This window comes from Falco rusticolus, chromosome 15, assembly GCF_015220075.1.
Source record: "Falco rusticolus isolate bFalRus1 chromosome 15, bFalRus1.pri, whole genome shotgun sequence".
Taxonomy (NCBI): domain Eukaryota; kingdom Metazoa; phylum Chordata; class Aves; order Falconiformes; family Falconidae; genus Falco; species Falco rusticolus.
Window position 1 is genome coordinate 5,405,774 of NC_051201.1, and position 262,477 is coordinate 5,668,250.

Here is a 262,477-nt window from a genome sequence, read left to right on the forward strand (position 1 = left end):
GCCCTGAAATCTGAGGTACAGGCCTTGTCCCAGACCTATTCGATAAAGCTGGGGAAAATTCCTGCATCCTACCTCGACTGGATAACAAGTCACACCAGTTCACGGGACTATAAAGCCAATGCCTGGAAACCAAAGCTAGGGATGGTACAGTGTCTGCAAGGAGCAGATTGCCCCATGCAGGGGAAGACTTTGGCTATTTTTGCAAGGGCTGCTCCACATCACAACAGCACAACCCACGTTCCAAACACCAAAGTTAAGTCCGGTGGAGATGGCTCTGCCTCTCCCCTCCTTCCAACACTGGTAGTTGGCACAAAGGAGCGAAAGGGACGTGCCTTTTAGCAGACTAGAATCTAATCTACTCTACTGTGAGGGGGAAAGTTTTCCGTAATTTCAGTGAGCTTTACAAATGGTTGAACAGTAGTCAAACATTTTTCATTAATACTTTCACCCCATACACACAGAAAACTACTGAAACAAAATGATACCTAGAGTGGGGGAGGGACAAGCTCTGCAGCAAATGCCAACAGCAATACTACCTAGCTGCCTAGAAAGAGAAGAAAATGTCAACTGTATCCAGCAAAAGCTGTAGGAGCAACTGGGGAGACTTCCCAAAAGCAAACTGACAAGCCTATATCATAGGTTAAAGCACCAAAGGGTTTCAAATGTGTGTCACTTACCAGGAACAGAACTGAAGAGTGCCTTCAAAACACACCAACACAAAAGGAAAAAAAGCCTGAAACCCAATACCTGTGAAAGCTGTGGGTCATTTTAAATGCGAAATAAAAAGATGACCATTACAATCTTGTTATTGCTCACTATGTCATGAACCGTCTTGCTAAAGACTCTTCACATTTTTCCAGACGCCAAACCTGGGAAAAGTTTCCCTCTTCATAATACATGATGCAGTTACAAATTCACAGAACAACATCTTACAGGAGACGTGACAGAAGACGAATGAGAGTAGCAGAATACATATCAGTCACACCAAGGTATCTCTCCCATACTTTATTTTTAGCTCTTCCCCTTTAAAGCCTACAATGTTTCACATTAAAGCTGCCTTTGAAATTATATGAACGGTGACAGAATGCTAGCGCCAAGTGGCCAGCTTCCTCAGCTGCAAAAGCCAATACCAAAACATTCATAGGGTCGAAGCCAAGAGGTACACGCCATGCACCACAGTGAGCTGAAAGGTGCAGGTGATCCCGGGCATTTTACAAGCAGGAGATAACAGTATTCTCAGAATCCCAGGTGTCAGATCCAGGATTCATCTGGGTGCATTGACAGTGAATCTAAGTTCCAGTTACTATCAGCCTCAGCAGCCCCTCCTGGTTCTGCTTCACTTGGCCAGGTACCAACAGTCTCCTCACCAGTCATGTGGCATATCTTCAGCACAGGAACCACCCTTGAACAACCCACAAGCCTCACAGGCACGGAGTTGCCCATCTTTATGATACTCAGAGACATTGCTGCAGAAGTTAAGCACTGCTGCGAAGTATACCAGACTTTGGCCTAGGCATACTTTGGAGCAGTTGTGCCTCAGTGGTGTCCTGGAAGGAAGACTAAAGCCCACCAACTTCCAACATTTCTTGCACAACCTTCGACTTACCTGATAAAGCTCTCTCTTAAAGCTGAAGAGTCACTATCTAGTTAAAGAAAATATGTATGTGGAAGAAAATCATAGCTGCAGTGGGGATCATAACACTCCGTAAACTGCTCAATGTAACAAAATCCCAGCCATATAAATGCTGTAAGCAATCCTTAAAAAAAAAACAAAAAACAACCGAATAAAACAGTAACTGTTAAGAGACATCAGCACATCCACTGCACCAGAAGTAAGAGTACTCAGACACCCTCACAATCACAACAGAAGGTTCAAGTTATGGTCAGAATCAGCAACTCCACCATCCAATTTTTAACCCTCAAAAGCGTTCCAGGCAGACAAAATAATTTCCTGTAAAGAGTATGGATCTCACAGCTACAGAGAAGTATCAGGTGACATGTTTAGTCCTCCTTTTTTTGTAGCAAAAAAGCCCATATACGTGTGCTGAGGAGAGGTGTGGGAAAATTTGTTCTCTGAGCTGAAGAATCTGGCCCCAGCAAAGCCTATGTGTTTAAGAAGATGGTTAGCCACTAGAATAAAATCTTCCTTCCTTTTTTCTTTTCCCCCTTTTTTTTTTTTTCATTTTTCAGTTTAACAGTCTTATAATTTTAAAAGGCTCTTTGAATTGTTAAGAAGTATAATCACAATTCATTCTATGAGATCTGAAGAGTTTTTCAGCTGGGAGTACATTTTTACATCTCAGTCATAAATCCCTCAAAAAATGAATTTGTAGTGTTGACACCGACACTTTCTTAATTACAGCAGTGGAAACTTCAACCCTGCCTTACTGTCATATTTGGTAATGAAGTGTTGATTACTTCCCTGAAGAATAAAGCAAGGCATGAAAGAGAATCACGACTGGCTAGGCAGCCGGATGGATATCATAAATAATAGTCGCAAAACTGGTGCCACTTCCTCACAGGAGCTACAAAGACAGTATAGCTTTTGTGTGGAGGTAGAAGTTGAATAGCTTTATCCCATCAGTTGTAAGAAACATTAAAGAGTCATTAGGCAGGAGGAACAATTATTTTAGACACTGTCACTGACAGATTATCTAGGCTAAGTATTTAAGCACCATCATAGTATTTACACTCTTTAGCGGGATGTACATTAGCTCAGCTATATTTTCTGGTTCGAGCTGCAAAACCTATACACAGCAGTTTCATAGAGAAAACTTCATCTTCAGGCTTTTCTTTTATGCACTTTTCATCTGCAGGACCCTTAAGCAGATTTTACACTCGTCATCAAGAGAACTTATACACCACCATCTCAGGATTAGGTGATGATTCAGTTTCCTATCAGAAAGCAAGTGCCAGTTTGTGAGGGAGAAGTCTGATCAATCAGGACTAGCTGAAGACGGTTCCTGTAAGCAGGGTGGTATCAATACTGCAGAACTGTTTACTGCTGCTTGCATGGATTTACAAGCGGGCACTCGCATACACATCTACATCAACTGTTCCGATGCTGAGATCCTAGGGGCCAGTTGAATGCAAAGGACATGTTGCTTTTTTATAGCTTTTATTCAAAAAATCATTTGTTTTGTCATTTTTTTTTCCCTTGCCAAAGAAAATGGAATTGCTTATGTACAGGACGTAGTAATCAAGGCTAGTCCTAGGCCGGAGGTTGCCCAGCAGCCATTGCCTAGCTGGCCTGCTCCTGAGGTAAGACGGCAGCAGCTGCTGCAGTCGGGAGGGAGGAAGGGAAGGACATCCCTTCCAGGGACTGTTGTCACTGGCAGAGCAGTCCTGTACCGTCCCAGCTCCTCCTGGTAATAGCTTCAGCTATGCTGGGAAGCCTTGTCAGTTTATGACCACTTTTAGTGTCCCAAAGGGCCTTTGTAGCATGAAGCTGACCCTTGAGAATATTGTCCAGCTGTAGCAGCACGACTCAAGCAACAAACTTTACAGGGGACCCACCTTCAAACACGATCATATTGTGTGACAGGTCCAACACCCTCAGCGTATCTTCTCAGCGTAACAGAGTTCAGGCTCCTTGCAAATCGTATTGTAAAAAGCATTCTAGTGGATACTTGGCTCCATTCTTATCAGAGTTTCATTTTAATCTTGGTAGATTATTGTCACTTAATCATAATATTTAAAGTAAATACTGATTTAAAGTAAACTACTTAAGTCGCCAGCAGAAAAGCTGACATGAGGGAAAGGAGGCTGTACTTTCAAGTGGCTGGCCTGTTGCCTGCTGTGCTGTTTGACTGAGTCCTAAAACGTTCAGTGACTCCTCAGTTCAGTCACCCTGTCCCTTGTTACTTGTAAGCACTGTGTTTAAAAAAACTTCTGAGGAGTTACTGCCCTCTGGCCTCATACACAAAATACAGTACTATCCCTCACAATTTCTGTAACAATTTTCATTTGTAGATGTCATAACAATTAAAAAGAGAACGGAAATCATTATTTCACATTTTCAAAGGCATCGGACCCAGAGAGCAAGGAGGTTTGCCAGAGATCTCACAGCAGTAGCATGCCTGGAGCAGAACACAGCTTCCAGATTTTATACTAGTGTCCTGACGTAGGGGTGCTATTTCCTCATAGCAAAGCTAGCTGTGCCAGAAGAAAACTTTTCATCTGTCAGACTTATTTTTCTTAAAGTTTCGGCTGAGCAGCAACCCTGCTTCGTGAATTGGGATGATCAATAAAAATCCCAAAATACATGCGAGAGTAATTGAACTAAGTGTCAGAGCGTGTTCTTTTTATATGCATACTAACTAGCTATTTAACATACTAACAGTGCCTTAAGCCAGTTTTGCTGGTTGCACAAAACACCAGTATATTGAAAGGGCTTGCAATCACACCTTCAGATGAAATGTAATACTACAGCCGCTGCATCCACAGTGATAAAATGCCAGCAGCTCGTTACCAGTACTATCAACAGTGAGAAATTCAATGTTACCAAGGCCTCAGCAGAACAGGAAAACTGCAGGAGGCTCTGCAGGGAACCAAGGAAACTTTTCTTCTGTGCTTTTTAAGCCAATAAAATGAAAATCTTGCATAAAAACAATGTGCTTGCAAGCAGGAAGTGCTGAAACCCCCCCAGCATTTGAAAATAGTTTTGAATGGAGTTGCAATTCAGCAAGCAAAAGTCCAGATCTTTCCCCTAGTTACCTTCCAGCCTTTCATTTCTTTCTCACTACAAAGCAGCACCACAGGTGAGTTTAGGAGAGAAAAGCATTCTGTTATAGTCTGCTTGAGCCTCCCACTCTCACTCATTATCCCGGTAAGCTCTGAGAGGCATAAAAAAGGGTAACTTAGGGCACGGCAGGCAGGGCACAGTGATGAACAAGGCTGAACTAGAGTGTTTAGCCACTGCTCTGAACTCATCACGGGGAGCCATGGCAGGCTCTTACGGTGTGCTGCACTGGCAGGAAGAACACACACCGAGCACTGCTGGCAATGTGCGCTCTCGCTGCTTATTTCCCATTTTCCTCCCCATCTGCTGAAGACTTCTTAACGTTGACTGTGCTACTGCTGGTAGAAGTGCTTCTGGGACCATTAAACAGGCATAGCCCAGGTCTTTCTCTAATTTATACATGGCAGATTGCAGGGATTTATTATTGTCTAAGGCCTTCCCTCAGGGCACACAGGAAGGGAGGAGAAGTTCCTTGCATCTGTGCTCACTCATGCAAAGATCAGCTTTAATCTGGCACATGCTACATCAGAAAAGTTTAGAAAAGCCCTCTAGCTAACCAAAGCACTAGAATTATCTGAGGGTGGAGAGAGCATGCTGGTCCTGATACAGATAAGCATGTAATCATGTAAAAACACATGTCAAAATCTCACTAAAATCAAAATATGATTGAAAAATTGATGATGCACTTGAGTGATGGTTTCTGAATAGGGATAGAATGAGAGATACTCTTCTGGGATACACATTGCAGACGCCTGTGTCTTGGAAGAGCGTCCATCTGGTGTATCTTTAGGATCAGCATATTTGTATAGAATGCAAATTGTTATTGCAACTGCTGTTATCTTTACACACTGTAGTCATAACTGAATGAGTCACATTAAAGGGTCAAAACCTTCTGTTCTACTTTTTACGATAAGCATCTTTTTAACATACAGCGTTAGGGATCTTGTGCGTCAACACATCAAGGTAGGAGTTGCTATTGGGTGAGGTTCAACAGACCCTGGCATAGGGACCCAATCTTTTTAACATATTTGTTAACAGTTTGAAAGAGGGAATAAATGAAGGGGGGGGGAAGAAATTAGATATCTAATATATCTACTATTGACTACTATTCTGAATAAACTAGATATTCGGGATAGGCTGCTTAATTTTTCTAGTCTCTCAAACTGCCTTCTAGCTTGCAGAACAAATCAAAACAGCTGTGTTAGTCTGCTGGTTACTGTGGTCCGGGCTGGCAGCTGGAGAAGACATGATACTGCAACCTGTCTGTGCAAATTCGCTAGGGCCCACAGCCTGTGATAACGGTCTGCGCAGAGTACTGTGTGGGGCAAATTTAACTTTTCGTTAATTTTGTTAAAGCAGCTTCAGAAGAGCTTCTGTTGGCAAAGAACCATATTTCAGAAATTCAGACAGAGATCAGCCACCACATGACATGTTCTATTGCTCAAATACATGTGTTCAAATATAGTTAGATTCATATTATTTCGCTTACCATATCAAAAACCATCTATAAGAAGCATTTTGCACCTTCCATTAGATTCTGTTTGTGCTACAAAATTCAGAAACTTTGCAATGTTTGCAAGTTCCAGCTACCAAGACCTTCTCAATCAGTAACATTTGACTGAAAATCTGAACTTTATACACTGTATGAGCTGTTTTAAAAACAAACACTAAATCTGAACTTTACCAACAGAGAGAAAATCATGAAAAAACAACCAAACTTCTTTTAATGGAAAATTTCTAATGTGTTTCTCATTGAACAGGACACAATGTCTAGTATAAAAAACCTAGCAATGTGAATTCACAAATGCTTATTTAGCCTGATCTCCAAATTGGAATGAATTAAAGATAACTCAGTTGTCTTCAGCTGAGCATGCAGGACTTACTTGTGTGTGTCTGTAATGGCAGTAAAAATTTCACACACACACACAAATTGTTTCCTCTGCTTTTTCTTCTTAGACTGGACTAGTAATTTTAAGATATCATCCCCTTTTTCAAAGAAAATGCTTTTAAAGTTTCCTTTATGATTAAGAAAGTCCTTTTGTTCTGGAGTTAAGCTACGGAATATTTTACAGAAAAGAAGACAAAAGCTAGAACACAGAAGGCTCTGCCAGGTAATTTAAACCCAACTGTCTTCTCTCCAGAACCTTTCTGCCACACATCAGGAGTTAAACCCCGTTTCTGCAAAGGATAGCTGCCCTGCTGAGTCTCAAAGGCAGCAATACAGAGTTTACCGTTAATCCTGTGCAGAATAATGAATGATATACTACTGAGATTAGCGAGGCAGTGTCAGACTGAGGTTTCTTCCTCTTTGTACGCTGATTCCACCTGGGTGAAAGCACACTGTTAAGACCCCTTAAGCATACAAAATCTCTAATCAAGTTTTCAGCAGTCTGGGCCTTTAGTTAATATACAATATTTAAAAAAAAAAAAAAAGCTGTCACTTTTGATGGCACTTTCTTCTCCTTCACAAGGACACATTTTGTTATGGCTGTTGTTAACACGGGGGGCGAAAAAAAAGGAAGTCGTAAGAAAGAAACTGGAACACTAATTCTGAAATATGTCACTTCCAAACAGCAAGACTCTCTCCTACCATCTTCATGGGCTGAGCTCTTTTCATGCCATGTCACTTGCATCATGCATTAATAATGCAGTAATGCATAAATAATGTCCCCACCTGAGATCAACACAAGAATTGTTGGTTTCTGGATTGTCTTGGGCAAATTTTGAATTCTAAACCTTTGGGATGCCCACTCTTCCTGTTTTTAAGTTTTCCCTGTAACCAAGGATGTTCATAATTTACTTTTTTAACAGACACTAATGGTCTCATGAGCTCTGATGATTACAGCAGCTGAACTTTAAGGAAGACATCTAATATCTTTAATCCTTAGGAAAAAAAAAAAAACCAAACCAAAACCAAAAACATGAGAACTGAAAGCACTCATTTCTGGTTTGAGATATGCATTTATAATACATATCTGTGCAGCCTGTGTTCAGCCACATGCTGTCAGGACAAAAACGGCTTACACGTGGAACTGAGGATTTAAAAGTTAAACCAGAAGACAGCGCCTGGTTTATTACCCCAGGGGGAAATAGATTAAAAGAAGGTTCCCTTTGTCAACAACTGATAATTTGCACCAATTTTATTTTTTATTTTAAAAATAATGGAAAAGTTGAAGCTGAATAATACCAGTTTTCTATTGAATCATACTAAAATAATAATTTATAAACAGATCTATAGATAAATCTGTTTATAAATAAATTTTAGCAGATTTAAACAAAATCCAAATATTGTATCAAAACAATGTTCAAATATGGCAAAACAGAGTTCATTTTTCAAGGTATTCCATGAAAACAAAACAAACTATGATACTGTTTGACCAAAAAAACTCCCCACACAACTAAATAAAAATTCAAAAAACCAACCAACAAACAAACAACATGCAGAAATGCAACTGGAGAAGTGGTTCCTTATAGGACCTCTACAGGGAAGTAAGAGGAACCTGCTCCCTGTACATGACCGGCACCAGCTTCCACTGGTCTGGCAGCACAGATGGAGCTAACACGCAGAGCTGCTGACTTGGCAGAAGTCTTCAGCAGCATGAGGGGACCTCAGCTACTCCTGGGGAAGAAAAGCCTCAGTCACAAAGCAAAGACAAGAGCTCAAGTTGCTTTTTGATGGTGTGCGTAGTCTAACAATAGCCAGACTTTAGCATCTGGCATTGCAATAGCAGTGCTTTTGCAGAAATTATTCATTTTGCTAAGAAAATAGCTAAACTAAAAAAGCAACAAAAGAAAATCCTTCCCAATGCAGAAAGAGAAAAGCAAAAGGTTTTCAGCCTCCTCCTGCAGTGGACATCAGTGAGGCACTTTGATGTCAGGGAGGGGACCAGTCAACAGAATCAGAAAAGACCAGGGCTGTAGAAGCAGATGTCTCAAACCCTTCTCATCATGCATTACATATATGCTTTGCTCTGTTTTGAGCTTACCTTCTCGTGAAGAGCAGCTTGCTACCCCCAGAATATGAGAGTTAAGGTCAATGCCAAGTAAGGTATTGCCAGACTGTGGGTAATGTAATTTTTTTTTTTTTTCAAAGAGAGGAAATAATGTGTGCAGAGCAGCAATGGTTTATACCGGGTCAGTCAGGAAGTGTGGGGCTGGGTACTTAAAAAACAGATATTTTTGTTTTATGTTTCTCTCAGAAAACAAAAGCATACAAGAAAAAATTTCTTAGCTAAAAAATGCAGAGTTCAAGTTCATCTATAGCTAATTTTCAACGGATATTGTGTTTCATACTGAAGAATGCCACTTTGCATCTGCATCTGCAATTATTATAGAATTGCTAAATAGCTAAACCCAGCGCCCCTTTGGATCGTAGCACAGGTAATAGCAGAAGACAGGACAGGAAAACAGTGAGAGTTTATTAACTCTATTCTCACAGGTGAAGAGCTGAGGCATGATTGGTTTAAGGCTGAAGTTTCACATACATCTTCATCCAGCGCTGCCAATGAAAAAAGACAGTCCCTGCTTCTGCTGTCCTTGTCCGCCTCTTGCTGTCTCTGCCCTGACTTGGCCCCTGTGGATAAGAAAGAAGAGGGCTAAAGATCTGAAAACACAAAACACAAATCCAAAACTGACATTGTGAATATTGCAAGTAATGGAAAAGAGAGAATCAGCTGGAGGTTTGTCTCTTTAAATTACAAAACAGCTTTTAATTTGGCCTTTCATGATCATTACTTATTAGCAGTAAACCAGCTGGTAATCTTTACTGCTGTAAATGTTCATGAAAAATTAATGTAACAAACCCACTCAGAAGCTCAGAACAATAGTCCTTGAACAGCACAGTTAGCTGAAATACCTGGAATTTGATCTGCATGTTGCACAATTACCTCTATCTTCTGATAAGGAAGCTGAAAAAAGTGACTCTATAATTAAGCAAAGCATTATGTTTTTTGAGATTTGTTAACGAAAAATCCACCCAGCCAGCAAACAACTGATTCTTGCGATGGCAAAGAGAAAAGGAAGTATCTGTTGTGCCAAAACATCTGTGAATATCCGAATATACATTAAGACAGATCACAGTTGATTTGGGGAGGAAAAAAAATAAAAAGACAGTAAGCAATTTGTCAAAGATACGCTAAAAAGAAAAAGAGCATTTCACAGATGGAAGAAGGATCACCAAGTTTTTCAAAAACCTCCACGATGATTAAAAAAAAATCCGCACTAATAATTTCTGTTGAAATATTCAAGCAGAAAAGTTGACAGTGGAGTTGCCTTGGAAATGCTATTTCTTGCTGATAGACCTTTTACAAACTTTTTTAGACCTTCAGACGTCATGGCTTTATTTATGTGTGTGCTGAGAACAAATTTGCTGCCTTCCCAGGCCTGTTCAAAAATGGTGTTTAATCATTCTATCAAAAACCAGGCTCTGCAGAAAATATTGGATCAGCTGAAGGTAAAACAAGATGCAGTTTCTCCTCGGTGTGTGTGGAGCTCCTGCATCACGCTGGTTTAACCCTACCTTCTTTTCCAGTTGTTACTGTGCAGAGGGAAGATAAATGTTTTGGGGATAGGCTGGTGCTACCAGCCTAATGACAATGTCTTCTAATTAGTCTTCCCTTGAAGTGGAGAAGACCAGCAGTCTTTCTGAATACATTTTCGTTGAGAAAAGACAGGGAAAAAATGGCCATACATCTTCTACAGACGTGCTGGGTTACTGCAGAAGGACAAGAAAGCCCAGGCAGGTGACAATCCTAGCTGATTTTACAGGAAATGTGGTTTTCTAAAGCCATTACAGACATATTTTTAGCAGCTGATTTGCAACAACTTGTTCAAAAAAATACCCTAAAATCCCAAACACTGGCACTGTATTTCTGTAGGGTTTGCTACAGACCTTGAGAACAAAGAGCATAATAATAAAACAAAGGACATAACTGAGGCTATGCTGTGGTTTTGTAGCATCAGGTCACATTTCAAGCACCACTGTCTGATGTGCTGCTGTTGTGTGACCACTGTCGGGCCGTTTATATTCACATGAGGATGATGCTGGCTCATTTGCTTGTTCATACTGCTACAGACGGAAGTCAACGCAGGGCTAAACAAAACTCTTGCAAAACATTCAGGAGAAACCAGTGAACTCTATGGAAAGCAGCTGGCAGTTCATGCTCTTTCCTTATTTGTCCTCAAATTGTCTGGACAGCAAATACAATGGAGGTTGATATGGTTGATAAGGAGCGAAGATGATGGGGACGGCTTTCTACCGAAAGTGCTGCGTAGACATCCTGAGACAACAGCAGCACTCAGAAAGACTGTGGTCCTTTTTCACGGGACTCAAAACATTGCATTGCACTGCGGTCTTCCCAGTCCCCTCGCCAGAGCTCCTGCGTGGGTGCAGGTGGTCTGCACGGCACGGGTTTTGCATGTCAGGGCAGACCCCCCCGGGACTGCAGCCCCAGCTGCTCTCTTCCAGCTCTACAGCTGCTCCTGGGTGACTTTGGGCAAGCCGCTGCCTCAGTTTCGCCAACTGTAAAATGGAGAAGAGGATACTTCTCTTTGCTAACATTTCGTTTCAGGTGTAAAGCAAGCAGTATTTGTGAATACAGTATTTATCAGCAAGACAACAATGCTAATGCTAGCATTATTATTACAATTGACATCACTATCATTTTACTACTGGAATGGAATCTATGCTAACAAGTTATGTTGCTGTATTTGGAAACTAAATCTCTATGAGTGTAGCACTGAAAAACAATTTGTAATTCTGAGGCCAATATACCAATTACACTTACCTATATTTCTGTTTTTTCAGCCACCACATGAGAGAATGATGTTGGCAAAAAAAAGAAATACATTTTAAATCAGTAATTTATGGCAACTTTAACATCTTCTATACCGGTTTCCTGAAGGCAAAGGATTATGCAATAAAAAGGAAGTCAATATTGCAGCACTGAGGTTTGAAATTAGTGTGATAAATTGAATTTTAAACCAATACTGGCCCTATCACATACTTACAGATAATAAAACGTAACAGAGCAGATGATTTATAGGTGCTGCCACTGAGAATATAACACAGGAGGAGACTGCCAAAGTAATATTCGTATTCATATATGTCATATTACATTTATATGTCCCTTCTGTTGAGCTTCCTCAAGCTGGAAGGCTATGGTGTGTGGACTGTAAGCCTCAGTCAGCAAACTTGCTCCAGCTCCACTTCCACTCTTCCTGCCTTGAGCTCTCAGTCACGATAAATCAGCAAGCCTTCCGTGAGCTCCTGGCTGCTGTGGTTTCAAGCCAGTGACCCAGAAACACCAGTGAACATCTTTGTGTTATTCAGATCCCTAAAGTTCTCCTCCCCCAGAAGCTAAAAACGTCATCTATGCTATCTGTGAGCACTCTGACACTCGTTTTGTTACACATACTAGGATTCATGCCCTTTCTTCCAGTACCATCTATGCCATCCTCCCTTTTAATGGTAAACTAGTAATGGCTCGATGAGTCCAAACATACCAGATATTTCCATCATCCAGATCTGTTACTTACGCTGTGTATTTCTGTGAGCCATGAAGAAGCCACATCAATTCACAGGAGGAGAGGAGAGACATGACTGCTTTTCCAAACACTGAGGGCTACAGGGCAGAGAGGAAGGAGCAACACAAGGCCTGCTGGCAAATGCCTTTATTTCCATAAGCTGCAGTGTATACAGCTTGTAACGCTCGGGCATACAAACAGGACACTGGAATACAGGTAGAATGCCCATCCTGAGAATAACTCCTCAGCCTCTCATCTGTCTCTCTGCTGTGTCTAATCGTCTGCCTTTTTTTGCTCTGCTGCTCCTTCCGTGATACCACAATGCCACTCACTGCCGACATGCAGTATTAGCACTTTCTGCTTGGGATTCATTTAGTAGAAATGTTGCTGCCTCAGCAGAAGCATACAGGTTTCTGGCTTGGCTCCTAAGCACCTTTCTTGATGCTGTGCACCCACTGGATTCTTTTGACTGGTCTCTTTCAAAGGGGAAACATAACTGAGCAGCTAATTCTAACTGCATCAGCCAAGTCACCTCTAGACACTCCAACAGCCACCAGCACAAGGTATACCCCAGCTTTCTGGCAGTTGTAAAACCTTCTAACAACAGAAAAGACGCTCTCCTTCACCCAGCCATAGAAATGAAATTGCTTTCATGCCCTTCACCCATTACACCTGCTCTTCCCAAGGGTGCTGCATTTACACGGAGCGTGGCAAACCAGATCAGGGAACCAACCCAGAGTAACACCAGCCGTGTTTTGGTTGCCTGGCACCAAGAAAAGAGGGCTGCCTTTCTTGTGCCTTGCACCTTATACAAGTGCGCCATTACAGTATTTTTTAGGCTCCCGCATCCTGACTTTCCCAGTTTCTCAGTGATTTTTCTCTGGTTTTATTGTTTAACTCATCCATGCAGGCTGCTTAGTGCCTAGTGATCTCTTTCTAGATAGTTTACAACAAAGATGGATTAAAGATCAACGTAGCTGTTAGCTCAGCTGTTTTAGGCTGCCAGCTTGACTTTCTCCCAGAGATAGGCCAGTTTAGCAGCTTATCTTCTCAAATCTGCTCTTGCACGTGACCTATATTCGAATATGGCACATATCCCATGATACGGAGGTTTTAGTCCTTGGCGTGCTGTACGTTACTAGCCACTGTACAATGAGCTCTCTTTGGTTTTCATAATTGCTACAACAGCACCCACACAGTTGTGCATCATATTGCAAATATTATCTTGGGATTTAACAACAGGGAGGTGACCAGTAAGAACAACCTTGTGCTAAAATTAAGCTTAAATAAAATGAAAGCAAAGGTCTACTAAATTATAGCTAGAAATAGGTGCGGGATACTGTACTGGCCACATTCAGAGTACCAGAGTTTCTCCTAGCTGAGAAGCAGACTGAATTCAGACTTTCTTGATAGTTAGATCTGTAATTTGGTACTTTCATAAAATACAATGTTTACTAGTAGCAGCAGGAAGAAAACCCTAATGCAAACGAAGTTCTTACTATTACCATCAGTTTGGAACAACCTTCTTTTATATCTATTTAAAGCAGGACTCAAGGCTTTGTTTGGTCTTTAGGATGAGTAATATTTTCCTAGGTAATGATTTGCTCTTGGGCGATCTAGCTGATTAGCTTCCTGATAGCCTTGGATGGGGAGCACCAGTGAAGAGCAAAATGGCATTATAAAGAAAAAAAAAATGCTTACCAAAGAGGACAAGGACTTGTCCCTGCCTGGACAAGCACAGATGGATGAGCTGGTTTGTTAGGTGTATATTTCAAGACCTTTCAGAAGCTCCAATGTATTGCTGAACACGGCTCTGAATGTGCTGAAGCCCAGTGACGGTCAGTTCTCAGCGTTGTCATTGCGGAAAGGCTTACAGCCGCACTTGCAAAACCGCCTGTATTAGCATTCCTAGATGAAAGATACCGTATTCAAACCATGCCTTTGAATTTGCCTGAAACAGGCTCATTTTCTTCCCCTAGATGTGCCATGGGAGGGCAGCAGAGATGGTGAAGTGCTGGTGGCAGGGGCTCCGCTGCTGGTCCGTGGCAGCTGCGGGGAGCCAGGGCTGGCACCGGGCACTGGGCACAGGGCACTGGGCACTACAGGCGTCTCTGCTGAGGCCATCACATTGTACGTCTAATGGTTTTGGTTTAGTTCGGACGGGAACAGCAAGAAGTACGCACAAAGCACGGCTCTGCCCCGAGCCCCCAAATGTCCCGTTGCCGAGCTGAGCCATTAGCACAGAGGGGGTTGAAAAGGACAATAATGAAGTGCGAGCACCTGTTTCAGAGCAGCCACGCGTCCCTCTCAGCCGGCATCCTACTAGTAAACTACTAGTTTACTTCAGCAACAGCTTTCTCCAAAGCAGACACTGGGCCTGCAAATTTTCAGCCTCCCAAAAATTTATCAACTAATATTTGTAAATACATGAAAAAAGAGTAGGACATTGGGAGTACTGGGTGGCCTTTCCAGCGGGCAGCACTACTCACCCCACCTGTAACGCAAAGGGGAAACGAGACCAAGCAGCCAAAGCCTGCGTGCGACTTTCACACCTTGAGCAGAAAAAGCTCAACACCGAGACTTCGCTGCACCTCACCCTGATTTCCAGAGCCTGTGATAAGTCTGTTTGATTTGGTGACAAGCAGCGATCACTTTGCGAAGAAGTAAACGGTGTCATTCATCCCCCCCCCACAAAGCAGATCGCAGCTCAAACTCTTTCCTTGCGTACTTGTGCAGCTGCCGTGAGGTGGAGCCATGCACCAAATCCCAGCTGCAACCGAGCAGCAACCAGGAAAGAGCTTCTAGCTTTTTTGTTTTTTCTGCTTCAGCCAGGTTGATCCTAAGCCTCCATCCAAAGTCAGCTGATTGCTTACAAGCACCGATAAATCAAGCAAAAAGCGCTGATGGTAGCGCTGCTTGTTACTGACCGGGTGCTGTAGGTGATGTCCCAGAGAGGGTTAGCTGTTCCGCTGGTCACCAGGTAACGGGGGTGCCTCGGGATGCAGTCAGCCACCAAGGACGAGAAGTGAGCTGGTGAGATATTGTTTTGGGAAGCTGCTTCAGTAGCTGTGTTGTGCTGTTCCAATTACCCTTGGAAAGGCCACTTTACTCTGAGGCTTAAGAAGGGCCGTACAAGTTTGAGGGGATAAACCCCAACGTGGAAAGGCAGCTACAGGTGCCCTTCATCTAAGCTGCCTCTCAACCTTGTACTCTTCCCCTATAAACTTAAATACTCAGCTTTTCCTACAAGGCTACAGTGTGCTTCTGTTCACTTCTGTGCCCAAGGGACACTGTGTTTGCTGGCTGCCAGGGTGGATTGCGTTGCTCTACCCAGCTGATGACTGCAGGTGCCTTGGGAAGCCAAGCCGGTTCACAGAAACTGGTGGGACAAAGTGTCTGAACATAAATCCCATACATCTGACAGCGGCACAGGCAAGGATGGATGGATGTTTGAAACTGCTCCAAGCCAGGCACAGTGATTTGGTTTCATTTGGACCGCTCCACCTTGAAATATCTATTCTATTCCTAGTAAAATTTACATGAAGGCAAACTGAAAACCTGCAAGATTTTAATTTTGCAAGAACACTATTTTCAACTTTAAAAAAAAGTCTTGGAAAAATTCCCAAGAAGGGCTGAATAATAAGGTTGTAATACTTACAGGCGTAAACCCTGTGACTGTACGTATTTCAATGCTTGGGGTCTATTTAAGCTATAAATCCCATATGTGATGCACAAGGATGGCTACTGATCATCCTGATAAGAGAGGTCCAATTTGTCTGGAAATATATCATACAATTATGTTCTCTAATATTTGGCGTAATAAAGGCAATACTGTTGTCGGTTACCTCACTGATATGTAACTTTCTGTTGGCAAATCTTTCACAGTAAGGTTATAATAACATCACTCTTCGGCATCCCTGCCAGACACTCAACTCTTTATTTTCTGTTCTGTCATATAAGCTGAGTAATTTATACGCCTGTTCAATACAAAAGGTGGTTATTATATGTTTGAAGAAAGAGATTTGACAATACCTGCCTTGTAAGAAATACCGAGTTGCGGAGGAGATGAGAGGCAAAGGAGGTGACAAGGCAGTTTTCAGATGGAAGATTAGAACATTGTTCTGGGTTCCACAAACAAATATGTTGAATTATAGACAAAAAGCCACTTTCTAGCATTTGTCCCCTGTTGCTGCCGTCCTTTTAGGGACATAATCCCACTGAAGTCAAATCATGTCTATAAACTAAATTCCAAAATTAATCCATAAGTAGAGTATGTCATGGAAATGCTTATTATTAGTTTGATTTGTACAAGATGTATAGATATGATTTCAAATAAAAGCAGCATTATGGAAAAAATTACGTCAATTGCAGTTTTATCTGAATAAGGACTGCACAGCATGAATGCTCTCCCAAAATAACACATCTGCAGTGATCTAAGTGAAGCTTAGCTAACATTCCCTGCACTGTATTTTTACACAGGTAATTTTGTGTGACTGCTTAACCACAGCTCTAAAATGACATTGATCCCCAAGCTCTGACAAACGCATAGCGGGAGAGCCCCTTGCTTTACCCGGTGAGAAGGAGCAGTGATGGATGCTGGCCTGGTGCCAGCGCTGCTCTTCAATCCATATAAAGATGCGAGTAGATGTGTTTGAGCTGAGGGAGCGAAGCCCTTTGCCGTTTGCATCGCGCTGAAACGTGCCACCACAGGGCTGCCTCCTGCCATACCGGCCAGCAGCCGGGCACGCAGCTTGGGGAGCTTAAATAAGGCAAGAGCGGGAGGCGACAGAAAGCCCGCTTGGGGGTAGGGCTGTGTGGCACCATAGCTGCGAGGGAGCTGTGGAAAACTCCTGCCTGGGTCTGCTTTCCTGCAGATGACCAGGCTAATTAACCCCAGCCCAGCAGGCAGGATTCAGAGCACAAAATATTAGGTAGGTTGGGTGCCAAGAACTGATCAGGCAAGCTGCCTTAATCCCCTGAGCAAGGCAAAGGAGAGTGCCTGAGCACCGTGGGAAAGAGCAGCTCGTGGTGGACAAACATCCAACGCTGTCAATCTAACACTGAACTCCTCTTAAGAGGCTCCCAGGAGAAGCCCACCCTGCTTGTGCTGGTCCGTACCATCCCGCTTTCCAGGGCAGTGCTGCTCTCCTCTACCAGCAGCCAGCTCCTGGGCCATCCTCATGGGGACTACCCTGTTGTCCCTGGGCCCTGGACACCACCGTGCAGCCCGGTGGCCCTTGGCAGCCGCAGGGAGCAGGGCTTATCCTGCTCTAGAGCAGCACCTGGCTTTTGCAGCATCGCAGAGTAACAGCAGACCAAGGCACAAGGGGAGAAATGCATCCTCTGTTCAGCTTCCTCTTGCAGCAGAGACATCGTTTCCCATGAGACCGAGGCGAGCTTATCGTTAGTGCCCAATTAAAACAGGAAGATCGTTGGAACTCAAGAGGGAAGGGGACATTCCCTGTCTTGGAGCAGTCCACTTGTCAAAGGAAAAGCACCCTCACACTGCACTGGGGAGAAAGAGGAATGCAGGTCGCTGCTCTTCTGAAGAGGCAGCTGGGGTAGGAGCCTGGTAGCGATGGATGTAACCCTTCCTCCAGAGGAGCTGCTGAACTGTGAACGTGCCAAAGTGGATTTCCAAGCTGAGCAATACCTGCTGTCTTGAGTGACCTACTTTTTTTGCACGCTATGTGAATAGGATTAGGCAACAGTTAATTCAGTGCTGAACACTAAAACTGTTGGGCAGCAACAATTATCACATGCCTGGTGAACCCCATGGAAAGCCTTACTGCCCCGTGACAGCGGTTACAGGACAATACCTCATTTCAGACCTGTGTTTTGGGCACACATCTAGCAGGAACACAGCCATTTTCTAAACTGAGCATCATCATTCAAATTCATTTATCGGGTCCAACAGGAGCTTTTCTTATTACTATGCACAGTAATTTACCAAACGCAGAGTTTTTAAGGTTATCTCATAAATCACATAAAAAATGAAAGGCACTTTCATGCCGAGCATCCAAGCAGTCCTGTGCCTCTGGATGAGCCATGCCGAGGGAGTAAGGCTGTCAGAAGGACGAGCACACAGGCAAATCCAGCTTTTCCAATGGCCTTGCCACATATCACATATCACACCAGCTATAAAATCCCACCCTATGGCACGTATCGCTCTCTGCCTGGCCCTGTGCTAGAAGGTCTCTCATGACTCTTGCCTGTCATTATTTTGTCTCACCTGGGCCAGCAAATGCTCAGCTAAATCTATACTGAACCATGGCTAGCTGAGTTTTCACTGAGATATGAAATGTTTGTCAATCATACAGGGAGGAGAAATACACTAACCAGTGAACCACTCTTTTGGACTTTGAATTCATTTCTGAAGTCTTTGCTAAATGATTAACAACTGTTTGGGAAGTTGGGATTTAGTACAGTATTTGCTGATGCTTTGACTCTATACAGATTTTTATTTTTATTTTTGAACAGAATCTGATTTCTTGATACCTTGGCCAATTAAATTAAACAGCTCTCCTCAAAACAATCCCCAGTTACCAGCAAGAAACCTAACCCTGACGGTTGCAGCACGAAAGCCTGGTATGTTTTATCTCCCTTTTTTTCCCAGAATGAGATCCTGGCACCCTAATTCACAGGCACCGGAGCTGATCTCCACAGAGAGTCGCAATCAAATCGACTCTTTCTTTGCAGCACAAAGGAAATCACATTTCTTTGAAACGCTGAGGAAATCTGAATGTGTGTTCCTGTTTAGCATGATTAAGGTGTCACATAGCACTCCCACGCACCCCGACACAGAGAACTTCTTGCCGGCTGCTGATGTCAAAGCAAATCAGCTGAAAACACGGAGGGGTTCTGAGAAACACAACTAGGACGTGCCAGGCGGGCTGCCAAGGAGCCACCCAGTGTCGTACAGACGGGGCAACCTCAAAGGCCACCTTCTCACAGGGGATGGGGACAACACAGTGATGTCCCCTGCCCCCCTGGCCCCCCAGCAGGTTTTTAATACAGGCATGGGGCACACGTCTTTTGCCATGTAGGACTTTCTGCATGTGAGCTGCTTGTTGCTGGTTATAAAGCCCTGACAGGACACAGCAAATGTACCCACAGCATTTAGGAACGTCACCAAGAGGTGCACTTCTGTGCTTTTGGATTAGCACAAAACCTTCTTTGCTTGTGCTCCGTCTTGGCCCCAGCCACCTGGGACATCTCTCTCTATCCCAGTTCTCTCTCATCACCCTGATGGTTCCAGCTGCCACCCTCTCACTTCTTCAGCTCTTTCATCTGTATATTTTTGCTTGTGTCCTGTGGTTTGTCCATTATCGACATTAATAATTTAGGGGATTGTCTGCTCCTGCTGAAATCAATTCCTGTGCTACTGCTGCTAAGTGCTGGGCTGGGCCCAAGAACCGCTGTGACGGGGCTGGAATGAAGCAAGTGAACTGAAATGAAAGCAGAAGAAAACAGGCACTGCGCCCTTCAGCAGCCGGTGAATTTAGGTGGGGATGTGCCTAAGAAACACAAGCACCAAACTCCAGTTGAAATCCTTCCTTTTTCAAATCTCTCCCACGTATGCGTTATGATCCCAGGGCTGGAAGCAGTCAGCCTCAGTGCAGGAGCCCCACAAGGTCCATGTTACCTCCAAGGCAAAGCTGCTTAGATACAGGCAAACGGGAAAACACATCACCCTGGGCCTCTGCAGATGTCCACCTAACGAAAACTGCGAAGGACTGAAGTGCTTGTGCAGAGCTCTTGATCCAAACATCTCTTTCTAAGCCCCCTGTCACACCTCCATCCCACTGCCAGGGACCATTCCAAGAGCATATACCAACAATCTGCAGATCTTACTTTTCAGCTGTTTGCCACCTTGGTGGCAAGCCATTTCCTTGCAAGTGGCTGAGGAAGAACAGTACCTTGTGTCTCAAGGCTTAAGCCAGTGGGGACCAAGTTTTCCTCCTTATTTCCTTCTCTGGCATACACAGCTATGCTGCTGAGGGATGCACGTGGGGAAACGGTCAACAGGAGAGGGCACTGACTCTGTCTTGGAGAGGCATTTTTTGTTCTTAAGCCCAGGACTTTAACAGCTCTGTGAGGCAGACAGAAATAATAACAAGATAATGCAGACAATGATTTAGGGACCAGGTATGCAGACAGTTTGACCAAGGCTGAGAGGATAAATTCATCTGATATAACATCACTGAAGCTCAACTCTCATCCCTCGTTGAGCCATACCGCTGGGCTTCTCTGTCCTTCCCTGAACAGCACTTCAGCAGGAGAAGGAATTTTTGGTTCTTTTTTTGAAGCAGTGGGATTAAGACGCTGTCCCCACAGCCAGGCAGGCTGCAGCTGTGCCTGACGGCAGCAGACAGCGGCTGGCCAGCGGAGCACTCGTGCAAGGTCTGGAGCTCGGCTCCCACCAGGAGCTGCCGGCATCCCACGGAGGGCCCCAGCGCCCGCGTAGCCTGGCTCATCCCGCAGCCCGGGGCTGGAGGGTTACTGGGAGCGCTGCGAGGGTGCCAGCGCACAAATCCCAGCTTGCGCGGGGCAGCAGGCATGCCGAGGAGGGTGTGGGCACCCAACGCTTCCACCCGCCTCCGCCTCAGGGGCTTGGCTGAAGTCCCCCTGGGGCCACAGGCCTGGGTGCGGGGGACCCAGCACTTTGCTCGCCAGGCTCTCGGCTGGGTCCTGGACACGTCCTGGCTCCGGTACTTGCTGGCCACTCGTGGCACCCGGTAGGCACGGCGGGGAGGACACGCTTCCCTACCTGCCCGTGTTTGAAGTGCTCGGAGGCTGGGCAGAAACACGGTGCCGGTTGTGACGGGTTATGGACAGAAGCCAGAGCAGCGTACCATAGTCACATAATCCAATAACAAGAACAGATTAGGCAATCTCTGTGCTTCATGTTGACAGGCCTGAAGGAAAGAACAGAACATGTAATCAAATGAGGGGGGGTGTCTTTCTTTATTTTGAAAGAAAGACAACATTACAGCAACAGAAGAGATGGCATAGCACGCGCTAATTACGCTGCCATGGATATTTCTCTTTTGCAGGTTTGAGGATAATACTGAGATTTTTATCAAAGCCCAAGGGAGCAAAGAACCAGAGGAGCTGGTATTCACTGGGAGTTAAGCACCCAATTCATTGAATGATTATTCAATAGCTTTTGCCCCCCTGTTCAGCCAAATCGTGTAAGAGCACATTCAACTCTCTCATCAGCAACCCGCAATAAGAAAAATCACCCATAATCCAGCTTCCTCTGGGAACAGACCAATGCCTACACGGTCTTCTTAATGACAGATCAAGCTGTAACAAGAAGCACAAATTCACAATCTGCTATCAGGAAATGTCTAAGGCTTCCTTCTTTTGATTTCTGCAGAGATATTCCTGCTGAGTCACTGGGGTTTTAGTGTCATGTGCTAACGGGAGCTGCGAGAGCGAACCGTGGGCAGGGCTGCCCACTGCTCCTGCCTGCAATCGGAGGCTGGACACCAGCTGTAAGGAGCGCCTGGGTGCTTTCCTTGGGCTTTCTTGGCCAAGGCTGCAAGCCAGAATTGGAGTGAAATTGTATTGAAGAAATCATCTAACCCGTACACCAGGCTTTTTAGGTGAATTGTTTCACTGGCTTAACAGGCAACTAGACATCTAGTTATCCAGCCACTCTTTTCCCCGACCCAAGGATGTAATTTGATGACTCACCATCATTCAGGTGACAGCAATGACAGCTGGAGATTTTCCCCAAACAACTGATTTCTGATATGTAATTTGTTTAGATCCTGGTAAAAAAAAAAAAAATCTGCTCCTGATTTTTGTCTCTGTGGTGCTAAACACATCAGTATCAAGTAACACCTTCTGCAGCAGTGACCTGGCTTACGCTGCTTTTGGGAATCATCCAGATTAACGAGGCTCTTTGCTTTTTTGAATCACCCTTCTGAAGCAATCTGTGGAGGCATGGTCTGCCTGAAAAGTGACAACCCCAGATTGCTAATGAATGTCCCCAGGCTTCAGCAAACCTGCTACAAAGCTCACTGAAATTAGCCCAGTGCCTTCGGTTTAGTAAAGATGCCCTGCAACGTGCAGGATGGCAGGTACCCTGCGCTGCGACGAGACTCAGGGCATACGTGCAAGGAGACATTTTGCCCTATTTAGGAAATTGCTGGCTAAGTTATAGGTGACACTATTCACCGGCAGTGTCACTTGCCCCGACACCTTTTCAGTGTGAAGGCAACTCGTCACAGCTGAGATGTGTGTGGAGTTGCCTTATTTACTCTCCTGGGGTGGCATGAATCAGAGTTGAAAAGTGCAGTATGTTGAAGCCAGCCCGTATTCCCATGATGTGCGAGCGTGAGTCACTCAGTGGGGAGATTCTGCCAGGGTCCCTCCTGGACAACCCAGCTCTGCTAAACACGCTGGAAAATCCACAGATAAAAACAGCCCCAGTGACGCACGGGAGCTGAGCAGGCTCCGTGCCTTTTTGGGGAAGCTTCTGAAATGCCGACGTTTCCCCTTGATCAATAATCTGGCTGGCAGGGAAGGGCTTTGAAGCGGTTCAGAAAACACAGCCTTCTGCTCACACAGTCGCTGCTGTTTCTCTCCGGGAAGGTGACAGGCTGGGTAACTCCAGGAGCAGGCAGCAGAAGGATTTCTCTTCCGTGTATATTTAAAGCCAGGCTCTCCTGTAAGAGCCCTTGCTTACAGAAAAGATAATGCAGGATGTGAGAGGGCTTTCTGTGGCATGTGCAAACAAAAGAATTAAGTACAAAAAGTAAGTCCCATCCCAAGGTGCCACAGCTGAATGCTGGTTTTCCTCATCACGTCCTTTCTCCCTCCTCTCGCCAGTGAATACTGCTTGTGGGGTTATCGTGGGAATTAGGGAGCAAACTGGGCTGTGTTCTGCAGCAAGTTGGCCTGAACATTCAGAATGGGCTTTTTTGGTTTTAAAATCCATCCCTCACCTGATCCTACGATTAGCAGAGCTGATCCCTCAAGTCCCTGCAACCACCGCAGCGAGGGCACCGCGGACAGCGATGGTTTCCATGCTATTGTCCCAACTCAGAGTACAAAGCAAAGCCGCTGACAGGAATGTTTCCAGATAAATATCTCATTAATTTCAACCACAGGCAGCCATGAGTCACTTCCCCTTGACTACACTCCTCTCTTGTCACCAGAAATCAGGTAGTGGAGATCTGGTACTGTGTAAAATTTGTAATTATTTTGAATGAATATAAATAGTTTCGTGATGAGTCTCAAAAATTCAGGCCTAAAACATTCCTTTGTTTTCTCCAGAGATTTGCTATTAGTTAATCACCTTTGCTCCTACCACAGCTGTATAATAAAATGGTAATTTTAGGGCAAAACTGTTGGATTTTTATGTAAAGGTAGCAGGTTGGGCTTTCCTTGAACTGTGGTTCTGCCTCCTGGTAAATTGTGCCTTTCCCCCGCAAAAAAAAAAAAATAATACTGGCACGAGGCGATGCTCACCCTCAGGCACCGGCCCTGCAGCGTGCCCGGGGTGGGGGCTCCCCGCCGGTGGCAGGCTGGCTCCCACGTGCCACGCGGGTCTTGGCAGCTCTGCCGTGCCATGCTGCTGCTGAGATTCTCCTTCCCTTCCCTTCCCTTCCCTTTCCAGCAACTGGATCAGCTCGGCTACGCTCTCGGGCAGTGGCGCGACTCGGAGCCTGGTTAATCGCAGACCCTGAAGCCTGAAAGCCAGCAGTGTCTCACATGCCAGCAGCTGTTTCTCTTTTAGACAGATTGGGTTTTCTTTTCACATTTTTTTTTATTCTGGAACAACAACAGCTTGACCAAGATCCAAATCCTCAAGTTCTAAAATAAAAGCAAGAGCGGTACCTCAGCGCACACATGGGCAACCGGAGGGTCTGCGCTGGGGCCACACAGGGCTGGGGCTGCCGCATTTGAAGTGATGTGGTGGCATCATTTGCCACGATAAATCACTGGAGCCTTTAAGCCTGTACGCAATATCCAGTTAAAAAAACCAAAACCAAACAAAAATCCCCAGACTGCTCAATAACCACTCAGGCCTGACTTAAAATACGTTAAAAAAAGAACCTTTCCCACCAGCTATCGTGGGATTTGAATTATATTTTTGCACTGGAGGTGAATTCATGGCAGGACAGACCCCGCAGCCAGCAGCTACCAGATGACCTTCCGTGATGCTGGGGAGGCCTTTGGGATCCTTTTGGGCTGTCAAAGCTACTGCGGGAGCACTGGTCAGGACACTCACACTTGGCCAGGCTATGGCTTGGCTTCAGCTGAGCGTAGCACCGAAATCAGGGCTTTGTTCAGACCAAAACCTCTCGCCAAGCATTCTTCCTTCACTTCAATCGTTGCTCGTTAGCCCATGGATCCACTCTGGTGGCTAATGACTGCTCTTGTCTGAAATCGGTGGATTTCAAGGCAATAACCAAACTTTACGAGGAGTTTCTCATCGATACTGATGAAGACGGGAGAGGAAACACGGCAGGGGGGTGATAAACACTGTCGCTTCGTCTCATGAATTCCCCTAATGCTCCCTGGGGGGTGGTCCCTGGTGCCGAGGGCACTCACAGGCTTTTAACCTGAATCACAGGGAAAAAAATCCGCAGAAGCAGCCTGTGCTGCGGTGGCACAGCCCCCCAGCTAGGAAATGGCTGCAGGCAGGTTGCTTTGTGCTCCATTTCAAGCCCTGGAGGGACCTGAATGTCCCACCTGTGTGCTCTTCCACGGGTCGCCCCCCCAGCCGCTCGCTGCCCCGGGGCCACTCCTGGCCAGGCTCCCCGCAGCCCATGAACCCCGTGCTGACCCACACCAGGCCCCCAAAACCACAGTAACTTTACTCATGAGCAGGTGGAGGCCAACAGCTTGGTTTGGGGCTCCATGAAGACACCGGAGTCCAGCAGTAGATGGGAGGTGACTCGTGGTGCCAGCAATGGCCGGTGGCAGAGCAGCCACGTCCCCACGTCCCTGCGGATGGCAGCTCGCCCTCGTCATCCCTGGGACACGCTGGAGCTGCTGAGAATGCAGCGGGGACAAAAATTGGAAGAATTCACTAACTAACTTCCATAAGGGATGGGGAGCAGGGCGCAGCCCAGAGCCCCTGGGCAGGGGGACAGAGTGAGGAGGAAAAGAAGGAGGAGGAGGAGGAGGAGGAAGGCCCCAGGGCTGCAGTGGTGGCTGTGTGCCGGAGCTCGGGCGGGTTTCCTTGGCAGCCGCAAGCTCAGGGCGCTCACCATACCTAAGTGAAGATTTTGTCGCCATGGCAACATTGATGTCATCAGCTCTGCAGCAGCGTTAACCTCAAGTGCAACTTTTTTTCTTTCTCTTTTTTTTTTTTTTTTTCTTCTTTTTTTTTTCCTTTTTCCCCCTTGGTTTAGGTATTTTTAAATTTATTTCTTCATTTCTCTCAGGAGGTGACCCTGCTGCCAGGGCCTGCATCAGCACCCACGGATGTCCACCAGCCCCAGCCCCCTCCCGGCATCATGTGGGGGTGGTGGGGAGCCCCACCACCGGCAGCAGTGGGATGGGGCTGTATTTCTGCCCTGTGCCCCCTGACCTGTTTCCCCTGTCCTCGTAAACTGATGGTATTTCCAGGGAAGTTGGTGCGGAAGCTCCCGAAACATGAAGGAAGTGACCTGGGGAGAGGCTTCATACCCGAGGAGATGCCTCATGCTGGCAGACCTGCCTGGATGGCATCTGGGGCTCTTGCCACGCAAGAGCACAACATGCTACAGCGGAGCTGCTGCCGCTCACCTCCCCATCAGCAGGAGTCAGATGGATCCACCAAGGTGGGAATCCGATGTCTCCGCAAGGGATGCAATGCCTGGTGTGAGCATCTGATGGCTGCTCGCGGCTCCGGCTGGGCGGTGGAGGCTGAGCTCTGCCCTTGGCACTCGGCCGAGTTCCATGCCTGCACCAGCACAGTGTCCCCCCTGCACTAAACCAAAAATCCCTCTTCAAATGACAGCCAGCATGGGTTTTTTGAAGAAAAAGTTTGCAAGGGAGTGGGACCTGGCTTCCTCACCAGACTCAAGCGAGAAGGCTCAGCCCTCTGCCAGCCCCAGTCCCAGGGATAGGTATGATCCCGTCAGACAGATCCTCGATTCCCCTGGAGCCTCCTTTAACTTCCACGTATCAGGACTACTGCTGTTAATAGCGGGCCATTGCAGAAGTCTGGGTCAGGCTGTTCCAGCCAAAAATATTCTACATGTTACCCAGTTCACTGCGATGTTAAAACAAGCATTTCACCTAATGGACAGGGCAGGAGTAAGGTTACAGCTGAGCCTGGCTTTTCCTCACACACAGCCCTTCTCCCTGAGTCATGGGGAACTGTTGTTTTAGCTGTAGCTGGGATTTTTATAAAGGTCTGCTTTTTTTTCTGCTTTTTTTTTTTTTTTTTGGTACACTGGACAAATCCTGCTCCCACACCAGCCCATTGTGCAGGGTGGGACCTGCTCTTTTCCTTACTGGGAAGGAGATCTACATGGGCCTCACCTGCCCAGCACTGGGCATGCAGGCGTGGGGATGCTCACCCAGCCCTGCCACTCCTCATCCCATCCATCACGGCTGGAGAAAACGCCACGTGGAAGGGAGATGGCTGGTAAAATAGGATCAGAGAACAGAAAATCCTAGTCGACGGTACTTTTTCTCCTTTATAAGCAACAATCAACCAAAACTTGCATCTTTTTAACGTCCTGATACTTAAAATGAAATTCAAAGCATTCCTGATAAATGTGTTTCTGGAGCCTTCAAGGTTCACAACCCTGCCTCTCAGCGCAGCAGTAAATTACGAAACCTAACTGCAAGATCTCAAAGCACCTGGCAAATGAGTCAGTAACATTAGTTATCCTTAATGTCATCATAATTGGTAAAATATGGAAAGAAAAGTATCCCTAAGCCAAGGTTTCTATATTTTAAATATAACTAGGTATACCGCATACCAAAGACACTAGCAACACTTTAATAAAAGCGAGACAGTCAGCAGGTCTCTGACCCTGTATTCAAAGCAAACGTTTCTTTTTAAAAGAACCGCATGTAGTTTAATACAAAGGCACTGACTCTGTAGTAAAGGCACAGGCAAACCCAGGAGATTCTGGGTGGGAGAGACTGAGGTTTAACAGTGTCTCTGTTACCTGCTGCAAACGATTCAACTTCAAATGTATGCTGCAGCAAAATTTAAGGATTAATGTTTGATATTATATCCCAGCTGGAACAAACATTAACAAGAAACTGGTTACTATATCAACTGCCAGATCTGTGAAGCAAACTGGTTAATTTAGGTGTTGAGACCAATTCGATGCTAGTAATGAACCGAACACGAGCTGGGAGCTACGTTCTGATACACAGGCCTTTGTAGAGATCGGCAGGAAAAGGACACGTATTGGCATCGGCAGGGCTGTGCCAACAAGGTTCATTCACGACCAGCGGACTTCTGTGAGGTTAGTGTATGCATATATTTAAAAGCTGATAGGGCCCAATTTAAAATTACAAATAAATTACAGTACTTGTTGAGCTGGTTGGTGAAAAACGTAAAAGTGAGATTGCCTAAAAAAAAACAATAAAAAAAGCAGGTACCAGGCTAGCAGGACAAATACCTATGTGTTTAATATCACTGGCAAAAAGGATATTCCAAGTTCTGTTATTAATAAAAAATGGCTCAACTCAAATATTTACTTAAGATTTGCCCCAGTCAATAGAAAAGAGAATGGAAAAAACCCTGCATGGTAACATCTGCTTAAAGCAAGCATTTTGAGATACGTGTACTCTATTTAGTTGGAAAATATAATTAAAAATTCAAAACACAGCAATATAGTTGAGTGATGTGTTCTAATGGGTACAGCTGGTTGGCTTTACAGAGGCTGGGAGAGGTCAGCGTTGCCTTCAGCGTGGGAATGATGGTAGCACTCTGCTCTGATTGCTTATAGACACGTAGAAAGTCTCAAGGAGCTCTGTTCCAGATTAGAAATCCTCATACACATGAGACGGGAGGTTACTCCTGCTCCCAGACATCAGGGGAGTGGAAATCCTGAAGATGGAGAGAGCCCCAGCTCCTGCTGTTGTCCAGAGGACAGCAGTCTTGGGTGGCGCTGGCATCCACCCTTCGCTTTTGAGCCCATCCTCACTCTTGCCTACCTCTACTGCATTTGGGGATGGCTACCCGGCGTCCAGGCCTTAAACCAATCTGCCAGCAAGGTCTTTGGACCTTCCCGCTGTATTTCCAAGAGGACTTTACCTGAATAGAGGCTCGATGCTCCCTGGGAAGCATAAGGAGTGAAGAATATCTTTTTGTTCTCAGTGCTGAGGCTCAGACATGGAGCCTCTCCCTGCTTGGCAGTGGTGGCCCTGACACAGGGACAAGGCCTGCTCAAAGCCCGTTGACAAGGCTTGCCCACGCTGGGGACACGCAGCCATCTCTCAGGTCATGATACCCACAGACCTCGAGAGGGCACTGAGCAACCTGCAGACCTGTCCTGAGGGCAGCCCAGGTGCCCCACGTCTGCCCTGGTGCCACCACCCACCACACCTCCCCCGTGAGGTCCCAGGACCAGCGTTAGGCACGGAGCCTCAGGTCCTCACGGACAGGGCTTGCAGATAACCCGGGCTCCACCTGGTGTGAAAGGACCCCATGAAGATAATGTACCAAGCTCTTACCTGGTAAGAATACAACCAGACAACGCTTCAGGTCAGCAGCTGTTTCAGCACTCCCCTCCGAGAAAATCCACGCCTAATTGTCAGGATTTTAGGCATGTATTTTACTCTCTGAGTAACATACAAGCTGCACCTACCCAGCCAGGAAAGCTGCACCTACCCAGCCAGGAAAGCGGAGGCAACTGGCACTTTGTGAGATTCACTCTGTGTTTGGTCTTCTGAAACTCACAACGTAGCCGCGAGCAGTGGAAGCAGCGATAGGAAGGCAGGACAACCGCAGGGTTTTAACAAGGACGTGAGAAAATTGCTCCTGAACCAAGGCACCGCTGCGGCTTTGTGCTCTTTGGGCTTGTATCAAAGCTCTCGCGCTGGTTTGGGTTGAAAGCCGAAAGCTGCAGGTTGGACAGCCCCGGTATTCACAGTCCCCGGGAAGACGGGGCTGCAGTAACCTCCCCGACGCAGTCCGGCAGCTCCCGCACGGCTCGGATCAGCAGCAGGCAGCAGCTGAAAGGCAGGCAGAAAGGCACCGTCACCCAGGTGAAACCACCACGGACCCCCACGAGCCCCAGTGCTGCAGTAGAAAAAACCTCAGAAAACCCTTCCTGGGCACAAGCTCGGCAGCTCTTCCCACGCCCCGTCTAATCCTCCCCTCCTGCGACCGACGGGAGAGCCCCCGGTGCGACCCGAGCCCCGGGGGCGCCTAACCACGCCGGCTCGTAGCTGCCGCAGGCTGGAGGCCAAGGCCACCCGCCCTGGCACCGAGGTGGCCCCCACGAGGTGACACAGCCCACAAGTCCCCGTTTATTTAACAGCACGGCCCTCACCTTCGAGCTCGCTCCCGTTTTGTGGCTGCCACCACAGGGACGAGCGTTTGCTGGGCCAGGAGAGGGCACGAAGCCCAACGGGGCGACCCGCAGGCTGAAGGGGGGTGCCCCCACGCCCCTTCCCCGCTCGCTCCCGGCCACCCACGTGGCGCGAGGATGAGACCAACACGCTGTGGATGTCTGAGCTTCTTCCACCGCTGCCGAGCCCACCCGCCACGGCAGGCTGCCGGGGGTCATCCCCCGCGGGAGGCAGAGATGTTCTACCTGATCCCAGCCAGGCCCAAAGCTCTCCTTCCCTGGGCAATTTCTCACTCCCTCATGCAGCATCACGGGAATATTTCTGGCTCTTCAGGGGCCAGAGAGGCTTTGTGAAGTCCCTGCCGCGGCCAGGGGAGGACAGCCCAAGCACAGCAGTAACTGGCTCAAGGGGAAAAGACTTGAAAAGCCTGACAGCCGCAGCTACAGCTGCTGCGTTGCACTGGGGGGAAAAATAACGGCACGGTTTATTCTCGTTATCAAGGGCCGTCCTGTGAGCACGTCTTACCGCGGCTGGAAACACCGTACGAACGCTTTTGTCTTCCCATCTCCTAAAGTCTCGCGGAATAGGACAGAAACACAGATAAAAAAGAGAGCACAGGAGCCAGGTAACATACATGACGAAGGTGGCTCTCAGAACAGCTGCAGGAATTGGTTTCAAGCGGGGCCCATTTGTTTAAAAGCTAAAGAAGTTTAGTAATTGCCTAGACGATCGACGCAGAGTTGCGAAGTTCCAGCTGGATTTTATCCGCTGGCATGCAGCCCACCCAGCGGCAGGCTTCATCAAGGACAGCGAGCAGGACGCAAACGCAGCAGATCCTTCCCTTTGGACGCTGCCCTGAAACGCACCTGAAGATCCAGGAGCCCCCCCTCTCCAGTCTGGAAATGCCCCAGTGTTCCCAGCACTGCCTACTTCAGGCAACCAGCACAAAAAAAGACCCACCAATGCAACTCTTTTGATGGCCAGTGCAAAGAACTCCTTGAGCCCGTGCCGGATTAGGAACGGTGCAGATAAATGGTCTCGGGGAGGGATGCAAGAACCAGACGCGCAGAGATGCAGCTGTCCTCCTCCTCCTCGTCCCCTTGAGGTGACGGTGCCTCAAAACCTGGTGACTGGTGGAAGACACCCAGGCGGCTGCCTGCTGGTCCCCCCGGTTTGCAAACGGGGAACAGAGCAGCGCTGAGGCACGTGTGGGGAGCAGAGCAGCAGCACCGAGCGAGCGGCAAGAGGGCGGCTCTTGGGGACACCGTGGCTCTTGGGGACACCGTCCTCAGAAAGCCATCGTCCTCCAGCTCCAGCCTCTGCGCCTCCCACACCATCCTCACGCCATCGGGCCTGCAAAAGGTTCCTTCAAAGGAAACACAAAGCACGCAGCTAAAAGATATTCACTTACAGTTTATTTTTGCCTGAAATTATTTCACATCTCTTTGTACACAGCTACAGAACAGTAGTAGTAAACCATTGGTAAAAGCAACAGTGCTAAGGAAAATGTTGGCATAATTTTTCTTCTTTTATTTTTTTTTTCCTCATTTTCTTTCTTCCCATACTGCATCCTCATACAGTTTGGGATTTGAAGGGGGGGGGGGGTGAAACCTGGCACACCATGTGAGTTAAGACTCAATTTCTGTTTCATTTATTTAAAAAAAAAAAAAAAGAAAAAAAAAGAAAAAAAGAAAAACAGAAAAAAAACCACCCCATGATTTGGGTAGGGGTTGTCTACACAGCAACAAAGTTTAAAAAAAACAGAAACAAACAAACAAAAAACACAACCAAAAGCTTGGCTTCCATTGAATAAGATTAAATATATATATTTATATATAAAAAATTACATTGGCTGTATGTGAAACCTTGAGGTGCTGAAGAATAAAATAAAGGTGTTAAACAGAAGAAAAACTTATTTTTGTTTTTTTTGTTGTTGTTTTTTTTTAAATAAGCAGCTCTGTACAATGAAGGCTCATTCTGAAAAAAAAAAGTAAAAGTCAACAGCGTAGTTATAAAAGAAACCACAATTTTAAAAAAATCATCTTCTAAGCAATTGTGGAATTTGAAAAATGTAGCAGTCACATTTACAGACAGGTCAGAGCTATCGGATCAGCAACACCGCGATTTTTTTCAGTCTCCCCAGAGGAACATGCAGAACAATGCGTGCACAGAACAGGTAGGGGGAGGGGGGGAGGGCGGGGGGGCAATAGAAAAAGCTGATGCACAAAATGGAGGGAGAGCTTTTTTTTTTTTTTTTTCCCCTCTTTTTGAAATATCGGACGTAAACAGAAAACAACCGAGGCAAGTTGTAAAATCTACAGTGTTTTGCGAATACCCCATTGCCAAAATAAAGGATGCCTTTCCCCCAGCTCCCGTGTTGAAACCTGACGTGGTTGAAAAGACTAAAGAAAGTTTTCAGACTTCGGAAGGAAATGTGACTTTTATTAAGCCCTGCACCCCCTCCCCCAACAACCATACCCCCCTTGATAGGTATTTTCCTTCCTATTTGATAACATCTGAGGCATTTTGAAATCAAAAAGACAACGCGATGAATGTTGTGACAGAGAGGGAGTATAATACAGTATGCATTACTAAAAGGCAATTCTTCAAAGAGGACAATTCCTTTAAAAAAAAATAATAATAACAACAAGACAGCAAACTAGTTTATACAGTACTATACGCAAAAAAAGGGTAAAAGAATTAACAATTCATAAATAAAACACAGGTCCCAGACCTGTTATTTGTGAACCATTTTCTTAAATAGGTGCATTATGTAAATCTTATGTACAACAAAATTACTTTGCATAACAACTGCAAGGACATGGAAGGAGGTGAAAATCATATTGGTTTTGGTTTTCTTCTCTTGAGATTTTCGTAAGTTTGATTTTCTGAAGCAAAACTGGTGAAAGAGGAGTTCTGACTGGATGGGTGCCAGCCAAGAAAACCCAGGTAAATAATGACAAATGATTTTTTTTTTTTTCCTCCACACGGCATAAAACACAAAGGCAAATAAAATCCACAAAGGTGGTTTTTTTCCTCTTTATAATCCTCTTGCTGCTACAAAGTCCTTTCTTTTTCTTTCTTTTTTTTTTTTTTTTTTTTTTCCTCCTCCTTTTCGATTTAAATTATGTTGATTCCGAAATCACAAAGCTGAAAGAATCCAGCCGGGTCCAGGCTTGCCCCATCCCTCCCCCTTGATACACACAACGCCACTCCTCTACCCCACAACCGTGACTCCTGCCATCAAGTCTCAGGACTGGCTGCTCTACAGGTATTAGCCAAAAGTTATTTTCCGGTTTGTTTTTCTCTGTTTGCTTTAAAAATCTTTTCCTTCTCGTAAGAAGCAAAAGAGAAGCGTCGGAGGCAGTTCACCACGCTTCGGTGTAGCGGACATCCACTTCCTTCAGGTTGGGGAGTTTAGCCTGCGCGGGAGGGTGAGAAAAGGTCAGAATTAGTGTCACGTGTTCAGGACTCGGGGAGAAAGTTCCCATCAGATCTGTACCGTCAGCAAACCGGGAAGATCGATCTAGCGGCCACAAACTGCAGCAAGATGCGCTACGACCTCAGCCCTGCGGAGGACCAGTGCCGGGTCCAGCAGCCAGCCGAAGTGTTCACGTGGCAAGGAAGGAACAAGATGCTGAGCTTCTACCGACACACAAAACTACGTCACACCTGCAGCAAAAATTAGTGGCTCTAGTACAACCCATGCAGCAGCGTTCAGGTCCAGATCGGACCCCAGTCTTTATTTTTTATACAAACGCTTAGCAAAATTTGTTTGCCAAGACTCCAGCAGTGAAGGCGGCGGATTCAAACCGCAGCAGCCAGCCATACGCTCCTTCCCCAGCCTGCGCATGAAGCCATCGCTCGATTTTCCCCTCCATGCGTTACAAAAATCCAGAGCGCCTCAGCAACTTTTGGTGTCTCTGCGGTCTCCTTTCCATAACTCCACCGCGGTTGGACATATTGTTCCTGAATTACCCTGCGCGAGGCAGATGGGAATCGGCTGTTTGCACTGTGCCTACTTGCTGGTCCCGTTTCCATGCTCTCTGACCATAATTGTACGGCTAATTCTCTCAAAACAAATAAACACGTTTAATTAGGCTAGGGCATAATTGAGGAGTTGGAAGTTTCTAAGAGTCATTATTACCTCACTGCTTGATTTATGTGCACGCATATTTTGATAAGAGCTAGTCATAATCCTACAGACACTGCCAGCAAATAATTTTTCAGTTAGGCAATAATGACTTCAGTAGTGGGTGTTTATTTATTGTCTGGTTCAGCCTGCCTGGTACATATGTGGGTGTCTGTGTGTGCAAGCGTGTTTAGTGGGGTGGGGGATGGAGCAGAGAGGAAATGTCATCACTGGCTTGTGCCCCAAACACTCTCGCAGACCAAGGGGAGAAGAAGGAAAGATTTGTATCAAAAATACGTTCTTTGATGTCTGAGCTGTTCTCAACAGACCTACAACCATGCGCCCCAGGGAAAGAAACTATTACCCTCCCTTCGAACACACACAGAGCTCTCAAAAAATGGCCACGAAGATAAATTTCAATGAAAGAGGTGAGAGGGGAAAAAGTGACGCACGCCTGTTTTCTCAGCTTTTTTAATTTTCTGCAATCATCGGGACTTTGCTCACAGCCAGTTTTGCTGTTTGCCCTGGCAAGTCGCTTTCTGGCGTTGCTGGGAAGGACTGTTAACGCAATACCAGAGCACAGGGAACCGGTTAGGAAAATCCCAGTTTGGGTAGAGAGTTAGTGGCAAAGGGGCTCAGAAGCAGGGGTAGGACTGGGGGAGCCTTTCAATAGACTTAATTTCAGAGCCCTGGCCCAAATACAGCATTGAACTTGATTGCCTGTAAACGCTTGGGGCCTGATACAAGCTCCATTGTGTGAACCCATCTGCAAGCCAGCTGTTAATTCCAAGGACGACTTCTTTGCATATACAATTGTGACACAAGTTTTGAAATCTTGATCTTGAAAAATCCATGCTAGCAGCACTGCAACAGAGTCCCTGGGGGAGCCCTGGCTCCACAGCCAGAACCGAAGATCCACGTTCGCAGTGAATTTTGAAAGCAGAGCAGTTTCAGGACTTGCCTCAAGTTCGAAACTCAACCCAAGGCTGTGACCTTTTTGACTAAACCTGGCACAACCTCAGGCATCAGCACACAAGAGAACATGATGTTGAGTTTCATCTTGTTTCTGCGCCTGGGTTTATAAGGTAAGGCTGCGGGACATGCGACTCATGCAACACCAGAGTGAAGACAAAAGGCCACACGAGGTCATGAAAGCCAGCGCATCTCAGGCTGCCTTTGTCTGAAACCACCTGGGGCCGTTCCCCTCCCACAGTTACATTCTCCTTCTTTACACCATTTTGCTGAAGTGGTTGTAAATTCACAGCACACACGGTAACCCCAGATGTCTTGAATGTCAAACTCGGGAACTGGGCATTTGTGCAGGTGCTTCTGTATCAAGCCCAGTTGCTGTCCCAGAGGTGTCAAGATAAACTTGCACCTCCCTCAACGCTTTTAATTCTCCCTGTGCCCTCTGAATCAAAGCTCCGTAATGCTCTTCACCCACATTACCTGCGGTCCTGGTCGCAGCACAGGACGTGGCTCTGGAGACGTGCACTCGATTTTGCCTGTCTGTCTATCCTCATTGGAAACGATCTGTTTATGAAACCTTGACTGTTAACAGCACTGGTGAAAAGAATCAGTTTCTGATTCCATCTCATACTTATCCACTCCACATAATAAATGTTTCCTGCGTCCGTCAAAGCCAGCAACCTCAGAATGCTGTTTTCGGTCATTATCTCCCCAAAGTGACCCATTTCACCCTCTTAGATGACTTTCACGCTACACAGTCCATTCTCCCTGTACTAGGCACTAGCACCATGCACTGGCTAAATCTGCAAGTCCTCCTCCGCCAGTTACTACTCATCTTTAGGGGATGCAATTCAGAAATACCTTGAGATCTTCGTAGGTATCTGCTGAAAGTTTGGTGCTGTTCATATTTAAACTACACAGGCTCTTCATGGCTAAAAGAGAAAACATACAGATTATTTATGATCGTGCTGCTTTTTCTTAAAATACCAGGCTTACAGTAGGCCAAAGCATAAACAAGACATGACTATGTGCAGCGCTCTCAGGAAAAAGCTGAATAGTGTAAAATATAGAAGTAGGAATGGATAAACAGCTGTTTGGGCCCTCATCCAGGAAAAAGTCCCTATTTAGGAAGGGCCATTAAGCGTATGCTTAAGTCCGCTGACTTCAAAGGAGTTGAGGCAACTTCTCATAATCAGTTTCCTGCACATTATTCTGAACAGTGCCCGTTCTCAGTGCTCTGCGTGGTGCACGCAGGGGCCACGCTGATCCAGCAGTGCTCCCTCTCCCCTCCCTGCCCCCGCTTCCATTTTAGGCTCCAGTAGTTAGCAGAATAGTTTCCTAAGATGAGCCATAACTACTGGCCTGTCTGGCACGTCTGTGTAGGATCAAGCCTGTTAAAGGAGGCTCTTAAACCCAACAGGCGAGGTTTATAATACACTGTTGGACGTAGGAAAGGGTCTCGTTCTGGCATGTCAAGCAGCTCTCGGTGCACAGGGGAATCCTGAACGCTGCTCAGATGGCCCCGCTCTGCCTTGCCCTATTTAAATAAAGAATAGCGAGAGTTTCACCTCCCCAAAAAGAAGGAACAAAAGATGCCAGAGAGGGTATGAAACCTGCTGCGCACAGTTGCTCAACGCACTAGTAAGTTGCTACATGGCTTTGCAATCGTCCCCTCCTGCGCCAAAAGGTCAGACCCCCACCCAGAGAGGACACCCACAGGAGGGTGTGCGAAAAAAGCTGGGAAGTCCCAGGGCCACAGGACACCACGTGAGAAGGAGACAAGTGCTGTCAGTGAAGTCAGAGGCAAGAGCTAGAGCACAGGCTGGAACAACAAAGCCCACAGGAGGCGGCTCAGCACCGTCGGGCTCAGATCACCGTCCTGCTTCCCCTGCCTGCACCTGAGCGGGCGGGGAGGGGGGAAGGCTAAACCCACAGACAACCACGGCCTGTCCTGAATCCCTGCAGAAGCAGCGCTGTGGCAGCCAAGAAATCAATCTTCTGTCCGAGCCCACGTGAATTCCGCCGAACCCACAACAATTTTCCTCTGTAGCTTCTTTGGGACACTTACAGCTCAGTGCCAGCAGCCCAGCGTCCGTGACCGGAGTCTCGCACAGGTTGAGCACTTGCAGCATGGTGAGGTGTTCAGACAGAAGCCGCAACCCTGCGTCTCCGAACTGTGGGGCACAAGCAGAGTTGTTTGCAAACAAGGCACAAACATCGTGTGCGAGTACCTCAGGACAAACGGGGCACATTAAATGAGGTTTGCCGACGAGCCCTCAAAGCCACACTCGGATTGTTTACCGCAATCTCAAATGATAGGAGAGAAAGCAAATAGTTTTATCCCCGTTTTGCAGACGGGGAACAGAAAAATTAAGTGACTTGTGCGCACTTAACCACAGGCCATCATTTAATTAGAATGGTGCCTTTGAAGTCTGGACTTTGTATGAGAGAGCTCCCACCCAGGCTATACAAAATGGTTATGGCAGTCTCAGCCAGTTCCCAACCACATCACAAAATTAAAAAAAAGCATAATGCAAGTGGTATTAATTAGCTATTTTGGTCTCAAGAACAATGTACTATTGATTGGTAATTGTTCTATTGACCCACTTCATTTCTGCTGTTTCTAAACTCTAGATTAATGGAAACCAGGATATCACAAAATAAAATGGAATCTAAACCCTTTTTTTTAACTTACTAATAAAAAAAAAAAAAAATCAGACAAAAAGCAGGCTCTTTATCCAATGAAATCAAACTCATTTTGAGCAAGAAGTTTCCAAACCCAAGAGTTACATTGTTAGGACAAATCTGGAGGAGATACATGACAGTCTTAAAACAAGCAAGCAATCAGATTCTACTTCACATTCCCCACACAAAAAGAGGAAACTTCTGGGATACAAAAGCAGTTAGGAAAACAAAACAAGATATTTGCATGACATTTGAGTGGAAAAAAAAACACTGCTTTTTGTGGCTGCACTGGAGATAATCATATTTTCAGCGGGCACTGCAAATAGGTGCTAACAGAAAATGGGGAAAACCTATTCAGTGGAGAACCTCAGAGACCAAAACCAGCAGGGAAATGCAAAAGAAAAAATTAACTTTAAAAGCTCTTTCAATCAACAGCTGAGTAATTTGTCCAGTTAACTTTTTGCTTACAAAATAAACATGTTCTCATTATAGTTTCCCCTCTATTCATTATTTGAGTTTATTTTTGTTGCTGTTGTTTTTAAAGAAATTCTAGTTGATCAGCATTCAGGGCAATTCACTGCCTACGCTGCACAGACTCTCTCTTTTGCTCCAGATGAGCTGCACAGCATCATTTTTTTCATCCTAGATGGGTGATGTTGTAAGCACTTCTCAGATGAACTGCAGCACGTGTACTGCAAAATACACAGTATCAACAACACCTAACTGGAACATTCCACCCAAGGTAGCAGCAACCCTTTTATAATTAAAACAAAAACAAACAAACAAAAAAAAAGAAAAACCAGCCTCCAAGATGAGCTATACCATAGAAAGGCCCTGTAAAACCAGCATGAGGGCAAACTCGCTCTAAGCCAGCCTCTTCACACACTCTTCTTGCGCTGAAGTAATGTGAAATTTCAGAATTAGTCAGCACTGATTCGTGCTCTGAGTTTCAGTCTGCAAAGCCCTTACCTGAGTTGACCACAGGTTCAGCTGCTTGAGTGAAGGCAGTTTAATGAGGTGCTCAGCACAAGCACTTGTCACATTGGTAAAGGCCAGGCTGAGGTTTTCCAAATTTCCAAAGGATCCCGAGCTTAGCAAGCGGGCCAGGTCTGCATCCTGAAAGCAAACAACAGATGGATAAGCAAGATTATTGACGACTCAGCCTGCAATCCGCTGCAGTGGTGTCACCGATACTGTTAACCAGCAAGAGTTGCACAATGAAGCTGCTTGTTTACAGTAACAGAGAACCACACAGAGAAGTTTCTGTTTGTTTGGCAAGCTGCTGGGCTCTTGTGGCAGTGTTGCTTCACACACTCTGGGAAAAATTTATCCAGACATTAGGACAGAAATTTTCTTTGCATGTGTATCCTTATGAGACACAAAGGCTTCAGTCAGAGCAAATGTTGAAGCTTGGTCTTTTAACTTAACAAAGATTTCACTGCAACTTCTAGATCCAAACTGCATCCAGGACTGTTACCTGGCCTCAGTGAAGTTAAGTCTGGGCTTACACCAGGCTGAACTGTAACGACGATGGGTGTCTTTCAGACTTTCATGTCTAAGATCCAGGACCGGCCATTGTGAAGTCTGCTTTTTAATGCAGTACTCTGTCCCCAAATCCACCGTTAGTTCCCATTGTAAATTCCAAATCCGCACACCAGTATAAATCTGACAGTCTGATGCTTGTACTGGTGTTGGAAACTGCTGCGCAAACCCAAGAGCAGAAATACGCCCTTGCTTGTGTAAACTCCGGTCGTGTTGACAGAGCAAGCGGAATGGCTCCCCTCTTGACTGACCAAAACCACTGTGCCACATGGCAAACATAAATCAAGTGTTTAAATATGGAAAGACCAAGCTTGTTTTTCTATCGACATGATTAACTTACTGTGGACTTGGATGGCAGTGTTAACCTTGTGGGACCACCTTTTCTTTGCTGCAAGAGAAAAGATATTTTAGTCAAAGAAGCTGCCATTCTACATTTCAGACCAACTGAAGCATAGCAAGCTCTTTGCTAAAGCAAATCCTGCTCCGGTTACAAAGCTCCCTGCCAGCCCTTCCACCTCTTCTCTGTTTTTTTCTGCACGGACAGATTTTTTTCTGAGTGCCAGATGCAGGCCTGTTGCCACCCAGGGGACATCCACTAACCGCAGCTGGTGGTCTCTGTGCCACGGGGCAGCATCGTGTCTGATGCAGCCTGCCACTACTTGGTTACTTTCACTTTAAAAGCCAACAGGCTTAAAATGCTGGGCTAAGATAGCAAAGGGGTTGAGACTGCACCGCTGACAAAATAATTTGTCTTCAAAAAAAAAAAAAGCATATACTTTTCAGGCTGGCAGCAGGGGTTAAAGAAGACAAACATAAATGTGAAAGAGGGAAGAGGAAGACTCTGGGTGTATTTGCATAGGTGAAAAAGTGCTAATGAGAGCAGATCTATCTTCAATCTGAAGATCCTGACTTTAAAATCAGGAAAAGATCTTTTTCTCATAGGCTCTAGCCTCCGAGAACTAGACCTAAAGACCATCTCAGTAAAATGCTGTGAATGTCAAAGCATTAAGAAATGCTGGCGAGCACTAAAACCATTTGCTACTCATATGTCAAAAGGTGGCAGAATTTGACAAGCTGACTTGTAAGATCTTAAGACAGCGGGATTTCACCTCTATTCTTTCACATAGATTCTAAGCAGGTTATTGAGTATCATTCATAAACACAGTATGGGATAAGACACGTCAGTAAACAACCCACAGTATATATATTCACAGTAAAATCTTCCAAATACTGCTCCCATCCTGTTGTTAACCAGGAATTTCACACCCTGCTTGTCTTTCTTTTGTACCTCCATTTCTGGAGAGTACAGACCACAATGTGCTATGGCAATACTGCATGCAGGGCGACATACCAGCTCTTTTAACTCCCTCTGCCTGTCACACAGCTGTTCATACATTCTCTTTCCCACGTCTGTGCTTTCCAGGGTAGAGATGATCTGGAGTTGTGTGTCATTATTATCGATGATGTTGTATTCCAGCATCAAACACAAAATCTAGCAGCAGAATGAAAGAAGAGCGGTCACTGCAGTGCTTACCTTCACTTTCTTCCAAATATCCCAATTACAGTGGGCAGCACGGTAGTTTAAATTACAGGGTAAATTTTTAGAGCATGCATTATGCAGGCTAGATTAGAAGATCATAGCAATATCTACTGACCTTCCAACACAAGAAACCAATTTTTTATTTGTAAAGAACGAACTCTAGTATCTGAAAGTCAGCCTATCTATCCTGTTTTCCATTAGTGCTCATTCCTTCTGACTGAGAAGTGCAATTACTTTACATCAGACCTGGAAGATGGCTTCATGCCACAGCCCGCTTCAGAACAGGTACAATCGATCCAGTATTTCCCAGGTACACCGGCTAGACTGCAGATTGGCAGGCTGGGAACATTACAGATGAGCAGTAGAGCCAAGCAGCTAAGTGCTGGATTTTCTGTCCCTAAGTACTGGGGTTTCTGTGCAAGCAGAATGCATGTGAAGTATACCCATTCTATTAGGCAGGATGGGCAAAGGCCAGAGAAGCTCCACGAGAAGATCCAGGGAGCTTCCTGCTGTGCCCAGGACACCTTCCATCTCAGTGGGAACACGCCTGACTCACCCCTGGGCAAGGGGCTGCCAGGAGAAAGTCACAACACCAGGGGATGGTTCCATTGGGTCACAGAGGCTTCAAACAAGCTGCCCCCTCCACACTGCCTTTCCTTTTCTGCTACAGGTCATGCCATTGCAATTAAAATGCAAAATTTTTATTCCCTCCATTATTTTTAATGAAAAAAATCAAGCAACATTATATTCAAATTCATGCAGCACACTTTTATTTACTGGATGAAATTAGCATGCACAGATCTAAGTCAATGAAAACTGTAACTCCTTCCACCGATTCAACCACCCTCTAGTTCTGTTTAAAATATATGAAGACATTTATCATGAAACTTCTCTAAAGAAACCCAGAAAAATATTTATAAACTATTAGTGCAACAAAAATAACCAATCATAAGCACACAAAATGTGTAATAATGCAAGTGAATACGGATTTGTAAATGCATTTCCTGTGCACTACTCATTCTGCAGGTGGCAAGACAAGCATCAGGCATTTAGTCATGGAAAAGCCTTGGGGTTCTGAATTCTGACCTCTCGCCACAGCCTAAACCATCATGGCCATTTATTTTCCATCTTAGCTTCTCCAACTGAGTTATAGCAAACAATCTTTCTCTCCAAAAATTCTTGCACCCACCTTTCATCTAATTCACTCTCATATCTGCAGAACAATATTCCGTTCCACTTAATCCAGAAAAACACAGCTGCCCACTGTTGGTGTTTGGTACGACACAAACCTGAACTTGGCTTCTCTAGTTCCACTAGATCTAATTCTGGGAAAGTCAATGTGAAACTGAATCTGAGTATTGCTCAGAAACCTATATGACTACGTATGTTTAGGGCTTACCTCTACCATCGTCTGGTTACCCCTCAAAGCCAGTAGCATGCAAGGTCCTAACTTATTTTCAGCCAGTGAAAGCAGGAACTTCTTTGTTTTATAGCAGGATCCCATTAAAATATGAACCTGTTCGAGAAACAGAGCTAAAATTAGAGCTGTAAGCCTAAGAAACACATCTACATTGGGAAGGGACATGGTTACACAGTGAAAAAAATGTCAGTATTTGCAGCAAACCTAAAGAAAGTGCCCCCCTCGTTGCAATTACGGTTGCAGTCTCTCAACAGCTTTATTGCTGATTGGAAGTGACTTTTTGAAAAAGGTGATGCCTAGTGAGATCTGAGGGAGCGGGTAGTTTTCCTCCATAAAGGAGCTCAGCTGACAGCCCAGAGGCCTGATACAGGCTCCCCAGGAAACATCAGAGCAGCTGTGCAATTGCCCCTCTCCCTAGTAACACGATGAACCCAGCCCCAGGGGGACCACAGGGGATTTTGCTTTCGCATCTGTTTGCAGTTCAGTTTCTCTGGAAATGCCAGCTGGTGAGCAAGGGCTGCGTGGGCTGGATGTCTAGGTAAAAGGCAGTGGTGCTGGTGATCTCCTGTCTGCACTAGCCGTGGTTAAGGGGTGGTGATGGACAAAATCACCTGTTCAGAATGGACGGGAGCTGACTGGGAAAGGAAGGAGTGCCTTAAAAAAAACCAGTAGTCCTAAGCCCTAAGTCAGAGATGACTTCAGTGCTTTCATGCTCTTGGGTCATTATCTTGCTTTCCCTTTTGCTCCTTTTCCCCTGAAAGGAAGGAAGGGCTGAGAACGCGGACTAAGACTCCTTCGAGTCCCCCAGCTGACAAAGTGTCCTGCAGCCTCTCTTCCAGCTCCAGAAAGCATTGGATGATATCACATAGTAACACCTACAGCAGAAATGCAAAGCCACTTGCACAGATCAAAGAGCCTCTTCTCACAGAATAAGTTGGCAGTATTCTTCCCCATTTAAAACCCCTAGAGATTAGCTGCAAAGAATTTCAAGTTCCTAGCCAAAAGTCTTATTTTATGGCCCAGTGGCTGATTCACCAGCTTGCTGGCAGAGCACCGTGTGAGAATCTGTAGTTTCCAATGACCTGGGCAGTAAGAGCTCCATTACGTAGACTCAACATCAGCACTACACCACAATAAGCTTGCAAATACATCCCGTGGTCCCCCTGTTCACGGTATTGCCCGGACTATGTTCAATACTGCTGAAAACATTGCAACCACACCATGATGGGGTCAGTTCTATGCGGATCAGTTGCTATCATGCAGTTCTTCTTCCTCATGGCTCCATTACCAGCAAGGTCTTTCGAAAAACACAAAATCTTTTTTCTTAAGTATCCATCAGTTCAGGGGTGGCCCTTAGAAACAGTAAGCTTCAAGCAAAAAAAGGATTTCATTTTATGCAGTTATCATTAAGCCTTCCTCAAGGTTTTCTTGAGTGACAGAAAATACTGATGCTAACACTAATGTAAGGTCCATCTCAGAACAGGATGTTTTTCGAACTTTATGGTTAGTCGTTAGCAGCTCTTTAAGTATTTATCAACATCCTTGCAAAGGGCACAGAGTACTGCATATTAATGTGTGTTAGCATTGTGCTTTCTCAGGCACACCCTCTCCTGATGCTCATAAATAACTTAGACCATAAAAGCCCTCAGGAGAAACGATACAGTTCTGAAGAAATTTTCGTTTCAAACATAAAAGACATAGGATCAATGAAGAGGGATGAAACCTTTTGTAAACAGTCTTTGCCCATTATCTGTTTCAAAGGTCCAGAGCCATCTGAATTTGGAAGTATAGACAGATATGCATGTTCTTTATGTGCCAAAATGTTCAGCATGTGGGAGATGCACAAAGTGTGGATCCCCCTGAAAGTCACTTCACTGGACAGCCAACTTCAACAAATGTTTTTTCCCTTACCAGGGAAAGGAAGCAGTATCATTTCCATCTCAATTGCTATATGGAGAATTAATACACAGTGAGACCTACATGACTTGACCCCGGTTGCACAGGAAGACAGTGCCAGCATCAGTGATTAAAACCTGTTATTTCGTGCCTAGTCCTTCTAAGAGTTACAAAAGAAATAACTGCGGGAAATGGAATGCTGGTTTCTAATTATAACTCCCCATAACAATATAACTAGGCAGAGAAACTGCTAAAACATTTTTATTTCTACCAATATAATTGGGAAAAGAAACTGCTAGAACATTGTTTGTTCATTCTTTCTTTCTATCTATCTATCCATCCTTTGATTAATTCAATGTTACCGTGGCTTTTACATTCCAGGGTAGCCTGTAAATGAAAAGTATAGGTGAGGACGTACAGAACAGTCTGTCTCCCCTGTCTCCCAGTATTCCATATTCTCCGAGAGGTTTTTTTATACAGACACACATGCACGCTTATTTATAAGTACAAAAATACGTACATACATATGGACACGCGTATATACATGCATTTTTTTTGTGCATACGCTACCAGTGAAAAAACACATCAGAGTTCAAAAAGAGAAAGCTAACATGTTAATTGCATTGTGACTGCAAGGACGTTCAATGGATTCGGTGGGATAAAGATATAGACTTCCTGCTGAACGCTTGTGGATTACAGAACCGTGATCTTGGTAATTTTTTGACAAAAGAAAGTAAATCCTGTTACTGCCAACTATGCAGTAACTAAGTAGTTACTGCACAGTTACTAAACTCACATTATTGCAGACACGTACCATACTGGCAAACAGCTCTCCATCATCATCACATGCCACTCCTCCAGGGCTGTAGAGCTGGAACCAGCCGTCTTTGCCAGCCCGCACACTCAGCAAACATGAGTGGACCTGCCAAAACGTGAAGACATTGAGAAGGTTAAAGTTCCTGCCAGTAATCACCAGCATCTCCCACACTGGGCCAGAAAAAGTAACTGTAAAACCGGGGACTGCTGGGAATTTCACCGTTAAAATAACAATCCATAGAGCTGCAGGCAAGTCTCCACTCCCAGAATCCATTTTTCTTCAGTATGAACAAGGAGGGAAGCTGTATCATCGCTAATTGCATGGCCTTTTTCGTTCCCTTTACACAAATCACACACAAAATGGCTCTAATCTAGAACAGCTCCTTTCACTTGGACAAAAACCAACCAAAAAACAAACAAACAAAAAAAGACTCAAATTTCTGAGCTTCTGTCATTTTCACCCCATCCTCCCAGCATGTGTCTCTACACTACTGGTGTGATCTGCATACCAAATGCAGTGCCTGATGGCTTGCTCATTCCAAATATTAAAAATTCTTATTACTCCTGTTATAATGAAATTTGACCAGAGTCAGGGTGAAGGAAATCCACAAGGGAAGCTCAACAGGGATCCACAAGACAGAAGCTGCACAGAAGAACTGGCACCAGTGAGCAACCATTAGTCTCAATTTGGCCCACTGCAGAGGTTACTACATCTAGTCCCAGTTTAACAAAGACATCATAATTAAGCTTTTTGTTTTGTTTTGTTTTTTCCCCCTTGAAGAGACAGAAATTCTATTTCAGTTTTTGAGGTGTGTGTGGGAGGAAGTCCATGCTCTTTCCTTCGGGCCTGTCGCAGTAGTGAACAGATGAAATCCTGGTGCTGTTCTAAGACAAGAAGGTTTCTCTTATCTGACAAGGATGACTACCGCTCACAAAGGCTAAAACCATGAAAATCAGGAGTTCTGGACAATGATGACGATGACACAGCCTCCTCACCCACAGTCTGGACGAGCTTTCTTCCCTTTATGCCAGCACCAAAAATGAATGTGGAAGAGAGGCTTGCTCTGACTCAGCCAAAGCTGATGATGTTGAACAAGCTACACGTGCAGCTATGAAGCAGTCAGCCACCATGAGGCTATAGCTATGCACTCATTCCAGTAACACACCTCCCACCCCCTTTCTCCTCCTAATTCATGAGAATTACGGTCATTTGCACACAATGTAACTGAAATGCAGCTAAATAAAACCTGTTATTTTGTAAGCTGTATGGATCGCTGTATTTTGCTGCCCTTTTTTTTTGTACAGAAAAGCTCTGAGAGATTCAACAGAGTGGGAAAATCTTGCTGGTTGCAGTTTAATAAGGAGCAAGGACATCAACTGATGCCAGACGAGGAGGTCACAACACATGTTTATACATAAGGCAAGAAACCATTCATACTAAGACTGTGTGTGCTGAGTGGCTATTACTTCCTGAGAGACTTCAGCACAGCAAAATTACACCATGTTTTGAAACAAACTACTTAAGGAGAGATTTTCTGAACAAGTATACTTGCAATTCCTCCAATTAATACTCTGTGTAAACTGCCAATAAAACTCACTTCTTGCCTCGGGTCTTCTGCAAATCTCTGAATCACATATTTCAGCTCCCTGGAAAAAAAAAAAAAAAAAAAGGTTAAAGGACAAGAATAAGCAGTTGCTGGTTGCAGCATTCACACAAGTGTCACATTTCTCTTGGATTACACTTTAAACAATATATATTAATGCACTTTAGAAAGAAACAAGTTGAACTGCTTCCACAGGAAGGAAACATGAAGTCTCAAAGTGATTACCAAGGACAGTGTCTATTCACAACAGCCTAGAAAAGCTTTCAGAGATGTGCAGTGACAAACTCGTTTGTAAATTCTATCAGCATTCAGTGTCTCTAGTCCTTGGGCTTCTGCCGTCACAGTAAATTACAAAGAAAACTACATCTTTTTATTGCTAACAGAACACGCTTACAGCCCCTCACAGATAAAAAGCATTAGAGACACAACATTGAATAATGCATCATTGCTATTATTGACTAGTACAAGTATTTTCAGTAATTACCCCCTTCGATAAAACAAACAAGCCCCACAAACTTACTTTGTGAATTTCTCATGTGCAAGAGCCCTGAAATTGAAAACAGGAGAGTGTAAGGACTTGGAAAAGGGGAGGGAGGGGGGGAAAAAAAACCCAAACAAAAACCAAACAACCACTTTCCAGTTCTTTCCAGATAATAAAAGGATTTGCAAAACAACTGCAGCACACAAGACAAAAAGAATAATCTCTCCAAAAAAGATGAGGTAAAGTCTCCTTAACTAATCTAGGGGGGAAAAGTCAAGGGGTGTGGGAGGGAAATCACCTGGAACAAATCTTGTCGCTTTTCCTGAGCCCTGTCTTAGACAAGGCTCTGACTAATGTCACTGGGAGCTTTGGGTCAGAAGAAAGTAAGTAAAAGACTTACAGAACAGCTCTATAATTACACACAGAATTTTGGCTACCTCCAAGAGCCCGGTGAATTCTTTAATTGCAATGCAATTAAGGTATGGTCACAACCAATTAACATCATACATCAGTAAAGCGATTAGTGGTCATTCTGTGAAGTGCCTTCCATCATGGTATGGTTTACACCTCCCCCAGGATTCAGTTTGACTTAGGTAAATGATGTCTCTGTTGCCTATCTCCAAGCTCTCGCTGTAGCCCAGGTAACCCGGCACAGAGGATTAGACCTCTCCGATTCAAGACACCAGGTCATTAGGGGATGTGATAAACCAGCAAATTGTACAATTATAGGTTGTAAAGTTTGTCTGTGGAGGTCTGCATTTTACAAACACTACTGTTCATTAATAGGTTTCCAAGGGAGATTGGCTGATCCATAGGGTAACCTTCTTCTTTTAATGTAAAATACAAATGAAACGAGTCTCTGTGACGCCAGTAAAGCATCCTCCTCCACTAAATCTCTCACTTTGCTCTCCTCCTCACCAGCTTGCCTTCCTTTCCTGTCTGCCTGTCTCTACTTAACCATTTTCCTCTTCAGGATCATCTAAGAGAAATGGGGAAGGAGGATGAGCATGGGAAAGTCTTCGTGTCTCTCTGCATCAGCCAAAACCAACTCTAGACTCTCAATCAATAGTAGAGGCACAATGCTCCTATTACTACCAGTTTTTACTTGACATTACATTTCACCACAAAGCAGCAGTTACAAGAATAACCTGGTAAACACTAAGACAGTGCAGACTTACTCCTTGGGAAACGGGATAGGTTGAAGCAAGCTGGCCAGGGCTGGTCTCCAGTCATCATAGTCTGACCTGAGAAACGAACGTTTTATTAATAAATTACCAAGTATTAAATATGGTTTGTCAACAGGTTCTTTCAAGGAGTTAAAAGCTTTTTACTGCAGGCAGCAACAACCCTTCTGTTTTACTGAGACACTCTAAAGATCTATGGTGACATTTCCCTTTCCATTTTCAGCACATTCTCCACTGAGGCACAATAAATCTGGTATTTACAATGACCTCCAGAGAGGCCTTCTTTATGTCAACTTAAAGACATTTGCTGTTTATGAAACCTGTTGACATTTAATCACTAACTAATACTTTCATCTAAGTTGGTACAGCAATTACCAGGACACTGCTATTTACAGCTCTGCTCTGCATTTACTCGGTTGGCGTTTTTTTGGGGTTTTTTTTCTGTAAGACATAAACCCATTTGCAAAAACAAAGACACCCCCCAATGAACTTTTGACCGTGGCACAAAGGAACAGGTCAATTTAAACAGTACAAAGTCTTCAGCTTAAGAGGGAAGAGACCAGAGAAGGAAGCACTGCCAAAATTATTAAGAATGAAAGAGGACAAGTGAGGATAACCACAGCAGAGAGCTCAGGCCAGTGGACCCAGTAAGAAACATCTCCTCTCTGTTGGGTTAGCACCGTGGCTCCCAGCTGATGCATTTCGTTTTCATCTCTGCTGTCAACATACAGAACTGTCCTTCCACGAGGAGCCATCCATAAAGGGGGGTGCTCACATGAACTAGGATGAAGAGAACATTTTGCTTTACAGCATGCACTGGCCAGTGCAAACTAATCTGGCTGCATGTCGTCTCCATCTACCTGCAGAACGGCAGCTGCCTGGGCACCCGCGGTGAAGCAGGTACGGCTTCTCACGCAGGGATGGCGTTGTGCACGCTGCCACCCCTCTCCTTCAAGTGATCTCAAAAACTTAGCGGTTAGTCAGTGCTCATTAACTGCCATACCGGTGAGCAGCACAAAGGGTACAATCATTGTAAGATGGGTGAAGCGAAAAACACAGAAGATAACAGAATTTGGCAACTCAGCACCAAAATGGGGCCCAGAACGCAGCAGCCGAAGCCCAGATCCCAGCACTGCCTGCTAGGCCACTCTCACTCCAATAAAACCAACGAGTACACACAGAAGTAAACGCAGTAAATCTCAAACGGGGTGAAACACCTTGGGATGTTTGTAGAAGACCACGCAGAAGAGCCTACCGTCTCCTCTCACTGCTGTTACCCTTTGGATTTCAGTTTTAAAAGCCAGACTATTGGCTGCAGCTTACTGCAAACTTGGCACAAAAGTATGGTGTTTCTTCAGGAAGGAACGAAGTGTAATGTTCTCAGATGGACAGTATCTACCGATGGCATTAGAAACAGGCAACATATGCGCAGGCAGCATTCCAAAGTAACGTATTTCTTGCAAAGAGAAGGTTCTAGCCCAGAGAAATTGAAGATGGATGCATTTCCAAAAGTCTCATCCGTTTTCTGAACCCCCAAAAAACAGAGGTTTCCAAAAACTAGTAATACACATGACATGGGACAGTCCACAAAGGCATGTCCATGGACACGAAGAAAACTCAGGTGCATAGGTAGAGTATTCTTAAGAAGCAACATGCAGAGAAATGTTAATTGAAGGGATAATCATGATGTGAAGATCAACCAAGAAGGCAGTTATCACCTGCCCAAGAGTAGTGTGAGTTCAGGTTACAAAAGTACATAGTATTTCATGCAAGTAACCAATCCACAAGAACAACTGTGATCTGATAGTAGCTTAACATATGAAAAACCAGATGAATGCCATGCAAAAGCACTGGAGGTGAGTTTGTAGCTCTTCTTCCACACTGCTGCGCAAAAGTCCCAAGTTCGATACAGACACTTTTCCCTCCCACGCCAGGTGCAACCCAACACAAAACCAAAAGCCTATAATTTCAGTTGGCAACTTGAGTGAGTAGTCCTGCCCCTTCCATCGGTGCATTACCAGAGAACCCTAGCATGACTTTCCAGTAATTTCCTGAAATCCCCCTACCAAGAGGCCAGGACCCACCACGCTGTGTTGAGTTCAGGGAGGTGTCTCCTTCGCCACCTGCAGTTGTCAAACAACATAAAAGCACTTAGAGACAAGGCTGGGGCTTAAAGGCAGGCAGGTCAGCAACCGAGGTGGCAAAAAACTCAGCGCTGGTTCTCTTCCAAGTACTGAACAAAACCCATTTGAGCGTCTTGGTGATGTCCCCTAATAAATACAACTTGATTATTCACCTCTTGTTATCTTTAGCATTAGAGGCACAAAGCATAGCACACGTGAAGCTACACTAATCCAAAAAGAGCACCTCATGCCCATGCCAGTTGCACTAGAAGCCATTGAGCCTAATTTTCTCCTCCGTTAGAAATCCTGTTCTCTGGTTGTAATTAGGAGCCACTCTGAGATAAGGGGTGTTACACTAACCTAAAGCGAGCACGAGTGCATCGCAGGTAGAGCACGTTGGGATCACGCATCCACAAGGTTCTTCCCAGAGACAAAATCCCCTTACCTGCTTAGCCACCAAACAAATACGTAAGATGACCAATTTTGTTTAGTGCCTCTGAACAGCAAGACATGAAGCAAGACTTCATTACAAAGGGCAACTTCCACTTTGTCTGTATAAAGTGAGCATCATGAAACACCCGAGGATGGAGCTTGTCATGTAAATTGAAGTCAAGGAAACCTCTGACACAGCACCTCCAAGATGAGCTCTCTGGGTTCTTTTAAGAAAGCTTTGATTAATTAAGGTTCTCTACAAGACTAGTTGTTGGTTTTGACCTACAGACAAACTGACGGGGTCAGCAACACAGAACGCTGCCCTGTGTTCAGATTCATCTGAAAGGCGCTTGTTTACCTACCAGGTCTCTGTAGGAGGCAAACAATGCAACGCATCTACAGCTGCAGCCATGAGAAGTGTCAGAGGTCTCTGACCCACACAGCCCGGGTTTCACTACGTTTGTGAGGTCTAAGAACATAGTCCGACTTTGAGCTGGCATCACACTTCCACTAAGGCATCCACCTCTCTGCTCGAGATGTTGCGTGCTCCTCCTGCTAGCGTTTACAGCCCCGGCAGCAGGCAGTCCTGCAGTGCCGTCCTCTTGGGATCACTGCTGGGACCATCTCTACATCACAGCCCCACTTCTCGCAAGCAGCCTCTGGGTGCAGCCTGAATGCTAAATTTTTCATGGCTGATCTTCAAAGGAAATTGCACGAGGAAGAAAAAAAAACTAAGACCAAGTGAAACTGCAGACAGAATTGGACAGTATCACTCCCTGACTCTTCTTGAAGCCGGGAGTTACATACGGCATCCATTTGCAGAGCAGGTCTGTGAGAGGGCACCGAGAATAAACCATCGCCTGTTTCCTAAGAGGGTAAGAAAGAAAGAAAACTGTCTCCTATGAAGTCTATAGAGTTTGGTCACATGAGTGGGACCTGAACAGAAAATCTACACAGCCTGTAATCCCTTCAATCTGAGCTAGGAAACATGAAACAAACACAGCACAAGAATAAAACTAAACTACTTATTAAAAGCCTACGGTGTTTCTCCTCCTCCCACCTATTCCCTTTTCAAAAACATTTTCCTTCTGTCTGTGCTCATCTCATCTGCACTCTCATTTCAGACAGTTGCTTTTGTCTTTTTTTTTTCCGGTCCATTCAAAGCACTAACACAAGACAGAAGTGTCTGAAGCAGAGAAAGAAAGGGAGATAGATGATTTCTGGCTGCAGTTAGCAGCCACCGCAGTGAGCCAGACAAAGAGGCCGTGCCAGGAGCAGGAGGGAGCACAGAGCTACAGGCAGAGCTCGGGAGAGCACCTGTGACAAAATCCCTTCCGAGCTCTTCAAAGGGTGCTGGGCTGAGCGCTTGCCACACTGCTTAAATCCCAGGGCTGGCCTTATAAAAGCAGAGGGGGAGAAAGACTCCCCGACGTACTCACTGGCTCTGATTTTCGCAGGATTTGCAGCTTTAGGTGAGGAGCACGGCAGTCAACCTGCAGCCTGGTTTGTGGGTTCCTGGGATGGGTGCTCGGCTGGAGGTCAGGGTGCCGAGCAGGTGAAAACTGTCGGAGCAGTAACCTGCCGCTGCACACAGCTTTCCTTACCCTGAAACCCTTCTAGGGGACGGGCCAGAACACTGACCAGCCATAATAATGAAATAATCCCTGGCTGCAGTGACTTTGCCGTTGGGCCATCGTCGCTACTGGCCTGCCAACATAATACATTTTCCTTCCCCGGGATCACCTTTCACCAAAATGAAAACCTGCCCATATGTCATGTGCGGCACAAACAATCCAAAACATACTAGCAGCCCAGGGCAACCCTGATAAACATGACATAAGAGAATCCACTTGGGATATTCAGAGCATGCCACTGACCTATTGGGGAATGCAGAGAAGGCAGGGGAAGCTCCAGTGGGCGCTTGCATTTGGAAAGCTGTCGGTCTTATCACCGAGAGACTGCAAACACCGAGTCCTCTGGTTTTAGAGGATAGTAAGAAACAAGGAGCAACTACTTGGAAGCAGACTGAATCTCCGGATTGAGCAGCCAGACGGGATCAAAAATGTTTCAGGTCACTCCTCTGTTATCAGAAAATACTAAGATGAGCAAGCCCCCCAAAGGCGGACCTTACCCCTTCTCTCCCTGGCTCTGGGTCCAGCCCCACTCAACTGCATGACACGAGGTTTAGCTCAGGGCTCCAGGGCAGACTGAGAAAAGCCCCACCAGACCCCCTGTCATACAAAGCACAAACCTGCTGTCTGCCATACCGTGAGGTGTCTGCTCATGTTCAGCCTTCTTCTGAGCTGGGCTTGTTTGGTTTTTTCAAAAGAAGAAAAATTAGCACCATTGAACAGCCCTGGAAAGGTCCTGCCCTGGCTGCTCACCGCTGGCGTGGCAGCATCAGGAGACGGCGATGCCAGGTTGCCCGAAGGGGCTGAGTCCACCTGGCCACACAGGCCCAGAGGGGATACAAGTGTCTGGGCATCTGGAAGGACCCTCGCCACTACAGGCAGCCACAGAAACACAAAATAACACGGATGAAGGGTGACAGCTTATGACACATCATCATCACGGCCACAGCCTCCCCTAAGAGGTGTCCATTCTCGCAGCCAGTTTAGTTTACTATTTGTTGATCCAGATTTCACTAAAGGCGCAGTTAAGGTGTTCTCCCCATAGGCTGGGTGTTGCCAGGGGAATCAGCAGGGTCCTTCAGGTGACAGGCAGACTTTGAAGTGACCCAGTGCAAGGAAGAGGCCACGCAGCCCCTTTTACTGCAAACAAGCCCCTTTTACTACAAGTTTGGCTGTGCAAGAAATTCCCTAACGCATGGAAACATTAACATGCAAGTAGGAGCTGGACAATGCTAAGCAGCTCTCAGAGGCGCTAATTTAATATGATGAACAGAGAGATTTCAATTAATTTAGTGCATTTTCCAGTTTAAGACTTGTAGCATTCAGAAAGCACTGACTGGCATCAATAACACGATCAGAGTGCAGAATGCATTAGAGAATATTGACACAGAAGTCTGATCCGCTTCTGAGTGCAAGACATAAATACCATGTTCCACTAGAGACCGTGTCTCCTTTAAAATCCACCCAGACTTTGGGTCATCTGCCAACACCTTTAACACACGATTTTCTGTTTTCCTTTAGTACACAATAGTTGGGTTCTGTTACTCAACTACCTTAGAAAAAAGGGTTAAAGAGGTTCTTGGTGCTGTGATAACAGCCACACAGATGAACCTTCAAATCTGCACGTTTAGCCTTCTGTGCAAAAAGTGAGGTATTACTGTGATTATTCTGTAATTGTTGTTACATTTTTATCAATATTAGAAGGGCCTTTTTTCCCTAAAATGTAAGTATTGTGTAGGAGTTAAGCGAACAATAAAATGTCCTCTGCTGAAGATACTGTTGAGAATTCTTATTTGCCAGACTTTCAATAATTAAAATCTGCCTAAATAAATTACTCCCTGCTGCTCTAAATTAATCATGTAAAAAAGATATCATTGTTGGTGACTCTCTTGTCTTGATGATGATATTGAGTCAGACACCTAAAAGAACAACTAAATTCAATGCTAAGCAACTTGTTTATGTTTGGCTTACCACTCTTATTAATAAGAACATTGTTTTAGTGACTGCCCGCTGAGATCTCAGCTCCTGGATAGCAGTTGTTTTATAATTATTATTTTCTTCCTACTGGCATGTTCTGTAACTCTCTTTCTTCATATTCTCCATTTTTCAAAGTACAGTATCAGTGTGCAGTGCATCAGAAACCCTCTGTTCAAGAACACTTTGAGGATGCAAGGAATCGGCATCACAAGAGCATTATTTTGCATTTTTGTTAATTACTAGCTCTTCTACAATGCTTTTCCATCACTGGTTTCAGAGTTTAAAAAACAACATTCAAAATCTTTACCTATATTTTATGGATCAGGAAACCGAGGCATAAAAAGAAGTGACTTAGCTAAAACCTCCTAGTAAGCCAGTGGCAGAATCAGAACTCATTTCTCCATTAATGCTTTCAGGTCCAAAAAAAACCCCACAAGAGATGAATAGGAATGGAAGGGAACCCAAAGCAGTGGAGCTACAATATATACCAGCCATGGCTCTGCCTTAGAAACTGTCCTATATTCTCACAGGTTGTGATTTCTCAAGCAGGGTGTGGACCCTGGCAAAGCAACCTGAGGAGAGCTGCACCAATTTCGTAGCATTCCGGGTCCTTCACAACACACATTCTGTGGGTTTCACCCTTCAGAATCACTTTGTACAAGCTGAAAAAGGGCACAAAGCTGCTCCACACATACAACCTGCACAATAACAACAGATTCCCATTTTCACTGTTGCTATTGAAGAGCTTGATTATTAAAAAGACAGCAAACACATCACAAAAATCTGTTATTTTAAGGTATGGAGGTCTTTGTGTAGGCAATTATACGGGAATTGAGACCTGGCACATCAAATGTTTAAAATGTAGAGAGACTGTGACGAAGAACATGCCCATTTGTGAATTTGTTTATAAAAGTGTGTGTCAACTGCATGATGAAACCAAAACCATCAATGCTTCATGAGTCAGCATCCAAGTGAGCATCAGGACTGAGACAGTTCACAGTGCTTAGGGAAAACCTCTAGAGTCAAGGGGATGGGAATGAATACACAATATGTTCAACATAGCACCTGGGTGCGTGAGGACTTAGAAGCCACCAGATGAAGCTAAAAGTCAGATGCTGTGCTTTTTTAATTGAAAACATTTTTAAAGGCAGAAGAGGCTAGGGTGGGACAGGGTGGGGGCAAAGAAAAAATTAGCTTTCAGCATTTCTGCTCAAGAATCTAATAGGACAAGTTTCTTTGAATCACCTGTCCGATCCCCAGTTCTGAGTGTGTGCTTATGTATGTATCTGCAAGCCAGCTCTGCAGCAAATGAAGTAATTATGTTGAGAATTGGCACTATGTATTTTGAAAAAAAAAAGGAAACGCGGGACAAAACTTTCACAAAATCCTCTATCACAGCAGTTGGACTTCATTTAATTCCTCGAGAGTGTACACCCAGGTTTGCATTTGACTTCAGTGTAGTCACATGCTCATGGTCTACAGCAGAGTCCAAATTTCACCCACTGTGTCTTATATTCTAAAACCCTCAACTATTACTTCATTAAGCCTTAATTTTTTTAACAATAATTAATGTAGAAATATAACAGTTTCCCCAAAGACACACTGCAACTCAGCAACAGAGCTGGCTGTCAAGACAACAAAGTTGTTTTGGGTTGTTCTACTACACTTCTATTACTAGCTTCCATTCTGCAATCCACCTTCTGTGTTACTCCTTTTCATGTATTTATCCAGGAGAAAACCAAGCTTTTCCTGGAGAACTTTATATTTTACATTCCTCTTGAAGATATTCAGAGGATTCGCCTCCCAGGAAACCACAGAGCCATTGTTTTGTAAAGGCTACTTGAGCATTTGTTCACTAATACAGGTCCGCTGTACCAAAGCAACTGCTTGACAAATAGAGGCTCCACTCTAACAGAAGTAAATCTGAACAAGCCATAAAACTTCTACAAACATGTGAAGGGAGAACCCTAAGTGAAAGACACGGACCTCATCCAACTCCTGCGGAAGCCAGGGGAGCAGCGCTGCCTATCACAGCACAGGCACTGAGCACAGTCTTTTCTAGCCCTGGCTGGGGCAATCCCGAGAGCCCTGGAGGGGGCAAATGGGATATTTTTTATTTTTTTTTTGGTGGGCAAGAACAAAACAGAAACCACTGGCAACAACACCCCATCTTCTGTAATACGCCTGAGGCTCACTGTTCAAATAAGCTTTCTGTTTTCATCTTCCTAATGCTATTTTTAGAACATATTGGCAGTGCCAGATGTCTCTTTCAAAGGCTGGACTCTCCAGAGCTGAAGTTAGATTTATAACCATGTGCTTGCTGGCCACAGATGTTGAAGATGACAGGCCTGTGGGAAGAGCCCCCCATTGTTAAGATCATATCGTTCAAAAAGCTGCTTAAAATAGTTACTCACAGCATTTTGAGTATTTCAACATAACAGCCAAGGATCCTGTCTGCCTGGGCACTCAGCTCAATGCTCATGGTGCTGCAGGTAGGACTGACCATCAAGCAGTCAATCAGGTTGGGCTCGCTGTCGTTGTCAACATTGGCTGTCATCTTCTGATTAGTGGTGTTGTTGCGCTCCACTTCCACATGGATCTCATTCGAAGTGACAATAACCGGTTTGAGACGGGATTCAGTCAAGGTGGCCTCTTGAGAGACCAGGTCAGGACTTGTATGAAGGAGGCGGAGAGGGAGATTAGGCTTTCGGTCACACTGCTGCTGGCAGCCATTCCGAATTTCCTTCAGGCTTGGAGAATTATCTCGACTGAATTTTAAAAATAAACAAATAATTTCAATAGACAGACATAACAGCAGACAGCAGGAGAGAGAGTGCAACACTGAGAAGCCAAGATCTTTTGTAATTTCTCACTTCATTTCACCCCAGCCCACCGGATTGCTTTCTTTTGTGTAATTGGATTACTGAAATCAATTAAAAACATTAAAAGGCTCCAATAGGACTGTTCCGCAGCCTCTATTCTACAAATATTCAAGCTTTTCATTACTCTAATTGACATGCCAGTTTAGTATAAAGGTGAACTTTCCCATCCAAGTTGTGCAAAGCTGTAACAGAATCCATGCCCAAGTATGTATCTGGCTACAGTACATGCCCAGACATTTGTCTGCAGTCCTCGCGTCTGGAATTTTTGTTGGACACTAAGCAGCCCCTGTCCGTGCTCTACCATGAGGAAAGTCAGATAGGCATAAACAAACAGGAAACACAGCAGAGGGGAACCCTCAGTGTCTACTGGAAACTGGCTCGTGTGTCAAGAACTGTGGCATCTATTTTGCGGAAAGTCGGGGATCAAATTTTCCACAATAATGGAGACAGCATTGTGAAACCAGCTCGGGTTCAAAGCTGGAGCTACATAGGGATTTACACACAACTTCTTCAAGATCTGACCCTTCCCTTTGCTTTAGGTGTAACACACACTTCATGGAGCAGAAAGGGAGCAAAACAGACACTGCCCTGGGCAGCGCTTAATTCCCGGAGACTCTTGTGGGGCACTCATCTTCTGCTGGCCTTAAAAGGCTGGTTACAGCTGCAGTCTGCCTTAGAGGAATAGCTCAAGAGGGGCCAAGATCATTCTCGAAGTTACTGCAGCTTGCAGTACTTCTGTACCGGGAACTGTCACGCTCCTTGCATCACCAGCACCGCCCCCATTTTCAAGCATGGGAGCCAAAGATGTGCAACGAGCGATCGCCATGCCCAGTGCCTGAAAACATGCCGCCGTGAGCACAAGTGAATGAAAGTTCAGCATCTTTCAGGTTTTCCAGCACACAGAGCGTAACAAATATAATCACATACCTACAAAAACACGTATGTTATTGACCAGAATTCCCATCACATAACGCTAACAACGAGCGGAGTGAGAACCAAGACACGCTCTCACATACCCACACCTATGCTCACACCAATCCCGTTTACAGATGCCATGGGTTTGGAAGTGAGTAACGTGGTCAGCTGGGAATTCATACTGACCTGTTGATAAATTCCTCGTAACACGAATAAATGGCTGCTAAGCAGACAGCTACAAGATTTGGCAGGACCCTGGGATGGGGGCATTGTCCAGTTGGACCATGCATGCTGAAAAACAAAAAACAAGATGGTATCATTATGAGGAAGATTTCTGTGGGCTAAAACAATCAAGACAAAATGGGGTGACAGCCTTAGGCAACCTTCAGAAGGGCCATAACAGAGTTATTTTGACCCTGTAAATCCCTCCCCAATGACCCCATTTATGAACAAGGCTAAGCTGAATTTATTTATTTATTTTTATATGGTATATCTACAGTCACCTCAAAATCTGACACATGACTGAGCATTATGTGGGCTAAAGTTAATGGGAATCTCTGTAGAGGCTCTAAGTCTAAAGGTATAAAAAGAATGTCCACACAGCGAAGTCCATTTGTTTCCAGCACATAACTAGGCAGAAAACCCAAGCCATATTTGAGAATTAATTTTTTTTTTTTAAAAAAAAGATACTTCAGCAAGATTGCCTCATGGACTCTTCTAATTTATTAGCTGTTTGTCAGTACCAAAAAGCACCAGCTACTCATAACAGCCACTAAAGAGATGAGCAGGGCTGGGAGAAGTAACACAGCGAAGCATGTACACAGGACTGGAAATACACCATAAATTAAATATAACTAACCTATGAATAAACTTCTTCACCACCTCCATTCCAGCATTCAGCTCATTCAAAGCCAGAATATACTCCTGAGTAAACAGCCGCAACCGAGGGCACTTCCCAAAATCCTGTCGGAAAGGAAGAGACTCAGTGAGAATGGTGAAACATGCCTGCAACGTACGTTGGAACTGTGGGTTTTCAAAAGAAATCAACTCACACACAACTGAATTCACTTGGTTATTATGCTGACAGCATATCACTGTGTGCTGAAATAATGTTCTTCCCACTAATGCTTTCCATTTCTCCCATTTCCCTCATACCCACCTTGAAACAAAAGATGTGTTTAATGAAACAAAAACATTCCTACCTACACTTACATTTCTTTTTTACACTTCACTTCGCACCTTTATTTTTAAATGCAATTCTTCTTGTTTTGCATTTTTGCTTCCACTCATGTGGAGGCTTTTTTACCACTTTTTGAGAAGTATTGGTAAAGAGTTTGCTTTTTTTTTTATATATATATATATATAAAAATATATAAAAATCCCCAGTTTTTTAGAAATACAACTCAAATCTTTTTACTTCTGTGTTTGACATCATATCTATTCTGGTTTTAGAGACAATCTTTTTGACATGCAATCAATAAGTGGTCAAGTATAAAACTAGAGATCAGTTCTTTCTCCAGGGATTTTACTCCAGTAACAGGTGAGCTCAACAGTCACGCTTTTCAAATCCTGCAGTCAGAAAGGCATCTGCTAACTGAAATCCTGCATCTCATCACATCACCTGCTATTTTTAGATGTGAAAGGACTAAAATCTGCTGTCTGGTGAGTGTTGTTCCTCAGCACATTTCTTCACATTGACACAGGTGTAACCTTATTCTGCAGGTGTTACAGAACTACAGAGCTAAATTTCCAAGCAGTGACCATGGCCCACTGAGGACAAACAAGCCCTCCCAGTGGTCCCTCGAGCAGCCAGCGGTGAAAGAAGAGTCATCCTGAGAAAATACACGGCAGCTGAAATTTTTACGAAATGCCACATGTGGTAACAGAGTAGTGATCTGTAAAAGAGGAGATGCACTCCCAAAGCATTGAAACCTTATCTTTCTTAATCTGGTTTCAGGCACTTGTATAGCACAACCTATATTAACATCTCATAGGTTTTACAGCTAAAGAAAACTATCAAAAATGTGAATACAAGCCTAAGCAGAACAACATCTCCTTCAAGTCTAAGCATTACCCTTTGCTAGTATGGAATGGCTACCTGGTAACTTCACCCAGAAAGGGGACTGTGGGTGCCTCCACGGTTGGCGTTGCAGTTAAAATCATTAAACTTCTAACAACTCCTCCTGGCAGGTGCAAATACACTTGGTTCAAGGCATAAAGACCGTGTGCGCTTCATATATCATTTGGTGCCATTTACTTTCACAAACACTCCTTGCAAGATAGCTTTTGCAGTTGCAATTTGTTTATGAAAGTTTTCAACCCCTGTAGATGCCCTAGCTGAAGTTAGAACAAAAGTCCAATAGATCATAAAGAGGATGTCAGTGCTGACCACTCTAAAACAAAGTCTCTCTAAATATAATATGATGCCTTGTCACCATACTAGCTACAGAACAATATATACCGTATTGTTTGCTCAAAAAAAACCCCAAACATATAACCCTAATAGTGCTTATATCCAAACATTTGGGCTGAGCCTACAAACAGCTGAAATCCAAAGGTACTGAGAGGTGTCCGAGCACTCCCCAAACAACTCGGAATACAACAGCCTCCAGTCCTGCTCGTAACTGGTAAGTATCAGCAAGACAAAAAGCTATCCTTGTGCTTTTCAGATTTCAAAATGATACATAAATGAAGCACTCTTTCCCCATTTTATGGGTGGGAAACTGTGGAACAACATCCGTCATGAACTTACGAAAGACCACAGAGCAAATTAGCAGCAAAGGTGGTAACAGAAAGCCAGGTCTCCCGCTCCAAGTACACGGAATTGCATAGGGCCTCCTGAGGTTATGGAATTTACTGCCAACAATACCGTTCCCCTAAAGGACAACTTTATTTACATGGGCGCGCGCACACACACACACACACATATTCTCTAAAAAACTATTCAGTACGGAAGTCCCTGGAGAGCAGTAAAGTGCCCAAATCCACTCCAATTAATATATGACACCGTAAATTCTCTGACTACACACTGCGGTACAGACATGTTGATTTTCAATGTGCAAATGTTAAGTATGGTAAATATACCCAATTCTCTGAAGCTAACCAAATACAAGCATTACACTATGCATTTAGATTTTATTTGAGACCCCTCAAGAGCTCTGAATGCTTAAAAAAAAATAAAAGAAAAATCAGTCCGGAATCCAAGAATAACATTTACAGAATATTTAATTGAACGCTACAGAATATTCAAAAATGTTTACATGTCTGTGGAGTGCAGGCACAGAGCCAGGAATATGACCTTTTTGCTATCTTGAGCTTTCTACCTAGTTCTGTAAACTCAAGGAGTTAAATCATAATACTGTTGTAAAAATAAGAAATATTAACTGTTTTCTACTGGGTTCATGCTATACACAGCACGACACTGGATGGTCTCTAAAATTCTATCAGTTAGTGAAAAGAAGTTGACTGTGTATTTGCAGAGGTATGAGATTAATCCTTGAGATCACAGCTAAATCAACTGCCTTACAATATTTTATTTATTTGTTACTCCTTGCCACAGTATTGTGAAGTAAAATTTCTTCGTGTAACTTTAAAACCACGGCAGGAAACTTTGCATGCCACAAAGGATGGGGGGCTGGTAAACACCCAGACCTCTCTTAGGAAAGGAATATAGATCATGTAGGAATATCTTCAGAATTAGGAGAGGAAAATCGGGTATACAGGGTGGAGAGAGCAAAGCTAGCGGGGCAGTTACCTAGCATTTATTTCAAACACTACCAAGGAATTTACTGGCAATGAGAAGAGAGAAAGCCTGGAAGAGAACAATCATAAAAATGACAGAGTACACAATTCTTGGAACAAGAAGGAAGAAGAACAGCAGAAAAGCGTAAGGAAACTCAGGAAACCTAAGAACACATTGGACATGAGTCTAAAGAAAAATGAAAATCCAGAGAACTGGGGTGTGTTAAAAAGAAAAAATGTGGAGGGCCTTGGCTCAAAATCAACAAAGTCCCTACGCTGATTTTGTTATTTAATTGATTTTAAACTACTATTACTACAAGGATGGCATGCAGGGAGTAAATAAAGAGCCAAGAGCCAGGTGGGAGAGAGCTGGAGCCAAGAGCCAGGTGGGAGAGAGCTGGAGCTGCGTATACTGTCAATGACACCAAAAGAAACGCTCCTCAAATCACGGCTTTGCTTAGATGCTTTTGAAAGTTCCACTGAATGCTTATTAGTTCTGCATTTATAAAGCAACACAAAATCACGTGCAGCATTCACAGTTTGGGGGGTTAGATTTAGATGTCACAGTGCTTTGTTCATCACAGGCAATAGAGCAGCTGCTCATTACGAAAGGTATCACAGTAAAACTCCTCCGAACTGCCCAAGCTCCCGTAAACACGTGCACTCACCATGTTGTGTTTGAGAATCCTCTGTACCACCGGTGTGAACACTTCGATCACAACCATGGACCGCGGGCGCTCTCGGCAGTGCTGTAAGGAGCAACAAGTCATTTTGGGAGCTGCAGAAATTGTGAAGATGGGTCTCCTCTGGCTTCACATCCCATGCATGGATTACCCCAAGATTAACAAGATCCAAGGGCTACATTAATCTTTCCTGGGGTCAAGGTACTCATTAACACTGCTCTCTCTCCTATGGCATCTCTTAGAAGATGACCAAGGGATCTCGTGAACTATAGGAGCTCCTTTCCCTACTGCCTATTCACAAAACTCATTGGAATGTACTATCTTGGGGACTTCTACCCCTTTTGTCAAATTTGGTTGAAACTTGCCAACATTCTTAAACGTGAAGGGGTGGGGAACAAAAAGATGTGTAGACACAGGCAGTGTAATGGCACAAACCTCCTTTCCCTGGGATCCAGGCTAAAAACCTGTGGTGGATCTCAGAGGGTACCAACAAGACTCTCTCCAATCACAGGCCAAAACATACAATCATAATGTATCAGTCAGGGTAATTTAGGTTGGGAAGGACCTCTGGAAGTCACCTGGTCCAACCCTCCACTCAAGGCAGGGACAATTTTTAAGATACGTCAGCCATTAGTCTTGTCCACTTCAGTTCTTAAGAGGAAAAGTCCATAACCTGCTTCCCTTCCTGCAACTACACACTTAAACATAATTGGGTGCCCACCTCTGATGCAGACCAAAGGCGAAAAAACCCAGGAATAAAAGTGCCTTGAGTCCAAGGCTGGATATGACCCTAAGGCTGGCTTATACAAATGCAACAGTCAAAGGAGTTTCTGAAACGTGAATTGTGTAGGAAGAAGCTGCGGATGAGTAACGCTGGATGGGAATTATAAGCTGCATCGAGAATGTTTGACAAACGTATACCCAGTCATCAATAAGCACATTTAAGCAGACTTGAAACTGAAACACAAACAGGCCTAGAGGAAAAGTAGTATTTTGATATCCAGAAGCTCTGCAATCCAAAGTACTCAAGAAGTTTATGGAAAGGATGCAAAATGCAGCACAAGCATGTATTTACCAGAAAAGGGGATGAGTCCTCATGATCTTTCCACTGCCATTACCCAATGACACAATACCATCAGGGCTACGCTATGCATCACATTACCAATTCCCTGAATCAGTGATTTTTGTATTAGCTAAACAGAAAATGCAGTAGGACATCTCTTGCACTCAGGCTGAGGTGTGAGATTCTGAAGAATTTAATTCTCACAGAGTATCAAGACTATGCAGTCTGATGTACTAAGGATATGGATCTATTTATCATAATGGTGTTGTTAACTAGTCGGGTTAAAGAAAAAACCAACAACCCCCTCAAAGAACTAAGCTCATATACAACGATGAGATTTCAGAAAGCAAAGCTGTTGTGATACCTTGCAGAAGAATTCACAGAGGTCAGGAGGAGGATGGTTGTTTTCCAGCAAAGGTGCAATTGCCTTTAAAAAGAAAGAAAGAAAGAAAATTTAATTAGAGAACTACAACTAAACTAAGCATTTTGCAGGGAAATATTTTTCTTGGGGAAAAAAGCCTACTGTTAAAAAGAAAGGGCAAAAGCATCAATAGAGATGGGCTGTGTGTTTTATTTTACACGTAAGCTCAAGCATACCTCTCCTATGAATCCTCTGGAAAATTCTCCTTTTAACTACATCAGTGTAAATACACTGTGTAAAACACAGCAAAGGAGTACAATTTTTATAATGGTTTAAACGGAAACAGGAGCAGACCGATTGTTTTAGGATGTAATAAAGCAAGGATTAATCTGGCTCACTGTTAGAGTTATAACACCTCCCCTAAAAGAAAAAAAATGAAAAACACCACACACACACACACTCCACACCCACCTTTATAGAAGAGTTTGAGCTCTTTTTGTGAGAAATAACTCCTTAAAAATAACATAGCATCGTTCTACCTTGGAGGTAGACAGGAGATCTGTATTCATCAAAATCCAGCATCTAACTTTGTGGACGCTGAGATCAACCATTCCTTCTTTGTTTCTGCACAAACTGATGTGTTTATGCTCAGTAAATACATTAGAGGTCACACCTGCCACCGAGGATGTAATGAATTTATGCTGTTGTTACTTCCTTTGTAAATTAGAAAAAGGTACTAGGATAATGTATTCTCTCCATGTGATGGTGCCTTTGGGCTTTTCCAGTCTTGAGCTAAAGGGATTCCCAGTGCCCATTTAAAAGTAAGACTCTAAACCCAGCAACTCAGACATTTTGTATTAAGCAACTGAACACCAGATATTTTATCTGAATGGCATCTGGAGTTTTACTAAGACACCCTGCTTTGTGTTTTGCTCTCCCTCTTGTCTCTTTAAAAAAAGTTTTCAGCCCCAGCGAGTCTGCTTGCAATGCAAATGTGGGTTTTACAATAGCCACCTTTCCACACAAACAGGTCAAGATTAATATGAATTTTAACAACGAAACCCAAACACATCTGCAAAGATGTGGTTTTGTTACACACAACATTTGTCAAGTTTCTGTTCATTATCATGTGCCATCCTTCTGCAACCATTCACTCTTCCTCTGGTGGTGGTCCAGCAACAGTGGACTGATGGAGAACGCAACGCTATGCAGTGAGACTAGAATATCCTTGCTCCCCATCCAACACCTGAGCTAAACATCTTCCCTGAATCCGTCTTCTGGAGTGTTTGCTGTATAGGACCTGCCAAACCACAGGGGACACGTACTGCAAAATCACCAAGTGTTCATACCTGTCCCGTAACTGCTAGAGGATCGCTGCATCAGAGATGTGGTGTCAGCCTAACAAAAATCAGCTTTGTTGTTTCAGCCTAGCCTCTACTGAACGCAGGGAATAAGCACAGCAGACACTGCCAAGCGGGTCATGGCTCTACCTGCACAGTCAGTGTGAAGGAGTGACAGCATGACAGCACCCTGTATTTTCCTTACGTGTGCTGTGGTTGTACGCAGACACTTGCTATCTCATGCTGCCCAGTGACAGCAACGTGTGCTTCCCCATCCTTACCAGGAAGGGACCGGTTGTATTATTGATCTGTTCCAGCACCATCTACAGAAGGAAAGCTGGTTCCATCTGCACGGCAAATCACTGGGTACTTTTAAGATACTACGTAAATACATAGTATTAGCAATGCTTCCTAAGAACAGCACAGGTCAGCTGTGTCATGGCAGTGAACTCTGAATGCCCACAAACTGCCAGCTCCTGAACGGTTCAGGCACCACCTACAGAAGGGCAGGACCTGAATTGCAGAAGCTATCATGGAGAATTGATGAATAACGTAGGCTGAAAGGACCTTTGGAGGCCACCTGGTCCAACTTCCCTGCTCACAGCAGGGCCATCTTACATCTTAAATTAAAAAAAAAAAAAAATAAAAATCTTTCCCCCAAAACAATCAGTTTTAACTGGGGGCCTGAATTACTCTTGGCACTAGAGTAAAATGAAAGCTACAGCAGATATCTAAGGAAAGTAAATGCCACTTCAGAAACTTATCTCGGTGACTGATTCCAGCTAAAACAGTATCTTAAGCAGCAGTTAAATACAATTCACACCTACTGGCAGCTATGCGCCACATTGTCATTTTGCAGAAAGAGTCAAGGAGCTGAGATCAGGTGGTGGTTAGGTTCTAGATTAGAGTACTGGGAAAGTCTCCTGGAGATTGCCAGTGACTGAAATTAAATTACAGTGATGGAGAACCAAGTTCCACCTCTCTGAGAAATTGTTGAGATTCCGTACTTTGTTGCACAAGGAAGAGAGTTGTCATTTGATTCACTTATTTCTATGTTTAAATAAATGCAACCTACAGAAAAGAAAAAGTTGAAGAGGATATTTTTATAAATCAAGTAAACAGAGGGTTAAACTGCAGTGACACATAGACATATCCACACTTTCAAAAACTTGCTCACATACCATCAGCAATGGAGACATTCTGTATATGGTAGCATTAGCCCCTCAGGAAACTACTAAGCCCAAGGGTTTTACAGGGCACATCTGGAAATGATGTTTTTTTGACTATTTAAAGTGCATATACAGATATGAACATTGCACTGCGTAGCCTAGTAAGGAGGCCCTTTTGGGAGATGATTAACCTTCAGCATGCTGTGCTGTTTCAAGTAAGCTGGCAAGGAAACTTTATTGTTACTTGTCTATGAAACAAGAATAGAGGAATGACAAAACCACACAAAAACCAGGAGAACAAAGGGGTTTGATTCTGCCTAAGTTCATTAGCTTGGTGGAAATGCTTTCACATTTGCCCTACTTACTGGGGCAGAGGCAAGCATTAGCAGAAGGTTACCAAACAATACAGATTTGTCCTCAGAATTTGACAGAAACATACTCACCACAATAATGCTCTCGTGGTCTTGAGTGGTTAAATTGCTGTTCTGAAAGAGATGAAGAGAAGAAATGAATGAGCAAAGAGTACTCCAAGTTGGCACATCAGCACACACAGCCCTCCTAGCTGCCACCAGACACAAGCAGAAAGGGTCAAGACTGCAATTGCTTATTTTCAGAACAAAATTCATCCAAGTCAAATCATCCTTTTAAAGAAGGTGGTATACTGTCTGCTATGAGGGGTTGTACAAGCTTCTGTTTCTCCCTCAGCACATTCAGATTCAAGCCATGAATGCTCAGCCATGAAAGCTGAGCATACAAACACCAGGATGCCAAAAGTCTCAATCAGTTGGAAAATGTAAGTTAGCAATACATTTCTTAAAAATGTTTTCTTAAGACAGGCTGTATGCTTCTAAGAAAATTAATTAAAGGACTGTTGTGGTGCCGTATACCACTTATTGGTATTAAACTAACTGCTGCAGTTTTCCTGAGATTCCTTCTTACAGACACAGAACCAGTAAAAGCCAACAAATTTACTGGAAATCACCAATGCTACCACCCATGCAAAAGGGTTTGCTTTTGGCTTTGTCAGCAGCATGAGCCGTTCAGAGGTTACAAAGTTGAGCTGCTAAGATCTTTGCCTACTGTAATAAAAATAACTGGCAACTTTTTTGCTTATCACAAATCTTTGCACATCGGTACTAAGACATGAAAAACCTGCTTGGCATTGTATTTCCTGGTGATGAAATATTAACTATTTGAAATAGATGCTATAAAAGGAGGATAGAAACCTCTGAAGAAGGAAAATATTTTTCTTTGACGGAACTGGTAAGAATAAAATAGCTGCACAATGAATTTATTGATATATACATATGGCTACAAGAATTACCAGTCACGGAAACAAAGCCAACAGAACAGAAGTCAAGGAGAGATTTACCACTGAATTGAAATACGACATGAATCTGACCCATAATAAATGTACCATAAACAATCATCAACAACAAAAAAAAGCCTCAAGAGAGATGTGTTTTGGTTTTGTTTCCAGAAACCTACCTAACATGGGTCAAACTGTCCTTCTCCTCAGCAAGTACAAATTCCACTCAAGTTAGCAGAAGCCATGAGCAGACTCAAAGGCAGAATTTTGACAGCCCAAGTTAAAACAAAAGCCACCCACAAACTTTTAACTGTTTGTCTCTTGCCTAAACATGACAGCGTCTTGGAGGAGCAGTGCTGAGGTCATACCTCTGAGAGCAGTTTTGAGACAATCTCCAGTGGTGCTTGGTGAATAGAATCATCCTGAAGTGGAGATGTCAGCGCCATGTCCACCAGCGTCCTGATCTCCTTCAGCACCACCTCCCAGCGGCTGGGGTTACTGAGCACCTTCTTGTACTTGTAAATCTTTTTCTGCAAGAAAAACGGAAGGGTCACAATGACACCCCCATAAACCCCTTGAAAAAACTGACAAGGTATGTGCTTCCTGCATGCCACTGCCAGGTGGGCTGCTTTGTATTTTGAGTTTTGCCTTTTCTTTTTGCTAAAAAGCTGTACCTAAAGCATTTAAATGGAAAAAAAAAAAACACCACACTCTTATGTCTAAACCAATTTCTTCTGGGGAAGCAATGAAAGGCTGTGACTCCCTTTTTTAATTTTAAAATAAGTTTTTAAACTCCAGAGCATCTTTCTTTCCATCGCCTCCTCTTGCAAACATTGTATTCCTCAGGCTAATAGCAGACACCTGTTATTGCATTGTTTCCAAAGCTGTAGGTCCTTTTAAAGGGAGTTAGTCATTAAGAAAGGGGGAAAGGGCGGGGAGAGGCCATCAAAACTTCGTTATACAGATACTTTATTCTACATCGCTAATTGGTGAATTTACATTCGGAATGAATTAAAATAAATTTGAAAGTGAAAAAGTCCAGTAGACCCACGGGCTTTTTTTCCCTGTCTCGAAGGATCCTGAAGTCCTGCTGTCACCCTGCAGTTGTAACAGAAACTAACTGGCAAAGTCTCCAAGTCTTCCACGCAACAGCGTTTCCACTCTCAAGAAAAGCATTCCTGACTGTCTATTCCCATCTGCCGCAGTCCTCTGCACACCCCTGCTTTACTTCTGGCTCTACTCAACCTATTTCACCGATTGCTCCGTCCACAGACCAGCTGGATAAGCAAAAGACAATTAATTCTTACCTCCTCAGCAGCCATGTTGCCACAAATGACTGGAACAGAGGCTGCTTTGTATTATAAATAGTACTCTTTAGAGTAAACCCACCCCCCTAAACTCCCAGAGGTGGTCTGATGAAACTCTAGGAAGTCCAAGGAAACGATGACGAGTCTTGGAACGCCACTCCCGAGAACAAGACGAAGCGCACGCTAGAACCAGGAGAGGCTGGCCAAAGCAGGCAGCGCTGCAGGCAGCGCGCGGCCACGGAGCTGGCAGGGAAGGAGCTCTGCTGGCTGACGGACAGCAGCTGCCAGACTGCAGAGTTCTCCTCAGTTTACATGCCCTTCCACTCCTCGCGGAGTCAAAAGGGATGTCCAGAAGTCTGGATACATCCCCAGGTTTATTCACCAGCACAGGTGGGGTACGTCTCCGTTTACATGAGAACATCAGTGTTTTGCACCAAAAATGGACGCTACATTCCTCAGCAGCATTTCCAGGGAAATCACAGAAACCGCCCGTGTCACGCAGCTTGCAGATTCAGCTGCTCATTTTGGGCTACACATCGTCAGTGTAATAAAGGGACAGGACTTTGCCAGAGAGTTGGTGTGCTTTGTTTTGTCCTGGAGCTTTGCCGGTACACGGCATTTCCCCCTCCACTCGTGCAGGGCAGAGACCCTGCAGGAACCGTCTGAACAGGCTGGCTCTCTGCTTATCAGCCGCTTCCTTCCCACCGTGGCAGCAAACCTAATGCTCAACAAAAATCACAGTCACCTCTGTACCTTATCTGAAACATGAGAGAAGAGAACAATATAGAAAAATACAGATTTCAGATGCCTTAGGTTTGTTAACATTGTTAGAGGAGGAAGAAGAGAGTGGCACTGGGCTGACATGTAAAGGCTGATAAAGCAATCCAATTATCTTTTTAATTAAATTCATGCAAGTACAAAAGCACGCTGGCAGTAGTTCACACTTTCAGTGCATTTTAAGCCATTGAAAAGCTAAAGGACATAAAACCACACACTGCAGACACTATCAAATGCGTCTGGGTTTCAGAACTGAGCAAAAATCTTTGTACTTCTGAGCTCCTTGAAGCAGAGAGGGTCCACCAGCGCTTTTAAGTTACCTGCAGTACTTCTACCAACATCACAGGTTTCTTGGACTCTTCAGGAAACTTGAATCACAGAGTTTAATTTCTCTTATTTGTTCAGTGCCTTTTTTTAGGGTCTCTTTGTTAGACCCACTCCAGCACTAAATAAAATTGAAACTTCAAAGCCAACCAGCCAGCTTTGTAACTCGAAGCAACTCCTTTCTGACTAATTGAGCACACTGAACAAAGCTAGCTTGGCAGATACATTTTCCACACTGGAACGTACTCCTTGGTCCTGTACTATGAAGAGATCAAACTCAAAGCAGAAATCAAAGGTAGGGAAAAAGTAGGGGTAAGGGGGAGGGCAAGAGCTAGACCACTGGGTCATTGCAGCCCTGTCTGCTCTGGGCTGCCCCTTACTTGGGTGATTTAAAACGTGATGTCGGAGAGCAGCTCCTTCAGCCGCTGAAGGAAACCCTCTTGCTCAACAGGACGCTGCTCAGACAACCCTACCACAAATATCTTCCTTCCGCTGTCAAATCCACTCTTGCCTGGGGGGAGGGAGGAACAAGGGACGTTTCCTTTCCCTTTTAGAGATGTCCATTAAAAATTAAAAATTCTGATGATGCTGACGTACATAAGAGAAAAGACAGCAGGAGCTGTACTCCCTGCCGTGCAAGGGAGACCTACAAAGGCTGCTGCTCAGACCAGGCAGGCAGTGACTCAAAGCGAGTATCAGGGGACAGCTACCTTTGCAGGCATGCCGAGCCCACTGCAAGCAGAAAATCCAGACTTTATCAGTCACTGCTTCACGTTTCCAGCGCAAAGAATTGAGACGCACTGATATACCGAGCTGTAATCTACAAGTGACATTACAGAAGTCTTGAATGTTGTTAGGAAAGCAGCAGAAAATAAATAAATAAATAGAGAAGCCATTCCCAAGAGGGTTGAACTCTGCTGTCCTGAACCTTTGCCCATGGTTACACTGCTGTTTTTCTCAGCAGAATGCTTTTCACTGTTGAGCGCCTTGCTGAAAGCCTCAATTAAAGCTTGAAACCTATCAGTCGGTTACAGAAGCAATTTGCTGTGTATCAGCAAGCACTCAGCCAACACCGAGCCATCTGCTCTATTCTACCTGTGCTGACTCGGGAGCAAGGAGAAACAATCACTCACGAGCTTAGAGGCAAAGCTGCCTGGTAAAGACCCATATCAGAGAACAGGCATGTCAACACGTGCGAGGAGTTCGTTCCCCCTGGATGTAGGTGTAAAAGATGCCTTCAGTTGCTGAAAATACTCACATAGTATTCATCGTTAACAGCACGCACAAGAAAAATACTGGGGTGGGAATCCAGTTTCACTGGGATTTCACTAAAAGCAGCAGCTCCTGCGACAATTTATGTGAGTGGATATAACACATGCCAGCTTGGAATTTGACCCTCCGAGTTACTGACCAGCCAGAATCGCACGGCTAGAGTCAGTGCAAAATCTTGCTACGCTGACTTTAAAAGCAAACCCACTGAACTTCATAAGTACCCAGAAGCAGCAGCATGGGAAGTAAGTGTCACTGACAGGGCAACCTTCATTCCAAATCACTCAATTAAGTTTTGCAGAAACCCAAAGATTCAAGTCTCAACCCTCTTTTAGAGGAAGAGGAATTGAAGTCCACATATGAAAAATTACTTTTTCAGTGTTATTAAGCAAGAAAATGTGACAAAAATCTGTAAGCAGTGGGTTTTGCCATCAGTGCTCAAAAACTCCTGAACACTGCTGTGAACAGAAAGTTCAGGAGACACTACAAAACTTTCAGTTTTTTAAAGTAATGTCTTCATATGTTTTTCTGTCCCATGATGGCCTTATCCTGTAGCCCTTGCTCACATACCACTTCCTGGGACGAGAATGATAATACTGATGTAGCTGACATCTAAGAAAAATGGACTGTGATGCACAAAACTGAACAGCATGGAACAACTGCCTTTTTCAGCCCTAGGAAGACCTTTCATGTTAGGAACACCTTAAAGCAGCTCGTGCACCTGATCCAAAAAAGGCAAGATGAAGTTAGCCTTCTTGATGAATGAATTTCATCTCTGCTTTGCTACTGGTGGCCAGGAAACATTCTGTACTCTTGGGAACCTCTCTTTCCATCAGCAAATACTATCTTCATTACAATAAAAACATTAATTGCCCACGCTAATTCAGCATAGCCTGTTAAAATTCTAGCACTCTGCTCTTCAGCCCTTTACCGTGCAACAGCATGCAACTAATCACTTCTTTAGTGGAGAAGCTAGAGCTACTGCAGGAACGTACACTGACTTGGAGGGTTGCATGTGCCAGCAATTGTTTATTTCTTGCTGAGCAACAAGGGCAGTTCCAGCAAAAGGGAAAAGGTCAACCTCCCGCACAGAGGTCCTCCCCAGCTCATTGCAGGGATGGCCGAGCCAAGCTAGTGTTATAGTTTAATGTTGACGGCACTAATGTGAAACGGAGGTGCCTCTTGCTAGATGCAAACGTACAGAGGAAAAAAACCCACAAAGAGCAGACCGTGGAACGGTTTTCTCTGCTGCAACAGAACATTTTGTGAAAACGCTGCGTAACAAGAAGAGTCGCTCGCAATGTTCAACGCACACGCCTGGCTTGTCCTACAAAGCCCAGGAGCTGTACCAGGTATTCTTGAGCACCACCTGCTGGCATTTTGGCTGTTAACTTGTCACCTTCAAAAAAACGAAGATGGCATGGCATTCCCAGAACTCAGCTAGATCCACATTCTGCTTTAAACACTAGCAGGCATCACTTACTTAACAGTATCCTGAAAAATAAGTAATAACTTGTTGCTGACAGAAGTTTCCCTGATAGTCAGAGACGGGTTTAAATCACCAGCTGGACCAACTGAAAGCCTTCTGAACTACGTTCCTACCTGCAATGCTTACTGATACGAAGAAAAACCAGCAACTTACTTGAAAAGATGAAGTCTATAAAAAGTCCCATTCCAGACAAAGGGCCGGGGCCAGGATGAGATTATAGAAACTTTTCGAAACCGGCGACTTCACACTGCTCATGCTGCAGTAACCAAACTCTTGAGGACCTTCTGAAGGTTTTGCACAGGAAGACTAATGTGTTGCTCTCTAGAACAGCTGCAAAACAGCAGCAGCAAACCTTTGTACTCTGAAAACACCATGTTTCAGGTCAAGGCATTTTCTGCATTTCTCATTTTCCCAGTGCTAAATACTGAAGTGCATCAACTTCTCTGCTTTGGTTGCTTCTCTGAATGCAATTGCCTCGCTCGAGGCTCACTTGCCCACAAGCTCCTTGCCACAGGCCAGCGAGCTGGAGAGAAACATTATAAGCTAGACGTTTCCAGATTCTCACTCAGTTAAGGTCTAAATAACGCTTCATTTTTTTGCCAATTCTTATTTAAAAGATCCTGACAAAATCGCCATTATTTATTGCACTGAGATTGGCACCCATGAATCTATGCCTTGAGTAAATATATTTACTCAAGTGACAATCTCTGCCCTAGGCAGCTCAGTCTTGATGATTAAAGGCAAGAAGGACAAACAGTAAGAAAATCGAGGTGACTTCCTTGAAGTCAGAACCAGAGCAGAAGGGAGGTTCTCCTGATTCACAGGCCTCCATGCTAACTGCTGTATCAAGGCACCCCTAAGCAAAAGCACTGCTGATGCGCCGGGGTCGTAGCAAGATGAATGCCAATACCCTGGCTGCTGTGCTTCCCCATCACAATACCTTCCCCCCCCTCTTCTGCAGTCTACTTTTGTTCACCTATTTTTTCCCCACCAGTGCCTAACCACCTTGCTCCAGACCTCAGCTAACCCAGGCAAGAACCCCGTAACGCTCAGATCGGTGCTGTTTCAAAGCCGAGAGAGTTCAATGAGTTCAGCAAGTGGTGACGTGGGTTCAGCTGTTACTAATGCACAAGCTGGAACAACCGCACAGATACTTCCCACGGGCACAGAGTTTGTCCTTTGCTCAGATACCGCTGGGGCAGTACCACTGCAAAGTGAAAGAATGCTGAAATAAACACAATTTTAACAGGATGAAACATGGAGAAACGCATTTCTGCTTGGACCAAGAGAAGTGCAAAGTGGAAGTGGGACCAGGGGGCTCACAGAACAGCCTCTTCTGTCAGCTCCCAGCACGACACTGGGCAGCTGTGACATTAATGTGCTGAAGAACTTCCTCCCGAAGCGTATTATATATCTACATATATATATATATCTATATATCTATATATATATCTATATCTATATCTATATCTATATATATATATATCTCCACCTCCTTTGCACACAGCTGTCACCTGACTGACCATCCTTCTCGGCTTCTACTTTCCCGATGTGCTCAAGACTACTGCAAAGAAATCTTTCAGCAACAAGGGGGGATGAAAGGATGGGAAGGGAAGGATATTCTATCCAGGGGAAAAAAGAAAACTAAAAACACTAGGCAAGCAGATCTTAAAACGTATGGGCCCCACTGAAGACAAACCTGCATGCAAATACAGTGTGTGTGCACCTGCAAAAACTGAAAGCAACTCAAAAATTGTGGCTTCCTTCTAGCCCCCTAGGTGGAGGGAAGAGGTCTTTGGTAGATCTTCCCACTACCAAGCAGAGAAACTGGGCTTTGTTTTCGCTTGTGTCTTGTCTTTCTCTCAAACCCCTGCCTACAGCCCTGTGGTCACTACGATGCAGGAGCACAGCGGGCTGATCCAACCCCAGCTCCACCTTAGCTGCGCATTCGAGACGCCGTTTCCCCAGCTGGAAAACCCAAAAGACCAACTGTGGCTCCAGCTGCACTTTGCATGGGCTAATGCGGTTACTATCATAATCAGACCTGTCCACAGGGGAGACATTTTTTGGCATGGCTGACACTGATGCATTCCCCGAAACCCTCCATCCCTGCTTCCATTTCCTTTTGGCAAACACTCCCATTCTTCAGGCCCCAGTTCCAGCACCAGCTTTACACTTCAGGTTGGCAAAACGTCAGCTTTCATCCTGCACACAGCAACTGCTGTTCCGTATTTTTCGTACCGGAGCCAAGCTGGGGTTTGTTTTTAATGTTGCTTTGACTATGCGGAATTTCACTATGACTGCTGATACGTTTCTAGCAGAAGCGCAAGCCACTCCCTACTAGCAAAAAGCACTGGTGGTTAAAATTACACTGTCCATGGGCATTTGGGTGTTTTGTTTTGGGTTTTGTTAAGCAAAAGCCACATAACAACTTGTCCTCCTGATCTTAGGCAGATGGAAAAACTTCAACAACTTCTATACGGTTGAACACCACAGTTGTCCCCCATGCACCAGAAAGGTCTGCCCTGACTGCAGGCGGGGGGGTTTACAAACCCTCCTGAGCTGCCTTCAACTCTCATGCAGAATGAGTGAGGTTGCTGGACACACACAATTAGGGCAGGAGCCGAACACGCTGCTTGATCTGCAGCACTGTAACAGCCTCTGGCTCATCATCAGAGGAAACGTTTCAAACATGTTTAGGCACAGCTACCTCCTCCTCTTGCAGGACTTCACCGCTGCCTGCTGCAGCATTTTTGGCCCTTTTCTCTAGAGCAGCAAATGCTCAACACGGGCACCGTCTGGACGTCAGGATCTCGGTGTTCTGGCACAACCCACGGTTTCCAGAGGGGTGCGAGTCTGACATGCTCCTGTATTTGAGATTATGCAGTATGAGCTGGAGTCAGCAAAATCATGTTCCCTTTAATAAAATAAAAAAAAAAAAAAAAAAAAAAGCAGACTACTAGATGAAAAACAGGAATATGTGTACCATATATACTCCACTTTCCAAAACACTCAGCGAACTAACTGCATTGCAGTGCCAGGGGGTGGGGTGGGGGGTGGGAGTATTAAATAAATAAACTATAGCAGGCACTATGACTGTGGATTTTAGCATGCATCAAACAGAAAGCAGAAGACACAAAGCACTGTGACATTAACTGCCACCTAGGTGCAGTCCTTGCTGTGTGCTCCTCTGTGCAGAGATCCACCATTACCGACTGCATTACAGAATGCCTCTGACACCAAGCTGAGCTGATCCAGGTTCCTAATACCTTTACACTCACACTTCGTATTCCACACATGATGGCTGTGCCTGTGGAGCCCAGTCCTTGACATCCACCAGCTCTCAGCCTGCAGTGGGAATAAATGACTTTGCCACTGCGGAGAAGAGATAGTGCGTAGGAAAAAAAGAACACACACAATCTTATCGTCACTGCACTTTGACCAGGTCTGCCAACGAAAAAGCTGTGCACAAGGCCACCATGAAGAATAGCCAGGCAGCATACCTGCTGTGCAAACTGCCCCCCACTCTGGCCCTACACCCTTCGGATCCCACTCAGGCACGAGACGGCTGGTCATCACCACAAAAACAGGACACTGCCTCAACTGCAAGGCTGCAAAACACAAGCCAGTAATTCCAGGCATGTAAGAACTCTGATCGGAAGAACTTGCCACCTGAGAAACCACCTCAAATTGGGATTAAGCAGCTACTAACACTACACATTGCAGTTACTGCTAACAAAAAAATAATCTCTGAAAGATAATCCACCCCCCTTCTATTTTGCGGGAAATGCCAATAAGCTTAGGTAGCACCGAGTAGCACACAAAGCAATTATTTCTTCCCAGATATACAAACCGGATTAAAAGCCACGTCATCCCTTTTCCTTATTACTCTCCACTGCTAGCAGTGGGCACCCTCGGCTTTTCCTGCCCTCCTCCCCTCTCACTAGTCAGCAAAACCTTCCAAATGGACGTTTACCCACCTGTTTCACTTTCTCCTCCTTGGAAAATGTATTATTTTGCTGAGTTTCTAGCACTTCAATGCCATGAATAGCTTTGAAATTGGCTTCTCTCTCTTGTGCACCTGCATCATCAATGTCGTCAGCAAGAGAGATGTGCACGGCTCATGTTTGTGTCAGAAAGCTGCTGCAGAGCCTTAGGGAGAGCACAGATATTGATGTGATGCTTGCCAGCATCTTAACAGGGACTTCAGAAAAGCAGGGTGTTTCTGTCTTCAGATCACTGGGCTTTGGAGCTCTGAATTCTCCAGTGTCTCACTGGGAGATACCACATCTCAGAGCAGCAATGCATCTGACACAGTCCCATCACGCTTCCATGTATCTCATTGCACCACATCAGCACAAACCCCCAAACCTCCTGCAACACTTTAGCCTACCAAAATGTCACCGAATCTCCGCAATGTGCTTGTTTTCTTTCTCCTTTGTACAAATGCTGCATGATGTGCAAGACAATCAAGTCTCGCAGCATTCAGTTTTCTGATCCCAAGGCTAGCTTCCTCGCAGAGAGTCAGAGATCACTGGGGTGCTACCAAAATCACTGCCCGCCTCACCTTCAGAGAGGGGCCTATCAAAATAAGTCACTCGCAACAACCCTGTTGTCCATTGCCCTTGATGGATCTTGCCTCTGGTCACACAGCCTAATCTTGTATTCCTATTTTAAATACTACAGTAAAGAATACCAGAGGCCAGGCTATGGTAAATAGCTGTGATGCAATGGCTTCTGAATGAAGACAGGGGAATCGAAGGGCATACTTTTACCAGCATCGCTTTCTGATACTTTTTTTCTGATTTTTAAACAATCACTATTCGGGGGGGGCGGGGGGAAACAACCAACAAGGAGGTGTGTCAGACAAGATGAACATGTGACTTACAGCAAGAGCTAGGGCGATGATACCGGCTGCAATGCTTGCAACACACTGTTTCAGGTTTTTTCATGGATATTAGCAGCAGTTTTATAACCCTCTAATACATCATGTATACAATCATCCACTCCACATGCTAATTATACTGGAAGAAATAAATGTAAGGGCAAAACTATGCAAGAAAGGAAAGAGACATTTAAAACAACCCCTAGATCCCCTTTGCTGCTTTAGGCTCACGTAGGCCTTCCGACACCAAGAGTCCTCGTAACATGCGTAACGTAGAACTGGGCCCCACAACAGCAGCTTAACAAGGGACTCGACATGTGTCAGTTCCCAGTTAGGTTTTCACACCCAATGCATCATGCAAGGAGGATAATTACACTCCTGGGAAAAATGACCAGTCTTGTCCTGTCTTCATAAAAGATCTCCTAAAAGCAGATTCTTCAGTAGCTAGGAACCTGAAGAAGAAACTAATTTTGGTGCAGCTCTATATTATGACAGCTATAGACAAGAAGTTGTAATTTGGTGAAACTAGTGGTCACCATGACCTGGAAGTTCTGCATTGCAAAGAATTAGTCATAAGATCAGCCCTGGAATAATGCAGAGGAGCAATGCACCAGTATGAAACCCAAGGATCACTCTTGGCCAGCAGTTCAGCACTCCTGAGAGGCAATATACTCCAGCAATCATATTTACTCCTCTTCAGAGCCGAGACCTAAGTACACAATAACAAGCTGACCTGTTTATTCAGCTGTTTTTGACACCCCTCTATCTTCAGACCTAATATTAGTTTGAATAGGATAGCATCCAAGTCTAGAGGGGAACATTTAGAGCTGGTCTTGACTTAGCTAAAGCAAGACAGAAAATAACTATCTAGTTTCTACTCAAATTTCATCACTAGGCCATTAATTGGCTCAAGTTCTGTCTCCTTAAAAAAGCCAGTTTTGGCAATGCAGGAGGCATCTGTGGGTATATAAACCATGCGTGCATATGGCTGGATGAGGGCAAAGTAGCTCAGAGCAGCAGCTCGGATCCAGGCTGGCATCTCAGCATGTTGCCGAGAGCCTCTTTTGGTTGGACAAAGTGCTGTGCTGACACGGATATGCAGCTCCCAGATTTAAAGTGATTCATGTTAAGCCAACGCAGAGCACAGACGGTGATCAGCTGCTGCTGCAGACGTACCTTATGGGAGGAACCTGTTCCAACGTCCCCCAGGAGTGAGGTATTTTCCTAATGCAAAGGCAATGAATGCTTAAAAAAAACCCTAACCACTCTACCTCTTCCCGTTCTTAAAATATCACCAGTGTTTCATAAAAAAAATAAAAGAAAAAACTTTCTGTCAACATCTTGTCTGCTTTTCATCTATCAATTTCCACTTCCCAAAGTGAGATTAATGCCCTTCTGCTGCAAGAGCACAGCTACCTAGCTACCACTAGCAAACTGAGATCCCAGGAACAGAAAACAAGCCCAAGATTTTTCAAGTGACTTCTGATAACACATGGCCTAAGACTGTCAAACTCCCACAGGAAAATTAAGCAAGCCGGTGGGCTTCATGTATTCATGAAAATGTCTTAAGCCAAAGGAGGGGGAAAAAAAAAAAAAAAAAAAAAGACATCACTGCCCTGCCCTGCCCATGCCCCCCCCCCCAAAAAAAAAAAAAAAAGTAGTATGGGAGAATACTTAACTATAAATATAAACATTATGGAAATAAAAAGCTGTAAGTATGACAAGATTTCCATGACATTGCTCCTGAATTTGCAATGAGATTTTTTGACTATAGACCAGGCAGTATTACCAATCACTGCACGAAGAGCAAGGGGATGTCACTGGAGAGCCCCATGCAGGCAGACACAGCTGCATTTCATGTTACATTTCAAATACAAAAGAACAAATCTTGGAAGTAAACATCACCTAACCATGAGAGAGGGCATCAGGAACTGAAAAATGCCAAGACACTTTTTTAATCCCACTATATGCACCAGAAAGCTCTACCTGGTACCAGCAGCCTCTCTTCTTGGCGACACAGGTCCATCAACCACTTGGACCCTGCACCTGTCCCTTAAAAAGTGAGTATAAAGCCCTGTCTGAAACTCCATCAGGATGCTCAGAGTCCTGGAGGGGAAAGGCTCTGGCTGTCTTAAAAATCTGCTCACGGTCTCTCACAAATGGTACCTGGGTATTCCACAGGAAAACCACCATACAAAAACATGCAGGCTGCCTTTTGTCTGTCAAAGCAAAAAACCTTGCTCCTCCAAAACTCCTCTGTCCTCAAAGCCCACAATGATTTCAAAGCCCTGAGGCTTTGAAAGTCCAAACTTACTTCCACAGCTTAGGTTCCCATCAATATATTACTGACTCGTATACAGACGCAAAAGGAAAAAGAAAAAATACAAAGAAAAAAGCCATCTTTGGGCTAATAATTGTATGATAACTATTTTTTGTTTCACCTCAAAATAACAGAAAATGCAATTTCTGTGTTCTGTGAAAATACCTCAGGTTTTCAGCAAAAGAAAGCAAAGAATCAGCCAAGACAATCACAGTTGTGTACGCTGTGTAACCACCAAAGAGAAGGTCTGAAGTCCAGAACTACCACTCTAAAGAACTGCTGAGCTCTTCAAATAATATTTTCACTATGCAGTACAGCACAGGGCTATTGAATTATCACATGGTATCAAAGCTTCCTCCCTCAGATCATAAATTAGATGATTAAACACAAATGACAGACATGGGCCCTTTTAACCATAACCAATGTGATTTTTTTTCCTGATCTCATAGTTTTAAGGCATGATTTACTGAGATTTAAGGCTATAAATTCCTTTAATGTCATCATTTAAATTCTATATAAACCCCACTCCTGTATCAGCACTATTTTTAATCATTACCATGGTGACAAAACCGTAAAGGTGCTTTACACAAGGTAGGCTTTACCACACTTTCAAGAACAGTTTCCCTCAACTAAAAATTTTGCAGTTGTAGCAAAGCACAGAAAACTCCCTCTGAACTTTCACCATTAGATACAAAGTCTGTTACTCACCCACAGCTATTATACAAAAAATATTCAGTACTAATGGACAAGGAATTCATAACCTGGACACAGTAAAGACCAGAGAGCGTATTTCAGGTTATTCAGGTCAAATATGACTTTACATGACGGTCAGTCCCTTTGCAATTAATAGGCCTGCTTGCACATCGAAGTATCTATTTCCTGAAGACAAAGATACGACGATCCCTATGAGAACCAGGGAATTATTAATCCAAAATTGAAGTTTTTGAATGAAGGCCAGCACTGCTTGTTTTAGCACTCAATGCAAAATGTTTGCAAATCCCAAATGACAGCATTGTTTCTGTTTCCCGATCCACAGGAATCAAAACATGGAGTCCATGTAGAAAACGAATTTTAAACCAAAGGTAACGTGATTGTTGACTGCAATCAGAGGTGTGTACGCGTGCCGGGCTGCACGAGCACAAGCGCAGGCAGCATCCTGAGGGAGCTGACTGCTCCCGCTGCTCAGCACTTGTGAGAGCACACCTGAATGCTGTGCCTGGCTCGGGGCTTCACAGCTTGGTCATACAGGCTCTCAGCAACCTCATACGACTTCAAAGTATACCCTGCACTGAGTCAGGCAAAGGGCAGCGTGGGTGGGGAGAGGACCAGGTGATGTTCAAAGGTCCCTTCCAACCTAAACAATTCTACAATTAACACATTTGCACTGTCCATGCTAACAGATGGGTAAAACTCCTAACCAAGCAGCACTACTCATTAAGGGAGAGTTGAGGACTCGTTAATAGCATCAGTAGAAAAGACAAGGTATAGGCAAGCTTTTCTAAAAGATCCAGGTCAGGGGTGCACAAAGCTCAGCTCAAGTCATGCTTCGTGCTGTACTGCAGACCTGGGTCTGTTCTTTCCATATTGTGTCAATTCAGGACATTCCCCCAAAGGCCATCAACTGACATGTTTCATTGCCGCATCATTCAGTTAACTAGAAAACACAAACAACCCACATATCCCACAATGAGGGCAGCGTTCAGAGTTTACTATCAAGCGTGCTAAAAAATTGCAACATGCCCTGTGTAACCTTTAGGTGCATTCCCCCCCCAATACATGCAAATCCATACCTGTACTCTGTTATCACAAGACAAGACCTAAAGACCCCTGGAGAAGATCTCACTGACATGTTTTTTAATTCAAGTGCAACACGCTACTAAATTACTCAAGTGGGTCTTTTAATGACTAATAATTTAAGCACATGGTGTAGCAGGGCTCGACAATTTCTACAGAGGATGGCACCTCTGTATGCTTGGCACTACACAAATACACAGAAAGTCCTTAGCCCAAAGATGGCAAGATATCACCAAGCAACAAAGCAAATGGATGCTGTCTGGGAAAATGCCAAGGGCACACATTTGTTTATTTGTGTGTGCCCCCAAATTACAAGTCGTAGTACCCCTCAAAGCCAAGCTTAGCTGTATTCACCCCCTACAGAAGTGGCTGGTTACCACTGTATGTGGCCTAGACCCAGAAAGGGCAATGAACTGCATGCGTTAGTCTCTTTTGTGTATTCACAAAAAGTGTTGTTATCTTTATTGATACACTGTTATGACTTACCAGCTTCCAAATACCAAAGATTACATATCATGGTTTCAATCCAACCTCCTTGGTTTTAAAGGAACATTCCTTACACAATGGATTAATGATTTGTTTATGTTTGAGGATCTGGACAGCTGTTAACATGTTCTGTTTATTCTCTGGACAAATATCATTTGGCTTGGCTATAACCTGAAGGAAATCAGGATTTCTAAAAATAGGCTGAGGTGGCCAATAATCCTTTAGGAGTTGTGATACACACTGATATCCAGATCAAATAAGGAATTATGAGTAACTCCTAGTGGGAGGGTTTGAAACGGAAAACCCAAAGAGAAAATGACTACATAAGGAACAGTCTGTCCCTACATCCATGCTCTCTTCCATGAGCACAGTATTCAAGGAGAAAGTCACATCTAAAAAGCTGTGTAAGCATCTTGACAGCTAGCTAGTTGGATGACACATAAAACCTCTTGGAGCTGGATCTAAAACATGGATAATTATGTGTTTGCTTTTCTTTTATTTCTGTTTATCTGTAGCATCTCTTTTATTATTCTCTGGGCTGCAGAAAGAAATTCTTCCTGATTTTTATTTCAGTGTTTGTCTCTAGAACAAAATTATTTCCAGGGTGCTGGCTGGCAAAATGAATTCCCACAGCGTGTTAATCCTTAAAACTGCACCACATAAAAGCTCTCCCACAGACCTTAGCACCTTCATACAAGACCAAAGGATAACCGGTATGTGCCTGAACCTAAAGAGCTTCCCCAAATATTTAACCACACAGGTACACCCTGGACCTAGCCATTCTCCAGGTAGCTCAGACAACGTGGTCAGCAGCATCTGACCGACCCTCAAGGCTGGAAGCACAGGGAAAGGAGCCAGAAGCACACTGACAGAATATGAACCTGCTCCCAACGACTGCAGTTTAAGTGGGGGGCAATTTCCACTGCTGGTAACTCCCAGGATATCTGTTTGCCATCTGTAAAATGGGTTCCTCCAGCCTTGTTTGGGCGGGACGGGGAAGTGACAGTCTCCTGCTCCACCTACATCTACTGCCTAGCACAGCGGAGCTCTGGGTTCAGCCAGGCCCCCTAAATGCTTCCACTGCACAACTACAAACAACAGTAAGCTCATCTCTGTCGAATGTTTTCCCCCAAATAACTGCTTCAGCTATCTGCACCAGTTTGCATCTGTGTTCTACATGCCCGCAGAAATGTTTTGACCTATTATTTGTAAGACCACTGGACAAATATATCATTCGTCAGCACAACCACCCAATTATAATACAGCTGCGGCGATCTCTCTGCCAGCTGGTGCTTTGTGTAAATGACCCATTCCAGAAGAACAGGCTTCCTGGTTTTTTGTGGGTTCCCTCACTACCTGCTTAATCATCAAACCATAACAATTATGGAGTGAGATGAACCTTGGCACCTGGCTCTTAAAGTCATAGGCTATGGTGCCAGTAAAGTGATAAACTTTGCAAAGGTAGACCACATAACTGCACCCTTCCACTCTCCTCCTAGATACACCACTTGTCTTGCCTCTTAGTTCTGTTGTGATCTCATTTAAACCTGGTAAATATCAACCAAAGTACAGAGCAGAAAATTACCAGGTGCTCTTCTTCTGAACTATTAAGCAACAAACCCCATCAAAACTATATCCATTTTAGCAAAGAGGAATTTGTTGGTGTAAAGTACCTGGGCGGTGACTAAACCCTGTCGCTGTTCTTATGGGAAAAGGCTACTTGCTATTCTTGGTAAAGGGAAGGCCTTTCAAATCAAGATAAATGTTTCACTTGTTTTTCAGACATGAACTTAATGGGGGTGGGGAGGGAAGCAAAAATAAGTTCTACTTTGCAACAAGTTAAATTACTCAGAGTTTCCCAAAATGAGAGGCTTGGTCAGAGGCATTGGAAAGTTTAAGAAATACTCCTTTAAAAACAACTCCCACAGAGCAAAGCTCCCTCTCCATGACTGAAAGGCATGTGAGCAAGCCAGGTCATTCTGTCTCGGCTTCCCCTCGCCCCACCTCCATAATTTAATTGATGGGGTAGCCGGTGGTGGGGCCAGGCTGCATCTTTACCATTCCTTACTTTTTTTTTTTTTTTTTTTTTTTTTTTCCCCTCAGAGTTGCACCTCCAACCCTGATTTTCCCCTTACTACAGCAGTGAAGGAGGCACATGCCACCGGCACATCAATACCACAGCCATCCTGGTCGGGGGAGAGGGAGAAAAAGAAATTCCATCATCATTTCTGTCCACGCTTTCTCTCGTCTTCCCTGCCTGCCTAAGTAGGAGGAAAAATAACAGCCATATGGAGATACTGTCTCTGCATGCTTTAAGCTCTTTGTTATCCTCAGGAGCTGCAAAGAAAGCAAGACTGGCTAGGCATTCCGTTAATGATACTGTCAAGAGGCCAAAATGAAGTGCCACACCACAGCCTGGCCTTCTGCGATCAGTACCACTGTCCCACGCTCATTTGGGCAATCAGGGTAACAGGCTGGAGAATATGCCAGTGGTCTGGAAAAAGAGATCTCGACACTTGGCTCTTACTGATAAGAACCTGGATCCACTCAGAATAGGATTCTGCCAGACGCTGACGGCGATACAAAGCACACCGATACTGTAGTTTTGCCACACAACTATTTTGCAACTATCAAACACACCTACAACAAAACCAGTTTGGTGGGAGGGACTTTCTTATATTTTCACATGCGGTTGCTGTCAGCGGGCTGAAATCTTGATGAACTACACAGCCGATCTGGCTGGCTTCACTGAAACCCTGCCGAAGACAAGTCCGGAGCTGAAAAGCTACTGCTTGTCTTCCCCACCGGAAGACGAGAGAGGACAACCATATTCAGCATCTGGCCAAAACTTGTTTCCAGCTGCATCAAAGATCCATACAGATTCCATCCAAAGGTCAGCAGCTACAGTTTTCGATGAGGAATGTGCTGCTTTTGAGAGACAGTGTTGTCACTGTGATCCGCTTCCCCGACTCAGGGCAATCAGCCCATTGTTCCCGCTGAAAATGGGACAGGGCTCGAGACCTCTGAAATAGAAACTGCCTTTAAATCCAAATCTTCCTAAAGCATAAACACAGACTGATGCATAACCAATTGATGCTATTTACAATAACCAACTCTAAAAGACATCCTTTCTCCCTAGTTTCTCAGGAGAAGGAAAAACCAAACAAAACCACCAAATATCCCAAGTGTCCAGAGCATATGATTAGGCTGTATTGATTCTGTAACGTATCACACTTCACTGTACAAAATCAAAACCATCCAATCTCTATACTGTTTAAATGTGAATTGACTGGCTATCTACTTTCTAAAGCCAATCACATGATGATAAATCTGGGCTATGTAACAAGTTAATTTGTCCACTTCATTCACAGTAGGGACAAGTTGAAACCACATACTTCTGATTCAGGGCTCCTGTAAGAAAAACTTTATCCATTCAGGACTCTTAGAACGAAGGGATAGGGAATGCTAAAAAGTATTCTTAGGGGCAGACAAGGAAGACAGTGAAGTGCAGAACTTACCTTCCACTGCAAAGAATGGAACCACTGATCCCTCAGGTAACTGTTTGCAGCCTGCAATAAACAAAAGTTATAAACAGAATCATTAGTTTCTAGCAGCGTTTCAGATCAGCCAGCCAAAACAAAGCAAATCACCCATGTGTGCCCTAAAACCAATAAGGCTGCACTCACCACATTCTTCTGAACTTTATGATCCTGGCTGACTTCACCCGCAGCCTCACCAGAGTGAAGGGGACTCTTTGCTCAAAGCTACCACTTTACATTATAACCTGTTTATTTTCACAGAAAGCAGTGACATGAAGACCTTGCTGCAAATGTAAAATACCAAACTAAAACCTTACAAAACATTAACCTCCTATGAAACGGAGTCCAACCCAAAGACTAAAAAATCCTCCCTGATTTCAATCAGGTTTTGGTCAGATCTTGTATGTCTGTAGGACATTTGCCTTTGCTATTAATCATCGGACGCAGAGCAGAGTAAGAAGATGGGTTGACATTTTACTAGAAGGGGTGGGTTTTTTCCATCCTCTAGTTTCCCTTCTTGTCCTGTTCCTCAGCTGGCCCCAAAGCAATTCAAATTATGTCTTAGCTCTTTCAGCGATATTAAAACAGAGTGAAAAGCATAACACACACAGACGTGCAGACACATGCACAGACTGTTTGCAGCAACAGCATAAATGTTGTAATAATGACTCCCAGCGATCACCCGTTTTTGTCCGTATTGAGCACAGCTGCCAGAAATGCTCAGTGTGAAGCCAGGTTCTTAGCCAACGAAGGAATAGTTCAACACTCCCAAAGGTCAAAAGGCTCCGTATCAAAAAATATAAAAGCATCTACAGTGACGTAAATATGCATGCCTTAACAAGGTGACATAAGTTTGAAATATTTGAGTGGGTAGAGATGCCCTTTGGCTTTTTCAGCTCTAACTTATCGCCGCCAATCGCTGGGCAATTTTTACTTACGACTCAAAATGTTTTATGCAATCAGTGAAAATTACAGGATAGCCTATAAAGCCATGCCAGAAGAAAAAAAACCAAACCGTGAGGTTCTTCACCACCTAAAAAACACTTACTTCTTGCACATTAAAGCATCATTCAACAAATTTCACTCCATAACAGCTTTTCAGGTAAGTATTCAAAATCCACATCACAGAATTAATTTCATTGCCGGACAGTGGTTCAGTTGACTGATAAGGGCAAGAATACCAGAAGTAAAAATGTTTCATGTCAGGGTCATATACTGATGTCTCAGTGACATATATTTGGACTGATTTCTCTGAATTAAATGCAGTAATGCTCTTTTATATATATGTATTACATATTATTTTATACATTAACGACAATCAATTGCTCCTCCAGTAGATCTCTAGGCAATAAAGCCGAATAGATCTATCATAAATAACGTTGGCTGACCACAGAGTTTATCAAAAACAAACTTTCCATTTCATGAAGAATGCTGACCTATCAGAATGTGAATTTGCTAGAAATGGAACCAAAAAGCATAACTTTTTTTTTTTCTACTTCTTTTTTAATTATTATTTGTATGCAATGAAAAATCCTAAAAATGTTTAGAGTGCAGATCTTCAGGGTATTTTGGTTTGCCAATATTTAATGATTTTCTTTCTGTTATTTACACAGTGGTTTATGCATATATGTGCATTCCAACATATGAAAAGATAGACCTTTTACCTATATATGTTACAGAACTGAATTTCAATTCAATATACTTTATACTATATATAGTATATATAATAAAAAGGTCAAAAATAGTTTGCCACAAAAAGCCTGAAAAACATTTTGAACATAAATAAAAAGACATGAAGTAAATATGTTTAGATATTTCTTATCTTTGCCCAGACAAAATGCTGCAAAAACCCACCAATTACTCTGAAAGATTCAATTTCAAATGGAACCTTTTTTTTTTAAGGAGAAAACTGTTTCATGGAGGGGAACAAAACCCCTTCATTTGAAATGCTAGCATCAAAGCCCCTTAAAGAATAAGCAAAACTGAAAGTTTTTGTAGGCTGGAGCATGTATACTAAGCAATACCACCATTCATATTGCAAGTTACACATCCATTACTTCTTAAAAAAAAAAAAAAAAAAAAAAAAAGCAGACTGAGTATATAGGAGCTATGCTAACTAAGATACTGTTATTCAAATTGATAAAATCCAAAATATTCGAGGGAGATGAAGTACTTCTCTCATACAAGCAAAATGTCAACCTGATTTAGTGCCTGGTCTGACCGCTACGTGACTTGAACAAAAACTGCACTGAAGTCTAAAGTAAGAGCAAATGCTAAAGCCCTAAATGGGAACTGCTGAGAATCGTTAATTATTCTCCTGCTTTTGGGATGTCAGGAGCTGCAGCCTGTAAGACCACCACAAATAATTAGAAAATACTATGTGTAGATAGATTGTGCAACCAACTGGAGCCTCACATAAACCGGATGACAGAAACTATTAATGAGAACAACAGCATCAGGCAGAGGTAGAGATACTGCAAATAGTGGAGAAGAAAAGGAACAAATAATGTTAATGCTATAAAAGGCAAAACCAAAACCAGAAGAGGAAAGACTTTTCAACTTGACAGTAGCAATATACAAAAAGCATTTAAAGTAAAATTAGCAAAGTGACCAGGTTCCAAGTACGGGACCAAGACTGTCTAAACATAGCGTTAGCTACTGTAGAGGAGAAGTGGTAAGAAAACTTGCATCTGGGTCTAGGTTAGGAGTTTGAACCACTCAAAAACTACAAACACTCAGAGCTGGGGCTGTCATTCAAGACTGCTCCCAAGGAAAATGAAGACAAAGACCACAATGTGAACACAGAAGTGGAAAACCCAACCTTTAGGGAATCCTCACGCTTCTATTAATGATCAGGACGTGACGCTAAGAGGAACTTGGAAAGTCAATGGTCATTTCACCGGCGGTCTTTCCACAGTGTTCCACACAGTTAGTCTGAATGCATTTAACCCAACCACTGTTATCTGGATGGAGCTGTCTGACACCAGCGTTCCCCACTTCTCCCTGGCAGCAGAGACTAATCCTTCCAGTGCACTCTTCCTGCCTCATTCCAGTAAGCTGCAAAACCGCAGCGATGTGCAGGAAATGCTGGATCTTTTGCAGAGGACAACAAAGAGCTTGCGCTTGCACAGCATCCCTTGTTCCTCCCTTGTCTTCTTCAGGCTTACACTGAGAAAGGGACTACAGGGAATATTTCTTCCTTATCAAAAGAAATGTGAGCTTCACAGCACTCCAGGATGACAGAAGAGCCATCAGGCTCTTGTTGGTGCTCATCCAGACAGCTGTCCAACCGATGGCCACTTGTGCACACACTGACTTACTCAAGCATACAGATTATTGTGCATAAAATTTCTGAAGTTTGGAGCAACAAGCACCAAAGTGTAAGCAGTGGAGGAAACTACAATTGATTTACAGGGGCCGCACACACACATTTACAGTTTTATCTGATGTGCATTCCTGGAGCCCAGCACTTCTGCACTGAAGTCATCACTTCCCGGGAACTGACAGCTACAGTTTTTCACTCTAGCTGAGGGCATAACCTACTATATTTATTCAGCTCTAGGGTACAATAAAGAGGAGAAAATGAGACACAAAAGACTTCAAAAGCAGGTTTTCCTTCGGCATGCTGACCACACAGGGTAAGTTTTTCTTACTCAGCCTTGCCCACACAGTGGGTCCAGTTTACACTGTTAATCTTACAGCTACCTTTCCAATTTTTAAAAAAAAGATCAAACCTGGAAACATTTTGCCTGCCATTGTTACAAGTAGCCACTGAGACAGGAACGAAGTACAATGGAGATTTTATAACCTATCTACGTTAAACAACAGTTCGGGCCCCCTGCGTGGTTGGTGTGCTTAGAGGCTCCAATTCTGCTAAGAACTTTGTTCTCAAATGCAATGGCTTTAGCAGGGCTGTGGGTGGCACACAGTCCGACCGACTGGAGCTTCTTGCACAATCAAGATCTTCCGCTGTTTTTGCACAACCACAATGTAGTAGAAAAGTACTTTAGAAAACAGGACAATGTGGCAGTAAGACTCTTAGAAGGTGTAAGAAGACCGAAACTTCAAGCTTATTTATTATTATTCCAATGAGGAGGAAGAACATCTACTTTTAGAATGCCTGCTGTAGGTAGGACTTTATTTTAAAGACAAGTTGATCCTGGAACTATGTTTTGAAGGATTTTATATGCTAATTTTGGGGGTGTAAATGTTCAGTCAGAGTGGAAAAGACACCTAGGATCAGCTGCAGTACCACCCTTACTCGTAGGATTAATTTCATCAGCTTCAAAAAGACTGCTCACAGGAGGAAAACTGCATGAGAGATTAAATGCCTGCTTATGCAGCACTTTGGTCAACATGAGTAAATTTACATCTCTGCTCAGAAAAACAAGTATTTTTCTCGCAACCAAACTACTTCATTTCTTAGTCAATGAGTAGAAATACACTTTTTCATTAAAAGGTAGTGAACTTTTTAAAAGCAGATTTTCCTTTTGCTTGCAAAAATAGGAAACTGAACACTTGTTTCATGCCAGCATTAACAGCCCCTACAGTAATTTCCACCCAGGTGAGGAGGAGACAAAATCGGAACCTTGGTGCTGCTGAGAAACAGAACACCTGAAACTGCAAGAAACAGACCACTCTAGAAATGATGGCAAGACCTTTACCTAACGTCAACATTCACAGCACCACTGATACGGGCTACGTATGGCTACGGCAACAAGCATCAGCAGAAAATTTGTGATTTCCAGCACATCACACAGGCCAGGCTACTAAGTTCCTTTATGAGTAAGTTAACCCTTTTTACTGGCATGTGTGTTACTCGGAAGAATACAAGAACAGGCCTATCCACATAGCAAAAGCTCCCCAATTTTTCCTTACCACAGCATCCTTCACACATACTCTGCTAAGGGATTTTGCCAGCTGAAAAGATGTGGCAGTAAGTGGGAACTAACCACCCAGATTCTGTTTTTAACTCTTCCTGGTTTCATTCAGTGTTTCTCTTTCTCTCCCTCGCTTGCTTTCTGGTCAGCAGGATGGGGATTTGTTATGCTTTCCTCCAGCTGAGGCACATTCATTGCTGGGACTCACAACATATAGCAGGCTTTTCTGCACCAGTTCATTACCAGCCACAGAAGAGCAGAGCGGAGCGGCCGCAGGAAGGCGAACCCCCATGGCATGCACACTGCTGCCTCATGCAGACTGTACAAAACCTCTTCCTGATGCAAACCCCAGCGTTGCGCCTCCAGGACACAGGCAGACCTGCAAGTGAAACCCGCCACTCTTTGGGCTTAACCCAAGGTACAGACGGAGTTACTGGTAATTGATAGAAATGCCATTTTCCTCCTGAAAATATTCTGCATCTCTGCTGGATTCTGGTCCTTGCATGACCTCTCCACAGTGGCAACATTAGCTGGACTTGCACCGAAAACAAAAGCCAGGTTCTCCAAGGAGACTAAAATAAAACGTTACTAAAAAATCCAGTGGAAACATACACCGTGGGGACTCCCTGGCAAAAACAGCGTGCTCAAGCACCGAGCTGAACGTGTGACTGTTGTGCTTGTCAAGGCTTCCTGTTCTGTTTGTTTTTCCTCCTGACTACACTCGATCGCCAAGAAATGAATAAAACAACACTAGCGATAGGGATGGGACTGGCAGCTTTAAGGCATTTAGGACCCATCTGAAAGAAAGAAAACCACGTGAAAGCAGGCAGTACTGTCACGACTGAAATACCAAAGCCTTTTCCCCCGGACAATTCCTACATTTGGTTTTAAGCAGCTTGTGAAATTACACTCTGCGTTTTTTCCGATCTCCTTCAAAAGGTTCTTCCAGTTATTTCACCATCAATAGCAGCATCCTCTTCATAATCATCCGCACAACGACATAATCATACATTGTGCTTTACAAATGGAAAGAAGAGCAGAAGTTTAGCCCAGCTCAAGGAGGCCCAGCGATTACCCATACTAAACAGCTCACACTTCTTCAGAGGCTAAATTTAGCTCCCATTCCCCGGCCTGAAGAGCTGGTGGCCTACAAGGCAGCTACAGAAACACCTTCTTTCAACACCTGCTATCCCAATTGTAGGAAAGAAAAACAATCTGTGAGAGCTGATTGCTGCTCATTGGAAGGACCATGGACCACATCGTTTGGCAGGAGGAAAGAAAACACTTTGGCAGAAGGAGAGAAAACACAAGCCCCACACAAGTCTAGAAAACTGACTCCCAGAAACCCGACTGTCCCCAGCTCCCACAAGAGACGATGAGAATTCCCGAACACCGGGTGGTGAAACACGTCGGTGCTGAGACAGTTGTGCTTATACAACAAACACTGAGTGGGAAACACATGCACGAAGACGACTTTCCGATGCAATCCCAGGCCAGATTAAGCTGTTTGCTGCCTGAGAACCAAATCCTCCTCTGAAACCCAGGTAGACACGTCCTGTTAGGATGATCCAATTTCCTAAGGGGAGCTGCATCACCTCCGGCACACTTGTCAGATTTCATGTGTTAAAATAGGTTGGGATGGGTCAGTATTGCTATGGGAGGACATCAGGATGATGTAAGGAAAGGTAATGGCACTCTTCCTTCTCTGACTCATTCCTGTGCAGTAATAAGCCAGAAATAGACCTTGGTGACAGCAGACAGAGGGATGAGAACTTGAACATGGATTCGGACTCTCTCGTGCCATTTGTCACGCCTAGCACAGACAAATGCGCGAAGGACGCCCTGACACCACATGCTGACATCCTCCCACAAGGATTGCTGGAAATGAATTTCCATCTGAGGTAATTGCCAGTTGTTTGGAATTTGCTTCTGCTTCAGTGAAGCAGAAGTTGGAATTTAAAAATTTTCTGCACAATGAAAAATCAGGAAAGCCTGTGATTCAGAACTACTAAAATGCTTCACTTTTATGTCAAATCATGTCAGTACTATCCCATAATATCAAAGAATTTACAACACAGCATGTGCAAATTATATATCAAAATATAAAATTGAAATTAATGAGAAGTATGAAATATATCGGGGGGCAGACAAAACTGTTAATGTAAATAATTTTATGTATACAAACCTCATTTAGATCAAGTCTTTGGAAAAAAGAAAAGCGTACTTCAGAAGAAACAGTACTGGGAACATGTTTTGGACTAGTTTGACTTGTTCCACTATCACACACTTCCTGATGCCAGAGCTGGACATTACATCAGAGCACGCTGCCGCTCAGGCTAGCCAGGCAGAATGATTCCACAGAAGATCGGAAGTCTCAATTTCCCACATATAATGGGAAATACATAAATGTATCGAAGTCTCTCAGAAATATGAAAATAACTGAAGTACGCAAGGGCTAATTTCCCAGCATCTCCATTTCCCGGCACCTCAGTGAACTTGTCTTTTAGATACTCAAACTCTTTTTCACATATACTAGAGAATTCCTGCTGAACTCCACTACTTGATAAACCCAGGTTTTGCATCTTGATTTCTTAAGTATACTTAACAGAACTTTTAGTACTGTTCTGGATTTGTGAATACACATTACAACTGTAAAAGGGAAATCTATTTTTATACTCCCTCCAATCTGACCACATCTGATGAATCGAGACACTACCAAAGACCAAGTCATACTAAAAACATTTTTAAAGTTTGTATTTTCAATTATGTTGAAATTCCCATAGAGTTATAATGTAATCTGATCCAGTCTGCCCAGTCAGTCAGCAGTAAACATAACAGAAGCTCAGCTCACTCCACTTTATCAGTTCCTATGAGGTCACATAAAAACACCAATCTTTTCAAAGAAAACACAGAAGCATCCATGCTAAGAAGTTATTTTCTCACAAATGTAATTATTTGTGTGTTTGGTTTATTGGTTCATTTTCTTTTAAGAAAAATTGGCAGGCTGCTCCAGATTAAAGTCTTCATGCCCTGCTAATTTCCTATAAATTCAGCAGGGACCTGTGGGTTCAAACTTCATCTTGTTTCCTATTAAGCAGGCCTGTAAAGGCAGCTACCAGAAACTACAGAATAAAGGCTCAGAAACAAAATTTGGAAAGGCAGATGTAACTACTCTAGCTGTTGAAACTGACATAAATATAAATGCTAGTACCACTAAGGAAGTACATGGAAAAAACAGAGGCAAAATTATCACCAGAAAAAAAAAAAATCAAAATCATGTAATTTGACAAATTTATTTCTAATTAATTCAATTAACACATTAGGCAAGGAAGATTTCCTCAATAATAAGGATCCTAATCTAGCTGTTGAGAAACCATGGCTCGTCTTCCTGCCTTCCACAATGTCACGCACAGTAGAGGCTTTCCAAACCACCAGTACTTAGATGAACTCGCAGCAGCCTGTCTGAAATTCAGACTCCGCACACTCCCCAGTAATGCCTAAAACCAGTAAGTCACTTCGAGCCGCAGAAATTTGGTAAGCACCGAGCAGAGGCATGTACGTACGCTCCTGTGCTTCAAGGACATGTGAAAGGACACACAAATGCCACCTATGCACCAGCAGAGTCCACAAAGTTAGATGTTCTCAGGTCAGCCCAAACTTACTTAGCTACACCATTCTCAGATTAAAGTGGGGCAATAGCTGCAGCCCTGTTTTACAGGGCTGCAAACCCTCAGGATCACACCTGAAAGGGAAAAGTGAAAGGGAGCTCCAGAAATATACTTCGCCAAGGACGTATCCATGGACACCTCTAACCATTTCAGACTAAAACTTTATTTGCTGTGTTGAAAATCATCAAAACCTCATGATATTTTTATGACGTTCCAAAACCATCCCAAACCCCAAGCACAGGAACCATGTGACAGACCAAAGTCAACTACTGTGTCCTTGGCTGCCGCTAAGCCGCTCTGCCTATGGACAGACCCATCAGCCTGTCTGAAATTAAGGCAAAGGAGAGCTGGACCTAGCTGGACCTGGTATTAGAACGACCTGGTATCAGTCGTACCGGCTTCCCAACTCACTCAGAGCCAGCTTTGACGTTCCCCATCACTACAGAAGTCTGTAGTATGGAAAACACGGCCCCGCTTGGCACCCAGCCTCGGCTTACTGAATGACACCACTCGCGTTATTTTTCTCATGCTCTGCAGGCAGAGCCATTTCAACAGAGCTTGAACTAAACCCTCCCTGGCTACAGATGGTACCCCGTACTTTGTGGCCCTACACGGCCTTCAGCAAACATTTCAACATTAAGAAATAATTAAATGCTGGACTGTGCACCATGGATCAGTGGAATGTGCACCACGATTCTCTTGGACAAATGATCCAGCAGACACGGTCATCACAGCCATTAGTGTGTCATTCAGTATGTTCCCATCTTCTCATCTGCTGGACTACATTTTGTGCTTAAGTGGTACAGTTAAAATAAGCGTGTGTGTACACACCCAGATACAGAAGCTCTATTATGGTCAATCCTTTGAAGCTGCTCATACTTTTTCAAGAAAAAAATAACCTTTTTTAATTTTTCATGAGTTACCCACCATTTAAACTAAGCTTAAATTGCTCACCCGGTCTATTTACAGTCCTACCTGCATGAAATGCATATACACAATAGTCATGGCTGTATATTCAACAGAAAAAGTAAATTGTCTTTGAAAAAATGTTGAGAACTACGGTAAGAGTCACCTGGAGTTCAAAACTCCTTGGGGACCAAGCAGCTGGGTTTTTGGTTACTTTTCTTTTCCTACTTCAAAGCGGCTCCAAAGCTCAGTGCTGTGGAGTGCTTTTCCATCACTAAAACTTGCAATGATCCAAGATGTCCTGCAAAGCCTCACAAGTGGATGAAGAAATCTGGAATAATGTAAATGCAGTGTCTTCTGTTTGAAAATAACACTTAAAAGAGAACTAGCATATGTAGATACCCATATAAATATACTGAAATCTTCCAGTGGGGATCAAATATCTTTTTTTAAAAGATATCAGTTCCAGTGCAAGTTACGGGCTTCGTAGATGAATTGAAGGATGATATTTTTAACTGGTTTCATGCACAAATAGGACTATATGTAAAAATGCAATTGTTCCAGGGCCACATCAATGTGCCTTTCCACAGAGCACTATTTTGATACACAAAATCAGGAAGAAGATTTAATCACTGTGGCCCAAAATTTCCATGCTGATCGTTGAACAACATGAAGAGCTTCAGAGCTATAACCCTGAGAAAATTTTCTGGTGGTTAGATAATTTGACAGCATTGATTTCTCTGTCATTTCTGAGTTCATCTAATTAAGATTTCATGCACAGCAAACAGAAGTTAAAAGGAGATCCATAGTAAGACAGAAAGAAAAATGTATTTCTGTGTTTACTGTACCTGCAGTAAGACAGTACCCCCTGGGATTGTGAGCTGTAAACAGTACTTAGGGGCATTCTCCCAGGAGAGCAGTTGAACATCTTCAATAGCACTGTAGGAAATGGAGTTTTCCATGTACCCAGTTGGCTGCAAGAAAACAAAGGAGAGAGAAAAAAAATGTTTACTTACTCACCAGAATTTTCACAATTTCAAAGTAAGAACAGCACTATCAAAATTACTCTTGGTGTTGAAAATATCTGCAAAATCTGACTGGAAAGCAAAATTCCTATACAGGCCATTCAACAGAAAGATGCAATCCGGTCACCTTCATCCAACTTGTCCAAGCGTTAAGATCATTCACATAAAAACAAAACCAGGACAGACCTAGGTGCCTGAAATACAAAAATATCAAACTGCATTTGTTCTGGACCCAAAATCCATGGAATCTAATTTCAAGTTGAACCGAGCTATGAAGGGGTCCGGCTGGGCACATGCTGTCTATGTGTGAAGCAGCATCTCAATCATACAGACAGAACAGCCATGTACTGTAATAAGGTAGTTTACTCCACATGTTCTTGTCCTTCTCCCAGGCTGCAAGGCTGATCAAGCACATCATCAAAATCTAGGCCGCTACATCTGACAATGGTTCTTGGGGCTCCAAAGATTCAGCCCTTAGTTTTTAGAGTCAAGCAGAAGCAGAGCAACTAACCTACTCATCTCAGCCTATACATAAGAACTGGTTTCCTGCACAGATTGCTAATGCCCAGCTTAAAGTGAGAGTCACAATTAAGACACAAATAAGTAACTGTGTTTTGCAATTACATGTACAACATAACTTGACAGTAGCAAGGAAACAAACTTAAACATGAAACCCCTTATTAGCATCCCCACAATTCTTAGGCATTACAGAATTACCTCTAAGATCAGCTGAAATATAAATGTATATACACAAGCACATGTAAGATTATGTCCTAAACACAAGTAAATACACAGAGATATAGTTGTGTATCTATGGAGTATGCATACATATCCCGTACTTTATGCAAGTCTTCATGTTGTTTAAGTAATTTGAGTATTTAACAGAGGTCCTCAAAGATGTCATTTATTTCACTTTGCTATAGCATAAGCAAACTGAGCAGTATTGCTATGGTAGAGAAACTATTTTCATACAAAGATTATCAATCCCACCATATGGATAAACCCTTGGGTTGGCCATGTCTTGCAGGAGAATAGAGCTCGTTACGTTCATGAATTACTTTCTCACTATTACTGGTTTACACATAACTTAAACTTCTCAAACTTACTCCCACTGTGCCCAGTACATAAGTTATTTTTAACTGACAGTCTTGAAATGAAGAAGGCAAGGGAGAAACCACATCTATTTCAGGGTCAAACAGGGCCAGCTCTTAAAATCACAACACAGGATTCCTGGGGGCGAGTGTGAAATAAGCAAATTGCATTTGGAATGCCTCTACTTCTAATTGGTACAACTTTCTTCCATAAGTAGGTGGTGCATCTGGAAATCCTACTTTGAAGTTAGACACTTCGCATGTGTTCATAAGGCCAGAAACGTCATCTCCCAAAATGCAATGACAGCCCTGCCATCCACCTTTGCGGCTACAGAAAGTCAGTTCTTTCCAGCCAGAGAAGCCCAGCGAGCCAGGGAACTGAACTTCAGTAATGTTTGTTGTGGCAGCGTTCATTTTACACTAGCCCTCACCGCAAACAATTTTTGCTGTCTCTTTAACGAAAACCTTGTTATGCAGGAAGCACGATAAACTTCTGCTTATTCATTTACCCACAATATTGTTCTACACTAGTGACTGGAATCCCAGTGGCTTAATGCTGATACTGTACGTCACGCACTGCCTACTGGAGAGTAATTATCTCATTCTCACAGGAAGCCAAAGGCCCAAGATCCGTCGGTAATCAGCATTACAACACCCAGGGAAAAATAAGAAAACAGCCAGCATCAAATCTAGTATGCTCAGGAGTCAAAGTTATCAAACACATGCTCCGAAAGACTGGAGAAGGGAGAAATCCAGAACCAGCCAACACAAATATAAAATGAAATGAATCAAAGCAATTTAAATTTCTCTCTTAAGAAGGTGCTGACTACCCTTAATACCCTCCATTAACTTCAAAGAGGATTTGAAGAATTCTCACAGAATCTGTTCCCAAGAGAAACCTCTTCTATACCTTACACCATCCATTTAAACAGCATTAAAGACAACTGATCCAGTTCAACCACAGCTCCGTAGCCATCCACAAGTAATTTCATCCCAGGCATAAACCTCTTCTCACAGGACAGTCCTTTTCATTACGGACAATGGAGGAACACGGAGTTCTGCAGTTTGCAAAGCATGGGAAGACTACCTAAACCATAACATGGAATTACACAGATGGCTCATCCCTCCAAATGAAAGCATTATGCCAATGAGGTGGTTTATATAGCACTCGTATGATCCCACTTCCATACACTGTACCTAGCTATCAAACACAAAACTTTACTATAGCTGTTTGCTACCTTACTCAAAAACCGAAGATCCCAAATCTACTTTAATCCCTATAAGCAACGCCATATGCATTGTTTCCATTTTCATTAAAAATACCACGTTCTAGGAAGTGAAATACCTTCAGTTCTCCAAAACGCTAGCTAGAGGCAGCCTCATCTCTGCACTGCAATCAAGAGTCTAAATCAAAGTGATTTATCAGTGCGTAGAGCTCCTTGAAATTGTGCTTCTAGATGCTGCCAAACACCGAAGACGACGCTCCCACATCAGGGCTGTACAGAAATGCCCTGAAGCAGCACAGAAACAGAGCTGTCCTTGGATTCCCAGAGCTCCCAGGGCCTCGGTGCTCCTCACAGGGAGACCATGGCACCAAGGAGGTGAAGGTCAGCCCCACACAAAGGTGTCTTTTCCCTAATCCCTGTGCACACACAGATGCAAGCCCAGAGCGGTGTTCCCCGCTTGTGTTTTCTCAAGACCAAGCACAGTTCAGCCGTTTATCAGGAAATGGCCTGAGGTAAAACCACAGCCTGAGTCACTGGTTCCTCTTAAAACATAGGCTGTTTTGACATTCAGGTATGCCAACGTCAATCACGGTGAATCACTGTGGTCAACAAATAAGCAGTGCAAGTGTTGCACGTTCTCATGTTCCAGCTGGTCTGGCTTGCACACACCCCCAGAAGCTGCATCCGCACCCCCAGGTCGCTCCATGGGAAATTCAAATTAGAACAGCACGCATGACCAGAAATATGGATTCAGGGATCTGAAAACACCTAAACTGAGACAGATCTTCAGTGGGTCACCAGGAAGCATCTGGCACCAACACTAATCTTAAGCAGCATTCCCACCTCCATCCGCCCACTTGGCCTCTGCCCATACAAATATCTGTCTGGCTGTGGCGTCAGGCAGCTGAGGGAACCCACCCAGCTTTTGCCAGATTACTTTTTAGCTCCTTCAGTCCCGTTTCTAACATGAAACAGAAGCTGGTATGTTAACAGAACTTAGGGGACACCGCATCATGGGGAAGGGAGTGGGCAGCAAGGATCTGAATATTCCAGTCTAATTACAGGTGGGAGACAATCTAAAGCCACAGCACCTCTGAGCAGGAATACATCAAGTTCAGTTGAAAATGCCTGTATTTAAGAAAACAATAATTCTTATTTTTATAGCTGTCATTTTTGAAAGGAGATTTGCATTTCTTGGCAAAGTCTGAAATCTATCAAATGAAGCAAGATAACACACTTTTCACGTTCACTCTACAAAATTAATCCCGACTGAAGACACTCTGGCCAGATAATCTCCATATGTCAGCTTACAGATTTACAGTTACAGTTTTAACTTCTGGCTGTTTGCTGTTGAACATGCTCTGAAGAACCGTAAGAGACTCATAAATGAAACCGAAATTTATTACAACAAACAAAAATCTCAAGTTAAGGAAACATTTTTCTCTTCACATTAGCCTTTAGCCTCCCAACGAAACATGTAACTTCTCCATTGGGAAATCAGGTATGTTTTAACCCCAGTGAGAACTTCATCTTTTTTCAGTTCCATAAAGATTTATTAATCATACAGCTTTGAAACAACTTTGCACCAGAATAGCCACACACCAAAACCTACTATAAATCAAATCTCAGGGGAATCCAGTGCTCCCAAATCTGGAAGAACATGTAGGCTCACGCATAAGGGTAGTTTTCTCTTAGCATTTCTGGGAAAAGTTGGCAGCAGCAGACTACTCAATAATGCAAAAATCTGCCCACTTGTTTCCATGGGAAATCCTACAAGGCAAAGAATAAACATGACGTCCATTGTTAACACGAAGCTTGTATGCACTTACTCATATAATAAAGTACTAAATCTTCAGCTGCATATTTTCCAAAGAAAGCATCTAGAAAAGATGAATTCTATGAATAGAGATGGTTATTTGCATTAAAACATATTTAGACTGACAACTCCCACCAACACAACAACAATGAATTACAACAATGAAATACTACAGATGGTAGGGGGACACAGGGCTGTTCCAGACCCTTGCTCTTCCACTGCCAGGTGCTTATTTCTCTCTTGGCTGCTGTTTAAGAGTGAGCCATGCTGCTATAGCCCAGAATGATGAGCATACTGTACTACATGTATGTTTTCCATACTCAAATAAGATTCAGTCCTGCTGAAAAACATGTAGCAAGGGTTGATTGTTCTCAAAACTTTCATGGGCGTGGAGACTATTCAGTCAGCACACTGAAGGGTAATGGACTCTGAAACTGCTGAAAACAATGGATGGTTTGAAATAAATCTCTGTTAGGAGACATCCATGGCTCCAGAGAACGTCCCAGCAAAGTAGCTACTTCAGATAACAGCAATTAACATCTTTGTTCATTAACTGTATAACCTATCAGAAGACATTTATCAAGTTAAGCAATTAGTAGTACTATGCCATAATATGCAGCACAGTACAATTTGTCTCACTCTTGATACAGAAGAATTTACTGCCATGCTCACTTGTCATAATGACATGAAAGAGTTTAAAGTCAATGTTAATCTCACAGAGATTAACATGATAAGAAAACAGGCAGAAAGGCTAACAGTGGGGAGACACCCAGCTCTTTCCCAAGGCTGCACAAAGGAATTTGAGTTTCCTTGGAACAACATTCTCATCTAATCCATCACACTTCCCGGACTCCCAGCCTGCCCGTCATCACCATTCCCCTCCCACTCCTCCCAGTAAGTAGGGGGTTTCACATGTTGGACCGTAAGAAAAGATCTCACTTGCTCTGTGCACTGGGAGTAGGACTACACTGGGCGAAGCGGGTGCTTAATCTAGGGAGCCGTGGGGAAGGGATCTCTCCATGGGGCCAATCTAAATCACTTCTGCTTGGAGCTGCTTTGCTCCCAAGTCTGGTAGCGATGCTTGGTGGGGCTTTGTCTGGTTTTGGTGTTTTTTGATAGATGGAAACAAATTTGGACACTGTGGCCCAAATCTTCAGTGAGGCTCTACCCATCCACCTCAGTTGAAGCCTAAGGTGTACTGGTGCGTAATTAATTATAGGAGAAAGGGGGAAGGGTTTTCCTACAGCATTTATTTGTGTGTGGCTGCGTGTAAAAGCATCCATGTGTGTATGTGTGTGTGCGTGTACACACACCCCGTCTGTCTTTACACCTACACAGAGACAAAAGACAGCAGAAATATATCCCGTATTTCTCTACACAAAAACACAGCAGAAAACCTCGGAAAACCGATACAAATGTAAGAGCTGCCAGGAAGAAACAGATTACTCCAGACTGTGCAGAAAAAAAATAAGCCACCCAATCTGCAGTGGGGCTGAAGTATCAGTTCTGTTCAGCTACAGAAAATGGTCAGGGCAAAACTGTTCATCAAAGTGCTGTCAAGGAAAAAACTGGTCTCAACATGAAGACAGACGAGCTACAAAACCTGCAAAATAGGTGCAGACACCAGCAGAGGGAAGAACTTCTAATTAAGTCAGACCTGAAATAAGTTTAAAGCACAGAACAGAAGCTCATCATTAAGAAGAAGGGAAAATAAGGTCCTATTATGGGATGTGTGCCATGACAGGAGAGTCAAATAAGCAGGAAAAAATCATTATGTTAGCTAAAATGCATATACTTTTTTTTCAAATAGGAGATCCTTTTATTGTCAAACCCAGCTGAAGGAGGGCTTCTGAGTGTTCCGTTTATTCTACTAACAGAACTATCTGAATTTCTGTGAGTAAAATAAGACACAGATCTTGAAGGCTTTCTAAAGATGCCCACCATCAAGATGACCCTGTGTAAGCAGCCCAGAAGAAATCAACTGGCTAGCTCAGCGTGACAAAGGGAATTCCACTGGGACTACCAGTAGCACTGGATGCTTAATCGGCCGAAGGCTGACCACAGCTTGCCACTGAGATGGTGGCCAAATCCGCCATCAGCTCATTGCCCACAGGCAGAAAGGCTGCTCCCAGGCCAGTGATGGGGAGCAGGAAGGGGGGGGGGAGCTGTGTTTGACACCACCAACCAGACACAGCGAGACTTTCACAGGCACCAGCCCGACTTCCCTGCCAGGTGGAGTGCCCCTGCTTGGAGCAGCAATTCTCCAGGTGTGTGCTGCAACCTGTAACCCCTCCCGATGAATGCAGGGAACCTGAAGAATTACTATCCCTCACTTACCAACCTAGAAGATAAAAAAATCTCAGTTAGGGTTGTAGCTGCATCACGCTCTTGATCATGCCGTAGGTGTCATAAGAAGCCTGACAGATGTGGGAAGAGAACTCAGACTTCCTGACTCCAACCATGTGAATAAGCTCCAAATGCATCCTCCTCCTCCTCCAAAACTGTACAACCAATTCATGAGAAGGACCATTCCTCAGCAGGGTTCATGTTCGCTATCCCTTTGCATTTATCACTGCACTCCACGACATCTCTCCTGGGGAGGAAATACTCGATAACCCTGATGAGTAGGTTATTTATCCACCTTCCTTGAAATTACTTCAGGAAGGAAGGAACACCACCAGCCAAAAATACAGCAGGTACGCACCTTCTCACAGAAGCAGCAGTAAGTAAAAAAGAAAGAGCAGCAGAGACTTATTGCAGAAGACTACACACACACGTACTTCTGTAAAACAACTGTTAGAGGAACACTGGAAAATCCCTAACTCTTGCCCAGAACATGAAACATCTAGTGACTGCTAAACAGATCTTTACTAAATCACTATAGCAACAATGATGTGACCAAAACCAAAACGGCATCCACAAACCGTTCTTGAATCAAGGCTGCTCTCTATTTTCAATTCTCGTTTAATAAATCAGCCATGTCTCATGCCATGAAATGTATCAAATGCTGATAAACCAGAGGGAAGAGAAAGGGTCGCATGTAAGGATTTCAGACCAAGCCAGACACAACGTATGCCATGCTAAAATGCCACCTTTTAATGACTACTTTAAGCAGGGGTAGCCCTCAGAGTTGGAAATGAAAGATCATCAGCTGATGTAAAGTACAAAGTTGGCACCTGGAAAATAATCAGTCTGTTAACTGGGAATGTGGCCAAATTGACATGTACTACAAACAGGAGATCTCTGTTAAGTTGTGTTTTTCAGAACTTATTAGGTAATTGCAATAGCATGTTTCTATTGCATATTGTCCTTGCACTTACAGTGGTTTTTACTTCTGGTTTACAGATCCCCAAAGGCCTGCTGTTCATTATCTCTAGCAGGTCAACAAAAAGCGAAGGAGGAAACCACATTTGTTATCAGTAGGGTCACAGCCACTGTGCAAGGATCTGCACCTCCCATGGACAATTCTAGGGTTTTACAAACCAAAAAGGCTGAAGACAGCTGCAAGGGAAGCGATATATTCACCTCTGCCACCTGTGCGTATGAAGTCTAACCTGAAAACCTATCCAAGAATGAAATACCGAATTGGTAAGAAGCTGAGCTATCCAGGATCCCATGTCCCACTAGAAATACAGAATTTGACTCACAGACTCCACAATCCTGACAGTTCTAAATGCGCATCCCAGTTCATTTCTTACAATTTATTCACAAGATCTAGACATTAAATTGTTGCAAAACTAAACATAGCATAAATATGCTATATATTAAATTCTTGTTCTTTGTTTAAAAAAGCATTCTCCAACACTACTTATCACATCCATGCCTTTTATCTGTAGAGCCATGAAACCCATAGACACTGTAATCGTCAAATGGTTTCCGTTAACAGTTTTTTTTTCCTTTTCTTTTGAATGCTCTTTTAACCCTGCAATCCCCAGGATGCCCCATCCAACCTGATGGATGATGTTCATCAGATGTTCATCCATCTGATGAACAACTACAGGACAGGCAGTGCAGTAGCCCAACTGCACTCCCGAATTCCCAATAGGGAATGCTCTGTTCTGATCTATTCTGGAGAAAAGATGAGCATGTCTTGAGCTCTCAGCAAAATGTGAATACAGCTCTCTGCTGTACATTAGATAAAGAAAGGGCATGTAGCAATGCCTTCAAAAACAGCTACAGATACTTCATTAATGACGGATCTCCCTAGACTCTTACTGTTATGGGGGTGGGGGAGGGACAACACGGACCCAAAACAAAACAGGGACCCCCTGAGGATGAGTCACAGCCACTTGAAATCACCTTCTGCTACAGGAAGAGGTAGGAAAACATGTTTAAAGTGCCAGTGTTCTGTTTCACACATCTTACCTTCCACAACAATTTGGACGGTCCTACCTACTTTCAAGTGAGATCCCACTGTCACGTCTGCAGCAGTGATTTCACCTGGATTTTGTGTTTCTCTCAGCGTTACAGAATGACACCCTGACACTAACAGAAAGTGTCCTTTTCTTCTCTTCAGCAGGAAGTCTTCTGTGAAATTGTGTTTGCACACTCCTGGCCCCACCCATAACCTTCTCCACTGTTGGTCTTCCTCATTGTTTAATGACTGACTGACTGTTTGCACTGGAAGGGAGTGTTGCTGTTTAAATAGAGGGTAACTGAAATATGTGCGATACCTCCATGGCAGGGAGATGGTGAGGGAATGGAGAAGGAGAGGGCAACTGCAATGAAATATCGGAGTAAATATTTGAGAAAAGTGTCAGTTGACTGGTAAACGCATAATGGAGAGGACACAGAGCACCAGTAAAGAACCTAAATTACACCTCTGTAAGCTCCCTTACTATGAAAAAGGGCACAACAAAGTATTTAAAGTAACACTTTTGTTTTGGTTTAAAATAAATAAATTAGTTAAATATTTAGCTAAAATCGTAACAGCATTGTGGCTCATGGAGAATGAAGTGGCACGAAACTGGCATACCCAACTAGCAAACCTTTCGTTTCCATATTGTTTCAATACATTTATTAGTGTAGCAAGTTACTTCTCAAGATAGCTAGCTAAATAAGAATGCCTCAAGTGAAGCATGAGCACTTGCTTATGAAAGGTGTTGTTATCATCATCTCAACAGACACACTTTGAAAAGCAGAACAAAGACTAAACCTACAATCACACTCTGTGAAACTGGCACACACTTTTATCTGGGTGGCTCCTGAAAGGCTGGAGAAGAATTCCAAGGAATTGCAATAGTCCCCCCAGGGATCCCATTGCATGCAGCTCCAAATACATGTGTTTCCAGAAAAGTCTTGTTTATCAGACACTAATGCATCATGCACTGCTCTTCTCTCTCACACAGTTCTTTGGAAAACTAAACTGCCTTAGTCCTCCAATAGTATTTTATGTTCCAGCTGGATGATTCAGCCCTCAACAAGGCACACTCATTTCCTCTGTATCCTCCAATACAGGGCTCACACATGGGCAGAGAAACAGAGGTACACGTTTCAGGAGTCCAGGCAGGGGCCCATGAAACACAACACACCAGACTATGCAGATGTGTCTCTAGGTGATACGATTTTGGAAAAAACCCTACTACTCACTCAGCCAGCAGCTAGTGATACACATCTGAAGGTGAGAAACAACGCAAGTGCTTTCTAGGCTGTGGGAAATAGCACACGGTTTTCTGAATTTCCTCTGCCTATTTACGTGGCCTTAGTCATATTCGCAGACCATGAAGATGGCCACAATGCTACTGCTTAAAGCAAAAAATTATGTAGTACACCACCTATCAACACAGAGATGGTTTATACAATGTTGCTTGAGAGTTCTGCTTTCAGTGAAAAAACATCCTCCCAACAAAGCGGCTTTGCCTACTAGACTAGGCTGAATCCCCTCCTCCTTTGCAGTTTCGTAACAAAATTTGCTTTAAAATAATTCCAGCCTTTTAGACAAGCTATACCTTCAGGCTGTGTCAGCACAATGGCTGCAGGTTTCACTCCCACCCTTGGCAATTATGTTTTGGCTTTCATTGTAAATCATTCATTTACATTGTAGTCAAGTCAGCTTTCCTGTGCATAATTCTGCAGCAACATCCTTGCTCGCTGTCAACATTATTTTATTTATTTATTTACTATCTCTAAAGGAAATGGTTCATATCTATAAAACCTTAAATACTGCAAACACAACTTCGTAAACTGAGTTTTCCACTCAGGGAGGAAAGGGCGAGGAAGCATACCATTTCAGAGCTTTGACGTCAACAAGCAAACAGTTATTACTATTAGTCCAAGAAAGTTCTACCAAAGAGATCTGAATAGTCTTCAGCAAGCTGTTCACCCGAAGTTAAGCTAGCCACAGATCTTCCAGCACAAAGCCATCAGAAAGCCAGTAATACCAAAGCACATTAACATTTAATGGTAAATCCGAACGCAAACCACCATGGATCTACAACTACCACTGAATGTTATGACATGGACTCCAGACACTGATGAAAACACGAGTTGCTTCCCATCTATGGCACTGTGGTTTTAGCAGAATACAAAAGCTTCCAAATTAGATGTATGTTTGAACTCTGTACCTGAATACACATCATCAGTTTTGCCCACTTCTGCTTGCATCAGCTTTACCCGAGGCAGGATAGGAAAAAAGGATAAGGAGGGTTCCTGTCCCCCTCTATGTAATTAAAATCCACAAATACCACCATGTCACTGTATGACACCACTGCTGCCCAGCACATAATCATAATGGTGACTGAGGAGAAGTCCTGCTCCCTCTAATCCGTAAGCCAGGCTCCCTCCAGCTAAGGGACTGTAACACAGCTCCCTCCGCATCACACACCTATCCCACTTCCCTAACAGCACAGCATCAGTGACACAACAAGCCAGCCAGTGACACTGATCATGGATCTTTTCTCATATTTCAGTTCCATAACGTTTTATTTGATAAACTCAACTCTCACTAAACATGGCTGAGCAAAAGATATATACAAACTTTACGGTTCACATCTGCTTTCTTCCTTCTAATTGCTTTGATAACATGTTACTACACCATTAACAGAATCTCATGGCGCTACTATGCCTGGAACAACAGAGAAAAATCTGTCTTACCCAAAAAAAAACCCCAGCCGGAGCAGAATTAGTAGGAAGGGCTGCGCATCAAGAATATAACAGACTTTATTTTCCTCTTACATATTCCTAGACAAGATTTAAAGAAGAATGCTTAATATAGAGATTGTTTATCAATCATTTCCCCAGACACAAAGAAACAAGTTAAATATAAAGCACCTTAAAATAAGGCACAGCAGCATCCATGTTAACCTCTGGAAAAGGCCCATGTGATCAGCCAGCTTCAACTAGATGTTATCAAGGCATTTTAGGGAAGTATTATTATTGGAAAGGAAATATAAAGCTTGCATAATAAAGTAACCTCTGCTGCCTTCTCTAGCCTGCATCCTGCTGAGAAAGATCTTTTTGCTTTGTTTCTGAAAAATATACATATTTAAATATATATATCTTTGAATTCCGATCAGATTCTATTCTTGTTTCCTTACAACGTAACTTACCAGCTCTTACTGGAAATGAGTAAAACAGAAACCAAAAGCAAAATCAATCCTGTAAACACTGTAGCAGATTATTTCCAAGTACTCCAACATTTTGCAAGATTTTGGATCACTAAACCCAAATCAAAAGTTCAGAGAACGACTCAGAAATATGCTTCTCTGCTTCAGATTTAAGTTCAGAACCTTAGCTTTGAATCTTGTTCTTCACAAAACAAACAAAAAAAATCAGATTCAGATCCAAAGTACTGATATAAAATTTCAGTTTGACCCACAACCTAACACCTCCGCAGCCAATCTTAATAATTTTCTGCCAATAGCTCTCTCAAAGTACAGATCAAAGGCTTTTCTGTACATTCAGAGTCATTCCTGTGATGCAAGGATGAGACATGAAGAAGGAGCGTCATATTTTCAAAGGTGCAATTGCCTATAGAGTATCTCGTGCATATCAGCATTACAAGCTCAGCCACAAATGCCAGTGCCAGACAAACCACACCTCTGAAATTCTTGTCTTGTCTCCCGTTTTCTTTTTATCTCATCTAAGCACACTGTCTCTACACGCCCAGTTACAGGGAAGATATACCTAGTCCTCAGCCCCCCTATTATTCTATTTTTATTAATATTTTATTAATATTTTCAGTTACTTTCCAGTATATCATTCATTCGTGAGGTTATTACACAGAGCTGGAAACACAGTGTTCCAGCCTGCTGCTGTGACCCCTGCAAGAGGCAGCAATGCAGCAGTAATGCCTCAATGGCAGCAGATGTACTGTAGATGTCACTGAATTCTAACAGCACCTCTTAAAACACAGCCCACACATGTAACCCTGGCAGTAATCTAGCGTTAAGACTAAATACACTGTTGTCAGTCTAGGAGTATTATATCCAAGTAGATACACGGCAGCAGATGCACGCAAGATTCGACAACCTTGCATAGAGTGTACCGTCTTCGGGATGGATACAATCATGATACTTTCAGGAAAAAAGGCTGCATCATGAAGTACCAAATTGGTTATTTCAGCGGCCCCACTAGGCTTTACTCATACAAAGAATGTGAGACACAACTCCGTCCTTCAGTAACTAAGAGCAGCTTGAACAAGTCATTAGGAAAACTGTTTGTGCACTTCATTAGAAACCCAAATCCTGCAGACTCATTTTGAGACAAGCAACCAGTGATTGTAACAACCTTCATCACATGAGTAAAGAACTGAGACTCAACCTCTGAAGTTGTCATCTGTTCCCTCACACTTTCATGAACAGAATGAAAAGCTAGCAAACTGCAAATTGCAAGTCAATGCAAAACTCACTGGATGAGGTTTTGAAGACGTCAGACTAGACAATCACAATGTTTCTTCTCAGGCGTTAAAAACTACGGTCCTTGACTAATGCTGCACCCATTCTGTTTTCCTAGCAGGAAAAAAATAATCATGCTAGGACAAAGAAGAATGGCAACTGTATTGTCCTTCCTGGGAACTAAGTACCACAGGCTCTCAACACTGCCATGACAAATACACAGAGCTATTGACAAGGCATGTTAGGAGAACTGTCCATCAGCCTTACCAAACACAAAAGCATAAATAGCCATGTCAGACCATTAAAATGTTGGATGAGAAGAGCTGAAGATGACACTTTTAGTACCAAAACAGCAGTGTTTAAGGCATACACACACAAAATAAATCATACATTTCACTAGTAGCTGCAGGATGAATGCCACCCTTGACTTTGTTGGTCCTCTTAACATCAGTCAAACCTGTTCTGAGTATCCTGATGCAGTTCACAGGTGCTGAAAGTCCAGGGAGAAAAAGAAAACCCACACTGACTGAAGCTTCATGGAATTTGTTTTTTCCCTAATAACCTACATCACACAGTTGCTCTCCACAATACCTAATTAAAATGCCTTTGAAATGACAATTTTACAGGAATCTTGGATGCAAGTTATCAGACCATTCCCAGAGATGACACCAGCCGCTACCCATGTCAGACACAGATGATCAGCAGTTTCTACAGCATTATACTTGAGATTCGAACTCCCCGAGATCTTAGTCATCTCATGAACCATTTTAACCAGTGACATTCATTAATATACACTGACATTATCTGAAGACAGAAAGCTCAACCATCAGCACAGCTTTAAGAAGACTGAGACTGAACCAGGCTGAGGATGGAGATGACTCAGGTGATGCTCTATGTGACTAATCAGAGGCTGACACTTTTGTCTTGAGATGTAACCAAATGTAACGCTCTACACAAAGGAAAGCATCAAAGGTGTGAACTCAGACTACAGACAGAATTCAAGAGGCTAAAAGACATCCCTCTGAGTTATGTAAATACAAAAACAGAGTAAATCCAGTAGAGTCACATGCAAATGCATTATGAAAAATATGAAGTGCACACCCCTGTGTCTTCTTTTTTCTCCTGAATGGCCCCAAAATGCTCTAGGGATATCGTTTAAACCATACATGAAACCTGAGAATTTAATTAGATGACGTGAGTCTTCGTTTCCCCGATTCCCATGAGCAATCAAATCAAGCACAGGAAAATCCAGCCCCCAGTGAATCAGATGCCAAGACCCAAATCCAGGTGCCCTGGTTTCTGTACTGTGTTCCAGTCCTGGCATTTCACCGTGTCGCCAGAACCAAGCCTAGCTAAATCACTGCCCAGGAAACAGACATTCATGTGGCAAAAGCTGCACTTTTGATCCAGGCAGGCTCACGCACATCTGGCTATCATCCAGCGCTACCCAGGTACAGCCTCCTCTGTGCTCAAGTTTTGATCCTAACAGAAAAATCTGATAGTGAGATCAAGTGGGTTTTAGTAAAATTTAAACTGGGGTTTACAGAACTGGCAAAAAGCAGCAATAGTAGAAGTCACCACTCCCAACAGTTAACAGGAGTCCGGTCCTCTCCCCAGAACCCAGATTCACTGGAGTGCCTGAGACAAAACTAACTCCACGCTAAAGAAAATTCTTAGAAATACCCCATGAAATATTAGAGGTGTTTCTTATAAGTTTTATGGTGGTGTTTTGGTTTGCTTTTTAATGTTAACCGGTGCTGTATAATGCACCGGAGACCCAAAGCTAATGGCAGTCCCAGCTGAGGAGACACACTCACTCTGCTGCTCTCACCAAGATTCTGCAGTTCACAAAATACAAAACCTTACCAAGCGAACCCGTCAGTTTTTACAAGTCTCTTCTTTCACTACATTTACCTCCAACAATATTTAGAGATTAGTTTAGCACCACCCATCAGAAATGGTAAATGCAGAGACTGAAAAAAATGCAAAAACTCCACTCAAATAAAAGATTTGTCATTATATTCTTTTTTCTAGCAACAAACACCTCCAGCAAACAGAAGAGTAAATTTGCATACCCAGTGGGACTGATCAGAAATTATATCTTCTCAGATACTGGCAAGAATTCATCAAAAACATGCAATAATACCTCTTCTATCAGAAGAAGGTAATCTAGGACAACTTTCTACGGCCACTGTTCAAACAGAAGCCTTAAATTCCTGCACAGGGCAAGAACACAAAAACTGAAACCGCTGATCTGGCAAACCTAATGGCAGGTCTTTTGTGCTCTCATTCTACCATGCTGCACTTCATAACTCGTGCATAACTCGTACTCACAGAAAAACGAAGAGCAAAACCACCATATGGTGACAAGGAGCACAATTGAAAGTAGTGCCTTGCTAGATGTTTTAATCCTCTTCAGTTAAAACAGTGTGTTTGTATTATGCTAAATAACAAATCATGTGTCTGCAGAATCAGGCTCCCTTTTCAATTACGAGTTAATTATTTCAATACTGCAAAACAGAAAACCCAAGTCATCTTTCCTGCTCCACTCAACTTCTTTATAAATTATTCGCAAAAAGCAAATGAGATTTCTCATTCCAGTTGTATTCCAACATGATCAAGACTTACTCCTTACAGCTCAGAACCTGTAGCACTCTTTCATTTTAGGGACTATTAGAAATAAAAGGATGCCAATATTCTACCTGGCAGTGAAGCAAGCCTTTGAAGTTTGATGTCTACAATGTCAAAAGACAAGTAACTACAGAACTTAATTTGTGCAGATGAACAACTGTTTAAAAATCAGCATGGAAAATTTCAGAAACACCCAGTCAGGATCTGGGCTCTCTGAATGTATTCCAGTAAACGCTTCCACTTCTACCCAGAACGTGCCTGTACACAAGGGTGTGAGTGTGAGATACTGACCTTAAACACACATGAGGGGAGTTTAACATCCACTCTCTACATGCTTAAAAAGAACAGGGGGGAAAAAGCATAGCATACTTTTCAGATCTCACTGTACGTTTTTGGACAGTCTTTCTGAACGCTCGCTTCTTAAGCACGGGTTTGCTGTGCTTGGCAGTCACTTTTGTGTCTTTTGCAACACTGCGCACACACAAATGGCCTGTGGTTTCACGCTTTGCTTCCCATTTAAAACTAACACTTAAACAGTAGCTTTATTTTTGTTAAATAAAAGCTTTCTTTTCTGATTTCTGAGATCTATTTCTCTTTTTCAACTTGAAGGGAAAATAATTTTATTACAATTGACACCGATCATTCTTAGCAGTATTTTGTCTTTACCACTTTGATTTCCTAACTCTCATTCGTGTTATTCCTCAACTTTTTGTGCTGTGTTCCACAAAAGCAATGACAGCAGGTAGCATAATGTTGACTTTTGGACAGTAAGCTCTGATGAAAAATACATTTAGTTTTTAAGACTCTGAACTGCAGAGAAAATTAGGTAAAGAATAGGTAACACAAAAAAGAACCACTTTTTTCACAAATGCTTATGTTGAGAGGGAAAAAAAAGAAGCCAGGTAATTTCTATACATGGCTGCAATCCATCACCTCCTGAAGGCAAAGTGGATTTTTTTCATTATTTAACTTAATATCAGACGAAGCCTGTATGGTTGACAACCTGGGTCCGGACAAGAGACCCCTCGTGTTTCCTCTGGGTTGTTAACAGCAGCTCTCTGTGCATTCAGCTTCTGCCCTCCTCAGCAAGCCCAGGTGCTGGCGAGCCCCCCAGCCCCAGGTACCACCACACAGCACCGCAGAAACAGCCTCAGCCACACACCGCCGACTCGGTCCAGCGCTCAGCCCCAAAGGCAAGCCCCCCAACATTTCGCACACCCACCAAGCCTCCCCACACCAGCACTATCAGCTCCTCGCACCAACAGAACAGCCAACAAGGGTGGAGGGGGGACTTTGTATTTACTATTCCGTATCAGTGTTGCGATGCGCAACTTTTGAAGCCGTTTCTTTGCCGTGACGTGCTCTGCCTTCCCACCGCAGATTATGAAACCGCTTCCAACCAAAGCGCTTCCTCCCTCACACGGCCTTCCAGGACCAGCGAGGGGAGAGCGGAACCCTGCAGCTATCACTCCCTAATTGCTTCAGCAGAAGCTGAAAGACGTCAGTGGCTGGACTTTCTGCTCCTTATTCCCTGAAAAAGCACAGAAAAATCTGCAGAGAGCGAGCCTCTGATTTCAGGTTTGGTGTTAACAGCAGCCTGGTCTTTGGCCAGCCATGCAAATAAGATAAAGACTGGCCTTGCATGCAGCAAGCGGTGCTGCCTGCGCGGGGCTCACCAAGGGTTACTCCAGCAAGCGTGGTGTCAGCGAAGGTACCCAGAGTGCTACTGTCATCTCACAAACATCTGCAGCTAAACACATCCCAGAGGGAGAGGCAGATCTTTCAAACAAGCAAACCTGAAAAATCAGAAGCGTTTTAATTGCATGACAACGGAGAGGAGCCCATCAGCTGCTAAGTCTGAGCAGCATGTTACTACATTTCGGGCAGCTTTGCCCCAGCTTCCAGCAATCTGTCCTGCTGATTTTAACAGGTTGCTTTTACTTTTAAGGCTCCTGCGGGTCTCTAGGTTTCATACACCTTCCTTTAGGCTGTGCCTTAGACTGTATCACCAGCTACCTGCAGGCTTTCTTGCTTAGCTCATTTTGAAACATCTCAGACTCGGCATCTGCCTTCTCTCTTCAGAGAGTTACTTTTATTCTCAGCCAAAGGAAACAGAGTATGTCCAATACAAAAACTAAATGACCCAAACCCATTTGCTGTCACAGAGAGATAGCTGCTTTGTCTTTATTTTGTATAAAACACTGAAAAGGGCGTAGCCCCAAACTGTAAGAATCTGTCAAAATAAAATCATTTCACACATAAGGTACCATATCACAGAGTAGCATGCAACAACTGAGCTTAAGTTTGTTTTCTTAAACTGCCTAAATTAACTTGGCAAAAGTAAGGACAGCACCACTCATAACATGGTATCACACAGCTGACACTATGTGCCATTTTTACAAAGCAACCGTCCAGCCTGCAAGTTCCACATCCTTACAGGAACAGCTAACCTTAAGCTTCTCAACGAACCTTGTCCACTTACCAGCGAAGAGAACGTTTCCTTAAAAAAATTACAAGGACTGCAGGGATCGGCTCTCCGAAGAGTGTGCCACGGTGTCAGAGCACAGTTTGGGCATTAAAGCACAGATACCAGCAATGTACTGAACATGGGGCACCAGCTCCTCCGCACCACCCACCCACCCACCCACACCCCCCACATGCCACTACTGCCAATATTCCCGTAGACCACTTACTATCTTATGCCAGGAAACAGAATGTCTTATTTTGACCAAGTAGTCAACCGACTTAAGTGCAAATTAGTTCAAACAATGTCAATAGTTCATTTAATTCAACAGCAATCAGTCCATAAATTGTACTGGTGTCAGCTTTTGCTGAAGCACAGGCTACTACATCCTTGGACCGTAAAAGATACACATCCCAGCTCCCAACGTGTGCAGCAGCACTGACCGTGGGTGCTTCACGCAGCAACAGCACAAGGGATATTTCACTGTGAATTACATAAATTGGTGGAGAAACAAGGGAGAAACATACCCCCTAGGACAGGGGACAGCATTCAGATCCCTGCTCTTGATCTGAAAGCTCTTGTTATGAATGCAACAGTGAGGCTTTGCAAAGTGACAGCTGGCTATCAACGAACAGAAGGAAAGCAACGTCATTCAGCCTCGAAATCTCTTTGTCTATCCCACTTAATTTCTTTGTGCTAAAATCTTGGAACATAGCAAATACAAAGCCACCACATGTTTGCCTCTGTAGGAAAGAGACTGGTAATAACAACAATCTAGCACAACTGCGCTTGGTGTGGACTGTCAGTGACAAGCGAAGTCAGAACAAAAGCCAAAGGAAAAACTGGGTCAGAAGTGTTAAAGCACCTCTGACCTTGCATGCTGTCCCCAGTGAGCAAGGGATAGGATGTGTAGCAGCAGGAGACTGTATTGTTGATACTCCGGCTCTGTAGATAAACAGAAATATTTGATTCTGGAAGCAGATAAACAAACATCTTTCATCAGGACTAAAACAGATACATTTCAGAGCAATGTGCAACTGCCGCTGATCCCTAACAAAGTCCCCTTTTGATTTCAATTTCAGAAAAAGATCAGCTTACACACTGCAAAACAGCGATGCAGCTAAAAACCACTCTCTACTTAGACAAGCAAAGCCTTGGCTAACCATGTGTGGGATTATTTACCTACGTCATGTATCTGTATGTCAGTAGAACCACTATTTCACCAGCCACTTTCTGGAAAAAGGTGTCAGAAAATTAAACGCAATGTGACTCTCTTTGCTCCCCTACTATCCCACTGCCAACTCTAAGAAAAATGGGAGGTGTCGCAGGCATCAAAGGAAATACAAAACCCAACAGAAAATACTCACCTAACACATGCAACAGCAATCTTCAGAACCACAACTAACAAAATCTGAGAGACTCGGAAGGAAATTACATGCAACATTCATTCAGTTTGGAGAAGAAATGCAAGACGTATCTTCCAGAAAAAGATGGGCATGCAGTTACACGGCATGTAGCGCACGAGTATGTAAGTAGTCAGCAACAGTGGGCACTTGTAGAAAGAGTAAGTGCCACTTAGTCCAGTGGGACTCACAAGACCTTGCTTCCCCTTGGGTTTAGTCACTGTCACTCTGGATATTTACTTTGCTTCTCTGTGCTCCAGGTTCCCCGTCTTCTACTATGAAGGAATCTTCTTTGTAAAGCACTTGGAGATCCACAGATGAAAGGCATGGCAGCAGAACTAGGTCAGACAATACTGATGTATACAATTATCTCTGCAATTTATGTGGCTGGAAAGTGTAATTAAAACTCTAGATCACTTTTCACAAAGGTTCAAAATAAGACAAGGTGGTTTTGATTCCAAAATGTAAGATACGCATTTGGACTTTGGTTTGTACAGTTGCATACTTTCTAAAGTAAACGCTGCAGTTCAGAAGAAAGCAGAGGACAAATCTAGGGATTAGCTAGCAGCTGCGTCATTTCCTATGACCTATCTATTACTTTACCAAAACCTTTAAAAAAAAAAAAACACCCACCACACAGACACCAACACAAACTTCCTGTACTCTAACCACTGAATGAGCAAGCAGCTACACTTCAAGAGATCCTCTGAGTAGCTGTACTATTGCACAAGCCGCTGCATACAACACCCAAAACCCAAATCCAAAGTTGTTGGTTTCTTCCAGTGCTACATTCCCATAAATCTAAAAATACGGTTGCACGTACCAGTTAGACTGGAACAAACGGTTTCTCATGAAAGATGTACACAAGCTATTGGCTTTACAGTGGCATGCAGTGATAATGCAACATACACATTTCTTCCTTTCTCTTCTTATAGAACCAAATCCCACAGGTTTCCCTGATTGCAATTATTAGTAGACACAGCACAAAAACCACCATTACAGTTGGCAGCAGCTGGCACCTTTTCAAAGAGCATCTGTGGAGAAGCCCAGAAATTACTGGCACGGGATCTCTTAGAGCTGGTCTTGCCACAAGGGCAGAGCACCGCAAGGAAATTTTTTCCCAGCCCTCTGCCCTCACTACACGCAGATGACATCACTCAGCAAGGCTGCCTGTGAAGTGCCTCCACCAGCAGTAATTCCAGCCGTAGGAACATACCAGCCACTCATAACCAAAATTATCAGGCTCCATCTCCAACGCAGCAGCCAACACTGCCTTTGAAGTGGAAACTGAAGCCCAGGGCTTTTTTACTGTGTGAGGATGGTGCAGATACACAGAGGCAGCCTTGGCTTCCTGGGAGAGGGGACAAGCATGAGGAAAGCAATGCATGGCTTGGGGGGGGGGGTGTGTCTGACATTTGATTCAGCTCAGCACTTGGTCTCCCCTACTTGCATACCTTTGCATACTTGCATAGAAGGAGCTGGTATGTTTACAAAGGGCTCTGGCTGCTCGCTGGTGGTATGGCAGGGACCAGCACCTTCTGCTCAGGAAGTGACCGAGAAACGTAGTCGCTCACAGAGGCAACTGTTGCTTCACCCACGCTCCTGTAGAAGAGATGGTCCTCCCATCTGTTCCTCCCCCTGGCTCCCCAGGTGTCAGGACAAGGCACAACAAATGGAGCAGAGACTGATGCAACTATCTTTCTTTTTTTAAAGCTGGTCTTAGCATTGGTGGCATGGTATAAAGTGTGTTTCTAGACAACAATTTAAGACACAAAGAAAGTAAGTAAATCTCAGTGAATCCTCCCAGAAGTTACTCATTTCAGTGGGCTGAATTTACTCGGGGGGACGGGAAACAAACTGTGATGCAACACTCACCCAGACCTCTTTTTCTTGCCTGTTATACAAACAAAACCATATGTAAGGACATTTTAAAGGCTAGTGATATGGTGAAAATGTAGGGAAATGGACACAGGTAATTGCATAATCTTTCCTACTACCCAAAGGGTTAATGCTAGTCTGGACAATCCCCAATTGCATCAAGGTGCTATACTCAAAATGAAAAAGCTATGTATAAGTCTCTGTCGGAGCCCTAAATGTTACGAGTTGTTTTTTTCCTCATGCATCTCAAGTATGTCAGCTGTTACTGGAATGTATTGGTTAAACGGCAGCAGAAAACCATTCAAGTAAAAAGAAGCAACACAACCACAAGGGAATTTATGTTATGATTTGCAATGAGGTGCGAATCCTGCCAAACACTTTAAACAATCAGAGAAAACCTAAGTTCCCCTCACTGGCAGGACAGAGAGTACAACAAACCCAGAAGAAACAGAAAAGGTCTGTCTCACTTCTGATCCACACGAACTTTCCTGGTAGCGTAACTGGTGAGTTATAGTATCACCCCCACTTCTTCACCAGGAAAACTGAGCCACGACAGTCATCTCTTCTTAGACAGCAGATCAATAAGAAGACTAAAAGAATGCTTTGTCCACAAGTGCCCAAGATGCCACAAGAACTTTTCCCAAAACTTTTTTCACCAACAGCCCAGATGTCTAGTGCCATTTGGGACACAGCAGGATCCATCTGGCCTCTGCAGAAGGGCTCAGGTCTACTGCAAGTTGTCACATCTGTGAGCCTGTGTATGTCCTAGATATCCTAAAGTATACAAACTTGCTCTTATGTACAGGTAACTGAATTACATCCTTTGTAACTACTGTTCCACAAAAAGTCATAACTGTGCAAGACTGCACTCCCCTTTTTCTCCTCCCTGTTTCAACACCGTTATACTCTAAAGAACATTAAACTAAAACAAAGGTGACAGACCAAGGCTTTCCTTAAAGGGCCGGCACTGGGGAAATGAAAAATAACCTGTTAGAGATGCAGTCATATACACCAGCTGCACAAACCACCATTGAAATCCTCCATTTGTACATTTGGCATCTGTCAGAGAACAAAATAGGGAAAATAAAAAAGCAGAGTCTTGAAAAGACAGAGCACTCTCCCAAGGCTGTTTATGGCCTGCCTCTTGTTAAAATGTTTATTTGTATTGATATATTTAGATGGGGTTTAAATGCAAACGCTCCCTTCCTCATGCTGATCTTTCATGGAATCCACTGGTTACATCTGTTAGTATTTATATGAGAAACAACAATAAAAATTTTGCAGCTCTTGCAAACATGGGTAACCGACACATTATCGTATGTGTGACTGTGGTGCACTTACACATTCCTTGTAGAGATGAAAAGGCACCAGGCTGTAATCTGAAAGCACCACGTAAGACCAGCTACTCCAGAGAACTCAAACACGAAGAAGTCTCTGCTGTCCCATGGAAGCTCAGCAGCTTCCCGCTGTGTGCTGGAGCCTGCGGTGCAGCCCACTGTGGCTTGGTCCCAGGAGTCAGCAGGCAATAAAGGTAGTAGTACTCTGCTTCGTACGCAGCCAAACAAATGCTCTCTCTTAAATGTCTCCTTCTGACTCAGAGCAGGACAAAGCGAGGGACACATCGATCTGCTGCCATTTACACCAGTGACTGGCTGACCCAGACTGAGGCACAGCATCAGTACACTAACAGGGAAGTTTGCTGGAACGGTAACGGTGTGGTCACAGCCCAATTAATTACTTAAGAAAGATACCTGATGTTATGAACACTGATTTTAATTCAAGGAAAAGGAGACATCAAAAAGCACTTCTTGCATTCATGCAAATCTTCACACCAGAGCCTACACCCAGGACTCCTCTCTGCTACACCTGTACTTCTGTACCAAAAAGGCAAGTCTGAAAAGCAAAACTACAAAACTGGGAAGGACCAGCACCTGAGCCTACAGCTATGGTGAGGAACCAACCCCGAGCATCCCCACGCATGCCTGAACTAGCAGATTCAATGGAGCACACCACAAGGATGGGGCACTTCCCCACTAATTCTGATCTAGACAGATCAGCCACCAATAGGCTATTCCAGAGAAAATTTTTTATCTGAGAGAGAGGAGTAAAAAAAACAGAGTGCAGAGACCTCTCCTCCTCTACCCATGACCAGAAAGCCTCAGCCAGAAAGGCAGAGGTGGGCCCGCCAGCAGAACCGACAGGCGGACCTCCCACACCAGGGATGGTTGCTGAGGAACACTGGAATCATTCATAAACACGGCTGTTCCAACAAAGGGCCTCAAAAGTGTGGTCACTGTATATTTACACAGTTACTCTATCTACTGTAGTTAACGCAGTGTGTTTGCTTCGGTTTTTAAAAGTACAAAGTACCCACAGGCAGGAACACCACAGCAAAGATAAATTAAATAAATAAATAAATAAATAAATAAATAAATAAATAAATAAATAAATAAATAGAAGCCTAAAGACTGACTCACCAAGGAGGAGTCATCACCACCTCACCTGTGAACACAGGCACTGCAGCGTGCACGGAGCAGAGGTCTGCAGGTGAACGGTCAAACCCCACTGATCACCCGAAGAAATTACTCCTTCCCCCAGGAAAAAAACATCAGGCCTGTAACACGGGTGATACAGTTTTACATCTAGCTCTACATTTTTGGGATGCTTGTATTATGAATTGCTGTCACCCTGAGAGGTCAGCACCAAGAGCAGAGAAATTATCTTAAGGTCAACACTGCCTGTAAGTAAACAAAAGAAGAGACCCACGCCAGGAGGCAGAGTCGAGTATTAGGGTTCCCACTTGCACACAGCTGCTGCCTCTAACAAAAATCGATCCCTGTGTGATTGGAAATGGCTGTGTGCCTGGTCTGAGGGCTACTCGGTAAATGCACAGCATGGGTGTTGCTTCCTGTCCAACTTGTTGTAAAAGTTGTTGATTGGAGATTATTTGCGGTGGTGTCCTTGCTGTCAGCCTCTAGCAAAATGTTAACCAAGTGTTCTGCACAGAAGACAAACGAGTTCAAATTCCATGTGTCAGAAGCCCCAGTAGGAACTGCAAGGTGTTGAGGAAGAACAATCAAACCAGCAATGAGTGTGACAGACAGATTAGACATCTCAAAACATCAGATGTCCAGGCCTGCAATTAACCAAAATCTCACCACAATGCCTAAATTAACTTTGGTCAGAAAAACTACCGTTAGCCCAGAAAAGCAGCAAAGGGGAAAAGAAGGAAAATAGAGCGTGTATGCATATCAAGAATGAAGAAAATACCTCAGGGTAAACAGCAGTTAAATTGATTGCTTTATTCATTCAATCTTCTAAAAACTCAAACAGAAAGCAAAAAGAGTCATTTGTATTCAATGCACAGAGCCATGTTCCACTCTCCGAACTATCAAATAGTTGAGATATGACCAAGTTTCTTGCAACCAAACATTTTTGGAATTCCCCATTAATTCTTGGTGACTAGACATTGGAGCTCATTTCAGTCAACAGGACCTAGCCATCTAGCATATAGACTCCTGAAATCCCCACCACAATCAGGCTTAGAAGATGATACGCAGCTCCTCTGAAAATGGCTCAAGTATCAACCCAGTCACCCAAAACTGGAGCCACCCAACCAGACAGTTACTTTCAGACCTTATCTTCCAGCCTATCAGTTTCCCCTCAATTAAACCAGGCTATTAAAATAACTGTAAAAGGAACTATTCATTAAAGTTTTGTCACATCCTTGGATGAAAATGCCCCAAACAGATGTGAAGAGTTGCAAGTTGCACTCACAACCGAACCAAAAATGAACGTAAAGAATTACGGTACATTTGCACACAGCACGGGAGATTCCCCCTCTCCCATCTCCCTTCATGCTCCAGTGCTCCCTTTTCAGAGGATGGCAGCTGTTAGCAAAACAATGAGGAAGCATATTTACACCAAGAATATAAGATTAGATCTCAGAAAGTAATTCTCTCTCCTACTTACACAGGCCAAGTACTCATGCATATATAAAAATATATGTAAAAATACACACACGTGCGCATGCGCGCACAAAGAATACTGGAATAAGAGGATCTTCAGCACAATTTGCCTCCTTGCAATCATAACAGCACAGATCACTCAGTCAAATATTCTTAGAAATTACTAGATGTTCAAGTTCTATTTGTAATTACTAGTTATACACTAAACAGTAAAATGATGATAGTCTCCACCAACTCCTGTATTGGTAACACATGTCATAATAAAGGTCACACACCCCAGGTGCGTGTGAAACAGTGGATATTCTTCCCCAAATTTATTTTTAATGTACTTTGACCAGAACAAATGTTTGGAACTGGATAGAAGTTAGTGGAAATGGTATAAATATGGACATTCTTTTGAATCAGAAGTGTCCTTTACAAAGTATAATTTACAAAAATCACCACTGGACAGTTAGATGAAAATAATACATAGATCTAATTCTGTAAAAAACACCTCATGACAATTTGTTGTACTTCGAAGGACTGAATTCAGCATGTTCACAACTATCATGAAAGTTTTCTCCCACAGCAAATGTACTTTACCATCGTTCTTGCTGGAAAACATGCCTACTTTCAAAACGCTAACACTTTCTTTTAATGACCAACAAAAATTACAATCACAAAATTTCCTGACAAACTCAAGCAAATGATGTCTTCCACAACCACAGAGAAAACCATGCATTTCTTTTCATGCCCTTCAATCCTCTCTACTCTTTGCTTGGTACTTTGCAGATTATTCACATTAGTACCAGCTGGAGCCAAGCATAATCCATACGCTAAACCAGAAGTACCATTCCTGAAAAACGTGTAACTTGCTGTTGAAGTGTAATCTTTGTGCAAATCCAAGAACCTTCCCCAAACACGGGCAGACCCACAGTACAACGGCTGAATTCATCTCTGCCCACCCTGAACTGGGTAATGGCGTGTGACATGAAGAAAGCAGAGCAGGAGGAAGAGACTGGATTGAAAGCAATGCAGAGTGGTATTTTGAATGTAGCTGATGGAGAAGTTTAATAGTCCTGGTACATGAGTTTGCTGGGAGATCTATTACACAGGTTGTGACCTCCATCAGCCCAGACTTTTATCAAAAGCCATTTTATGAGAATGTCAGAATGCCACACCACATTGCAGCATTCACATCAAGTCCGTTCTCTTTGCCTCTCTCATTCTCTCAAAAACTGGGAACTTCACATAGCACTGAAAAGATTTTGAATACATCTATAGTCCAGCAGAGACTGGAATACAGAAAACAAATTTTCTACTCAAGGTTCCCCAGATTTCCCAGGAGACAGAATCATAGAATTGTTCAGATGGGAAAAGACCTTTGAGATCATGAAGTCAAACCGTCAACCTAGCACCACCAAGTCCACCACTAAACCATGCCCCTAAGTACTGCATCTACACCTCTTTTAAATACCTCCAGGGATGGCAGCTCAGCCACGTCCCTGGGCAACCTGTTCCAACACTGGACAACCGCTTCCGTGAAGAGATTTTTTGTAACATCCAGTTTAAACCTCTCCTGGAGCAACTTCAGGCTGTTTCCTCTTGTCCTATTGCTTGTTACTTGGGAGAAGAGACTGAACCCACCTCACTACAGCCTCCTTGCAAGCAGTTATAGAGAGCAATAATGTCCCCCCTCAGCCTCCTTTTCTCCAGGCCAAACACCCCCAGTTCCCCCAGCTGCTCCCCACAGGACTTGTGCTCCAGCCCCTTCCCCAGCCCCGCTGCCCATCTCTGAACACCCTCCAGCCCCTCTACGTCCCTCCTGGAGTGAGGGGCCCAAACCTGAACACAGTGTTCAAGGTGTGACCCCACCAGTGCCAAGTACAGAGGGGGACAACCACTGCCCTAGTCCTGCTAGCCACACTGTTTCAGATACAAACCAGGATGCTTCTGGTCTTCTTGGCCACCTGGGCACACGGCTGGCTTATATTTACCCAGCCAACACCCCCAGGTCCCTTTCTGCTGAGCACCTTCCCAGCCCCTGCCCCAGCCTGTCGCGCTGCGGGGGCTGGTGCGCCCCAGGTGCAGGGCCCGGCACCGAGCCGAGTTGAACCTCACACCACCGGCCTCGACAGGCCCAGCCTGCCCAGGCCCCTCCGCAGAGCCCCCTGCCCTCAGGGACACCAGCGCTCCCCCCAGCTTGGGGTCATCTGCAGACTGACCGGGGGGCACTCGATCCCCTCGCGCAGATCATTGACAAGGATGTTAAGAGAACTGGCCCCAATACAGCCCTGGGGAGCACCACGTGTGCCCGGCCACCAGCAAGATGTAACTCCACTCTTCTGGCCTCGGCTGTTCAGCCGGCTTTTAACCCAGCACAGAGGGCACCCGTCCCAGCCACGTAGTTTCCCAGATTCTCCTTCCTGCCCTTCTTGTAGATGGGCATCAAAATCACATGTATGTGTCAGTGTGTCAAAAAAGCCTGAAAAGTTTGTTCATGTACCCAGACACAGTCAAAAACACACTAAAATACTCCCTGCCCAAGCGTATCTTTAGTGTGTTTAGGCCATGGGTGGTCCTTCAGAAGCTGATTTGTCTATCTGCAGTAATTAACTCTTCTGTGCTGCTCTGGTTTTCCACTCATCAGAGAGCCCTACCCAGCAAGGCAGCAGTTCCTGGCAGACGATGCTGGCACTGAAAGCAAAAAATACAGATGCCAATTTCTCAGCTCAGTGAAAGCTGGTGAGAGCAAAGCCAGATAAATTGAGCTGTCTTTCTCTGAATGTTTCTGTGTGAGGTCCCTTCCCACCAACAGGTCTACCACCACCAGGCACACCATTTCACCTTTGCAGGGCACTTTTAAAAAAATAAGTAAAATCACTTCTCTGTGAACTAAACTTTACAACGTTGCCTCCTCACAGACACTGGACTAGGGAGAGATCCACCACACGTTCTCTGTCCACACATCTGCAGGTATTTACACTGGCTGATGAAAAACATGGGTCGGTTTGGGGTTCAGTCTCCATAAATACCTGCAGGTCCTTCCCAACTGGCTCAGAACAGCCACGTGGAGAACCAGCAACAAGAAAAATCCCCCTTCTCAACACGCTTTTACCAGCCAACCATTTACAGTAAAAACTTCCAAACCTTTGTGCGGTACATGGCACCAGGCTTGGAAAGGCAATATAGCATCCATGTTAGAGCAAGTCAGTGAGCTGAAATGTGGTATTATTTGTGTCAGAATTGCACATTAGTGAAACTTTCTTGGTCTCAGTGTAGATAATCTCTGGAGTTTGCAACAATGAGCAATTAGTTTCCAAACAATGAATGGCTGAAAGCAGCTCCTCCTGAAGAAGTTAGCTCTGTAACAGTTAGCACCACTCCAGAAACTGGAAACACATCACTCTTCTGAAAAATAGAGCTAGTTAGCAGTGTCTGGCAATTGTTAAGAAACTCTGAGATTTTAAAAACAAAATTTTAGCTTTTTAGCTAAAAGGCTAGTACAACTTGCCAGCTACCCTTGGGCATTGTACAGGGCATTTTAAGATGAACCTACAACTGGCACTATGATTTGAAGCTACAGAGGCTGGTGTAATCTGCTCTTCTCCTCTGCAGTCCAGAGGAATCCTTAGCCCAACATGAGCTCAGGGAGATGTTCCCTGGGATACAAGATCATCGACCCACATTTGCATTTCACTTTCATAACTCAAGGCTTGACAAAACAGCAACGCTGAAAGCCGATCTGACATCAACAAGTTAATCCTCTCTAATTGCAGTGTGCCTCCAAAATTTAATATATTATACCTGATGAAGAAAAAAAAAAAAAAAAACAAACCAACACCTTCTCACACACACACCGATTGCACCACACCTTTCCCAGCAGTATGGTGCTCGGAGGAGATGTGCATTTTAACGTACCTGGCTTTTCAGCATGCAACTGAAGTCATGCCTTTCTGGAGCAGACTGGGAGGTAGCCTGCCAGTTTCACGTCTTTCATTGCTATTTGGGTCACAATGGCAAATGAAGAAGTGACAGAGCAAGGAGCAGAAACCCCCTGTTTCAGTTTTCAGTCATCCTAGGTTAGACTTGTTTTTCTTTTTTTTTTTTCTTTTTTTTTTTTTTATTAAGGGAGAATTCAAGCAAAGCTTTCATTCTAAAAATTCCCAATAATAAAACCATAGTTATCACAGACCTCTAGTTAATCTATAATCTTTACAGGAACAGCGTGGTAAGAATATATACTTACACTGAAGTTCATAAGGCTGAATTTGTCTTAATGCAGCCAGAACTGGATGAATGCTAGGTAACCAAAGCCGTATCCCTGCCGAAAAGCTTAGCACTAAAATTCACTGCACTAATCAAATTGGTTTTATTTTTAAAAACAATTTGGTGCTTGGAAAATGAATGTGATAGAGCCGCCTCTAGAGTTACGTGAGCCAGCACAACATAAAATAAACCTCTGGCTAGGAAGTCAACCTTGAAGTTCTTTATTTAACCTATGGTCAGTGAAAATGGACTATTTCTCTTGGGCAGAGTCATGATCTAACCCTTTCCCTCCTCCTGCATCCAATTTCTGCTTTACCATTGCCCCCTCAACTGAGCTAGTTCAACCATTTGCAGGCCTGGAAGGTAAATGGGATCAGGGAACTGATCCAGGACAAAATTAATCCCCCCTCCTTTTTTTCCAGCACTGATGAATTTCTTGACCTCATTCACCAGGCTGCCTGTAAACAGCTGGACCACCCAAGCAAAGGATGGCGTGGGGGTGGGAATGACTGGACAGGAGGCCTGAGGAGCTTCAGCCAGCACTTACCCAGAAACAACTTTGCAGCTGACAGCTTTTGTCAGTGCAGCGATGGCCTTTTCCACCAGCTCAGAAACACCTCGTTCCTACCCCAAGACCTTCCTCTAGAGATGAGGAGACGGCCTAGATTGACACATTTCCTTTTCTAAAACTTGATTCTGCTTTACTTTTAAACTCAATCTCATTTCTTTGCACAGATTTATACTATGGAGGATTTGTTTCTATTTATAGTCTAGTGGTTTTTTATAAAGCACTTGATTTTCAAGCATTTGATTTGAGCCAAGAAAGAGTTGAAGGGCTGTGACCTGCAGCATCCATCCTTGCACTGTGTTAACAATGTCCAGGGTATTTTCCCCGGAACACAGATTTAGAGAAGAATGAACAGCCAAATACATACACACTGGATTTCTACATGTGTAGGACCAGATATTTAAAACTGTTGAGTAGCTACCAACTCCCAATGGCAACAACGCTAGTGGCAGCATTGCAGCATTACCTACTGAAAAGGCAGCCACCCAGCTCAGACAGATGCATGCACTGGTTTCCACTAACTGCTCGGCAACTCTGACAACACACAAATTAGAACGAGTACTTTGGGCAACATCTATTACAACTAACTTCACATTTTACAGCTTCCGTTGAAAGCTGGTTGAAAGTTAAGTAAATTTTTTCACCACTTACCCAAACTGAACAATCTGACGCAGTGAGGTCAATGAGTAATTCCAGCTTCACATTCACACTACTTAAAATACCGAGTAACTCCCCAATTCTACAGTATTTTGTCTTTTTTAAAGAATCCCAATTCAAAGACTGGGAAGAATTACAAACACACCAAGCTCAGCTACATGCAGAAGCACAGACAGGAATTAGCATCAGGGTATCCCACGCCATCCAGCACTGGCAGCCTGCTACTTCTCACAGCTGTGAAGAGCTCTGCCTAGGTAAATGATAAAAAGCAAACCAAAGCCAAAACCAGAGCACAGAGTCCATGCAAAATGTGGAAAAGCAGTTATCTTCCTCTACGGTCAGGCCTGGCTGTGAAAGAATGTCGAGCAGCAGTGACCTATTTCAGCGTTTTACCCTTTCCAAATCCAACAACAGCTGAGAACACAGGATCTGTGTGCTACTCAAGCGATAAAGATAAGTAAATTCTATCCAAGTATCACTGGGTTAGTCAACACAGTTCAAACCTGGAGCAGTATGGCGAGATGTAAGAGGCCACTTTAAACTGCTGTTGGAGCAGGTTATTGCAAACGTAAAAAATTTCTGAGGAATCTAAGCCCCTACCTGCCCACTTTTTAGAGACAGCACTGCTCTGGCTCCCACCAGCCAGGTACCTGTGTACAAAAAAGACACGCTATCTGGTATTTCATAAAGACCATTTAGATACTGTTTCAAGTGTAGCAAAGGAAACTGCTTGCTCTCCTTGCGCTGCCGATGCTTATCTCTGTCCAAACCAAAAACAGTGTTAAATTTAACTGTTGTTCAAAAACACATTTTAGCATCCAAACAGGAAACTGGAATGCTTGGAACACTTGTCTTACTTCCAACTATTTTAACCGAGAGCAGTTCTCAACCTCTAGTAGCACAAGTAACATTTTCATAAAAAGTTGCGTATTTTCACAGGTACGTATACATGCTACTTTACTCACAACTACAGAGCCAACTTTAAAGAGTGCAAAAGCAAAGCACATCCAGTAATTGTTCCCATTCCAAACGCCCTTTGTAACCCAAACTTGGAGGGCGGTGCACATGCAGGAGACGGGGTTCCCAAATAGGATGTTGAACTAGAGGCTAAATTTGAGAAACACTGAGCATTCTGTAGCATTCTTCGTCAGCGTCTCCAAAGGGCTCCACTCTACTGAAAAACCAGGCGTTTGTATATGACACTAACTTCAGATTTTGGCCAAGGAGATCACCAGCTTTAGGTACACTCAAACCATGCGCTAGGACATTTTATCTGCCGTTCTGTATTAGCACATCGAGGCACATTCAGTTTCAAGTCTCGGCACTTGTATATTTGTATAAAAGTCTTTGCATTATTTAATAGAGAACCCTGAATGCACATACGCAACTGCTGCCTGCCGACCTACAATGAACTTGTAGACATGTTGATTTTATCTGTTTAACAGATTAGGTTTGCACTGACAGATGGACAATGCTACTGTTAAATTAATTAAAAATGAATACCATTAATGTTGGATGAGCATGAAACAAATTACCTTTGAGGTAAGACACTTCTAAATAGGGGGAAAAGGAAAGCAATTAATGAGGTTTGAAGATAATAGCTCCTGGTACCTTTAAAGATACCTACTTCCAGGTTTTCCTTTCTCTTCTGTCTTTCTTTTGGCAATGCTTTTACTAGCCTATACTCTTGTATTATCTATTTTATTTGTGTTAGCTAACTGCTAGTGTACTTAACTCAAATTTATAGGAGATAATGGCAAGCCAAATAATTTCAAACGTCCCTTTCGTAGAATATAATGTTCTGGTCAAGATTTAGAGAACTATTAAAAATACATCCAATCACACCATTTTCTACCATTAGCCTTCTGTTAGAAAAAAATCAAATTAGTATCTCCTTCAGTTTCTCCTAAATGGCATTCTTATAAAGCCCATAGATCACTTCAGTTCTCATTCCCATTCTCCTTACATTTCTGAGGCAGAAGATTTAGGCTTCTGGGTAACATGCAGCTGGTAAATTTTTCTGACATCACTACCCACACAATTTTGTGAGTTCACTCATTGAACCACTGTTTGCAAGCAAGTCTTCAAAATTACTAACCAGGGTAAAAATTCTGCAGTGCCAAGAAGTCAAGCTGAGTTACTCATTTCTTAGCATCCACAATTCAGTTAGCTGCAAATACCACACCAGCAGCAAACCAGCGTTTCAATTTCTGCTGGCACATAACTCTATAAACTAGTTTTAGTGTTTGGATTTAAAACAAGTAACCTCTCCGCTGCATAAATCAGATACCAATATTTAGAATTATCTTTCCAAAAGAAAGATAAACAGGGGCCAGGGGGAGATGAGTATTTTTAAGAACTATTATTTCAAAGCTGAACTATAAGATCAATTGCCACTGCAATTACCAGTTTTGCATTTTTATACCCAACAATGAAAGATTAAATACATGGTAACAAAAACCCCCTGTATCTCTACAATGATACCCAAATATTATAAACCTGATATACACTGCAAGGCTTCAAAGAAAGAATAAAACTTTCCAGTGGTCATGCTGGGCAAATCAACCCAAAGAAATGAGGATCCAAGTTAATAGAAAGGATGTCCCTCTCTACTTCAGTGGCAGCACTTACATGCATAAACTTCAGTCATATATATAAAAGGCTGTCAGAGGGCACAATTCACACGCGTTTTCCTGTTTATAATGATCAAGACAAACTGGCAGTGGATGCAGAGTTCTGTTTATTTCAGCCCCAGCGGTAAAATTAGTTAAAATACAATGTTTTCAGTTCAAGGTGGTAAAAGACCATGTAGCCCACAAGCTGCAACAGTAGGTTACTGGAATGCAGAGAATAGCAAGCAAAATACGGGGAACAGCATGGAGTGCAACAGTTTTGATAGCTCAGTCCTTATAAAACTTTGTCTCAGGACGTTCAATGAGATCTAAAGGAACTTTTGCAATCAATTTCAATGGCAGGCACAAGTGACAAACTGTCATGTTTTGGCATCACCCGAATATCTACAACACAACCAGCTTTTTATAGGTCCACATATGACTGGTATTCTGTGCTTCTGCTCAAAATGGCTCAATTTCAGCACATTACTCAGTACAGCATTTAATTAAGTACATTTATAACTAGTGACGGGGGGGTTTAACTGTCTTTTCATGCAACTGTTTTGCCCTAAGGTTGTATAAAACCCTTCTTTTAGGTTCCTTCTGTTAGGGCAGGGAAGAAGGAGGAAAGAAGAGAGCTTTCACCTCAGTTTCAGTTTCTGGAATATTTATTTTCCAAACTACTGCTTTTCATTCACTTTCTTTGGCTGACACTGCTACATGCCCACCTTTTAGACACAGTCCTAGAGCATTAGCAGCTCTTGGCCCAACTGTTCACCCATGAAGTCCAAGGCAAAATGTTGGTACTCTCTCCATGGGACAAGCTCCCCCGGCAATGCTGGACAGGGAGGGCATCTAAAACACTTGTCACGTAGGCTCTTCCTCTGGCCTCTTCAGCTGCTGAACTACTTAGTAACCTTGCTGCATTTGACTTGTGCCACACTTTGAAAAAAGTAAAAGAGGAGCTGTTAAACAATTACTTTTGACATCAAAAAACCCCTCTGGCATCCCTATTGAACACAGATTAACGAAGCCTGTTTGCACTCCAGTTGTCACAACAGAATTTAGACTAGTGACTTGGGTTCAAAGGTGAACTTGAACAACAGATACGAGCAGGTGAAAGGTGTCACAATGAGGTCATCACCCCATTTCACCACAGACAGCCCCTACATGCAGGGCAATACAGCTCACATCCCTCAGTCACATCTGGACTAAGTCTTGTTTCCAAGAAGAAGTGATATTTGAACCTCCCATCACCCATTTGTTCTTTGGCCTCTGATTAAGCCCTCCAACAAGAATATTGATAGTTGCTGTGGAACCACAGTTACCTGACATTTTGTTTGCGTTTTTAATGGTGCACATACTTGGGGACAGATGCACAAAGGTATAGAGGTGATACAGCTCTGCAGCACCCAACTTCCAGGCACACGGCCTCCCCACGTAACGCATACAGCATCAGTCCAGGACTTTGTCACCCTGTCATAGCACAGTCACCTCCCACCAAAAGGTGCCTGTGTGCAGAAGAGTCATTCCCAGAGAGAACAAATCCTGCATCAGATGTGACCCAAGGTGCACACATGCAAGAACACGCAGTTTATGTGACATTTCCCTGTGAAATCAGGTAACTCACACCCTTGATGCTTTAACATCTTCTGGGTAGTTACAGGAGGAAAGCATAAATAAAAAGGAAAAAAATCCAAAAGATGTAATCAAGTTGTCAAAAGTATCAATCAGCTTTGCTGGATCTTGAGATGCACTGGAAGCCAGACAGGCAGCATCAATGCCAGTAGAGATCAATACTCCCACAAAATAGTGTTATGCTGTGCCTAGAAAGCAGAGGGAGCAGTAATAGATATCTCACACAAAAACACCCAACTCTCTTCAAGAATAGCTGTGAGAGTAGTAGCAATGATTGTACCATAAGTACAAGTAATTACTGTCAGGACTACATCTGGATCAAAAGTTTGGCGACTGTTTTACTAGCAGAAGAATCTCCAAGTTAAAACTGAATTTTGAGTTATGAGCCAGTACCTCCCTGTAATTTTCCCTTCTTCTTTATGAGCCAGTATCTCTCTGTAATTGTCCTTTCTCCTTCTTGTACAACCACAGCACTTATCTAAAGATTTGTTTGTTTGTTTCTTGTTCTTATCCTGCAAGAATTTTGATTTACTCAAGAAATTTTAACTCAGAAGTACAAGCACTATTATTATTTTCACCACAAACAATCTCACTTTTCATTTTCAAACTATGTAACAACCTTTTTGTGTCCCAATAAAGATAAATAAAAGAAAAGAAAAGCAAACAAGCATGCAATCTAGGTTTCTCTCCCTCAGACTCTGATGAAAAGAACAGAAGCAAGCCTTGCACAGCTGTAAAGTCTGGGTTTTCAGGCGAAAACACGGAGATTCAGGTTCAAGCTTTGTTCTGTCCAATCTTTTGTCTTTATAATAAAGTTCTTATTAGTGCACAAGTGAGATCATGCAGGAGGAGCTAATTAACTGTGCTTTCTCACCGCTGCTTACCTTGCAATAATGTATCTACATAGAAATGTCCTCAGAGCAGAGACTCTAAATCCACACTACCTCAGTCCACAAGAATACCCCGAACAACTACACTCTTAGATGACATCTTTCCCAGCATCCACTGCTAGAACTGCCTCACATTACTCCTTGGCAAAGAGGGAACATAAGAAAGCCCTACCGATGAGCTCAAACATCCATCTCACCTCCTTACTCCAGCACTGTCCCCCAATGTACCTCTCATGAAGAATGTAAGAAGAGGGAAACACAGTAATTTCCCCTGTAATACTCTTCCAGCCTCCAGCAATTCATGGCTCCTCTGGAGAGAAAGAACTACCACATAGATCAGTTCCACTGCAAAATCCCTTAAACTACATTAAAATAAAATTTGAATGAAAAAGAAGAAGAGTAGGCAATAAAAATCAAAGTTGAAAAAGTAAGTTTTCAGGTTGGAACAGACATTTATCATACTCCATTTGTAAAGTCCTTATTCCTCCTTCTGCAGTAAAATCATCTTCAAGGCCAGAACTACAATAACCCTGGCACAACCTGGAGATTGGGGATGACACAGTCAAAGTAACAGGCTGCAGCTACTGAAAGAGTTCGGACAGCACATGGAAAGTGACCATTCTGCTTTTGTATTTCCACTCCCATCATGGGGCTTTTCGTTTGGAGTGGCAGGTTTCAAATGTATATGTCAACATTGACCAAGAGAAGCTGATTTTATTGTTATTTGTTGTTGTTATTGTAAAAATTATTGTTAATTGTTAATTCTTCTCTTTTTTTTTTTTCCTTTTTTTTTTTTTTTCTTTTCAATTGCCTTTTTCTCCTTGATATTAACTTAGGAACAACTGAGTTATCACATTGCAGGTTAGGACTCTGTTTTTGAACACAAATCTGTGGAGTAGAAATAAATAATGCTACAGTTCCACCTGTATAGACTGTTCTTCATCACAGTCACAAGCTCAAACTGTAACTCAGGTTTCATCTTCACCCCATAATGTGAGTAACTCATCAAGCACTTCCTGCTGAGCCAGCCCTCCGCTGGGCGAGCTCCCTCGCAGGGCTCTTGATGGCTCATGCTGCAGTCACTCCTTTCTCCATCCCAGTACTACGACACCAGTCTACTCATTTAGGTGACTATTGCACTGAAGACAAGCAATGAAGCAAGAACATTCGATGATTAATACTTTTATAATCTGTTGTCCAAAGAGTTAAATTAATTCTGTCTTACAGGGAAAGAAACTAAGGTGGGAAGAAAATAAATACCATTCTGAAGACTACATACAGGGTCAGCTGCAAATAAAAAATTCCTAGTGTATCACTCTTTCTCCATCCCAGTACTACGACACCAGTCTACTCATTTAGGTGACTATTGCACTGAAGACAAGCAATGAAGCAAGAACATTCGATGATTAATACTTTTATAATCTGTTGTCCAAAGAGTTAAATTAATTCTGTCTTACAGGGAAAGAAACTAAGGTGGGAAGAAAATAAATACCATTCTGAAGACTACATACAGGGTCAGCTGCAAATAAAAAATTCCTAGTGTATCACTCAGCTAAACACACAAAGTTATCACCGTAAGACATGCAAACATTACTTATGTCCTAAGAGACCAACTGCAAGTGACCAGAAATGAAACACCCACTCAGTTTCATCTCCAAGCAGAATTAATAACTAATTAACCTAAAATCAATTACTTAAAAAGGCAGCGAATCACTGCCTATTTCTGAGGAACCATGACTAATTCTTCTTATGTACTGGACTTGATACAACACTGGTTTTTTTCTCACACATCTCAACAGCTTTTTCTCCGCCCCCTCTGGCATTGTTTTTCACTGAAATCATACCCCATTGCTGGTTCATCTAAAATTAAAACAAAGAGGAAATAGTTAACATGTGTGTCTGTTATAGACCCTCCAATGCCTGAGGAGTACAAGCAGGAGTTAAAAAAAAATCACCAAGGTTGTTTTTTGGAGCTTTTGGGACCAAATTCCACTCTGTGTGAGCATCACTTGTACAAAAGGCTAATCTAAGAGGAAACCATGCTGCTTGATGAGTGCCAGCCCCAAGAAGAAGTCAAGATTTGGATGGTAGAGGGCCAGACCTGAGATGGTAGGGGTAGGGGCCCAGATGATGTGGTTAATTTGTTTTTCAGCCACCTGCCAAGTTCCCATGCAGGTCAGTAACTATGAATCACACTCTGAGATGTCAGGTAAAACCTGGTCAGTAATCGATACAGGAATAGAGTGTACCTGAAAAGGATTTAGGTTTACTCCTCATAAAAAAAAAAAAAAAATTACTGTTTTCATTTCACAGGCTTGTTTACTAACTATAACTGTATTGTAGAGTGATGTAAGTTGGTGTGGTTTTTCCCGTAAAATAGGAATAATCTGGACTATCTTCTGTCCTGATTAGAGAATTACCCAAAAGGTTGAAACACTCGGTTATTTATGTGGCACAAACAACCTTATCCAAGGACACGTATTATTCTAGAAGGAAACAAGCAACCTCAAAACACAAGTGGAAAAAATGCAATGTCAGCATCATACTGTTTCCTGAACTGTTCTATATTAAGTAATACATTATTATCATGTAGGGTACACCTGAATTGTGTAATTACCACACCACCTCACCTAAAAATGGGAAGACACCCACCCAAGGTCTATTGCTGTTCCAAGATGAAGAGAAGAAAAGGGCAAGCACATTCTTCCAACAGCACTACGAGTTTTTTTCATGTATTTAGGGTAAGACAACACCTGAAATAAATGATGAGCATTCAGAACAGACCCTGCCAGTAAGTGTGAGCAGCTGAAGAAAAGCTGTATTCAGCGGTGTCAAAAAAGCACAGTGAGTAAAAGCAAGATTAAATAATATTATTTAAATTAATTATTTACAAAAATTAAAACAATAGTGCAAATAGTACAAGGCCATTGTATCAGACTGATCTGTTACAAAGGATTATGGAAAAAACCTCCCTGTGGCCCCTGGACTGAAGTGACCAAGGTATCGCTTACCCAAGTGACTGCAAAGCTCCTGACAGAGGCTGGCTTTGTGCTCTGCACCTGTACAGCCACCAGCCCCAAGACCGGGGCTCAGAGACACACCATGATATAGGGAATACAGATAGAAAGCCATGAAACATGCTCGTTTGCAGTACTGCACTGAAGACAAGTGAAGTCTATGAAAATCTCAGCTCCAGAAACAAGTAAATTAGTTAATTTCTAGCACGCAGGTCTGCCTCACATTAATCTACTGTTGCATGAGTTGAACAACAAAAGCACTACTGGGCTGCCAAACCCAAAACCCATACATTAGAGAAAGCCAAAGTTTTAGCAGAGTAATTTTGTGGGAGGCTGAGGGGTTATGAAACAACTCCAGTTTTGTGATGTTCCCAACAGTCCAGAAACACCATCTAACGAATGTTAGATTTTTAACTGACTGTAAAATAGATTGCTCAATGTACAGAACATACACAAATGGATTATGTATGTAGACCATTTATGTAAACAAAACCACGTGACATTTACAAATAAGGAAGAGCAGCTAAAGAGAAGGGTTTATTTTAAAAAGTTCTGTCTCCCTGTCATTGCAACTTGTGCTCCAGAAATCCCATTTGCACGGCTTCCATGGTAACTCTGCAGTACTGCTTATTTTTATAAATAATGATCCAGCCACAAAAAGAGCAGCCACTTGAGGCTTATTCTAAGGCCAGTCTCAAAAGCCATGAAGGAAAAGCAAGCATAAAAAGAAAAAAGAGGAAAGCAACAAAGTCCAGAACCGGACAACTTCATATTTTTCAGCATCATTAGTGAAAACTGTAAGGCTCCTTCAAAGCAGAGCAACAAACAAGCTTATAAAGTTAATAACCTCTTCCCAGAGTCAAGACACACAAAGACAGTCTCCTGCTAAGGTCCTTGGTCATCTGCCATACATCCGAGAACAGCAGCAGTGTCATATCACAGAACAGCAGGACCTCACACTTCTGCTGGTCAGATTCAAAGCCCACCGTAACAAGGGCTGCAAACTGGCTCATGGAAGTCTGGGGGGTTGGAATGGGCTTTTGAAGATTGGTAGCAAGTGGGAGAGCCCTGTGCAACTTCCACGATACCTCAGTTATGGCGTGCAAAAAGGTGAAAGGCTTTGGCCACAGGTAAACTGCATGGAAAGTGAAGCTTCTGCTGCCTTTTATGTCTCCCCATTTAAAATACGTAATTGATTTAAATGGCCTCTTGGTTGCATGTTGGGTTCAAACTTTGGTCATTATGCTCACGGTAATGAATCAAATTCCTCAACCATGTTGTTCTTAGCATTTGGGTTTGCATAATTATTTCTTTTGTAAAGACTACACTACCACAGAGAGCCCTTCTGGCCGTAACACAAACACTGCTTGCCTCTTTTTTCCAAAGAGGTGTTTCCTCTTTGCCAGTTTTCAATGCGGCATCACCTCAATTAAGAAGCAAACTTTAAAAGCAAGGTTGCTTGAATTTACTGAAAGCACCCCGTTGTTTAATGACCCTAAGTTAAGGGAGCAGTGCTATCCACTACACTAAACCACTTCCCAGCGTTTCGACTAAGTTTAGCATAGAACTGGATTTATAATTCTCCTGTTAACAAAAACATAGCCAAGACTCCCAAGACACTTCTCCAAAACAGCAACATGCAATAATTTATGCTCCCCCAACAGTCATCCTTCAAGTGTTTGCTTAAGAGAAATTCTATAGGATGTTTTAGGTATTACTAACTTGAACTCAGAAAAACAACACTCAAAAAGGAGTCCAACCAGCAGCTATGGGAAGAAACACCTGCCAAAGGACTGTCATCATCTCACAGTGGCCCTGTTAACATTTCTCAGATCTGCCCAGAAGAAAATTCATCAGGCAAGTTACCAGTCTGCTGAGGAGCTCAGTCAAAGGGCATCTCTATAATCAAAGTATCAAAATTGGAAAAACACCCCCAAACAATAGTGTTGGTAACAGCCGAAACGTCTTTTCATACTGAAAGCTTCTGGTCACTATCAAAGTAGGCCAGACTCAAAGTGGGATACGGTTTAAAAACTTTGTTAATTACTAACTTCCTCATCTCTGGAGGTTTTCATACAGTTTCAAACTGCCTCTTTAAATACTTTTAAAGTATACTTGCCTTACTAAGACTGGTTCTGTGTATGTTAGAAACCTTAGTTCTCTCAGTTGGTCTCCCTAAGATGCTCGGAGTTCAGTGCTGCACGCAAGCAACTACTGAGCACACCAGCTGCAGGTGCTGCCTGCTACCCCCAAGCACGTATAGACAGCGAGTGATTTCACACCAGTAACCACACGTGTGACATTCATGCACTGGGGATAAAGAGAATTCAAGATACAGGTGCGAATAAAAAAAGCCCTGTAGTATCTAAATCTATAGGTTACATACAATCAGGACTATCACCAAGACCCTACAAAACAGCTAGAGAAAGGCAGCCCCCCTGTAACCTGCACTGCCCAAGAGCATCCATGATCCATAAACACCTGATTTGAGACCCGACTACACAACTGCCCTTCGGACACCAAACAACGACACTTGCACGGTATGAATGACTCTCGGCAGCCACTGAATTCAGCAGGATTTTAACAGAGTGGTTTAACTAGACACCTTTACAACAAGCTTTGTACTGTTGAAGTCAAGTAAGATTAATTCCATCCCAACTTTCATCTTGGCTCAGCAATCCAGCTAAAGTAAACCTGTCCACAGCCCAAAGAAAGAGTGAAGGGAAGGAGAAGAGACCAAATAGTCTTCTACTGGAGCTATTAAAAAAAAACACAGAGGTTTTTATTTTTAAAATTAAATTTACATTTACATTGTAAGCTACTTCCTTCATTTCTCTACATATCCACTAACAAGGCACTGAAGGCAGTAAATCTTGATTCCCATAGACCTTCCTTTCCTTCTTTTTTTAATATTGGCAATCTGCACTTGAAAAAAACAAAACAAAACAAACACAAAAAGAAAAACAAACAATAAAACCAACAAAACCAACAAACAAACATGTAGAAGAGTTGCTATCAGGGAAGATAAAGAGAAGTGATTAACGACTCAAAAAGCATTGTCCTTGATGAGAAGCTTCCTTGGGGCAAAATAAGCAACCCTTCAAAGGCTAGTTGGGCAGTGGGTGGAAGTTTCCAAAGCCTGAATCAAGGGGGCTGCAAGGCTGTAAATAAGTTTGATTTCTAGGGTGGCAGTGCTAGAAAACATTGGGTAGTGCAGAAAAGCAGCCGATTCTGCTGCAAGTATCTGAGCTCATGATTAGCAGAGCTAGTGCTGAACATAAAAAGAAGCCACATGAGCAGGACCTACAGGTCTGTACAACAGCCAGAAAGGGGAGAAGGGAAGGAGGGAAGCAGCAGGGATCACATTTCAGTCCTTAAGCATCTCATCTCTTTGACCCTGTGTGTCTGATTCCAAGCTCAAATACAGTTCTGACGTCCAAGGTGTCACCCTATCTCCAATTAATCAAAGGAGAGTCCTGTGTAAGTAGCCCCTTCTCAGGAATCCCATGGCCTGGCTTGGAATTTGATCTCTGTCATAGCTGTCAACAGATCCACTTCTTGCGTCTCCCTTGCTTTTGTTTTTATCTAAGGCAGCTCAGTAAGCCTGGAACGAAACACGCACAGACAAAGCAGAGGGATACTGGGGCTTTTTAGCAGGAATGAAGCATCGGGTTTTTGCTACACTGAGTAGTGACTAGCTCATGCAGGTGCTGCGGACAGAACTGCTAAAGGTACGTTAAATGCTCTCAAGTTACCACTTATGACCATGCATTATTCTTAAAAATTAAGGTAACATGAAGCTTAATTAAACCTGACAGTCAAAATAAATACCTACCAGGCTCTACTTCATGAAGCCTGCCTAGTGTTTTCTGATTTTGGAACTTTTAATTGTTTACCAATCCATCAACAAACCTTTCCGCAGTGACCCCATGAGTGTAAAGGATCTGATCTTTAAACAAACTGCCTGGAGAGACCAGTTTGATAAGCAGTGAAGAAATAATTATGCCATTCAGAAATCAATGTATTCTCAGGCAGAAACGTATTGCAGCAATTACCTTAATACGGGGTGAAGTCCATGCAAAATCACTGAGCCTGACTTTAACATCACACTTTATTTCAGTAAAGTATGAGAAAGCTGACAGTATTATCATCTCTGCGTAAGAGATTAAGAGTCTGACATACCTTTTCCAGTGACTTTTGATCAAAACATGCCTAATTGTAGAGGGAGGTCTCCACTCCCTGATAGCTATAGCTTGCAAAAAACATCTTTAGAAAATCAATGCCCAGCTTTTTCAACATGCACCTAACCTTTGTCCTGTCATTCATTGTCATGCACCTTAGATAAACACCATTGCTTTCCTCACAGAATACACCCATCGCATGCAAACTCCTAAAACAAAACCTTCACAGCCTGAAGTTATGAGAAATTGTCTGAATTTTTTCTGCACCAGAAAAGCAGGAACTCCCCCACTTTTCCCCAAATAATCATCCACCCAAAATATCTCAGGCTGATCTAAATATGTACACTGTGCAAATCACAACAGCACTTTGTGGCCTAATCCTGCAAAACACCGAGGGCTTCCAGTAAGGGCTGAGTACCCTCAGCTCCTACCCACTCACAAGGGAGTCTGAGAGGCAAATTTTGCAGCTTATAGTGAGAACCTAGGGCTAAAAATTAACCATACAATAAACAAAACAATACAAAAATCTGCAGGTTGATCACATCCTTAATCCAACTATGCAGCTGCACAAGTCAAGTGGGTGTACAAGAGGGATGGGACTGGATGGCAATTTTGGGAGATAACCCTGTTGTTTCCAGTACAGATTAAATCAGGCTTAAACCAAAGCATGAAATAGCATGCTCAGGGACTTTTGCAGTTCTTGGGCCCAGATAATGCTTGAAAGAAACCCAGCACTGACGGGAGCCTTAGCTGTAACTGTTCAGCTCAGTAGCAGCAACTCTCCTTTTCGTATTTTTGGTTATTTTTGTTTGTCTATTGAATCAGAATCATCACAACAGGGCAAAATGCAATAGAAAATGATAAAAAAAAAGAAGGCAGCACTGATCCTAGAAGCATGGGCCCAGTTACGATCAACTACTGACATGAGTAAATGAGATAGAAGGGTGAATTTTATCTCCAAGCTCATCATCATCCTCTGGAGAGGAGTCCTCCTAATTAAAGGCCTGAGCAACATCAGAGCTGAAAAAGCAAAACAAAACGGAGCTGCCTACTGCAGTCCATTCTAGCTAAGACTAAGGAGGGGTTTTAGTTGGTGGCATTTTTCTCCTTTTTTCTTTTTTTCTTTAAGTCAGTTAAAAAAAAAAAAAAAAAAAAAGATGGCTGTGAATAAGGTTAGTCTTTCAATTTGAATCTACTTCCTGAATCTTTTTGACTAATAAACCTTTCACCTTGCATATCTCTCACAACAGTTCACAAAGCAGAAAGCTGAGACCTACAATACAAGAATTATATGAAAGGGCTAACCCACTTCCTCTCTCCTGACATCTCTCACTCGCAAGCATACGCTCATCCAAACACACACGCAACTAGCAACCAGCCTTGTTGTCTTAGCTGTCCAAAGAGGAGAACATAATCCTACACTTTTTCAGATTTTAACTAAATTAGAATATTTCAGTTCTTTCTTCTAGTGCTGTATTTTTATTTGCAAAATTTTCATTCATTTTCCCTACAGAAGCACTTTCTGTTTTGTAAAAAAAACAAAGGAAAGGACTGACTGAATGATTTCCAACCAGTTCATACCTGAGAAAAAGCTTAATAGCTTCTCCAACCTCATTTTACTCTACTATTTCTTTTGGGGGCTGGTTTTGCTTTTGTTTTTCCATTATTCGATCACTATAGTTAGGTGATCAAGCATGGAGAAACTGCCTCCATTTTACAGATGACAAACCTAAGATATTAAAAGTTTGCGTTAGGTAATTTTTATACCCAAGAACTCAGTTCTTGTGGCTGCCCCCTCTCCCATTTTTCCCATTCAACTTGCAGAAAGTTAATGCACGTGTAGCCTCACTCTTCACATCTCAGAGGTACAACACATATCACACACAAGCCAAAAATACCTCTTCTACAGTATCCGTCATGGTGAAACTGTAAGGCCCTAGCACAGCTGTCTGCAAGCACCCCACCAGACATCAATCTCTCCCCGTTCCTGATCTCTCAAAGGATACCTGGTACAGTAGCATCAACCCACCAGGAAACAAAGAGTTAAATTTTGTTGAAACAGGGCATTCCCCTCCATAAAGCTGATTAATGTGCTGAAAACCCAAAGCCAGGACACTGGGAATGGGAAGTAGAATTACTAAACGTGCGTCACTGATTCTAGATTCCTCTTTTCTCTTGTTGCTGAATTACTGTAGCTTGTACGTTCTCAGGGCACAAACTAGAGCAACAGCAAGAAAACCATTCTCCAAATCCACTGAGCTGAAGAACCACCAGTTTTTGGTGCAAATTCATTAATCGATTGGTTCAATGGAAAGAAAAAAAGCTACTGTGGCCAGTGAGGAACAACATACTCCGAAGCATTTTAATAAGTTAAGCCATTATAACTTGCTCAGCAGAAATGTCAAGAGGTTTTGTTTGCCTAAAAGGAAACAAAGTAGCTGTTACAGTATTTGCAGTGACTCTTTCCCCAGACTCGGGGCTATTAATGACTGTAATTCTGACTAGAGTGTGATTTAGCAATAGTCACGTTGACCCCGCACAGCACATCATGGGACCATAGAGCTTCAAAGCACTCAGCAAATACTCAGCAAATATTAACCTGGTTATTCCTGAGGACACAGAATTTTTTATTTCTATTTTTCAGGAAAAGAAACCAAGGCTGAAAAGAGAAACGGGACCACACCAAAGCATCGAAAGGTAGAAAGAGAGAACTAGTTCTGGGAAATAGTGCTGCTCTCGCTGATGAAGCATCCGTTCAGTAATAGAAATGTCATATTTTGATTGCAGCACTGCAACTTGCTTAAATCAGCCATGGTATTTCAGTGGTGCTCATATTGTGCATGGCTTGTGCAAACTGATACTAAAGGTCAGCGTATTTAACAGCTACATAAAGTTAACATTGTTTATTGAATGCTACTGGCCTAATGCAGTAAAAAACACACAAATAAAGACACAACGATTTGCTCAGGATGACCACAAGTACAGCAAAACCCTGTTTAGGGTGAAAGAGAATGAATGCCCGCACCTCTTTAAATAATGCAGTGCCACTGAATGTTTGCAATTGCTGCTCACAGTATGTTTCCCACGTGCAGTAAAACTTTCCCTGAGGGAAAAATGGCTTCATTTTCGGAAGGTTCCAGTCTCAGTGTTTATTATTCCTTTGCTGCTGTCTGAAAGACCCGAACAGAACAAAAATCTGACTCACTGAAATGGAGAAAACATCACACCTGACATCACATTCATCCCGTGAGTTAAAGCAACTTCTCCAACCAGAATTACTCTCTTCGCTTGCATTCCTTGCAGCAGTCCCTCCTAACTAAGTAATTTCAGGAATATCTGCAACACTCACCTCCTTACTCTCCCTTCAACATTAGGAAGGTACTCTATTAGCTGTTACCAGGGGGGTTCCAATTTGTTTCCCGCAGGACAGAAATGCAGTATTACCAGTTTGACTCTTTAAGAAACAGCCAACAACAATACTAGTGAAATGGAAGAAACGCTTGTTTGGTACCATATGGAAATTAATAGCAACACGTTCAACAGGCAAGCTGAAAACCTGCTTTCTAAAATCCACCTCTGACCTCCAGAGATAAAGAAACAACGTACAAGCAGCAACAAGAAAGTTATGAAATGTAGGAACTGACAAGTGAAGTGTTTTAGCAGTATTGGCAATAGACATACTGACTGATGCTGGCCTGTTTTCCTGGCCTTTATTATATATTCATACATATGACTGGGAAAGCAGATTAATAATGCCACATAAGACACAGACAAAGGATCAGAAAACACCTGCACCACCACAGAACAAGTCACCCATGACTAAGAAATATCCTTCTATTAGAAATTCTTTGGTGAATGAAACTGGAAAAAGAAAAGGCTGAATGAGGCACTACAGTTGAGCATTGAACCTTATTTTCCAGTAGCACATAGTTAAATGCTTTATTTCATGTTTCTACAAGTATTTGAAGATACAAACCTGTCACTAAGTATTAGAAACATAATTTTTCAAAAAAACCTTCATGATTAGGGCGGGAGGGGGGAGAGCGGATATATGTTAGAACAATTCTGTAAAATTTCTTGAGTGTTTCCAGAAGGGGATATATTTTTTTTTTTAAATCTTTGTACAACTCGAGCACAATTTGACTTGAAAGACCTTAATCACCAAAGGTGCCTGTAGTAACACCAACTGGCTTGCCACGTCAAGAGAAGGTTGTATTGAGGTTCAAAATGCCTGTATACAACACAATCTTTTTTTTTCATTATTCATTTAATTCTGATGTTTAACTTGGACTTCTGACATTGTTCTTCCACTTCTTGCTCTGACACAGACTTTGGATTTGGTTTTGGATAAGAGTATATAGCTCTACTTCCCCACCAAAGATACACGGGTAATACTGCCCAATTATAAAGCGTATTACGAGAAACCACATCGTGATTTATCAGCTTCACTGGGGTAACAGTCCACGACAGGTATCTTAAGTTGCAGAACTACACCAGACAATCTTAATGAGCACTAATAAACACCCCTTTGTACGACACCACACCAATAAGCAGTTTGCCACTAGACATGTGTTATATACAAAACTTCTAAAACATTTCAGAAATATTCTTCCTTGTAAATTACACTTCCCAGCAGAAAAAACAAAGCACTCTCCAATAATAACAACTGTTAGAATTCATGCTCTTTGTTGTATATGTTACTTATACACTAAGTAAATGTCTTCTGCAAAACTAAAGTCTCAAGATTTAATCCAAAGGCCAGTGTAGCCAATTCAAAAATCCCCCAATTTAATTAGGCTTTGCATTCCAGCTCCAACACTGCAATCGTGCGTGGCTGTAGCTCAGGACCAAGGCATAAGGATCCTGTAAGTACTTACCATCACAAATAGCTCTGTCATGATGAAATGAGTATTTGCCAAATCACTTCCTAGTGCACATCTACCTGGCTTGATACCTTCTTGGCTCCAACTCTGCACATTGCAGAGCACTCAATTTCCAACAGGACTTCAGATTATGCAGTATTTTGCAGTATCAAGAACTACGAGTCCTAGCTGTTGATTCCTCAGGATCTTAAATTCATCTTTAGCATGCTTGACACCTACAACCTCATTTCCACTTGGGACTGCCGGAAAGCGAAGTCCCAAATAAGCACACATCTCCAGCAAGCTGATTTCCTAAACACACATCCCAAATAAAAACAAAGTACAAACACTAAAATTCAAATAAAATAAAACCATTTTTTCATCATTTCAGAAGTCTTTTGTCTCCAGTAAAAATTCATTGCCTTAATATTTTCAGTTTACATTTCTGTAATTCAAAACATTTTGCTTTTGTTTGGCAGGCTTTACAAATTCCATCCAGTAAGCCATCAGTCACACATACAGACTAGGGCTTCCTAGTGGGTTGCTGTTCTTACTTGCATTATTTAAATTCCCTTCCATTGACCTGAACATAATGTAAAATGATACTAAAGCAATTTTTTTTAATGTAAAATTGTGATGGGAACCCTCCAAAAATTCATGGGGGTTTTTCATACACGTCCTACTGCAAGTCATTCAAATGGCTGTAGCACAGCTTTTTGAACACCCAAGAACATTCTCTTTGTATTTGGCAGGCAAACTGGCCACATTAAGTACAGTTAAAATGGACCAACTTGTGAAAACTGCTGCTAGCATATATTGGAGGATTTCTGCTTGCATGTTAACAGTCACTGCAAAAGTCTCAACGGAGCAAAGTAGATTAATGTGCATTAGATTGACAGTTTAGAACAAACATCAACAGTTTCTCAAAAAGAAAAAAAAAAATCAGACCAAAAAAACCCCTAATTTCACTTCTAGTTTTTCTTTTGCATTCAAAACCTAAAGCAGACTTCTTGTCATCCTGTCAGTGACCCCGCCACGTACCGTGCCAGCGGCTCTGCAGGCAGAGGTAAGCCAAACAGGGTATCAATGTCACAGTTTACTATCACCAAGATGACTACGTGTGTAAGAAGGGCATTCTTCCCATCACTGCACTTACTCCATAAGGAAACCAGAAAGGGCATCAGGCCAAAGTCTGGCAGTTAAGCAGACACACTATCAGGTTTCCCACATTCAAAAATCTTGCTGCCAGGGAAGCACGAAAACTGCTTCCTACAGGCTGGGTGGCAGAAGGAAAATTAAGCGAGACCTAGGCAAGACCATTATTCTGCTGATCTGCACAGAGCTTTTAAGATTTTTATCTAGCTGAAGTCCAGTTCTCAAAACACAGGAGCTTCCTCTTATCACCCAGCAGCTCTTTCATTTTCAGCCTCAGTTCTTTTATCATTGTCCTGACAGAGCTTTATCTCCAACCATCCCTTTTGCAAAGGCCATAAGATCTCCTGAGCTGTTTTTATCTATCTGAAAACACAAATGGGAAGGTTGGGCCCACTGCAGCCCATCTCCCAGCATCTCTGCTAAGCTGTTTCCAGCAAGAAGCTCTCAGCAGCACTGAAGGAAAAAAAAAAAAAACTTCCTGCGACTAATACATACACCCTGCTCTGGCAAGCTGATTCCCAGATCCTCCACAGCAGAGCACAAAAGCTACCTTTACCATTACGTCCTTTCTGATGCAACAAAGGGAACCTATTTTCACATATGCAGGTGATTTCTGATGTGATTTCTGATGCGATCACATTGTTTAGGCTGAGGGTGCTACAGAAGACGAGACTGAGTCAGGAGCCTGTTTCCTGATCCCATGCCAGCAAGCTCAGCGGGTCAGCCCTGATGGAAAGGTCAGGCTTCAAAACAACCAGGTCCAGCTCTGTGCAAGGAGCCAACAGGCAGAGCAGAGAGGTTCTGACACAGAATTCAGAAGAGGTCCACACTCAGGGGGGAAAGTCCCTGCGCAGTGCACAAGCAAGGGAACCTTGGGTTGACTGTCCATGCCTGGTGTTCCACATAGAAAGCAAAACAGTCCTGAACATCCAAAAGACAAGCACCAAACATGGCATCTCACAGGAAACATAGTCATGTGTATACAAAAGCTCTTCTAAGTGATGAAAGAATTAAAAGACATGCCAGGGCTGAAGTCTTTTTCTTTTTTTTCTTTTTTTTCTTTTTTTTTTTATGGCATTTCTCTGTAAAAGAACTCATTTACTGCTGTCCCTGGTATTCATCATTGCATAACAACTTTGTAATTGCATGTTCAACTGCTACCACGTAGCATGTGAACGTGCTGGTGAACATTTAGCTCAAGTTAGAGACTTCATCATGAAAATCATTAATTATTTTTATGCACATGGCTGTTCTGGCTACTTCTGAAGGGTAATTTTTGTGTTCCCTGGCCCCAAGGCAGGATCTGTTAGTTAGCCATTTCATGTTTATACAGAATCCAGCCAGAAAGACTCACACTGGCTTGAAGACCAGAAGAACAAAACTGATTAATAAAAATAAAGTAATCCTACTGGCCCAGATAACATGCGATACAGTCAGGCAAGTAAACCTTTCTAGGTGGGTTTCTATCAAATAGGGTCATTGCTACTCCCTCACTAAAAAAGCTTTCTTTTACTCTACAGAAAAGCTTTGTATTAGTATTCCCTGAGCAGCCAAATATGCATATACAATTGCAGTGGGAATCCCAAAAACATGAACTGAGGCCAACACAGAGCATGCTGGAAACTCGCATTCTCCAATGCAAGACAGTAATGTCCGAAATTCCTCCAGACTCCTGCATCCTACCTGTTTTGACCACTGTCTGTACCAAGGATCATCAGCTACACCAAAACACCAGGTAGATCACACGTTTGAGGACCCAGTGCAAAGTCTGCTAAGCCAAAGGAAAGCTTCACACCAATTTTGGTGGCAGCTGGGTCTAACAAAAGATCAGACAACAGATAAGGTTTAATTAAACTTATCTGAACCGGGTCAATCAGAAGATAACTGGGGTTGTTTAGTCTGGAGAAGAGAAGACTCAGGGAGGATGTTACTGCTCTCTACCACTACCTGAAAGGAGGTTGTAGATACACGAGGGTCGGTCTCTTCTCCCAGGCAACTAGCATCAGGACAAGAGGAAACAGCCTCACGTTATACCAGGGGAGGTTTACGTTGGACATTAGCAAAAACATCTTCAATGAAATGGTGGTCAAGCATTGGAACAGGCTGCCCAGGGGGATGGTGGAATTACCAGCCCCGGAGGTACTTAAAAAATGCGTAGATGCGCTGCTTAGAGACGTGGTTTTGTGATGTGCTTGGCAGTCCTGGTTTAACAGTCAGACTTGATAATCTCAAGGTCTTTTCCAACCTAAATGATTCTTTGATTCTATAAAAGCTACAAATTAAACCAGATCTCAAACCTGTCAATGTTATGCAAAGAATTTGCATCACATACTGTTAAGTCTCTTTCAGTCCAGCAACTAAACTGTTGTTAAAAATAACACTACCTTCCCAATACTTTTTCCCCACATAAGATGCTGTCTTCTCACTAGAAATGTTCAACAACAATAGGTGGCCCCTTCATTCACAGTTTATTTGCATGCTAGGCCAGCTTCAATGGAGTGCTTAAATACAATGGAGACAAGAGCTTGCACAAGGAAAGATAAACAACAGTTGCTTTATCCTACAACTTGTTTCTGACATTTTAGGCATTACTGGTTTTTTCCTATGGACAATTTCTACGACATCTAGGCAGAAACATTTGCAAAAGAGCACTAGAGAGTATTTCCTCCAGTTGCTATCTAATTGTTGACAAGGCACATGCCTCCAAATAAAACCCCTTCTAGTGTCGTCTTAACGTGCATCCTAACCCAACAATAGGAATTGGGATGAAGAATCACAACACTGGCAAACATCATTGGTGTTTTAACAGGCACTGGGTCCCAAGTAACGCAGTTGCTTCAGCTGCACAGATGTCGCACAAGCCGCTGTTTAAATACTGCAAAGTGGTAATCTCCTGCTTTTGCTACTTTGAAACTGAGGAGGCAAGGGAAAATATTTGAATGTGCAGTCCTGAGGTCAGAGCTAAAGTTTGATTTGGGTTGGTTTGGATTAAGGAGAAACGTCCAAGAACAACTCGCTGATTTACTTTATTTCAGGACTTGGCACACAGCTTGGACCAAGTTCAAAATCCAACGACACTGCGCCAGAAAATGCTACAGAAAGAGCAGAGATAGGAGACATCTGGACTGTGTTAGGAACTTAGAGCCATAAAGTCCTTTAAAAATACTCTCTGCTCATGTTGGGACTTCTCTTGTTTTCGTTTCAAACAATCCAAATGTTAAAACTGTGTTTCAAATTAAAAGTAAAAAAAAAAAAACAAAAAAAAAAAAAAAACCAAGAAAAACCCAAGGCTCCCCTCCCCCAAGAAGGGCAACCCAAGCCAATTACAAAAGTAAAAACAAGATGATTTTAATGACCTCAGATGAAGAGCTCCTACAGTGAAAGTGGTAATTTCCAATAGCACTGCATCAATGCTCCTAGAGTGAAAGTGATAATTTTCAGTATTATTGCATCACTGCAAGCTTCTCACGCAAGTAGAACAGCAAACGTGTCCTATAAAACCATGGCCTCTCTGATCACTTAGTATTCCTGCTCTGACACACTGTTTTAACCTATGCAGGACATACTGAAAACAGGGGCATTACAGAAAACTTCGTTCTGACTAAAATACTGTGGTCTGGGTTCTAGGATATAAATGAAACAAAATATTTTAAAACGGTCATTTAATTGTTTCCATCTTAATTCCTTGCATTTGGCAGCAGTCATGATCACTTCACAACTGATTACATTGTATTTAAGGAACTATGCACTCCCTTTCTGGAAAGGCCCTTACGAAAATGAATGAAGGAGATGGATCTGGGAAAAGAAAAAGCTATTGTCAATTTTTGGTATTTATTGCAAAACTAGAAGAAATACAGGACGATTTATGCAGAGAGCTCTATCAGAAACCCAAGCAGTTTTCTAAATGAATTTGACTCAAAAACCCCAGTTGATGATGCCTAACTGATTAACCCTTAAAATAAATACATACAGTAAGAAAGCCTCTTAATGCCATCTCTTGAATGGAGAAGCACACTGGGCTCCCAGGCGCTTTGCCCGGTGGACTATGAGCCAGTGGCAGAGCTGGAGGAGCACAGGAGCTCCTACCTGCATGAGACTGCACCTCCACTAGCTGCAATGAATGAATCCCTCTTTCCCCCTTTGAGGACGAGATCAACTGACAGAGCAAGTAACAGAGTGCTGGAAGCTTTTAAGATCCCACAAAACACGGCTAGCAGAAGAGGGATTTCTCTGCATAGAAACTGTGCTTCCTGAAGCTTGTTGCATGTGAAGAATTCTTATTACTTTAGAATAAATATTTTTTAATTAAAATACCAGGCAATTCTAGCCCAAACTGTCTTCCAATACAAGTTCAAGCAGGACACTTAGAAGCCAGTTATTATCAAGAGAAGAGTCTGCACAGCTGAATTCAACACTACGACCAAAATCAAGGCTCAAATATACTCGAAACAGGTTTCAGTGGAAAGTCCTTAAAGTAGTCTCCAACAGTGAAAACTTCTGGTAAGGGTGAATTTAATTTTAAAAAATGCTACCTTCCACCCATCCACTTGTTGGGAATACTTAAAACAAACAAACAAACAAAAAAACCCACAAAACACACACACAAAAAAAAAACCCCACAACCAAAAAAGAGCCAGTATTTCATTTATTCCATAATCTTGATTACTTGTATCAATTAATAGGACATAGTATCCCATTCTTCCAAGTACATGTCTTGGCAAGCAAGGGCTATTCTGCATTCAGCAACATGCATGATTTCCGGCAATCCAGATCCAAGAATAGAAAAACAAGGCAAGCAAGACAGCCAGATAAACAAATCACTGGGATACCTGAAAACCCTGGAGATACTGTAGCCATTGTCATTTTACACCTAAGTTCCTTTGAGCCATTCTGACAGTACCAAATGCAGATGAAAACAAAAAATTAATGGGCTTCTTGGAAATAAAAAGAATACACAGAATTAAGCTCGTAAGCAAACAATCCAGAGACTAATTCCTGCAAAGGACATTTTTACCTGCACTGAACACCATGCCGTTCAACACAGTACACTGTGTGTTGACTGCACTACATTTGTTCAGTGCCCAATGACCCACCTCATTGAAGATTATTAGTTTTGTCATCTGCAAATTCTTCGGTATTTCATAGGTCTGATGCTGCTTCTGCCATTTGCCATCATTTGCATCAGCAAAATTTAAGTGTAAACTTCTGCCAAACCTATATCACAGCATTTCACATGCAGCACAGGAGAGATTGTCAGCTCTCGTTGCAAATATTTTATTTCAAATGACATACAGGAACAGAAGTACAGAAATGACAGAAAAGTCACCCGCTAAAGACTGCACATTAGAGTAACATCTCTGCAGCCGATTAATCTCAACCGTGACGGTCCTGCAAAGACATCTAGGCAGGAAAGCTCTTCCAACCCAATGGAGTTGGGCAAAATACAAAATCACCCTCCCCCACAAAATCCAACAACAACCAAACCCTCTTTACTGCAGACAATATTCCTCTTCTACTTTCCCATAGTAACTCAGAAAGCCAAGTCAAGGAGGACAGATGCAGGCCTGAGCTATAAAATCCAGACTTCATTTCCTATCGCTCCCCTCCCCCAGGAGCTCAGGGGTGTTTAGATTCTGGGCTGTGGTTTAAGTCCATCTGCGTTCTTCAAGTATAAACATCTTCATTGAAACCAGACTCATTCTGCAAAGCCATTCATTTAGTGAGCTCATCTGTGAGAGACACGGACTGGCACATTTCTATGACAACGAAAAAAAAAAAAAAAAAAGTAGCAGCTTGGCACAAATTAAACAGCTTTTTAAAGCCTCCCTATTGTTCCTGAGGCTGCTTTCTCTTTCCTCTAGCATCTATAGTTATCTCAGATATACTGCCCAGAACATCATCTCCCCCTAAAATGGTCCTTTTTCCATAGGGCATTTTGTAAGATGTTGATGTGGGGAGGAATGCTCAAAAACCAAAACAATCAAAGCAAAGGGAGTACTGTCCTCTCTAGTTCTCAACTGAATTAGAAATACATATACATCCTCAAGAGACAGTCCAAAGAGGGACCATAAAAGTCTGAACCAATAAAGCCATCCCAAAAAAATCCTCTCTTTAAAAATGAGTCCAAGTAGCTTGTTTTGTTTTGTTTAAATATCTTGCGGAAGATTAACTCTTGATAAAAAAAAGTAAAAGTAACTTTTTCTCTCCATCAAGAACAACAAAACTCATAAAAAACTGTCACCATTTGAAAACCATCATTCTTTCAATTGCTTGATCTCAATCTGGCTGGGGAAAAAGAAAAAAAAAAAAAAAAAAGACAACAGGGCAAGGCAGGTTATTTCAGTATAACCACTTCAGGTCAATGGTCCCACCTTGTAAAAGCAGATACAACAGGGAAAACATGACAGCATCTTTTCTTCACAAGGATTTCATGTCATGATACACATGATGATACAAAATTATGTCATTTTTTTCAGTCAAGATACAAACTTTTGATTCGGCTCAAGCAACTGATACAGTTTCTTAAAGCACTGCTTATTTAGAAGCCCACACACTAAAACAATTCAGCATCAGATAAACAAAGCAGTTTTCTCTGACATACGTTGCCAGTTAATGCAGAAATTCACATTGTACTGATGTTTGTTGTTCCATCCTTTCAAATCAATGACTGCCAGTTTACACGATTCATTAATTACAAGTAGTTAAGATTGTTTTTACTAGTATGGTACAGATGCCAAATCACTCTTGGTGATTTCCAACAAGAGCAAAAGATGCTATGAGTAGAAACAATGGAATGGACTCCCAGAATCTTGACATATGCCAAGCCACAAATATAATGCCAGAATAATCATTTTATTTTTTTCACTCCCATTCTCTCCACCTTAGTTTTTTGAGATCTAGTCTCAAGACAGACTTCGCTGAAACAGGCAATCTGTTGTGTCTTCCGCTAAGATCTCTTGAGTTCACAACAGCTCATGTCACGTGACCACAGAAATAATACATCACAGGAATAAAGAGATTCTGGTTTTTTAAGTCACAGAAACCTCAAGCGCAACTTCGTCTACTATGGTCAGTTTTTTCTCCTGGCATCATTGAAGGCTTCCCAGTCACACAGAGACTGCACCCATCCACTCAATGATCTTCATCTTGACAATGCTTTGACTCGATCTTTTACTCACAAGTCATTTTGTTTAATTTGCTTCAGACGTTTTTCCACACACGATTCACAGTAGTGATACACTGGCAGGCAAAGTACTGAAATGTTCCCAAAGGCATAGATGAAGGAAAACTCAGTTATTAGCGGATCTAGAAGGTACTACTTACTGCTTAGCCAGCTTGCCACAGACAGAAAGTTTATCTAGTACGTTATGGCTGTTCATGGTAGATGCAAGCTTGAGTTATGCAACTGAAACCAGTGACCTACTGGTGGAATCAGATGCTAGGAAGACAAAAGGTGTCCAATTCCAGCCCTAAGGACTCACTGATTCCTCCCAGAAGTCAAGATAGCAGTGAGACATAAAGCCCAGGAAAGGGCACCTCCTCTTGCTGACCAGCTCTCTTTAGTCAAGGACCAGAGCAAAAGCTGTAACATGCGATCACTTTCAGAAATGTTTTAAACTTAGAAATTAAATCAAGATGCAGGAAACTTTATTTTTATTAATTTCTAGTCAAAAAAGTATGAAAAGTGCATCCTGATTTTTTTGTTTTAACAAGTAGCTATTAAAGTGTTAAACCGTATTTTTCTGTGTGAAGTTTCCCATGTTACAGAATTAATACAGGAATAACAACTCAGGCTGAAGCAGTATCTTAGGAGGCCATGTGATAAACTATGGCAAATGCCACAGGACTCATTCTGTGCTAGCTCTCACATGGATCTGCAATGGGCAAGACAATGGGAAATACAGGCAACTTGGGGGAAACCAGAATTAAAGTACATCTCAATCTGAGAACAGAGATATCACACGTGGCAAGACTGAGTTCTCCAAGTGCAGCACATTCCCTTCCCCAGTTTATATCTGCAAATGGTGGGCTGCACTGTTTATTTTCTGCTGCCTACACAATGCATCAGATCTGCCTACCAGGAACACGTTACTATCTGCAGGACTGTTCCCCTGAGACACGTATACTCCCATGCACTCCAGAACCGGCAAAGACCACACAGTATCACGTTGTATTCCAGCTCTCTGCAGGGGTATCCTATGCCACGTCTCTCTTGCATATAAAGATACGCCACTTCTGAGACCAATGCAATCGTCACAGATGGTGATCAGTTACAAACAGGATGCATCCATCCTGCTGCACTTCACTGAAGAAACCAGCAGCAAACAGTTCCTTCCTCATCTCCACTGCTCACTTCTGTGCACTCAGAAATGCAGATCTTTACACTGCTGTCTCTGTCCCCACAGCTGACAGGATGGCAAGAAAAAAATTGAAGCTACAGGGCAACAGGTTCAATACAGGGCAATATGCTGGGCAGCGTATACAACCTCTTTTTACAAAGGTTAAGATTCACTTACAACCAGAGAGGTCCTGTTTTTTCCTATACAGATGAGACTTCCAGTTCCCTGATGAGGAAATGAAGTGATGTGACATTAAGCAGCTCATGAATTTCTTCAATTAATGCATTCTGCACAACGGAGACTTCCAGGGAATTATCTGCAACCACAGCAGTGCCTCATTCTCACTGCCGTGTCCCTGAGAATGAGTCACTTCAATTCCCATATTCTTGCTGCAGGCAGAGAGCTAAGGACTATTCCCTGTCTTCATTAGTCAGGCAAATGGTTGGAATCAAATGCTGAAACTACTTGCACGAAACTTTAATTAGGGTTACCTTATTTTCTGCATGTATTTGAGCATAGTTACCGTCAGCTCTTCACTCTTCATGTTGATTAGGGCTTATGCTACAGGAGGTAACACTGGCATCCCACCACCTTCAGGGAACAACTGAAGAGTGTGCCATACAACCACGGAGAGGATGGCAAAGAGAATAAAAAACAGTACCAAGGCAGTCTGAACCGCAGGAGGCTTGCAAGCAGCACACCTCCAACGCTGAGCTACATTACAAATCAACTGCAAAGCTATCCTGGCACAGGACACTATGTCGTGGGAGGAAAGGGGACAGCAAAGGCTGAAGAAGCCAACATTGGTAGATGACTCTGGGACCCTGATGTACAACGAAGCTCAGCACCATTCCACAGTGAGATCCAGGGCCAACACTCTCATTTCTGAACGTGTCAGCCCTTTCCAGCAAGTCATGGGGAAGCAGAAGGTGGAAGAAGACAGTTTCGAGATAGGCAGTATGCCTTACCACCCTATGAAGGGTCTTGAAGGTCAGCTACACCTGCAACAGGGCTCTCCTCAGCCACCAAACTCTTTATTGCAATATTACGCCAATTTAAAAGACAGTTTATCATTATTAAACTGGTTTGGGGGACATAGCGGTGTGACTGTGGCTGGTTTTACACATTTAAGGATACTGTAATTTTCATTTAGAAAAAAATTAGCAGAAGAGACAAAAAATCTGTGTTACAAGCGCTTTCAAATTTGAGAAAGCCTATGCTGAATACAGCTAGTATTCTGTATGTGCTTCATGTGATCTGCAAACTAGAGACACAGGAATTTTAGGCCAGGAGGGTGTCATTGACTAATGGGGATTCTCCCTTCCCTCTGGAGTATAGGTTTATGGAGGAATAAGATCATGTTCTCCAGGCAAGTTTATATGAAATGATTCATCTCTAGCCAGCTGCAGTCAAGACATCTGCTTGTTTTCATTTCACTACAGGGAGATTTGCGTGCCCCTCCCCCTTACCTCCAAAGGCAGCCAAGATTATATTCGATTATAAAAAGAAAACTTCAACAATTTCAAAACTAAAACTTCAGAAGTCGGGCAAATTACACAGAAGCCACAGATATACCTCTCCCCCACCTAAAGCACCCCTAAGGAACATGAAGTGAACACTAGGCTGAGGAAATCCTACTTAATCAACAGTCTATTGACTTTAACGCCAAAACATCTCCTCTGTACCCTGTGGTTTACATGCAGATCTGCCCAAATACATGAAAGTATTTTTTTGTTGTTTTGAGAATCCCTCACACATTCCACATGGGATCATGCAGACGGTCCTCGTGTGGTCAAATAAAGTTTGTGAACCCATGCCTTTATAGCCTTTCCATATTAATCTGCACTCTGGGCATATATCCAATTAAAGCCTCATGTATAGATCACTAGGTTACTAACTGGCCTGCATACTTGGGGGAAGGGGAAATAACAGGCTTATGACTGCATAATTTAACACTGCCTGTGCTTTCACTTTTGCATGCACAATTCTTTTTTAATCTAGTCTTACCATAAATAAAGAGTAATCAAGTTTTCTGAAGAGAAGCTCTGGTCCCTACGTGCTGGTACACACAGTAGCTAATGCTGAATGCACTTACATTAACACTAACTCCCGTGCAAAGACGACAAGGTCTTTTCACAAACATGTTACAAAAACAGGAAGCAAAGGGGAAAACTTCAGTGTTTGGAAACAGCAGAGCATTGTTTGTACAGGCTTTTCTTACAAATGCAAGAGGGAAAAAAATATGGGTAACATGAAATCCAAGCACAGCAAGAGTCTTAGATCAGACCTAAGGGTCTCAAGACAGCAGCTCTCAAAAGATCTCCAGGTACAGACTGTACAGGCAAGAAGATGCACAGGGTACAGAGGGTTTTTTTCCCCTCTTAGTTCTCCTAAGAAAATCTGACAAGTAAACATACAACCTCCCAAACCCTTGACATTAAAGGTAGATAACATAAAACAGTGCTGCATCTTTATCTCAATTAAAACAGGTATGATAAACGAAGAGGCATTGGGAAACACATAAACGACCAAATTTAAACATTTCCATTATTTTTAAACTGCATTTGAAAAGTAAGATACAATGGCATATGCCTTGCAGACTGTGGGCCACCCCAGAAGGCCATCTTCACCTCACATTGAGAAGCTGCACTATGGACCACATCCCTTCAAGATGAGTCAAAAAGCCCCAGTCGCAATCATACGGCAGTCACTAACTCAGAGACTTCCCTTTTCCGCTGCAGCACACATATCCAATCTCTAACTTGAAGCTGCTTTGTTTATATTTTTTGTATCCTTACCTCCTTTCTTTCCCCTCCCCCTTCAAGTCCACTCGCGCCACGCTGTACTATCATAAATGCATACAGCCTACACCATATATAGATAATGCGTGTAGTTAGTGCTGCCTTAATCCTGACTCACTCCAGGTTTAAAGCCATCCAACCTACACCAGTCCACAGGTTTAAAGCAATAAAGGATTAGCCCTGTACTTGGGCAGGCACCAAGGAGGGCTCAGCGCTTTCCCATGTCGTCTGTCTCCACGAGGGAGCAGCTTTATACACGGTCAACTCCCACGACAGATTTGATTTCAACAGATTTAAAGTACATTAGTCAACCCAAGTCACTGGGGACATTTGAAATAACTTACAATAAATCAGAGAACATTAATTTCAAGGGAGGCAGTGACATAGCACCAAAAGAGGCATTAAGTTAGTGTTAGGAGAGAAGCCGTTAGCAATATTTCTCAATGCCAGTAATTTTTTCACCATAAAGACGAGAGCAAGAAGACGTTACAGTCTTCAGGCAAATGCTGGGCTACTTAAGCAAAGTGGTTACCTAGAAGGGGTATTTCAGTGTTTAATACCAAAGCGCATGTCTGGTCCTGTGCATTTAATTTAATTTCAAGCTCCCCCAGCTTTACTTCCCGTTTCATTCACAGCAATCACAAAAGATGAATTATCTAACCTTAGAAAACGTGTTTTCAGTCAGACGAGACATGTTGACTGTGTCCGTACTTTCACCTTCAGTTCCGTGCCAGCACAAGTTTTATGTTTTCTTCAATGTTCACATTATTTGGTTGCAAAGTAGATGGGATTTTCAGTGCCAGGAGTCCACTCATGACGTTTGCTCCTCTGAGAGAGGAGGAAGAGCCTGTTCTGTGCCTCTGGATGTCAGGCTATTTTTTAGTTAAAAATCTAAAAACATTCCTCAAAAGTCACTGCAATAGTAGTGACCAAAAAAAAAAAAAAAACCCAAACCAAACCACACCACAAAAAAACAAACCTGAATGATCTGAAAGAACCATGAACAGCTGAAAGAATAACTAAATAAAGTAATGACTAATAATTTGCACTTGCATAATATCTTTCATCAATGTTCCTCACTTCCATATAGCAGGAAAGAAAAGTGGCTGCATTTCGTAACAAAAACGATCAGGAATAATACTTTGAGCCCTTACCACACAGTTGAAAATGCTTTTGCTTTGTAAGGAATATGTGAAAAAGTATCAGTATTCCCACACTGAAAGAAGTTGGAGCTCATTTTCCAATTCCGTGATCATGCTACCATAACCTATTTACTAAAGGTAGAAGTTTATAGCAATTATTTTGTAGATTTTCTTCCCATTTAAACAATGACTGAACAACATCTGTAACATGACATTGTTTTCCCTTTCTCCAGACATCCAAATAAAACTCGCTGTTCTACACTAGCATTGGATAAGGAACATGAATCATCTTCCACAAGGAATCGACAGGTACTCAGAACTATGGGCATTTCACTACCGAGCAGTAAGGATACATCTCATTCAACACAGTCCAGCAGAGTAGACAGCAATCTCCTCTGCTGCAAAAGTAAATGCTGTTCTTCAAAGCATCACTGGGCCTTTCACAGTTTTGGTCCCTTCCTTCCTTTCTCAGAGCCAAGATACTCGCTGAGTATCAGACAGCAGAACACCACAGCTACAGTCAGAGCACCCAAGGAAAGCACACACCCAGAGCTCCTCACCACTGACACCCAGTGCCCTGCCTGGCACTGTAACAGCCAGGGCAAAGAAATCTCTCATTGTGCAACTTTTCAAACTGCCAGGAATAACTCCACACTCAGATCTCCCCAACTAGAACAACTGCAGAGATGGTAAAAAAAAAACAAAAACAAACAAAAAACTGCAGAATTGCATTAGCTTACACCAATAGCTAACAGATCCACTATTTAAAAGTCCACATAAATTTCTACCTTCTTACAGCTTACATTGCAGTAGAGAGAAACGTAGTGCTTTGAGATGCCACCGCAATCATCTTCTTCTCAAGTGATTCCTAAATTTAAGAACTCAACATCAGAAAGTTTGTATAGTAAATCCAAGGTATGAGAAGGGAGAGAGAACTGCTGATCTTTTTTCAAAAACGGATCACAACACCATGCTTCTATAGTAACTTTGCAAACGCACTCACATCCTGAAAATTTCAGTGCAGTCAAGGTTTCCCTGACTTTCTACTTCTAAATTCAATCTTAACAGCCTCTAAAGCAAAAGCAAAGTGGTAGGTTGTCGGAAGTGACTATTAGGAGAATATACAAAGCATGCACGCTGCAGAAAGCGAGAGGCTTGAACTGATTGGCACCTGGTTCCCTGACAGAAATTTTCTTTGCAGGAAGATTGAAGGGTAGTAAGAAGAGCATGACACCCTGGGCCACATTCTGCTGTCAGTCACTCTCCCACACTTCCACTGATTTTTCGTGAGATTTACAACCATTAAGAAAATGAATAGCCATCAAAAACAGGAGGGAAGATGCCGCCTGGTAGCCAAAGCAAAGAAACTTCATTCCCACTCCAACTCCTACCAGTCATTTATCATGAACATTAGGGCAAGGCACAACATGCTACTGATTCTTGGTGTTCAACCTAAGACACTCCAGAGTGAACCACAGATGTATACACCAACTGAGTAACTGACACGTCCAAAAATCTGATCCATACTTATTTGTTTCTTTGTTTTCCCCATGTATAAAACACTAACCATAAAGCACTTCAAGAAGCTGAAGCACAGTGAAGTTGAAACCCAAGGAGTTTTGTAGAATGGAGTCATTATACTATCATCCAAAAATCATTTTTTCTGATCATTTTAAAAGCCAAAAATAATCCCTCTTTTTTTTTTTTGTTCACAGAAGGTCAAAAAGACATTCATATTTATGGAAAAAAACATACACATCCTTAGTATGTTGATTAAAAAGTTGAATTCCACTTGGCAAGTTTCAGACACCTTTTTTTAAATGCAGTTTCTGCTTTACTATTAATAATGCCTATCCTTGAAAATGGTTAACAAAGTCATTCAGCCTTCTTTTAGGTGCTTGCACAAACAAAGCAAAAACACAGCCGGCTCGCAATATGCACTACTTGTTTTACAGTAGCAAACAAAACACTTCATGGTACGATGGAAGCCCATTACAACAGGAACCAAACATGGTACGAGACACCTGTCGATCCCAAAAGCTTAGGTTCCAATAGCCAAAACAGACAAAGACTCAGAGGAACGGGCCACTGTCACATAAAAAACAGCACAATCACAGCTTTACCATTGAGAAATCCCTGCTCTGTACTGTTGGGAAGACACATCATGGGGTATCTTCAGGAGGTCTAAGAAAACAAAGGTTTTCTTTTCAAAATTATCCAAACTGTCTACCTGCACATGCAATTACTTAATTTTGCTGTTAGATGTTTGCTGTCTAGACATAAATAAAGAATGAGGCAATTTTTTTGTTTACAGAATTCTTGCCTTACCTTTGGGTTAACACGATCACAAACCTCATCCATAAAATATGCATAGACATCTATATACTTCAGAAATACATACAACATAATATTTTTTTTCTCTTAGAAATACTTCTTATTTCGCTTGCAAACACAGTTTCTTTAGGCCTAGGAAAAATACTAGATAAAATATAAATATAAAATAATGATATTTGGAAATGCATTTATGTATTCTCAAAAAAAGCCCTCTGATTTAGCTTAATCTCAGCTTTCATCAGGCAACATTTATTGTACCACATGTGGCATCTTTGTAAACAAAACCTTACAAAACCTAAATCCATTTCTGTACTTTAAGATTTGAATTTAAAATTTTTAAGAAGGAGAAAAAGATTTTATTTTATTCAGCATTTCTTTAAGCATTGGAAATCCAAGAAGCAAAAGCCCTTTAGGGACAGAGTTGCATGCATTCAACATCCTCATTCTTAGTATCATGAAGTTAGAAATCTGGAGTTTGAGAAGCATTGGATATTCATTTTTTATTCATCTTTTTTGAAGCCCTAGTTATTACTCTTCTCCTCAATGACAGTGACAGCCATTTTTCCTTTTAAATTTTCCATCCAATGAGAAAATCATGCAACCTCTTGGTCACAGGAACAAGAACTTTAGGGAAACTGCAAGATACTTTGAAAAGCGCAAGAGCTCTTACCGCTGAAACAAGCGGTAATCCTGAGCAGAAAGGGAGAGCAACACTCCAAGGGCCCAGCACATGAAAGGCTTATCCCATTTTAAACCTCACACGTTGCCACTGCCTCCAAAGTGAAAATGGCTATGGATGTGTTTATCAAGCAAGACAACAGCAGAAGCAGCAGCACCACCTTCCTACGCTTCCAAGAAACTGGGGGCAGCTACCCCTGTAGAGGATTCACCCTCACGCAAGCTTCAGCCAGGACCACACACCACAGCAGTATTCCAGCAAATTTCAAGACCAAATGGGGGAAAAGCGATCAATTTGCAGTGAGCAGCGTATTTTTTTTAATAAAGCTCTACTGTCTGGGGAAGAGAGGCAGGAGGGAGCTGGCGCATGGCGCACAGAGCAGCAGCAGCGGGAGCTAGAAGGACCTTTCCAGGAATTCTGAATGAGAACGGCATGCACGCTGGTGCAGTCTGAATCAGGGGTGCTCAGCAAGCCAGACTGCACCTCCCGGCATCACGGACATCGGCTCACACTCCTCCCACAGCACCCTGACATTTCAGCTATGGGGATGCAAATTAAAAAAAAAAACAAAACAACAAAACCCAACAAAGACAAATAAACAAAATTGTCCTGTCAGTAATTACCTTTGCTGGTCCACCATGACTCTACCGAATAATGAAACATTACTACACCGTAGCAAATCGCATATGTTTTCCCCAGGCTTGCCAGATATGAAGGTGCAGAGGAAGCACTTGGTCCCATGGTCTGTCACATCTTGAAGGTGCTCGCTGCTGTCCTTGCCAGGGCTTTCAGCCCGCAGTGAGCAGTCCTCCCGAGTTTCTCTGTCCCTAGCCCAGAGTTTCCCCACAGACGAAAATAATGGCACAAACTCACTTTCCACCGGGACAGTGCTGCCTAAATGTTGGCGTAAAATGGGTGAAGCAGCGACAGCTTCTACACTGTTTCTGTGTAACAGGGAAATTTCCAGCAAGCCTCTCACTCATACAAGAGCCACTCCTAGCGCAGGCTGCCCAACGCCTCGAGATCTGCCGACCCAAGAAAAAAAAAGTGGGGCTCTGTTTTGAGGAGAGCTGTACAAGCCTAAGAGTAGAGTCGGCCATCTCCCCCAACAAGCAGGCAACCTGAAAGCTGCACCGTGATCTTTCACTGAACCTTTCTGGCTTTCTGAACAGCACATCCTGCCATTCACATTACAGGCAATGAATGGTAATCCCTCTCCTCAAATTACCCTACTGATTTCAACAGAGCGAGACCAAGAATGTACGTGACCAAGTGTACTTCCAGTTCAGATTTTAGTCATTGCAACTTGACGAGTTTCTTGGGCTCAATTAGTAACAGCACACATTTAGCAGATGTGCTCAAATCCAGAAAAAAACAGATGCCTTTTTTCCTAAATTTCTAAAAAAAAAAAAAAAAAAGGCTTAAAAATATTTCAAAACATCCTGAAAACTCAGATTAAAGTAAAAGGAAATAGCCTTCACCATGAACTCATGCCCTGGACACCACAGTCTGTGACCTGGCATGTCACCTGCTTTTGTGTTTTTGCACTCCATTGGCCCTGTCCCATCAGTCATGGGGCAGCCCAAGAGGCAAAGACAAGAAATTAAGTACTGGAAATGCCAGTACTGGTAACATCAAATGTCCACAAAACCTGCAACAAGACCCCCTCCTCCAAAACCAGAGAGTATTGTTAAATTCCCCTAATTTTTAAGCCTATGAAGTGAAGGCCTTTTAATTTAGCACCTGGTTCTGACTCATTCATGTTCTCCTCCATGACCACAAGAGCTAAAACTTCACCCTCCACTGATCGGTTATAATGTATGCTTTTCAATTGTCTTTTCCTTTTCCTGGTGTTGCCCCTGCATTCTTAAATATTGTGCAAAACAGGAAAATTTTATGCAACGATTTAATAATACATTGTTTTTGGCAGCAATTCCAGCCTACCATGTTTCCCCCTCTCTTCTTCCTCAACAGCCTGGTGGACTATATGCTGAAACAGATCAGCTCCCTGATCCGGTTAAAAGACAATAGATCTGCAAAAGGTTAAAACAGAGAAATCATTCCCCAGCCAGTTCACACAGATTTTCTCAACCTGACCCTGCAGACTGTTAAGCGTGTACAAAAGACATATTGACGCGGCATGGCACAGATGCAGAAAAGAACGGCAGAGGCCAGCATTACTAAGCCAGCATTACTGCCAATGGCACTGCATCATCAGATGGTGTGAAAAAGTTATTTATTCAGTGCACACACATGCACAAGAGCTCTACATATATTGCACATGTTAGAGTATTAATCACCTTCAAATGCACGATTGTTTATGGAGTTAAGCACTACATACCTATAAACACATGCCGAGACAGAACAAACCTGATGCACCTAGCACTGCTCAAAACACTAACAAGCACGCCACAATCTACCCATGCAACCCACAACCTAATTAATTCTAAAGACTCCAAAAGGCTTGAATTATTTGAGGTAGCTCTTTTCATTCACAAATGCTATGTGGGGAGATGAGTAAAACCCCATTAGCCCAGTCATGCTTACTAACATAGAAGGAAATGAGAGAAGCCTTTTTGCTGTACCACGTTAAAACTCACCTGTTATTTAGGAACTTCAGAAGTACGAACAAATTCTATGCAATAAATGAAACAGCTGCAAAAAATCACTCCTCTCGCTGTACTAAACCTACCACATTTTTCCTTCAAAAGCATCCCTCAGCATACACAGTTCCGTCAATGATTTTGGTGGGACCGAGGCTTGAGCCCCTGTCCTCCCACTCTTGCTAACAGTGCAAACTTAAGCTTGCAAACCGGAACGTCGCTGCAGATGGGATTCTCAGCCTAGCCTTTCACCTCTGAAAAACTAAATGTCCTTTTGGTGTTTCACAGAATCATAGGATCATAAAACGGTTTGGGTCGGAAGGGAGCTTTCACGATTATCTAGTCCGACCCACCTGCCATGGGGTTCACTAGACCAGGTTGCACGAAGTCCCATCCAACTTGACCTTGAACACTTCCAGCGATGGGGCATCCACAGCTTCTCCAGGCAGCACATCCTTTCCTAAGGAGAACCACACCCCAACTTCGACCTTCTAGCAGACTCTTCCCATCACTAGTTAAAATGTTCCACTACAAAAAAGAAATGATCTCACAGCTCCACAGAGGCCCAGCCCCATGAGGGACGGCTGAGCTCCTCCAGTCCCAGTTCTGTTGTAGGATCAGGTCCCCACTGAGGACCACAGGCAATTTACAAGCTTCCTCAGGGGGACTATTACCACCACGTAGTGGCTAGCACCATATCTTTACTCCCCAGCCAAAACGAAAAATGAGGCAGAAGTATTTCTGAGTATCCTTTTTATTTATGCTCCTAAACATGTAAAATTTACTGGCTGGGTGTTAACACTCATAGCCTTGAGAGCTCTCACTCTATCAATGAATATAGCTTCTGTTTTCATATTTTATATAAGCTCTATACCATATAAACACATACCTTAACACTACTGACTTATAAATACACTTTTTAACCACTGTAGGAACTATATATTCAAAGGTATGTTTGATAGGTACTAAACAGCTTTAAAGAAGTATCACTTTGGGTTTTCTTACACCGAGCTACTAGCTAATACAGCAATAAAATAGGTTTGTCACTACAGAGTAATATACCATTAAATCACCAAGTCTTCAGAAAAATTTGGGTTTCATTAATGCAGGCGCATGCCTGCCTTCAGTTCTGAAAGAGAATCTCAATTTCACCAGCACAGACGACATGGAGCAATTTGCTGTGAATTTGCAGAGTTCTGAATTATCAATGGGTTGTATGTAAATTATGAGATTCAACGCTCTTTCTGATGTGCCTGAAGAAAACACCTGCTGGATGGAACAGGGTAAACCAGAATACACAAAAACATGTACACTCAAAACCCGTACAGGTACCACTTCTTGTCAAATGAAAACAATCATTTGCAACAGTAAACAAGAAGAAATATTAAACAGTAACTGAACATTCCATTGTTATAATGGATCCAAAAAAATTATCTTAAATTGCTTTGTTATTTATGTGTTTATGCTTATTTATACACATAAAGATGGCAGGCCCACCGCACTAGTTTTAAGTCACATTCGCAGAGCTCCATCAATAGCACGGGCCTTGACGACAGCACTTGGTTTACTGAACAGACTGTTTATTTTACTTTTCTATTATTATTATAGCTAATTCATAATCATTTTATTTGGAATTTGGATAATGCTACAATATTCCTTTTCCAGGAAAGCTTTAAGAAAATTCTTCTTATAAGACTGTTTTGAAATTTCTGAGCTCTGCATAATACTTCCCACTTGAGCTAATTGTTTTTCAAAGGAAATTTAATTTTTAAAAGTGTGTTTTTCTAACTAATGGGAACCTGTGCTAAAGTAAACAATGAGTCTGGCTTGATAGGAATTTTTGCTCTATCTTTACCAAAAGAAGGAAGGAAAGACATGTAATAGCATGCTGAAACACATGCAGTAGCTTAATTGTTGAATTTTCAAAAACAATCAGAAGACAATTTTCTACTCTGCTTCGCCTGTTTGAAGTAGACCATCCTGCCCCTGCATCATTTCATATTAATTCAGTATATTCTTCTCTCTAGAAGAAAATATAAGTGCAGTTCCCTAATCCACTTATATTCTTGTTTCAAGTATTTTTCCCACTAGCTAGCTTGTCAATAAACTACTGTCCTCACACATCACTTTTGTACAGAAAAAAGTTTAAAAGACACTCAAACCTTACCAGGATTGTCACCAGCTCTGAACAGAACATCACATTACATTCAACCTACCTGCCAAGGCAAAACCAAGAAACGGGCATGAAAAGCTAAAGTTTCCACCTCCTTGAGGGATATTAATGAGTAACTTCACCGTTTCAGTTATATCTTCCCAGATGGGAATTAGAGGTCATCCCTAGCCAGCAAAAAGGAATCACTTATTCTTTCCTTTTCTGCTGTGCATACGTATGTATCACAAGTCTTTCTTGCAACTCAGTACTCTAAAACTCATTGTCCTAAACATCTACTCCCAACTGGTGCAAGTAAAAGAATTAAAGAGAAAAGCAGGGCAGAGACATGAAAGGGACAAGGCAGAACAAGTTCAGTTATGACAGCTACCTTTCAACCACTGAAAACTAAATTTTAACATTTCTGCTGAAGATAGTCATAGGGTTATTCTTCACACACAACTAAAAAAAAAAAAAAAATCACACAAGGAATATCAAATTGGATTTTATTTCTGTCTTTGTTTTTACTATCACTGCCCTTCAAGCTGTGCAAGGACAGATCTCACTGGAAAAAAAAAATCAGCAAAGGCGCTACATTTGAGTTTGGTAGGTGTTTATAAAATAAACATTATTCCTCCCATAGGGGAGAAAGTCAGATTCATCCCCAGGCAAGCTGTTGTCCGGCAAATCAAGTTTCTAAGTATCAAAATTTGCTACTGGGACTTTAGCGTTTACATTTAAAAAAAAAAAAGTTATAGATCTGCATTTACTTTCACCAAAAAAACTTTAGCTAGAATGAAAGCCTGGGAAAGATGCAAGTGAAACTGTAATGGTGAAACTGTACTATATTTAACCCATTCTTTGAGAAATGAGAAACACGAAGCAAACAATGGAAACAACATCAGTCAGATAAAAGTCCCAACACACCTACAGTTATGGGACTCTCCACACCACAAGCTAATATCTTTCCATTTGTTAACTGAGCGTATATACCAATTCAGAACACAATTGTTACTCATTTTCAATTAACGTAGACTTATTTTAATTGAAACAGTCACTTGCAACAATGTCAGAAAAAGCGCTTTGTAAAGAACATTATTTTTTTCCACCCTAAATTCTGCTAAAATAAGATGGCCAAACACTTTTTCCATTGCGTACTTGCATGGTGCTTCTGCTACAGGAAGCTATCTTGTCAGCACAGAACATGTAACTGCCTAATTAAACAACGGAAGTAGTTACCTCTCACAGAAAAAAATCTGTAAATAGGGTCTCATTGGCCAGAGTTATATGTGGGCACATACAGTGTCTACTTGTGGAAAAAAATGCAGATGGAATAATCCATACGCAAACTAATGCTAACTCCTATATTGCAGGCCAGGCACTGACAAGTAAGAGCTTGTGGGGAGAAGACTTTAATTCAAATATATGTCTCAGGTGACAACAAAAAGGATAGAAAGTGCCTAGAATCAACAAATAACTTATCCACTGTACTAGAGGATATAATTTGCCAGATCTGGATTTAGCTGTCATTACAACTTTTGCTTTCAAATGCAAAACAATGTGATGTTGTTTTCCTGTTCAATTTTATTCATGTTATATAGAATGCAGTAAAACTCGTCATGCCAGAGGATTTGCAAAGGGATGATGTGAAGATTAATTACTGGCTGCTCATAAAGGACCCTGCCTGTGGAAAGTTCTATGTGTAAAAATGACCTTGTTATCAGAGTTGTTGAGTGCTTCCAATGCTCACTTTCAATGGGCGGTATGGGTATTTTTCTACAGTTTTGGAAAACCAAATTAGTTCCATCTAAATATCCACCTACAGTTTCAGGAGGTTTTGGCATTATGCCTGTACCCCATTTCCATAGGCAGTGGGGGTTAAACTACCGCAGATCTTGCTTAAATCACACCTTTTCAGCTGGGGAAAAAAAAAAAAAAAAAAAGAAAAAATGAAAAAAAAAAAAAAGTAAAATCTAGATATTGTAAAGCCAATGTCTGGAAGACACCTGCTAATTGTACCCATACATTCAGGCAACAAGTGAATACGGATCTTATCCTTGTGCCCTAATTACTCCCTGGAAACCAAAGACACTACTTGAAATAATAAAGCACTGATATTTCTGTGAACTTGGTATTTACTTGGTGAGTTAGCACTGGAAAAAAATGATAAGGCGGAAGACCAACCACGAAGAGCACTGCTTAACAAAATGGAGCCTGCAATGGTACGTACAATGTTTTAGTATCTTCTTGCTATTTATATACATGAAGTAATTAGGAATGAGAACACCTCAACGTTAATTAAAGCACGACCCCATAGGACTTCAGAAATTTTTTCAGAGATGGTTTCTTTGGCGACAGCTTTGCCAGCGAGCGGAGTTTGACGTCTCCTGTATAAATACAAGTTCATGCCTAGTATTGCCACATTGCAGTGATTAACATCTGAAGCATGATCATGCCTCTGTCTACCGGTATCCCTCTCGTCTGCTCAGAAATAATCAGCTACGGATACTGCCAGGAAAATGCCTCATCTCCACTGATACTCAACTTCCCCTCTACACTGATGGTATCTTAATAAAATGAAGAACTGCAAAAGCTCCTTGTGGTCGTGTCTTTCAGGGGTTTCCTCCAGCAATGCTCGACTGAGTCTTCCTTCTCCCTTTACACAGTAGTTCTATCAAAGAAAGAAAAATATTCCCTTGGAAACATCCTCGGCAGCTCGGTGGAAAATGGTAAGCAGAGATGTCATTGTGGCACAAAAAAGGGCTCCGTGAGAATAGGCAGCTGGCCTACCTGAAGGTTAAAGTAGGTCCCACTGAAAACCTGCTTTGAATACTCCACAGCAGAGCGTGATGCAGGAGACGCATTTACACACACTAGGTCTCTGCGTACCGAAGTGTGAAAAAATCCAACCTCTGAGCACAGCACAGACTGGATGAAACCCATTGAAATACACCATTAACAGAAATTCACACAAAAGCCAATCCACTCTCTCATATCACGAGTGTCCTATAGGAAGGCCAGAACGAAGCCATTGAGAAAAATGAGACACTTGCATATAAATCAAAAAACCAACAGGATCGAAGTACTGAATGATTAAAAATCAGTGTAAAGCATGTTTTGCAAGCTGTGTTAATTGCTATTTCACAAAATTTGGATGTAGCCCCGTCACATATTATATGAATGTCGAAGTAATACCGGCCATGAAATTTTAAGCCGTACATGTAAACATAAATCATATTTTTAAAGGCTGCAGCCGTCTATTGTACATCTTTTGTACTGTTGATAGCACCACCTTGCCTTTTTCTCTTGCATCATTTTCCATCAGGAAGAAAACCCTGAAGGAATCACCGTATTTTACGATCCCATTTGCCTGTGCCTGGGCAGGGAATGTGACCTGATCAGAGCCCCAAAAACAGGCCCAGACCAAAGCAGAGCAAAGACGGTGCAAAGCCCCAGCCTTCGCCCTCGGATTAAAAGCATCCTCCGCCTCCCTCACCTCCAACTTGGGCGGCCAGAGCTCTGCTGACTCTGGGTTCGGAGAGAAATGGCTCAGTGTGGCGATTCCACGTCAGTGTCATGATGAGGAGGGAGGAATGAGAAAATAAAATAATAATAGTAAAAAAAAAAAAATTTAAAAAGGCACAAATGGCCAGCAAGAGGCAAAAGGCAGTAACAGTAACAGCAATAATAATGAAGACTAGACTCGCTCGGAAAAAAAACCTCACCGAAACTGCAGTACGGAATACCGCCGGATTACAAAGGACACAGGGACCCCCGGGGGCACTCCGGACCCCTCCGGCCAGCCCCCGGCACACGGCGCCCCCGGGGGGCACGGCGCAGGGCCGGCCGCCGCACAAAGGCGCGGGCACCCCCCGCCGCCCCCCGATGCCCCGCGGGGCGGGGAAGCCCCCCGGGGCCGCGCCGTGGCTGCCCCCCGCGGCGGTGGCGGTGGGCCCGGCCGGGCTCTTACCGTGGCCGAGGCGACGCTGTTGTCCGCCAGGGTCAAGTGGTGCGGCTCCCACCGCCGCAGGAACTTGGAGGTGAGGATCTTGCTGAGAAACGTCCGGGGGTGCCGGATGACACACACCTGGATGTCCCCCTCCTGCAGCAGCTTGTACCTCATGCCGTTGCAGTGGAGCAGGGCTCTCCGGCACGGCGCGGCACCCATTTTATTCCCCTCGGGAGCGGACATCTCGCCCAGCAGCGGCTTGCTCTCCTCGGTCTGCCTGCGGTCGCTGCCCCCGCCGGAGCCGCCGGTGCGATCCATGGCAGCCCCGCGGGTCGGGGGTGGCGCTCGGCGGCGGCCGCCCGGGGGGAACCGCTCTCTACGGGCGGTAGAGACGGGTAGAACCAATAAAATAAAAAATAATAATAATAATAAAAAATCCAACCCCACGCGGCGGATTAAAAAGAAAACGCTGGGGGGGGGAGAGGGGGGTCGACAAAAAATCTGTCAGGGAAGATGGGGGAAGGGGCCGGAGCGCACCGGCGGGGAGCGGGGGGAAGGGGGAACGGGAAGCGATAAAAATCCTTATTCAAACTTCAGAATCCGCCCCCGGCGGGTCCCCCTCGCGGCTCTCAGAGCGCCGCGTCCATGCTCCCGGGCGGGCGCCGGCCGAGCGGAGGGTCGGCTCCCGGCGGGGGCGGCAGACAAAAGCCGGCGGCGGGGGCTCCTGGCGGCGGCGGGGGCTGCGGGGCGTCCGGCCGCGGCTCCTTCCTTCCCCCCGGGGCGTGTGCGCGACAGCCTGCGGCGGCGGGCGCGCGTGTGCATGTATGTGGGTGCGTGTGTGCGGCCGTGGGTGCGGGTGTGTGTGCGCGGCGGGGGCGGGGGGCGGGGGTGTGTGCGGGTGTGTGTGTGTGTGTCTGCGTGTGCGTGTGTGTCCACGCGCGCCGCCGCCGCCGCGGGAGGAGGCGGCGAGAGGAGCGAGCGCTGCCGACTGCCTCTCGCCGGAGCGGCCCCGGGCGCCGCCGATTGGCTCCGAGGGGGTCATGTGCCGCCCTCCCTGACGTCAATGGCCGCGGAGCCGCTGAGGGCAGCGGCGGCGGCGGCCGCGCGAGGTGCGCGGGAAGCGCTGCGCGCGCGGCCGCGGCGCCCCTCCCCTCCCCTTCTTCCCCTCCCCGCCTTCCCCCCCCGTCTCCGGCCGTGCCCCACCGCGCGGCCCCGCTGCCCCCGTTCCCCAGTTCCGCCGCCTTCAAGGGACGAGCGCCGGGGCTGGCGGGGGCCGGGGGCGGTGCCGCCGCCCGGGAAGGGCGGGAGGTGTGCAGGCACACCTGCGCACCCGGCCGCCGTCAGGGCCCTGCGCGCCGCGTACCCTCCGCCATGAGGGGAACCCCCGGCGCCGCGGGGCAAAACGTGAGGAGAAGTGGGGGGTTAGTGCGGTAAATCCCCCTTTCTTTCGTCCCCCGCGCTGACAGGAGCTCGGGGCAGTGCGGGGGCTGTGTGGCAGTCCCTCCCACGGAGAGGAGGCAGTGGCAGCCGTGAGGTGACGGCGCGTTACAGGTTGCGTTCTGAGCATCTTCACCGGCGGCGTTAAGCTCTTGTGCAAGCGCTGCAGAAAACGGCGAGGGAAGCCCCCTGCCCGGTCGCTGTCGCTTCACCAGTGGCTCCCGCTAGTGTTCCTGCTCCCCTGGCTTCGTCGGGCCACCGGAGCTGCCGCGCTGCCCTGAAGCGCCTGCCCGGGAACGGCGGGGTCGGTGTGCAAGCCCGGCAAGAGCGCAGGGTGCCGAGTATCCTCTCGAAGCAGAAGAATTGTTTACCGGGGACAAAAACAAACAAACAAAAAACCCTAATGAAAAAATGAACTCGCTTTTAAGACCTCTAAACCGCTTAACAGCTCAGTAATGCTGTGTGCAATATGGATGCCGTGTCAAGAGAAATGGTACCATTCGTTTATACTCGCTTTTTTCTCAGCGATTTAAAAGGTAGTGGTAAAACTCAGACCTCATTTCCAATTTCCTCATTTGAACAACCAGGTTAGGACCAACAAAATAAGACATATTTTATATAATACACGCACATGTCATCAACCTGTAGAACTCATCGTAGCAGGTATTGCCGATGTCCAGAATTCAGAAGGAGTTTACAGGGCTGTTTTACTTGATGCTACCAAAATACCCAGAGAAAGTATAAAACTTCATGCTTAAAAGTTTAAGCTCATCTCTACTCGAGGGAGGTTGGGAAAGGGCCGATCTGCTCTGTGGCAAGCTGACCATTTCACAGCGCACACCTGCAGCCTGGTTTCTGGCGGCATCTCCTAGTGCAATAGCTCTCAAATGAGAGGTCACCATGCCAAGTGAGGTGCTGGCAGTTAAGAGCAGAGTCCTGAGCCTGCCCAAGAGAAAGCGCTTTCATCTGGTATGTTCACATCACCAGTCACACAGATTATCTATTGGAGAGGCGAGCTGCAACTGGAAAGCTTTGGGAGCCTTTGCCATAATGCCTTTTGTAGCGGCTGTTGTCAAAGACAATGCATGACTGGCTGGACCACAATTGCTGTGAGCATGTCCATTACGTGTGTTCTAGAGCTGTTGTGTTGAAATAAGCTTGCATTTGACAGGAGAACTGCTGTTTAAACGCTTTCAGGAGGGAAGGTTTTTGTAATCTATCAATTACTAGCCAATTTGAGGGATACTTTTGTTGCATGTTATCATCAAAATTATTTATGAAAAGCTAGGAAGTCTCAAGAGTACTCCTAAGAATCAGTTGATAGAGCAATGCAGAACTATGCAATTTGGTGAAGGTTAGAAGAAAGACACTTGATTAATGACATGAATAAAGAAAAAAATCTCTTTGACAGAGGTTCAACTTGTCAGTATCTCATGGCCCTGGTAATTACTTACCTCCTGAACTTAAACAAACTGACTGGTCATTATGCACTAAACATTACAGGCGGTTCCCACTGAGCTTTATATACCATATACTGCTAGGGGTGACTGACGCACACATTTACACTGAAATAAAGCCAGGTATACTCATACCTGTAAATATGTGTGGATCTGCAATAAAAAAAATATTAAAAAAAAGACTTGCAAAAAACATTTTAATAGGACAGCTTTGTTTAGATGTAAGCTTTTTACTGCAGGAACCACCTGTTTCTAGGAGTTCCTAGGGTGCCTGGCACAAGTGAGACCTCTTCTCATCTGACCCAAGGCACTGTTCTTGTACAATGACTGTGTCAATAGTAGGACTATTTGCATATGCTCACCTGCACCGACACTCCACTCAGTGAAAACTGCAACCAATGTGACTATTTTGGTGAAAGTTCGTGCAAACGATCCACCTGCTCAAACCACTGCTTTAAATCTACCATAATTGTCATCTCTGAGAGCTGCTTGCCAGTGCGAGGATCGTATGTAAAGAGTCGGATGTTCTTAGCTGAATTTCCTTGGCAAATTAAAGCAGATATTTTCCACTTGTGTTCCACAGAAGGTAGCAAAAAAAGCAAGGCTGGTCTAGAGCTATCAACGCACGAGGTACCTGAAAGGATCTAAGCCTCCACTGGAAATCCACCACTCCAAAGTGTTGAAATCCACTGAGATATTGCAAAAGCACAGTGATCAGGCAGCGCCGCTCCTAGCAGCCTGTGTCAAGGACAGAGGTCCAAACCCTCAGAGGTGCTCTGCATTTGCAGCTCCCACTGAATCCACGCTCTCAGGCTGCAGGTGTTCTCACTGAAGTAAACTCAGCACCGCACGATAAGATCAAGGTAAGAAATCTCACATTGCCTGCCAGAACGGGGCAACCAAAAACCCTGTCTAGACAAGTGAAATTGAAACATGCTGCTTGCTGCACAGCTTGCTGAAACGCGTATTAGCCATCCAGCCTGCAGTAAATGACTGGTATGTGACTCAAGGCTGAACACATTAGAACTAACACCCCTTCTCATATCTCTTCTAAACTATACCAAGCAGAAGTTCGATGAACTGCATTCCCGGCTTCGTGTTTTTCCAGATTTCCTCTTCTGGCTCCATGCAGCCAATAGACATCTCAGGTATACGTGCTTGGCAGTATTTCAAGGTAGCGTTTGGGGAATTGCTGTATGTTTTGTTTTCCTCCCCAGAATCTAATTTTTATGAGCAAATCCAACCAGAAGTTTATCATGAAAGTGGGACATAATAATTCATTCATATAATAAACACTGAGCACATAATTCATAATAAATAGCACATCATTGAAAATGTACCTCTAGCTACTCAGAAGGTGCCTATGGGCATGCTGTCAGTTCTGAGTAATTCAAGAATTTGTGAGGTGTTCTATGAAATACCTCATTTCTGTGCTAGAAGAGAAACACAGGCTTTGGAAATGAAAATTGAGTAGTTTATTTATTATCATTGATATTACTACCAAGTAGAAGCTCTTTTAAGTCAGGGCCTCTAGGTACACGTCAAATTTGACAAGGGGAAGACATAGTCAGAGAGAGACTTGTTCTACTTTGCAGGAATATCAGTGCAATTGGATCAAAATGAGAGTGGGGTGGACAGGGAAGCAGGCAGAGGTAAAGATGTTTCTTCCAGAAGAGAGGTCGATGGCAGAAGGATAATTCAGATCCACTTACCAGTCCTGTGCGCTGCTCCCAAGTTCTGCCCTTTCATTTGCACTTCTTTGTATCTTGCTCTTTTTTAATGACTCACAGGCATTTCATAATAGGCTTTGTAAACAGAAGCATTACCTCCTGAAAGATACCATAGCTTGGAAAACAGGGATATACCCACCATGCAGTTTAAGCAGATGACTTCTGGGTCACTGACAGAGGAACAGATTTACACATATTATTTTTTTTCCTTTCCCTTCCTCAAAAACTAATTCAGTTGTGATCTGTATTATTCAGAATATTCACCTGCTCAGTTATATGCCCATAAAACCAGGAAGGCCCATAAACACCATCATTTGCAAATACCAGCTCGGACTCCAGTCTTAAAAAAACTTTTAATGCATTTCCAGCATGTGGTCTCTTGCCTGTCTATGCTCAAGTCCATCAGGTATTCTGCAGAGGTCATTCGTGGGTGCCAAAACAGAAGCACTGTCCTGACATACCTTCTTAAGCTTGGTAACACCCACTTATAACCATGTGTTAAAACAAAAACAGTGTGATGTTCTAAAGAAAAAGAAGACAGCAATTTGTGAGTAGCACTCAGTGCCAATAACACAGGTTGCATAACAGTGGGGGGCTTGGAAAACCCATGAGAAAACACTTGAGATGCCAAAACCTGCACAGGAAAAAATATTGCCTAAAGGCACCTTGCTTGAGAGTAAATCCATGCAGTGGTATTATCGACAAGCTGGAGCGGCTGTGTCAAGGGCCAGATAGAAACAATGAGATGCCTCAACAGGGGATGCGCTTACCAGGGGAGAGAGAGCACTGTGCCCAAAGGGACTTTGCTGGATTTGTAGCGTACTTTGAAGGAGAAAACAAATGATAAAATAAGCGCTTACTACACCTTTTAATTATTCCTGATTTATTTTACAGAATGTTATGGTATTAACATATTTTGGAAAAATTTCGCCAGTCAGTCAAAGAGGGAAGAAAAAAAAAAAACCCAACCAACCTACTTTTATTGTCTCTCACTGAAATTTTCTGTCGAGCCCATAAGGGCCTACCACATTCATGCTTTCTGTAAAAAAAACACTCCACTGCTCTTGTTTGCCTAACATGTCCCAGAGAGTTGTCTGTATAGAGACGTGAGGTACAGTTTTTCCAAGCAGAGAAGCAAACACCAGGAATTCCCAACTTGTATTCAATATCCATTTAGACTCTTACACAGCAGCTGTCCCTCTCACGTTTGAATCTTCGATGCATATTAGAGATAATGGAGCTTTCTTCCCTTATTCACAGAGGTGCTGTGTGGATTATGGAATTCATTAGTCAATGCTTGCAAATTGCCACTGTTGACTCAGAGCAAATTCCTGCTATCAGACTCACTAGTCAGCTCATTTTCATAACAATGCTGTATTGTTAAAAAATACTTTTAAACCATTCTTTAGTGAAACTGGGGAATACAACACATTCAAGCGAACATAAAACATAAAAGAGATGCTGTATCAGTAATGCATTTGAAGTTTGAATTAATCAGCATGGTGGCATTAAGAGGATTCAGCAAGTCATAAAACTTCGGGAAACAGAATTGTTTCCCAAAAGGGGTGATGGACATTTAAAACCTGACTAGATAAAGATTAAAGAAACTCAAGCTGCAAGGAGCAGTTCTGTAGTTGCCCTTAAGGGAAGCAAGAGCTTGATTAGGGCACCATTGATCACAGACACATAAAATAAAGACTGCATTTGCAAGCATCTCTTTCTTTTCCCCAAATTTCTCATCACCTGCTTCATCTGAGCCTAATGGTAATTTTGGAGGACACCTCACAGGTGGAGTAATAAGTGGGAAATCAGACTCTGATATGAACTTGTAATTCTCTGACATCTCTGACATTCAGATTTCTACTGTTCTCTGGTTTACTCAGTCTCCGTGTTCTTGTTTTCCCAGCTAATGCACATTACACTACAGAGCAAACTGTGTGCCACCCAGTCTCTGGTGACAAATATATCTTTGATTCCTCACTGACATAATGCACACTTTTGAGTACATGATGCAGAAATCATACTTATTTCTGCCTGTCATTATCAGATGTTCTGATATAGGGAGATGTAGGATGAAGCTGGTGGTATCAATTGCTAGAAGGAGCCTGCCATCTGCTGATCTGAACAGCACTCCAGTCTGACTTACACCTGATCTGATATTAGCAGGATGGAGCACTATACTAAGTAGGTAAAATATATCTGGGCAGAAGCAGCATGAACAGACTTGCTGTGGAGAAGGAATTAATTTTAAGTGGAAAGAGGAAGTCTCAAGTCTATAATCTCAGGTCTACGTCTGAACTGGAGAAACAGAAGCAAAGAGTCAACGAAAATAAACGAGTAGACAGGAAGGAAATAAGAAGATACAAAGCCTGAAATCTCTTTTCTGCTTTGCTGCACCCAATCAGATAGTGCAGCTAACATACCAGCTGTCCTTCCCCTGCATTCACCCTTCTAAGTGACAGCAGCCCTTAAGTGGTAAACTACGTCCCTGTGAGCATCTATCTTCTTCTAGGGCCACCCACATGCCCAGGTATGGAAAAAGCCCTGGAAAAAGAAAAGCTCCCAAGAAAATTCATTAGGCTGCCATCTCTTTTTCCTTTAGTGCTAACAGCCATCAGGGCGTATGTAAAAAAAAAATGTCATTTGGCAGGACGCAGTGAAAAGTCACCATTTCCTTTAGACTGTCTGCATTATTGTTCCCACCCCCAGCTAATATTTCCTATTTCATCAATAAGTCACATCCTACCAGTCATTCCAAGTTGTGAGTGCTCATCAGTCTGAAATGCTCTATTAGCCCTTTAACATGTATAAAACATCACCGTGACACAAATAAGCATTAAAATTCAAAGGGAAACGGGACATGATGCAGAGCTATGAGCTTCACACAAACAGAGGAAGAACAACTAAGAAAGAAAAAGGTAGTCCACAGATTAGGGAAGTGTATCTTCACTCACTGAACCAACACACTGGGGAAGTGAAATAAGAAGTGGACAAAATGCTGAAAGGCTTGGATTGTTTTTTGAAAGACCAGGGGCAGGAAAAAAAAAGCAGAATGGGAAAGAGTGTGAAGTATTAGCAAGATTAGCATCCACAGATCCTCTGGTGAAGAGGTGTCATAAAGGAAGAAAGAGAAGATAAGCATGTCCAGAGAAGGGCAAAGGGGTTGGGGAAGGGGCTGGAGCACAAGTCCTGTGAGGAGCAGCTGGGGGAACTGGGGGTGTTTGGCCTGGAGAAAAGGAGGCTGAGGGGGGACATTATTGCTCTCTATAACTGCTTGCAAGGAGGCTGTAGTGAGGTGGGTTCGGTCTCTTCTCCCAAGTAACAAGCAATAGGACAAGAGGAAACAGCCTGAAGTTGCTCCAGGAGAGGTTTAAACTGGATGTTACAAAAAATCTCTTCACGGAAGGGGTTGTCCAGTGTTGGAACAGGTTGCCCAGGGACGTGGCTGAGCTGCCATCCCTGGAGGTATTTAAAAGAGGTGTAGATGCAGTACTTAGCGGCATGGTTTAGTGGTGGACTTGGTGGTGCTAGGTTGACGGTTTGACTTCATGATCTCAAAGGTCTTTTCCCATCTGAACAATTCCATTATTCTATTCAATAACATCCTTAATTATTGTTTTTATTGTTAAATTCCTCTGTTATAGTAATTTCAAAACAACATTACACAAAAGGCAACTGAAATTCTCCCATTTGCCTCAGTCTTTTCCTTACCTTAATACAAGTAGGGCTATAAAGCGAAGTATAAACTCCCAACTGACGATAGTGCACTTCACCCGGTGCTTGTGGCTTTGTTGTACTAAGCACTTTGTAAATATATCTAATGCCATTCTTGCCCTTAGACATCTAAGAAAACAAACACAAAGGGCACAGAGAAGCATCAGTTTAACACAGTTACCTTTCATGATCTATAAATTCCCAGATACAACTAAAGGAATTGGCTGTTTGGGCATGCTTGGGTAATTATACACCTTGTAATTTTTACCTGTCCATCAGTTGAGTATAGCTGATTTCTTGAAGTATAGTATCCTTGGAGGATTTACAATCCAAGGGGAAATGGATAACAAGAGAATGGAGTGATTTGCTAAGGATGGTCCCTGGCTGACATGCAACAGAGGAAGAAGATGACAAATCCAGAGAATTCTCTGAAAAAACAGATGGTAAATAATGGACAGACTGTACCATAAACCTAGAAGAAATCCATCACACATCATAACCAGGAAAAAGAAAAACATAAAAAAGAAAAAAGTCATACATGTAACTTTGATAGTGCCCAAGGCTGCAGCTCACTATAGAAATTGGGAGTTTCCGAGTTACTACGATATTGCAAAATGGAAGCATCTTCTAGGATATATAAATTTGGCTTTCAGTATTAAAGGCTATTTTTTCCAAATATGAAAAAGATAGGCTAAAAAGAATACATTTTGACTGAGCTTTTCATGAATGCTATGGAAAGCTTTAAGATACAAATGCAGAACAAGACACTGTAGGAAAACACACCTATCTAGCACCAGCTCTTGAAACCTTTAGTAAGACCTTGAGCGTATGAGGGATTGCAGCTGTTACTGCAAAACAACTTGTGAATTGGTTAACTCCATCAGCAAATTGCACCAATGTAGATATCAATTTACATTTGTTTACTGCATCCACACAGGTGATGGGAGGAAAGGAAGGAGCTATGCCAGGCAGTAGATGTAACATGGGCAGTGTGGAGTTGGGCTGGGTTATCATTATCAACAGTAGCAGAATAAAGGCATTCAGTGTGTACCAGGTCTTGTTTGTGAGTACAGACAGCTGGGGTTTGTTCTTATTTGTCCTGCAGTCAAGAGCAAAGATTGTTACTGTCCTCAACACCACCTAAATGTTAGCAGGTTGCTTTAACAGGGGCACTGGGTAGAAAGGTGCAAGCAGTGGTCATGGTGATGGTTTAACAAGTTTAGAGGCCTTATACTATATAACTTACAGCTTAGTATAAGCATATTGAAGGTACAGGTGAATCCCATGGTTCAGCATCATCTAATGAAATTACAGTTAGCTTAGCAGTAGTTTTTAATGAGAAAACCTGAGTGTGGGCCAGAAAAGAAAGACTTTCAGCCAGTTTACTTCATGCAGCAGCTTCAGTTAACTTCTATCTGTGGCTGAAGTGCCTCCTTAAATGGGTGTGAGGGTAACCCAGTACCAGGCATTAAAGAACTACAGTATTTCCTAATGCCCCATATTCTGAGGACAATGGGCATTCAAGAAAAAAATCTGCTTAATACATTAGGAGTTGTGTCGCTGGGTTCTGGGAATAGTTCTTGCTGTGGCTGTACACAGGGAATTCAGTATGCTTTCATACCTTTTAGAAAGAAAAAAGGAAGACAGGGCTGCCCAGAGCAATCAAAAGAGGATGTTCAGGGCCGCAAGTTCCAGGAATCATTCCTTGCCTGGGAACGGGATGATTTCAGGAAAGACTGCTATGCTGTTTTCGCACTGATTTTGATTATGAAAGTGCATGGGTTTGCGCTTGCTATGCAGCAGTAGTTGCCATTTCCTAGGATAAGCCAATTAGTCTGCAAGAGTGAATAAAGACATATTATCACCTTTAATATCTGGTGCTGCTACTGCCACCGCTTTTCCAAAATACTCTCCTGTGGGCTTTAAAGTGATGTTTTCATTTATCCACCACTAAAAATGCAGCCTTAACCCATCTGCCTGTCCCTCTGTGTATATATCTGGGTAATTTAATAAATACTTCTGGGTGTTGATTTACGTCATTGTATCTCTATATAAGCATGCCTCTGTGAGCATGCTGTTGGTTGTCTGTGAGCATTCATTGTTCGTGTTTTGTGTGTGTATGTCTGTGTGTCTGAATGTGGTTTTGTTTAGAATTTTTCCCTAGCAAAAACAAGGAGTCAGACGTTTCATGAGGTTGCTAGTTAAAACCAAGGAAAGGAAGGAGGAGACAGTAAGGGATAATTTAGAGAGAAGAAAGGTTAGATTTGGCTACAGTTAAATCATCTGCCTCAGTGTTCACCAGAGAAGATGGGGGAGTTCATTCCAGACATTAAAATGTCTCAGAGGAGGATCATATAGATCATGCTGGAAGAGAAATGGAAACAGTAAATTATCTAAAGGCTCGAAAAGCTATGGGGCCAGATATCATCTGATCCCAAAGCAAAGATAAAAACAGGGAGAGAGAACCTTCCCAAGGTATGCCCAGGATTCCCTAAGAAACGATAGGTAGAGATAGGGAAAATTATTTCTACTGGCTATCAGTAAGGTAGATCTCTGGGATACCAGATTAATTTTGAACCCGTAACCTGGTTCCAGCTGTAATATCAACTGACAGGGAAAGGTATTATTCTGAGTCAGAATGCAGAACAAAAGAACATTAAAACTGAAGTAAATGCAAAGTTTCCCAACATGCCAGCATCCCTTGAAAAATAAGCCTTAATAATGGCCCAGGAACACTTTCATAACACAAGTCTCCTCAAACCAACAGCAAAAGGGTTTGGACGGATTTTCCAGCTCCGGTGCCCAGATCACTGTGCACACACAGCTTGTTTTCCTGCACTTAAACAATCGTGGGCCTGACTCACCACCCCTTCGCTGCACTATTTGGCCAGTCCAGCAGAAGCATAAACAACTGAACCCAGTGGCACCTCTACCAGGGTAAACACGGGGAAGCAGTAGTGTATACAAGACAGTGACATTCTCCATTTCAAACAAGAGAGAGGTAACTCCTATTTCGGAAGCCGGTATGCATCCTAAGACCATGGACACAGTCACTGGACATGTCTTGATATACCAGAATCAAAAATTTTTTGGCATCGGTGGCCAGGTATTCAGAGGACAGCAAATCTGCTCACACCAGCTTGTATTGGCCTTTGTCAGCCAGACGCTGTGAACACAAAAACGCTTGTACGTAGAAGTGCTGGGTACATTACCTGGGTCCTCCATGACATTTTGGCTGCGATCCAGTATAGTTCCTGAGAAATATCTGGGACGTTTTCTATATAACCTCTGTTTGCAGAGGGACTCCTACACAGCACAACTCTTTCCAATAGTGCTTTTAGACATGAATAACATCAGCTCTGATTGTTGCATGCATTTCCTAGAAAAGATAAAACAAACTGAGGTGATTAGGACTTGAATCCCCACATACGATCCTTCAAATGAAAACTACCTAATGAAAATATTTTCTGGAACAAAATAATATCCTCTTTCTTACAGAGAAAAGCATGACTCAGATTTTGAGACAGTTGGACACTTACAAACTAGCTTCACTATAGTAATTCCCACTAAATTCATAAGCCTTTGATGATCCTGTTCACGCTTGTTCTTTTCAGGAAGTTTTCCCCATGTTCCCATGTTTCCCTTAATTAACATCATCCATATAGTCATTTCTTTACACAGCACACGATCAGCAGCCCCTGTGGTTTTCTCCAGCCCCCTACACTTTTCTGTGCTCGCTGCCGGTCTGGGGTGCAGGTGGTGACCCCTCTGCAGGGACCACCAGTGCCAGCCATGGGTCCTGTATGCCTGTAAAACACTTTGCTTCACGCATTACGAGACGATGTGTCAGCCAGGGCTATTGTTTTTAACAGGAAGCGAGTTTGGCCGCCTCTGTAATTTAGATTGTGGGCAATAAGCAGGGGTGTGGTGTGCAAAGCAAACAAGGCAGGATTAACAGCTCTTTTCACTTCTGGACAACGAATCCCTATGGCGGTGGCCCACAGGATCCTGTCCCATATTGGCTACAGCTTCCCCTCGTGACCACAGCCCAGAGTGAAAAACCAGAGTGTCCTCCAGGTTTTCAACTGGAGAGCGAAGATAAAAGTCCAGGCCCCATGTTCTGACAGACCTTTATGAGCTAAACATCTTGAAATGAAATTACAAGAGAAAATTAAGAACAGTCTTCTCCTTTCAATAGGTCTTTAAAAACAATAACCAGGTTTTACTGTAAATTCATTTATTTAGCCTCAGCATGCCAATTCCCAAGCTGATATCTTCTCTGTATAGCAGGGATATATATAGATCTAAATGTGGCAAGAAGACAGAAAGATTTTATTTATTTTGCGTAAGGAGAGCAATGTGGGGAATTCTTTTCTCCAGGAAGAACTCACATCAGAGAGGTTGTTAAAGAAATACTATGAGGTAAATAAAATCCCAATTATATTTAGTTCATAGGTGACAAATACTAGTCAGGCTGACTATTGCCTTGCTGGAAGTCAGTCAGAAACCACTGTCAAATAGAGCAGAAAACCAGAGAAAATAGAAGAACATGTATTCAAGATGGGTCTTACATTTGCTAATGTGAGCAACATTTTGCTGTTTATTGCCAGCGTTTTTTAAAACTAGTTGTGAATGCAAGGAAAGGCACCTAAAGTCAAATACTGGCCTGCATTCTGCTGAAATCACCTAAACTGCCTGGTTTGGATCTCCAGAACAGTCCAAAACCCCCTCATACTACCCACAGAATTGTTAGAGGCAAACACAAAACCCGTGTCCCTTGTCCTGCCAGATCACCACCTCACAAGCCCGTCTGTACATTGCCACAGCCAAATGTGGACATCGTTCCCCACCGCAGCAGCTATGGATGGGGCAGGCTGGATGGAGCATGGGCAAACAGAGGAAACCTGGAGGCAAGTTTCCTTGCGAAAACCCAAGTCTGTGACAAAATTGGCCTAGACATCAGTGTGGCACTGTGTATTAGCTCAGAAGTAAACTCAAAGCAAGGATGAGGCAGCCATAAGCATTCAGATCCCTGGATCCAGACATTCGTTTCATCCACAAGACTTCACACGCAGGGCTGAGCTTTGTGGGGATGCCCTAGATTCATCCAGTGATCAAACACGCTTTAAGGCAGAAGTGCCTCCTCTCACCAAGCACTCCCTTGCCTCTTCACAGCTCCCTTCTGGGTCATCCCTCCCCACAGGGCGAGTGGGTGCTGCAGGGGGATCATCATTCTTTCCTGGCACAGCAGCTAATCCACCCAGCTTGACTGCAGAGATAGCTGGCTGAGTGTGTGGGGAGATTGTTTAACCCATTCTTGCCTTGTTCTGCATGAGGAAGCCACAAAAACTCTATCACCGAGGCAGCTGATAGAATTGCCTCCTTTGTTCAGCAGGAAAGCAGAAAGGACAGCTAACCAGAGCAACTGGAATTATCTTCAGGAGTTACAGAATTTGCAAGCACTTGCAGTCATTTATGTGCACTCTAACAAATGAACATGTAATTATCAAATGATTCCCCCACCTCTTCTTGGCTGTTGGAGTTATTAAGTGAAAGCAAAGGATTATGCTGCTCACCTGAGATAAAAGAGCCTGCAAAAGGCAGCCTGCGTTACATTGGACTTTGCTATGCTAACTGCATGTTGCTGTCTGCAGTTATAGTTCCTTCTCTACGCATTTGGGCACTGTAAAGCGCTTGAGGGACACCGCCTTTGCCTAGAGATAGATTTTGGGTGAGATTTTGGAAGAAAGGTTTGCATACAAGTAGTGTGTGATCATTTCTGGAATGTTGGCTTCCTGCTAGAGACACACACAGGTTTCATGACCCTGCTGTTCTTTCACAAAAGAAAAGTAACCTGCAAAACCCCAGCGTTCCATATCTCAAAGTGGTGGGGCAATACAACCTACATAACAATAATGAGTCACTGGGAAACAGAAGGATCAGGAAGATCTGGGGATCTCCTCAGCACAGACCTGCAAATAAACTGGAATAATTTGCATTCCACAGCTTGCCTTGCAGAATCCACAGATGAAAATCAGGCTTGGCATGGCTAGGATAACTGAGCAATATTTAGCAACTGAACAATGAACCAGCTGCGAAAGCACTTATTTATCCAAATTCAAGCGGGCAAGTCAGTTTGGGCAACGTTTAGGGATGGCCTGCGTAGGGAGGTTGTTACAAAGTAATCTAAGGTATGTAAACCCACCCCAGACAAAGGTGGTGTAAACAGTCCAGTTGTTCTCAGAGTAGTGGATGAGAATTGCCTGTGGTTTTTCTGGCTGTATGAGAGCCGAGGTCCCCAGCAGCTGGAGGGCTGGCACAGCCACTTCCTACTTCTGCCCATGGCCTGACACCTTGGCTTGAGCAGCAACTGTAAACATTGCCTGTTCCCACACTCCTTGCAGAAGTTACAGCCTTGGTAACGGGAACTGGAGAAGCAGACCTTCCTCAGCTCTTCAAGCCCTCCAGCCTGTCTTTGCTGGCATGATTACATGAAGCAACTTAAAGCCACACCAAATTTAGGATGAAAAAGCAAGGCAAAGTAGCCTGCACAGAACTCACAGTGTAGGCCACCAGGCTGTGAACTGGCACGTGGAGCGTGGATTCAGGTCCTATTATTTAGGGTTTGGGCTACAAATCACAACCAACCACTCTTTATTCCCAGAAGTCCTGGGACTGGGTGATACTGCCGTCTCCTTCTCCAGCATGGCAACCCAAACAGCAATGATCTTAGGGGAAGCAGAGAGAGTGCGGTAGTCCCAGGGCATGCTTACTGATGGTGATTTGTAGGTACAGTTTTGCTGAGCCCTTTTAAGTTTTCAAAAAAAAGCAAGGAAGAAAAGACTAGAATAGGGCCCAGGAGCAGTAAATGAAAAGGAGCAGACCCCAGCCAGATGCACACAAAGCTAAAGGCTCTGATCAGACTTTCCTGTCCCTGCACCCATCAGACATATGACCTGGCATGCTAATACTGAAAGAGCATCAGAGGAAGTGGGATTTGGCACTGTGTGCAAGCGGCGGGGAGCCAGATGCACTCGGTCCATAGTACATGACCAAGGCCATGTGTGTTTGCAACACCATGGTGTCCCTGGGAACCTCTAGCCCTGGCTGTGTTAGGTCTGGTGTGCAGGTTGGGGCTTGGCCAGCACCACCTGCCAGTGCCAGAGAGAAAGGATGTGTGGGGCTATCCTGCACTGCCCACCCAGGCAGCTCTCCATCCCCTGTTTTGGGAGCAAGGCCATCTCTCTCTGTGACAGCGGCCACATACAGAGTTTTTCACATATAGTGCCCGAGGTGGGTTTTCCTGTGGCCTGGGTGAGAGCAGCTCCTTTCTGGACAGAGCCATGATGAGGCTGATGTGGCAGAACAACGCCGCTCCCAAATGGAAGGGAGGAGGAGCCGCAGGAGGGCTTTCAGAGTGTAAGCTTGAGCCTGCAAAGTTTTGTGGGCCACCAGCACTCCTAAATTCTCTACCCCTTGGGGATGCTCCAGGTTTGCTGCATGCCTCAGGATGCCTGGCAGGACATGGCACTTTGAGGCCCAGGACATCTGTCAACAAAAATGGCAATCAGGCATGACTTACCTTGCATGGTGAGAGTAAGTTTACATACAGTTTGCATAATACTTTGGGTGAGAAACCTCAGAGGAGGTTATGGTGCTGCTTGTCACCAGCTAGCCAAGGCTAGCTGAGCAAATTGAAACCTGAATTTACTGAAGAAGCTTGTTTAAATTTCTAAGAGAAGGGACTCAGCCTTCCTCTAGCCATCAGAACTGCAGGGGCATTCCCATGACATTCATGTCCCTGGAGAGCATCGCACAATGTTTTTGCTGAGCAGTAGAAGAGGATTAAAATGACCAAAAAGGCGAGGAGAGTGAGCAGGGTGCTGGAGCTAAAGGTGCTGGAGCAGTTTCACCTTATTCATTACTTCCTCCTTCCAGCAGCATCGCTGTGCACTGAAGCATTAAAGGCAAGATCTCTTTGCATCTTGCTGGGCCCTATGGCAAAAGGAGGTATCTGTCTGCCCTTATAGCTAAAGGAGAGTTTCAGAGCAGGAGTGGTGCAAAAAATTACACTTATCTCAAAGAAGTAGTCAGCTGACAGCAGGCTTTTCTGTGTGCCAGAAACTCCAAGCAAAGTCCTTCCAATTGTGATGGTATCAGTCACCTGTATGAACAGCCTTTCCTCCCTTCCCCTAGTCTACACCCTGTTGTGGTGGCTCTGCTCCCCAGATAACATCTGGAGCTACCAGAGGTGCTTGAACAACCCTTTTAAGGAGGGGCGAGAGCCTCTTGGTCATCACAGATTAGTGCCGCAGACCAGTCCGTTCTGTTCTCTCCTGTCTAAAACCAGGGAACAAGACAGAAGCATCTCCTCCAAGGTAGGAGCTGACTTTGAAGTCAAGAGATCAGAGGATGATCTTGAACAACTTTCTGGCATGTTCAAAGATATGCCTCTCTCTAGCCTGCGAGTCACACAGATGGTACCAAGAAGGGCAAAGACCAGAACTGAGGCCACCAGGAAACAATTCTCTGTCCTCGTTGCTGGACCATTTGTCTTCATCTCTGCCAAGTTCCTCGTAATAGTTCACTGGCATTATCACTCCTAACTGCTACCTGCAGTTCGCTCACTGATAACCAGCAGGTAGGTTACTTGCAGTTGGCCAAAGCAAGAACAACAATTAACTGAGGGAAGCAGATGCTTTTCTGGCTCCAAACAATGTATTGTCCAAACAGAACTACTCGCTTTGTGACATTTTTTTGGCATGGAGAAAATTTAAGCGTCCATAATTTCAGGTTTCTTGGAGCTTTTTGCTTATCGGAAAAAATAAGTGATTAAGGTTTGAGGCCTCCAGTATAAATAGAAACAGATCATATTTATGAGATTACGATATAATATTTTTAGGTAATATTTGTGAATTTAGTGACATTCATGATTTAGTAGCACTGCAGTGCAGAAACACTAAATCTACTTTTTGCTTTGGACAAATCACTTAATCACTCTGATTCATGGCATCCAGCGCTAATGAGAAGAGTCTCTTACGCTAAACTTATCACACATGCAAGCTTTGTTTTGCCAATCAGGACGGTGCCAGGGAAGTGCAAATGCCCAAAGATTATAGGCAATGGTAACGGGTGTAGCAATAAGGATGATCTTGATAATTATGTACCTTCAAGAGAGAGGAGAAACTTGTTTTGACTTGCAAATGGAATAAACCTGTCATAGCTGTGATAGGAGTCACCCAGGCTGGCAAGAACTAGGGTTTAATTTCAGGTCTCTAATAAACTGGTACAGTGGGGGAGTGGTGGAAGAATTTGTGAGAAGCTCTGTCGAGAACGCACTCCCTTGGTCCTCCAAATTTTCAGACTTCCTCATCTGTTCTGCTTTTGACCATGTGTCAGTTCTAGGTCCAAGCAACACTCCCCTGTCCTGCAGTCTGCTACGTTCACAGGGGCCTCACAACATCAGATCAAAGATTTTGTAAATACAAAACCTAAGCATAGCTCTAAATATTTGTTGGATTGGGGCCTTACTTTGCAATCCTAATGCTGCTTATAACTCAGGGTCATCCCCAAGAGCAACACAGACATTGCATGTCGGAAACAGGGTGTTGGCTTAGCCCAAGAAATTTTATGGAAAATTCCTTCCTTCCAGATTTCTCTAAAAACAGCACAAGGCTATAGATGCCCATGGCTGTGATGATGGCTGTTTCCTCTGTTAAACTGTTATTCTAGTGTTCTCTGATTCAGAGAACTGCCTTTTCTGAATGGTTAAATGGAATCATGAAGACAGACAGGACATTTCTCTATTTCTTTAACCACAAATTCGAAGTACATCCACAGAACTGAACGTCCCAGAGAAATCCTGTAGGAAGACGTTCTCTCACCACAATGACAGTGAAAGAGTAGGAACAGAGAAGACGTCTAGTTTAAATTATTTTCTACAGATATTAAAAAGTTACAAATAATATCACATCTTCCTTTTCAAATTCAAGGATAAAGTAGGTAGCAGCTATGCTACCCCTAAATTATTCTCAGCATCTACTTTGGCAAGAAAAAGTTCATCTTTAGAACTTTTATAAGTTCTAAATGTACAATGAAGATCAAATCCAAGGAGCATCTGTCATCTCAGAGCAGGGTCCGAAGGTGGTGCCACTTTTAATTACATCAGCTCCAAGGAACAGATTAGGTTAAGGTCAAAAACGAGCCCAGAAAGCTGAAGTGGGTAGTTAATAGCAGGTAGCAGGAAATTATTAGATTTTGGGTTATGTCAGTCACCAGATTAATAACTGGAGGATATAAAATGCCATCTAGCATGGAGAAAAAAGTTGGGAAACGCTGTAAACATTGAACTGAGTAGCGGTGCCCTTGGTTCTAACACTGACACTGCATCTCTGCATAGAGACAATGAGAATGTCCCTGCATTTAAAGCCACTTTTCGAACTAAGGAAAATATTATGATGGCATAATGTTATTCCCATACCACGCAGTAAGTCCAGCAGGGACTGTTTAACCTTAGCCACTTCCCCACACCTGAGGGGTCTGTTTCAGAATGTTCTTCCTTAGCCCTTTCCTTGTCTCATTTCTTAACAGGTGGGTTACACAATCATTCAGCTGCAAACCACTTTTGTTTCCATTTTAGCTTGCATAACCTTCCTGTTCTCTTTAAACAAGTACAAGGTTGGGGGGGGGGTTTCTTTTCCAACTTCCATTGAAATATTCATAGTGAGATGGAAAATTCCAGGGAGCAGTTACAAAACAAGAAGGCTAGATTACCGTACATCAAAGGGAAGCAGCATTTGCTAACGGCTTCGTTTTACATGTGTGATTCACAAACTGCTTTATGAAAATGGAAAAATGATTGAGGAATCGCTCAGGTCCTGTCAAAAAATAAACTAATAGCAACAATCTAATTTCCATGAACATGGGCTGGTCTCCAAAGCATCTGCCAAGACCAGACAACGTGGTGCTTGCAGCTTTTCTTTGTTTGCTCTTCAAAGTAGGTAAAGCCAGGATCATTCGCATGCCTCATAGCAAGCTCTAAGATGTGGTACACGACTTTCAGATGAGGGAATTTCACATTTCTCCCTGAATATTTCACACCACGAGAGCAAAGAGAACAGCACAGACGTGGCTGAAATGAGGAGAAGAGGCATTAAAAGGCTGAAAATGGATTCTTCAGTACTACTCTGTAGTATGGGGAACTGAGAGGGCAATTAGAACCAACATGAAAGAAGATCTAATTGCAAATCAGCGAAACTTGCTGAAGCACAGACAGCAAGAAGCAAAGAACCACTCCACCTGATGTCCAAGCCCTTCACAGTAGAGAGCACTGCCTTCAGCTCCACAGGCAGCTGATGGGAACAGATAGGCCCTTCCCAAGGAGACATTCAGATCTCAGACCAAGCAGTCCCTGGGGGAGTGTCTCCCTCTCCTCAGCGCCGGGGGTGACTCACCCTCAGACACCAGCATATCAAGAAGAAATCTAGGACAAACCCACTCAGCCACTCCAGCTGTCAGGAGGAGCAGCACAGCACAGCCCTCCCCATCCCTGCAAGGTCACCGCATCCAGCAATGAAAGAAAAACCGAGGTGAACTGTAGGCGGGCATCGATGGCAGGCCACGGGGCCATGCCTAAGCCTGTGCCCAGCCATCTCATGGCACGGAGACTGCAGTCAGTACCATGCCATTATTTCACTGTACGGGCTACAGGTTTTAAACCGGAGACTGCAAAAAAGCGCATGAGCAGGAAGCATTAAGGACTGAACCATCCTTAGAGAAGGGGGCACTGGGGAAGGGCAGGAGGGAGCCTGGAGATGGGGCCAAGAGCTCCAGAGCTCTTGCAGCTGATAAAGACACCTGTGGGAGGACAGGTGAGACTGGTTTTGAGGAGGTGGGCAGCAGCACTGCTTGCACGCAGGAATGGTATGAGGCACCTCCAGAACACCCTCAGCCTGTCTCTTTGGTCAGGCAGCTTTTAGCATTTCAAAGCATTTCTTTTCTTTGTGACTCCTACCACTGACTAAAACAGGCAAGCGGGTATTTACAGGATCAGCAAAACCCCTCCTGCCTCGGTGCCCTGAAAGGCACAGTTACTGTCTGTCCTGCAAGCAAATTGCCATCTGCCTCATTTAAAGGCTTTTCTAGTCCTGGGGCAGGATTAAGGAACTGGAGAGTGTGGCACAGGCTGTGGCAAATGTCAGGGCCCCGCTGCTGCCAGTAAGGTGAACCCTGCGCTCGCCTTGGGAGTTGAGGACGGGCGTCCCTGGGCTCTCTCCTGGGGTGGCAGAGTTCAAATGGACACTGCGGCAAGCGAGGGGACGTCTCCAGCCCCTTTCTGAGCAAAGCACCCAAGCCAAAAAGCAGCCAATGATCGCAGGCACCTGATGTGCTGCTTGTCCCAGAGGCAGCGGGGTGGGGTATTGTGAGGGGAATCTGCTTTCCTCTTCAAGACAGAAAACATCAAAGCTGCCCTGAAAAATTAAAAGCTTCTGGACAGGCTCTTAGTATATTTAAGAAAACAAAACAGACTCGTTTCAAAGCACTTTTTCCAAAGGTCTTTCCTGAACGTACATCACATGCAATGGAAAAACACTGCATGCCTGGCATTTAATATTTTTCACCTGTGACCCAGGATTGATGTCTATTTAACTCCCTGATTTAATCCAATGACATGTCTCAGCAAGAAAACCTTTCAGACTTTGGAAAGCAGTTGGAAAAAAACGAAGTCACGCTCGACACTTCCCCTTCCCTGGAGAGATAGGAGTGCTGCTTGCCCTTTCCTGACGATAAGCATATCCTGGTGGATAAAAATACATTTTACTCTTACCGTAAATTCTCCATTAGCCAACTCCTTCAGCCCAGCCTACAGTGTTGGGGTTCATGATTCCTTAGAGGCCACACGTGACAGAGCTTGGCCTGCGTGCATCCCAAGTACACTGGAGAAAAAGCAAAAATACTTCTGATCCTGGTGCCGTTGGCTTCACCTGGAGCAGCAAAATCTGTTGAGTGGCAACAACATTCATCTCAAATGACTTCCACCTTTCGCAGGACCTGGTGGACTCTGCGTTCATTTTTGACTCTGACTTTACAGCAGCTGCCAGACAAAAAGTAAAGGGTTGTATTGAACTCTGAACAGAAATTCCAGGTAATTTTACTATTTCCAGTGACCATTGTGCCAAAGGGCTGACTTAACGACACAGAGCTTAGCAAAAAGCGGGGCTCAAGATTTTATTTGAGATTCTGGAGGCCAGGAGGCTCTGCAAAGCTGCTCATCCTTCCCACATCGCCTCCTTTCTCTCCTTCACCTGGAAAACTCAGCCTGGTGAAAGCCTGCTCTGAGACCTGGGTGCTGCCAAAGGACACAGGTGCCACCTCTTACCAAGGAGGCCCTGGAGGAGCCCGGCTCAGCAAAGCTGGGGCTGCTCCCCCACCCAGACATCTCCACAGCAGCTCCCACCTGCGGGGAGCCTTGGCCAACTGCCTCTCCTGGCACATTCTTGCCAGGAAAAGCTGGTGGGACGCTCTTCTCTCAGGCTGGGGTGGAAGCTCATGATCAGCTGTGACTCCCCATGGCACAGTTCTAAGTCCTGTTGTGTAAACCCAGTACGGACACAGCCCTCTTGGCAAGTACCCTGCAATTTAGGGAGGCACTGGGAGGCCTTGCTCCCAGGCACCGAGCGCCTCAGCTGAAAATCCTGTTTAAGGAACCTTTTCTGGGTTTTCTCTGTGGTATTTTAGAAAAACATCGAAGGGTAAAAAGGAGAAGAAATGGAAAGTTGAAGTTGTATCTCCTCTGTGCATAAAAGGTAAAGGAAACCAGGCAGCAGCCCGCTTCCCTTTCTGACAGGATTCCAGGTTGTGGAATAAAGACAAATCCAACTTCACCCTCCTGTCTTTGTTCCCAAGACTCACTAAGACAGGGGAGATATGGCAGAGCCCATCTACCCAGCCATAGCCATGGGAACAGCAGCAACAGGAGTAAATCAACAGGAGATTCCCGACACTCAGCCCCTGCTTTACGCTGCAAGGCCTCAGGCGCTCCGCACCCAACTGCCCGACAGCTCACGACCTCTGCGGTGCTCCACTTGCCATGGCTGTTGAAATGCGGAGGAAAAGGTTTTTATGGTGCAAATATCCACCTTTCTGTCCTAATACCCACTGTCTCTTTTAGAAGGCGTGTTTACAGCACCCCGCTTTGCACTCTGCTGTGAGGCTGTGGCTCTGCCTTCTCCCTTGACTCCCCTTGCCTGAGCTACCCCAAAACCTCAGCTTGTCCTCGACTCCTACCTCACGCTCGGCCTTGCCTTGGTGTCCTTTGATTTCAGAAAAGGTAGACAGAGCTCTGGGTGAAATCATGGATTTGCCTGAAGATCAAAAGGTACAGGACCCCTGCAGTGGCAGAGTGAATTGCTGTCATTGCACTCCCTCCCACAACCCCAGCCAAGGGTATCCATCCTTCCTGCTGATGGCCAGAAGCCCTTGCTCTGGCTCTTCTGCCTTGGCGGAAGCAGCGCTCGCGGAAGCGATGGCTGGTACATCAGCAAAGGGAGAAGCGCAGCACAAAGGTAGCGTATTGCTTAATTTGAGTTGCAGCTGCTTGGTGTCTTCAAAAAGTCCCAATCTCTGAACTTGAAGAGGTTACACATGCACGCTGTGGCGCAACTGAGGGTCGCCAAGTATCTGGCAGCCCTGGAATGAGCTGTTTGTACCCGCCCTTGGGAGCAGTTATGCTTCACATCTTTTTCTCCTCTGCTTTTAAAGGTCACATGAAAGCAGCAGTACTTGTGAAGGTGACCGCAGGGGAGAACGGAGACCTTCGAACAACTGTCAGAGCTTTGACAGGTGAGCAGCAGCTCCTTCCCACTCCCATTCCTCCCAGAGCGGCCACCACCAACACCCACGGCCCGTGGGCCGTAAGTACTTACTGACCGGACAGAGCCGGAGGGGGACTGCTCCGCCTCCCCTTGCTTCCTTAGCCTTTCCTCCATTTATTTCCTTTGGGGTTTCCCCTTTGATTAAACTTCTGGCATGTAGGAATGTTTAATAATAAAACAGATAACTCATGGGAGATGATATTTATAAAAACTACTCTTTTTTTTTTTTTCATTTTTCCTAAGACCTTGAGAGAAAATCCTGAATTACGTTCTTCCTTTCCTTTAAAAATAGAAAGAAAAAGCGTAAGGAGCAGTTAACAAGTTTTCAAACCATCAATGTTTTATTTGGTTAGTTTATTAAACACCTTTAAGACAATTAATTTTGGTCTGTACCCTTCTATAAAATAATTCAAGTTCTGAACAAACCTCCAATACATAAAGCAAAGTTACTTTTACCATACGCAAATTTCAGATCAAAATACAACACTCTGTTTTCTTACATTTATAAAACCCGGTCAAATACAAACGACATTAAAAAAGATAAAACACTTTCACTGATCCTTGGTACAATATTACAGCACAATTTGCACAGTGGCAACTAAGTCCCCAAAGCACAAGTCAAATACTTTAAAAAGGGAACCTCCCTTTAGTCACCCAACATTATACTGAACACGTAAACGAAGCGAGTGCTACTTAATCCAGGAAAATTCTCATGTCCCTTTTTGTACTGTGTGTGAGCCACAAAGCAATTCTGCAAGGGAGGTTACTGGTAGCAACCAACCAGCTTTCCTGCTTTGCTGTTAGAATTTTATGTGCAACTACTCCATGAAAACAAATGGATGGAGGTGGACCAGACTCTGCACTGGGCAATTTATGGCAACTAAAGTAAACCAAGAGATGTGTATTTTTCTAGTAACAGATCATAAACCTTTTTTTTTTTTTTTTCCCCTCAAAAAAAAAAAAAATCAATACCAAATTATCTGTGGGTACAATTGGAGTAACTGCCTTTTTCACTTTGAAGACATCTAACATAGACGCAGAGTGTTTTCATTTGTTGAGAGTTTGTTCCATTGCAAAACCCAGTGTTTCAGCAATAGGTCAAAGTGCCATTAAAATTGCACATTTTTCTTCAGTTAGGAGAGAATACATGGTAGCATGCAATGTTCGTTTGTTACTACGCCTAAAAGCTTGCACTTAATACTAACTTATGAACAACGTGGGATCTCTTATGAAACAGAACCAAGAACAAAAATTTAAAATACAACCATAAAATGGTAAAACTGAAGCGTCAGTTGACAAACATTTCTGGGAAGGTTCTACTTAGCAAGCTTACAGTAACACCTCGAGAACAGAAAGTAAAATCCGAGCAATAACAGAAGGGTCTGATGGATCACACTCGGGTTATACTTTGCGTAGGCAGTCAAGGCAATCGCACTGCAGCACAACTAACGGGTATTTTCGCCTGCAGTTCTGCAAACCCCTCCTTTGTTTCCTCCCACCCCCAAACCAGTAGTTTTACTTACAATTCAAATGTAAGTTCAGTTCCTTTAGCCTCAGCTAATGCGAAAATGTGTGCATAATTAAATGGAAAAATACACTAATGGATCTAAGTTTCCTCTCCTCCCTCCCCCAAACTCATGTCATATCCATTAGGATACCACACACTTTCCAAAACTTTCCGTATCTGTTAACATTAGCATTATCCCAACAGAATGAAGGAGAATTGCATGCTGCACAAGTAGTACGTATTTAAACGATGCTCGAGTGTAAACAATATAGGATGGAAACAGTTAAAAAAAAATCCCAGCGAGGTACAGCAAAAACTCAATTTGCTAATTTAGTCTTTTAAGTGCAATCGAAACACTGCATACTGCCCTTCTCCAAAAAGATCTCTCTATAATTAAGCTAAACTATTAGGCTTATTCCCTTAAAGCTACATACCCATGCTATAACTCATTACATTGACTTAATGCAAATATTTGTGGGGGAAAATTAATTTACAGGGTTAATTAAAATCTTTGCAGTATTCAAAAGGAATGATAGTAAAGGGATCAACCATGGAAAATGTGGTAATACACGTTTTTAAAAATATTTCCGATAATTCTAACACAAAACAGCAAGTATATTTTGAAAAATGCATAGAAACCCTGTCAATACAAAAATCCCCACTAAAATTACACAACTAAGCAATTTTAATCTAAATATTTTATGTGCTTTTCCTATAAAGGCCACTTTGACATACAAATACAAAAAAATTTACATTTTTTCCCCAAAATAAATTATTTGTTCCTCAATTAAAAATACTGAATATGGAAGCATAACAACCCTCTCTCATGCCAGCTGCTCATCTGCAGTGGCTACTTCTGAAGAAGAAAATCTCCAAATATTTTCAATTACCAAAAGAAATAAGGAAAGCCTTCAGACTTTGTTCTGCCTAGCACTAGGGAAAGAAAACCTGGGGTTAGGAACGGACCAGGCTGAACAAGGCCCTTACACTGTATGTGCTGGGGAGGGAATGAACGTACACAGACACCCGCAGAGAGATTTCCTGTTTGTCTCCCGTGCTATGTACTGAAATCCCTTTTTGAAATCAGGGAAATAAATCGAGGTTAACCTGACTTAAAGAAAGACAGAACAGCAAATGGAGTTTGGAGGGAGAAGCGGTACGAGGTACAAGGTGGGCTAAGTAAATGAGAAATATAGGCCAGCTATGCAGAAGAACACACGTAAAGGTGAGAAGACATCATCAGCTGGTAGATACGAGCTACTCATAGGATGCAGAACCAGGGGAAAACAGTGGACCAGTTTTCTTAGCATTTAACAGCGGGAAGAAGAGGAACACAAGGAACAAACTTCACTGGAAAAATGAAGCAACGGGAGAACAAAGAACCTTTACCAGCAGCCCCAACCACATGGGCATTTATCCCTGAATTGCCATGGAAGCAGCAAAACCAAACTCACATAGCAGTGGAAATGAAAACTTACTTGGACTGGATTCGAGACATCAAAGGTATTCTTTACCGTAAGCACCAGATCCACAACTGAACAACACAGGAACATAAAAAGCAAGACCTACATCTCTCTGGAGGGGCATGGCAAACTCAAAATGCCTGACACGCTCTAGAGCAAAGAGATGCAAGTGTCATAAAGTGGCCCCTATACTCCAGCAGGTAAGCCACACTGGTGGGTTTACAAGACAAGCTACAACTGACAACAATACGAGACGGACAGGAGGGATACACTTTGATAGCACATCATTCAGCATCAGAACACCTAATAAACTGACAGGGGGGAAGGAGGAAAACCAGTGAACAGCAGTTGATGTGGATGCAGGATTCTTGGGCAGCCACTGAGTACAAGTCCTCCTAACCTTGGACCAAGGACTACATTTGGAAGGACACAAGAGCTGTGTGTCTTCTGTGTCACAAGGAATCAGCTCTCTGGTGCGCTATATTGCATAGTTTGATTGAGGCCAAAGAGCACTCATGTCTTATTTTTCCCTGTTTTTAACAGAAGTAACTCAACAAGCCCAAGTCAGAGCATTCCAAAGCCTGGCCCCAAGCAATTCACGGACTCATTTCTAAAGCAACACAGGAAGCTGGGGTGGGCACATAAATAAAAGCAAAAACCCCATTCCCACACAAAGCACAAAAGATCCACAGAAAACATACACACATAAAAAGCCTGTAAACACATCTGTAATACAGAAGTCAAAGCATGACAGCTGGATGATGAGAATAAACCTTGCTGTCAAGCTGCATGCCAGCGATGGTAAACAAGCCCAGGTGAGTGTTTCTACCATACCACACTGACATATTTTTTGTGGAAAAAGCAGCAATGTATTCTAACAATATCCTGGTAATTATCAAGATCTTGGATTTGACAGAATGCTGAGCCTTTACGAGAGCAGCAGCATTACATTCCAACACCCTCCTATTACTTGGTTCGTAGAATACACACATCATAATTGGATTAATCAGTGTAATTAATCAATCTCATTCTCTTATGCTAAAATAGAGTATGTGTACAGTACAAAGGCTAGGTATATTAGTCATCATTCATATACTATATTCAATTCTTTAGCACAATCCTACAAAATTCATAGTACTCAATAAACATGGTTTACAGAGGGAAAACTCTGAAGGAAGAGCATCTAACGTGAAGAAATTTTGCTTTTTCCTTAAAACAATCTCAGCTTGTCAGGCTCCCACTTCAGATTATTAAACAGTAAGCATACAAACCGGGAAGCACTTACACATTCCTGTTTTCTCAAAGAAAGAAAGATAGAAAAAAAAAAAAGAAAACACAAAAACCCCAACCACCATACCAAAAACTGGAGGGGAAAACCAGATGGCCAGGAACTCCCTGGTTACTTAGGCCAACACTCGCTGCTCCACCCTGCAGAAATATTTCCAGAGCCTCCCAATATTTTCAGATTTAAATACAACAAACGTAATGTATGAGATCTCCTGTAACACTCTACCATAAACCTTCATACCTTACCCTTACGTGAGAGTCAGGGTGGACTCATCCCTACCCACGCTGCCAGGGCGCAGCTGCAAGGCTCAGACTCCGCGCAGGCCTGGCAATGAACAGTGCCACTCCTCAGCCGTCCCTAAAATAAGAGCATCAAGGGTTTGCAAGCTCAGTATGGTCCCTCATTTATTGGCTGTTTTTCAGCCAGTGCTGCAGGTAACACAGGTACTCCTTGTGAAGGCCACCAGCCTGTGGTTCCTGGGCAACAAGTCTGGAGAAGTTTGGATGGTCCAGAGGGCAGCACCTGAGATGTGAGGTAGGAGAAGGACAAGGCAGTCTCTAGACTCTTTTCAAAAGGCTAAAGGGCTCTCAGATTAACAAGACTGGGAAATGCTACACCACCGGGACTGTGAAGCCTATGAAAAGGCTGCAGCCTGATGCCTGGAGAGGGGACAAGTTCAAATATCACCCCCCAATCCTCCCTGCGGCTTCAGACAGGGCAGGAGTAAGAGCTTTTACGTCCTCCACAAAATGAAAAACTTCTAGCAATCTTAAGTTACCAAAACCCTACACCGAACTGATGATCCAAATTAACGGGCACAATAAGGACAACGAAGTATCCCAGACACAACTAGAATTCAGCTCCTCTGCTCCACGGCTTGCATCTGCAAGAATCTTCTCCTCAGATCTGCCAAGCTGGTGTCAGCCTAGCGATGGCAGCAGTCCTTCTACCTTCCCTCCTTCCGCCCCTCCATCCAGGGTGCACGGACCTGCCAGCCACGCGCCGTGCCTCAAACACGGGCTGAACAGACGAGCTGCGAGGCAAAACCCACACCTGGCCCAGCATCCCCATGCTCTGACAGTCATACGGGTCAGCACGTCCCAGACACACCGCCAGCTCCTGGGACTCAGCCCAAGAAGATTAATATTTATGGAATAGCCACCACGATGCCAATAGAAGGCTCTGGAATTAGCAGCTAATTGGTACAGTCTGCAGAGACATGAATAGCTCCTTGTTTTATCCCTCCTATTTGTGCATGGCCAGTAAAATGTTTGCTACATTTAATTCAACCTTAATATGAGCCGCTACTTAAAATTTTAAAGGAAAATGTTCCCCATGAAGCATTTCTTGGTTTTTCCTTTACAAAGAAAGAAAAAAGGCAGCGTTCTCCCTTTCCCATTACATTTTGTATTGTTAAGGCCTTTGACAGTTCAGAATCTGTCTTTATGAAAAGGGATTTTTTTAAAAAAAAAAAATACTCAAAAAAAACCCAACAAAACCCAGAGAACAAACACGAGCTGATTATCAGCTTACATAAATACTTTAAGTCGTCAAGCACAGTGGTAAGGAATTCAAAAATATGTCAAAATAGCACCTTTAGAAGCAGAAGAAAACTTTTTTTAAAAAATTTCTTCAAGCTAAGCAAAATTCTGCATACTTGAAGATCCCAAAGAAATGGGCAAATACATCATTTCAGGTACAGAAGGTGGGTATTTATTTGGACAGTTTTTCCTCTGTAGGTGAATAAATGAGGAACTCCATGAAAAAAAAAAAATAATCCAGATGAGACATTACAGAAAAAGCAGTGAATCTCTCTATTGAGATAATGGATCAAGTCCGCAGGCAAAACAGTGCAGCGCAGAGACAGATAAAAAACTATCTGATCTGTCCTTAAAAAGAGCAGTCTCTTCTGTGGTTTTAAACATATTTTTTCCTATTTAAAAATTCTCAGGACAGTCTTTCAATCGCTTCTCACATTTACAAGTATAATAGTGACTTTCAAGTAATATAAATTCTTATTTACTTTTTACAGCAGCTGCAGGTCAACCTTGGTCTTTTTGTACAGAAATACGCATTTAAAATGAAATTAAACTGTCCTTGGACAATGGCATCATTCTGCCCTGATTCTTGTCTGCTTTTCGTTTTTCATAGAAGGACAAAATGCAATTTAAAAGAAAACAACAAAAAGATTTGACAAAGTGCAAAGAAAAAAAATAATGAGGTAGCTGGGAACAGGGGCTTTTCCCCACGGACAAGGGGGCAGACTTCCAGCCACTAGTAATGCTCACACGTGGGAGTGGGCTACCCATGCTCTACCTACAGGGCTGCATACAGATCTTCAGGTGATCTCTAACCTGCCGATACTAGTTTTACAAGCTTGATGAAAAGTCATTTCAATGGGTATTAGGCACTGTCCCCACATACACCAAGGGGAGTTTAAAGGATGCAGAGACGTGCAGAAAGCCAGCGCACAGAGCCCTTTGTGTGGACGTCCTCCAGCCCGCAGCAGCTCTCCCTAGCGACTGTCGGCAAAAGCAACGCATTCAGGAGTAAATTTGGGGCAAGAGTAAAAGCAAAATCCTGTTAGTAAGAGCGAAAGACAAACCAACTAGGACTAGAAAGCAGCACTATGCATGGGGTACGCCCAGGAATCTGCATCTGTTGGTTTGACAGGGCTTTGGGGTCAATTCCTAGCCAGCCAGCCACAGCCTCGAGTCCCCTCTGGCACCCGATGTCTGCAGCTGGGCAACGTCCCAGCCACATTCCCAAACACAGAGGGCAGCAAGGGGTGGCAATTACACCAGCTCTGTGCCAACACCAGCCTCTTGCCCCATCAGATCCACAGGGCAAGGCCATGTGCAGTGTAAGGGAGTCTTGTTTTACTGGTACTTTTCCTCCCCCATCAACACTGTAACGCTGCCGCCTTCTAGGAGCCCACCAGAACACAGCTTGCTGGTTGCATCGACTGCACTAGGGTACGACAGAATACTCAGCGCACATTGCAAAATACAGACTCAGACCCTTTAATACAAAAACGTTTTGATTACAAGAAGCAAATCATTAGGTTTTGGAAGTCAGGGAGAAAAAAAAACCCCAACAGTGCTTAGAATTGACTTCGCAGCTGTTTCCCCAAGCAAACAAAAGCTAGAACAGATCCCGGTTTCTCTAAGCAAATCAGAAGAGTCCTTTGGACTGGTTTAAGACTAGTTCTGGAAGAGTTTGAAAGTATTTCTGAAGAGGGTACTCCTTGGCTTCCCCTCAGAAAGAAACTTTAATAAGAGCTTTAAAGAATGTCAGCTCTGTTCAATCTGACCACGTGGCCAGACACCCCAGTGTACCGGTTACTCTAATAATTAAGCAGACTTTGCTTTTTAAAACCCCAAAACAAGCGACAAAGACAACAATGCTTTCCTGCTATCACGTGTGAATGAGTAACACAGATGCTGCCTTGCTGAAGCGTTAGCATGTGACAGCATTAAGGTGAGAAACTCAAAAACAGCCAGGGATAAGGTTTTTGTAGCACGCTGCCTACCGCATACTGAAATTTAGACTTTACAAATTGGCTCTTGCTTTCATCAGGTGCAATATTGTTCCACGGGTGTTTTGGTTGTTTTTTTTCCCTCTTCTGAAATAGGTAGAGGTGGCAGCATGCTAACAGAATGCACAGAAATTACACTTGTAAAAGCAGCCCACTGCACAGCCTGCTTCAGTGGCACCTTCCAGGCTCCCACTGGGTTTAAAACTACAGATAAAATAAACTTGCCCTTGACAAAACCAGAGGATGTCTTATCAAGGGCATTAGGTGGCGATTCAAAACCACCTAGTATTTAAAAAAAACCCTGCATGTTCACATTTTATCAATAATGTTACTTACACTGGAGATGCTTTTTTCTATCCTATTATTGTAATCAGATCCACCAGCTTTTTACAAGGGCTCAGCATAGTCTCGTTTCATTAGGAAAAGTCAAGGGCATAGGTAGGCAACGGCATTGAGCGTGTTCATTTATTGATGTGCTCTGGCAGGTGTTCATTATTCACATGAAACCCTGCAAAGGTTCAGCCTTTTACAATGAAAAGTTCCAATCTTCCAGCTCACTTTTCAAGACACTTCAATAATTATTTCAAATAACCTTCCAATATTTTTCTAGATAAAATACTCTACGTATTTTAATTATTTCTATAACTCCTAAGCAGCTACCTAGAATAAGCCATTTTAAAAAATATCTTTAAGATTTTGTATCACCAATAGATCTACAACAATCACCTGTTGGTAGCTTTTTATAGTTTAATTGTCCTATTATCCTTAACCCTTTTTAGCAGGTGCTTATCTAGTCAGGCATTTTGCATGGGTTTAGTCTATTCTTTTAGCTTACCTGTTAATCAAAAATCTGACAGAATTCATTAGTGGAGTATAACAGCAGTTAGGATTACAGAACCATGCAGGGCACGGCTGATCAGAGCTGTCACCTTAAAGCCTGGCTGTAATCCTTCCTACAGCAAGGAACTGCCCAGAAAAAAAGACCAAACAAAAACCACAGGGATGCTGGAGCTGGAGAGTAGGTGCCCAACCGACCAATAAACTTCAGAGCACGCAGATGTGACCTCTCCAGAAAACGAGCCATGCTTCACCCAAATCTTACTGGCTTTACAGCAATACCTCCGAATCAGCTTTGACTGGCTCACCTTCCCACTCTGAAGGGACCAGGCAGATCTCCTTCCTTTGCTTTCACAAGTAGCGTGCCAAGGAAACACGGACCCTACTGACGCAGCAATCAACTCCATCAGCAAACAAGGAAAAGCAACAGAAAGCAGCAAATGTCAAAAGGCTACGCGACTGACGACTGAAATGCAGGCCCGTACTCGTTCCTTAACGGTTAAAGGAAATACTCAAAGATGGAAATAGCTTCTAACTGCAAAATAAACATGTATATAATGTATGTAACTCCCCTCCCACCCACCTGAAGAAGCTGTTTAAGTACTCCAAAGGGTTAAGAGAACACAAACCCCAAAACCTTGATGCTAACATTAGAGGCAGAAAGAATCTGCACCCCAAATTAATTATAACTCTTTGCAAAGCATCGCTGTGAGTGGCACCAAAACATACCTTAGTTACACTCTTCAGTATGCCTGTGTCCCGGGGTAGTCACACTTCCTGAGACACAGCCTTCCTTCTGCAGATACGATAAATGCAAATGAGTTGCACTTTATCTAAATATTTACACTTTTTAAATACTAAAACCTGTTGTCAGCTGCCGTTTGTTACGTACTTGCATGGCACTACTGCTCTAATAACAAGCAAAGTGTCCATACGCATCACATGGGGTGATGCCTCAAGGCAGCTGTGAAGAGTAACACAAACCTGCAGAACAGTATTAAAAAAACAAAGATTTACAGTGTTTTAAATAGCATTCATTAAAAAAAAACCCAACAACAAAAAACACTGCTCTTTTTTGGAACACAGTGAATTTTAAGCATCTCTGTATTTTAATAGAACAGCTGAATTATTGTTATATACAGAGGAAACCGAAAGTTTGGCACTTGTAGCATCTTGTGTTTGTTATTGCATCCTGCGCTCTGCATGGCACGTTACCAAAACCCATGCAGGCTGTACGGGCACAGTATTTATGGAACCAGCCAAAGAAACTGCAGTTAAAACAGGGAAAACCCTCCATAAAGCCCTCATGTTTGTACTTGTGCATTTACCAAGCGATGCAGGCGTAAGAAGTACTGCAAAAAAGAAGTGAAGCTGCCTGGTGTTTTCTGGAAGGGGAGTTTGTAAAGCAAGCCAGGCGCTTCAGTAGCTTTGAAGAAAAAGCTCGTATTTTCAGCAAGAACTCGGCTTCAGAGGGCAGGCTGTGTGACGTGCAAGCTTCGTGCAGTCCAAAGCGGACAGGGATACAGCCTGCCCACAGCTAACGGTGAGCTGGTCTCGTACATTCGCCTTTCTTTTCAGATTCACCACTATCCTTTTGTGTAATCCCGTATTAATTTGCCTTCAAGTTAAAGATGAGGTACCCTCAAAGCTACGGCAAGTCACTTGACCAGGAACAGCTGGTTGATACAGCACTTCCACAATAACTAAAACTTCAGGAACAGCTGATACACTGTTTGAGGACAGGCAGCCCTTGCCGCGGTGTAACAAACCAGAAGACTCTTCGGGATGCCTCTTTTTCAGGTTATAGAAACAGAAACGATAAGCCTTTGAAGTCCAACGCTGACTCTTTAGGAATACAAAGATCTCACCAGGCCAGGTGTGTGCCTCCTTAAGAAACCCAAGAGATTTATTTTGTGAGAGCAACAGCACTTTATACCTTTGCTCCTGAAATCACCCTTTCTGCTGTGCAGGGCAGCCACTAGACTACATGTGTAAAACAAGCACTGAGGACAGTTGTGTGCTTATAATATTCGCCCCCCCCCCCCCCCCCCCAAACTTCCCTACCTTGTATGCGGTGACTTTCTGATTACAATGGCTGGGGTTTGTCTGGCTCTACAGCAGGGGGGAGGAAAGGACGCAGAGCCCCAACCCAAGTCACTCGCCTGCAGCGTGACCCAGCCAGTCCTCGAGCTGAGCTTGGCTCAAGATGCAACCGCTCGAGACCTGCGCCCCAGGACCCAGCCCCGACCCCAGGTGTGGTAGGCACCAACCCAGCAGCGCTCCTCAGCAACACAGACACTGGGCTCAAAACATCGGCATTTCAACACCGTGATGAGCTCACGGCCCCAGCGAGGCACCCGGTTTGGTAAAGCAGTAAGGAAGGTGCCTCGAATCCTGACGCTTGGAAGCCAGCAGAGTGCACACCAGCTGGCTAAGCAAATCATTCAAAAAGTCACCTCGGGGGGAACTGGCTGAATTTGAGCACCGATTCACAAGCTGGAAGGAATTAAGGCCGCTGTGCCAAGCAAGGACAACTTCACTTTCTGAACTGCCAAACCACCTAAAACCCCTGGATTGCAAACTCTAAAAATTCTCGAGTCGCTTCCCATGTGGTCCAGCCGCCACATGCAGGGGTGCACAGCTGCCGGGAAGGCAGGGACAGCTGGGGTGGCAGCAGGGACCAGCGAGCCCAGTTCAGTCTCCAGCTGTTCACACGCCCAACACACCCAGGCAGCTGGTGACCTGCCTCCACTCAGCACCTCTGGCGTCCAAGCCTTCCTCCGCTGCTGAAGCTGACCGTCCCTTTCCCAAGGAAAGCCAGAGGTCTGCTTCCCCCGCTCACACCCCACCACCTGCACCACCAGGCTCTCCCTGGAGAAAGGAGAGCCTTGGCTTCGAAGCCTTGCTCCAAACCGGGAGGCAATCGAACCTGGTTACTGCACATCCCAAGAGATGCACGAGTCACCGGGCGTGCAGATCAGAACCGACAGACAGACACGAGTCAGACCCCGGGAGACGAACCCCTTCCCTCCTACCCTACACACACACAGGCCAAAGCGTGTCCCCGACCGGCCCCACAGACAACGCAGCTGGGGAATGATCCCCACCCCCATGAAGCAAGGCCAAGGAAGCCAGTTTTGAGATCTCAGCAGGGCTTACACCGTCAGCTCAAGCATGCACCCAGAACTCCAGGACACAGCATCTCCAGGGACTTGGTCCCCGGCCACCAACCTACAGTAAGTGATAGTACACACGTGCTACGAAATTAACTTTGTAACTGTTTCAGGTGAAGACCCTTAAAACTCCTTGGTCACAGCTCACCGAGTGCATTCACAACACACTCCAATTACCAGCAGATTTGTTCGGTTTACTTATGTTAAAAAAAACACAAACAGTAAGAATACCTATTGTTAATCCTACTTTAAGTGTAAACATTTGGTTCAATAACTTTAACTGCAAAACACTGCTAGAGTATACATGACTTGGATCTATTATGTGCATTTATTACTTAGGTTTTCTGGATGCTGAATGCCCTCAAGTGTACTGGGAAGCTACAGGGACTCAAGAGATAGCAGCCTGCAATATTCTGAATAACATTTTTCAAAGTTTCCTAAGCCACTTAGAAAACTGAGCTCAAAAGTGAAATAGATACTTAGAAACATTCATCACTTTTGAACGTGGGATCTTGGCACTTTGTCTAAGAAAAAAATTGAACAATCTAAGATTTTCAAAAAAGGGAAGTTTTACAGATAAACTAACAGCACTTGATTTATTTCACAAGACAGCCAAGGATGGAAATAGTGGTTCACATTTCTGTAGTAAAGCATTATATATAAATTTAAAATCTACAGACTATATATATACACACACCAAGTTTACTGCAATGCATAAATATATAAACTTTTCAATATGCCAACTAATATAGGTCAGAAAATTGATGTATATAGTTCAAGTTTTGCAGCACTTCAGCATTGTAAAAAATAAAAAAAAATAAATAATGGTCAATAGATTGGCTGCTGCCCTCTTCCCTCCCTTCGCTCAGATTCAGAGTAATCCCAACCATACACCAGTGCTATGGAAGGACTGAGCTGAAGTTTCAGAACGTCTCTTCAAGGAATATTTAGTGAAATATTACTATTTTGTACTGGTCTGGGATTGTATTTCAGCATACCTACGATGATTCAGTAAAGACGACAAATGTTTACACGAACACAACTGAGGGCAGAGATTGGCTTGTCTGAGGTCCACAGAGTTGCAGAGTGGAAAGTATTGTATGTAGTTCTAATACTGGTTATACAAAGTCTCCTTTTCTGAAGGGCAGGAGGTCTTATTTCTATTTCCGTCTCTCATTATTCCTTTTAAATAAATACAGGTTACATCCCACCCATCACAACAATAATGAAATTAAAAATTGAGGTAAAAGTGTTCTACCAGCTGATCTTGACTACGAACAGAAGTCAATTAAATATCGCTACTGATGTGAACAAGACTTAGTAAGAAACAAAATGCAAGATACTAAATTCTTCACTATAACCACACAATAAACCCCAGCTTTCAAAGTCAGACAGCAGTAAACAAGACTGTACCTTAGCATGGAAATCATTAGTAAACCAACTTTTGATCCCAATTTAAAGTCGCTGTACAAATTTTCCTTAACTCACAATCCGAAAATCATGTTTTCTGCAAAACAAATATATCCTTGTCATATTTCACCTTTGTTCTAGTAGAGATAAGATGCAACTTTATAATCCTCAGTCTTAAAAACCGTTCTTAGTTTGCAAGCGATCTGAAGTAAAAAGGAACACAACCCATTTTCTCCCGTTTGTCAAGTTTTGTTGTCTTTTACCAAAAGCAGCAATCATCATTAACTGTTCCAAACGCTGTTTCCCTTTTTACTTCAAGGAAACAGCCGCCAAAGCCCACACAGAAACGCATGCCACCCGCCTGTACACCAGTTCATCAGGCTATTCAAATGACAGCATAGAAAAAACAGTTTACTTCTCTAGTATACTGTATTCATTTCAGATTAGTCCATTTTAAATATATTAAAAATATTTGTAGGAATGAAAACATTGCAAATAAATGAAAAACCGTATGTACACACCTCCACCATTTTTAGGCACAGACCTTAACTTTTGAGGAAGGACTAGAAATAAAAGGTGCACCAACCAACATCTCCTATGGCATTACGGGCAAACAACAGTCTTTGCAGTGTACCAGGGAGGTTGGTTATCGTATAGCTTCTGTGTATTATAGCTATCCAGTCCAAGATAGCACGTTTATTCTTATCAGTTCCCCTCAGGGGAAACGCATCTTAAATCTTTTTTTGCTTTTCAATAAACTTCGCCAAAGTAATATCAATTCCCACCAGTTTCAGACACAAAAAACCTCCTTCAATAACACGGCTTAAACTCCAAATGGTTACGAATGAAGGTGTTTCCTCGATCCCCCCTTTTATTTTCCCCCCCTCTCTTCTTTTTAATGTATACTTAAGTTATTTGTTCCCAAAACAAGAACTGAGACTCAAGCTTTTTAAGCATTTAAAACAAAAACAGTTACCATACCAAAGCACAGCATACAGTGTAAGTTTCAGCTGTAATTTCTCAGCTTTTCCTTTATATAGAGCTATATTATGGTGGACTGCGCAGAATTCTTCCAGTCTCCTCCACTGTCAGCATATGGATCACGGAGAAGGTACGCGGATGCGGAATAATCCTTGTTGAAGCTGCAGTCGGAAGAGCTTGCAGTTTGCGATCCGCAAAGCTGCGCAGCCAGTACGGCGGAGGTCCGATGGAAACAGTGGTTTAGTGCGCTGCCAGGTTCCCGTGCTCCTTTTAAATTCTCTAACATAGTCATAATTTGTACCTAAAGTCACACACGCACAAAAAACAAACAAAAAAAAGAAGATAAAATGTTTAAAACATACTGTAGCTACCACCACATTTAACCCCTAAAACAAAAATATGTGGACAGGAGCACGCACAGAATCAGTTCCTGGATGTATGGTTGAAATTATTGTTAAAAGGAACTACTATGACATCTCTTACCTACTTAAACCCACCACACTTAGAGTTTTGCTCTTTTCTATTTTGCAGAGAGCCCCGTTACACACAGACACATACAGATGGCCATGGAAGCACGTAGTCTTCCAAATGTCTCTTAGAGTATGTGGCCAGATGCTGAAAGCTGAGGACCGAATGTGTGTGTTAGTACACATTTATTCGGTTGGGATTTAGAACCAAGACTCCTTATCGCATCCGTATGAACCACTGGGTGATGTCCCCAGAATGCAGAACCACCTGCTCACCGCTGCAAAGATGGGAGAAACAACCTCAGCCGCCAACATTTTTTCTTGTATTTAGACAAATACAGTGACATACTCTTAAGCCTTGACCTCTTCTGATCTTCAAACTGCTCATCAACCAAATGCTCCTAGGGCTGAATTTGTTTCTGATTGAGCTCCAATGTACAGAAATGTACAGGTTGGTTTTGTATGTCCAACATAAATCCTCTGAAGATCACAGTAACTTAATACAACATAGGCCCAGAATTCATTTTAAAAAAAATTCAGTCTCATTAGTGCCAAGTATTTAGAAGACTGGAAGAAGACAAGCAACAGGAGATTATTAGTTCTAATTCTGACCTGTATCGAGATCTCCAATCACATATATGCTGGCTCCAATGGGCACAGCTCCATACACGAAAGAAGAACTAGTTGGGATACACAGGTTCTGGTCATTTAGATAAATCCACCTGTAAAAATAAGAATTTAAAAAATGGTATGTGATTACTATTTGACAGAAAAAAAAAAAAATACAGATTTGTTTTGCAAACAACATCTTTGACTCAGAACAAAGTGTACAAGTTGATTTGCTATGTAAAAACTGTTGAGAACATTGTCCAGTTTGGGACAGTCCCTGGCTTTTCCTAGCCAGGAAAAGCAGTTGGAACCACTGTTTGGAAAGTTTGGAATACTTTATCCTGAAGTTGCTTTACTTCAGAATTGCTCCACTTGTCTACCTGTAACACATTCTTGTAGCCACGCAGCGTGACATTCTGGAAGATAGCAGGTGTATGACAGTGCCTTTTTTACAACAGTTATGCCAGTCAATTTTCCCTACAGAGAAAATTTTAGGCAGCTTTGTCTTAAAATCAGTAGAGTCATAAATGTAAGTCTTAATAGTCCACACTAGGGGAAATAACAAATTGCTAAAGCAGGGCCTTGTTATTACAGAGTGCCTTCCCCCATGTAATTCCTTAATGACTTTAACTGTACTTGATCAGTGAAAAGAAATCCCCTGCCCAGTAAGAAGAATGCAGCACTCCACAACGCTTAACTTTAAACAAGGGATAGAAGACGGGAAATCAAATTGGTAAGGGATTTTGGGAAAGAAATGTCCGCTACCTGGAACTGAAACAGACCTTCCTGATCACATACTGGGCTCTCCTCAATCAATTTCTAGCTCCTTCTATAAACTTACAAAGCTCCTGTGTTCACATCAAGCACATTCTCATTTCAACACTACATCAGCCTGATCTTTCTACCAAGTAAAAAGCAGTTTTCCATGTTGAAGCCTTTGGAAACCAGATAATTATCTACTCATCACCCACACGGGACACTGGCAAATCAAGGTGTCCCATATATCTAAAGCTGTCAGCGTCCTCGCCGGTTCTGAAACAAATTGCCACAAAATACTGCTGCACTTTTGCAGATGCTGTCACAGTTACTATTTATAGACCCTGAAGACATACAAATCAATGCTATTTTAGATCTTTTATTAAATAATTTAATATTAAATCATTTACAGAGAACAGGAAAGTCTGAAAAACCTTTGAAAAGCACCCCATATGTTTTCACGGCCATGCCTGTTTCACTTGGGTGTAAACGTTAAGAAATATCCTCACGGACACCGCTGACCTTTGAAAATTCTGCATCATCTTAACTCATGATTCAGAAGTAAGCCTCTCTCCTGGCACTGAAGGAGATGCTGCTACATATCAATTATCTTGGAGAAAGAGATCAATTTTTACAGGCCAAATGAACGTATCAGCTGTCCACTATTTTGTCTGTGCTATACCTTGAAGGATTAAGGTTCAGCAGAAAGCAAAGGAACGGTTTGTAGCTGTCGCAGACGATGACAGATGAACTAAGACCAGAGAAGTCCTCTACACTGATCCAGAAACTGTTACAGAGCAAACCACCTTGCACTATATTTGATTAGCTTCCTCTCCTTACTGTGGCAAGGGGGACAGTCAGTATTTTCATCGCTTTTTAGCACCAAGTTACCTACAATTATGAAAACTGACTGCGTGGCAGAGAAATGTGGGAAGACTGCAATTTTTTAAATTTTTTTTTTCCTTTAGTAGTAAATACAGGCCCATGTTAAGGGAGAAGAAAACCAAAGAAGTTAGATGAGTTTAGCCTCGCTACTGATCAAGTTCAAGCCTGGAAAATACAGGAACTTCAGGGGTTTATCTCCGCTCGATACTCAGGGTTTTGGAGTTTAAATAAACACCAACAACGGCGTGAGGCACAAGCATTCTCCTACTCCACATCACAGAAGGCTAATATTAAAGTATCTGTACTGTAGTTGTTTGTGAAAATTCATTCTCAATCTTTCTCAACAGTTACACTTTAAAAAACAGGCACAACTTTTCAGGAACGCTTACAGCAGCTTTAGCAGTTAAAACTAGGAAGGAACAAAGACAGGAAGGGCAAGGGGTCACGTTTCATCAGAATTTGACCAAGTTCCAGCTTAATGCGGGCTGTGCCTGCTGCTTGAGCTGTATGGAAAAAACACCATGGCAAAAAATTCAGTCTTCAGGAATTTGAAAACACTCCTTAGAACATTACTCTTGCGTACTTCCCTGGGATGGCTCTACTTAAACCAAATCTGAGAGTAGCAGGGGGGAAGGCATGCACCTCTGTAACCACGGACAGAAATGATTGCTCTGAAACTGAAATATGCTTCCACTCAACAAAAGGGGAAGGAATCCCGATTCTTTTTCAGTCTTAAAGTGATACAAACAAAAGAATCCATCCACACGGCTGTAATTAACCAGCAGGATGGTAACTGTTTTATTTCCAAGTGGGAAGTAAGTAAGTGATACAGAACCAAACATATTTCAGACACATCACCTCAAGCTCACACCAGCTGTGAAAGGAAATTTTCTGTGTTCCCCTCATCTGACAGGGCTCTCAGTCAGCCAGTTAGCTTTCTCATTACATTTGCATAAGCATTTTCTTTTAATAGAATTCCTGCACACTGAATGGGAGAATCTTCCTAATTACACATACTATATTACAAGATTATTCAGTTTACTACTTACTGCTGAAAGCACTTCCTTATTTTTACGATGTTCCAGTAGCAAAAAATATTTTTAAGGAGTTTTTACCAAGTACTGCTTCTAAACAAGTATCTCTCACGTTTATCCCTCTCAATACCTGCAAATTTTTGTAATTTTGAACCAGGGGCTCGTGAAGAGAAGGAACAAAGCCTCCGCCACTTGCAGACCACCAGTGAAAGGCAGCAGTGGCTGTACTCAAGGACAGGGCTCCACCAGCAGTTCTCGCAAAGAATCCTAAAGCCAATGTGTGCTCTATTAAGTATTTCCATATATCCACAGTGAAAAGAAAAAAACCAAACCAGTGCGTACGGACATCACCCAATTCTCCATGCACCTGTGTGTGATGCAAAAAGGCGCGTCATAAATTATGACCTCTGGTAGAAGGAAAGACTGACCCATCAGGGTCTCTAATGTGTAGTTAAGATTTCCTGCTTTTTATGGAGTGGACCAACACTGGATCATTGAGTGAAAGATACCCTGACATCTCCCACTTTCACACTTTTTTCAATCTATTTTTAGCTTGATCGATACTTCAAAAAAAACCCAGGATACAATGTACACAAAGCTTAATCTACAGTCTAAAAAATCTACATCCTGAAAAAACCTGCAGGCTGACGTATGACGCTTTCTATCCTCAGTTCACTTAAATCCACTCATGCACATGACTCTAAAGTCAGGCTGACAAAACATTTATTAATTAAAAAAAATTCTCAGTTACAGAAGTACTTCAAACATGAGAATTGTTTTCTACGTTAACCTGTCCACATTGCATGTGTATGCTACTATTCTGTCTCACTTCATTTGTTTTATTACTTGTTTATACAGTATAGCTGAACAGGAGCCTCAATGTTTATTTTTTTGCTAGTGTGAAGATCTCGGCACATCCTTAGTCTTTAGAAAAGTCTGTGTCATCATTAAGAATAACAATTTGAAAGACTGTGCGCACTGTGAGTTATTAGGAAGTTACTGTCAAAGTAAGCAATATTAAACAAGTTCTGTCTTTGAATTCAATTCAAGCCAGAATTATGGGGGTTTATATGAATTAATATATTCTTTATATACCAATGTAAGTACATAGTTAGACATACACACTAAGCAAAACCCATAATTCAGATCCTCATGGACTCTGGGTGCCCAGGATGACGCTAGACCCTGTATTCTCAGGTAATAAGAGCTGAGGCACATACGAAAAATTATGCAGATCACACACGTGTGCACTGCTGCCACATACCTGTAGACCAGTAACATGCAACAGCTGAACTCACAGTACATAAAATTCTTTCAATTCAAAAAGAAAGTGATCATGACGGAGTTGTGCACTTACTTAAAACAGCTGGAAAAGTCTGCAGCTCATTATGAAGTATGCGATCTTGATATGTAACTTAAAAAAAAAAACCCACACTGAATTTTTGTTCGAGGCTGCTAGAATTTATATGCTGTTGAACCACTGCTGCTAAGCGATCTTGCAAACTTATTCCTCATTTCCATGACTCTTTCAACCCAACCCTTTTAGAGTTCTGTCAATAACAGACACATACACTGTCATACACTGTCAACGTGATATTTCAGCTTTTGACATATCCAGTATTATCCCTTCACTGTAAATACAAAAGAATATGCGCTGTGGAGTCTCAAGGTGCTTACATCCCTCCCAAAGCCTGTTTGAAGGGGACTAATCACCTTTATTTGTTTCGGAAACCATTGCTGAGGAAATAAATGCACTTTTCAATTATAAATTAACCTCCTTGCAGCAACTGCACAACGTTTAAGATGAAGAATCAGTCTCTGCATATGTCATATTAACGATGCACTAAAGAAGTCTGAGAGAAACACTGTCCGCCTGTGGTAAAAATCTACAGCATTACCTATGCTTTACTCTTGAGCAACGGTGCAGAGCATATGACACCCAGTGCAAGTGGAAGTCCTTAACTAATCAAACATACACATAGGTATTTAGCACAAGGTTTTCACAGACTTAAGAGAAGCATATTATTTAAGCTTTCATCCTTTGCTCCAAATAAAGCGATTCAGGTTTGGTTTCTGCTATTTCTGACTCAGCCGAGAAAACAACGACTCTTTGGAAAATATGAAGGTAACTTGCCTTCATCTGGTATTCATTTGATATTTGTGAAACACTATTATAATGAACTTATGAGAATATTCCAGATTCAACGAAGAGTACCAAACAACAAAAAAGTGTTTTGTCTCCGTATCTGGCAGGCGGAAATGTTTGCTAACTGCATTTCGAAGGCAAGTCCCTTTGTGGTGATTTACTCCCTTTTCCACACAGGTACAACTGCTCAGGTCTCACAGTCACCGCCACAGCCACCCTGAAAGGCACCCATCCCGCACAGCGCTCCAAGGGCGCCGAACTCGGGGGCAGCCGTCAGACCCCAGGAGCTGGAGCACTAGAACGTAGCACAGTAACACTGCACCCTCTTCTGGCCAGTAACACCCCTTCTGCCTCCCAGGCTGGAACTGGGGACCTTCCACAGCGCCGGAGCCCAAACCCCAGCCAGCAGCACCAGCTGCAGAAGCGGCAGCGGCCATCATCCTGCTCTTCGCTGGCCCTCCATTTCCCAAGGAAAACATGCAACCTGTGAGCCACCTGCAGTGCAAGCACAAGTTTATGCCAAGTTAATTTCCAAGCTCAAACCCTGTGCACTGGCAAGAGCAGAAAGGCAAAGCCTGAATATCTGAGCAGCCCTCAACGCGCGCCTCCTCCGCCAACTCGAGACTCTGGTTACTTGCTCCTGCCTCACCTTCCTCGGAGCCAGCGCAGCCCTCGAGCCACACACACAAACGTGCAGTCCTCGAAGATGACTTGGAGCGACCGCATTTTTATTATAAGTTTCCTAGAATCCTGTAACACGTCTGGGATGGCACCAAGCAGAGACACAAATACACACACTGGAAATACTGCCGGGCAGGCGCCTGTGCCGCAGTCAGCAGGTGGCACCCAGGGCTGCCCCGCAGCACCCAGGCTGGCACCACCGAGCTTTTCCGAACTCCACTTCAGGAAAGCTCAGTCTGTATCAACCAGTGCAACAGGTTTACAGTTGCAGGTGAGGAATCCTGAGCCATTACATACCACCCTTTGAAGAACAGAATCAGCCTGGAAATATTTCAGGCAAACCAACTAAAATTAGCAAGTAGGAGACAAGGGAGCATCTCTTTCCCGAATCCTTTCCCTTTCAAGGGCCTCTTGCCAAAAAGTTTACCAGCTTTTAGCATTTCCCTACACTCATTCCCATAGGGCTAGAAAACACTAGAGAGCAGCAGTAGCAATAACTTTACTTATCCACCTACTTCCTATAACCACTTTAAAGAATGTTTTTTCTCCAGCTTCATTTGATTATAGCTAGTTTAGACATCACTTTGAACAACACAGAAGACCTCTTCATACAGAAATTAAAGTGTCTTTACATCCACATCTTGCAAGAAAATTATATAAAGAACTTACATCTACTATTCTATTTTTGTGTGCTTTTATACAGATCACAGTCATAAATCAGTCTTGATCTTGTAATACAGACATGCTCATCTCCTCCGCTGTCAACAAGCCTTGAAACATCTGACCACAAAGTCTTTTTTCAATTTAGTTTATAAAAAAAGAGAATCATGCAATTTACGGTTATACACAAGAAAAAAGGCACTGGAGGAACCAAAGCTTGTCAGCTATGACTGGAGAATAAGGTGACTACACACAAAATTCTGTATAACCTAACATTTGACTAGTTACCACACGTAGTAAGGTGGATTCCAATACCAGAGGCAAGAGGTAACAAATGAAGTCACCAGAAGCAGATACAAAACAAACAAAAGGAGATTAGCCATGCACAGTGTCAAGGTGGCAGTGGAATGTATAGCATCTGTAGCGTCTTTCCTATGGCAAAAGCCTACGTGGGTTCAAAAAGCAACCAGCTATAAATGCATGGAATAAAAATGCATGAATCTTATTTCTAGTTTAGGAATTCCCTAAACTGCAAATCCCTGGAGACAGGACTAGACCACGGAGAAGTATCCCTGTATGTGCACACACTCCTCCAGGAGCACTCGCAAGGGCATGAGCACACGTCGGGGGCAGCTGCGCCCTGCACCCGAGGGAACTGCAGGGTGCAGGGGAAGAACCAGGCAAACCACCTGTACGGCCAAGGTGTCCCTCCTGCTCAGGGCCACCCGAGACTGACGGGGCAGTCCCGGGCTTTAGGTCTGGTGTCCGAGAGGGACAAAGCACTGAAGCAGATGGACCTTGGGCAACAGCTACGCTGGATCATAAAAGGTAAAACGAGCAAGAGATGTGTGGCACAGATCTAATATGCTCTGAAGTGCTGGAGCAAGGTGGGGGAACAGCCAGGTAAGTGTGTGAGGCATGTATTTTTATGTTTATAACTGCAGCTAGTTACCTTTTAAACTCGTCATGATAAAATTCAGATTTGCACGTCACCATCTCACTGGCCTGACTGTCATCGCGACTCCTGACCCCGCCAAATACATAAAGCTCAGAGGCAACTCCACAGGCCACTGCCCCAAACCTGGGAATCCAAACGAGGAAAAAAAAAAAAAAGGTAAATGCAATTTATCAAAACCATTTCACATATCCTCCTGAACTTTCTCAATTTTTTACATTTTTTTTATACACACACACACGCACACCCCCTTACATGTTCAACGAGATGAGATGAGTAGTGAGTATGAATCGTAAGCAGCTAATTCAGACCATGTAAAAGAACAAAACAGCAAAGTATTTATCTCTGGAAAAAAATTCCGAAGTTCCAATTGAACTACACTTTCTAGTTTTCAATTTGAATCAGGGAAGTATTGCTTTTAACACCAGGAGTGTATTTCTACACAATTCATGTTTATTGCTGGGATGCTTATCTTTATTCCAGGCCACCACAGTTCAGAAAGACATGGTGAAATTCTTAGGCCATCTTCAGGGATTCACCAGAGAAAGGAGAACTTACTCTCATCAGTGTGTTAAAAAATGTCGTAGGCAACAACCTAGTTCCTCCCCTTCCATTTTCACTCACCTTCTCTCTTTCAGAGGGCAGATTGCTGTCCATTGCTGAGTCCTAGGGTCATAACACTCAACAGATTCAAAGAGCTTCCCATAGGAGCCTCCACCCATTGCATAGATTTTCTTCTTCATAGCTGCATAGCAGCCAATCTTGTGGAAAAAGAAATAGTACAGCTAAAATTACGCACAGTGTTGAGAGCTCAAAACTAACTATATACACACATACACACGCGTATGTACTCGGGTTGCCTGTACAGCATACGTCAAACAATGCCATGCACGAAACTTCTCAGCCACAGTTTTGTTTTGGTACGTAACTGAAGGAGCTGCTTTCTCTCATTTCAAGACTATCTGCTACAGCTTCTACTTGAAGAAAAAGGTTGGGAAAAAAATAGTATATATATAGGCATTAACTATTTAACAATAAGTAACGTGATAACATACGATGTAGTTCTTACCTTTCTAACCATGGTCAAGTCTGGCTGCTTAGTCCAGGTCCGGCTATAAATGTCGTAGCTCTCCATAGAGATTAGCTCCCTGTCACCATCCTCGCCTCCCAGAATGTACAGAATTCCATCAATCTCTACCACACCAAAATTATGCCGTGCCTAAGGAACATCAATACAGTCAACGTTGTAAAACATAACTGCCACTGTGAATAAATCTATACAATCTTTTTTTTTCAGCACACCTGTCTGGAAAGCGATACTGGTATTATGCCTGGGTTTTGTTTGTATTTTTTTTTAAATGATGAAGTCCTAAACTCCAGAGTAAGATTATTAATTCATTCAACTAAATAAAAGGAGGAATATTCAAAAAAGATAGAGCAGCAAAAGCCAAAGACACTGCACAGAAACATGAGAACAGCTTGGCCATATTTCAGTTTGCGTAGCAGTGGTCTCCACGATGAAGCTGTTGCTCTCAGAAGCAAAACTGGAACCCATTACCTGCAAAAAGGCAGCTCTTCTATTTCGTGTGTAGAAGCACAGCTACCCTCAATCTCACAGCAAACAGGAAACATCATGTATCGTCAAGTCTTACTCACAGTAAGCAGAAAACTCAATGCATCGTAACTACAAACGTGGCCAAAACTACAGGCCTTTGCCAACCAGAGACGGTAATGAGGAAAATCCTGTGGCAAAGCAACAATTTCTTAATAAACACCCTATGCTGATTTAAGAAGATAAAAACCCAGGTGTATTAAGGATAAATGTTTACAAATAATAGACTGTTAGTTTTTGATGGAACGCAAATATGAAGGAAGCATTAACTCAAATCAAACCTAAATATGTCTGTGCAAGCCGAGTTCTGTATGTTAGCCAGTCCTCTGTCCGACTGCTCTGTACATTCTGATCCCTTTGTCCACTTAAGGACTCTCTTGTTTTAGAAGGCCAGTACATGCAGAACATTAAGCATACTATATGACTGATGCATTATGAAATTCCTGAAATTTTGCTGTTCATCTTTACAGCTAACTCTTCACTAACTGTTTAGTTTTTCCAGATCCGGCGGAAAGTATCAGACCAGAAGTGTAACAATGGGATATAAACAGCAGTCAGTCTGTAGCATGATTCTGAATATGCAAGGTGCAAGTGACTGGAGATTCAGAATAAAATTTTGCAGAAGAAAAGGAACATTTTGCCAAAGTAAAAACTTAAATCCCAACAGTTAGATAGAGATCTTGCCTCATTCATTGGTGGTAAGGAACTCCATGAATTGGTATCTGGATCATATTTCTCTCCAGAGCTTAGCGTTCCCTTGTTTTCATCCTGACCACCAAGCACAAATAAAAATCCTTCTGTAAAACAAATTGTAACATGATCTTAAAAACAGGACTCACACCTGTACACTGTGCAAGATAACGTGACTGATGAGCTGTATCCTGGAATTCGCTAAGAGATTCAGACCAGTCACAGGTCAAACTCTGGACTGGAGAAGGTAAAGCCCATACATAAATCTGGACTCAAGTCTACCCCTGCAGATACTCTTCAACATATTCAGTGATGCAGCAACTAGAGTTTACTTAAAACATGAAATACTCCTGGAGAGACAGACGTAGCAGATTCCCACAAGATGTTGCGGGAATAGTGATTTAAGACACTCAGATGACAGGGATTTTCACAGAATCAAGTAAAGTTTTGGGCAGACAAAGGGGAAGCATGAAATAACCCCAGTGCAGTCAATCTTAGCTGTATCTCAGATTTCGAGGCACTGGTAAGTTTTCGTAATATTGAATTTACAAATACAAAGTTCCCCTTTACCTGCTGACAATACTCCATGATTGATCCTTGGAATACTCATAGGAGCAAGTTCAATCCAGAGCTGTCTATTGGGATCATAAAGAGGACACATACACCGCATCACTGAGGTTGGTTTCCGTGATCTGAACGCAGGGTGGGAAGGGAACAAACAAAAACAGAAAGACAAGACAGAGTTTTACAAGTTCACTGTAAACAACTTGTGTCCGAAGCTTACTTGTTCACGTTTTAACATCTACTCATAATGCGTGGCACTTCCCTGGTAAGGTGAAGACCCCCAAACCAAACGTGTGTAAACTGAGTTTTGTACAGACTGGAGACATAAAAAGCAGATGCGCTTCATTCGTGTGGATCTGCCTACGTTTTTTTTATGAAGGAACTTTGAACAAACTAAAAAGAACTGATAGACAGTAATGTTCAAGTAAAGCGATTCAAACACTGATGTGCAAAATGTTATTTGAGTATTTTGTTACTCTTCTATAAAGAGCAAATATCTAAGTGCTAAATTTATTTGAACAGGAAAAAACCCTTTAGCCCAAGGTGTACTCAAGACAGAAAGGGAAAATGGTGTGGAACAAGAATTTTCACCTGGCATCTCAGATGCACCAGTAATGAAATTTTTTTGGAACCACAGCTATTAAAAACAAAACAGTTAAAGCAGATGTTTGTTATTTTTAACACTTAATAGAGATGCTTTTCAGAGCATTAGAAAAGTGTTTCTCCAACATTCTGGGCTTATTTTGAGTGACGTCTATAAGACAGTCAACACAATGAAGAAACATGTCCTACTCCAAGTCTAGTAGACGTTGAATGTCAGAAACTCACCACAAAAATAACTATTGCTGAATCATTCACAAAGTTATTTTAGTTGCCTGAACAACTTAAAAACAAACTCAAATGATAGAGTAATAAGCCCATTAGGCACACATACTCTCCCCGCGCTGTGTTTTGCAGACGTGCCATGAATGCCAGCCACTTGTATTTTTACCAGCTGTGACAACCTGCAATGCCACTTCATACTCACACTCGTTCTTCTCCACCAACAGTCACTATACACTCCGAGTAGCCCCGGGGCTTGAAGGAGGCCAGCATCGCCTCTCCCTGCTGGGGCGCCGTGAGGGGAATATTGTTGCATTCTTTGACGATCTCCCGTACCAGTGGTTCGCTCATCATCTGCTCACGTAAATACGCCGCATCTAAGCCGGAAACCCACACTGCTGACATGACATCCTTCATGTGAACCTACAGAAAGAGATAAATTGTAGAAAATCCCCCAAACTTTACAGAACAGTGCTAAGCCACTTGTTACATACAGATGCGTCTATAATTACCAATAACTTTAAAGAGTTTTTGATATTCGGAAGTAATACCAAAATCTACCACACAGTGTTATTAAGAAAATGCATCAAGTCTTCAAAGTTTCACTACAAACATGATACTTGCTTTCTCTCCAAAACAACAAGATTATATCATCAAATGCCAAAAAAGTATTTTCTTAATGCTTATTAAATAATAAAGGCAGAAGATGATACATCATCAACACAGCTTGTCACCCTTTCACTGCAATCCCACTGGCTGCATTTCAGCTAAAATTCAACTAACTCTAAGTGCAAGATTAGCCCTGAAAGAAATGTTATCTACTTCCCACTAATTAGAACAAATACTGATTCGGGCCACGTTCAAAATACAAACATTTGGATGTCCTGACCTTTCTCGAGTCTGAATCATGAGAAATCCATCTAATCACCGCTTCAAAGACATATCTTTCGTTTCCAACATTGAGCTTTTCCATCGACAGCACTTCTTTCAGTTTTTGAGGAGTCAGTTCCAAGAATTCCTCTGTGCTGCTGACATCTCGAAAGTGAGTTTCCAGATACTCTGAGGCAAGGTAGTGAACATGATGCAAACAATAGTGCAGTGCAAAGTCCCGAATACCAATACAGTTCTCAGCAGCTATGCAACCTTCTAAAAACTCACAGCAGAGAGTTTTTAAGTCTGTAAGCAGCAGGAGATCAGCTGCCTGTACCACATCTTGGATAGTTTCTTCATTTAGCCTGATCTGCAAGAATTAATTTAGAAGTTATAGCTACTATCACTCATTTGTTTCATGACATGTCCGCATTCATTACACTCATTCCTAGTGGCTGAAAAATGGAGTATTAATGTCAGTGTAAAAATTACAAGAAACTGATACAACTACTACACGTTTATGAATTAACACATGGCTGGAAAGGTATTTGACAGAAGGTGTATAAGCAGAGTTTTGCGTCCAAAGTAACCATAAAATTGCTCCAATTTAACCTTGGAACCGAAAATGAATTTTGCTGCAATAAATAAATTTTTAAAATGCATGTCCAGAAGAGAATTTCAAGCCACATCTGCCTTTTCTTTTTCCGCTGAAAGTTAAACCCATTCAGCAATCTCACCGTGGCTCCAAATAAAACCACAACAACTTTAATTCCTGCTAAAGCTACTGGCAGGCAGAGAGATCTGAAGGGCATGCTGTCAGCAACAAGAGGCAGAGAGGTGGGCACGAGGGCCAGGAAGGGAGGATGCCTGGTGGACTGTAATGTTCAGCGACAGGGTCTCAATCTCTACTGCTATCAGACCAGCTCTCTTTTACAGCTGTCAAAGGCCGCATGTTTTAAAGTAGGTTACTGAAGGTAGCCACAAATTTTAATACAAGTGTTTGACTCTTTTTAGAGTCCTCCCTCACTGCATGAGAAGAGCAGAGCCAACCCCTGCAGCATCTATTGCCTCTACTTCACATGCACAGCCCCACTGCGATATACTGCTTTGTGGAAGTTTTATCGAACGCTCTAAACCTCAACAGGCTTATCTTTCAAGACAGCAGTGTTAAAACCCAAGTTATTTTGCCAAATAGTTCAATTTCCTTCTAGTGTGTTTTTTTTTTTTTTAATACCGTACCTGCCCACTGAAGATGTAATCTAGTATCTCTTTCATGATATCAACAGATATCCCTTCAAGTTCAATCTTGTACGTCGAGCCATCATCCTTTGGAGGATTATAATTCAATTTTGTTCTAAGAAGAGAAGAAAAGAAAAAAAAAAAAAACGCTCACAATCCGGGCATTGCATGCTCTCAGTTTTCTGAAGAAACAAATGCTAGCTATGGATCACTTGAGCTCTAACAGAGATATTAAAACCTTATAATATGATGTGAAAATTGTCTCTCAAATTAGCATGAAAGGGATGAGTGTATGGTCTCTAATATTGCTTGTCACATTTCCAAACTGCACATGTTAGCCTTGCAAACTACCCACAGCATCAAAGGGCTAAAGTAATTTTTTCACAGCTCGTTCATCACAAACATTCAAAAACTTCGCACAGAACTTCAAACAGAACAGCAGCTCTGCTGACAGATGAAACACAAGACCCTGCTTTGAAAAAGGTGGGAAAAAAAAAAACACCTTCAAACAAAGAATACTTTACCAAGAAAAAAATAATTACAGGGAGCAGATGTGATCGGAATATATACTGGCAGCACAAATATTTGGATTGCGTTACCATTTTGTGCAGTTTATGATGTTATCAGCCCAATGCTATTCCTGGCTGGAACCAAACTGTGTACTCACAGTTGTAGGAAACAGCCCATGTGCTGCTCAGCTGAGCTTTAAATATTCATCTACATCAGCAGACACTTCGCTTATGAGCAACTTCTTTAAATATACCAGGAACAGTTTGATGTGCCTTTCAACAGAATGGAGGGGGGCTGGGGGAAAGATGAGGAAACAATAACAACAACAACAATACAGCAGGCAGCTTTGCTTTCCGTCATCTGTTACTGCAAACCCTTTTTCTAGGAAAGACAACTTCAAGTGTCCAAAAGGGAGCAGGTTTGTTTTTCCCCATGCTTCAGGCAATGAAGAATACATTATATAAAGACCAGAAAACTTGTTTCGCTACCTCTATGTAATATATAGGGTATCTACATCTGTATCACAGCACATTCAATAAAAGCCTTAAAACTCTTTTAATTTTCATTTGAATATATTCTTAGATAGAATTAGTTTCTTCATGTGAAAAGCTGCAGCTTTGCTAAGCTGAGAGTGTCGTTGGTCCCAGTCTTCCACTATCCACACTCGTACCAAGGAAACACATCAACAGGGCTTAGCCGAGGGCAGCTTCTGCTTCACTTACTCGGAATAATTTAGTTTCTCACAAAATAAGATAGAACTCACATCAAATAAAAATAGCCCTTTACAGGCTATGATTTTAACTGTGAGTGAGGACGGCAATTTTAGCCCTGAAGTTAACCATATTGGTGGTCCTGTTTTGACATCACTTTTCTGCACTGCAAGAGACCCGCCGCCTGCGGGCGGAACACCCTGGGAGGGGATGCTGCCCTGATGCGCACACACGACTGCACGAGGGCTGAAGCTAAGCTGGTTCACTCTGTTTGTACAGCACCTGGCACAAGGGACAATGCAAATAACGACGACGATATAATACAGATTAGGAAACTGTTTATTTCCTAAGATTAGAAGATTAGAAAAATTAAGCCTGTTCTATAAACAGCCTCAGTGAGTTCCGATCAAGAGCATGCTGCAAGAGCCGACACTGATGTGCAATGCGTCAGCTGAAAACTTCTAAACCGAATATACATCTCTGGCAACACCGTACAGTGTGTATCTCAACTCAGGCCATCCCTGCCCGTGTGGAATGTGCACTCTTCACACCTTCAAGCTCCGAATGAAAGAGCGTACAGATCCAGAGTAACACACATTTTCAACTAACACAGTGCCAAGGCTTCTTTACACACATTTTCACATCTATCCAAACTACCTCAACTTTCACGATGCCAACCATGCTCAAGTTTTGGGTTTCTTGGTTTGTAATGGAAGCTTCATCTTGTTCCCTGGGATGAAACTGTTTGCTTTTAATTTAACATAAAATGTATCAAGGTTTACAGTGTCTGGCTTTCTTCACCACAAAAGAGAGACAGTCAGATGGTATCTCGATCTCACACGTATCGGGTACCTACGAGTAGCTGGTATGGTCAAATACCTCGTAGTATCTACACCGAACCTGGGTAGTCCAACACGTTGTGGGGATTAAAACAGATGCAAGGCATACAATAAACACTACATGCCAGCACTCATGGGGAAATTAGGAAAAGAGCTAGTGCTGTTTATCACTCACTTTCATCTTAGCATCACCTGTACACACCCAAGCTAAATCACCTCATTGCGTGGACTTTACACTGACGCCTCCTGGTAACAAGAAAGTGTTGTTCAGAGTTTTGGGGTCTTATCAGGCTAGATCCTCTAATTACTGTGTACTTTTCCAGGTATCAACAGCTGTTAACCTGAAAAGAAACAAGCCAGCCACTGATGCAAGGCAAAACCACAAACTGCAAGTAGAAAAATAACCCTGAGAACAAATTGATTGATTTCAAAGTTATAGATACTCACATGTAGGTCAACATTCACCTTAGGCAAATGCATCCCTGTTCAGACTAAGCTCTGTTCCCATCATCTGTCCTGAGAAGCAATAGTTACCCATCTGTCACACCAATTTGTTAGTTAATAGACTACTAGGTTTTTTATTTTGGTATGAAGATTTATGAGCTGCAACACAAGAACCATTCCTAAACAGCAGCTAGAGGCACTCCTTGGCACTCAAGCCAGGTTCTGCAGGACAGCTACTGGCTGTTGGGAAGAAGGGAGGAAAGAAAATGATGCAAGGTCATAACCAGGTATGGGGCTCAAAAAGTTTAAGATAGAAAATTGTAAGTCTAATGTGGAAAGAAAGCTGAAGGAGGAGAAAAAAGTAGGAGGTATGTCAGCAGAGCACAAAGAGCCATGCCTCCTCTTGCATCACCCAGCATCAGCTGTTACCTGCACCCACACCTCACGAGGAAACCGAGGTCTGGGCATCCTTGTCATAACACATGCAATAGACAGAACAAGAAAGCTTCAAAACACATTTATTCCCAATTTAGAAAGACAGAGCCGAGAGCATGTAGTGAAACATTTAACCCTGGGCCTCCACCAAATTTCACTTTACAAAAACAGTTTCTAGCTACGCTTCAGCAGAGATTTTCCAATCTGTCAGTACCCCAGGACGGAGGATGCCTTCTTTCCACCATGCTCTTCCCCATGGTGATTTACTCAGCCCATGATTTGTGCATCCGAAAGCTGGGAATGGCCATCAGCAATCCAAGGTGCCGAGATGTGCCCAGCTGCAGGTCGGCTGCTTCTAACACATGCATCTCGGAGCTTCCTACACTGGACAACATTTCTAATTACTTTAAAAGCACTCTAAGCTGCCAAACCACAGCAGAAAAGGCTGCCTCAGTCTTCCTTAATTCAGATGAAAGACCACAACATCAAGAGTTAGAAGGAAATAAAGCCCTCGGTGCCAACCAGAAAACCCATTAGCTGGGAGCAGAGCACAGCTGAGATGCATACAGAGCTGGGGGAAACAAAACAAGGCAACTTCTTCATCTTGTTTTCTTAAGTAATTTAATTTTGAGCAGCTTGACTCCACATATGTTTTAAAACAATGTCTTCCATTTTTTAATTAAGCAGATCATCACTGTAAGTTGAAGATACTTCCAGTAACATAAACCGTGTTCTATAAATGCATAACATCTACCCCAACCTCTCGTCCCTGGTCAGGTGAACTGCTTGGCACACACTACACCTTGAGCAAGTGGCCTAAGAACAACTGGGTTTACCTAGTGTTTTGATGTTGTGTGTCTGCGTGACAAATTTGGAATCTGCTCTTCCACATCACTTAAGGAATACAATCCTAGTGAGTCATCTCAAATGACACTACATAAGGCAGAATGAGGAAAAAAATTCCAATACCTCTTCTGTATATGTACGCAACAATATAGGCAACATAAATCACTGAAATGAAAACAAAGGCTTCAGAAGAAATGTTGGTATTGCTAGGGTCACAATTCACATCTAAAGGCATAATCCAGATTCAATTAATTAAAAAAAAAAACAAACAAACCCAAGAAAAACAACAACAACAAAAAACATTCAACAGCTAAATTTAGGACTGTCCATGGCTCTTTTAAATTAAGATGGATCTTGGAAGTTACACCTCATTTTAAAAGAGCAAAACAAAGAAAAACACAGTCATACTTCCAACCTTACAGCCAGGTCCACGTGGGAGCAGTTGTGGACAGTTTAGATGCAGGAGAAGCACACTGAGAAAGGGTCTGTGTGTCTGAAAACTTGTTTTTCCTATCTTTTACAGTTGACAGTTTACAGGAAGGGTAATAATAATTTTAAAACACCGAGCCAAACAGAAAAACAAACAAAATGAAAATCAAAACAAAGAATTCAGCCACCACGGATAACACTCCTTTCCCTGAGTCAGACATAATTCTATGGGAATGTTTTTATCTTTAAAACGTCTGCCTTGATTGTAAACTGTTATGAAAAGGTAACTGATGTGTTTCTACAGTACTGACACTAGTTATAAAGGGAACAACAGTATAAACTCTTGGAATGCTTTAATCCTTAGGGCACTGGTATACTGGTACCTGAACAGGTAAAGAGAACATCTGCCTGCAAAGCCTGTGCCTTTGTAAATGGGAATGCTCTGGACCACATCTACCTCGAGCAGGTTTATGATATTTACAGTGAACAACAATCAAAAACTCTGGGAAACAAAAGACAGACGTTTTGGTTTTGATGCTTTGCAACACTAAACTTACCTGCTCTCACGTCACCACACTGCAAACAACACAGCTTGCTGACCTACTTACACAGCTGTAGCAGGGTGTCAGGAACCAAACTGTAGGAGGCAGAGGGAAACAGCTGCCTTTTTGAAAGGACCCGTCTTTCCAAATTACTGACTTTGCTCCAGATTAACCATAAGGGCTAGTCTACACAAGCTCTGCCAATATTGCCACACTAGCAAACCTTAGTATTTAGAGAGCAAAGCCATCCTTCCAAACCAAAGAGTAATAAAATGGGGTTTTGACGATGTATCTTTTACCTGCGCTAGTGCTTTAAAATGAAGTTCTACCTCCAACAACTGTTTCCAGCAAAGACATGCACCAAACCAAAAACAGGGTCACAAGGATGACTCGGTCCCAAAAATGACAAGTGAGTGCTTTGAGATTTTGCATCAGTAAGGAGAAAACTTTAAAACTCTGCTTTTGATGCACAGATCAGGTCAATTTAGTCTCCTCCTGACCCGGCCTTCCTTATGTAGGTTTGAGTCTTTCAAGTACAAGCTTTCCATGTAATAACTATTTGAAGTCCTACTCAGAGCTGACCATTTGAATGGTGAAGTTTTTTCATTTGTCTGCCTTTGCCCCTGCAATGTTTTCTCCCATGAATACTGGTCTTTCTGCATGCAAAAAATCCTTAATAATCACATTATTAAACAGGTCAGACACAAAACCATGATGCAGCAGTTCACTCCACCCACTACCATCCTCCAAAAAGATATTTTACAACCAAATCAGAAGGCTTTCTTTGAGGTCGCACCCTGGCCCTTAGCACCACACATAAAAGACAGTCTTCACCACACCCTGCAAAGGGTGCCAGCTCTCAGAGGATTTTGGCTTTGCCTCTCGTTTGTCTCTCTTCTTAAGATGATCTGTAACTGCAACTTCAGGTCCCAAGGCAAAGTAGTCCACCTAACAGCTCAGCACAAAAACCTGCAAAAGTTGCTTTGCTTGGTTGAAGAGTAACAACAATTAGGAATAAACTGTCCAACTGTTTAAGCTGAAAAAATTAAGTCAGGCAAAAACGTAGCGCTTACCCCCTCCCCTCGCCCCCCCCCGCCAAGAAAGAGAACAACGCAATTCCTTCCGAGCAGCACAGGGGACACGTACAGGGCTCACGGGCTTCCCTCAATGAACAGCTTGTTTACCCTGAAAATCTGAAGTTACTCCGACTACACTGAGCTCATCCAGAGCTAGACTGTAATCTAAATTGGAAATCTACCCTCAACCAGAACATCTTGCCTAAACACGAGCGCTAGCCCCAAGCGGACAGAACGCGCACTTGACACAGTCCCCAGGAACGGACCCGCAGCGCTCCTCAGCAGCAGTAAGTACTGGCCATTTCATTGGACTTTGGGGGTTTTTTTAGCCAGCTCGGAAAACAACAAAGCAACTGCACCAGCTGAGCTTACCAACAAGTCAAACACGAGCAATGCAGATGAGCTGGCTGCTGGGCACGGACAGCTCGTGCCATGCACCTCGTACGCGGCGTAAAGCGCAGCTTGGCCCCACCAGTGCGTGTAGCTGAGCAGACCTGGCCCAGCCGTCACACACGTTCAGCTCCTTTCACATGAGGCACAGACCTATTATGTACCTTCCTGCATCAGAAATACCTGCCACTGCGTTTAGAAAGGTGGTTTGGGGCTTTTTTCTTCTTCTTTCTTTGTTTTTAAAAGCTGGGGAAAAAACGTATCTAATCTCTGATCCTCTGCGGGCTGCAGGCTAACTCAGATGGAACACTTATCAAAGCATCTCATTAAGTAACTAAATCTGTATCATATTTACACCATTTGTGTGCTACATGACATTCAAGTTCACTCACTACATAGATGATTCATGAGATTTCCAGTCCATGTCAGCTGAAAACTTAGCCTTCTCCTACACAGCAGTGTTAAGACCTATTAGGTAGCAGTTTGGAACTAGGACTTCCTCAGAAATGCAAAGGAAGACATTTGTGGAATACAGTTTTAAACTAAAAAATGAATTGTATTTTACTCAAAAATACATCTTCTTTCAAAGTAACTCTGCTTTTAAATTTGTTAAAAATGCTTTTTTAGAAGGAACAAGTACAGTACCATACCCATGCTGTTTACCTTACCATTAAACATATTTAAGAAATGCAATGCTCTGTAGCTTGTCTCTAATGAGCCAAACATTCCTGTGATTTACTAAAATCATTATTTGGAAACCACCAATGAACATGCTAAGAAAACTTTGTTTAATCAGGTTTTTATACCTCACCTATCATTATAGCACATGGGAGAAATAAGCTGAGTCAGGGAAAGATTTTCATAACCACCGATCAGTATGAAGTCAAATGGACAAAATTACAAGTGTATGAGTAGTGTCGCGGGACAGCTGGAAGATGGGACAAATGTTGTGTTTCTTTGGGAATCCAAACAAGAGAGGCACCAGAACTCTAGACACACTGGGAGTTGGAAATTGGAGATCTGAAAGACGACACTGCCAAGAGGAAAAAGAAACCAGGAGCGTGGATTTCACCAGCACAAGAAGGAAGAGCCAAGAGTGTGCAGCTCAGAGCACTAACCACGTCCATAAACAATAACAAGAGCTGTACTAGGCAGCTTAAAGTCATTCAGGAGATGTAAACCAACGTGCCTGAAGACATAAGCCAGCTGCTTTAACTATGTGGTATTAAGAATGTATTTCCTTGATAGGCAACAAGTGATTTCAGACCTGTCCACAAACAGTGATTTTGTTCTTGTTGTCGTTTTCTTGGAAATAATTAAGCAGTGGCATAGATACAATACAGCGGACAAACGAGAGGCTGAAGGCTCCCCTATGTATAGGTAACACTGCACTGATACTCAGTATCAGGACACAGAGAAAGCTTTGTACAATGTAAGAAAGAAGAGGTCTGGACAGAGAGTGAAGGAACAAATTCTTCAAATCTTTTCATGTTTGTCAGTCTACAGGAGGAGGAAGCTACTTTTGTAACAGCAGTTGAGACCAATGGAAACAAAACAGGTTCAAAGAAAAAAAAAAAAACAACAAACCACCAGAAACCAAAACACCAATCAAGAAGTCCAGACTCATCAACTCAGATCTTTCTCCAGACACGATGAGCATCTTCATGCCTTCAGAGCAGCCCTGCTCCTGCCACAAAATACATTTTAAAGAGTGCACAAAAAATTATTAAAAGTTCTTTTAATAATACATGTTTTGCCAAACAAGGCAATTAACGCAGGTGTAAAGGCAACCTACAGAGTATAAATTACCCAGACATCCCAAGCAGCTCCATCCTGCCACACCTCCTCCCACCCCGACCTGCCCCTTACATCAGGCATGCAGACGAAATTTCTTGTCCTTTCTTTGTATCTGAGGACGTGCAGTTCATCTCAAGCTCTCCTGCATAAACAAGATGCCCTGATTTCCAGTTCTCCCCTTGCCTGACATGTAGGAGCAGCCCAACTGTATTTTCTCACTATTTTGAGCTGGGTAAGAGCCTTATTGCTTCCTCCCTTCAGGCCATCTTTAGGGGCTTGTTGGAGCAGGAATACAATTAACAACTCCCCATTCAAGCCTGCTATAGTGATTTTTAAAGCCCTTTCTAAACCATAAGCTTTCCACCTACCTTCATCACTGTTGCCCCTCAACTATTTATCCAAATATAACACGCATTTAGGCACTTGTCCTGAGTTATGCCAGGTAGAGAGTTTCTGGGCAAGGTAACTATCTTGATTTATTCCTTCTCAAAGTTACAGAGAGTTTACAACTCAGTCATCACTAAACACCACAGGTGACAATCTTGGTTTTTAAAAAATGAAACTAAACCAAAACAAAACTACGTCTACTTTAAAAAAACCCTTTAATTGGAAAAGCTTCAGCAGTCTGGAAGAGAGTTCTGGCCTGATTTGTTCCTGACTTCCTACTGCCAGGGCAGCCTGCAAAGTTCCCAGGAGACTGCCAGCAACAAACTTCTCATAAGAAACCTCGAAGACAATACGACTTTAGAGCCCTCCTGGATACAGCAGTTACCACAACAGTGCCCTGCACGCCCAGCGGAGAGGGAACAAGCCCTGGCACAAACACAGCGCTATTTGGCTAAACCAGAACTTGAGAGCACAGGATCCTGACAAGCAAATACCTCCCAGCTTCAGCAGTGGTTTGTATTCGTGACTTCAGTACTAGTCCCAAACAGAAAAAAAAGTTTTAAAACACTACAGGCTCTCTATAAATGCCAATAAAAACCAAACAGGTATCAGGAAATAAACTGCACAAGCTACTGGCACACCTCGGCTTCCACCTTGCCTCGCTCTACGTTACTTGTTGCCTATCAAGTGTTACAACCACCACCAAGCCGCACCTTTTCAGCGCGCTGCAGAACGGGTGTCCCGTCCCGCTTTTCACACCAGCGGTCAGGGATGCTCACCGACAGACGAAGACCATGCCTCAGCAGACTGCCTTCTCACAGGTTCAAGACAACTCAAAACACTTCCAAGTGCCAGGACGCAGAGGAAAGGACGGGAGTTCGGCGATGGGGGACACGTCCCACCACACCACGGAAGCCTATTTCAGCACTGAGCATTTTGCGGCTGTGTAAGAGTCTTACAAGACCTGCAGTGTTTCAGGGGTATTGGCAGGTTGAACAGCACAAGTGAGAAGATGCAAATGCTGTTCAAGGTTATTTCTCACCAAAATCCGTTTACAAGAAGTACAGCTACTTACAAGTAAATTGAAAATAATGTGAACTTAATTTTACATCTTATTTTTGTTTAGCTTTATTATGCTCACCTGGAAAAAGATGAAAATATGGTTACTAGTCTGTTACCAAGTTAGAAAAGCGTTGGGGAAGGGTACAGAATACATACACCCATCTGTAATCTGTTCACGCAGATGCATGAAAACCAAAGACAAAACTTGCTGAGTTAACAAAAAAGTCTAAATTTAGTTTCTAATACAGCAGTACAATTCCTGCATAACAACATCAAGTTAATCTAAGAATCTGAGCTTAAATTAAATATCCTCTTCGTTAAGGTAGCTCCCGCATGCTCCCTACGATACAGGCAAGCAGACTGTTAAGTTAGCAAAATATTAAGAGTTGCAAGTTTCAGCTGGCCAGGAACAACTCATGCCAGATAGTGACAGATCTGTTCAGATGAGAACATCCGCTGCTGCTGCTGAGGATACCAGGACCAAATCTATCCCATATAAGTTTTGCAGATACATGCTACAGCTTACACCAAACTTACTAGTGGTTTATTCTGGTAAAAGCACTCTTATGCCACTGTAATTTATGCTAAGCTCACAAACGAAATAAATTACACCAGGGCAACAGTACTGTATCTACATCAGGGCAACCACCAGGCAAAAAAGTGCTGAAAAACAGTGCAGGCTTCTGGCCGATTTGTTAAAGAAGAGAAAAATCAAGAGCTAACCTGGCTCGAATTTAACTATTCTGGGATGCACAGCAGCTTCACTTTGAGCCAAACCACACTCTGTCCTATGGCAGTTTCTTCCTGAGGAATTCTCCTTTTCTCAGGCTCAGAAACTTACCACAAGATGTTAGAGAGAGACAGAAAGACTTCTGTTTTGTAAAGGACAGGATTTGCTCCAGGGGCACACAGAGGAATTAGATAAGCCTGGACATACAAGGCAATTCTGTAGCAATTCACACAAACCCCCCCAGACCTCGCTGCCCTCAGACTGCTACAAGCAACTTGGCATTAAGCAGCTGAGGCATGACCTCAAGAAGCAAACTACCACAAAAATTAAGTCTTACTGGTCACACAGACTGAAAATTTATTCATAAAAGAGGCTCTCCCCCCCCCCCCCCCCCCCCCTTTTTTTTTCTCCTGTACTTGCAGAAGCTAGCCTATGGACAAGAAAGACAGATGGGACCCATGGCACCAGTAACATCTCCACTTGCTCCTGTGTCCCTTTCATGTCTTCTGTCCTCTCCCCACTGAAGCTGCCTTTTTTGAGCTGCATGGATAATTCAGTTGCCAAATAACCAGAGGGAAGCCACATCACTATAATTTACAAGTGTCCTACTCATAACCAGTCAGCCAAACAGCTTCCATGCAAAACTAAAAAACAGGTAACGCTCCTCTCTCTGTGGCTGCACAAATCCTTCAGCGCACACAGACTCTGTTCACACCCAACCACCCCCTCAGAAAGTCCGTGCCTACTTATTTTCCTACTCACACCCTAAACTAAGCATTCATGCAAACCCTACACAGCTTCTGAACTCGCCCACCAACTTGCCCACAGCCACAATACATATTGACATTGCCAGATACACCATGCCAACCCATACTTCCACTGCTTCGCTGCTAAGTTTCACATACCCACTCATTTTTCTTCCAAGTTTTACTTCTGAAATTAGTTAATGGATTTTTCTGAGCTTCGTATTGGAATTTTTCACATGAGAGCAACCCAAATCAATTGGCATTTGGAGACTTTAACAGCCTCTGGTACCAGAGCATGGTTTGGAATCATCTACCCTTAAAATACAAGGACATAAAATTATTTAATTTCCAACAGTAACGTTTTACATAGAAACCTAAACCAATCGTTTATTTGAAAAACCAATGCTCAAAATACATAGACTAGGTACAGGCTGGAGATCAATTTTCTCTCCAAAAAGCGCCACTGAAACATAACTTTTGGCTGGAAACGTAATGCTCTGACAATGGCAACCTACCTGACCAATTCTACCCAATGTGAAGACCAGATGGACTAAGAGAGAGATCCTGGAGTGATAAAAAGAAGAGAGACAGGCAGCAGGTAAAAATTAGGCTCTGCAAAGGTAGGCAAGAAAAATGTGTTTCTTAATGTGCCGTACAAGAACTAGGTACATGTATTTTTGGTTCTTTAAAAGAACCTTTGCAAGCCCAAGGAGAAAAGATGAGTAAGCTTTCAAAAAGAAAAAAGTTAATCATATTTATTTATTAATGCGTGTAACCTACTTTCACACATAGATAATGAGTTCCTTCATGGGATCTGAACCTGAACAATTTTGAATTTAAAAAAACCACAACTCCAATGACTACAAGTTTTGTTGCTAATGTAGTTATGTCTGGCACTCTTACTCCTCACACATGCTTAACTCATGTTTCCCCAGTATGTTTTTCCAGAGACGAACAAAATGCAATACTCTAAAGATGAAATTCTATGAAAAGGCACTTCTTCACAGGATAATTTACAAAAATATTTTGATTAAGTAGTCTTTTTCACAGTAAGATACTGCACGTTTCCTGTAAACTCATCTTGCTGTTACAGCAGAACAGCAGTTTTTCCAAGAATATGACCTCTTTCCACCTAGAGCAACCCTTCTGAACCTTACATCAGATATGGCATACTGTCATATAAAATATGATGACAAGCAACCTAAAAAGCATTCAGGCATTTTGAAGAGTATTGGATCAATGGCTCATTTCAATTTCATGTCTTTGATTTGTCTTTCACCACAGTCTTCCAAAACTGCTTCTCCAGGCAAGCAGTGAAAAAGATTTATTATTAGCATGTAGACTCCATGGTATCTTTTTTTGCAAATTCTTGCTGATCTTCCTTCTCTGTGAATTTTATTTCATCTCGTATCTCAGCTCTGCTAGCAAAACCGGTGCCGATGCCTGTTTCTTTAAGTCTGTCCACGATCAACACCCATTGAAAAGTTCATCACCAATTTAATATTCTATTTATTTTTAGTTTATTTTTATACTTGAGCATGATGAAGTTGTATTCAAATGGTCACCTAAAATACCATATTAATTAAAAGCAGATGATAATACAAGACTTAAGTGAGATGCATTTTTCTGGAGAGCAGCGTACAGCCTCCCCATCCCCAGCCAGCACAAATACACAGGTTTTACGACAACTTCACAGAAGCTACAACTGGAAGGAATGCCCAACCATCACAAACAGCCCGCTACAGACTTATGATACTCCTGCATTTAGGTGATACTGAAAGGCCTGCTCCCACTTCATAGACTATGATAAAATTAATGTCTTTATTACCTGCAAATGGTAGGACTTAAAAATAAAACTGCTTTGAAATTAACTGCTTGTATGTTTCATTTACCCCTTCTGACATGCAGATATGTACTATAGAAGTTTTATGGTAAGCGGGTTTTTTGTTTGTTTTTTTTTTTTTGTCACTGGACTCTTGAGTGCAATGGAGAAGTTGAGACTCCTGTCAACTGCTGCAGCAGGACCTGTCATAAAACGGGTTTCGCTGAAAACACAGTCCAGGATCAACTGTTTGCCAGGCCACCTCAGAAACCCTGACTGTGCTAACAGAGCTTGTCCTCCCCAGTGCTCACCATCAAACTGCATCATTTTGACTGCACATGCTGCTGACAGCCACTGTCAAGAGCAGGCAGCCCCCCCGCACCTCCGCCAATTCCCCCGTTACCTTCTCAGGTATTGCACAAGGGGACACGACATGGGGAGAGAAACCCATTTTTTAAAACATAAAAGCTGATGTACTAAAAGCTGACGTACTTCAGAACCTATAACCACAACCTGGAGCCCTGTGTTGCTAAAAGACAGTAAGGAGAAAAGAGACGGATCCCAAAGCGCTGACTCGGTGCAGCTGAGGACCACAAGCCCCAGCACCCAGAGGCGGCTGGCAGGTCACACCGCACCAGTGCCCGGCTGCCACCCGCTGCTGCCCCTTGCCCGCCGCCCCCCCTCCAAAGTTCGTGTTTTCTGGATCGCTGGGTCACACCAGGCACTCGGTAGCACTTCAGTCCTTCGGGGCAGGGTTTTTCACCACCCCCACCCCCCAATGGGTTAAACCGTCTCAAACCTGAAAAAAGCAGCAGTTGAACGTCGAGAGCGGGACGGACTCGGGGGTGGGGGCTCGGTGGCACGGCCGGGGGCAGGGGGCGGGCAGGGGGCCGGGGGCAGGCAGGGGGCCGGGCAGGCAGGCAGGGGGCCGGCCGGGCCGCTGCCCCCAGCCCGGCGCTCCGGCGAGCCCCGGGGCCCGGCAGGCCCGCTCCGCCCCGGCCCGGCGCCGCCAGCCGCCCTCCCCGCCGGCCCCCCCGGCTCCTCCGTCCTTCCGAGCGGCCCAGCCCGCTCCTTATGTAACCGCAGCGGCCCGCAGCGGCCGCCCGCCCCCCACCGCCCGGGGGGCTGCAGGCCCGGTCTCGGCCCCGGCGCCCCCCCTCAGGCCGCGGGCCGCGCCGCCGCGGCCGTACCTGATGTAGGGGCTGGCGGCCGCCAGGATGTTCTTCTGCACCGGGATCTCCTCCCCCTCCAGCACCAGGTGCGCGTCGCAGAAGCGGCTCTCCTCGCGGAAGGAGCTGAGGGCCCGCAGCAGCCGCGCCGGGTGCTGGGGGTCCGACACGGCGCTCGGCCCCGACATGCTGCCGCGCCGCGCCGCGCCGGGCCGGCCGCCTCAGTCACTGCCCGCACACCATGGCTGCCAGCCCGCCGCTGACGTCATCGCCCCGCGCCGCCCCGCCCCCGCCCCGCCCGCCCGCCGGCCTCCCCCTGCGGGGCGGGAGCGGAGCGGAGCGGGGCGGCCCCGCGGCCTGACTCAGCCGGGCCGGGCCGGGGCTGCCGCCCGCCGCCCCCGGGCGCGCTGTGCCTGCCCCGCAGCTCCCCCCCGCCGCTGTACGCCGTGCCCGCGCCGCCGCCGCGTGCCCCCTGCCCTGAGGGGAAGCGGCAGCGAGCGAGGTGCGAGGCCCGAGGCCCGGAGGCAAGCGGCGCCCTGCGGTGGGTGCCCGCTGCAAGCTGGCCCCTGGCGGGCAGAGGTTGTCCTCGGGACTGTTCACAAGGGTTTAGGCAGTATACCTCACGTGCTTAATTGCTGATTAAGAGGCGATTCGATGCTTTCTCTGGCAACATCGGTACCTCAGGAGCGAAACGCGGCTGCACGGCACGAAGGCCCCTCGAGAAGCATCCGTGGGCCAAGGCAGCAGCCCCCGCCGCCCCCGCTCTGGCGCCCGAAATCTGGGATTCCCCAGGCTGTGGCACCCCGAAGGACATGGCGCTCCCCGCTCCGCCGCTGGAAGGATAACGTTTTCTGAGGGGCTGCTCCGTGGAGCCGTGGTGCTCATACTGTTTTGCAGTTCTTTAAATCAGTGGTGTCAAGCGTGGTATTTAAAAATACCTGCCTTTGAAATGAGGACAACTTAAACATTTGGTTTAGAATTCATCCTCGTCCTGCTTGATGGTGTCTCCACATCGTTTACCACTATAAAAAACCAGGACAAAGGTATCTGGCGATGTCCGCATAGGAAAGAGAAACGAATGACTTTACAAAGGCAACGTTGTCCTCTACAAGCTAGACACAACTTTGTTCTCCAGATGGAGAGCTCAGCTGGGGCACCTGCCACCCCTGTGCACCCCAGGAGTCACAACGCTGCATGCAGTGCTTGCTTGTGAAGAACGTGAATAGCCCCATTTAAACCAGTGTTTCCAGTCCAACCCTCGCTGAAGTGCTTTCTGATGGGAGAGGGGTCACAGAGAGGAGTCCTGTGCTCTCAGCTTGCTGCGCAGCTTTGAACCAGAGCTTTAGGAGCAGCAGAGGATGTGTTTCACATCCTGGTGGGATGGAAGGCCTGCAAACATGCTAATCTGCATGAAACACCAGCAACTTTGCATCACTTACTGTTATAACATACCCATTTAAAAATATTAGAAGGCCACTTCTTCTGGCTTGGGTATATAATTATCCAGGCTGTCAAGCGCAGAATGAGGAAGCGCACAATAGATCCAGAGGACACATCCTCGGCTCTCTTTGAGGGTAATGAAAGCAGAGAGCGCTGGGCATCCTGACTGTGGGTGAAAGATGTGTTTTGCTCGTTATTAATACTTGGTAATTGCATAGCCGAGGGAACAGCAGTTTAAATTATTGGGAAAGATGTCATTGAGTGGCCTGGTTATTTAAAACCACTGGTTTGTTTCTGTGCCTCCTGCATAGATTGTTATGTAGGAAAACACAGCCATATTTCTGGTTTTTAACTTGTCCTAGTAAACAGTGTTTCTGCTTCCTCCTGCTGCGTATGTGGGGCAATGGGATTAGGTGTAACAGATAATATCCACTTCCAGAGAACAAATTAATTATTATGCTTTGTTATTTGTTCCATTTAATGAAACCTGTTGATAAAAAAAAAAAAAAAAAGAAAACAACACAAACAACCCACAACCACAAAACAAACCACTCTACCAACTAGAGGGCCATTTGTAACATCTCTGAAGTAATTACATGTATGCATACCCATGGCCTGATTCTCTTGCCCAACCATGGTGTTTTTTTTCCTTTAACGCAGCTGTCCATCCTTACTATTTGTATTTGCAGTCACTAAATCTAGATTCTTTTTCATGCCATTACAACAATTCCACTACTTTTACTGAGCTAATTTATGATTTAAATTGGTGCATAAATTGGTGCAAAAGAAGAATCAAACCTTTCTGTCCCTCAAGATTTCATTCGTAGTGAAGGATGTCAGAGAAGCAAACCAAATGACAGACTGATTACCATGTGCCATGTTACCACAACAACAAAAAACCGCACGCCTTGCAGCCACTTGGCAAAGTGTATATGCATTCCCCTTTGTTATTGTCACCCTGGAAATGATACAGTGCATTACCATACCCAGGGTAAATGTTTCATCAGATTACTATTGCAGCTGCTAAAAACATTCTTGAACAAATTCATGATTAGCCATATGGTTTTATCTGCATTGTCTCTGCCACCGGAGGATACTGGGATTGGCAAATCCAGATTTACATCACTGTTTTTCTCTTCAGCCTGACTACAAACTTGATGCTAATCAAATCGTGTGTAATACTGACCAAGGGATTATGGCACACTTTGTTTAAAAAATCATACCCAAGACAACTTCTTAGAATTTACTTTCTGCAGTATACATGAACACAAATAACACGTGTGCTTTCTTGGACTGCAGATAACAAATCCGATTGTTTTTTGTGATGAATATTCCCCTATCATATCATCTCTGCCAGTAAGAATTAGCTCCTCAGAAGTCCGGTAACACCTGTATCCAAACTCGTGATCACCTGAAAACATAACACTATGAATTCTACAGAAGAAATTCTGGAGACAAACTCTTAAAAAGAGATCTATAATAATCGTTATACTTTTGATTCATTACCACCTTGCAATTCCAGAAATACTTGTGGAGACTTGTTAAATCCAAACTTTTTCAGATTAAAAGAAACAACTCCACAGTTGGTGTCCTTTGCCAGCATCAGAAGTCAGTTATCTATTCCAGTACTGATTCCATATTACTTACGAAAATGGAATTAAATTTCTTCTTTAGAAGATAATTTTATTTAAAATAGTAGTGGCAATATGTCTTGAAAACACAAAAGATTACAGTTTCTGCAGACACACTTACTGGAGTGGTTATTTCTATTTTATGGAATACCTAAAAGTTTTAATGCTCCAAACCGCATATTTTAACTATAGATCTGACCACAGTAACTTTTTTTACATTAGAAGTAGCCTGTACAGAAATAAGCCTGTATATTATAAACTGTAAAGGCTTAAGCAGAGGAAGGGAGGTATAGTTGTTACAGAGCAAACAAGAATGGGGGATGATGTTGGTTCAATTCCTGCTCTGCCATAAACATCTTGTGTAATCACGAACAAGTCACCAAAGCCCTGATGTGATGAGGAGATAGTAAATGACAATGATTCCATTCTGTTTCCTACCTGTAAAACACAGTGAGCAGCAGAGACACTGTAAGAGTGGGTGTACAGAAGAGTGAGAAATACCTGAGTAGTGTGGTGATTGCATACAGAGCAGGTAAGCACCTAAAATGGATGGAAATACACCTAGTTTTCTCCATGAGTAAAATTGCCTCCACCTGTAAAGCTAGCCGCAATAGGAACATACAATTAAAAGGAAAAAAAGCTCTCATTTAAAGAAAAATCAATGGCCCAAATCAGAAAACAGGAATACAGTCAGGGGATTAGGAGATGCCTTTCCTATAACAAAAACCAGCCACGGTATACTTGGCATTTGAACGCTATGTTGAAACACGCTTTTTAATTGTGACTGTGAATGAGAGTTTGGTGTTTTTATTGGGAAGCATCTGTTACAGGCAACGATAAACCTGTGTCAGAATATGGATGCTCCTAAGCAGGCAATAAAGCAAATGCTTAGCTATAGCAACACGAGCTTGTAGTTCAGATGAGGTCTAACTTAAGCCTTTCATTCCTTTACTTAAACAGCTTGTTGAATATGTATCTGCGTTCTGCTAGAAATACACTGTTCTTATTCATATACATGCTGTTATTAACAGACACTATTAGCAATATTAATAAATACATTTCTGTTTATCTTTTACACAATTTAATAATCTAATTACCTGAAATGTCATGTCAGATACTCTTCTCAAGGAAAACTGATTTAAATACCAAGTGCTTAAGATTGAATAGCACTGAAGTATAATTGAATGCTACATAAACCCACATATTCTATTTCAAGTTACTTGTTTTTGTCAACATAAAAGGGAAAAATACACCCTGAAGTTACTAGCAAAGCAGGGCTTTTTAGGTTCTAAATTAGAAAGTCGTAGCACCTCAGTGTAATACTTTGGTTACAGCAGAGTTTAAGAAATCAAGCACCAAGAAAATGCATTGCCATGAATTATCAGCATCATAGCAGGCAGTTTAACGTGAGGGTTCCTGGCAGGAGACAACTTTCATCATGAATTGCAGCCTTGAAACAGTCTGTGAAAGTTACATGAGCTGCAGACACATGTGACTCATACCATACATCACCCTATAAATACAGTACTTCATTTGCTCAGAAAGCTATATTCTACTCAAATAAAACATTTCTTGTTACCTTTGTCTCCTATTCCCTGCCCCACGGGTTGTATACAACATTAGCATTCAATACCAATCTTTTGTTATTTGTAATAAAAGTTACTTTTATCTCTTTGAAGAGATTATATATGGTTATTGAAGGCATTACATTTAGTCATTTCTTTTCATAAGGCAAGGCTGTTCCTGAATGATATCCCACACTAACCCACAACCACAGAAGGTTGTCTCAGTCTGTGTAACAGGATGAATAGCATTTTACTCAGTCTCAGTCTTCAAATCTTTCTGTGGTATAAACATTCCATGCAGGTCCAGATGCATTTCTACATCAATTATGGCTCGGCCCAATTCTCTGAATGTCTTAGCATCCAAGACAAGCAGGAAGGGTGCTTTCTTTGGATCAGACACCACAACACAGGTCAGAACAACACCTGTGACATACAAATGAAGAATTAGAAGCACATACTAGTTACACCAAGCAGAAGAGATCACACTGTCAGGAAACAATTCTTGTCGCCTAAGAATTTTAGGACACAAACTAAAAGTGCTTACTAGATCAGGAAGTTTACTGAGAGTGCTAAAGAACTAATGAATGCTTCTCTTCTGCGCTTTTTTGTGGTCGGCCTGCAGTTCATTGGGAAGGAAAAAAGCAAACCCACACCAGATTGTGGGCCTGGCAGTTTTGGGACTCATGATTTCAACTATTTGCCATTTGCCTTTGGGAAGAGTCACCTGAGAACAGAACTGGATTGAGACTACAGGGAGACTTGTGGTGCCACTTCACGTTCTCATCTGTAACAACACTGACTTCCCATAGCTTCAGCTGCTCCAAACTATTGAAAAACCCAGCTCCATGTGGCTCTCTGGAAAGTCCTAAGCATTGATTTTATTGTTTATGGCCACACAAGCTGATTTTGGCCTATTGTTGCTTTGGGGCTTTGTCTGCAGGAGAAAAACAGCTGGTTCTAATTTTAATCTCACAGTCGAAGCATCAACCCAGCTTTCTTGACAAAGAACAATGAAACTTGCAAGATTTGAAGCAAAACTCATGTAATCCCAACTTTCAGAATGTTGTTATTATCTTACCATCATCTTCTTCTCTTGCATCAGGGCTGGGAACAAAAATGGGCTCAGATGGCCAGCAGTGGTTCTCTCCCCAGTGAAGCATTTCCTTTGTCTGGGTATTAAGTTTTACAATCTAAATTGTTGTGACCAGAAAAGAAAAATGTCAGTGACCCAGACAGTGGTTTTTCTTCCAAAAGTACAACATGAACTGACTGCCGGCATGGGGGACCGATGCTAAGAGCTAAGGAGCAACAAGGCATATGTCATCACAAGAAGGAAACACCTGCTCAGCTTTGGAGTCACGCTTAGTGGCTGCATAATCACAGAGTGTTCTTTTCATTTCATTGCATTAGATTACAATTGCACCTTTCATTTAATGGACTTTAAGTGTTTTACAAACACTAACAGATCATGAGAGAACCTTCACTATAAATAATGCCCTCACTATAGAGAGGAAGAGTCCAAAGCCTAGAACATTTAAGTGACTCGTGCCAAATCACTGCAATTCTGTAATAAAGCAGGAAACAGGATTTAAACCTTCTGTTTTCTAATCCTGTGAATTATTTTCCTTTTATTGTGACCTCAATATTTCTCAAGGCCTTCTATTGTTAAGTAGGTAATATATGCCAGAACAAAGGCTATTAATAGTGATGTGTAAAGATTAAACCAATGGGGCAAGAATTCCACGCAGACACTGGTATTTACTGAAGGAACAGAGTACAGATTTTCATCTCATTAATGGGTCAAGTGCCTGGCCAAACCAATTACCAGTGGGGATGTATGGCATTTTCAGTTCAATTCTGTTAAGGCCTTTTCTCTACCCATACCGATGCAGTCATATTCTTTTCCCTTTTGACCTTTAGTCAAAAAGTATGTTTACACAAAAATGAAACTATCCAAATTAGCAGATGACTTGGAATAATTCTCCTTTCTAACCAATCTGACTGCAGTTTTACTGACAGACTTTACCTAAGGATTATACATGACTGTTGTTGTGCCTGCATTCATTAAAGAGCAAGTGATGTGAAAGAAAAATCTTGTAACAGCATTTTTTATTATATTTAAGTCAAGCAGGGATTATCTGCACTGGAAATCACAAACGTGCAGATTTGTTTGAGCTACTGTCAGATGTGCTGCAATAAATTTTCTTGCATCATGCAGAAATCCAGCTTTATTTTGTAATCAGCGGTGATAATTATATACAAGAAACAACAGTGAACTTTATTTGTCATGGAGCAAGAATTATAAAGAGTGAGCTTGTCTGTACAATACTCTTACCTTTAACTATTAATACTTTTCATCTTCATCTACTTGTGCTCTAGGCTGTCTCCTGAAAAGCTGGCATCATGCATACAGAAATGAAGCATTTGCTACCCTCTAATATAGAACTAGCTAGCAAAAGATAGAAGCTTTCTGAAAAACTATGTATTGTTTTAGTATTTTTAATTGATTAGATACTATTGCAGTAACTTTTTTTTTTAAGTTAGGTTTCCCAAAGGGAAAAAATATTACAGATGTATGTCTGTCTAGTACTTCTTTTTCGTACTCTCTCCCTTGTAGCTTTTGGCATGTTATGGAAGTTCAGCCCAATTTAGCAGAAAAGTGAGAGTCTCGGTAACTATTGTGTTCAAGAGACTTTGTGGAAGTACAAAGCTGGCTAAAGAAGCCTGAGTTTATTAATACTTTAGGAGGGAAACGGTACAACACGAGCTGACCCTTATAAGAATTTAGTCATTTCATGTTTCTTTGCATGGGAATGACCCACCAATGAGAAAAGTTTTGACAGAAACACATACACTCTTGAATACTCAAGAATCCAATCTCAAGTCACATCTGCAAGAAAGCATTTGTGCGGCTGCCTATGGAACTACATGGTTTTTAACAGCTGATAATAATGTTCCAGATTTTCAACTAGTAAAATGAAGATACATTGTTCCCAGAGTTCATCCCAGTGAGGCTGTATTAACCCTACAAGTAAGTTAACATACATGTCCAACTTTTCATCTCCCTGCTTTCAGGTGCTGAAGTTCATGAGCATAGTACCCAACTGCAGTGTCATCATTTAGAAGCTTTAACTTGATGGGGGGGGGGGGGGGGGGGGGGAGGGAAAGAGAGAGTTCCATTTCTGGCCTCAGAACCACACACTTTGAATTTGCATGTATGAATCAGATTAGGCTATATTGTGGGCCAGACTGCTGAAGCATGGTCTACATGTAACTGCTTAAATTTGATTTGTGTTCTAAAAACATAGTTTCTGACTTTGTAAATGTTAATCATACCTTTGTAGGAACTGGACTCCACTGGACTTCCGTTGCAAAGACATACTTGTAGGTTTTGCCATTATAGTCATAGTTGATGCGAGGCAGTTCTATTCCTGGGTAAAAATAAAGTTCAAGACATACTAACGAGAAAAGAAAAATAATTCAATGTACATTTTCATTTGCCAGTCTTCAGGAAGTTTTTCCTTGTGGAAAAACCTTGACAGTATTTAAAACAGGTGTGGCATAGATTTTGTATGTCTGAATTTCTTAAAAGCTGAAGATAGATATTAACACAACATAATTAAGCCACATAAACATAATTTTTTTGTTTGTTTTTTTCATTCTTTGTAAATACATGAGTTATAAAACATATGAGCTACAATTGGAGGCTACCATTCTAAGAAATTACTTTCATTTCAGATAAATACCTGTCCTTTACATATTCCTGTTACTATCCCCTGAAAGTTTAAAAATCCACTTTCAAACACAATCTTTATAAAACACAGCAATAACTGAAGTTATGATGTAGAACAGACCTATTGAACTAAAATTACTCTTATAACAGGTAGATTTGCAAGCCATATTAATAGTTGTAAGATCAGACTAGGGATCGTATTTTAATATAAAACTGATGTAACTTTGGACATTTAAAGGATTTCACTCTTGATAAATATATATCTGAGGGGTTCAGGGTCATATACTACTGGATAGACCCAGAGGAGGGATGTAAAGAAGAGAAAGAAATTGTCAGTATCTACACTAAATTCATTAATTAATATAGTTCCATTTCTCTTCGCTTTATAAAGATTTTACATATATGAACAGCTATTCAGCATATTAGAATGCATCTATGTGTGCATAAGAGAATATATTTGAGATTTGTACAATGGATATGTCTCACCTTCACATAGTATTTCAGGTTGGCAATAGATGCTGCCATCTTTCTCTTTTACAGCAGTTGCGGTTGATGGAAGTGTGACTAAATTAGAACCTACTTCAGCATCCTGAAAGAGACATATGCTGAAAAAATAATTTGTCTCTAAGAAAATGCTTCTAATTTAGAACTTTCATCAGGTTTGATATTAATATAGACAGTATTGGGATCAAACAAATAGTCCAGCTTCAGGAAGTTCCTTCTTATTGCATTTATCTTGTAATAGATTCTGACCTTTTCATTAGAAATCTTGCTATACTGAGGGGATTTTAATATAACACAGAGTAATCATTTTGAATCACACCAAACCTTTAGAAAAGTTTAGATAGACATGTCTATATGTTCCAGAAGCACAATAAATGGATTACATATTTTGTGTATTGAATTAATGAAGATGGGTTTCAAGGAATTAGGTATCAAATTCCCACGAAAAGTCACCGAGGTTAGATTTTTGCACCTGCTATAAATCAAGTGCAAAAACAAGTGTAATGCACTCTTGTTTTTAATATGCTACTGCCCAATTCTTCAGATTTCAGGATAGTTTGGCTAGCTGGTGTGATCCAACACATCCTTTGTTATTGCTGCAAAACTCGAGACATGAACAAAGCAGTGCCATTCTAGGAGGTAGAAAGAAAAAGTAGTATCCATTCCAAACGTATCAGGCAGAAACCTACCCAAGTTGCTGTGCAGTACAAAATCTTCCCTGCAAACAATGATGTAAAACAATGTTTTAAATTAAACTGAAAATATTTCCTCTTCCTGGTAAATCTCACACTTAAATGAAATCTTCTAATTTTAATAAAACCATTGCAATAGTTGGGAGCATGTGTGTATTATCTACAAGCTTTCAGTAAAGTGGAAAAAACAGATTGTGCAAAACCTCATGTGCATGCCCTTCCAGCCAACAGCCAAGTTTACATATCTGCTCATATTTGATAGCCTTTTACAAATCATCTCACTGGGAAGGAAGTTACATACACTCAATAGCTCTGTTCTCCATAACGGATGGTATCAGAACCGAGATCCATGTAACTGTACGTCCAGCTGCTCATTGCCATTTCTCACAATATGTACACAGAACAAAACTCCTGCACACTTTCTGTATATGCTATTTTTAAAGAATCAGAAATTTGCACATAAGGGCTGGTAACTAATAATTCGCCCATTATTCACACACACTGATGTATTTAAAATGACTGATCAAAGAACAGGTTAAAAAGCCATTTTCTTTCTACCTTATTGTACTGCAGAGGAACAACAAATCGTTTGCAGGTTGGCATGGAGGTAAGCTTGTTCTCTTCAAAGACTTCAGTCAGTTTTTTTAAATAGAACATCTCATATAAGCTGTTGTCTGTATAGGCAATAAGATCAAAAATAATGTGGCCATCCTCTTCATAGGCATTTATATGGTGAAAAAACACCATAGCGTCACTATAAAACTTGGTGGATACTTCTTTTTTAGTCTTCTTGTCTACAAAGTGAAACCAAGTCTGAAAGACAGGAAACATTGTTTAAAACCATTAATGATCAGCAAATAGTTATTTAGGAAACTGTTTTCTAACGGCAGCCATCAACATTCTAATGTATTGTCTGTTTCTACTGAAGCATATTAAGAACTCAGGATTTGCTGCTAGGAGACAAGAGATTCCGACCTAAAGACCACAAAATGCAAGAGTAAAATGAGTGTGGAAGTGCTTTAAACTCATTTTACTGCTGTAAATTACTATTTGGGCTAGGCTGAGGGCTGAAGTTTTCCTGTAAAACCTGGAAAATCCCCTGCTCTATTTTTAAGTTAAACAAATCTGCCTTAGTCCAGAGGCTCTGTGCAGTGCTGTACTGGTGCCCTCTGCCCCAGCATGCCCCACTTATTGATGGCCAAAGCATGTGGAAATAAGGTCCTCAGAAAACAGGTTTTTTCCTCATTTGCCACAGTGAAAGACTCTCCTTTTGTTGGCCGTTTGGCTCTCCTGTCTGATGCAATGGATAGAGTAGATCTCTTCCACAATACACAGCAACTATACGTGTCTGAGACACTAGTTGGTTTTGAATTTCTCTGCTAGCACACAGAATTTCTAACAATGCCAAACTACTGTCTTTCTCAAGCACTTCAGCATCAGATATTTGTTTGTGACATTTCTGGAGATGGGAGATAGTATCCAAAAAAATACAACTTCTAAAAAAAATGCTCAACATGAAAGTCAAGGGTTAAAAAAAAGAGGGATTACTGAAATTAATGAACTAGATGAAAAACAGAACTGTGAAAGAGATCAGTGGCCTGTCTGATTCCATTGCTTAGCACTGGGAAAAATACCTTATCCTCCTTATGATAGGAAAGGCAGGAAGCCCAGTTCACACCTCGGATGTAAGCAGTTGCCATTTTGACAATATCCAGTTTGAATGGCTGCTCCACGAAGATAATGTAATTTTCTGTGATTCCAAAGCTATGGTAGTAGCTTGGGTGGAGCAGAGAGCGAGAAGGGATGGAGCATACCACTTCTAGATGCTTAAAACAAGATTTCTTCTTTTCTTTTTCTGAGTATAAATGATAAAAAAAGAAAATTATATTTATAATAAATTCCTATCCAATCTTGTGCTTCAACTTCTGCCATGTATGAAGTAGGGAAGAACAGGTTCCTCTCAGTTTTATTTGCAATTTCAGTTAAGAAGGTGGTTAGTTTACTCCTGCAGAATTAACATAGGAGTTTGCATCTGAGTGAAGGAATGTAGTAATACCACAATGCTGGATCGATTTAGACAGAGCCCCCTCATCTTAGCATTTGATTCCACTGGTTACTGTCTTCACAAGTTCCAGCATAGAGGAGAAAGATGTTCAATTAAATCAGCAGCTTTACTGGGGGATTGAAATGACCCCATGTTTTTGAAATTCTAAGCAGAAGTTCCTTTTTGATCTATACTGACTTTGAGCCCCAGCTAGAAATTTCAAACTTGTCTTTCAGCTGTGGAAGGCCTCTTAATTGTTCAGCCAAGGCACAGACTTTCAATCACATTAGCAGCTAATTTTAAACAACAACGCACACACAAAAGGATTGTCTTAAAGGAAAAAGAGCAAGTGATTTGCTCTGTGAACAGTATTTCAGCAGGGTCTAGGGTAGGCCAGGTTAGAGAGGAATTAACTCTATATTAGGTACTATTTTGCATTATGCTTCCCTATAATGACAGTATCAGCATTTTAAGAGCATTTTCATTTATGAAGAAAATCAAAATTTACAACTTCAATTTATATATAATGACCTATAGATAAAATTGTTTCTGTTCATCCTCCTTCTATGCATCACAATACAGGGAATGGAAATTCTTCTAAAAGAGTTAGTTGACTCTAGTAATATTCAAAATAGAATTCTTATAAAAGCAAATTCTTATAAAAGCAATGTTCTTCACACTAAAATACCCTGTTTACACCATATTCAAGATGAACCTTTGTAATAGCATATACCCAGACAGGCTAAGCTGTTAACATTAAGTTCACAATAAATTAAAATTAAGAAAATTAACATCACTGGTTTCTAGAAGAGCTGTGTCACAACCCCTTAACGTCAGAAGAAAAGAAAATGCTGACAGGTTTCTAGAAAATATTGATAAAAGACAGATCTTACCTGGCACAGAGGGAGGAATCTTAAACATAATGTATTTTGTCCTCCCTTTATCAACTATTGAAGTACCCATGTTGAGAACATTTCCAGCACTGTCGTAGTGTGGGTGAGAAGTTGCCACATTTACAGCTACATACTTGCTGTAGTCAACCTGGAAAATGATACAACAGGAGATTTTAGAGATGCATAAGAGAATTAAAATCGGTCTCAGTTAACACCACAAATCCACCAGCTTTTTAGCACTGGCAGCCTTTTATTGGTACCCCATTTTCAAAAGTCCTCGAAATGTAAACAATTAAGTCAAATGACTTCTTATATAAGTACTCAAATGATTTCCCAATTCAACAAATTACGGAATCTGAATTACCTTCACTTCTCCCTTGCAGCCACGTAACACAACAGGAGGATTGGCTAAAGAAGTTATTCTGCAAATGCCCACTTCATCCTGAAAGCAGCTTATTTAACAGGGCTATGAGTCTAGCAATCTTCTGGAGCAAAAATATTTCTATTTTATTTAAAGCTTGGGAATTGCACTCAAACTGTACTGCACGTCAGAAAAAAATCTCAATTGTATATTTTAACATGACAACTTTTCATTTTAATAATTACCCAATATCTTGCATAAGGTACTTGAAAAGCAGTCATATAACTGACCTGCTGAATTGTTAATTATGTAAATCATTTGATAACTACAGATGCATAATAATGGAAATAATCCAAAATAATCTCCTAAGCATGATATGTGGTATTATTCCTGAAACCTGATTACGTACAAGTGAAATTGCTCAAAGAACAGCTTCTCCCAAACTACCTGGGATTTAATTTTGCACTCACGAGTTCTTAAAAGATATGGTATCTTCACAATTTCCCTTTGTGATTTCAAAAGTAAGGGAATAGTAGAAGGGAAGTGTCTTTCCAGTTTTGTGTCCTGCACATGTTAAAGGATCCTTATGAGTCAGCCCGAAACTTTATTCGTTAGCAGAAGAGGAACCAGAATGACAGACAGTCATTTATACCTTCTCTAATGTCTCCAGAGTCTGCGGGTTAATTTTCCTGATGAAGTTAGTCTCACTGGTAGCATAAAAGTCATCCCCAGTTTTCATAATGTTGATCAGGCAGTTGTCTGTGAACTCAGGAATGGTGTGAGACAAGTATGAGAACGCCCTGTACGGAGGGAAATTTCATATTGGTTCATTGAAGCAGCAGCAGCAGCTGTACTAGCCTGTACCCCGCGCAAAGCAGAAGGCACCCCAGCAGCACAGGCTGTGCACAGCAGCAGGGGCATGGAGCTGGCTCTGTCCCTCCCCTGCAGTGCCCTTGTCTCGGTGGAAAGGGGGGAAAAGCAGAGGAGATGGACTTCTCCAATGCCCTTGTCCTGGGCAAGGGTTAAGGACATGCATGCAACTTGTTTTTCCACACACAAATGGGCACCCAGGTCCAGTCCTGCTGTCAGCTGTAACATAGCACTCGTTTATCAGGATGGGCTAATTACTCTCCTGTGCATACCTTGTGAAAATTTGGCCTATGCCTTCATAAAATAGATTCATATACTCCCTGATGGAATACCTTTAATCCTGGTATTATCCTGTACCACAACTCTGATTTCAACAGCTTCACACATGGGCTTGACAGCTTTCCTTAATACAGGATTTTATCATATTCACTTGAAGACAAGACAAAGCTCCTTATATCCCTTTTGAACTTAAATGCCAGCATTACCCTATCACTGCTGAAAGAGGGAAGAAAAGCATCTTATCTCAGGGTAACAACGCAGAGCATATAAACTGTTTTGCAATAAGTATTCATGCACATGCTCTTACCAAGTATCAAATTCAAGGTCATTAGAGGTAGTTCAGCAAGGGAGAAGAGATCAGTGAGCTACTTGCATTCGTTAGGGAATACCCACAGCCAATGTTACAGGACAGGTGATAACACAATGGCTGATGCCTTGTCTCTCATATGCAGCCTATCATCCTTCCTAATGGTACACAAGCAGCTATTGCAGTCATCCCAAGTGGTTCTGATTTTGAACATAAGATTAGCCCAGCCCTATGGGTGTAGTCCTTCAAAGTACTGCACCGGACTCAAGAAGCAACTGAAGTTTTTTGTCACTTTCTTTTTTTTTTGGTAAAAATGACCTTAAATTCAGAAGTTTTTCCTTTTTTTTTCTTTTTTTTTTTTCTCCATGCTTTTTTCCTTTTTGTTGAATAGACTTTGCATAAATTCCTTCTCCATCTCTTAATCTTTTCCTTTCTTGCTGCTTCTCCCCTTATAGGGTATCATTTTTACAAACTTCTGTGAAACACTTGAAAAAGAAAATACTGCTTTTTCAAAATTACAACAAAATTTACTTCCAATAGTGTATAAAACAGCCAATATTGTTCATAAAATGAATTTAAAATATTTGCCTTAGAATAATCCATATTACAATAGTACATAGTACAATGCTGGATATATCTCTTGGTATTTTCAACATTTAGCAATTGTAAATTTACAAAAGAAAGTTTGTATTTGTAAATATGGGTCAGGAGTACACAGAAAGCTATCTGTGCTGGAGAGAGAAGTAGATAGAAGAATCCTGTTGGAAAACGCGCTGCTTACTTGGAAAATATGTTTTTGCATGGATCTGGATAAGCCATCGTTCCAAACTCAGACACCACAATTCGGTTTGCTTCTATGTTGCAGTTGTACGTGTCACTTTGGAGATACTTACTTCTGTAGTAAACTTCACCTGTCAAAGGCCAAACAGGTTTCAGACACAATTCATACGGAGTTCTTTAGAAAATTAGCACAGGTAAAGTCAGAGAAAGTTTCTCAAGCAGTTGTCCTTTTGCTAAGGGAAGTTTGCAATGAAATGGCCAGTGCCCCTAACTCCCTGTTCTGGAAGGCTTTTCCAGCTCGCTTAAGGAACCCAGGACTGTTCTTGTGGCTGCTGAGATTGGTAACGATTTGTCTAGCTTCCGCGACTCCCAATACATTTGGACAATACTGGGGGACTGGGGAGAGAAATGGAGGGATTTGGATAAGCTATTCCAGTAAACCAAAACAACCTGTGTAAAAATGATTAATTGACCCTCAATGTATGGGTGGTGATAAATCACTTGTATTGGCAAAATTTAGTTATGAGAAAGTAACAAATGGCTTGAAGGAATCAATGTCTACCCTAAACAATTTAATAGACCACTCTACTTGAACTAACTGAGCTCTGTTTGCTTTGGGTAAGTGAAATATACTAACAATTTAAAAAACACTGGTCATTTCTTTATAGGTTATTTTGTTAAGGATGCAGAGCTGGACAGGGAAGGAGATCCTGCTGTTGCATTAAATGCCTCCAATCACAGAAACGGAAACTAAAAAGCAAATATTAGGAATGGAGGATGACAGGAGTAAACCCCAGTTCTTTTACAGATCTAGGTATAAAACATCCTACCTCACACTGTAAAACAGCTGAATGGATAAAAAATACTTTAACTGAAAGCAAAAAATGAAGTTGTTTAGGATTGAGGAGCTGCCTGTTTCCCCTCCATAAGGATGACAAGTAGGAGGACTGCTTGTAGGGGTGTCAAGTACACGTAAGTGAGGTTTGAGTTGTGAAGTGACACAGTGGCCCAGTTTCTCTCCTGGCAGCTGTTATAGCTGCAACCAAATCCCAAAAAGGGAATGTTAGCCTCCCCTGAAACTAGGTTGCTCATCCACAACAGAAAAGCCTCCGGATATTAGATATTACAGTACTTTTGGCTGATCCAGTTTGAAACAACAGAGGTTTTCTTGCTTTGGGTGGAAGGCAAAGGCTGCCCTGCGGAGACCTGTGCAGAGCTGGCTGCAGGCTGTCCCGCAGTGCAGACAATATTGAACTTTGGCACTCGAGAGAAAAATGACAAACATAATCTCTTTCTGATAACAGCCCTGCAGAGATACTCCTGCTGCTGCTGTGGAGAGTGAGGTGTGAGTCTATGTTTGCCGAGACTTTCCCCAAAGCACTCACACCTCACCACATATGCCACTCTGCGGACAAAACCTGCAACTTTCTAACACTAACCAAACTCTAAACAGAATTAGCAGCATAAGGCACCAAGATTCAGGTTGTTGAGCTTTTTTCAATCTGATAACTTACCATTTTTAAATGTAAAGCTATGCAGCAGAGCCAAGCCATCAAACCAGTGGTTATACGTAGTGTCCCCTATAGTGTGCATCCCTGGGCCATTTCGGAGCAATATCCCTTGCAGCCAGGTGGGCACCTCACCTACAAGCAAAAAGGAGATACCAGTACCCATCCATTTAGGTAAGGGGCACGTTACAGGATAATTTTCCTAAGGGCATAGGCTTCATAGAGGCAGACACACTATGGGTGTGTTGAGCTCTGTAATAGCATATAATTATGTCGGAGTTTGGGTTAACTGAAATACTGTCTGCTCAAAAATGTGGCACTAGTAATATCCTGTATGAATATTGCTATGTGAGATTACTATAAGAAGATGAGATTGCTGGAATGTAATTTGCTAAATATCAGCAAGTAAAGAAAGCTGGACCTTTCTTTCTTGCACTCAGATTTTAAAGTGATATATTTAAACCCTTTTACTCATGCCAGGAAAAGCTAGAGCTTATCAGAAAAAAAACATATTTTATAGATTATATGACTTGCATTGGCCTTCAGTATATCCATTTAAACTTCGGACTAAATGAATTCCAGTAAAAATTTCATTTATTAAATTACACAGCATAATGTAGTGTCATTTTGGGAGTGCTTTTGTGACACTAGTCATAATGTTGGTGTTTTGAACACAAATAAAGGCTAGGAATATTATACTGAAAATATATACGTAAGTACTGTTGAGGTTTGAATAAGAAATGTTCCTCATCAAATCCCTGCAAGAAATACATTACCTACCATTTGACACACAGAATAATAACAATTAAAGAATGTCGTTTGGGTTAAAGAGCTGAACAAAAGCCTATCAGATAATAAATTAAAGGCTTCACTTGCTTCTGTGTGTGTATGCTTCCTGAGGGAACATTTAAAACCACATACCACTTTTCCACACAATTCCTACGCTGAACATTGTCTCTGCATAAAAAGCTATTCACAGCATTTAGTTCTCCTTATCATTTAATTTGTGAACCCTATGTTGAATATATTGACACACTTTCTTATTAATACTCCCTCTATAACAGATAGAAGTGTCCTCCTATGGAAATACTCATTTTTGTCAAAGCTGATGTAGTTGCAGAGAGGTAACGGTTGTTTTGCTGTAAGACTTTCTGAGATCCTAAAGGGACTTTGGCCACTCTCTCTGAGACCATTTCCTGAATTTTCATCTTTTTAGGTAAGGGAGACAAGGATGTTTGCCATTTCTTCAAACAAATGACATAAAGGACACAAGGAAAAACCGTTCAAATGCAAAGGAAGGATATGGAGGAAATGTCAGCTTTACTGAAAATGTATTCTCAGTCAGGCTAACCAAATAATATTGTATGCCACATAGGGTTACAGTTCTGGAATACATGAGGAAGATTAAAAATTTTGACACAATGGATGTACTTTCATTGTCATTGCTAGTATTATTATTACTATTATTATGTTCTAGAAGAGCCTTGAAAATCAAACCTTGCCTTTCTAATACAAGAAGTTCCAATGCAGTGATTCCAGTACTTTTTTGTATAAGATGAACAAGGATTAACCTTTAATACAGATAATTCCATGAAACTCAAGCAACTAAGAACAGTTAGTGAGAAGACAGGAAACCACAAGTTAGCAAAAGAAAAGAATCCTTCAGAGACAATAGGATTAGGATCTTTAAAAAGTATATATTCAAAATAGATACAGAATTTTTGTTTGGCTGACTACTGAACATTAATTGCTCAACAAGTTTAGTCTGCTTATATGCCTAAAATATAAGTGTTTCTGTTCTTGCCACTTCCCTTTCCACAGTTTTCTGTTATTTGGCAATAGAAGACGGTAGGCTCTGCTATTTCTCCAATACTACGGGTGACTGCAGTGTAACGAGTGTGCTTTTCTGTGCTTCTACCCTCCTACCAATGCCGCTCATGATTGTAAATCTGTGCAAAGAGCATGGGCTGCAATAAACCTTTTGCTGACACTGAGTTGGGGCTGACTGCACGTGGGCTTGCTGCAACCAGTCCTTCTTTCCCTGCAGTGCAAATGTAATATTTCTGCTGCATATGAGGTTTTGTGAGATTTTGACCCAGTAAAACTATTTTCTACTTTGGGGCCCATCATCCAAGAAAAGCAACTCTTTCTGCAATTCAGTGAACATCTTGCAGCACCTAGGGCTAAAAATTTTGTTTAGAGATTATTACTCTATATCAGAATGCTCAAAAAGTTTCAGGCCAATAAAATAATTTCACTGGAAGAGATAAACAGAGGGGAAAGGGGATCTTCTTAAGGAACTGTGGACTTGATACAGCTTCTGAAACTCCTGGTGTAATTCAGTGTCGTTGCTGCCATGATTCCAGTATGAAAAGCATGGAGCAAAGTGTCATGTAGTGAGGTTTTCAGATGAAAATTCATCTTAGTGGGAACTAAGAATTTCTGTAAATCACACTGAGTACCAATCAGCATCCTAAAGTGCTTAAGTAGGTTTAAAAATCTGGACCTTGTATCTTTTTTGCTTCAGACTTTTATCTAAAGTGGAAATAATGGTACTTTTCCATACCACACGAAGACACAAAACTGGTACAGTTAAAATCTCTGAATATTTGGAAGTTTATTAACTAAGATAGCAACAGAGTCTTATACAACCACATGGCTGTACAGTGTTTAGAACATGGGTTACATTACAGTTGACATTAGAAGTATGGGGTGATATGTACAGTGCAGATATTGTGTAACACAGAGCCAAAATACTGGAAGAGCTCAGGGCTAGAAAAATATTTAAAGAGGTCAAGTTTCTCTTCAGTTTTCATAACTGGTAAATACTGAAACTTCATTACCAATGAAGGAATATTTTGTATACATAATTTTATTTACTGAAATATGCAGTCTTTGTTTAAATAAACCATGCCATAATACAGATCAGGTCTGATAAATGGTTTGTTTGGAAACAACTTCAAATGTTTCAATAATAACTTTTTACCTTGAGGAAAAAAAGTATTGAAAGGCATAAACTCACTGCAGATTATAACAAAGCACTTTTTCTGACCTGAAACAAAATCTTTTTCAATTCAGCCACCAAACTGAGCAACAACAACAAAGTAATGAAAGTTTTAATTGTTGGGGTTTTAACTGTGGTACTCGGGAAGTGACTTTAGAATTGGTATTAGATGCCTGTCATTTCTTGGGCTACATATTACAAACAATGCAGCACATATTTACTAATTAGGTGTTTTGAGCAACAGACCTCTCCTGTAGCTGTAGCAAAAAAACTCTGCTGTAAAGTTAAAAAACCCCAGTAAAAATAAGAGATTGATCAAGCGTTCATCCCTAGAGAGCCACTTCAAGCTACCTCACTGAAGGATATTCCGCTGTTTTTACTGGATTAACTTCTGAGACCTCTTTTTGACGGTATGCAGTGGCATCACTGCTGCTGCTTTTCTACTTAGAAATACTATTGTTGAAGAGCCCCAATGTTAGTGACGCTCTCCAGGAGGCAAGGAAGAGCATAAGCAGACAGAGGGAGGGTAGGAGAGGGTTACAGAGAGGAGAAACCGAAAGCCTGCGCAGAGCCATGGGGGAGGGGTTGTCACCAGATTAAATCCACCACCAACTTCAGTGAATCCTGTTCTAACGGACTTTTTTGAAAAGTGCACAGAAATGCCCAAGAAGTGAGAAAAATCCCACAGTCGAGGCACAAATGTTATTGGAGATCGGCCCTTTAAAGAAAATTCATTTATGCTTCTCCCTTTCCCAGTTTCGCTTTTCAGCGTTGTCTTGGGCAAACAAGTCTTCCAGTGTTTACGTATTTGAAAACACCAAAGTAACCGGACGTATTAGAACAGATTTTCTGTCACTTACCTTGCACCTCAGCTTTTATGGGCTCTGGATGTTCTTCTTTATTTCTACCAAATATCATATCCATCTTTCATGTAATAAACGGTTCCTGTGTTCTCCACCCCGCTGCTCCCGCAGCCCTAGTGGTCCCCTCCTGTCTGGGCTAAGAACAGCTCTTTCCTGTTACATATAAAGATAAGGTCAAAGTGCAATGCAGGCTAGTGGCTGGTGGTTTATAGATTGACAATTTGTAATAGCTGATCTTTAATCCCTAGCACATACACCATAATTCTTGCACATTCTCATTAACTCTTTCACTGATTCAAAGGAGAAGTAAGAAAAACATAACTCACCTCTTTGCTCCTTATGAGCCTATATGAAGCAGCCAGACATACTGCAGGAATGGGGTTGAAGGACTCTGAAACATCACCTTCAGCATTTCAGATAAAAGTTTAGACACTGCATAGGGGTGCTTGCCCCATTTGGCAGGTAGGGAGAGAAAAAGACAAGAAATACCTATCCACTGTTCTGAATTTGGCTCTTTGGGAATGACAAACATTTCAGAGCAGGGCGTCATCCTTTTCTTTCCATTCTGTGAAATTTAAAATGGGCTATTTTATTAATTAATGAAATACCATCACTGAACTGTCATGTGCTGTATTTCTTTATATACAAGCTGTTCCAGAGTGAACCCAGTGGCACATCTCTGAATTAAACATCTTTTCACAAATAATCACTCTAACATATTCTCCCATACATGACCTGAATTCACTCCATGAAAGTATGGCAGGAATCATTAAAAATAAGGGGTTTTTTTAACTTTGTGCTTTTGTTCCTAGATAAGGTACTTAACTGAGTTCAATGCTGTTAATTTTAAAATCCTCTGAGAAAAGAATTATTTCAATATAAAGCATGTGATTGCAGAGCAAATCATAGGCTCCACTGAACGTGAAGGATAAAGATTCTTTGCACAATTATATATTATGCAATTTCATATGAGGTTACCCTAAAATACATTTTTTTCAGCTAAATCGCCATTGTTCCCAAAATGTTTTAACATCACTTCTTAAGGCTGGCTGATCTTTTATAATTATACATAATTATTTTACATAAAACATTATTTGTGCTGTGGACTGCTCTGACACACTTTTTATACATTATTCCTCCCTTCCTAACCTATTGTCTGTTTGATGGCTTATCTTCACTTCACGAGATCAACAAGACGGCATGCCTTGTCCTCTGTGCAGTGTGCTGCCAGCTGGAGTTACAGCACAGAATTCCCTTCCACTCACAGTGCTTAAGAGAATAGGAAAAAGCTTTCTACAAATTCTTGTGCCTTGGACAAATTATAGTTTCAGTTTTCCTGTGGATAACAACAGTAACTCCACTGAAAAAGCCCTTCAGGATACCCAACAGAGAACAGGAGAATGATGAGTTTTGTTTCAAGAAAACTAAAGAAACACCCCACAGATTGTACTAACTTGATTTACATGAGGCACGGAGCCACAATAGCCTGATTCCTCACTGTTTCTCTTTTAGGGATGGACTGCAAATCCATCAGTCTCATACAATCAGAGAATCCAGTAGTCACAACTGGACTTCCTCATTGATGAAGTTATTCAAGGGATGCACAGTGTACTTTTCCTGGTTTCAGCTGGAACAGAGTTAATTTCCTTCTTAGCAGCTGGTACAGTGCCGTGTTTGGGATTTGGTGTGAGAACAACGCTGACAGCAGCTGATGGCTTTGGTTGTTGCTGGGTGATGTTTATAGTAAGTGAAGGACTTTTCAGTTTCTTGGGCACGGGACGTTGGGAGGGGACACAGCCAGGAGAGCTGAACTGGCCAAAGGGCTGTTCCATACCATATGACGTCAAGCTGAGTATATACAAGCTGGGGGAAGGAGGAGGCAGGGGGGACGTTCGGCATTGGGGTGTCTGTCTTCCCAAGTCACCGTGACACGTGATGGAGCCCGGCTTTCCTGGGGGTGGCTGAGCACCTGCCTGCCCATGGGAAGCGGTGAATGAATTCCTTGTTTGGCTTCGCTTGCGTGCGTGGCTTTTGCTTTCCCTGTTAAGCTGTCTTCATCTCAACCCACGAGTTTTCTCACTCTTATTCCTCCAACCCTCTCCCCCATCCCACTGTGGGGGGAGTGAGTGAGTGAGTGGCTGCCTGGGACTTGGTCGCTGGCCAGGGCTAAACCACAACATACAGTCATGTTTTTAATACATATCACCAGAAAGACTAATTTGTTTATTTAAACAAAAATATAATGCAATTTTGTATTAAAACTCTTCAAGCGCTGAGGCGCAGAAATGGTAGCCTATATAACTCATACTAGTACCCAGCCAGACTGAACTTGATCATAATGCCCAAGCATTTAAATGCCCAAACATTTAAACACTAGACATTCAAACAAGTAAACAGCCACTACCCCCATAAACTTCCTCACTATAAGACTTTTATGACCTCATCTACACCTTTCAACATCCCAAGACTATTTACATGTTTAAATATTTATGTTATATGGTTCAGTAGTATGTTTTCGAGTGGGCAGAATGACAACGTGAAGGTTGGCATTCACTTGCATGACTGAAGGTATAGAAATGGTGTTACAGACATTTACAGTAACAGAAGTTAGTGGTGCTACACATTGTCCCACCTTTTAGCCTACTGTACACCTTTGGGAGAACATAAAAGGAAAGTATAAAGAACTGTTTTCTGGTTTTAATCAGGTGGCATCTGAGCGTAGAGTGCTGAACACAGAAGCAGTGCTCCTGAACAGACACTACTGGACCTCCAGTCTTCTCATTATGGGGATTGCGAAGCTGATCTCTTTTGTAAGTTTGTTGTCTCTACTGATAAGAGACATTAATAATGAAAACAACTTGTTACACAGCTTTTTTTCTCTCTGTTTTCATGTCCTGTAAGCTCAGAAACAGCTCATAACAAGCAAAAGAAAAATGTGTAAGAAAATGAAATGGCATAAACAAGAGGTGGAAGCTGGACTGCCTAAGAAAACTGGACAGTCTTATGCCTATGGAAATCTGGAGTGACTGCAGACACCAGTGGAATTGTGATGGCTGTAGATTCAGATCCAAGCAATTTTCTTTTTGTCCCTCTGTGCGTGGTAGGAAAAGTTCAGTTCATTTGTACCTACCACTTGATGTTTCACCCCAAGAAGGTACCTTTCACCCTCAGAACAGTATCTCTTAAGATATTAAGGCAACAGCACATCTAAATTGTGCCACTTAGTCGTGATCACAACAACACAAGGTGTCAGCAGATGCTTCAGCCAGTTCTGCTACTTTCTATGTGGATTCAAGGGTAACCCTAGCCATCAATAACCCTAGCTTGATTAAAGTTCTTATGGGGTGTATATCCTCTTCTTTCCAACAGTCAAAGTTCTGCTGTGGAAGGCAATAAAACATAGGAACTAGAGAAGAAAGAGGGAGGTATTGAGGCATCAACTGTGCGGCAGGTGAGGAAAGTCAAGCTACAAGCCCAAAGGCAATATTAGATGCTTCTGAAGGGACAGTTCCTAAGAGAAGATCCTCAAGGACTTATCTGGGCAATGTTTGTGCCAGAAGGTAACCATATACATCCCATAAACAGAAATTATGTCCAAACCAGCAACTCCTGAATGTATTCCTACTTATCTTTATCCTGACCCCATCACGTCAGGTATCAATGTCTAGTTTAATTATTGTACCCTGTAAAGATAAGAATTGTTTTCCCTGTGTTTCTAAACAAGATAACATCAAAATTGCAGCTTGGCAGGGCTCACTGGTAAGTTCACTGTGTTGCCACATGGAAAATTAGACAGTAGAGCAACAACAAAACCAAACCCTTTTCAGTCAGCAAATAACTGAGTCTCACTATCAGGACAAGCAGCCTAGGAAGGAGCAGCAAGGAAGGAAGCGTGCATGTGACCCACCTTCTTAAACCAATTGGCAGCTGAACTTTTTTTAAAGCCAGCTGGAGAGATGGGAGATGTAGATGTACTTCCATCCCTTTCTGGATAGTCTGCTCAGTACTCAGTACCTCCTGCCTATGCGGGTAATAATGGAACAGGTCTTTTCAAGAGGCAGAAGGGTACATGTACCCTTTTTCTGCACACTGCGGAAGGGTACATGACACACCAAAATGGATCACTCATGATCTTGTCTCACGTTAATGACTCCTGAAAATAATCTTTTTACTACCTCAAATCCAAAGTAATATAAATCAATTTTCCATTTATGTGATTACTCAATTCATAGAACAGAGATATATTTCTGTTCCTGATAAAATCTATACGTTACATTCAGTAATATTCAGGAATGTAAAGATGGTAATATCCTCCTATAGAGAGTAAATTTACTTGCTCCTCCTCAAGGCAAATGAACAACAGCCAAAATGAATGGGTGTGTGATTTATTCCTTCCCATTGGCAGCTCTTCACTTCCTTAACTCTTCAAATCTAATACTTTCTGGCCTCTGTCAAAGACTGTCAAGCTATTCTGCTGTGCTGCAATGCCTTTTGAATCACAGGATGTTATTAGGCTGTCATGACGCAGCTGTGATCTGTACTAGGGTACAAATCAGGACCACCCTGAAGTCAGTAGTGGCACCATACCTCTCCTCCTTGTCTGCACACCCAGCTCTCCAATAGCCCAGTGAAACTCTGGAACAGACTTTTCTCTGGGACACCAAAGTTCAGAAATAGAAAAGTCTTATGAATGAGCCATGTTTTCCTAATAGCAGCAGCTGGTCATGGAGAAATTTGCAGTTGGATACAGGGAACCCTGAACTATAGAGCTATTGGTTATGTTGAACAAGCATTCAGGCTTGTATTTTTCAAAAATTGCAACCTAGTGCTTGGTGCCTAATTAGGGGCATGAAAGGCTGATTTGCAAAGGTGTCAAGGTAAGCCTACCAGTGTTGTTAGATAAGCATTGTGTGCGCTTGTCTCCCATTCTATAAGAATTTAGGCATATAAAGCTAAACTTTCCAAATGTCCTATCATTTACATATATAAGGTTAGATTTTTAAAAAATGAATTAATGATTATGAGTACTTTGAGGTTTGGCTACCAAAACTGAGCTGGTTTTAAGGAGTTCAATTTCAGGAGTGGTGAACATCACCTAGAAGGTTCCCTTACTGAATCAAGGTGTAGACCACCATTTTTTTTAAACATTTCTTCACCTTTTCAACATTGTAAAGAAAATACGTTTCAGATTTCTTTCACCTCAATAGCTTCTACTTCCCACAACAACAACAAAAAAATAATAAACCTTTAAGGATCCATTTGAAAACCAGGAATAAATCACTCATCATTGTTTTTTGTGATGTTTCATATAGCGCAATGCTTTTCTTAAGAAAGTTTCTCTTGATGGCCACCATCTGATGTAACTCCTAAGGGCAAGTTAGGACTCTAAGAGATCTGTAGGGTCCCCTAAAACATTTCTGCGAAAAATGAAAGACTTATTCCCACAGATGCAAGAGAGTTCGCAAACAAAGGAGTTATTCATAGCTTTATCGCAGCTTGGAGTGAGGGTGTGAAAATATTGAGAAAGCTTTGTCACGAATTTCTGGTCAAAGCTTGCAAAGCACAATTGCCTCGCAAGCCTTATTTTAGCTGGTGAATATGTTTTAGTTCAAGTCACTGGTACATAACACGTGCTGTAGGGGTGGTTGCTCCATGAGCCTTTCAGGCAGACAGCTGTAACTGAACAAGGATTAACAATTTTTGGCTATATGCAAAGGGGTCACAGTTCCTTCAGAACAGTGCTTATATAAAGACTTTTCTGAGCCAGCCTCAGTTCTTCAGAACTGTGCAAAAGGCAAACAAAAACCAGCAAGTGAATGGTTTTGGTGTATCCAAAATCTATACAACTGACATTTTCCGTGATGCTTCCCTGAAGTTCCTGGAGTAGCTTTACAATACCTGTTAGAGGTCAGTTACACTCCCATGCTCAGTCAGAAGAGGAGAACTTAGTGTAATTGCCAGCCACCCCCTTGAAGCAAAGACAGAGGTTTAATTAAGCACTTCCATGACTGCCTTTTGAAACATGCAAGATGAGAGTATACAGCAAGGTGTACCATTTTGTCTCTTGCACACCAGCATACGTGACTATTTAAGTAATTTCTTAAACTATTTAAATTCTTTAAATTCAGCAAGCTATACAAAGGCAAATAGAAAAAAAAAAAAAAAACCAACCCCAAAAACAAACCCACAAAAACCTCACAAAACCATTATATTGTGAAGCTTCCATACAGACTTCTGGCATAAGAAAGCTATTTTTAAAAAAGGCCTTTCTGTTGAGGAAGAATACAAAAGGCATGTTTCTTACAACATGGTAAATTCAAGGAGCACTGTTTATTTGAAATCAAGCCATTTTTCACTTACGAGTGAAAAGGGCTTTCAGAAACTTTATCTGTTCCTCAGGACCACAGTGGCTAATTTTGATGCTTTTAAAGCAGTATTTTCTTTTCTGTAAATGCTTTTCTCTTCCTTGTGGTAAACAGAATAAACTGACAGACTGCTTTACTGGCACTAAAATATATGAAGTCAACAAACTGCAGAAGAGGGAAACTGTCTTTCTTCCATTCCCCATCTGCTGCAGGCAGCTGAAGAGTTACTTATAGCAACCGTAGATTAGGAAAAAAATTCACACTGCTGTAGAAATTGCCAACAGTAGACTCACTTGGAGATCTTGGCTTTATTTGTAGACATTTCCAAACATTATTTGTTCTTTTTTAGGGCCTGTTTCAAAATCCGTCAAAGCCAAAGACAAGACTTCCATTAATTTCAATGGCTTTGGAGGAGATTCACAGAGGATAGCCTGTGGCATCTCCAGCTCTGGCGTTTTTAGCAGTATGTTCATGTAGTCAAATTTCCAGTTGCATAGGGAGAACTGGACAATGCTACAGAATCCATTCATCACAAATGTGACTCAACGGCACCTACTGGAAATGCACAGTCTGTATCACTAAGCCAGATACATTTAACTACCATCTCCTTTGCTACACCTATGTTTTTAGAAACAGGCTGTGTTTCTCATATCTAAAAGAACAAAATGGGAGGGCTGGCTGCCAGCTTCTGCAAAGCCTGGCAAGTCAGGAAGAAGCAAGGAATCTGAAGGAAATGTCACGAAGATGTACAGTGGCCAACTAACTGAACAGCAGCTGCCCTCAGCTCTGACTTTTGCAGTAGCTTGAATACAAAACAGTTCGGTTGGGGGTTCCCAGGCCAAAGCCTATGAA

General features: G+C 42.9%; 3 protein-coding genes and 1 long non-coding RNA gene across 6 annotated transcripts; all 4 read right to left on the reverse strand.

The window, feature by feature from the left end:
• Positions 1-27,964: 27,964 nt before the first annotated feature.
• On the reverse strand, positions 27,965-30,449 carry LOC119157915. The gene is made up of 3 exons (XR_005107699.1): positions 30,281-30,449; positions 28,916-29,416; positions 27,965-28,289 (listed from the first exon to the last, which is right to left on the reverse strand). It is a non-coding gene; the product is annotated as an uncharacterized LOC119157915 (long non-coding RNA).
• A 699-nt stretch (positions 30,450-31,148) lies between these two features.
• On the reverse strand, positions 31,149-170,284 carry LOC119157737 (c-Maf inducing protein). Its single transcript, XM_037408916.1, has 21 exons — positions 169,476-170,284; positions 96,143-96,268; positions 85,820-85,870; positions 68,019-68,180; positions 66,785-66,826; positions 63,836-63,898; positions 62,394-62,474; positions 58,844-58,947; positions 58,171-58,275; positions 56,602-56,955; positions 48,019-48,084; positions 46,880-46,906; positions 46,354-46,402; positions 44,754-44,861; positions 42,023-42,139; positions 40,435-40,575; positions 39,424-39,471; positions 38,511-38,657; positions 36,925-37,030; positions 35,718-35,788; positions 31,149-33,177 (listed from the first exon to the last, which is right to left on the reverse strand). Exons 1-21 carry the CDS (start codon positions 169,770-169,772, stop codon positions 33,124-33,126), a joined length of 2,319 nt encoding a protein of 772 aa, XP_037264813.1. The 5' UTR covers positions 169,773-170,284; the 3' UTR covers positions 31,149-33,123.
• Positions 170,285-192,983: 22,699 nt separating this feature from the next.
• On the reverse strand, positions 192,984-235,037 carry GAN (gigaxonin). Of its 3 annotated transcripts, XR_005107608.1 has the most exons (12): positions 234,808-235,037; positions 220,853-220,967; positions 219,633-219,983; positions 218,949-219,166; positions 217,928-218,049; positions 217,352-217,464; positions 216,125-216,274; positions 215,680-215,816; positions 215,053-215,181; positions 207,942-208,051; positions 206,863-207,163; positions 192,984-205,978 (listed from the first exon to the last, which is right to left on the reverse strand). XR_005107608.1 is itself a non-coding variant. In XM_037408666.1 (11 exons), exons 1-11 carry the CDS (start codon positions 234,972-234,974, stop codon positions 206,982-206,984), a joined length of 1,794 nt encoding a protein of 597 aa, XP_037264563.1. In that variant the 5' UTR covers positions 234,975-235,037; the 3' UTR covers positions 192,985-206,981. The 3 variants fall into 3 exon arrangements, 2 of the variants coding, with proteins under 2 accessions (XP_037264563.1, XP_037264564.1); XM_037408666.1 differs by having other exon boundaries at positions 192,985-207,163; XM_037408667.1 differs by lacking the exon at positions 234,808-235,037 and adding an exon at positions 231,955-232,151 and having other exon boundaries at positions 192,985-207,163.
• A 2,417-nt stretch (positions 235,038-237,454) lies between these two features.
• On the reverse strand, positions 237,455-255,409 carry BCO1 (beta-carotene oxygenase 1). Its single transcript, XM_037409115.1, has 11 exons — positions 255,258-255,409; positions 251,400-251,528; positions 249,887-250,016; positions 248,302-248,449; positions 247,289-247,436; positions 245,986-246,206; positions 244,910-245,164; positions 243,642-243,744; positions 242,759-242,853; positions 240,501-240,612; positions 237,455-239,845 (listed from the first exon to the last, which is right to left on the reverse strand). Exons 1-11 carry the CDS (start codon positions 255,319-255,321, stop codon positions 239,673-239,675), a joined length of 1,578 nt encoding a protein of 525 aa, XP_037265012.1. The 5' UTR covers positions 255,322-255,409; the 3' UTR covers positions 237,455-239,672.
• Positions 255,410-262,477: the final 7,068 nt, after the last annotated feature.

What these genes read in the sequence shown, in the direction of transcription:
- BCO1 (XM_037409115.1), bottom strand. Translation starts at nt 255,321, where the DNA reads ATGGATATGATATTTGGTAGAAATAAAGAAGAACATCCAGAGCCCATA. An exon ending in CCTATCATAAGGAGGATAAG is followed by an intron (nt 245,165 to 245,985) that starts GTATTTTTCCCA and finishes CCTGTCTTTCAG; the next exon opens with ACTTGGTTTCACTTTGTAGA. An exon ending in TTCCTCTGCAGTACAATAAG is followed by an intron (nt 243,745 to 244,909) that starts GTAGAAAGAAAA and finishes TGTCTCTTTCAG; the next exon opens with GATGCTGAAGTAGGTTCTAA.
- GAN (XM_037408666.1), bottom strand. Translation starts at nt 234,974, where the DNA reads ATGTCGGGGCCGAGCGCCGTGTCGGACCCCCAGCACCCGGCGCGGCTG. An exon ending in CCTTACCACCAATGAATGAG is followed by an intron (nt 216,275 to 217,351) that starts GCAAGATCTCTA and finishes GATGTTCCTTAG; the next exon opens with GCACGGCATAATTTTGGTGT. An exon ending in TGCCCTCTGAAAGAGAGAAG is followed by an intron (nt 215,182 to 215,679) that starts GTGAGTGAAAAT and finishes TTGGATTCCCAG; the next exon opens with GTTTGGGGCAGTGGCCTGTG.
- LOC119157737 (XM_037408916.1), bottom strand. Translation starts at nt 169,772, where the DNA reads ATGGATCGCACCGGCGGCTCCGGCGGGGGCAGCGACCGCAGGCAGACC. An exon ending in TCCATTCTTTGCAGTGGAAG is followed by an intron (nt 68,181 to 85,819) that starts GTAAGTTCTGCA and finishes TTTTTCTTGCAG; the next exon opens with AAAAAGATTTACAAGTACAA. An exon ending in CCTATCCCGTTTCCCAAGGA is followed by an intron (nt 46,907 to 48,018) that starts GTAAGTCTGCAC and finishes TTTCAATTTCAG; the next exon opens with GGCTCTTGCACATGAGAAAT.